The sequence below is a fragment of the Lepus europaeus genome, chromosome 17 (genome assembly GCF_033115175.1).
Source record: "Lepus europaeus isolate LE1 chromosome 17, mLepTim1.pri, whole genome shotgun sequence".
Lineage (NCBI taxonomy): Eukaryota > Metazoa > Chordata > Mammalia > Lagomorpha > Leporidae > Lepus > Lepus europaeus.
In genome coordinates, this window is record NC_084843.1 from 73,065,332 (window position 1) to 73,353,689 (window position 288,358).

The 288,358-nt window shown below is 45.6% G+C and overlaps 1 protein-coding gene and 1 non-coding gene across 2 annotated transcripts; one reads left to right on the forward strand and one right to left on the reverse strand.

Moving 5' to 3' along the window:
* Positions 1-20,694: 20,694 nt before the first annotated feature.
* Positions 20,695-214,918, reverse strand: LOC133775819 (glutamate receptor ionotropic, delta-1-like). The gene is given in 8 exon segments (XM_062214304.1): positions 20,695-20,714; positions 98,268-98,592; positions 101,728-101,925; positions 103,183-103,284; positions 198,688-198,807; positions 200,216-200,377; positions 214,417-214,587; positions 214,844-214,918. Coding segments are annotated over 8 exon segments (1,173 nt in total).
* Positions 214,919-244,958: 30,040 nt separating this feature from the next.
* Positions 244,959-245,091, forward strand: LOC133776432 (small nucleolar RNA SNORA41). Its single transcript, XR_009868380.1, has one exon. It is a non-coding gene; the product is annotated as a small nucleolar RNA SNORA41 (small nucleolar RNA).
* Positions 245,092-288,358: the final 43,267 nt, after the last annotated feature.

Below are 288,358 nucleotides of genomic sequence, written 5' to 3' on the forward strand. Positions count from 1 at the left end.
CAAGGCTGATAGAACTTGCTCTTGGATCTTGAAACTTACCCCTCTCAGCCTTATTAATTTTGCTAAGGTATAATTGCTGCAGGGAGGAATGAATGATAAGCTATAGAACTCTTTAGAATACTATTAAGCCTTGAAAAAGAAGGAAATCCCATCATTTATGACAACACAGGTGAACCTGGAGGACACTGCTACAAGAAATAACCTGGGCAGGAACAGAGAGACAAACACTGAATGATCTCACATCTGCCATCCTGAAATTTACCCCAAAGGGGTCTTATGCCCCTTGTGATTCCTCTTCATAGAAATATTTCAGACCCAGGAGGCCTTCAGCCTTGGTGCTATATGTCAGTGGCTTTTCAACAGCCATGGCCCTGAATACTCAGTGTTCAGCTCTTGCAGGTCACAACCTAACCTTGTCCTGGATAGTCCAAGCAGAGGTGCTATTTCGAGGCATAAATGTATAATCATACACACACGCACACACACACATACACACAGTCAATTTCAAAATTTTTAGGAAAACACACTAGCAGACCATGGATCATGCAGGCCTTAGATTCCCTAATGCCTGGGTCCTTATAATTTAGTATGATTTTTTTAATATTTATTTGAGAGACAAAGAGACACAGTGACTGATCAGCTGCTGTCCCACGCTCCAAAAGCCTACAACAGCCAGAGCTGACTGGGTGACAGTGACCAAAGACTGAAGCCATCACTGCTGTCTCCCAGGGTCTGCATTAGCAGGAAGCTGGGGTCAAGCCAGAGCCAGGAACTGAACCCTGATATGGGCCATGGGCATCCTGGCCAAAAGCCCACTCCTTGGTGTGATTAAAGATAAGACATTTGCTTCTTTGAGCCACTTCCTTTTGCTGTGAGAGGGAGTAAGGGTTAATGATTTATTTTCAGTAACAGCTTAGAACATTCAGTGTGTTCACATAGTAGGTGCTTACTGACTGCTGGCTTCCTTCATTCTCTGAAGCTAGGAGCCATGGCTTTTTATTCCAGGTCTTTTGGGCTGAGATTTCTTGGGCTTTAATAGGTTTCCAGGCCTAAAGTGGCCCTGGGGGTGTGGGTGTGGTTGGCGCTCACAGGGACAGCATGAGTGCCATCTTGCAGCAGCCAGAGTCCCTCTAACCTGTGTGGGACACATGCTGATCCAACGCCCCTGGGAAGTTCCTGGCATCATCCCCAAGCCACCTGAGTCCCCACCGACTTCACAGCACTGACTGCACACGTGGGACCTGATTGAATGAAGCTTCGCAGAATCAATATGGCTTGATTCCAAGTAAGCAAACTATTTAAATAAGCAAAGGGAAATGCCACTGACTGGCCTCTGCTGTTTGTCTCCTAATTGTAAGCGTATTTAGCTGACTCCAAACTAATTTATGTGCAGAAACCAAACAATTAAAAAGGTCTCATTACTAAAACCTGGGCATCCTTTCATGCAGATGAAGCAATGTAACATCCTGGGATTTACTCTGACAAAATAAAGCTGAACATGGGTGCACATGTACACCCAGCCAAAGGAAAGTCCCAACCTGGGCTGCCAAAGCCAGGTGCCAGTGTTGGGGACAGACGAGGCAACAGGACCATCTCTGGAGAACAATCATGGCACCTGACTCAGTAACAGACAAAACAAGATCGTTGCCTACCAAAAACAGCCATACAAATGGTGTTTCCTATACACTGGTCTCAGCTCCAAATCATCTTTATTCCAAAATCCTATACTTGTGCACATTTTCATCCACCCACAGTCACGGCCACACCCTGAGGTCTTGAAATGATGACCCCGAGGATGAGAGTACAAGTACCCATCTGCTCCGCCCAGAGCCATTCTACACCGTGCTGAGCACTTTCTGCACCACAAGCTTTTGACATGGGAGCTATCATTACCTTTGCTTTACCAATTAAGCCATTGAGCTCCAAGTTCACACAGCTAACAACTAAAAAGACAGGACTCATCCACAGGTGTGCCTGACATTGTCGAGTGCACTTTCATTGATCTCACATTCCCTTTCCTTCTCCAGCGTCTCTAAGTTAACCGTTCAGTGTCCGGCTCAGGTTCCTCCCGGCTGCCTTAGCGTGAGCCGCGTGGATCACTGCGGCCTCACAGACTTGCCCTTTTCTCTGCAGTCCTTCACATCCTGCCTGTCAGCCCGGCTGCTGTTGTCAATCATTTTAATGACATGTTTACCAGCTCTCACCACTGCCCCGGCCCCTGACTCTTTTTCCTGCACAGGCTCTCATATGTCCAGGCCTGGATTAACAAGGCAACCTGTTTTTCCCTTTGCTGCCCCAGGCAGGCAGAGGCTGCTGGACCAAATCCACACCACGCATTTGCATGCAGCCTTCTGTGAGCTCTCAGTCTCGCTCAGAAAGCGTTGAGGTTTCCCGGTGGTCTCCCTTTCCCACACTCCCCCCACAGGGATGAGTTCCAGTTTTGTCTTGGTCCTCAGGCTCCCCGACCAGGCCCCTGGCCTCATTCTCCTCCTCCCAGTTGATGGACATGTGGTTTGTGTCACTGGGAAAATTAAGCGTGAATGCTTCCACTTCCCGCTGGAAATCCCTGTGCCTTCCCTCCCTCTGTCTCCACCTGTTGGCCAGAGTTCACATTTCCTCATCATTAGCTGGACCACACTTTGCCCAAAGCTAAAGTGGGCATCATTGTTAAGTGTCCATAGGGTCATGTTTATCAGCAACTGTGCCATTATCTCTTAAGTTCCTAGCATTCCTTGTATGAGTCCTCTGGAAACATTCAGTCTTCAGTTCCCACCCCACTCCTCATCGCAGTGAAAATCTGAAATTTCTCCCTTAGAAAATTCATTAATTTATTATTTGAGAGACAGAGACAGAGAGATCTCCCATCTGCTGGTTCTCTCCCCAAACACCTGGGCCTCAAACATGGATAGCAGGGACTCAATACTTAGCCATCAGTGCTGCCTCCCAGGGTGCACATTAGTAGGAAGTAGAATCAGGAGCAGAGCAAAGATTCCAACTCAGGCACTCAGAACTGGGATTCAGGCATTGCAAGCAGTGTCTTGGCCACTACACCAAATGCCCACCCCTACTCCCTCCTCCTTTGACTTCTGGGAGGACACACTGCTAATATTCAAGAAGCTTCTTGGGGACTTCTCTTTGACTCTCTTCTCATCTCATCTACCCCTCTCCTCCCCTGAGTAGATTTTATCCATGTAGGAGTGTACGAAAGCAAAGGCCATCCATACCCTGATGATTCTGAACCCAATTTCCCAAGTCCAGATCATAACTGACGACTAGGTATTTTTGCACTTATGGAACAGAAAGTAGATGTCAAAACATAAGCCCAGTCTCTTCCTCTTCAAGCAGGTTGTTTGAAAAAATAATTGCTGCTTTAGTTAGTGAGGTTACTTTCAATCAAATATCCCAAGGTAGAAACATAAGAATCATTTTACCTCTTCTTACGCAATATTTTCCTACATGTGTGCAATCAATATGAAGTCCCGCTGACCTGATCTCATTCACTTGTTCATTCTAGAATACTGATTTAAATTTCCCTCCATGTGAAGTAAATAATCCCAGCTGCAGTGATACACAGCTCCAGGGGCACCATGCATTATACTACACATGGGAGATGTCCAAATAATCAATGCACGGCTTTGCCTGCCCTTATGGCTCTTAAAATTTAATAGAGGGGCATGGACCTGGGTAAGATAACCATCAAATAAGTGAAAAATTGCCAGAAGATATCAGGAAAAAAAGATGACTGAGTCAAGAATTACAGGATGAGAAAAAATGAAGAGTTGATTACAAGAAGATAATGGTCTCACACAGAGAACCCTGCCCTGGAGCAGGAGTATCACAGGGCATCATGGTCACTGAAAGGCCAGAGTGGCTGGAGCAGAAATTGCAGTGAAATTGTACAAAACGAGACTGGGAATTTAGAGCCAAGTAGTTCATGCAGAGCCTAGCCCACAGAAAGGAACTGCTTCTGTTCTAAGAATATTGGCAAGACAGAAAGAGAGGGAAAGATGTATTGATTTTATTTGAAAGGGAGAGAGAAAGAGAGAGAGAGAGAGAGAGAGAGAGAGAGAGAGAGAGAGAGAGATCTGAATTCTGAAAAAAAATATTTTGGCTGCAGAGGAGCAGCCAGCTTGGCGAGGAGCAAGGGCAGGTGCAGGGAAAGCTGAGGTGGCTATGCCAATGTTCATGGTAGGAGAGGGGGATGATCTCTTGAGTCAGTGTTCTGGGACAAGAGACAAGGCAACAGGCTGGTAAATTATTTAGAAGATAAAGTCAGCTGTGCACAATGATGTGTTGACCACGGGAGACAATGGAGAGGAGGACCTCGCATCAGATCCCTACAGATTCCTCCTCTTGTAATTCAGTGGGTGATGCTGCCATTCACTGACTCAGAGAGCAGGGCAAGGGTATGTGATGGAGAGGAGGGTGGAGAACTGCTCAGGAGATCTTGATCTTAGTTCTGGACAGATTGGTTTGCAGGGACTTGCTGGCTTCTAAGAGGAGATACGTATCGCGAGTCTGAAACTCAGAGGAGAGATGAGGCTGCATACAAATGTGTATGCTGTCTGCATATCGACGTTACCAAAAGTCATGTTGTGGAAGAGAATGTCCAGGAAGAAAAATCTTAGCAAGTTGAGAAATAAGAGCCTGTGACTAATTCTGAGAACACCAACATCCACTTGCTGCGTAGAAAGAAGGAGTTCAGAGAATAAATAGAGAAGATGTGTCCAGAGAAGTAGAGGAAACACCAGGAAAATGCTGTCATGTGGAAGCCAAGGGAAGAGTGTTTTGAGAACCAGGAGTGACCATTATAACAAAGATGTTGCTGAAAGTTTGAGAAGCAGAGTGGGTGGGCGTTTGATGGGCTGGTCAAGGCACTTCTTCAGGCACCTGTGTGCCACATCCGAGTGCCTGCTGCAAGTCTGATAATTCCACGTCCCACCCAGCTTCCTGCTAACACACAACCTGGGATGTGGTACATGATGGTTCATGTACTTGAGCCCCTGCTACCCACAAGGGAGACCCAGAGGGAGTCCCTGGATCCTGGACTTGGCCTGACCCAGCCCCAGCCCTGGCTGTTGTAGAAATTTAGGGGAGTGAATCAGCAGATGGAGTATCTACATTTTTTAAAATTTAATAGAAGAAAGAGGGCACCAAGAAATATCTATCTTCTGAACTCAAAAGGCTTCCATAGCCTTGGCATCTCATGACAAGAGCCTAGGGTGATTACTGATGCCATAAACAAGAGTGTCAATTTGTTAAGTCAACAACAGGAGTCACTGTGCACTTACTCCTCATGTAGGATCTCTGTCCTTAATGTGCTGTACATTGTCATTTAATGCTATAACTAGTACTCAAACAGTATTTTTCACTTTGTGTTTCTATGTGGGTGCAAACTGTTGAAATCTTTACTCAATATATACTAAACTGATCTTCTGTATATAAAGAGAATTAAAAATGAATCTTGATGTGAATGGAAGGGGAGAGGGAGTGGGAAAGGGGAGGGTTGCGGGTGGGAGGGAAGTTATGGGGGGGAAGCCATTGTAATCCATATGCTGTACTTTGGAAATGTATGTTCATTAAATAAATGTTAAAAAAATAAATATCTCTCTTCAGTAGAGTTAACTGGATATGAAATTATGGGAACCAAAACCACACTGGAGTGGTTGAAGAATGAATGGGGGATGAATAAATGAGAACATTTTGAGAAGTTCAATGAACGAAGCAGGGAGACACCACAATAGCTAGAAGGAATTTGTGGCTGGGATTTGACTTGTACTTAATGGGAGAGCTTGAGCACAATTTAAAAAACCAATAGGAAAATCTAGTTAGCAGGATGAAGCTATGGATAAGAGAGAGTACATATAATTAATGTGTTCCAATGCTCCCAGGGAAGCAGAACTGAATAGAATCTATTATTCAATATGAGCTGTGGCCTTAGCTCCTGCGAGAGAGGTCTCCTATATTACAAGGAAAGACACACACACACACACACACACACAGAGAGAGAGAGAGAGAGAGAGAGAGAGAGAGAGTAACTGGCAGATCTGGGAAAACAAGCAAATTATTATATGGAAGCTATTATTTCAATGTGTTTTTTTTTTTTTCTGTGAAATGGATCTGGAATAAAATGACTTGAGCCAGGACTTCTGTTTGTACATGGCAGAGTAGATGTGCCTTTCTCTCCCCACACCCTCCCCCCCACCCAAATGACAATTTGGAACCCTGTGTATCACATAGGAAAAATAGAAGACTCTGAAAGGTGGAGAGATGGCAGCAGACTGGCTGGACCTTGGGCTGTGAGGAACAACATGTCGGATGAATCCCCCAGGTTTTCTATTTCTCTCATATCCTGGACTCAGAGCTGAAGAAGCACACAACTGGGCAACACCAAGGGGCACAAAGCAGCCCCAGCAGCAGAGTACTATGCTCTGTCTCCAAAGTACTAGGAAACATGCAGTTTTGCAAGACAGAAAACTGGGTAATAACTGTTTCACTACAACAAAAATTACAGAGAAAGGACCGTGGCCCACCCTCACCTGCACCAACAAAAACCAAGAGGCAAGCTTAGACATCCACCTTTGTGGCGCTCGAGTGAGGCTTGTCTCCAACTAGGGCGCTCACAGAGAAGGGAAGGATGAAAATCAGCCCTCTCCATCCATAACCGCCAGGCAGTGTCAGAGGTGTCATGATGGGAAACCAGACTTTTATGACTACCTATCAGGGTAATGAGGAACCCCTCATCGTGGTGTCCGTGAGGACCCAGTGAGGAGCTGGAACTTCCATGTCCAAGCAGAAGTAACAAAGAATTCACCAATTTTGGATCTCAATGGAGGCTAAGCAGTGAATGTGGATCTCTACTCCTTATGTAGCAGTAACCAGGCAGCATCTACACCATTTCCTACCAGAGCAGAGAGGTCAACCACACAGAAGATTTCATAAAATCCAGGGCACGTTTGTCACACAGTGGGTTAAGGCACTGCTAGGGACGCAGCCACCCCATATAAGAGGGCAGGCTTGCGTTCTGCCACCTGCACCTCCAGTCCAGCTTCCTAATGCAGCCTGGCTCAAGGATCACAGCTCAGGTGCCTGTGCCCTTGTAAAGAGACGAGGGTGGAGTTCCAGTTCCATGACTATGACCTGGCCCAGCCCTAATCCTGATTAGTGCCACCATCTGGAGAGTGAGCCAGCAGATGGAAGATCTCTTTCAATCTGTTTCTCTCCCTCCCCTCTTCCCTCCTTCTCTTGCTCTGCCTCTTAATAAATGAAAAAAATACAAATGTTAAAAATATCCAGCATTGGCTGGCACCATGGCACACTTGGCTAATCCTCTGCCAGCGGCACCAGCACCCCAGGTTCTAGTCCCGGTTGGGGTGCTGGGTACTAGTCCAGTTGCTCCTCTTCCAGTCCAGCTCTCTGCTATGGCCCAGGAGGGCAGCGGAGGATGGCCCAAGTGCTTGGATCCCTGCACCCGCATGGAAGACCGGGAGGAAGTACCCAGCTCCTGGCTCCAGATCGGCGCAACACCAGCCGTAGCGGCCATTAGGAAAATGAGCCAATGGAAGGAAGACCTTTCTCTCTGTCTCTCTCTCTCTGTCTATAACTCTGCTTGTTAAATTAAAAAAAAAAATCCAGCATCTCCTAGCATAACACCCCAAATGTTCAGATTTCAATTAAAATCCTTCATCATAACAAGAACTAGGAAGATTTAAAAAGGTATAAAGTAAGATGATCAACAGATGTCAACATGGAGATGACATCAATGTCAGAATTAATCTGACAGGTCTTTAAAGTAGCTATCATAAAAGTAATCAACAAATGATTATACTTGAAACAAAAGACTGGGGGGAACTCAAAATAGAAAGTCTCAGTAAGGAAACAGAAAACATAAATAATAATCAAACATAAATTTTGGAAGTGAATAATACAACTGCGAGGAAAAAAGACTAAACACAGGATGAGCTCAAAAGCAAACTGAAGAACAAGGAGGAAAGAAGCAGTGGACTTAAAGACAGAGCAATTAGAATTAGATAATCTGAAAAATAAAGACGGAAAATAGATTTAAAAACGAACAGAGCCTGAGGTGTCAGTGGACATTACAAAAACATCTGACATGCGTGATATCAGAGTACCAGAAAGAAGAGAAAGACGACAGGAATAAAAAGAAGTGCTCATAAAGTAATAGTTTAAAGCTTTTAAAATTCCGCGAAAGACATAAAACTGATGCAAGATGCTGAGTGAAACCAAAACAGGATAAACCTAAACAAAGCCATGGAAGACATATTGTATTCACATATCTTGAAAGCAAAGCATCTTACCTATAAAGGAACAATAATTACAATAACAGCAAATTCCTTCACAGAAAACGTGGAGGCTGACATTGCACTCCCAAGTTTACAGCAGCCCAATTCACCATAGCAAAAATATGGAATCAACCTAGATGCCCATCAACTGATGACTGGATAAAGAAGATGTGGTATATATACAACAAAATATTACTCACCCATTAAAAAAATGAAATTCTGACATTTGCAACAAACTCAGTGAAACTGGAGGTCATTATGGCAAGTGACATAAGCCAGACACAGAATGGCAAATACTACATTTTATCTTACTGTGGAAGCTAACATATACAAAGAGTATAAAAATGAAAATGATATGGATGTCATATTATTTAGTGTATACATAGTTACGTGTTTCTCCTCTGAGTTATCCCATATACATGACAATATACCCTTCCTTCTTCATTTTATTACCATTGTCATGAATCCCACATTATGTGACATTAATATCCCTGTATTCAAAAAAATAATATATATGTGTATGTGTAGAATATCTACATATGAAGCAAAAGCAGCAAAAAAAAGTTAAAAATTGCTAAATTTGGGACTGCTGTTGTGGTGTAATGGGTTAAGCCACTGTCTGTGATGCTGGCATCCCATATGGGCACCAGTTTGAGTGCCAGCTACTCTACTTTGGTCCAGCTCCCTGCTAATACACCCAGGAAAGCAGCAGAAGATTGGCCCCTCAAGTGGGAGACCTGGATGAAGTTCCTGGCTCCTGGGTTAGCCTGGCCCAGCAGCCATTTGGGGAGTAAACCAGTGGATAGAAGACCTCAATCTCTCCCTCTCCCTCTCTCTCTCTCTGTAACTCTGCCTTTCAAATAAATAAATCTTTAAAACATTGTTACATCTTAAAATAAATTTTTAAAATGCTTTGAAAAGTAACAACATTTTTCAAGTGCTAAAGGAAATGTCATCCCAGAATTCTCTATCCAGTGAAAATATACTTCATCAAAAGAAGGGACATGAAAATGGTCTCTGACAAAAAAAAAAAAAAAAAAACAGAGGATCTGTCACCAGCAGATCGATCCTAAAAGGATGGATAAAGGAAATTCTCTAAACAGAAAGAACAAGGAAGGAATCTTGGAAGATCAGGAAACAAGGAAAAATACAGTGAGAAAAAAATATGAGTAAACAAATAAGCATTCCTCACTGAGTTTACTAAATTATGCTTCATGGTTGAAGGAAGAATTAAACACATTTCTATGTGATTGTAAAGACATTTAAAGAAAACTCTTAAGGTAATTATATTATAGAAAGGAAAGGTAAAAGTGTAGAAAGGGAAGCAGTTCAGTATTTCACTGTAAGTGTTAAGAGGAAAACTCTTGTGGAAAGTGAGAAGTTATGTATGTATAATGTAGTATCTGGAGCAAACACTAGGCAAGCTAAGCACAGAGATTTATCCAAAAACAGCATTGGTTTGGGTGTTTGGCACAGTGGTTAAGATGCAACTTGGAACACCCACATCCCTTATCAGAGTACCTGGCTTACATATTTTAAAAGGTTCAATATACCAAGAAGTTGCAACATTTCTGAATGTGTATTTGTGTACACCAAACAACAGAACTGCAAAATATGTGAAGCAGAAATGATAAAGTAAAAAGGAAAATGGAAAACCTACAATTACAGTTGGTGACTTCAACACCCCACTCCCAACAAACAACAGAACAACTAGGAAAAAAAAATCAGCAAGGATAGAAGAATCAACAACATTATCAGTCAATAGCATCTAATCAATGTTTCTAGAACACCTCATCCAACTGCAGATTCCATTTTTTATCAAATGCTCACAAAATATTCACAAAGATACATCAGATTCCAAGCTCTAAAACCATCCCCAACCAATTTAAAAGAGTTAAAGTCACGAAGAGTATATTCTTCTGCCACAGTGGAATCAAACTGGACATCAGTAACAGGAATAAAATGGGGAGAACACCCAAGCACTTGGAAAATAAGCAACACAGTTGTAAATAATCCATAGATGAAAGACAAAGTTTCTAGGGAAATTTTTTAAAAAAAATCTCCAAATTGCAAAATCAAAATTTGTGGTACGCTGCTATAGCAGCGCTAAAAGAAAATGTATAATACTAAATATATGCATATATAAGAAAAGTAATATATATATATAATTAATACAATAATATAAGCTCCCATCTCAAGACCCTGAGGGGAGCAGAGCAAAATAAACCCAAAGAAGCAACAGGAATGCAAAGACCTCCACTCTCAGCAATCCTATTCAATGCAGTCTTGGGTTTCAATCTAGCATAAGACAAGAAAATAAAGCATACAGCTTGCAAAGGAATAAGCAAAACTGTCCCTATGTTCAGATGCCATAATTTTCTACATAGAAATCTCAGGAAATCTACCCCTTGCCTCCAAAAATACTTTTTATACATTTTACCTGAATTTAGTAAGGTTCCAAGATACAAGGTCAATATACATAAAAACCAACTGATTCTGAATGTACTATCAGTGAGCACATGAATACAATAATTTAAAAATAGCATCATTAATTTTAAAAATGAGAAACTTTAGTATGTTAAAAATCCACAAAATAAATCGATAACATCTAATTAGAGAGATATCCTATGTTCATGATATAGTAACTATGTCAATTATTCCCAAATTGAGATACAAGCTTAATGCAATTGCTACTAAATTTATAAGAATCTTAGAGATAGGGGCAAGATTGTTCTATAATGTATATGAAAAGGCAAATAACTAGAACAACTAAACCAACTTTGAAGAAAAAGTACAATAAATAAGTCTGTCAGGTTAGGTGCTGTGGCATAGTACATTAAGTCTCCCTGCAATGCCTGCATCCCAGCTGCTCCACTTCTGCCCAGCTCCCTGCTGATGACCTAGGAAAGCAGTAGAGGATAGACCAGGTGCTTGGGTCCCTACACCCACATGGGAGACCCAGAGGAAACTCCTGGCTTCTGCCTTCTGATCAGCCCAGTTCTACACATTGCAGCCATTTGGGAAGTGAACCACAGATGGAGGACCTCTCTGTCTGTAACTCTGCCTCTCAAATAAATCTTTAAAAATAAATAAATAAGAAGAAATAGCTTAAGAGATCTCTGTGATATTTGTAGATGGGTACACAAATAGACGCTGCAAAGAGAATAGGGAACTAAGAAATAAAGCAAAGATGTTCAACTTCTTTTGACAAAAGTGAAGAGCAAGTCAATAGCAGAAAAGTAGACTTTTTACACTTGATCTCAGCGAAAAGGCCAAGAAGCAATAAAGGTAAGATTTTTAACAAATAGTCCTGGAGCAATAGGCTACCCAGAGGAAAACAATTAAACTCAACCTAAGTCTCACAGCTTGTTTAAAATGGAGCTCAAAATGAATCACAAACTTAAATATAAAATTACAAAATGTCCAGAAAACTATAAAGCAGTAAAGAATGAGGTAGGGGCTGGCGCCATGGCTCACTTGGTTAATCCTCTGCCTGCAGCACCGGCATCCTGTTCTAGTTCCAGTTGCTCCTCTTCCAGTCCAGCTCTCTACTGTGGCCTGGGAGGGCAGTGGAGGATGGCCCAAGTGCTTGGGCCCCTGCACCCGCATGGGAGACCAGGAAGAAGCACCTGGCTCCTGGTTTCAGATCGGCGCAGCGCGCCGGCTGTAGTGGTCATTTCAGGGGTGAACCAATGGAAGGAAGATCTTTCTCTATGTTTCTCTATCTATAACTCTACCTGTCAAATAAATTAAAAAAATTTTTAAAAAAAGAATGAGGTAAATACTTTAAGACATGTATTTACAAACAACACAGATGACAAAGGACTAGTATCTAGAAAATGTAAAAAACTCTCACAACTGAACAGTAAAATAACAATCCAGTTAGAAAACACACATTCCACCTAAGAAGTATGCAGTTGGCAAATAAGCCCATGAAAAGATGCTCAATATCATTACCCATGAGGGAAATGCAAGTAAAAACCACCCTGGGACATCAGTATATACCTATCAAATTGGCTCAAATAAAAATCACTTAAAATATGCAATGCTAGCAAGGATGTGGAGAAACTGGATCAACCCTACCTTGCTAATGAGACTGTGAAATGGTACAGCTACATGGGCAAGCAGCTTGGTAGTCTCTCAACACTAAATTAATAATAAATTAAATTAAAATGCCAGAGGTTTTTATCCCTGAAAAATTAATTCCTACATTCATATGAAATACTTCATGTCTACAGCAGCTTAATTTTTAATAGGCAAGAACTGGAATCAACCCTTGTCAGACCCTTGCCATCAAGGGTCCAACGTAGTCACGACACGGTCACTGTTTCTTGGTTCTCAAGGAACTTTCACTGTTTCTCGGTTCTCAAGGAACTTTATATTCACGGAGAGAGAAGGAAAGTGGGGAGAGGAGAAAAGAGGAGGAGGAGGGGGCGGCCGCAGTGGTGGCGGCCGCCCCCGCCCAAATCCCAATGTCCCTTTATATCCCAAGTCCTGCAGAGCATGTGCTCCACAGACAATAGTGGCTCTCTTCACGTGCAGTTCACGCTGATATCGTCCAATCAGATAAAAGGGCGCGTATAGGTCGAAAGTTCATCTGTTTCACCTGGTTCCTCCTAGTTGTTTATGCAGAGTCCATCCTGCCTCAACTTCATCTGTTTCACCTGGTTCCTCCTAGTTGTTTATGCAGAGTCCATTCTGTTTCATCTGTTTCACCTGGTTGTTTTTGTAGGACTTGTGGTCGACCGATTGCTGCAAGCCATGTAGATACAAAAATGAGGAGGTTCCCACAGGTGGCCAGCCTGCAGTTCCCCACAACCCTGATGGACCTTACTGGGTAATACGGGAACATCTAGCCCATAGAATGTTAATACAAAGGATGGAACTATGGGTATGCACAGTGACCTATAGGAATCTCCAGAGAACCATGCTGACTGATAAAACCCAGTCCCTGGGGCACCTACTCTGTGTGACTACACACAAATGACATTTAGCATGTGACTCAGTCATGGAGCTGTGGGACAGACTGGAGCCTGTCAGAGGAAATGGGTATGGCTCTATGAGGGTGATGTGAAGTCTTGTGAGGTCCAAATCATTCTCTCCCTTGGCTATGCCCATTGTGGTCTCCTGGCTTTGGAACTGTACTATAACTCTGCAAGATGCTGGTTTTGCAGGAGACTGGATACAGGGTCCAGGGACCCTCTCTGTATTGTTTCTCACCCCATTACATGAATTTATAGATACTGCAAAATAAATAGGAAAGTTTGACTTTAGAATTACAGAGTGAGGCAGAAGAGGCATGCTTCTGCACATTAAAAGTGTGAAAACTTTCTAGGGATAGTAAAGGAAAAGTCGGCCCACAAGTTCTGGTAGGACCCCTGCTGTCTTTGGAATTGGTGATCAGGAATTTAGAATGCGGCAATCTGCTCTGTTGTGCTGGCTTTCATTACCTGTGCTACGCTGTCTGGGTATAGAAACAGAGAAAACAGGTGGTGGGGTTTGTACAGGACAGGGGCATGACAACAAGGTGCAAGAACAATAAGCAACCAAGGACAATTTTTCTCAAATCCCCCTCTGTTCTCTCCATGCTGCTTGGGCTCAGAATCCTGTTTGCATTTCTTATATGAGCCGAGTGTGTGCTCAGGACCACACGGGTCCTTGGACTCTGCCACACTGCACTGTCTGCCCTCAGCAACCGGAAACTAGCCTGGGCTCAGTCCTCCCGCCCTGCACTGCTACAGGTTTTGTGGTTAAGGATGAAGATGAAGGGGGTCAGAGAGACCCAGGTTGCAATGTGGACTTAAGCAGGGAACAGAGAATCTCCTAGTCTCTACTATCTGATTTCATGCTGAAGTGAGAACTAAATGATAAAACACACACAAACACGCACAAATGAACACAGAACCAATCATTATTGAGTCATCCCCCAGTATCTATTGATCCAAAGGGCTTGAATCTGGCCCTACCCCTACTGCCACACATCCCTCCTGGGTGGCCGTTCCCTGATTCAAGTTTTACAACCAGCATCTGTGTAAAACAAAGTCCTGATTTATAGTGCCTGTGGATCTCCATGGTGTACGTGGCCCATACAGTGTACTAAAGTGACCACACAATGTACTAAAGTGACCGCATCATAGGCTCCTGTGAGTTGTTAGGAGCAGGTTCCAGTACTGACACTGGAGCTACCCTGGGCCACAGGCTATGCCCTGCCTTGGCCCTTTCCTAAGAATTCCTTACTAGCCCATGCCCAAGAGGCCACCTGACCAAGATCTGTTAGAAAGCTGCCCCCTTTTCTCTCCCAGGGATGACTGGGTAAAGGATGCAGTAGTGTTATCTCCAGACACAAGCGAATGCCAACAATTCTGATGGACAGAGAAACACAACCTCAATTATAGCCAGGGGTCATCTCATTACTTGGATGGCCAACACTGTCCTCTGGGCTCTTTATACCACTTCTGTTTATCTCACAGTTGCTAGGAGCACCTGTCTGCAACTTTACTTCTCATAAGTAAGTTGCCTCAGGTCTTCTATTTCTACTAAGACCAACATTTCCAAGAACACCAACCAGAAAAACTGCATAAGACAAAAGCACCTGGTTGCAAGTTATTTGGGAGCTACTGAAAGATTCAAGAGTTGAGGGCCACAGTCCTGTGGAGAATGGTGTGAGGTGCTTCCCACTGGCAGTAGCCACTTTGGTCTGCAGCAAGGAGCTGAGACGCCAGCCAGAGAATGGACCAGAAGCCAAGGGAAGATCATTAGCCAGGCAGAGCTTTCCACATATCACAGAACCAGGGGAACAAAAGGTGCCATTTGGGCCAATGAAAACATCCAGCTCTCTTTAATGGTGTATGTTTATTTATTTAAGGGAGCTGGGAGAACTCCCATCCATTGGTTTATTCGCCAAAATCCACAGCAGCCAAGGATGAAGCTGGGAACCAGTATCTCTATCCAAGTCTCCCTTGTGAGTGGAAAAAAAAAAAAACAATTATTTGAGCCATTTATTGCTGCCTCCCTGGGTCTGCCTTGAAAGGAAGCTGAAGCCAGGAGCCAGAGCCAGGAATCAAAACTAGATACCATGACGTGGGATGTGGGCATCTGAGCCACTAGGCTAACTGCCAATTTCCAGCATCTAGACCTTTGGGGACCAAAATCCTAGAGAACAGCAGGTCACAGTAAAAGACAAGCAGACCAGATGCCAGTTTTCCTACTACAACATTGGGCTAAAAAGACTAAGAAGTAGAGGGGAAGAAAGAATGGGAAGGAGGAGTGCAGGTTTTGGTCATTTTAGTAAGAGGCCAACTTACGGTTCTGCGAATCAGCCATCAGGAGGCGTTGGTAAACGTTGCTGATTTTCACTTGGGATCCGTGGAGGTCCACTGCCTAGGAGTGGAAACGAAGTCAGAATCTTCTAAGAAAGGAAATGCAGACTCAAGCCAGGTCCACCCTGAAAGATTGAGTTACGACCCTCATGCTATTTGCCTGGTCTATAGTAGAATGAATTATCTCTGGGCAATGAGATTATCATTCTGAGCCTTCATAATTTTTTAATACAATGTCCACCTTTCAATAAGATATTACCAGGCATGAAAATAAAATAACCTCGCTGGCATCTAGTCCAGCACACTAAGGATCTTGTAGATCATCAGTTCATATGCATAACAAGTAAAAACACTGGACAAACTAAAAAAACAGAAAAACTCTTCCTAACCTGGTCAAAGAAAGGGGCTCACATGGTGAAACACCCCGACCAAAATTATAGACAAAGCAGCAGGGGCAGAGAATCCCAACCTCCATTAGGGCTCTGGAGAGGAGCGGGACGGGAAAAGTCTCCTCACTCTTCATGAGCTTACTTCCCAGAGTTCTACTATGTGGGCCATGAACATATTAATAATTTTAAATATTTATTTATGTATTTATTTGAAAGTCGTGGTTAGAGAGGGAGAGACAGAAAAAGGTCTTCCACCTGCTTGTTCACTCCCCATATGGCCAGAATGTCCAGGCCAGGGGCAAGGGCGAAGCCAGGAGCCTGGAACTCCACCCCAGTCTCCCATATGGGTGCAGCGGCCCAGGTACCTGGGCCATCCTCTGCTGCTTTCCCAGGGCCATGAGCAAGGAGCTGGATAGGAAGTGGAGCAGCCGAGACTTCAACCAGAACCCAGAATATATTGATTTTGGTGCAGGCTCTTGTCTACTTCCGAGACAGAAATACAAAATGCAGACCGGTCCCACGCACGAATAGGAACAGAGGTTATGTAGCAACCGGGAAACAAACACACATTCAGGCCCGAGTGTGGGCTGCCCTCACAGAGAAATGCTCAACAAGAGCGGGCCAAAGACCTGCCCGTGGACAAGAGAAAGAGAAATAAAAGAAAATGGTACCTACGGTTGGGGTGTCCGTGCACGCCTCGGAGATAAAGAGAGCGGGGAAAGCGCCAGGGTGGACGGCTCTGCGCGGGGAAAAGCACGCACAAGCGGGTACCGGCTCCGGGTGTGGAGCGTTCCGCGGAGAAAGAAAACAGCAGCCTTCATCCGCACTGCAGATGCAGCTCCTTCCTGCTGGTGCGCCCTCCGATTGGCTCCACAAACGTGTTGGGGTGCGAGCACGCATCCAGGACCCGGATGTGACAGGTGCATTCTGGGAAGGCGGGTGTCATCACACTGACAGTTAAAGACATAGCCTTCCGCTGCAGGAGAGGAAAGAGTTCCAGGCCCCTAACCCTGACTAGAGACACCATCTCACCGCCGTGTTCTCCAAGTGAGTCTTGGAAGAAACTCCCCGAATGGGTTCTGGCAATGGGAGGAGGAAAGTAACCGTTTAAAACCCCACAGAGCATTTTGTTCTTCACAAAGCCTAAGCTATTGTGGGTTTTTTTTTTTTTTTTCCTCAGAGCCTAACTAACCTGGGGGAAGGGAAATATCCAGTTCTAGCTCCCCTCTCACCATATATATTTTAAAATTATTTACGTACTCGAGAGGCAGAGTTACAGAGAGACATAGAGAGAGGTCTTCCATCCACTGGTTCACTCCCCACATGGCTGCAATGGCCAGAGCTGGGCCAGGCTGAAGCCAGGAGCCAGGAGCTTCTTCCTGGTCTCCCATATGGGTGCAGGGACCCAAGGACTTGGGCCATCTTCTACTGCTTTCCCAGGCCATCAGCAGGGAGCTGGATTGGAAGTGGAGCACATGGAACTCGAACCATTGCCCATATGGGATGCTGGCAATGCAGGCAGAGGCTCTACCTACTGTGCCACGGTACCACCCTCACCCCCCATCTTGTTCCAACTGGGATGGCAGCATGGGAACTGAGAAGCATCTGTGAAGTCCAAAGTCAAGCAGCACAGGCTCAGGAAGAGATGGAACCTGACCATAGGACTGCAGAATGCCTCCCTGTCCCCACACCTACAGCCACACTGCTGGAGGCCTACTCACCTCATTCTCTTACTGAGTACATCCGGTCAGGTTTGCAACAGAAAAATCACAGGACACACTACCCGCTGAAAACACAGTTTGAAGAGACAGGGCAAGCTCTGGAACGAGACCGATGGATGTCAGGGATCTTGGAATTACCAGCCCAGGGACTTGAAACAACGAGGATGAATACATTGTAGGGGCTGGCATTGTGGCACATTGAGTAAAGCCACCACCTGCAACACTGGCGTTCCATATTAGCGCACTGGTTTGAGCCCTGGCTGCTCTGCTTCCTTTTTTTTGTGGTCATGGTTGTTTTAAAAATTATATATTTGAAAAGCAGAATTACACAGAGAGATAGGGAGACAGAGAAAGAGAGTGAATCTTTCATCTGCTGGTTCACTTCCCCAAATGGTGTGCCCAACCAAAACCAGTAGCCAGGAACTCCATGCATGCCTCCCACATAGGTGGCAGGGACCCAAGCACTTGGGCCACCATCTACTGCTTTCCTAGATGCATTAGCAGGGAGCTGGATTGGACACAAAGCAGCCGGTACTCAAACTTGTGCTCATATGGGATGTCAGAGTCTCAAGTGGCAGCTTAACATTGTGTCACAATGTGAATCCCTGCTGCTCCACTTTTGATCTAGCTTCCTGCCACCCACGCGGGAAACCAGATGGAGTCCCTGGCTCCTGGCCTTAGCCCTTATCTTGTTCCATCCCTGGATATTACAGCCATTTGCAGAGTGAACCAGTGGATGACGATACCTCTCTCTCTCTCTCTCTCTCTCTCTCTCTCTCCATCTTGCTTTGTCATTGTACCTTTCAAAAATATAAATAAATACATATTTTTTTAGAGAATTTTTTTTGACAGGCAGAGTGGATAGAGAGAGAGAGACAGAGAGAAAGGTCTTCCTTTTTGCCGTTGGTTCACCCTCCAATGGCCGCTGTGGCCAGCGCACCACTCTGATCCGAAGCCAGGAGCCAGGTGCTTCTCCTGGTCTCCCATGCAGGTGCAGGGCTCAAGCACTTGGGCCATCCTCCACTGCCTTCCCGGGCCATAGCAGAGAGCTGGCCTGGAAGAGGGGCAACAGGGATAGAATCCGGTGCTCCAATCGGGACTAGAACCTGGTGTGCCGGCGCCGCAAGGTGGAGGATTAGCCTGTTGAGCCACGGCGCCGGCCAATAAATACATATTTTTAAAAGTTGATAACATGTATAAATAGGAGAAAGTAAGCAGAGAGATGACAATGTTGACAGTCTAGACAGAAACTGATGAGGACAAAACATAGGGTAGCAGAAATGAAGACTGCTTTTGATGAGATCATGGGTAGCCTGGATATAGCTGAGAAAAAAAAGAGTCTCTGCAAATGAGGCTGTGGCAACAGCAACTTCCAAAAGTGAAAAGCAAAGAGAAAAAAAAAGACAGAAACAATAGAGCATAATATCCAGGAACTGTCAGACAACTACAAAAGGTGTAACAGATAGGTAATGGGGGGAAAATATACACAAAACAGAAGAGCTATTTCAAGCTGTCATGAAGAAGAACCTCCCCCAATTAATGTCAGGCACCAAACCACACACCCAGGAATTTCAAAGAATACAAAAAAGAACAACACCCCCCCCCCATCCAAAAGGAGGACAACTAGAAGCATCATATTCCGATGCAGAAAATCAGAGATAAAGAACAAGTCCTGAAGGAAGCCAGGGAGGGGAATGCAGAGGAGCAGAGCCAAACATCACATCTGACTGCGCCTCCTCAGAAGCCAAGCCAGCCAGACAAAGGGTGAATTATTTAAAGTGTTGAGAGTAAACAAACACCCAACTCGAATACCGTGGGCTACAGAATTACCCTTCAACAGTGAAGGAGAAATAAAACTTTCTCAGACAAAAAACAATTGGGGGAATTTGTTGCCAGTAAGCCTGCCTGCCTTGCATGAAATGTTAAAATAAGTTTTCAGAGAGAGGGAAGATGTTGTCAGACCTCAGACTACACAAACAAAAAGGATCATAGGAGAAGGAACAGGCAAAGGTAAAATAATGACTTTTCATTTTTCTTACTTGTAATTGATCTAATGAGTAACAATTCATTCAAAATAATAAGAGCTACAATGTTTTCAATGATTATAGCTTTTATAAATGGAAGGAATGACAACAGTGATACAAAGAATGAGAAGGAAGAAATAGGACTACTTTGTTATTATAAGGTATTTGCTCTATCTATGAAGTCTTTTATTAGGAAATGGACTGAATTAGTTGTAAATGTTTAAAACAATTATAGATTAAAAATGTATATGACAGATATAGATCAATGATGAAGAAATGGAGAAAGATAGAAAAGGCTTATATTAATAAAAGAAAAGGGAGAAACTACCTTAATCTCAGGTTGTGTAGATTTCAGAGCAAGGAAAATTATCAGGGATCAAGAGGGGCACTGTAAAGTGGAAAGACTTGAATTAAGAAATAGCGCTCCTTTCTGTGTGTGCACCTAAAACAAAACATCAAAATACTTGCGGCCGGCACCACAGATCACTAGGCTAATCCTTTGCCTGTGGTGCCGGTACCCTGGGTTCTAGTCCTGGTTGGGGCGCTGATTCTGTCCTGGTTGCTCCTCTTGCAGTCCAGCTCTCTGCTGTGGCCTGGGAAGGCAGTGGAGGATGGCCCAAGTGCTTGGGCCCTGCACCAGCATGGGAAACCAGGAAAAAGCACCTGGCTCCTGGCTCTGGATCGGCACAGCGCGCTGGCCGTAGCAGCCATTTGTGGGATGAACTAATGGAATGAAGACCTTTCTCTCTGTCTCTCTCTCACTGTCTAACTCTGCCTGTCCAAAACAAAACAAAACAAAACAAAAAAAAAAAAAAACAAAAAACAAAAAAACGAACAAAACAAAACAAAACAAAACAAAACAAAAAAAAACCGTGCAACGAAGACTGATAGAACTCCAAGGCATGAATCGCTATTATATTTGGAACTTCAAAATCCCATTATCCGTAAAAGCCAGGTCCTGCGGTGGAAAATCAGGAAAATCAGCTGAACTGAACACCCCCATTAATCAACTGGATGTAGTTCACATGTATAGATTATTGACTCCAACCAAATCAGAACACACACTCTTCTCAAGTCTGTGGGGACCATTCACCAACATAGGCCACTTTCTGGGGAAGGCATTTAAAAACGTGGAAATCATACAATATTTCATCGCAGACCAAAATGGAACTAAAGTGTTAATTGGTAACCAAAAGATATCTGGTACATCCCCCAATACTTGAATTTCTTCCTGTATTGCATTATGTTCATAGAACATACTTTTCATGATGATAACTTTTTTAGAATGTATTGATGCTTCCTTTGTATCCTAGTGCATGATCAATTTTGGGAATGTTAACATTTGTACTTGAAAAGTATATGTATTTTCTGATAACCAAGGGTAAAATTCTATAAATTAGTATGTTTTCCTCCTGAGTAAATTATTCACATCTATATATCAAACATACTTGGAGATTAAACAACACATTTCTAAATAACATATAGATCAATGAAGGGATCACAAGAAATATTTAGAAATATATTGAACTAAATGGACTGAAAATGCAACTTTTCAGAATTTGCAACATGAATCAAAAGCACTGCTCTGAGAGAAATTTATAGCATTGAATGACTACTTTAGAAAATATGTTCATAAATGAGTCATCAGTGATTCCACCTAAGGAAACAGGAAAAGAACAACAAATTAAATCCAAAGCAAACAGAACAAAAGAAATAACAAAAATGAAAGCAATAATCAATGCATTCAAAAACAGAAGGTCAGGGCTGGTATTGTGATGCAGCAGCTTTAGCCACTGCCTGTGACATTGGCATCCCATATGGGCACCAGTTCAAGTTTTGGATGCTCCACTTCCAATCCAACTCCCTGCTGACACACCTGGGAAAAGCAGTAGAAGAAAGCCCAAGTTCTTTGGCCTCTGCACCCACGTGGGAGACCTGGATGAAGTTCCAGGCTCCTTATTTCAGCCTGGCCCAGCCCTGGCCATTGTGCCCATTTGGGAAGTGAACCAACTGAAATAAGATCTCTCTCTCTCTCTCTCTCTCTCTCCCTCTCTCTCTCTCTCTCTCTCTGTGTGTGTGTGTGCATGTGTCTTCTGTCTGTCTGTTTCTTCTCTTTCTGTAACTCTACCTTTCAGATAAATATTTTTTTTAAATAGCCAGGATTTCATAGAGAATATCAGTGAAACAACAAATTTGTTCTTTGGAAAGATGAATAAAATCAATAAGCCTCTATTCAAGCTAACTAAGAAAAAAAGGAAGAAGGTAGAAATGACTAATATCAGAAATGAAAGAGGAGATACAACTAAAGATTTTATAGACATGAAAAGCAACATAGGCTGGCGCTGTGGCTCACTAGGCTAATCCTCCGCCTGTGGCGCAGGCACCCTGGGTTCTAGTCCCAGTTGGGGTGCTGGATTCTGTCCTGGTTGCTCCTCTTCCAGTCCATCTCTCTGCTGTGGCCTGAGAAGGCAGTGGAGGATGGCCCAAGTCCTTGGGCTCTGCACCCATATGGGAGACCAGGAGGAAGCGCCTGGCTCCTGGTTTCAGATCGGTGCAGCGCGCCAGCCGTAGCAGCCACTTGGGGGGTGAACCAATGGAAGGAAGACCTTTCTCTCTGTCTCTCTCACTGTCTAACTCTGCCTGTCCAAAAAAAAAAAAAAAGAAAGAAAGAAAGAAAAGCAATATAAAAAGATATTGTGAACAATTCTATGTAAACAAATTTGATACCCCTAGACAAAATAGATCAGATTCTTGGAAGACATAAATTTCAACACTCACACAAGAAAAGTAGATGATCTGACTAGACCTACATCTACTAAATAATTTAAATTGAGGCTGGCATTTTGGCATAGTGGATAAAGCCACCACCTATAATGCTGGCATCCCATATGGTTACTAGTTTGACTCCCAGCAGCTCCATTTCCAGTCCAGCTCCCTGCTAATGTGCCTGGGAAAGCAATGGAAAATGGCCCAAGTGCTTGGGCCCCTGTACCCACTTGGGACACCCAGAAGAAGCTCCAGGCTCCTGGCCTTGGATTGGCCCAGCTGTAGCTGTTGCAGCCATTTAGGGAGTGAACCAGCTGATGGAAGATCTCTCTCTCTCTCTCTCTCTCTCTCTCTCTCTCTGTCTCTCCCACTCTCTTTGTAAACTCTGCCTTTCAAAAAATAAATAAATATTTTTAAAATGGAATTTGAGTCAATAACCAATAAGCAGTCAATAGAAACAGATGGATCCAGATGGATCCCTTCCAAATGTGTATGGGAAAATTACACCAATGCCTACAGAAAACAGAGCAGGGAAAATGCTCCCTTATTTATTCTAGCATGCTATAATGACCAAAGTCATTATAAGAAAATAAAACTGCGGACCAGTATTTTTCATGAACATAGATCCAAAAATCTTCAATAAAATATTAAGAATTTTAAAAAAGATATTTATTTATTTATTTATTTGAAAGAGCTACACAGAGAGGAGAGGGAGGGAGAGAGGAGAAGAGAAAAGAAAGAGGAGAGGAGAAGAAGGGAGAGATGAGGAGGGGATGGGAGGAGAGAGAAGGAGGGAAGGGGAGAAGATCTGCCTATCTCCACCAGTCCACTCTCCAAATGACTGCAATGGCTTGAGCCAGGCTATTGCGGGCATTTGGGTGTGTGAATAAGAAGATTCTCTCTCTCTCTCTCTCTCTCTCTCTCTCTCTCTCTCTCTCTCTCTCTTTCTCTCTCTCTCTCTCTCTTTCTCTCCATCTCATTCTGTCACCCTGCCTTTTAGATAAGCAAAAATAAATAAAATTTTTAAAATTCAACAATAAGGGGCTGGTGTTGTATTGCAGTGGGTTAGGGCACTTCCAGTAATGCCAGCATCCCATATGAGGACCAGTTTGAGTCCTGGTTGCTCTGCTTCTAATCCAGCTCCCTGTTAATGCACCTGAGAAGCCAGCAGAAGGTAGTCCAAATCTTTGGGCCCCTGCCACCTGTGTGAGCAACCCAGATGAAGTTCCATGCCCTTGGCTTTCTACTGGCCCAGACCTGACTGTTGCAGATGTCTTGGGAGTGAACCAACAAATGGACGATACTTCTCTCCCCACCCCCCTCTGCCTTTCAAATAAATAAAATATGTCTTTACAAAATTTATAAACAAAAATTCAACAATAAGAAATGAACAACCCAATTAAATATGGGGCAGAATATCTTAAGATACCTCCCCAAAGAAGATATAGTAGTGGCAGGCAAATAAGCATATGAAATGTTATTTTCTCCATAATACCTCATTAAGGAATTACAAACTAAAAAGCAATGATGAAACTGATCTTGAGTTGCAACAGGTCAAGATACAGCTCGTGACACTGGCATCCCACGTCAGAATGTCAGTTCCAGTACTAGTTGCTCCACTTTTGATCAAACTTACCAATAAAGTGCCTGGAAAACAGAAAAAAAAATAGTCCAAGTGCTTGGGCCCCTGCCATCTATGTGGGCCATCAGGATGGAGTTCCTGGCTCCTGGCTTTGGCCTGCCCTAACCCTGGCTGTTAACAGACATTTGGAGGGTGAACCAGCAGATGGAAGATATCTCTCCACTCTCCCACCCCATCACTCTGCCTTCCAAGGAAATAAACCTTTGAAAAATAATGATGGAAGCACTGCATACCTCTTAGAATGACCAAAATACAAAGGCAGCAACAGCACCAATGGAACAGCCACTTTGGAAGACAGTCTGACATTCTGACAATTTCTGACAAAACAAACACAGTCATACAATCCAGTAATTGTGCTCCTTGGTATTTACCCAAATGAGGGAGAAATTCACACAAATAAGTCTGCACATGGATGTTCCAAGCAGCTTTATTCATAATTTCTAAAACTTGCAAGCATCAAGATGTTCATCAGTGGGTGAAAGGATAAACGAACTGTAGCACATCCAGACAATGAGACATTATTCAGTGCTACAAAGAAATGAGCTATCAAGCCATAGGTAGATAAGGGAGACTCTTACATGCATATCGCTAAGTGGAGGAGGCTAGTCCTAAAGTGTTGTGACCTATATGGCATTCTGAAAATGGCAAAACTATGGAGAACAAAAAGAGAAGTGGTTTCCATGGGTTGGGAGTACCAGGAGGATTTGGGGCTATGCAGCGACTCCTTATGATTCCCTAATTGGGGTGAAGGGACATGCACCTTGCTGAGCTTTGGATGTATCCCCTCCAGCATTTCAATGTTGAGACTCAATGGCCAACGTGATGTAACTAAGACAGCCTTCAAGAGGTGACCAGGTTGTGAGACTACCTACAGCTGGGAGTGGATTTAAGCCCATTTCAAAGAGGGTTTATGCAGCATTTGGCTCTCTTGCCAATCTGCCTTCTGCCATATGAAGATATATGGTCACTCTCCTCTGGAGGATGCGTCAGCAAGATGGCATCTTGGAAATAGAGCATGGCGGGGCCAACGCTATGGCATAGCAGGTAAACCCGCCACCTGCAATGACAGCATCCCATATAGGTGTTGGTTCATGTCCCTGCTGCTCCACTTCTGATCCACCTCCCTCCTAATGCCCCTGGGAAAGCAGTAGAAGATGGCCCACGTCCCTGGGCCCCTGCCACCCACATGAATGACCCATATGAAGCTCCTGGCTCCTGGCTTTGGTCTGGCTCAGTCCTGGCTGTTGCAGCCATCTGGGAAGTGAACCAGCAGATGGAAGATCGATCTCTCTCTCTCTCTCTCTCTCTCTCTCTGTCTCTCTCTCCTTTCTATCTCTCTGACTTTCAAATTAAAAAAAAATCATTTAAAAAAAGGAAAGAGTATGGCTCTCAGAAGACAACAGAGCATTCTAATGCAATAAATGTCTGTTCAGTTATTTTTGAATAGCAGCACAAACAGCACATGACATTATAAATTTGTGAAATCACAGCAGGTCCAACACCAACAGTGAAACCTTTCTTTCTTTTTTTTTTTAAGATTTATTTATTTATTTGAAAGTCAGAGTTACACAGAAAATGAGAGGCAGAGAGAGAGACAGAGAGAGAGAAGGAGAGGTATGTCTTCCATCTGTTGGTTTACTTCCCAATTGGCCGCAATGGCCCGAGCTGTGCTGATCTAAAGCCAAGTGCCAAGAGCTTCTTCTGGGTCTCCCACGTGGGTGCAGGGGCCCAAGGACTTGGGCCATCTTCTGCTGTTTTTCCAGACCATAGCAGAGTGCCAGCCCCACAAGAGTGAAACCTTATGTGAGGAGGCATCACTGTGTGCTTGTCAACTCTCACCATGTACTACCCTGTGCTGAATGCTGACACCTGCAGAGGCTACCCACACATGGGACGGTGGACAGATGGACGTTCTCTGTCATTTCGTTGTGAATCTCAAAGTGCTCTCAAATGTTGTTCATAGTTTGGCAAGGATGAATATTATGAAATGTGGACATTAAAAATAGCATAAAACAAAATAGAAACATAAACAATTTGAAAATGGTCCTATGGGTGATTCGAGCATTGGACAAAGAATAAAAAAGAAAGATATGATCAGTGTGTAAAAGGAAAATACATTGAATCAAGTAGATTTTTTAAAAATAAAAAAATATGATGGAGATCCTAAGGGATCTAAAGACCCACAGGTTTTTTTTTTTAAGATTTATTTATTTATTTGAAAGAGTTACACAGATAGAGAGGCAGAAAGAGAGAGAGAGAGAGAGAGAGAGAGAGAGAGAGAGAGATAGGTCTTCCATCTGCTGGTTCACTCCCCAGTTGGCCGCAACAGCCGGAGCTGTGCCGATCCAAAGCCAGGAGCCAGGAGCTTCTTCTGAGTCTCCCAAGAGGGTAGAGGGGCCCAAGGATTTGGGCCATCTTCCACTACTCTCCCAGGCCATAGCAGAGAGCTGGATCGGAAGTGGAACAGCCGGGTCTCGAACCTGCGCCCATATGGGATGCCAGCACTTCAGGCCAGGACATTAACATGCTGTACCACAGCACCAGCCCCAAGACCACAGTTTAAAAAAAATTCTAAATACACATAGATACATAAAAGGGAATGAAAGAGAGAGTGGCTAAATTTTTACCAAATCTGACAAAGGACAACTCATGGATTCAGCAATTCTAAAAACCCAAGCATGAGAAATTCAAACAAGCCTACAACTAAAGGTGCTGTAGTAGAACTTCTGAAAACCAAAGACCAAAGGAAACCAAAAATCAGCCAGAGGGCAGGAAATCATGTAGCATTCAAAAGCAAAACACTAGAGTTAAGAAGTAACTTCAGGCCAGCGCCGCGGCTCACTAGGCTAATCCTCCACCTTGTGGCGCCGGCACACTGGGTTCTAGTCCCGGTCAGGGCACCGATCCTGTCCCGGTTGCCCCTCTTCCAGGCCAGCTCTCTGCTGTGGCCAGGGAGTGCAGTGGAGGATGGCCCAAGTGCTTGGGCCCTGCACCCCATGGGAGACCAGGAGAAGCACCTGGCTCCTGCCATCGGATCGGCGCGGTGCGCCGGCCGCAGCACACTACCGCGGCGGCCATTGGAGGGTGAACCAACGGCAAAAGGAAGACCTTTCTCTCTGTCTCTCTCTCACTGTCCACTCTGCTTGTCAAAAAAAAAAAAAAAAAAAAGAAGTAACTTCAGCAGGAGGGCTGGAGGCCAGAAAAAAAAGGAGAAAATGCTGGCCTAGAATGCTTTGTCCCTTTGCAAGGGAAAAACAGTGTGCAGATAGGAGGGTCCTTGAAAAAGCTTCTGAGGAAATTGAATTAAAACAAGTTTAGAGGTCTGCCCCGTGGCTCACTTGGTTAATCCTCTGCCTGTAGCGCCAGCATCCCATATGGGCACCGGGTTCTAGTCCCGGTTGCTCCTCTTCCAGTCCAGCTCTCTGCTGTGGCCCAAGAAGTCAGTAAAGAATGGCCCAAGTGCTTGAGCCCTGCACCCGCATGGGAGACCAGGAGAAGCACCTGGCTCCTGGCTTCAGATTGGTGCAGTGCGCCGGCTGTAGCAGCCATTTGGGGAGTGAACCAACGGAAGGAAGACCTTTTTCTCTGTCTCTCTCTCTCACTGTCTAACTCTGCTTGTCAAGTTAAAAAAAAAAAAGAAGTCAGAAGTTTATAGGGGCTGGCACTGTGGCATAGTAGGTTAAGCTTCTGCCTGAGGTGCTGGCATCCCATATAGAACGTTGTTTGTGTTTCTGCTGGATCCAGCTCTCTGGATCCAGCTCCCTGCTGTTGGCCTGGGAAAGCCGTGGAAGTGTTTGGGTCCTTGCACTCACTTGAGAGACCCAGAAGAAGCTCCTGGCTCCTGGTTTTGGATCAGCCCAGCTCTGGCCATTGCAGCCATTTGGGGAGTAACCTAGCAGATGGAAGACCTTTATCTCTGTCTCTCCTTCTCTCTGTGACTCTATCTCTCAAATAAATAAATCTTTAAAGAAAAGAGAGATAAGTTATTTGGATGAAAAAGTTTTTATGTATGTTTTCTTTGCAATCCATGTTTCTTCATGGTACAGGTTTTCTATGACAGTTTTGAAGACCCTCATGTGTGTTCGGTCTTCCTCCAAAAAGTCATGGTGATGTTTATCACTGGGAGAACAAATGTGAAAGGAAGTCCTAACAGGATTCTTCTGGTAGGAAAAAGAATTCCCAGAAAGAAAGAGAGACAGAGAGGAAGAAATAAAGAGACACAGAAAAAATAGGCCAGCGCCGTGGCTCACTAGGCTAATCCCCCGCCTTGCGGCGCCAGCACACCGGGTTCTAGTTCCAGTCGGGGCACCGATTCTGTCCCGGTTGCCCCTCTTCCAGGCCAGCTCTCTGCTATGGCCAGGGAGTGCAGTGGAGGATGGCCCAAGTGCTTGGGCCCTGCACCCCGTGGGAGACCAGGATAAGCACCTCCTGACTCCTGCCATAGGATCAGCGTGGTGCGCCGGCTGCAGCGCACCAGCCGCGGTGGCCATTGGAGGGTGAACCAACGGCAAAGGAAGACCTTTCTCTCTGTCTCTCTCTCTCACTGTCCACTCTGCCTGTCCAAAAAAAAAAAGAAAGAAAAAAGAAATATAAAGATAAGCAAGCACAAATGATTACTGACTGCAGATAACTTCTGGTTAGGCAGGAAGTTGGAAATTAGCTGTGTGTGTTTGTGAGAAGGGCCTAAGGAAACTGACATCTACAGCAGCCCAGCATCTGTACCCAGCATCTGCATTTCAAAGTCACCCTGGGAACCTTCCAGGTGCAGGCCCGCACTTAGCACTTCAAAGTCCTACCCAGATCCTGATGACCTTCCAGGGGGTCTGGCCCCTGCCACCTGGCCTAATAAACATCTTTCCTCTAAGGTGGGCACCCTAGAGAGAAGCCCCTTGACCCATGCCAGCCAGGCTTCCTCTGTCTGACAACCTCAGCGGAAAACCTGGAAAGGAATTTATCTTATTTTCACCCTTTGTTCTGGAGGAGAAGAAGGGGGGTGGGGAGAAAAGGCAGGAAGGCAAGACCTATCCCCTTAAAGGTCCCAGGCTAAATGTAAGCTGGGCACTGTCTCTCAGGTTCTGTCTGCAGAGTCGCCTGTCCATTCTTGTGGTTGTCCTACCCTAATAAACCTTGCCACTTTGCTTTTCACTGCTCTCTGTCTCACACCTGAATTCTTTCTTGTGTGAAGACAAGGACCATGGCTTTTTCTCCAGTGATAACTCCTTGTTTTGTTGACAATGTATGTAGAATTAGAATAATAGGATTGGGCTGTTAGCATAGCAGGTTAAATGTCCAGGTTTTATGTGGGAGTACCTAGGCTTGTGTTCCAGATCACCCAGATAGAAAGCACCAGGAGACTCACCGAAATGCAAAGAACAAAGGGACTTTGTATATAGGTCCAGCATGCTGATGCCTGGCCTTCTGTGCAATGCAGTTCTAGGAGACCAAGAACCCCTTCTCTTTGTTCCCGGGGTTTTTATAGTCCACAGTTCATGAGCAAACACGTTTTATGTCCACATTTCTTCTTTCCCCTGGCCCTGCCGGACCAAGGACGGCCCACTTCATTCCTCATTGGTTGCTCCCACCTGGCCCTAGAGGACCAAGGACTGCCCAGTGTCAGGTTTTATCTTTAAGGAAGTGTCCTGGGCATAGCCAGATCCTTTGTCTTGAGAGAAGCCTGTCATGGCCTGGCTCTGGCCTCTCACAGGCTCAAAATACCTGGCTCCAGAAACAGCTGTGTGCTGATGCTTGAGTGACTGTGTTCTGGCCATCCACAAGGAGAACTGGACTAATATCCTGTTTCCTGTCTTTGGCCCCAGTCTTGTGGACAATTTGGAGAGTGAACCAGTGGATGACAGCTCTGTCTCTCTATTTATTCCTCCCACCTCCTTTTCTCCCTCTCTCTGCTTCTCAAAAAATAAATAAATAAATAACATTTTAAAAATTCAATGCAGATTTCAAACAAAATCTCAAAGGGACTTTTATGGCAAATAGGATGGCGATCAAATTTGTGTGTAAATGCAAAGAATCAACTAAGACTGCCAGATGTCAGGCTGATTATGAAACTACAGTACCTAAGGCAATGTGATATTAGCATAAAAATAGACAAACAGGTCAGCGGAGCATGACACAAAAACAGGTTAGCACTGAGATCTCTTGATTTATGGTAAATCTGACACTGAAACATAATGAGAAATTTTTTTTCCTGTGAATTGTCCTGAAAAAAAATCAAGTATCAATTTTAAGAATATTGTAACCTGTACCTCACCTCATGCTCAAAGGTCCATTCTAGGAAGCCTGCATATGTCATCCTAAAGGCAAAAGCTGAATAGCAATAAAGCATCCCGGGGAAAATCTCCTGGGGGAATTTCTGTCTGTCTAGGTGAGGCCAAGCTTTAAGCAACAAGACACACCCAGCATTGAAGATAACAGAAACTCTGGAGCTGAGAGTTAAACTCACAAACTCTGCTCATCAGACACCTGAGACCCAGTGTATAATCAGGCTATGGTGTGGAGGACAAGAGACATCTTACCAAAGTGAGGTCCACCAAGCATGTGTAAATGGCTCCATCTCGTTAATCATCAGTAAATGCAAATCCAGCCCACAATTAGGTATACCACATTAATGCAAGAATGGGGAACATTAAAATATATGACAACACCAGCGTTAGTGCACATGCAAAACAGCTGCAGCTCTCTCACGTGCATAAATCAGGACAACTGTGCCTGAAAGGCTTGTAGCAGCATCTACATGAGTCTGACCACCTGCATACCTGGGCCCCAGGAAGTCTGCAGGAAGGAATACTTAACTTAACCCCATGTCCACTGTTTGTAATAACCCCAAATGTAAACAGATCAAAAGTCTATTCACAGTAGAATGCATAACCCATGGTGTAGTCACACAGTGGAGTTCTCTCCAGCAATGAAAATTAACTATGCAGAAATGTAGATAAATTTCTAAAACCAATGTTTGAATGAAAATAGCCAGACCAAAAATATAATTCATTCCATTTATGTATGTATGTATACATATACATATATATATATATTCTAAAAGTTGATTAGTCACTGGTTTCATTAAAAATTGTTTTCAGTTAACTTATTTAAGACACAGAGAGAGAGATAGGGAGCAAGCTGTCCCTCAGGTTCTGTCTGCAGAGTCGCCTGTCCATTCTTGTGGTTGTCCTACCCTAATAAACCTTGCCACTTTGCTTTTCACTGCTCTCTGTCTCACACCTGAATTCTTTCTTGTGTGAAGACAAGGACCATGGCTTTTTCTCCAGTGATAACTCCTTGTTTTGTTGACAAGGTATGTAGAATTAGAATAATAGGATTGGGCTGTTAGCATAGCAGGTTAAATGTCCAGGTTTTATGTGGGAGTACCTAGGCTTTTTTTGGTTCACTCCCCAAATGCCTACAATGACCAGCACTGGGCCAGGCTAACGTTAGCAGCAACAACAGTATCCAGGTCTCCCACACAGGAGGAAGAATCTGGTTCAGATTCAGCCGTCAGAGCTGTCTGCCAGGTTCATTAGCAGGAAGCTGGAATCAGAAGCTGGAGTTAGGGATTGAAACCAGGTACTCTGAACTAGAATGGGAGAGTCCTGGCTGGCATCTTAATGGCTAGGCCAAATGCCCTCCCATCAGTCAATGATGTTGAAACTTAAAGTAGTGATTTCCTTGAGAGTTCTGGAGATGTCAACCTAGGAGGTGTACAAGAGGGGTCTCAGGGAGCTGTTAATATTTTTTAGAATTTGTTTATTTGAAACACAAAGCTACAGAGAGGGTGGGAGAGAGAGAAATCTTCCATCTGGTTCACTCCCCAGATGGCTGTAACAGCCAGGTCTGATCCAGGAACTCCATCTGGGTCTCCCCTCCCACTGGGTGGCAGGGGCCTAATATGTTGGGCCATCTTTCTTTGCCTTCCAAGGCACAGGAGCAGAAAGCTGAATCAGCAGCGGAGCAGCCGGCACTTGAACCAGCTCTCCAGTATGGGATGCTGGTGTCACAAGCAGTGACATGGTGCCCCATTTATGCTTTATTTGGCTGGGACTACACGGGAGCACTCTCACTGTTGCAATGTATTGAGCTGTATACTTATTTGCACATCTGCACATGTGGTGTGTACATGTTTGCATATGTATGTATATATACTTTTTAAAAAGATTTATTTTGCTTGAAAGAGTTACACACAGAGAGAAGGAGAGGCGGCGGAGGGGGGTGGTGTCTTTCATCTGCTGGTTCACTCCCCAGTTGGCTTCAGCGGCTGCAGCTGTGCTGATCAGAAACCAGGAGCCAGAAGCTTCTTCCTGGTCTCCCATGCAGTGCAGGGGCCGAAGGACTTGGATCATCTTCTACTGCTTTCCCAGGCCATAGCAGAGAGCTGGATCAGAAGTGGAGCAGCCAGGACTCGAACCCCTGCTGATATGAGATGCCGGTACTGCAGGCAGCAGTTTTACTTCCTAAGCCACAGCGCTGGCCCCAGTGTATATATATATATATATATATATATATATATATATATATATATATATATTTAAATCTGTGGCCTATGTGATGATATTTCCTGTCTTGATCATAGTTATCACTGATTGAGCACTTGCATGTGCCAATCACCGATAGTGGCACTTGGTGCCTTATTCTGAGTTTTCTTGGCTCATCCTCTGAGACAGAGTTGCTCCTCTCACTGTGTGGATTTCATGGAAGCGGACGCTGATGCTCAGAAGGGTAAGTGACTGACTCAGGATCCCAGAACTAGAAAACAGCAAAGCCTGGCTTCCTGTTACTGGTCTTGTGGGTTCTTTTCCTCAGCTTAGTATAGAAATAAAAAGCCGGGAAACAATTTGCAAAGGGGCAGAGACTTTTATTAGACAGAAAAGAAATTTTTATTTGGTTGGCAAGCGACAAAGAAAGTATCTGGTCAAGAGGGACACTGGCTTTGAGGAAGTGTCCCAGATTTTTAAGGCATTACTGTTTTTTCCATTGGGTCATTCTGTGGAGGTGCCCATTGGACAGGGGTTTCACATACTGTATGTGGATTGCCTTGGGGCTCATGGAGATAGCGGGGTCCCCTGGAGACAGCCCGTCTCCTTAGGGGACCAGCCACCTCCTCTGCTAGCTGTGGGTGGAAGACTGCGACTAACTTGAAGGCGTGATTTAAAACCACAAGGGTCACACAAGATAGCCAGGATCTCCTGCAGCCAGTCTGAGTCTCTCCAGGGGCTCAACCCCTGCCCCTGCCAGCTCTGGGTGAAAGATTGCACCCACCCTGAAGCTGTGATTTAAAGCTGCAAGGTCACACATCCAGCACAAGAAGCTGTTAAGTGGAGGAGATGCCGGTTGGTCTGGAGACAGGCTTTCCAGCCACAGCTGACAGCCTGCTTGTAAAAGACATCCTGCCTATGTCAGAAGGGGCTCACATGTTCCCAGCCCCACTGGCCAGCCTCACTTCCAAAGCACATCCTCCTCATCCCAACACCCTGCCTCCTGGGCAGCTGTGCCCTGGAATTTCTGGGGATCTGTTCAGAAGTGCATCCTTACTACCACGTTACAGTTTTGCAGGATGGAGTCCCATTAATGTAACCGGGAGAAGGCAGACAAATGTTTCCTGGTGAATGTCACATCCTTCACTCTGCTTACTGCCCTCCCCCACCTAGGCTTGCAGTCCTTGGTGGCTGAGCTCCTGATCTGGGGAAGTGACCTTGTGCCTGACCGTGTCTGTGTCTACACTATCTGAATACACAGGGCAGTCTCGGGTGGGAAACATGGGGCTTCACTTAGGTTATCACACTAGCTGGACCACCTTCAGCAGACCTCTTAAAGACTGTCTTATTTGCCTTGATTATCAAAAACAGATTTTAAAACTGTTTCTAGGGAGAAGAATGAGTGAGTTCTTATAGCTCATGATAGGCATAAACCTGTGGGGATCCCCTTTCTTTACCTCTGGTCCCTGTTCCAATAAATGCCTGTGTGTCTCCCCCATATGTCCCTATCCCCCTACCCTGTACCCCTTATCCATCCTCCACACCCTGCTCTGGGCCCTGGGCAGGGGGTGATAAGTGTGGATGACCTCTGTGACCTCCCTTGTCCTCTGCTCATGGACGGGCAGGAGACTGGCAGGTGGGGACAGTGAAATCAGAATGCATGCATTCCCCCAGGTCAGTTGCTGCTTGTGGGGTCACCAAGGGAAGGCTCATCCCCAGAGCTGAACTAATCTCCCACCAGGCAGCCCTTGAACTCTTAAAAGCCACACTCCTTCCCACCACTGCTCAGGCTGGAGATGGGACTGTTGGCAGCCTGAGGCTCCTCTGCTAACCTGGACTTTCCTTTACCTGCATACATCTTTCCGAAGGGTGTCTGCTCAAATCCTCAGCTTCAATGTGCCGTTGCTTAGAGAAGCCCACTCTATCATTTTCTCCTGAGTGCAACACGCGCCTTCTCCATGAAAAATTCGCTGTCCAGATGACAAGTTGCCCAATGAGCCAGATTCAGCCACTGTGGGCTTTGGGTCTGAGGTTGAGAAACTCAAAAACAGACTCAGAATACACGAGATGGTGGATAGTGAGGATGTGCGCCGATAGTCTGCGAAAATAAAGTTTCATAAAAGTGGAATTACTGTAGCCTCAGGAAAAGACTCAAGAAAAAAAATGCAGAGGAAACGCTTCCGGATCTAGTGGATGTGACACAGAGGACCTATAGGGAGCCCACCACGTGGAAGCCTGCCGCGGGAGCCGAGCCGCAGAATCTCGCCAGTGCGGGAACCAGAGGTAAGACAAAAGCCTCAGAAACCTGAGACATTGGTGGGGAAAGGCAGACCTCTCTCTCCACTTGAGCAAAACAAAGAGCAGGCACCATTTTACATATGTAAAGCTGCAACAAGTACACAAACTCAGTAACTTTGGGTCTATGGTGAAACTTGAGAACACATTGAGGGCTGCATAAACTCCTTGTGTGGTCCCAGGGGTAGATCAAATGAATACTCACAGAGGCCAGATTTCAACTACACTCAATTCTACTCAGCTGTGCAGAATTACTTCCCAACTGAGTCAAAAAAAAAAAAAAAAAAAAAGAGAGAGAGAGAGAGAGAGAGAGAGAGATCCAGCAAGGAGCAAGGGAGAGAACAATATGGGTGAGTCACTTTTTGCACAGCCTTAAACCTGAAGATTCAAGCAGAGCTCTCTGCCCACACCCATCACAGCCTCTAAGGATCCATCAAAGCAGACAGCCCACTTAGAGGCATAGTATAACGAGAAAAAAACACCACAGCAAAAAAAAAAAAAAAAAAAAAAAAAAAAAACCATAAATTATCTCCAACATGCCAAACAACAAACATAGAAGCCGAGGTAACAAGAGCAAGGAAGACACTATGACGCCCCCAAGTGAACAAGACACGCCAATGCATGATTATGAAGATGAAGAGATAGAGGAAATGCAAGAAGCAGATCTCAAAAAATTGATAAGAATATTAAGAAGTTCTCAAAAACAAATTCTTGAACTACAGAAATCCTTAATGGACAAGATAGAAAATCTCTCTCGTGAAAATGAAATATTAAGGAGGAATCAAAATGAAATGAAACAACTAGTAGAACAGGAAACTGAGATAGTGACCAAAAACCACAATGAAATGAAGAACTCAATAGATCGAATGGCAAACACATTAGAGAGCCTTAAAAACAGAATGGGTGAAGCAGAAGAGAGAATATCGGAATTAGAAGACAGAGAACAGGAAAGGAAACAGTCAAATCAAAGAAAAGAAGAAGAAATTAGAAATCTAAAAAATACTGTCAGGAATCTACAGGATACTATTAAAAAACCCAACATTCGGGTTCTAGGAGTTCCTGAAGGCATGGAAAGGGAGAAAGGATTAGAAGGCCTTTTTAGTGAGATACTAGCAGAAAATTTCCCAGGTTTGGAGAAGGACAGAGACATCCTAGTACAGGAAGCTCATAGAACCCCTAATAAACATGATCAAAAGAGATCCTCACCACGACACATCGTAATAAAACTCACCACAGTGAAACACAAAGAAAAGATCCTAAAATGTGCAAGAGAGAAACGCCAGATTACCCTCAGAGGATCTCCAATTAGACTTACAGCTGACTTCTCATCAGAAACCCTACAAGCCAGGAGAGAATGGCGAGATATAGCCCAGGTACTAAGAGAGAAAAACTGCCAGCCCAGAATATTATATCCTGCAAAGCTCTCATTTGTGAATGAAGGTGAAATAAAGACCTTTCACAGCAAACAGAAATTGAAAGAATTTGTCGCCACTCGTCTAGCCCTGCAAAAGATGCTTAAAGATGTGTTACACGCAGAAACACAGAAACACGGTAACCAATATGAAAGAAGGTAAAGGAAGGAAACCTCACAGCAAAAGACCACAAGAATCTCAAACCAGATATTAGAAAATATCTTTGGCAAATGGCAGGGCAAAGTTACTCCTTCTCAATAGTCACATTGAATGTTAATGGCTTGAACTGTCCAGTTAAAAGACACCGATTGGCTGATTGGGTTAAGGAACAAAACCCATCTTTTTGCTGCTTACAAGAAACTCATCTTTCCAACAATGATCCATACAGACTGAAAGTGAAAGGCTGGAAAAAGATATACCATGCCAACAGAAATGAAAAAAGAGCGGGCGTAGCCATCTTAATATTGGACAACATAAACTTTACCACAAAAACTGTCAGGAGAGACAAAGAGGGGCACTATTTAATGATTAAGGGATCCATTCAACAGGAAGATATAACAATTATCAATGTATATGCACCTAATCACAGGGCACCAGCTTATTTAAAAGACTTGTTAAGGGACTTAAAGGGAGACTTAGACCCCAATACAATAGTACTGGGGGACTTCAATACTCCACTCTCAGAGATAGACAGATCAACAGGACAGAAGATCAACAAGGAGACAGCAGATTTAAATGACACTATAGCCCAAATGGATCTAACAGATATCTACAGAACATTTCATCCTACATCTAAGGACTTTATATTATTCTCAGCAGTATATGGAACCTTCTCTAGGATTGACCACATGCTAGGCCATAAAGCAAGTCTCAGCAAATTCAAAAGAATTAGAATCATACCATGCAGCTTCTCAGACCACAAAGGAATGAAATTGGAAATTAGCAACTCGGGAATCCCCAGAGCACGTGCAAACACATGGAGATTGAACAACATGCTCCTAAATGAACAATGGGTCACAGAAGAAATTAAAAGAGAAATCAAAAATTTTCTGGAAGTAAATGAGGATGACAGCACAACATACCAAAACCTATGGGATACAACAAAAGCAGTGTTAAGAGGAAAGTTTATATCAATAGGTGCCTACAGCAAGAAATTGGAGAGGCACCAAATAGATGAGCTTTCAAGTCATCTCAAGGATCTAGAAAATCTGCAGCAAACCAAACCCAAACCCAGTAGAAGAAGGGAAATAATTAAAATCAAAGAAGAAATCAACAGGATTGAATCCAAAAAAAACATTACAAAAAATCAGCCAAACGAGGAGCTGGTTTTTTGAAAAAATAAACAAAATTGACACCCCATTGGCCCAACTAACTAAAAAAAGAAGAGAAAAAACCCAAATCAATAGGATCAGAGATGAAAAAGGAAACATAACAACAGACACCACAGAAATAAAAAGAATCATCAGAAATTACTACAAGGACTTGTATGCCAGCAAACAGGGAAATCTATCAGAAATGGACAGATTCTTGGACACATACAACCTACCTAAATTGAGCAAGGAAGACATAGAAAACCTAAACAGACCCATAACTGACACAGAAATTGAAACAGTAATAAAGACCCTCCCAACAAAGAAAAGCCCAGGACCAGATGGATTCACTGCTGAGTTCTACCAGACATTTAGAGAAGAACTAACTCCAATTCTTCTCAAACTATTCAGAACAATCGAAAAAGAGGGAATCCTCCCAAATTCTTTCTATGAAGCCAGCATCACCTTAATTCCTAAGCCGGAAAAAGATGCAGCATTGAAAGAGAATTACAGAACAATATCCCGGATGAACATAGACGCAAAAATCCTCAATAAAATTCTGGCCAATACAATGCAACAACACATCAGAAAGATCATCCACCCAGACCAAGTGGGATTTATCCCTGGTATGCAAGGATGGTTCAACGTCCGCAAAACAATCAACGTAATACACTACATTAACAGACTGCAGAAGAAAAACCATATGATTCTCTCAATAGATGCAGAGAAAGCATTTGATAAAATACAACACCCTTTCATGATGAAAATTCTAAGCAAACTGGGTATGGAAGGAACATTCCTCAATACAATCAAAGCAATATATGAAAAACCCACGGCCAACATCCTATTGAATGGGGAAAAGTTGGAAGCATTTCCGCTGAGATCTGGTACCAGACAGGGATGCCCACTCTCACCACGGCTATTCAATATAGTTCTGGAAGTTTTAGCCAGAGCTATTAGGCAAGAAAAAGAAATTAAAGGGATACAAATCGGGAAGGAAGAACTCAAACTATCCCTCTTTGCAGATGATATGATTCTTTATTTAGGGGACCCAAAGAACTCTACTAAGAGACTGCTGGAACTCATCGAAGAGTTTGGCAAGGTAGCAGGATATAAAATAAATGCAAAAAAATCAACAGCCTTTGTATACACAGGCAATGCCATGGCTGAGGAAGAACTTCTAAGATCAATCCCATTCACAATAGCTACAAAAACAATCAAATACCTTGGAATAAACTTTACCAAGGACGTTAAAGATCTCTACGATGAAAACTACAAAACCTTAAAGAAAGAAATAGAAGAGGATACCAAAAAATGGAGAAATCTTCCATGCTCATGGATTGGAAGAATCAATATCATCAAAATGTCTATTCTCCCAAAAGCAATTTATAGATTCAATGCAATACCAATCAAGATACCCAAGACATTCTTCTCAGATCTGGAAAAAATGATGCTGAAATTCATATGGAGACACAGAAGACCTCGAATAGCCAAAGCAATCTTGTACAACAAAAACAAAGCCGGAGGCATCACAATACCAGATTTCAGGGCATACTACAGGGCAGTTGTTATCAAAACAGCATGGTACTGGTACAGAAACAGATGGATAGACCAATGGAACAGAATAGAAACACAAGAAATCAATCCAAACATCTACAGCCAACTTATATTTGATCAAAGATCCAAAACTAATCCCTGGAATAAGGACAGCCTATTCAATAAATGGTGCTGGGAAAATTGGATTTCCATGTGCAGAAGCTTGAAGCAAGACCCATACCTTTCACCTTACACAAAAATTCACTCAACGTGGATTAAAGACTTAAATCTACGACCCGAAACCATCAAATTATTAGAGAGCATTGGAGAAACCCTGCAAGATATAGGTACAGGCAAAGACTTCTTGGAAAAGACCCCAGGAGCACAGGCAGTCAAAACCAAAATTAACATTTGGGATTGCATCAAATTGAGAAGTTTCTGTATGGCAAAAGAAACAGTCAGGAAAGTGAAGAGGCAACCAACAGAATGGGAAAAAATATTTGCAAACTATACTACAGATAAAGGGTTGATAACCAGAATCTACAAAGAAATCAAGAAACTCCACAACAACAAAACAAACAACCCACTTAAGAGATGGGCCAAGGACCTCAATAGACATTTTTCAAAAGAGGAAATCCAAATGGCCAACAGACACATGAAAAAATGTTCAAGATCACTAGCAATCAGAGAAATGCAAATCAAAACCACAATGAGGTTTCACCTTACCCCGGTGAGAATGGCTCACATTCAGAAATCTACCAACTACAGATGCTGGAGAGGATGTGGGGAAAAGGGGACACTAACCCACTGTTGGTGGGAATGCAAACTGGTTAAGCCACTGTGGAAGTCAGTCTGGAGATTCCTCAGAAACCTGAACATAACCCTACCATACAACCCAGCCATCCCACTCCTTGGAATTTACCCAAAGGAAATTAATTTGGCTAATAAAAAAGCCATCTGCACATTAATGTTTATTGCAGCTCAATTCACAATAGCTAAGACCTGGAACCAACCCAAATGCCCATCAACAGTATACTAGATAAAGAAATTATGGGGCATGTACTCCATAGAACACTATACAGCAGTAAGAAACAATGAAACCCAGTCATTTGCAACAAGATGGAGGAATCTGGAAAGCATCATGCTGAGTGAATTAAGCCAGTCCCAAAGAGACAAATATCATTTGTTTTCCCTGATCGGCGACAACTGAACACCAAAGGGGAAATCTGTTGAAGTGAAATGGACACTATAAGAAACAATGACCTGATCAGCTTTTGTCCTGACTCTAGATGTACAATGTAATACTTTATCCTTTTTAGTATTTGTTGTTGTTGTTGTTGTTCTAGTACTAGTGGTTGAATTCTGTAATTAACACACAATTATTCTTAGGTGTTTAAATTTTAACTGAAAAGTGATCCCTGTTAAATTTCAGAGTGGAAAAAGAGAGGGAGGAGATGCACAATTTGGGACATGCACAATCAGTCTTGCCCCAAATGATGGAGTTAGAAATGTGCCAGGGGATTCCAATACAATCCCATCAAGGTGACATGTACCAATGCCATCTCACTAGTCCAAGTGATCAATTTCAGTTCACATTCGATGGCTTGGATAGGTCTAAGAAACAAAGGGATCACAAAAACAAGACAAGTGTCTGCTAATACTAACTGATAGAATCAAAAAGGGAGAGAAAGATCCAGCATGGGAAGTGGGATACACAGCAGACTCATAGAATGGCAGATGTCCTAAACAATACTCTGGCCTCAGAATCAGCCCTTAAGGCATTCGGACCTGGCTGAAGAGCCCATGAGAGTATTGTAGGCATGGAAAGCCAAGATACCATGGAAAAGAAAAAACGAAGAAGACCTAAATGAAAGATCTCTGTTAGTGAGATCCCAGTGGAAAGAACGGGGCCATCAAAGAAGGAGGTACCTTTCTCTGAAGGGAGGAGAGAACTTCCACTTGGACTGTGACCCTATCGGAATAAGATCAAAGTCAGCGAACTCTAAAGGCTTCCATAGCCCTGGCAACTCATGACTAGAGCCTAGGGAGATTACTGACGCCATGAATAGGAGTGTCAAATTGTTAAGTCAGCAACAGAAGTCACTGTGTACTTACATCCCATTGGGATCTGCCCTTAATGTGTTGTCTAATGTGCAGTGATGCTATAACTAGTACTGAAACAGTATTTTTACACTTTGTGTTTCTGCGTGGGTACAAACTGATGAGATCTTTACTAATTATATACTGAATCGATCTTCTGTATATAAAGAGAATTGGAAATGAAAAAAAAACCTGGTGTTAAATTGGAAACGGCATAGAAAATTAATTAATTTTTAAAAAATATTATGTAGGATCTCTGCCTTTAATGTGCTGTACACTCTTATTTAATGCTATAACTAGTACTCCAACAGTATTTTTTTTTCACTTTGTGTTGCTATATGGGGGCAAACTGTTGAAATCGTTACCTAATATATACTAAACTGATCTTTTGTATATAAAGAGAATTGAAAATGAATCATGATGTGATTGGAAGGGGAGAGGGAGCGGGAAAGGGGAGGGTTGTGGGTGGGAGGGAAGTTTTGGGAGGGGGAAGCCATTGTAACCCATAAGCTGTACTTTGGAAATTTATATTCATTAAATAAAAGTTTAATAATAAAAAAAAGATGTGACGTGGTACTAAATTTTAAGTTTCTATAATGGAAAATGCTATTAATACAAATGTTTGAGAATTAAAAAGTCTAACGATCTTGTGTTACTAGACATGATAGTTATCTTAATGAGAAAGCCCCAGAGGCCTAAAGGGTTAAATACTTGTAAAATCCTACAGGTGCTTTCAAAAATACTGTGAAGTAAGCAAGTGCCTCTTGTTGGTTGATGAGTTTATAATTTTAAACATGGCAACTTAAAGTCTTTTGTCATCCACAGTTATATATGATTAGCTGCTCATAAAACTAAACATTGTTGGTTGTGTGTTTAGCTGTCCTCCTCTAGGTTCCTATGGACTTTTTCCAGCCACTTCTATTGTATTCAGTACTTTGGGATGGCTCTGTAAACAGATGAAGCCCATGTATTAACAGTACCAACTGAGAGAAAGTATGGTTAACTGAGGTTACTAAAAACAGAAAGCAATTCAAATCAATTGGCAATCTACAAAAAGAGTTAAAGATTTTAAAAGCTATTATTAAAATTGGTATATTGGTCTATTATGTTATGTTATATGTGTGTACATATTGTATGTCCACATGGGAAAATTTTATTAAGAATTTTATTTTAATTGGCTTATAGATAAGATTGTCCATAAATTTAAGCTGCTAAAATTAATCAAAGATACATTTTAATTTGTGTGACCTGAATCTCTGCATCATATGTTTTATACTTGTTGGTAGAAAGAAACTAAAAACTTTTTATATGGTTAAAAAAATAAAGTTAATTGAAAATGAATCTTAATGGAGAATGGGACTGGGAATGGAAGAAGGAGGAGGAGGTAGGGTGGGAGTGTGGGTGGGAGAGGGGGTATGGTGGGAGGATTCAATGTATTCCTAAACTTGTACTTATGAAATTTGTACTCCTTAAATAAGAAAGATAGAAGTTGAAACTGTCATTATATATGGATAGTAAAATCAAATATATAAACCAAGAGAATTATATACAGAATAAGTAATTTCTATATGTATATATAGGTAGTTTAGAAAACATATAGAATTTAGTCCATTTATAATAGCAATAAAGGGCTAAATAATTAATATTCTTAATGTAAGAACTCTAGATAAAACTTTTGAAAACCATGAACACAAAAATCATTCCCCCAGTTTATCTAAAACTCTGTACTCTGTGGTCAATGTTTTCCTTTTCCTCATCTCTCATCCCCCAACCTCACCAATCTCTGGTAATTACATTTCTACTATCTGATTTTATAAGTGCAAAGTTTTTAATTCCTCATATAAAAGAGATCATACAATATTTGTCTTATTTCAGTTATAATAATTTCCAGTTTCTCTATGTCATCACAAATGACAGAATTCCCTTCTTTGAAAAGGTATTAATTCATTATATGTGTGTATGTGTGTGTGCCTGTGTGTGTACAAAGTACCCTCATATGCACAGGGACAAAAACCATAGTATATGTAGGGAAGGTACCATCTCAGGGCTCAGGTATCCACTAGGGGTCTTGGAACTAATCCCTATTCTGTGCTTTTGAAATGAAAAGACGCCCAAAATAAACAGGGGTAAAAAAAAAACACCTCAAAGCACTTATGCATATTATAATTGCACCATTATAAAAAGTAACAACTAATAAATGTAAATAAATAAAAAAATAGGAGGACTACGTTGGAGATAGTTATAAGAAGTCATTCCTTACAAATGTCATTTCTGTAAAATTTGCATTTTTTATTGCATCATAAATAAAAATGGGACTTGAATGAATTTAAAGTCCGGCTGCCCACATACTGGTGTAGCTCCAGTCCTTGGGAACATAGCTCCATGCCCTCTCCTCTTCCCTGTCCAGAGTTTCCTCCTGGGTCACCTTCCCAGTCTGTGAAGACCCGCTACAGTCTATTTCCAGGAGGCAGAGTGATCATACCACTTCATCGTCTAAAATCCTCCAACGACTTCCAGTCTCAGAAGAGCATCCAAACCCTCCCTTGGCCTGAGAGCTCCCATGTGATGGAACACCAATACCAGCACACTCACCACTCTGGCCTCCCTCATTTCCCACCTGGGGTATTTTGTAGCTCTGTTTTTCCCTTAGCTTCAGATTCCTCATTGCTTTTCTTTTTCAGTGTCTTGGGTCTCTAATCAAATGTCACCTTCTCCACGAGAGGCCTATACTGACAGCCCCTTATAAATTATATGACAAAAATAAACACCACACAGCCTGACGTATGCTACTCTTCCATGCCATTTCTCCCCCTAGAATGGGATGGAGGGGTTTCTTGGGATGTAAGGCTTTCAGTTCTGAAACCAGGAAAGTTCCAGCTAAATCAGGATAATTTGCCCCCTACCCACAACCGTGCCCACACACAGCAGGTGCTCTTATGAGCATGGGTTGTGTGTGTGAATCACGCAGTAGATACAAATGAGCTTCCTGTGTGCCTAGAAAGCAACCTGCTGGAAATTCTCAAAGTCCTCAAAGTCTTCGTCCAGAGCCGATTAGTGTCCTTTCTGGCAATGGATGGGAGGTGCCTGAATGGCAGAGGCGTGGCCTTGGGCTAAGAGACTCAGCACCAAACCATGTGGATCAGAACCAGCTCAGGAACGAATCAACAGGGGTCTCAAGAATCAAGCCCACTTCTTTGTGGGGTCCAATCAGGGTGTTGAAGCTTCACAGTCACAGGTCTGGTGGACATCAATATCTATCAGCTGAGAGAATTCTCCCCAGATGCAGCCGCTGTCTGCTTCCCTGGATGCTGTTCTGCCTTTCCATGGGAGCCCTGCACCAGCATCCCCACAATGCCAAGACCATGGTCGGCTCCCAGCTCCTAACACCCAGAAATATTTGCTGCCACAAATCAATACAAAAGCAGGATGCACCATTAAACTTTAAGATATCAGTGCAGGAACTCCTAATCCATTATGAAGCTGTCATAACTGACTGAGATGCAAATCAGAGGTGCAGCCTTTGGGAGAGGTCAAGGAGCCTCCCCTGCCTCCTGGGACAGCCTGCATCCCCCTCAACTCCAGAGCAGTGGCCGAGACTTTCCTCTCCCAGCCAGAAAGTCACCGTTCCCACCATGCCCCTGCCCTCTCCTCCTTCTTGGCAGAGGTCTGACTGAGCCCCGCTCCTCAATCTGTCTCCTGGCAGCCACTTGATGTGCTGGAGAACGACATGACAGCACTAACTCCTAGACCCCGGGCTAACACTTCATGGGTATTGCTTCATTTAACCTTGGTAATAACCCTTTCATAAAGTTATTATCACTTCCCCTCCCCCAACTTAAAGAGGAACAAGCCAAGGCTCAGTGATTAGGGGATTTATGGAAGGTAAAAGAAACAGGGAATAGAAGGGCAGCTGTTTCCCACTCAGGATTGATGGAGACAAAATCTTGTACATGCCCAACTCCTCCACTTCTGATCTGGCTCTTTGCTAATGTGCATGAGAAAGCAAAAGATGGCCCTGCCACCCATGTGGGAGACCCAGATGGAGTTCCAAGTTCCTGGCTTCAGCCTGACCCAGCCCTCACCATTGTGGTCATTTGGGGAATGACCCAATACATGGAAAATCTCCCCCCCTCCATGTTACTCTATCGATTAAATAAGTAAAAATCTTAAGAAAAACTGTGCTATATCAATGTCATCCTATAGCAATGCTAAGTAACCCAAAGCAAAGGAGGGATGATTAACAAGTCCATGCACAATTAACACAGACTGCAAACACAGGGTAGAGTTAAGCAGTCATGGGCACGTGATATAGAATCCATGCCAGCCTGCAGATGAAGCAGCTGGGGTATGGGCAGGAGGAATGGATTTGTGGGCAAGGTGAAGCCAAGAGAAGACTTGAGGAGAAAAAGAGAAAATTGGCATGCAGTGGGCAGATATGAGATGCTCTGATCGAACGTAGGTGTGTATGAGAGGGCGGAACATTCTAGCAACTACCAGTGGCTTGGGAGGAGGAGTAGTCACATAAACAACTAAGAAGCACAAGAATGGGAGCGAGCAACAACTGCCCATCAAACACTTACAAGACAGTGATAATGGAACTTTCATAGAAGTGCAAAGATAATGGGGAAATGAGCTCTCAATGTTCCAGGGTAATTACAAAGCCAAAGGACACCTGAGCTGAGCAGGTGGGCACATCCTACACAGCGGACATACCATGTGCTTTGAGGAACTCAGGGGCAGAGGACTGCACAGTGCAAACACATGCAGGTCTGGCTGTGTGCATGTGTGAGTGTGTGCCCGAAGGCTGCAGGACAAGGAGAGGAGGAGAAAGACAGAGGGAGGTATCACTGCAAGGCTGGGATGCTCAGACCAGAGGATGTCATTTGCTATGATAAACTTCAAATTAATGGAGCAGCTGTGGGTTCTGCAGAGGTGGGATGGAGACCACATAGGAGGCAGATCTGCATGGCAAGAGAAACCATGCAAAGCAGCTGTTGCCGAGCTCACAGCACACGGGTCGTCTGTACACCAGAGCTTGTTTCTAGTTCTGGGCAGTCAGCACTCACCATGCGAGAGACTTGGGAACTTCCCTTGTGGGAAAGCTGCAGGGAAAATTCTAGCACACAGAAGCCTGTTACTGAACAGTGCAAAAGCAGATGTAATTAAGTTTGAAGCTCCAAGATGCTAGCCAGTTTTCCGAAAAATCACTGTAACAAGGATATAGTCGGGTGGAGACACCAGGGAAGAGAGTTAGAGGAGAAAGGGATATTGTATTATTAATGAGCTTTGAGTTCTGAGGATGGAAGGAGTCCCATTTTGTGCTGCTACTTGGCTTGGCTTGTTCCAGCTTCAGAACCACCCTTGGAGATAAGTTAAGAGACTGAGCTTTGCATAGCTGGTCCATGCCAGTTCCATGCTGGACTTGCTAAACATTTGCAGGTCTGCATCTTCAAGCTGCCAGAGAGACTGAGAGATCTCCCCAAACCAGCTGCCATTAGGGATGATGTCCACACTGTTGACCATTAAGCCACAGTTGGTTTTCCCTTGGACAAAAGGTTCTTGCGGCACCATTAGCAATGCCAGCTACAGCCTCACCCCACTGGGAACCCCACAAGCCAGTTGGTCTTGACTGGTGACAGACTGTCTACTGCTGGTTGCCGCACTCCCCGGGTGGGCATTGTCATAGGCATTACCCAGTGCCCACTTGTGCCCTGAACAGAACAGCACTGTCCACAGCAGACCTAGGGTGTTGGCAGGAAGGAACATGATCTTGGTTTCATGTTCTCTGAGCTCATTACTCATCCCATTAACTTCTCAGGGTTTGGGCAAGACACCCAGTATGTCTACCGGTGTCCAACAATGGACTGCCTGATGGAAAGACAACACCCGGCTAGGAAACACCAGATAAACCACTGGGGGAAAGCTGTTGGACAAGCAGACGAAAGGACCCTGCCACTGAGGAGGCACCAGACACAGCAGCCCTGGGAGGCGGTTTGCACAGCCTCAGAACTCTGAGAGTGGAACAGGCTTCCCCCAGAATTGGAGATTCACACCCACCAAACCAGGACTTTGCAACTGGTCAGCACCAGAGCCCAGGACAGAAGCAAGGCTGCTATGGCTGCAAGATTTGACTCTGCACCTTGAATGGTTCCTTCCTGAGAAGCAGCAACAAGGTCTAGGTCACGTGTTAAATCATAGTGGGGTCCAGGCTCTGGCTTCCAGGAAGTGTCCAAGGAGCAGGGTAGGCATGGGGGTGCAGGGCAGGGTTCATCACTTGGATGCTGGAGGCAGACTGTGCTCTGGAATATCACCCTAGCGTGTACTAGCTCTGTGACCTGCACACGCATCAGTGGTCTCATGGACACCACAGGGATCTTCATGGAATAGGTTAATTCAGGCGAAGTGCTGAGAACAGCACTAGGGCATGGGAAACATCCAGGGACCATGCTCCACCATGAGCAATCTCATGGGGCTGGCATTCTGCGGTGTAACAGGTTAAGCGGCTGCCTGCAACACTGGCACCCCATATCACAGTGCCTACTGGAGTCCCAGCTGCTCCACGTCCAATCCAGTTCAATACTAATGTGCCTGGGAAAGCAGTGGATGAGTGACCAAGTGCCTGGGTCCCTGCCACCCACGTGGGAGACCCCGATGGAGTTCCTGGCTCCTGTCTTTGGCCTGGCCCAGCACCAGCCATTGTGGTCATCTGGGGAGTGAACCAGTGGATGGAAGATAATTCTTTCTTTCTCTCTCCCACCTGTCTCTGTCACTCTGCATCTCAAATAATTAACTCCTAGCCTCAATAGCTAAAATTATTAAATGAGAGAATCATGCTATATCATGGTCATGATGGCTGGCCGGGTTCAGGGGCAGCTGGTCTGGCTGGCACAATGCATTTTTTTCGAATGTGTTTAGCCCAGGTGTATGATTTCCGGGTCTCCATAGGACCGGCACTTTCCCTGGTCTCAGAACAACACTGACACTCTTGGCCTGGCCCTGACCACATGGGACAAGAGGATCTGCCAGGTCTGCCCTCCTGTGAGATTTCATGAGTCTGTGGCTGGGCTGGAGCACAAAATCTTGTTTGAGATTCTTTCTTCCGACAAAGCAGCATTGTGGACTCTCCTCTGAAAGCCTGCATCTCATTTTCCCATGTCTGCTGGGACCCAGCGCATCACAAGGAACAGACTCTTAACAATTAAAATCCAGTTTGTCCACACAGCAGGAGCTCCATCCCTGCAGACTGTAGGCAGCTACCTCCCCAGAAGCAAGGGCCCAGGGGCCTTGTCACTGTCACACCATGGTCTCAGCCACACCAGGCTAAATGTGCCAAAGCAAATTAACCAACCCTCAAAGGCATCAGCTCAGAGGGCTGTCGGCTTCTCTGATTCAACAACATAGCACTGCCCCCATGGGCAGCTGTAGGCTGAAAACATAACACACAACAAACCAGCCACAAAGCCAAAGCAAAGCCAACCCCTGCCTCAGTGGGGCAAGTGAGTGTGCAGCAGGGAGGCTGGTGGTGAATTCTAGGTGGAAGCGGCTGCCGGGCTTCAAGAGAAATGAGAATTCCAAAGCAACCTTCAAAGCACTGCTCTTCACATGCGGTGCTCTGGGCCTGCTGTCCCTGCAGACCACTGTGTCCGCTAGAAGCAGGAGTCCTCCCGGACGGTTCCCTTCTTGCCATGTTCACAGAGCATCCGGGCTAGGCAGGATGGACGCTGCCTCCCCACTGAGCATCCTGGGGTTCAGTGCCTGGAGCACCAGGATCAGGCTGCACCTGCATCTTTATGTCTAGGTCCCAGGAGCCGCTTGGCCAACGCTGCATGCTGATTGGAGGAGATGAAAGATGTATAAGCCACACATCCCTACTGCTTCATCCCTGGCTTTCTCACCTTTTCTTCCACTCTGGAGGCTTCCCAGTCAGGCACACAAACAGGGGCGATTATACCTGTCTATAAAACCATTTCTGAAAATGCGACTTCATGGATCTGGCCAGACAGATGGGAAAATGAACAGCAATAGGACCAGGGGGCAGTTGTCTGGAGGAGACCATGAGGTTGGAGAGGGCTTGGATGTGAGGATGGGACACTTTTGGGCCACTTGACCACAATGAAAGCAGCCAGGGAGCCAGCAAGTGGGCAGTGGGAGGTGGAAGGCCATCTGAAGGGAGCCCATCTCTCGCCAGCCCCAGGCGCTGTTTTCCCATTGCCCTGGCCAGACTTCTGCCCTCCTCTGTGGCCCATGCTCATCAAGAACAGGTATCTCTCTTCTCCCAAACCCAGGAAGAGGCTATGTTCATGGGCAGCATTTTTTAAGCTTGGGGCCTAACAGGGAAATGGAGCCACCTAGGACAGAGCTGTGTCTTACCACAGGAGGCACAGCATCTTGCCATGTGGCTGTGGCAAGGTTCTCCATGGGGGGCGGTGATAGACTCTGACCATGACGCTGCCTGCATGAGCCCATCACGACCCTCCAAGCACGACTCTCCACTCTTCCTGGGCTTGCCTGCACGAAGCCCATCAGCCCCTCTGTTCTTTATGTCCTGTCTCGCTAAACCCCTCCGTTTCCCAAGACCATGATGCTTTCTCTTTCCTTCCCAAGTGTGACATGGAAAGCTTCTCCCTCCTAACCATGCCACCAACACCTCACATTGCAGATCGTGGGCTGCAAATCGCGGCCTCCAAGATTCCGTTGAAGACATTCCCCACTGTGGGCTGAATGGCAGCCTTCCAAAATAGAGGTGCTAGGATAGGCATCTGCTGCAGTGGCTTAAGTTGCCACTTGGTTTTTGTCCTGGCTGCTCCACTTCCGATCCAGCTTACTGCTAACACACGTCCTGAGAGGCAGTGGATGGTGACTCACGTAGTGTGCTGGCTACCACACAAGTGACTTGGGTGACATTCTGGGCTCCCGGCTTCAGTCTGGCCCAGCCCTGGCTATTGTGGTCACGTAGAGAATGAACCAGCAGATGGAAGGTTTCACTCTGTCTGTCCCTCTTTTCTCAAGCATAATGAAAAAAATAATTTTTTTAAAAAAGATTTATTCATTTATGTGAAAGGCAGAGTTACACAGAGAGAGAAAGAGAGGCAGAGAGAAAGAAAGTCTTCCAGCGCTGGTTCACTCCTCAGTTGGCCACAATGGCCAGAGTTGTGCCGATCCAAAGCCAGGAGACAGGAGCTTCTTCCGGGCCTCCCATGCGGATGCAGGGGCCCAAAGACTGAGGCCATCTTCTACTGCTTTCCCAGGCCATAGCAGAGCACTGGATCGGAAGTGGAGCAGCTGGGTCTGGAACTGGCGCCCATATGGGATGCCGGCACTGCAGGTGGTAGCTTTACTCACTATACCACTTGTTAATGCTAGACCCAGTAAACGCATTTTAAAAATAGACACACTGGACTGCCATCCCCCAGTGTTTATGAGTATGATGCAACAGAGGTAAGTGAGGTCATCATGAGGGCTGCACTCCATCATAACCGGCATCCTTGGATGGAAGAGAAATTCAGACGCAGATGTTGCAGAGGGAGAATGACACATGAAAATGAAGGCAGATATCAGGGTAATGCACGGGCAACCAAGGGAGGCCAAAGATCACCAACAACCACCTTAGAAGCTAGGGAGAGGCAAGAACAGACTCTCCCTCACAGTTCCCAGAGGGAACTGCTAACTTCTTGATCTCTGACATCCAGAATGGTTGAGACATGTTTCTGTTGTCCCAGCTGCCAAGTGCCAGAGCTGGTACAGCCTCCACCTGCTCTGACAATCAGAGACTTCCCTCCCCACAGCACAGGTCTTGTCACACCCCATCCACTCACTCGCCTGCCTGCTCCTCTCCTTGCCAACTGCCACTCCAGGGAGGTGCACACGTGCCTTCTCCTTCACCCTTTTATGTCCGGAGCCTGAAATAACGCTGTCGCCACAGGGACAAGTGATCTCTTTGCTGTAGGTGGGAGACAGGGAGGGAGGAAGGAATGGAGAGAGGGAAAAATGGAAAGGAGGGATGTGGGGCCAGCGCCGTGGCGCAGTAGGTTAATCCTCCGCCTGCAGCACTGGCATCCCATATGGGTGCTGGTTCTAGTCCCAGCTGCTCCTCTTCCAGTCCAGCTCTCTGCTGTGGCCTAGGAAAGCAGTGGAAGATGGCCCAAGTGCTTGGTCCCCTGCACCCGCACAGGAGAGCAGGAAGAAGCACTTGGCTTCTGGCTTCGGATCGTCACAGTTTGTGGCCATTTGGGGAGTGAACCAACGGAAGGAAGACCTTTCTCTGTCTCTCTCTCTCTCTCCCACTGTCTGTAACTCTACCTGTCAAATAAATAAATAAAAATATTTTTTTTTAAATAGGCAGAGTGGACAGTGAGAGACAGAGAGACACAGAGAAAGGTCTTCCTTTTCCGTTGGTTCACCCCCAAGTGGCCGCTGCAGCCAGCGCTGCAGCCGGCACACCACGCTGATCCGAAGCCAGGAGCCAGGTGCTTCTCCTGGTCTCCCATGGGGTGCAGGGCCCAAGCACTTGGGCCATCCTCCACTGCACTCCCAGGCCACAGCAGAGAGCTGGACTGGAAGAGGAGCAACCAGGACAGAATCCGGCGCCCCAACTGGAACTAGAACCTGGTGTGCTGGCGCCGCAGGCGGAGGATTAGCCTATTGAGCTGTGGTGCTGGCCAATAAAAATCTTTTAAAAAAAAGGAAGGGAGGGATGGAGGTGGGGAAGGAAGGAAGGAAACAGAGGAGAGGTGGAAGGTAGGAAGGAAGGGAGACTAACCCTAATTATGGGCAACTCTTGCAGTATGCTCACTGTGTTGGTCATGAGCTGATATTACTGCAGTACTCTCACCCAATGCATTCCCAGTCCCATCCAGGTACCGTACATGCCCAGTGACTGCCTGATGGCTGGGCAACTGACAGATGAGTCGTTAACCCTCAAGAGACATCTCCTGGAACGTAAGAGGCATGGCGAGATTTCTTTCCCAGCGCTATGCTCCTTGGAAGAAGCATGCCACGTGACAATTGAGGAGCAACAAAAATGGAATGAATGCAGAGATATTGAACAGCCTGGGAGGGAGCTCCTAACTGGAGTCACTACATCACAATCTCTTTGTGCCGCCAGTCTAAGAGTCAATATGGAAGAGCCTTTGGCGAGAGGAGTCTCCTGGTGAATGGCTGCTAAGTGTTAGGTACTGTGTAAAATCTTCAGGAGATCCGAGAGAAGCAAGTGCCCTAGGAGGAAGCCAAGGCATGTGGGCAGGTGGCTGGAGTGTTGTCCTGTCACAGGTAAGGGTATGAGTGACAGAGGCTCTTCTCGGAGAATCATGCATGGCTTTTAAGCTAACCTCACATCTCAGTCTTCACAATGGCTGTTTTCAGGCTTTCACCTTTTGTAAAGGGAATGTACACATGTCTTATTACTCTGCATGGCTTGATAAAGTGTTTTCAAAGTCCCAGCAACCCTAGCTGTGCGTGGGAACCCAAGCTCTGAGCTCAGCCCCTCTGCTGGGAGCCAAGCTTGAAGCCACTGCCATGGGTACCTTGCAAGTGGCAGCGGCAATATTAGAATTTCAGACCCCACTTCCCCTAAAAGATAGGAGATCCAGGAGGGCACAATAGGGGTCCTCTCAACTTGAGACTTCTTAACTTTTCAACGTGACTGTTTCATTAAGCGATATATGGTACTGTAAAGCAATTACTTTGATGCAAACAAGCGTACATTTGAATCCAAGCTCTGCTACAAACCAGTTTCCTCATCTGCAGTAAAAGGTCAGTAAGTTAAAACTCAGTAAAAATTAAATGGTGTAATTTAGGGAAAGCACTCAGGCAGTTGCTAACAAGTAATTGCATCATAAACACAGTATATACCTAGGTACTTCAAGAAGCCCACGGGAAAAATGGAATTCAAAGATAATTTTATTTTGCTGCAAGAAAGTTTTGAGATCCATGCATATCGGGAGCATGAGGGAGTCTTCAAAAAGTTCATGGAAAACACATTGTGGAAGTTTGCATGCACTTCAAAAATTCTGCATCAAAGTTTCTTTAATTCCATGTTCCCGGGAACATTTTGAAGTACCCTTGTATATGGGGTATATTGAAAATTATAAAATACAGTAAAATAATATTCATTCCTCAGCAAATGGTACTCACTGTTTATGCCATTTTTGTAATTATTACTAGTGCTGCTGTGGTGGCTTTCAGGCAATTTCCTGTACAGAGAAATGAGCATGACTGATCTTTCTCTATTGGGCCGGTGCTCTCCACTTTCCCTTTCTAGAGAAGCAAACCCCAGCAGCCCCAGGGTCATTCGTGGACAGTGGCCAGTGCTGGTGCTCGGTCAGTGACACTCAGATCTAGAGCTCCCTAAAGCACCACCCCGACCCAACATTCGTACTTCTTCCTGCCTTTGCTCGCGACACTAAAAGGTTAACACGGTAATTAAAGCATGGGGTCCTAATTCTTATGATATTAATTAAAGTGAAAGCTGCAGATGGTGTTTAATAACAACTTAGTCCCAGAAGGTTTCAGGCACTTTACCTAAATCAAACATATCATAAAGTTGGCATGAGAATCACAGAACCTGGCCCTGCCACATCTGGCCAGGGACACACGTTTTCATCGAGAGTGAAAGCAACAAGCCATCTCTATTCCTGATGCAGATGTGGCCTGAGACAGCTTGCCGGTGTGATCCCACCCCACCCGCTCCAGGAGCCAAAAATAAAGGCGTATTGATTGAGAAAGATTAATAACGGAGCTTGAGAAGGAAAATGGTGCAAAACACCTTTTTTTCTCCTTTCGTGATATAAATGCTTGCCGCCCCTACAACCTAATTTTGTCACCCAGCACATGGGAGTATATTAATTAAAGTGACACCAAGGACAGGAAAATCTGAGCTCTTGGGGTGATGACGGGAAATACATAAATATGCATCTCCAGGCTGCCTCAGGAAGGGAGGTGCGTTGCCAGGCAAGATCGGCGTAACTCCACCAAGGGCAGGGTGCAGAGGGGCCTGCGAAGCTCACCCTTGGAGGTCCAGGCTCTGGTTCTGGCCAATGCACACCAAATGCAAACAAGGAAGCTGGACAAAGAGCAATTTGCTGATGGCCCACCTCTTTCGTAAAGAACTGGACCATCCCTTGTGTAAGTGTCCCCCGATGGGGCCTGGGGAGTAGCTAATGTTTAATGAATATGTGTTATGCACTCTACTTTCAGAATAGAGATTGTTCCTAACTTAGGGTGCAACTTAATGCTCTGACGACTTCATGATGGTATGGAAATGACACGCGTTCTGTAGAAACTGTACTTTAGTTTTGGAATGTGGGATCTTTCCCTGGGCTCGCTGTGTGCAGTCCAATCTCTTGATGCCGGGGGGCAGCAGAGGGAGCAGCACCCAGCCAGGCCCACGGACATAGGGAAAATGACCTGGTCACTCTGCAGGGTGCTGTGTTGCTATCTTGTGGTTTCAGGAGGATAGGGCCATTCTGTGCATTTCTGAACTTGGGCAATTTCAGCTTCACTGGGTTTACTGGGATGTAAGGCCATCGTAAGTCGAGCAGCACCTCTGCATGGGGAGAAAATGGTGCCATTTCATTGCAGAGGACACTGAAGTCCAACGTGGTTAGTTCAGCAGGAACCCAAAACCAGTTCTGATTAAAAGTCCTCCTCTATATTGCTCTGATAAAACAGGAGGCTTGGGACACCCAGGTAAAACAAGCAGTGTTTCCCAGGGAGCCAGGCCTGGAGCAGATTGGGGATCTCCCTCCAGGGCCCATGTCCCCATCTGCAGGGCCATTCCTGGCTCTGACCCCCAGCCAGGGGTAGGGCCAGGTACTGGCAACATCCACTGAAGACGAGATTTCACTGAGGCTGACTTGTAAGGCTAAGGCACTAGTGGATGATTTTGGAGATGTTCATGTTTGCCTGGTTGTATGTAGGTCAATTTCACTGTGATCAATAAATCAATCCCAGCAGCCAACTGCGCGGCTATGTGCCCTGATTTCAGCTAACACACGGGATGTGACTTCAGCTCACCTTAGTTTCCTCACGGTCATTACCTATCGGCATCTCCACCTGGACATCCGTGGGCATCTAGCATTTGCCTGGACCCAAGTGGACTGTGCTGCGCTCCCCCCACTGGCTCCTCACTTACATGCCAGGTCTGGCACCACCACCCACTCAGTGCCCCAAATCAGGTCCCTGGCTGCTCTGCTTGTTCTCTCCTTCGTCTTTCTCCTGTGTGCCATCCTCTGACAGGTGCGACCAAGTACACACACCCCAGGCTTTCTCAGATCCGCTTTCTCCAGCACCAGTGCTACTGCCCTAGCTCAGGCAAACCCAGAGCACATTCATCAGGTAGTCATGAAAGACTGCTAAGCAGAGGCAGAGAGGAGCAGGCTCTTGGAGAAGAGCTGAGCTTCATGAAGAGCGGGCGAGTGGGGCTGATCCATCTTTCCTGCTCCTGGTGCTGCCACAGAGACAACGTGATCATGGGATCAGTGTGGCTAAGCCGGGTGTAAAACAACACCCACATTTAGCTCCTGGGAGGCCTGCCTGCCTCTACTTCCTCTGTGGCAGGCTGGGCTTCCTGGGAGAACTTTCCTTAGCAGTCTCTGTGATGGCCAGCTTGGGACAGAGCAAGCATGCTATTATGCAGCAACTTCTTCCTTACCCAGAGCTATATATATCAAACACTTGCACATACATTATGTCTCTGGTTTGTCTGCTTACTCCCCTAATAAACTGCATCTGACATAAAGGAGGAAAGATGAATAAGAGGAGATTATTAGGGAGGACTTGCTGCATGGGGAGCACTGCTCTGAGCATTCACAGAACAACCTAGCTAAAACCTATTATTAGTCTCAATCTACAGAAGAGGACTCTGGAGCCCAGAAGGTTAATTAATTTGCCCAGTGTGACATGTCCATTCGCTACTGGGTCCAGGCTCTGAGCTCAGGCAATCTGCCTTCTGAGCACGCATGCTCTCCTCACCTGTGCCAATGCTATAAGCTCAGGAAGATGCCAACCGTTCTGTCTTCTTCCCCTGCGTGGCCCAGAACTGAGTGTGGCACCTGACGCTTGGTAGGATGTCAGCAACGACACTGGGAGCAAAGGGTGGCTGACCGCATGTGTGTCACTGCTGGAAATTGGTCCTGGGCTCAGCAGCGCTCCGTTCCTGGCCGTGTTGTCACATGGGCTTCCCCCTCCCCCAGCAGGAAGTGGCACCTCCTCCTTCCCTGCTTCTCCCTCAATTCAGGCAGAGCCAGTGCTCTTACCAGGAATGTGGCTAGCTTCCCCACCACCTCTCCAGCACCATGCCAAAGGGCGAGGCAGGCAGAGACCACCCGCCATCTCGCCCTCTGAGTTCTCCTCATGTTCAGAGGAACCTTCCTTCCCAGCCTGGCCACTGTGTTGTGACCACATTATTCTAAGTTAATGCACATTAGCAGTGTGAGGGCATCAGGTAGGCACAGCCACACAGCTCTCACACACATGAGCTGGGGAAATCCTCCCTGGGAGAACACTCAGCCCAGCCCTTCTGGGTCAAAAAGAGAGAGAGAGAGAGAGAGAGAGAGAGAGAGAGAGACTCCTGTAAAAGACCACAATGAACAATGAAGGCCAGGCAGAGTGTCTGTGTGTGAACAAGAGTGAGGCTGTGACACCTTGTGTGTGTGTGTGTGCTGGTCCCCATCTCTGAGCTGGAGGGTCAGTGGGCTAATGCACATCTTCTTGGTGTAGAGCTCCGGAACAGAATGAGGAAAAATGTGATCATTCTTTACCCAACAAAAGAAGAACACTTGATCCTAGGAGGTATTGTTTGCAGATGAGTAGAGACACCCATTTGTCAGGCCCTGAGTCTGTGGCACATTCTAAGCAGCCCATGATGATGACTTTAGACTGTGGGTCAGGTGTCCTGTGATAGACTCAGACTCAGGAACACAGCCCAGCCTCTTCAGTGCTAAGCCTGAAATTTATTTCTGAATCCGAATATTAAATGCCAAAGTGTTCATCAGAAAAACAGGTCAAGTGGGACTAGGATGGGGCTAGTGGATTAAGCCACAGTTTGTAATGCCAACATTCCCATACCACAGTGCTGATTCGAGTCCTAGCTGCTCCACTTTTTCTCCAGGTCCCTGCCAATGTGCCTGGGAAATCAGTGAAAGATGGTCCAAGTGCATGGGTCCCTGCCACCCATGTGGAAGAGACTAGGAGGGAGTACCAGGCTGCCAGCTTCAGCCTGGCCCAACCCCATCCATTGTGGCTGCTTAGAGAGTGAAACATCAGATGGAAAATTCTCTCTCTGTGTGCCACTCAGCCTTTCAAATCAATTCTCAATCAACCAATCAACCAATCTTTGCACCAAAACCAGAGCATCATTTGAAAACAAAATGAGATAGGGATAAGTAAGTCTTAACTAAGACCAGAGTCTGAATGAGCTGGCTGTAGGCAGCCTGAGATTGCCCCAGTCAGCATGCTCAGCCCAGGGTGACCAGAGAGTGGTGGGAGGAGCCAAGACATGAGTCATCCTTGTGATTCCATTGAGGAAGAGAGTTGGGCTAGGAGCTCAGTAGCTTCTTGGCACTGGAAATTGAAGGATAGGTGTTTAACCTAGCTGCTAAGACACGGTTAAGACACCCACATTCACTGCTCGAGTAGCTAGCTTCCCTTCCTGGCTCCAGCTCCGGTTTAGATTCCTGTTAATGCAGACCCTGTGGGCAGCAGTGACAGATTGAGTAGTTGGATCTCCGCTGTACACATGGGAGATCTGAATTGAGCTGCCAGCTCCCAACTTGGGCCCAGCCCAGCCCAGGCCACTGAGAGCATTTATGGACTGAACCACAGAATGGGAGCTCTCTATTGCTGTTTGTCTCTTGGCCTCAAAAAGCAATTTGAGAAAAAAGCACAGAATTGGGAATTGAGAAGTGGGAAGGAAAAGAGACACAGTCATTTTAATAGAAGACCCATCATGTGCTGGATGCATGCACATAGTTGTCTATTCTCATAATTTTCAACGCCTGGTTGATATTTCTCTCTAGGAGCCAAAGGTAGCAATGACAAGAAGATACCCACCCACATCAGCCAATTATAAAAGTTCATGTGATTCTCACCCCTCCCCTCAACATTTTATTCTTAATACTTTTCTAGAATCTTAGTTGGATGGGACCTTACATGGAGATTTGACATCTTTGGTCTCTGCAAGATAGGAGTGGGTAGGAGCTGTGAATGAAAGTCGAAAGTAGGAGTTAAAGAAACTGCGGAGACCACTCCAGGGAAAGAAGGAGACCACAACAGGGAAAGAGGGACATGGTGCATTCGTTACTGAGGAGATCATAGAGCAATGAGCACACGGGGACAAAAACTCGAGCAGCTGGAGAGAGGGCTGGTGCTGGAGTCTGCCCCAGACTCCCAGAATGCACTCAAATCTACAGAAGAATGAACTCAACCACAATACACGCAGGCAGGATGCCAGTTCTTATCCCTCAATGACTTGGCACTCAATGGCCAAGAGCCCCATTTCCTTACTCTAAGCACTGTGCACCCCACCCTGACACCAAAACTCTAAGTTGGCCCAAGCTGAAGCAGGGCCTAGGGTTTGGCTTCCTGGGAAAACATCAGGTCATCATGAGCCTTTCATTGGAGGTCTCAGAGACCTGCTGGGTACCAAGAGGAACAATCACCCTTCTACTGGTCAGGGCACTCCAGGAGAAAACCTTGTCTGTGATGTGGGCAGAGGAGGTCTTCTTCTTGGTGATGTCCCTAAGGAAAAGGGCTTGGCCTCACACCCTCATTTATCCCATCCACACACACTCATAGTGAATTGTGGTGTCCTTGGGCCCTTTCTCATACCCAGAAACAGACATTAGAAGCTCAGAAGAGCAGACTTCAAGAAGACGCAATACCTGCTGATGGGCTGGAGGCTTGAGTCCTTCCCCAAACGAAGGCCTCGTGAGTGTTCTTACCACAAGCGGCCCCGTCCTCCCTGCTTCCCGTCTCCATCTGGATCTCAACTTTATTTTCATTTTCTTCAGTCTCCCTTAGAGACTTAGCCTCATTCAGTAGTCCCCTGTGGCTCCTCTCAATATTATTTTTATTTATGTTCCTTGGAAAGGCAGAAAGAGACAGAGAGAGACAGAGAAAGAGCAATATTCCACCTGCTGATTCACTCCCCAAATATGTACAACAGGCAGGGCTAGGCTGGGCCAAACCCAGGAACCTGGAATTCCATCTGGGTCTCCAGGTGAGTGACAGGGATCCAAGTACTTGAGCCATCACCTGCTGCCTCCAAAAATGTGCATTAGTGAGAAACTGGAACAGAAGCAGATACGGATACGGATATGGGATGCAGACATTTCAAGTAGCAACTGTAACTGCTGTACCAAATGCTTGCCCCATCCATGCAGTCTAAAAGCTTGACCCGATTTGCCTCATCCTAAAATGATAACTCCAACATGCAACTCCCCAACACTTCCCCCTGCCCAATGGTGCCACCACCGTGCTGCATGCTCCTGGCCATCTCTTCCCTTCCTCTCACCACTAACGTCTCAGTAACAATAGAGCCTATCCTCTTCAACTGTGTTTTCTATTCCTTTACATTCAAATGACACCCTTAGCAACAAACTTTCTCTTTCCTTGGATAAAGGAGAGGGAGCGACACTCAGCTGAGTCCCACGCTGCTGCCTAGCATGCGTCATTAGAGTTACTCTGCACCTGACATAAGAGGAAACAGGCCCTCAAAGAACTTGAATGGCTTAATGTGTTACTTAATCCAGTCTTCTTTCCAGCCCACAAGCCCATCACAGCAAGGCCTTAAAATTTCCCTGTGGAAACCATGGAGGCAGTGATGGTGGAGGCAAAGTTTTGATGTCCTCCTCCCCCGGGGCATTCTGGGACCTACTCTGGACTACGCCTGCTCCTCTGCTACTCCCCGGAGCACAGTGGCATCTTCCTGTGATTCCCCCAGGCCTCTCCCCACCTCTCTGCTCACAGGCTTGCCTCTTCCTCTGCTATACCCTGTATTGACCCCTAACCCAGGTCTGTCCAAGTGCCCTGGCTTTCCAGTTATGGTAGTGTCTCCATTGGGAATCTGTTTACAGCCACAGAGGTGCACATCTTCTCAGGAGACTCTGAAGTTGCTGGATTAGGCAGCCATGACTCCTCCCAGACTGGAAGGGGAATGGTTCCAGCTGTTCTTCAACCCAGCCTGGAGAGGTGTGGAGCGACCCTTTCAGAGGAAGGGATAACTGAATTGTGTCTGAAAGAGATCAGTGCCCTGGGGAGGCATGGGAGCAGGACTTTCCAGACAGCAGAAATTGGGGCGGCCATGGTCTGCTGGGCAAACATGACTAGCACGGTATAGAAGTGGGCAAGGCAAGAATGTGTCCAGAGGAAACATCACCCTGCTGGCTCAGGAGAAGGTACAAGAGGACTGAGTCCCATAACCAGGGGAGAATGACTGTGAATGAGCACAGAGACCCATTGACAAACCACTTGTAAGAGGCACTGTGGTGACAGGGACACAGTCCAGTGTCTGTGTGACATTGCATGATGGCCTTGATCTTGATGGGCCAAGAGAAGATAGTGGGTCAACATGGGTGGTCACAGGAGGGGTCCTGTGGCCCTGGAAGGGGCAGACCAGGCTTCACAGCCTGTGTCCTAATGTCAACCATGGCAAGATACATGGTGGCCTACACCACCAACCTGCTCCTCCCTTTGGCACCCCAGATGGTGCTGTCAGCCAATTCTGGGAGGCCCAGGACCTCTAATCATGCAGAAGAGCCAACACCAGGAGATATGAGTGTGGGGTGTGGAGGGTGAAGCAGGAGGTGAGAGGATGGAGCAGCAGACAGATCTAGAGCACAAGTTGAACCTCCTCCACTCTCCTCCTTCCAGGCTTCATCCCACAGGATGCTAAAAAAAAAAAGGAATATTCCAAAGGACATGGGAGCTGACTCAAAGAGCTCCTACTGGCCAGAAATGAAACCGTAAGAGCAATGAAGTGAATATGTTAGGATTGGGTTATAATTCGAAGAATAAAATATTCATGAATCTGTATTAATATAAATTAAGACTCAATAACTAAGTGACCGGGAGAGTTGATATAAAGCTCCCTTAGAGAAGAATTCCAAATCACTTGCTAGATGCTTCCAACTCCATGAAGTAAAAATTAATATCCCTTCAATCCTGAGTGTGGGCAGTGTCTAATGACTTGCTTCCAAAGAGTAGAATATTTGTTTCCACAAATACAAAAATGTAAATTCACTTTGGAGAAACCTGCCAGCCATAACCTTGGTCAGGAGAACAAGATTAACATCACCAGTGGTGGGTAACGTGCATGGCATAAAAACATGACTTCATGGGGGGGAGAACAGCACTCCTTTGCGGTCTTCTTCCCCTAAACCCACAAACCCAATCTAACCAGGAAACAAAACACCAGCAAAAGACAACTTAAAGAACCTTACAAAATATGATGCAAGATTGCCAAGGTCATGAAAAGCAAAGAAAGAGAAGCCACAGGAGAAATAATGACACACAAAGACCAAATACATAATGTGCTGTCCTGGATGGGATCCTAGGATGGGATAATTTTAACTGGGCAGAAGTAGAGAAATCCACATAAACTACGGCTTTCAGTTAATAATCCTACACCAATGTTGGATTTTAGCCAAAGGCAAAAGTACCACAGTAATGTAAAAACATTAACAACAGAGGAAAGTACAAACTTGGTACTATCTGTGTAATTTTCAACAAATATAAATTATTGTAGAATAAAATGCTTACTTAAACAAATCATGGCAGAAAGACAGACTCTTTGATAAATGTTTCTGTAAAAACTGTTTATCTGTATGGGTTAAATGGCAATCTCCAAAATAAATTCCAAATGGACCTACATGTGAAAATCAATACTGTATAATTTCTAAAATAAATTATACAACCTGGCATTAAAGATGATATTTTCAAAGAGCTTACAAATAGAACAACCCCTAAAAGGAATGACTTATCAAGTTAACTATATTAGTATTAGAATCTTCTCACAATAAAGATGCTATAAATAAAATCAAATGTAAGCCACGGGGTAGAAGAAAAGTTTAGCACACAGTTAACCTATAAATGTAAGATGAATATAATGCAATCTTTAAAAAGGACAAAAATATGTATAGGATATACAATGTATAGGATATAGGAAGCCCACATAGAAATAAGCTTATGAAAACATGCTTGACCTCATTTGTAATCAGAAAAATCCAAATTAATATAGTCATTAGATAGCATGTGATATCCATCAGTTTTCAAAAATGAAAAGTGTGAAATCAAATATTCATAACGTTGATAAACAATGTGTACTCTCAGACACAGCTACTGACAATGTAAATTTGCAAAACCACATTAGAGAGTAATTTGCAAATGTCTAATAAAATTAAGCGGGCCCATACCAATGAGCCAGCAATTCTAGTTCAAGGTATGTACCCAAAGGAACACATCCATCTGCTCACAAGATATATACAATAATGCCCGCTGCAGGGCTGTCAATGCTGGCATGCTGGCAAAATTCTGAAACAACCCCAATGTCTGTGGGCAGTCAGCAAGGCACAGGACGGGTGCAAAGTTAACATATACCTCGTTATATGGTATCTAAATAAGTAGAATAGACCTATATGTATTAAATATTGAGTGCAAAGGCAATGACATTGATTTTCCATTATATATTGATTATATAAAACCTAATACTGTATATTTTTTAAAACATATTAATAAAGTAAAGCTATGTTAAAATAGTTTAAATGATATTACATGTTATTTTCAGATCCATTTTATACATTAATATATATTTCCATATATGAACTTGCTAAACTCTGAATGCATGTCAGTAAGTGCCTATATGTGGAATAGAAAAACATGAAACTAGCTCTAAGTTCAATTTGTATTCAAAAGCATTTTATATAATTTTATTTCAAAAAACATGAAGTATGAAGTACAAATGGGCATTTAGCTCCCCTCCCCTTTTTTTTAGTGGTTAAGATTCCCGCCTACTACATCAGGGTGCCTGGGTCCCAGTGCTGGCTCTGGCTCTCAATTCTGTTTTCCTGCTAATGTAAACCCTGGAAGGCAGTGGTGATGGCGCAAATGATTGGGTTCCTGCCTCGGTGGTGGCAGACCTGGCTTGAGTTTACAGTTCCTGTCTGTGTAAATAATATAGATCTTGGCTACTAACATAAACATTAAGGGGACGAAATATGACACCATCACTCAAACAATTGCAACTCTAAAATGGCAAATGTGTCATTTATTAGCTGTCATTTTTGAATCTGGTACAGAAAGCCTAAGAAGAAAACATTTAGATGTGAAAAGTCAATTGCCTAGCCCAGGCAATTGTGGGGATCCTAACAGTGAACCAGCAGATGGGGCCTTTGTCTGTCTGTCAGTCTGTCTTTCTCTATTATCTACCTGAAGATCGATGTCTTCTGGTATCTACTATATCTATCTACTCTTTCATCTACTCTATCATCTCTCTCTCCCCTTTCAGATAGAATAAATAAATAAATAAAATTTAGAAAAGCGAACTGATGAAGTAACATTTATTACATGTGGGAGTAGGGTATAAGTATTTGTTATACCAGTACATGTAAATATATTTATTTTTCACCTGTTTAAATATTTTATACAAATACAAGATAGTTTAATGAGATGTGAGCTATGATAAAAATACAGATAGTGGGCTGGCGCCACAGCTCACTAGGCTAATCCTCCCCGTGTGGCACTGGCACCCCAGGTTCTAGTCCCAGTTGGGGCGCCGGATTCTGTCCCTGTTGCTCTTCTTCCAGTCCAGCTCTCTGCTGTGGCCTGGGAAGGCAGTGGAGGATGGCCCAAGTGCTTGGGCCCTGCACCCCATGGGAGACCAGGAGAAGCACCTGGCTTCTGGTTTCAGATCAGCGCAGCGATCACTACAGATAGTGATCAAGTCCTGATTAATTTTCATATAGAATTAATATTTAGCAACTATGGATAATTGCAGTGTAAATATAGATAAGAAAAATGCTTAAGGAAATGGGAGAATATTTGTGTAGGACAAGTCCCTTATTTTCCAGAGTAGAAATTCAAAGGAAGGAGCTCAATGTACACCAACTTATTTACGTTTTCCTGTCTGACCTTATCACTACAGAAGGATAATTTAGGAACTAATATTCTTTGATTTAAAAACTCTATCAAAGCTCAACAATATCGTTAGTTTTGCTTATAGTCATTTTTCCTCAAAGTAAAAATAAAAGTAATGATTTTTGAAAAGGAGGTTTATTGTATGATCCAATATTTTCCTATATTCCTCTGTCTCTGCGTATGCATAAGTATGCAGATCCAGATACCTAAAATAATTTTCTCCAAGTAGAAGTGTTGATGGTTTGGGGAAAGGGAAATTTTTTTTTGACAGGCAGAGTTAGACAGTGAGAGAGAGAGACAGAGAGAAAGGTCTTCCTTCCGTTGGTTCATCCCCCAAATGGTCGCCATGGCCGGTGCGCTATGCTGATCCAAAGCCAGGAGCCTGGTGCTTCCTCCTGGTCTCCTAAGTGGGTGCAGGTCCCAAGCACTTGGGCCATCCTCCACTGCCTTCCCAGGCCACAGCAGAGAGCTGGACTGGAAGAGGCTCAACAGGGACAGAATCCGGCACCCCAACCAGGACTAGAACCCGGTGTGCCGGCGCCACAAGGCAGAGGATTAGCCTAGTGAGCCAGGGCACCAGCCTAAAGGGAAAAATTTTTGATGACTGACTTATATTTTAGAGTTTGCAATTTTGGTAAGAATAAGAAATGTAAAATACAATGTGACTACTACTATTTTAAAACATATAAGTCCATAAGAATGACGCACAAAGTTCTAGAAACAGTGTGTGACAAGAGATGTTAATGAAGATAACACCAACTAAACCGGGAAGTTTAAGGGGAATTTTCAGAGGAGCAGAGCCCACTGGGTTTGGGGTGGGAGGAGGATGTGAAGTTTCTTTTTCTTTCTTCCTTTCTCTCTCTCTCTCTCTCTCTCTCTCTCTCTCTTTCTTTCTTTTTGACAGGCAGAGTGGACAGTGAGAGAGAGAGAGACAGAGAGAAAGGTCTTCCTTTGCCATTGGTCACCCTCCAATGGCCAGCACTGTGCTGATCTGAAGGCAGGAGCCAGGTGCTTCTCCTGGTCTCCCATGGGGTGCAGGGCCCAAGCACTTGGGCCATCCTCCACTGCCTTCCCGGGCCACAGCAGAGAGCTGGACTGGAAGAGGGGCAACCGGGACAGAATCTGGTGCCCCGACCAGGACTAGAACCAGGTGTGCTGGCGCCACAAGGTGGAGGATTAGGCTATTGAGCTGCAGCGCTGGCAGATGTGAAGATTCAAAAAGAACTGAAGGAGTGTGTGTGTGGGAGAGGAAGTTGGGGGAGGTGAATTAATGGGAAAACAACTGGTTTACTGACAGCAAAATGGCTGTACTTAGATATGTAGGGATACTGTGTATTAATGATGCAATTTCAAAGAGGGAATTGGCCATGCATGCAGGTCTGTGAGGAGTCCAGGGAAAACACTGAGAAGTGGATTGTTCAGAATTCATGGAGGATGCACCTAGGATGGAACGTGAGTGCATTCCCAAAAGGAAAATGAGCTTTCCAGGAAGGTGCAGGGAGCAAAGCATTCCAGGAAAGAGAGAAAACATTTCTGACTGCAAAAGCAGAGGAGCAAGACAACTGGCTGTGACCCAAATGTCACAAAAATGCAAGGGCCAGGAGTCCTACGCAGACTTTTTCTTGGGGGTTGGCGTGGAACAGTTGGGAAGGCATTGGGAAATGATGTGATCGAATGTGGTTTGTGTTTTCAAAAAATACTAAGATGGTATCAGATAAAAACAAAAGCATAAAGGATAGATTTAAACATGCAAAAATGGGGAAGAAACCATCCAGTCCCTGAGCTCCAAGATCTTGAGGAATATTTATGAGGCAGGCCGAATCTCTGGGAGGCAAATGATTTCCTGTGAGGGACAAAGACAGGCTGGGGTCAAGAGTGGCCGAGTGACCAGGTGGGTGCACTTCAGCCACTGGGCAGGGTTGGCAGAAAGGCTCAGAGTCAAGCTAATGAGCTCACTGTGGGACACGTTGCATTTAGGTGCCTGGCCTGGCCCAGGGCCCCAGGTGTTAACATCTTCAGCATCTGGCGGTAATTGAAGTCTTCAGGGTAGGTGACATTGCTCAGAAACAGGAAGGAGCAAACTCAGCAGTAAACAGGATGTGTAATCCTGGAAACACACAAGTCAGGACCCCCTCTCCTGCCATTAACTGACATTCTTCTCAGGCAGCCTGTCAGATTCCATTTATCCATCTTGTTGGTTCTAACCTTCCTGCTGGCATCATTTATAATCCTGATTGGATCAGTCAACATATTAGGCTTAGGCATCCCAGGCTTTCCAGTTGAAAATGGCTCCTGTAGAACACCCACTATTCTCCCCATGGGCTAATAAGATAAAAATAATAAGATAAAGAGGATAAAAAGTCACACCATCACTCGAAAATTACAGCTTTGTAAAATGGCAAATGTGCCCTGCCTTTGCAAGCATTTTTGAGTCTGGAACAGAGAGCCTGAGAGGAAAACATCCAGATGTGACAAGTCAATAGGATAAGATGTAAAGGGAAACAGTTAGCAAAATAAAAAATAACAGGGGGATTGAAATTGGTGAAATGAAACCCACACAACAGAAAAAGAACAGTATAACCTGTGAAGGATGTGCTCCAAAAGTTGGCTCCAAATCTAGAGTGTAAGGCAATAAAGAAATTGAAGGAAACTGAACACAAAAAGACAGAATTAATGGAGCCTAAGGACCAGACCAGCACCCTCGGAATACAGGAACTGCTGAGACTCCTGCAAACAACCATAGAAGAAGTAGCAACCACAGATATAATTGAAGAAAAAGATCCTCAAATACAACGAAATAAGTACAAACATGAGAGAGTTCACATTCCAAAGAAATCCAGTGAGGATGAACACATACTACTTATAGAAATGCTAACACCAATCTGTTTAAAATATCCTATGTATGGGCTGAGTGCTTGACTCAGTGGTTAAGACACCAGGTAGAGCACCCACAGCATACACTGGAGGACAGGGGCTTGAGTCCTGGGTCCAGCTTCCTGCTAATGAGGGCCCTGGGAGGCAGCATGACTCAAGTAATTGGATTCCTGCCACCCACCTGTGGGACTTGCAGTGACTTGCCAACTCCCTGCTTCAACCCCTGGCTGCTGTGGGTATTTGGGGAGCAAACAAGCAGATGGGAGCTGTCTGTATGTGTCTCTCAAATCCTCACAAGTAAATAAAACATACCCTATAGCAATTTTTTTGATAAAAGGTTTGGAGAACAAATTAAAAGGAAGGAAAACAAAGCTGCCCATTTTATCCTGTGGAGCCCTACATGCTACAGAATACGACCTTGGACCCATCCAAATATTATTTTTTATATATAAAGAATCAGAAACAAAACACGGCTGAAGAAAAGCAGGAGTTCAGGAAAAAAAGTCTATGTTCTATTGTTGAAGTGCCTACTGAAAACAGCTCAATGAATCAACAGTTAAATTGACAGGAAGAATCTAAGTACAGAGAAACTGTACATAAAATTAAATTTCCCAAATAACTTATCAGCAGAAACAACACTCAACTTATAAGAAGGTTTTAATAGAACATTTTAACTAAACCTACTTGAGCTCACAATGAATTAAATCTGCAATAAAATAATTACACATTGAAAGATGCAGTCTTGGCCATTGCCATGGCTCACTAGGCTAATCCTCTTCCTGAGGCGCTGGCACTCTGGGTTCTAGTCCTGGTTGGGGTGCAGGTTCTGCCCCAGTTGCTCCTCTTCCAGTCCAGCTCTCTGCTGTGGCCTGAAAGGGCAGTGGAGGATGGCCCAAGTGTTTGGGCCCTGCACCCGCATGAGAGACCAGGAGGGAGCACCTGGCTCTTGGCTTTAGATCAGTGCAGCGCGCTGGCCATGGCGGCCATTTGGGGGGTAAACCAACAGAAAGAAGACCTTTCTCTCTGTCTCTCTCTCTCTCTCACTGTCTAACTCTGCCTGTCAAAAAAGAAAGAAAGAAAGAAAGATGCAGTCTTGTATTTCTATATTTTGTGAATGTTTTCCTTTATTTTAGTTGTCTTTAACAAGTGTTATTTTTATAATATAACTTTATATAAAACACCTGTGTCCTTCAAATTATGTACTGTTCTTAAAATTTATTAATATGTCTTTACTATCCTAATACAAATGTTGAAGACAATGGTAGCAAGTCAGAATTCTATATCATTCAACCAAGCAACTATTTGGCAAGTCAACCCAAATATTCACTTATTAATTCTCCAGAACAATTTTTCACTAATTGCAAATTTAATTAAATACTATTTAGCTTCCTTTTCATGAAAATGCTATGTAAAATCACCAAACATTGCTGAAACCAAGACATACTTCCCAATTTGCCAATCTAATCAGCCTGTCAGAAACAAAGAAAATAAATTTCTTTCTTTTTTCTTTTTCTTTTTTTATTTGACAGGTAGAACTACAGACAGTGAGAGGGAGAGACAGAGAGAAAGGTCTTCCCTCCATTGGTTCACCCCCAAATGGCCGGCATGGCCGGTGCTGCACCGATCCGAAGCCAGGAGCCAGGTGCCTCCTCCTGGTCTCCCATGCACGTGCAGGAGCCCAAAAACCTGGGCAATCCTCCACTGGCCTCCCAGGCCACAGCAGAGAGCTGGACTAGAAGAGCAGCAATCGGGAATAGAACCGGCACCCACATGGGATGCTGGTGCCGCAGGTGGAGGATTAACCAAGTGAGCCACAGCACAGGCCCCAATTTCTTTCTTTTTTTAAAAAAAAATATATTTATGTATTTGAAAAGTAGAGTGACAGAGTGAGACAGGGAACGATGAGACAGATCCTCCACCTACTGGTTCATTCCCTAAATGATCCCAACCATCAGGGCTGGGCCAGGCTGACACCAGGAAATAGGAACTCCATCCTGGTCTCTCACTGATTGGCAAAGACCCAAGCACTTGGACCACCTTCCACTGTCTCCCAGGCTCAACAGCAGAAATTAGATCAGAAGTGGAGCAGCCAGAACTTGAACCCAAACTCTGATATGGGATGGTAGCATTGCATGTGGTAGCTTAACTCAACATGATGGAATTGACTCCTAAGGATCATATTTTACTTTCTAAATATCCAGTCTTTCAAATAAACCATTTATAAATTTTGCCTGACATCACAATACCAGATTTCAAGTCATGTTACAGGGCAGTTATAATCAAAACAGCTTGCTACTAGCACAAAAATAGACATGTGCACCGATGGAACAGATTAGAAACCTCAGAAATTAATTCATACAAATTGTTGAATTTTCATGCATCTACAACCAACTAATCTTTGACAAATGGACAAAAATCACTCCCTGGAGAAAGGACAATCTTTCTAACATATGGTGTTGGGAAAATTGGATCTTCATATGCAGAAATGAGACCCCTACCTTAAACACTATAACAAGCCAACTTATAATAGTCCAAAAACTTAAACCTAAGACCAGAAACTATCAAATTACTAGACAAAAATATAGGGTAAACAAGCAAGACATCGGCCTAAGCAAAGACTTCTTGGGTAAGACCCCCACAAAGCACAGACAATAAAAGGAAATTACATCAGGTCAGAAGTTTGTGCACAGCAAAGGAAACGCTCAACAAAATGAAGAGGCAACTGACAGAATGGGAGAAAATATTTGCAAATAATGCATCTGATAAAGAATTAATATCCAGAATATATAGGGAGCTCAAGAAACTCAACAACAAAACAAACAATCCAATTAAGAAACAGGCTAAGGATATGGCAACAGGCATTTTTCAAAGGATGAAATACAAATGACCAAAAGGCACATAAAAAGATGATCAGGATCACCAGCCATCAGAGAAATGCAAATAAAAAATACAAATAGAAACCATGAGGTTTTACCTCACTCCAGTTAGAATGGCTATTATCCAGAAAAAAAAAAAAATGCTAGTGAGGATATGGAGAAAAAGGTGGGAAAATAAGCTAATACAATCATCATGGAAGACAGTAAGAAGATTCCTTGGAAACCTGAAAACACATCTAACATATGACCCTGATATCCCACTCATCATAATTTACCCAAAAGAAATGAAATCAGCATATGAGTTATCTGCACCCCCTTGTTTACAGCTCAATTCAGCATAGTTAAGATATGGAATCAACCCAGATGTCCATCACCTGATGACTGCATACAGAAAATGTGGTGTGTGTGTATATATATATGATGGAATACTACTTAACAATAAAAAGAATGAAATCCTGTCTTTTGCAATAAAATGGATGCAACTGGAGACTAATATGCTTATTGCACTAAGCCAGCCCACAAAAGACAAATATCAGGCTTTCTCTTATTTGTAACTAATATATAGAATACACAAAATGTAATGTATGTGAGTGAAATTGACATTTTGAGATTTGATTATTATTTATATTGTCTATACTTCTGAGGAACAGTGGTCATAATGCTTGCTGAATTCTTTACTTAGTGGAGGACTAAGCTTGTGATTATGAAATAAATTGAATGTATATCATTGTAAAAATTAAAAGAAAGATAAGAGAGGCTGGAGGAGGGAGGGTGGGAAGTACAATATATTCTTAACACTATATATATGAAATGCATGAAATCTGTTCCCTTTATAAAATAAATAAAAATAGTTAAAAAATAAAAGTTTATATTACAATGCTACAGCATAGTATTGACATAAAAACGGATCCACAGACCAACAGAACAGAACAGAAACGCTACAAGGAAACCCACACAGCTACAGCCAACTGATTTTTGATAATGCTGCCAAGAACTTGCAATAGAAAAGGACAGACTTTTTCAATAAATGATGTAGGTAAAATTGGATATCCAGATGCAGAAAATGAAACTAGATCCCTATCTCTCACCCTGTACAACAACCTACTCAAAATGGATCAGACCTAAGTGTGAGGCCTGAAGCTTTGAAACCGTTAGAGGGAAAAATATGTGAAACACTTCAGGACACTGAACACTGGAGCAAGGATGCTCCAGACCAGGCCCCCAAAAGAAACAGGAAACAGAAGCACAGACAAACAAGCAGGATTTCATCAAACTAAAGAGCTTCTGCAGGGCAAAGAAATAATCAACTGAAGTTCAGAAAATTTTCTTTGAATTTTAGTGTTTGTCCTGTATCCTTGATTTGTTTTCATCTTAGGTATTCTCTATTACCTGTCAGTTGCAGCTTCTCTCTTTTCAATAATCATCCTGAATTAAACATGCCCTGAATTATATTTATTTCTTCCTTCCTTCCTTTTGACCTTTCACTAAAAATAAGGCATATCTATTATTTTTATTACTTTTGTATGCTCTCAATTTTAGTATTCATTTATAAATGACTGTTTAAATTCTTAAATAAATTGTGCCTATTAAATTTGCTATAGTGAAAAATCAAAAATTCAATTATTCAACTCTTTCTCAAAAAGTTAAACATTTAACCATCTCCAGCACGATGATGCCATGCTAAGTCTCAAATATTATCAGCAGCACACTGGTCTATACATATATACCTGCAAATTATGTCTTGATGGTTTCCCAATTGAATCTGGAAGTAAGCTTTCAAAAGGTATCAAGGGAAAGTTGGATTTATTTACCTATTGAGAACCACTGAATGTCAACTCATGCTGGGTCTTACACTGTGTATCTTTTTTTAAAATATTTTATTTACTTATTTGAGAGGCAGAGTTACAGAGAGAGGGAGGGAGAACCATCTGCTGGTTCATTCCCCAAATGACCACAACGGCCAGAGCTGAGCCAATCTGAAGCCAGGAGCCAAGAGCTTCTTCTGGGTCTCCCACACAAGTGCAGGACCCAAGGACTTGGGCCATTTTCCATTGCCTTCCCAGGCCAGAAGCTGAGAATTGGATCAGACGAGAGGCAGCCAGGACATGAACTGGCCTACTACGCCGCAGCTATCTTAACTAACAGACACAATGCACCAGTGCGTTGGTAGGACTGTGACCACTTGAGGTGAGAAAGTTAGAGCTCAGATCCATAAAGTGATCATCTAAAATCACAATCCAGCAAGCCTCTGTGCTGGCACAGAGAGAAAATCCAGTGATTTTTATATGGCCTCCGTGATTCCACTCTACTCCATTACCCATTAGTACAATCAAGGATTCCCCTAAGCACTAACCTCTTTCTTTGCATTTTTTTAAAGTCAAAAGCAAAGTTTGAAATCAATTCTACCGAAGTATTACCCCACCTGCATATTTCCAGAGTGGAAATTCATTCTGTAGCTTGGCCCTACTTGCAAATCTTTTCAAGTAAATATCCTTGTTTTGTTCAGTGACTCTATGCATTACCTCTGGACATCCAACCACATGATGCCCCATTCTCGTGGAGACCATTTGTGAATAGACAACTACCAATTCATTATTTAAAGACTTTCCCTTCTGGAATCATAGCCTTGGACCTCAGAATGATCCCTTTCCTGTGCACTGAGCTAACTGCCACGTTCTGCCCAGCCCACCTTCTATTTCTCATCTGGTAGAATAAATTTCAACAAGATGGTGATGCTATCTCCCAAACCTCCCATTGATTGCATTATCAACCAATTATTTTCTTTCCCTTATTGTAAAAATATGAACAGCTCCGTGTGGCTCCAAATTCTCCATAAATATTCTGGCTGTTTTCCAAGGCACTTGACCCGGACTTGTTGGAAGACAGTCACTAAATACCAAGAACATCTGGGCTTGTTAAAAGATAGATGGTTCCACAGTCACTGAACAGCATAAACAGCGAGCAGCTCACCCAAGCTACCTTGTTTCAACTTCAGAACATTCTGGAGCAGGGATCCCAGTGGGCACTAGGTGGCCTCAAGTTGTCACCGGCTCCCTCTTGGTACTTTCACACCCCGTTGAACAAGCAGAATGGGGCAGCTCATTCTTGGCAGCAGATCTGCCTCCTGCTTCCAGCAATAGCCATACTTACACAACTTCCTCCTTACAGCCACCCTTCTCTTCTCCTAGCTTTCAAAGCTGGTTTTCATTGTTATATCTTTGCCTGCTGACTCCTAATGAGTGACATGTCTCAGAATCCCTCAACGACTCACTCACGCCCTTAGTTGCCTCCTGTAAGCCCTAGCTAAGTGCCAGAGCCCTTGCTTAGCATGGAGACTATAGGAAGGTGGCACAGTCCTCACCCCCAAAGAAGCTGTGGTCTATAAAGGAGAGAGTTTACAGATGAACAGTAATCACTCAACTTAGTAAGTTCAGTGATAGAGGCACAAGGAGAACAAATAAATGAGTGCGAAAGTCCAATTTAAGAAGCTCTACACAGGGGCCGGCGCTGTGGTGCATTGGGTACAGCTGCTACCTGCAGTGCTGACATCCATATGGGTACTGGTTCGAGTCCTGGCTGCTATGGCCTTGGAAAGCAGTAGAAGATGGCCCAGGTGCTTGGGACCCTGTACCCACAAGGGAGACCTGGAAGAAGCTCCTGGCTCCTGGCTTTGGATCAGTGCAGCTCCAGCCCTTTGCAGCCAACTGGGGAGTGAACCAGTAGATGGAAAACACCTTTTTCACTCTCTCTCTCTCTCTCTCTCTCTGCCTCTCTGTAACTCTGCCTTTCAAATAAATAATATTTTTTTCTAAAAAGCAGCTCTACACAGAAGCTGCCATAAAAGTAATAATGGAAAGAAAATCCCCCAAGATTAAAAACAAAACAAAACTGCATCCTGACAATGTCGACATCTTGAACTCCTAAGTACAGGAAGTACATCCAGATACTCAGCAAGGCTTAGCAGTGTGAGACATCAAGGAGCAACCATGTTTCTCTAAAGGAAAGGCTGGGAAAACATCCAAGGTCAAGGGCAAAGTTACTGAGCCAAGGAAGAGCACCTTGAACCTGAACATTGGAAAGAACCACTAGAGATTTATAAGCAACGGACTGACTTTGATCAGAATTTATTTTACAAAGATTTCTCTACTGGCAATATAAAGGAGTAAAAAAGTGAGGAAAAAAGGTAAGTCAGAAAACTTCCATTGTAAACTAAATTGCCATTGGGGCTGGGATGTAGCCGAGGATACGACCTGATGAATACTTCAGAAATTTAGGGGGTAGAATGAGTGGAATCAATCAACAGAGTCATTGCATGGAATGTGGAGCAGATCAATATGTACAATGAACCCATTTTTGCTTAGTTAAAATATTTGGGGAGAGGGAGAGTGGGATGAAGTGGTAGAGTACAGAGGATTTTCCTGTACAGTGGAACAGCTATGTTTGATATTGCATGTGAACGCATGTCATGACTCAGTCATCCCTCAGTTCCTGAGGATTGGCTGCAAGACTTTCCACAGATAGCACAATCTGCCGAGGCTCAGTTCCTTTCTGAGAAATGACACAGTGCTTGCACACAACCTACACACATCCTGCTGTATACTTCAAATGATCTCTATTCACTCACGATGCCTACTACAATGGAAATGCCATATACACAGTAGTTGCACTGTACAGTTTTGGGAATAATGACCAGAACAAAATCTGCAAATATTTGATACAAATGCAATTCTTTTTTCTTCAGTGTATTCCATCCAAGGTTGGTTGAATACAGTTCTACAGGCAGAACTTGCAGATAAGGAGGGTCAAGGGTACACTTATCATCATTCATGGAATATACAGGACAAAGATGGAGTCTCAACTAAAGGATTGTATTCAGTTGGTAATACTGTGTAAACAGTGGCTCATCACCTGCAACAAATGTCAATAAAAGATGGGAGAAAGGGAGGAAGGGCTATATGGGCACTCTGTACTTTCTTCTCAATTTTCCCACAAACCTCAAACTATTCAGAAAACAGACTCTATTAACATCTTCTAAAAAACAGGAGGTGGGAGAAATACCAATTTGAGATTTCCCAGTAACCTGGGCATGTCCAATTTAGGTTCGTCATAGAGGGTCATCTTGTTGAATGCCATCTACTTAGGAAGAAAGCCCACAGAAGAGCTGTCTCCACACTTCCTTAAGAGCTCAGCATCAGCATTGGAGGGTTGGATTCAATGTCCTTGACATTCCTCTAACAGACAGATGTTGCACTTGTAAGAGAATTGGACATGCACCTCAACACGGGAGTTGCATAACATGCTTGCCCTTCAGGAACCTTGATTTTCTGAATTATATATTTCTTACCAATATATCGTGTGTTCATAAGCCTGAGCAGGAAGAAATTCTACAGCCAGGTCGTGTATATGGATGACTTATCGCAACTATAAAATCTGGATGTTTCCAATTCATGAACCTCGCTGCTCAAATGTGAATCAGAACACACAGTGCAGACCGCATTCCTCACAAGCCTAAGAAGTCTATGAATACAGGAGCAAAAGAGGAATGAAAAGGTTGAAAGCAAAAATTGAAAGATGTAGAAGCACTCCAATTTGACCTTTAGGAAAAAATGTGCTGTTGACACTTAGCTCGGCAGGATATAGATGTTTTGTTTTGTTTTGTTTTTTGACAGGCAGAGTGGATAGTGAGAGAGAGAGAGAGAGAGAAAGGTCTTCCTTTTTGCCGTTGGTTCACCCTCCAATGGCCGCTGTGGCTGGCGCATCACACTGATCCAAAGCCAGGAGCCAGATGCTTCTCCTGGTCTCCCATGCGGGTGCAGGGCCCAAGGACTTGGGCCATCCTCCACTGCCTTCCCGGGCCATAGCAGAGAGCTGGCCTGGAAGAGGGGCAACCGGGATAGAATCCGGCGCCCCAACCTGGACTAGAACCCGGTGTGCCGGCGCCGCAAGGCGGAGGATTAGCCTGTTAAGCCACGGTGCCGGCCTGGATATAGATGTGTAGACCTTATATAAACATTTGTCTTCCAGCTAAAAATAAACAAACAGGAAAACAAACAAACCCACCAAACAACAGTTGAGCCAGCTCCTTACATGCAGAGCTATAAATGGAGCATGACCCGAGCAAGAGGGAGCACAGAATAAGCGACTCTGGGGTTGAAAAGAGACGGTCATGACTTCCCAGCTGTCATGGACGCACCTCGGGGACACCTAATTCATCACCTTCAAGGATGTTTATCCAACTTCAGACAGGTCTGACACCAAGAAAGCATTCCTTTTTTTCCACAAGAGCTGCATTCTGTCTCAAACTCTCCTATCCAAAGTTCCTAGTTTTCTCCATATGGACTAAAAAACCAGGTCAGCCTTTAGGAATTAATTCTTCCAATTACCATATGCATTAGGTGTATACACTGTGTCAGGCGTTGCACTAAACACTGGTTATTCAATGGGGGAAACACAAACGCGGCCCTTGGATCCCCGGAATTTATTATCTAGAGGAATGGATGCATATTAAGCAAAAAGTTAGCTCATAAATTCACAGCTACACAGTGTGATCACTGCTAAGAACCACAAACTTTTGGGGTGATGAAACAGAAAAATCGAGAGAGGTGATTTGAACTGAAGGGCGTTGGGGATGGTCACAGAGCAGGCTTCAGGACTGAGAGAGAGTTGGTTGGGTCACAAACAGAAGAGTATCCCAAATGCAGGCAGCCCATGTGAAGGCCATGAGCAGGAAACTACCTGTGGTACTCAAGGAGCAGAGTGGAGAAGCAAGACAGTGGGAGAGGTGAGCAGAAACCAGAGAGGGGGCACGCAGAAACCCCCATGTCATGGAAAGTCTTGAAATCACAGTGCTTGTTTTCCTTTCTAAAAATTCTTTCCACTACTCTACATCTTTGTACTTACATATAAATGTTTAGGATAACCATGCCATTTTTATTTTTTTAAAGTCCAGCAGGGTTTTGACAAGCACTGAATCTGTCTCAGGGAGACTGACCACCTTAAAAATACTGCATCTTGGCCGGTGCCGTGGCTTAACAGGCTAATCCTCCGCCTTGCGGCGCCGGCACACCAGATTCTAGTCCCGGTTGGGGCACCGGATTCTATCCCAGTTGCCCCTCTTCCAGGCCAGCTCTCTGCTATGGCCCGGGAAGGCAGTGGAGGATGGCCCAAGTGCTTGGGCCCTGCACCCCATGGGAGATCAGGAGAAGCACCTGGCTCCTGCCTTCGGATCGGCGAGATGCGCCGGCCGCAGCGGCCACTGGAGGGTGAACCAATGGCAAAATGGAAGACCTTTCTCTCTGTCTCTCTCTCTCACTATCCACTCTGCCTGTCAAAAAAAAATATATATTGCATCTTCCAGCAATGAATGTCAGATTTTTAAAATTTATTTGACAGATAGAGTTAGTGAGAGAGAAACAGACATAGAGAAAGGTCTTCCTTCTGTTGGTTCACCCCCCAAATGGCCGCTATGGCTGGCACTGCGCCGATCTGAAGCCAGGAGCCAGGAGCTTCCTCTGGGTCTCCCATGAGGGTGCAGGGGCCCAAGCACTTGGGGCATCCTCCACTGCCCTCCTGGGCCACAGCAGAGAACTGGACTGGAAGAACCAGGACTATAACCCGGCGTCCATATGGGATGCCAGTGCCACAGGTGGAGGATTAACCAAGTAAGCCACGGCACCGGCCCCTGTCAGATCTTCTTTAATTTCTCTCAGCAACATTTTATACTTCTCAAGGCACAAATGTTAGCTATCTTTAAAAAAATGTATTTGTGGTAATGCTTGGATTTTATTTTTATTTTTTCCCTTACTGGTTGTTACTATCCATAAATGCAAATGTACAGGGGAGGGCATTGTGACTCACAGGGCTGAGTGGCTGCTTGAGATGCCTGCAACCCCTATGAGAGTGCCTGCTTGAGTCCCAGCTACTCTGCTTCTGCACCAGCTTCCTGCTGATGTGCCTGGGAGGCAGCAGGTGATGGCCTGAGTGCTTGGGTTCCTGCCACCCATATGAGAGCCCTGGATGGAGCTCCTGACACCTGGCTTCAGCCTGGCCCAGCCCTGGTTGTTGCAGGCATTTGGGGAATAAAGCAGCAGATAAGCAATCTCTCTCTCTCTTTCTCTCTCTCTCTCTCTCCCCACCCCCCATCTCCCATCTCTATCTCTGTCTCTCTTTCTCCCTGTGGCTGTGACTTTCAAATAAACTTTAAAAATATAATTGTATAATGAGTGTTTCCCGCAACATAAAAAATTACATACAAGATTTAACTGTTTTAGAGAGTTGCTATTATTTTCTACTAAGACCATCTTGTCACCACAAAATACAGGCACCCCACCTGTTCAAGTCTGGATGCTTTAATTCTTTCATTGTTGTCACTCAAGTCACAACACAGTTTCTGATCTTAAGGGAAAAGCAATGAAGATTCCATCTGGTATATGATCAAAGTCAGTTCTTGATTTCCTTCATCATGGTACGAAGGCATCCTTTAATTTCAAACTGACTTATTTTAAATCATGAATGCATGTTGAATGTTGTCAGAGGTTTTTCTACATTAAGATGACCGTGTGATTGTTTTTCAGTAACATAAAATTATTATGAATATATTTCAAAGGTATGCAAGAATTATGCCTTGAAAACTATAAAATGTTACTGAGAGAAATTAAAGAAGATCTAAATGAATATTCAATATTCATGATTGGAAGACTCAATGTTGTTAAAAGGGCAAATCTCCACAATTGAGATATTCAATGCAATCCCTATCAAAACCTCAGCTGAAACTTGTATCTCAGAGATAAAACTTCATTTGAATATGACATATTGTCCTTTTGATGTATCACTGTACTAAACCTATTAATATTTTGTTGAAGATGTTTGCATCCAACGTCAATGAAGATAATGATGTGCAATTTTCTTCTATGATCTTCTCCTACTTTTGTTATCAGGATTATGCTGGGTTCATTCAATGTATATAAAAACACATTTTCTCCTCTACTTTCTGACAGAATTTATGATTCATGCGATTTCTTTGGAGGTCAGACAGCGCCAGCAGTGAGGCCATCTGGGACTAGCATGTCATAGGCGGCAGTGTGTTTGCTCACAAGCCCAACATCTTGCTTTTTAAAGAAATCTGTTGGTCTCACCTGGGTTATTGAATTTATTGGCACAAAGTTGTTGCACTGAGGGCTCATTAGTGACACAGACATGTCTGGATACACACGTTGATCTGTTTAGGGCTCTCATTCAGGAGTTTGGCTCATGTGACAATGACAGCTGAGAAGTCCCACAGCAGGTCATCCGAAGCCTGGGGGCCCTGGGATGCCAGCAGTGTGGCCCTGTCCAAGCTTGGAGCCTCACGTACAGGGAGGCTGAGGCTGTGAGTGCCAGCAGGAGGGCTGCTGGGTGAGTCCTAGAGGCTGAAGGGCAGCCACTGACATCTGAGCCCACAGTGGAGCTCTCTCAGCGGGCGGCCACTTCACCTTCTGTAGCCTCTCTGGACTCACAGACAACCAGCACTGCCCACTTCATCCAGGTCAGGTCTCCTACCCGGTCCACACTGACTCACATATGAAAACACCCTCCCAAATACACACCTCAAATAACACCTAAATAATGCTTCTCCAGGTTTCTGGGTATTCCTTAATCCAGACAAGGTGACACTTTAACATTAACCATCACAATAATGTTGTCCTATTATCATCTCCAACTAAAGAACCTATGGGGGAATGTCTCTTTTCACCCCTGATGGTGGGAATTTCCATTCCTCTGATTCACTCGTCTTGGCTACTCTTGCTTGGAATTGGTATAAGGTTAAGTTTTTAAACTTATCCAACAGCCAACTTTTAGCTTTTCTAATTTTCCATGCTGTGACACATATTCTCATTTTTTCTTAAAATTATATTGAATTAAGCTTGTTCTTATTTTTATCTCCTCTTAAGGGCAAAACTAAGAATGCTGACTGTCTGCAAAAATAATTTTGCTTCTAATAGAGGCATTTAAAGCTGTAAACTTTCCTTTAAGCACTATTCTCACTACACCCACAAATTTTGATATGCTATATCTCTGTTATTATTTAATTAGAAATATGTTTATAATTTCTTTTGTGTTTTTTATCCTTGGTGAATGAGTTATTTTGAATTATGTTATTTAATTTCACTGTGAGTTTTCTAGATGATATTTTTAATTGATTTCTGGGTTAATTTGATTGTGGTGGTGAAGCCTACTGAAATTCAACTCTGTTGCTCAACTAGTGGTCTTTCTTGCACAGAATTTTCTGTGCATTCTAGAAGAAAACTTGTATTCTTCGGTTTTGGGGTGAAGTGCTCTATAAAGGCCAACCATCTGACTCCTGCTCAGGATCTTTACTCATATGTTAATCTATATGATGGAATTCTCACATTCAAAGTGACAAGGACCCATGTCCTAAGTAGTCTTGAAGTTCAGTCTCTAAAGTACTTGATCCTCAATAGCCCTGACTGGTTCACATGCTCCCCATTTTATCCGCAAATAGCTTTAAAACCCTTGACATAAGTATTATCAAAATACACATGTATTTTTCTTTTTAAAAGATATATTTAGGGCCCAGCATTGCTGGGATCCCAAGTGCGTTCGTGTGTCAGGAGCTCCACTTCCAATCCAGCTCCCTCTTAATGGCCTGGGAAATTCAGTGCAGAATAGAGCAAAGCGTAGCTAGTTTACCTAGGCCCCTGCCACCCAGTGGGTGATCCAGATGAAGCTACTGGCTCTTGGCTTCAGCATGGCCCAGTGCTGGCCGCTGTAGCCATCTAGGGAGTGAACCAGCAGATGGAAGATATCTCTCTGTTTGTATCTCTATCTATCTCTGTAATTCTGACTTTCAAAATAAACAAGCAAATCTTTAAATATATATATATATATATATATATATATATTTAAAAGGTGGAGTAACAGAGAAAAAGAGAGAGAAAAAAAAGGGAGAGAAAGAGAGAGGGAGAGATCTTTTATCTACTAGTTCACTCCCCAAAAGCCCACAACAGCCAGGGCTGAGCCAGGTCAAAGCCAGGAGCCAGAAACTCCATCCAGGCCTCCTACATGGGTGGCAGGGACCTAAGTACTTGAGCAGCATCCGGTGCTTCCCAGGCACATTAGCAGAAAGCTGGATCAGAAGTGGAAGTGGGACTTCATCCCAGGCACTCCAATATGGGATGTGGGTGTCCCAAGCAACAGCTAAACTCACTATACCACAAAGCCCACCCCAAAACGTAAGTATATTTATATTTATCATAATAATTTCACTTATCAGTATATATTTATATTTCCTTCATGTCTTTTCATGTCTTCAGCGATCATTTCTTTGCAGTACTGAATGATATTCTATTGTGTGGATGTACCACGGTTTATCCATTCACCTAGATATCTTGGTTTCTTCCAGGTTTTCAAAATTATTAATGAAGATGCTGTAAACATCCATGCGCAGGGTTTTATGTGGATACATTTTAAAGGTATTTTGGTAAATTCTAAATACTGCTGGATTGTATGGTTACAGAATGCTTAGTTTTAGGAGAAATTGGCAAAGGGTTTTCCAAATGTCAGGATCCTAGATTGTGGCCATTCTGATAAGGGTATCGTGATATCCCAATGTTGTTTTCATTTGCAATTCTCTAATGACCTAAGATGTTGAGCATGTTTTTCTTGTGTCTGTTTGCCATCTGTAAATCTTTTTTTTTTTTAGATTTATTTTATTTATTTGAAGGGCAGGGCTACAGAGAGAGGAAGAGAGAGAGAGAGAGATCTTCTATCTGCTGTTTCACTCCCCAAATGGTCACAATGGCCGGGGCTGGGCCAAGCCAATGCCAGGAACCAGGAATGTCATCCACGTCTCTCACATGGGTGCAGAGGCCCAAGGATATGGGCCATCTTCTGCTGCTTTCCCAGGTGCATTAGCAGGGAGCTGGAGCATAAGTGGAGCAACCAGGACTCAAACCAGCACCCATATGGTTGTTGGCATTGCAGGCAGCTGCTTAACCTGTTGTACCAGAAGCTGTCCCCTACATCAATAAATCTTTAGTGAGCTTTCTGTTTGGATCACTTGCCATTTTCAAATGGTTTGTCTTCTTACTGTTAAGTTTTAAGAGTCCTTTGTGTATTTTGGACACTCGTCATTTATCTTATACATGTTTTGCAAAGATTTCTCTCACTTATTTTCTCATTCCTTTAACAGTGTCTTTCACAGAACACTTAAAACTTAATAAATTCTAAATTTCGCTTTTCAGTTAATGGATCATACTTTTGGTGTTGCATCAAAGAAATCATCTTCAAGGTCAAGGTCATCTAGATTTTGTTTATCATATAATGTTTGCAAATAATGTTACATTTAAAATAAAATGTTACAGGAAATGTTGGGTGAGTAAACGTTATTTATTTGCATCAAGATGATTGGAAGGAAAATTACCTTGTGACAAATTTGGCATCTGATGAATTCTGCCTTTTGATTTTCTCCTCTGAAATTGTTTGGATTTGTGGGTAAAGGCAAAACTCTTATTATAGATTGCCCATTTTCCCTTAGCTTAGCACAAGGATTTATCTGTAGGAAGCATTTGCTCCTATTAATTTGCAAATTTGCTATTTCCAAATCCAAGGAACAGATAAGCAAACATCTGAAAGTTGCCAATTACGTCAACCTCCGTGTTTCACAATACAGAAGATGCTGTCATCTGAGAGTTGGTGACAAGTACAAAACAGAGCTGACCACTTCCTACAATATCATCTCTCCCACATCTCCCAGGCCTACTGACTTTCCTTGGACCAGAACACCAAGTCTCAAAGCTGTCCCTCTGACCACCAAGGCCCTTACCAAAGATCACAAACAGCAGTGACAGTATCCAGCTTCTCTGTTGCCCTTCCTACCTCCCTGGGAATGGGCCTAAGCTCTAACATGTATTCATTGATTCTCCCAGTAACACTATGAGGTGGATGGTATTCTTACCCTATGTCCAAATGAGAAAAGAGGAGTCCAGAGAAGTGAAGTGATTGCCCAAGATCAGATGGGTAGTGGGGGAGAGAGAGGACTTGCACCCAGGCAATCAAGCCCCAGTATTCAGGCTCATTACAGCCACACCCCATTGTCCCTCTCAGTCCTGCCACTGCTCTCCTGCTTTCCAACATGAGCCTCTGGGCTAAATGTGATCCCGCTGAGTGTATTCCCTAGAATTTTAACCAAAACATTTCCTAACTTCAGGCACTGATGAAATCAGCAGCCTGCAGTGTCCAACTGCCTGCCAATTCTACCCTTGCCAAATGGCTGGGCTGTCATAGTAACAGGTGAACGCTCGCTGGGAATTGTAATGCAGATGAAAGCAGGTACTGCATTTTGAGATGTGTTGGTGAGCCAAAAGTGAGATATGTGCTCCTTGATTAATTCACCTCAAATCCACCCCAACGATTAGGTAAAAATTGCTTAAGGTACTTGTTAAGGGTATCTCTATTCTCCGGAAGATTTTAATCTCTCTAGGTTCTTATGAACATTTTAAATGTGAGCATTTATATGGACAGGGTAGATTACAATAATAATTGAATGCTTTATATTAGCTTGAAAATTTATAGATTTAAGATTATTTGGCTTACTGAGGAATATATTAATAAAAAGAAGACAGCTATGCATAATTTATCTTTCTAGATACGTGCTAAAATTACCTGGCAATTTTTTAAGCCACAAGGATCACATTTCATGAGCAAGGGGAGGATGCTATCCACTTATCAAATACTTTGAGAAAGGCAAGGTGCTTGGCTTAGCGGTTAAGACTGCTTGGGACTCTGCAGTGCTGAGTTCTAGCTCTGCTCTTGGTCCCAGCTTCCTGCTAAAGCACATGCTGGGAGGTGGCAGATGATGGCTCAGGGGATTGGGTCCTTGCCACTCATGCAGAAGACCTGGATTGGATTTCAAGCTCCCAGCTATGGCCTTGCCCAGCCCTGGCCATGGTGGGCATTTGGGAAAGAACTGGCAGATGGGAGTTTGGTCTATCTGTCCATCTTTCTCTCTCTCTCTATGTCTCAGACTCTCTCTCTATATATATATATCTGTCTCTTAAATAAACACAAACATTTTAATTGTTTGAAAAACTTCTAGGGGAGAAGGGAGATAACTGATGGGAGACAACAATGAGAGAGTCAAATCCATCTTGCTTTGAAAATGCATCATCTAAAGATAATGAAGTTCAAAGGAGCAACAATGGAAAGCCCCTGAGGTCCTCACAGCTCTGCAGGGCTCTGCGTGCACAAATCCCAGCTCACTGGCATTTGTCTCTGACAAACAGCAATTTATCAGTAAATAGCAGAGCTTAGTAATGTGCATAAGAGTTTATGAAAAGCAAGAGCATAGTGTTTCTTCCCACTGTAGTATCAATCAGAATGCTAAAAACAGAAACTTCATCACGTGGGCAAAAACCTCAGAAGGGAAAATGCCCCACTATTTCATAGTACTAGCATGGAATTCACATCACAGCCTCCACCTGCACAAACCCAGAACAAGATTTGAGAGGATGACTCTAGCCAGGTGTACTACTAGGAGCTCCAAGGGGCCGGTGCCACGGCACAGTAGGTTACTCTTCTTCCTGTGGTGCCAGCATCCCATATGGGCACAGCCCATATGGGCACCGGTCCTAGTCCCGGCTGCTCCACTTCCAGTCCAGTTCTCTGCTATGGCCTGGGAAAGCAGTAGAAGATGGCCCAGATGGCGCCTGGCTCCTGGCTTCAGATCACCACAGCTCTGGCCATTGCGGCCATTTGGGGAGTGAACCAACGGAAGGAAGACCTTTTTCTCTGTCTCTCCCTCTCACTGTCTGTAACTCTAACTCTAATATAAAATGAATAAAATATTTTTAAAAAACCCCATGTATCTGTGTTTATGGAAAGAATTCTTCACACTGAAAACAAAACAATGAAGATAACATGGAGGTACAAAGGTAAGTTTCAACATAAAAGACACAACACAGAAATATGTCTATGTGACAACTCCACTAAAGACAGGAAGGAGGAGGGAGAGAAGTATTGTCCTGGTAGCAGAATTGCTTATTATTTTAAAGATTTATTTATTTGTTTGAGTGGTAGAATTCAGATAGAGAGAGAGAGAGACAGAGAGAGAGGTCTTCTACCTTCTGGTCCACCCCTCAAATGGTCACAATAGCCAGGTCTGGCCCAAGTTGAAGCCAGGAGCTTTAACCAGGTCTCCTACATGGGTGCAGGGGCCCAAGCACTTGGGCCATCTTCTATTACTTTCCCAGGCCATCAACAGGGAGCTGGATCGGAGGTGGAGCAGCAGGGACTCGAACCAGCAGATGGAAGACCTCGATGTCTTTCTCTGCCTCTCCTCTCTCTGTGTAACTCTTTCAAATAAATACATAAATCTTAAAAAAATAAAGATACTAAAGAAATTTTGTTGGAAACTATATATTTTTTAAAAACTGAAGTAGGAATTTTTTGTGGTTTGTGTATTATAGTACATATCATCATATCAGGACTCTTTATAACAAAAATTTTAAATAAAGTAGTGACTGAGAAACAAAGGATATACCTGCAAAATAGGATGAAGAAAGACTTGAAAAGGAAATAAAAATATTCAAGTAGAATTTATACAGTCATTATAATTGCCAAAAAGTATATGAAGATCAGACAAAATGCATTATTTCAGGGGACTTGCTTTTGTATCAAAAGATAAGAAAGCTCAAAGGAGCCACAACGGAAAGTTGAGGAAGACAAACCAAGGAGTCTCCCATAACAAACAGGAAAAAGGAGACAAATTGAAAATGATCAAAGAGTAGGATATAAATAAAAGACTCGCAGTACCAACACAGGAAGTTAAGGTTCCTGGAAACAAGATAAAGGTAAGCAAGACATAAATAATAAGGAAGGATTTAATATTTATAGGTGACAAAATTACTGAGCTGAAGGTGCAATTTTCTTTTTGCCTATATAGAAGACTCAATAACTCTAACCAAATGAATGGCACTCAGGCTGGCTCTAATAAATACAGATGGTAGTTTTTAAAACCAGTGACGTTGGTAAGGGCAGGGACAAAGGGAAAAACAAAAGTGAAGAAGCAGAGGAAGGAGGGGGAAGGAGAAGGACAATAGAGGCGGGAGAAGCAGAAAAAGGAGAGGAGGAGGAAGTAGAGGGGAGATAAAGAAAATGTAGGAATGGGGGCGGGACATAGGAGTGAGATGGAGGAGTGAAGACAAAGGGAGGAGAAAGTGAACAGGAAGGAGAAAAGAGGAAGAGGAAGAGGAGAAGGAATAGAATAGAGGAAGAAGGAGGAGAGAAGAGGGTAGGAGGAGGAGCAGAAAGAAGGAGGGAGAGGGGAGAAGAAGAGATGGGAGAGAAGAGACAATGTGGGAGGGACATAGAGGGAAGGCGAGCGGAGGTCAAGAGGAAGAGGCCAAGGCTTCCCCCAGCAATGCACACAGGAAGCCTGCAAGGAGCACGCTCCACAGAGTAATTGGAGCAGAGTCTTTGCTTTTAGTGAATTTGTTTGTTTATTTATTTGAAAGGCAGAGATACAGAGAGAGAAGGAGAGAGAGAGAGAGTCTATCTGCTGGTTCACTTCCTAAATGGCCGCAACAACCGAGCCCCAGGCACTTGGGCCATTGCCCACTGCTTTCCCAAGCCATAGCAGAGAGCTAGACAGGAAGTGGAGCAGCCGGGATTGGAACCAGAGCCCGTTGCCAGCACTGAATGCAGGGGCTTAACCTTCTACACCACAGCACCAGCTCAGAAGGAGAGTCTTGGCTCAAGAGCATTCCACCCAAACAAGTTTAATTCATGTATGAACATAATAGACAAAGAGTCTCAGATGTGCTATCTCAGAAATTAGCTCTCTCTTGTTAGGTGTGTTTCTTAAAAACCTACTCTGGCTGATCAAAAATGCCTAAGAGTAAAGAAATGAACCATGGCTAAACCATGGGTTTAAGAAATAATCAGGGGTCAGCGTTGTGGCACAGTGGACTAAGCCACTCCTTGGAGTACTAGCATCCCATCTGAGTGCCAGTTTGAGTCCTGGCTGCTTCACTTCCCATCCAGCTTCCCACTGATGTGCCTGGGAAGGCAGCAGAAGATGGCCCAAGGATTTCAACCCCTGCCACCCCTGTGGGAGGCTAACATGGAGCTCGCTTCTGGCTTTGGCCTGGCCATTGCAGCTATTTGGGGGAGTGAACCAGTTGATGGTTTATAGCTACAAAGACTTAAAAGTGAAAAGAAAGGCATCGAATCAGAAGTTAACTTTACATCTTGTGGCGCCAAAAAGAAAGGGACTCACCAAATTCAAAACTAGCAGAATGCATAACAAGCATAGGAGCAGAGGAATAAGATGGAGAATATAAAAACATCACAGAAATCCACAAAATCAAGAGTTGGTTCTTTAAAGAAATCAAATATACTGGCAAGCCTTTAGTTACCTTGACTAAGAAGAAAAACAGAAGACCCAATAATGAGAATTGGAAATGAAATGAGGTTTATTACTCCCTATATTATAGAAATGATAAACAGCTGCAAGCAAGTATTACGAACAATTACGTGCCAACAAATTGGATAATCTGGATGAAGTGGACAAATTTGCAGAAACACTCAACCTAGACTGAATCATGAAGAAATAGAAAATCTGAATAGACCTATTACTCATAAGGACATTGAATGAGTATTGAAAAACCTGGAAACATAGAAAGGCCCAGTACCATATAACTTAATTAGTGAATTCTACAAAATATGTAAAGAATATACAGTGATTCTCCTTGTATTCTTTTTTAAAAATTTCAATTCATTTATTTGTACCATATTTAAGAGGGAGAGACAGAGAGAGAACTAGATCTTCCATCTAGTGGTTCACTCCCTAAATACTTGCAAAATCCAGGGATGGGTCCAGCTGTAGCTAGAAGCCCTCACACCAGGCACTCTGACATGGGATGTGGGCCCCCTAAGCAGTGTCTTAACTGCTGTGCCAAAGGCACACCCCATACTCTTATCAAAAATTTAAAAATGAAGAGGAGGGAACACTTTCTGACCTACTCTATGAGGCCATCATTGTTACCCTGGTTCTGAAGCCAGGCGAAAACACTAGAGAAGGAGAAAACTAAGATGAATACTCCCAATGAATATTTATATAACATTCCCATTCAAAATTCTATAATCTGCATTCAGCAGCATATTAAAAGGCTTATACACCTTTACCAAGTGGGATTTATTCCTGGAAGGCAAAGATGTTCTATACAGAAATCAGTCAATGCAATATACTACATTAGCAGATTAAAGGAAAAATCCCACACAATCCAGCACTTTCATGATTAAAAAGTCCATACAGTAAGGGCTATAAATCCTTGGACTTCAAAAAAAGCATCAAAATAAACTGATCTTTTAATTCCAACTTGTCACAATGTTTTGAAGCCCCCTCGTATGGCTCACGTCATATTCATGATGAAAGACCAAAACTTTTCCTCTACGGTGAGGAAAAGGAAATGGACATCTGCTTTCACCATTTCTATTCAACAGTACTATAAGTCCCAGACAGGTAAGAACATTTAAACAATAAAGTCATTCATATTTGAAAGGAAGAAGTAAAAGTATTTCTAGTCTCAGAATGATTTAATATTCAAAAAAGACTAAAATTAAATACATAGAAATAAATATTCACACATCTATTAAAATCAGTAAACGAACTTAGTGAAGATGCAGGGCAAAAATCAGCACATGTATTAGTTGCGTTTCAAAGCAGTAACATGAAATGTCTGAAAAGCAAATTATAAAAACAATCCCACACACAACAAAATCAAAAAGGATAAAATAATTCAGAAAAATTTAACCAGAGAGGCAAAAACATACCCACTGAAACCTATAAATGGTCGCTGAGATACAAATAAATACAATGATATCCTCCATAAATGGATTGGAAGATTTAATAACGTGAAAATGTCAATATTTTCCAGAGTGATCATTTTTTAAGATTTATTTTATTTATTTGAAAGAGTTACAGAGAGGTAGAGCCAGAGAGAGAGAGAGAGGTCTTCCATCCATTGGTTCACTTCCCAAATGAACTGCAATGGCCAGAGCTGAGCTGATCTGAAGCCAGGAGCCAGGAGCTTCTTCCAGTTCTCCCATGTGGGTGCAGGGGCTCAGGGAGTTGAGCCATCTTCTGCTGCTTTCGCAGGCCATAGCAGAGAGCTGGATCAGAAGTGGGGCAGCCAGGACTCGAACCAGCGCCCACATGGGGATGCTGGTGCTTTAACCTGCTGCGCCCCAGCGCCAGCCCCCTAAAGTGATCTAAAAGTTTGATGCAATCTCTATTCAAGTTCCAAGTTTCTTTTCAGAAATAGGAAAATCCATAAAATTCATATGGAATCTCAAGATATTCCAAGTAGCCAAAACAATTTTGAAAAAGGAGACAGTTGGAGGGCTCACATTTCCAACATACTCCAGGGGCAGACATTTGGTCTAGAAGTTACGGCACTGATCTACCAGTACACTGACATTCCAAAGTGCCTGGGCTTGAGTCCTGTCTACACTCCCAATTCCAGCTTCCTGCTGAGGCAGACACTGGGAGGCAACAGGTGAAGGCTCAAGTACTTGCGTCTCTGCCGCCCAAATGGGAGACCCAATCCTGGCTTGGGTCTGTCACAGCCCTAGAGTTGTGGGCATTTGGGGAGTGAACCAGCAGATAGGAGTTCTCTCTTGTGTCTCTATCTCTATGTACCTTTCAAATAAAAGAATAAATGAATAAATGAGTAAATAAATAAATACTTTAAAAACATTCTCCAAAGTTACAGTAATGGATACAATGTGGTACTGGCACGAAAAGAGACATAAGGCAAATTGACTGGAACAGAGCACCCAAAACAAACCCTCTCACATATGGCTAAATGGTTTTAAACAAGGATGTAACCATTACCCTGATTTCAAAACTACCCAAAGATACTACAAGAAAATAAAATTATGGGAAATTAACCCTGATGAACATCCATGAACAAATCCTCAATAAAAGTACTAGGAATCCTAGTTCAACAACATGTGAAAAGGATCCTTACTCCACGCCCAGGGAGAATTTATCCTAAGGTTGCAAGGATGTTTCAACACATGCAAATCAATAAAGGTGACTCATCACATTAACAGAATGAAGGATTAGAAATGCACATTTATCTCAACAGATGCAGAAAAATCATTTGACAAAATTAATGATAAAAAATTTTAACAAATTAACAAGAGAAATCATGCACCTTAACATAACAGAGATCATAAGTGGCGAGCCTATACCTATCATCATATTAAATGGTGAAAATCTGGGGCTGGTTCTGTGGTGTAGCGGGTTAGGCTTCTGCCTGAGCACCTGCATCCCATATGGGCACCAGTTTGAGTCCCGGCTGCCCTATTTCTGATCCAGCTCTCTGCTCATGTGTCTGAGAAAGCAGAGGAGGAGGGCCAAAGTGCCTGGGCCCCTGCACCATGTGGGAGACCCAGAAGAAGCTCCTGGCTCCCAGCTTTGGATCTGCCCAGCCCAGGCAGTTGCTGCCATTTGGGGAGTAGATGGAAGATCTCTGTCTCTTCCTCTCTCTCCGTAACTTTGCCTTTCAAATAAAGAAATAAATCTTTAAAAACAATGGTGGAAAGCTGAAGGGAAGGATGCCCACTCTCATCAAGTCTATTCAATATAGTGCTGGCAGTACTAGCCAGAGAAATTTAGTCAACAGAAAGAAATAAAAAACATTCAAATTGGGAAGTAAGAAATAAAACTGTCTCTATTTGCAAATGGCATGACCTTCTATGTAGAAGACATTAAACATGTCACCAAATCAGTGTTAGAACTAATAAATGAATGCGGTAAATTTGCAGATAGAAAATTCACATGCAAAAATCAGGAGTGCTACTACAAACTAACAATGAACTATTAGAAAAGCAATTAAGAAAATAATCCCATTTGGAATAGTATAAAAAAGAAAATTCTTAGGTATAAATTTAACCAAGGAATTGAACAATCTGTATGTTGAAAAGTAGAAAATGCTGGTCAAAGAAATTGAAGACACAGATAAATGAAAAGAGATCCTGTGTTTATTGACTTAAAAAAAATGTTAACAATATGCATACTACCCAAAGCAATGTGGAGATTCAGTACAACATCTATCGAAATTCCAATGATAAATCTCTCAGAAATAGAAAAAAATATCCTAAAGTTCCGAGGGAATCACATAAGATTCTTGAATAGCCAATCCTGAGCAAGGAGAACAAAGCTAGAAGCATAATACTACCTGATCTTAAAATGTAAACAAACAAATATTACAAAACTGGAGTAACTGAGCAGAAAGAGACTGGCATAAACACACATACAGTAGAAAATAAAGAGTGCAGAAATAAGCCCGTACAATTAGGGTCAATTGGCCTTCATTTGGTTTTGGTCCAAAACTGCCAGTGGGGAGGAAAGTCTCTTCAATGAATGGTGTTGGGGAAACTGGATAATCACACATGCAAGAATTAAAATAGAGCCTTACGGCAACCATATTAAAAAGTAAAATCACAGTGGATTAAAGATTCAAAAATAAGATCTGAAACTGTGAATGTTCCAGAAGAAAACACAGGAGCCAAGTTTTAAGATGTTGGTCTGGGTAATGATTTTTTAGATGTCATCCTGAAGGCACAGGCAGCAATAGATTAAAGAGAGTGCATCAAACTGAACATTTCCACACAACAGCTACAGAGTGAAGAGAGAACTTAGAGAATTACAGAAAATATTTACAAACTACACATGTGATAATGCATTAATGAGCTCAAACAGCTCTATAGCAAGACAAAGTAATATCTCACAAATGGGCAAAGGACCTGAATATACACTTCTCAAAAGACATATTAATGGCCAACGGGTATATGAAAAATGTTCAATATCTACCTGTACTCCCATGTTAACTGCAGCTCAATTCACAATAGCTGAGATATGGAACGATCACAGATGACTGAATAAAGAAATGTAGTATATATACACATGATAGAATACTACTCAGCCTTAAAAAAGAATGAAACACTGACTTTTGCAACAAAATGGAAGCAACTGGAGATCATTAGGCACAGTAAATAAGCCAGATCCCTCCAAAAATATGTTTTCTCTCATTTGTTATAGTTAAAATGTAGAGAGAGTATAAGAAAAGTTAATGCAGTTGCTAGGGCTGTCACATAGTAGGCTAAGCCTTGGCCTGCAGTGCTGGCCTCCCATATGGGTACCAGTTTGTGTCCCACTGCTGTGCTTCTGATCCAGCTCTCTGCTATGGCCTGAGAAATCAGGCAGAAGATGGCCCAAGTGCTTAGGCCTCTGCACCTACATGGGAGATCCAGAAGAAGTTTCTGGCTCCTGGCTTTGGATCGGCCCAGCTCCAGCCGTTGTGGTCATTTGGGGAGTGAACCAACAGACGGAAGACTGTTCTATGTGTGTCTCTCTGTGTCTGTAACTCTGCCTATCAAGTATATAATATAAAAAATTTTTGGCCAGCGCCGTGGCTCACTAGGCTAATCCTCCGCCTTGTGGCGCCGGCACACTGGGTTCTAGTCCCGGTCAGGGCACCGATCCTGTCCCGGTTGCCCCTCTTCCAGGCCAGCTCTCTGCTGTGGCCAGGGAGTGCAGTGGAGGATGGCCCAAGTGCTTGGGCCCTGCACCCCATGGGAGACCAGGAGAAGCACCTGGCTCCTGCCATCGGATCAGCGCAGTGCGCCGGCCGCAGTGCGCCTACTGCGACGGCCATTGGAGGGTGAACCAACGGCGAAAGGAAGACCTTTCTCTCTGTCTCTCTCTCTCACTATCCACTCTGCCTGTCAAAAAAAAAAAGAAAAAGAAAAGAAAAAAAAATTTTAAAAGCTTTTAAAAAGTTAATATATATGAGTGAGTGAAATTGACATCTTTGGACTTGATTAGTTTATGGTCTTTGTCTATATTCCTGCTGAACAATGCTCTCTCCGCTTTTTCCTTGTTGAACATTTTATTTAGTGGAGAATTAAGGCTTTGACTAATGTTCTCTTTATATTAATAAAAATCAAATAAAATCAAATAAAAAGATGTAATGACATGAAAAAAAAAAAAAACAAACCAGTAAAGTGTTAGATTATAGCAGGAACTTCTACAACCCAAAGAGACGAGGGTATGAAGCTCAATTGACAAACAGTTCAAGACTGTGAAGAGGCAATTTGCAGGATAGAAATGCTGCCTAGTGCTGAGATGCCAGGTACCCAGAGGTAGGGACCTCAAGCAAGCTGTGCTCCTCTTCCCCAGGGACCGCTGGCTCTCCCCAGAGCCCCTGCATGTCGGGAGAGAACAGGATAGGCGCAGAAGGGACTGGGGACTTATGGGTCAGACTCCTCCCCACCTCCCTCTTCTCCCTCTTCTGTCCCTCCCTGGGACTGGAGATGAACACAAACTACTCAAGGGAGGCCCAGGGTCAAAGAAACCGGAATAATCACAGCTAGCAGCAGATAAAAATCAAATGCTTCCACGTCCCTGGGCTCCCTTATGGCTCAGCACACATACACACACACACACACACAAAATACTTTCCACCAGCTCCAAGGCCATTTAAATGCTGAATGAAACATTATGAATGGGAGAATGACTCATCATTCTAAAACATGGGAGGCCAGGTTGTGCAAACACCCACACTGCCCACCCATCCTCCTCACCTTGGCCCCGGGCCTGGAAGACAACCAACAAAACCCTCTGGACTTCCGTATAAGTCTTCATGTGCTGAGATGGGCAGCTGCCCACAGGCCATGGTGTGAAATACTTCTGGCTGCACACACCTCATTTCTAGAGCAAAGCTGCACTGTTCAGCCATCAAAAACTGTAAACTCTATCATGTATGGCAACAGGGATGAAGCTGGAGTAGAATATGCTAAATGAAATAAGCCAACCACATACAGGCAGATACAAGGGTTGCGCAATCTTACTCATATGTGCAACCTAAAAAATCTGAACTCGTCAAAGCAGAGAAAAGAATGGTGGCTGAGGGAAATGTGAGGTTTTGGTGCAAGGTGGAAAAGTTTCAGTTACGTAGGATGAGTAAGTTCTGAAGGTCTAAGCACTGGTGGCAATCATTAGCAATGCTATAGGTATAGCTGGAATTTTTACTAAGAACCTAAGATCTTAAATGTTCTCAGCACACACGCACATGATGGCCATGTGAAGTGATGGCTATGTTTTCCTTGACTATGGTCATCATTTCACAATGTATTGGGTTGTATGCCACACACACATACACACACACATATGCAGTATATCCATTGGAGGATTGCATTTTCAACAAGTGGTGCTCGAGGAACTGGACAACCAGAGAGAGAGAGAGAGAGAGAGAGAGGTTTCAACCTAAACCTAAGCCTCAAACTTTATACAAAACTAATTGTTTGCTGAATTGTAAAACTACAAAAATTTAAAAGATTTAGGCAGGAGCAGAAAACACAAGACAATCTTCAGAGTCTCCGGCTAAGCAAAGATTTTACACCAAAAGCAGGATCCATAAAAAAAAAAAAGTTTCTAAATTGAACCTCATCAAAATTAAAACCTCTTCTCTGTGTAAAGATTCTGTTAAAGGGTCGAAAAGACCCCTTAGAATGGTAGGACTTATTTGCAAATCACTGACAACACGTATCCAAACTACATAAAAAACTTCCCAAATTCAAACAGTAAACATCAATCACTCTCATTGGAAAATGAACAAAAGACAAAAGCAGCTATTTCCCTGAACAGGATGCACAGATAGGGAATGAGCACAGGAAATGGTCTCCGCATCATTAATCCTTAGGGAGATGCAAAATGAGACCCGCACGAGACAGCTCTGCACACCTACCAGCATGGTCCAAGGAAAGACAGTCACAACACCAGGTGCTGGCAGAGATGCCGAGAAGCTGGACCACTCCCTCATTGCTGGCAGAAATGTAAAATGGTATGGCCACTGTGGAAGGCAGTTGGATAGTTTTTTAAAAAACCAAAATCAACATGTAATTACCATATGACCCGGCAATTGCACTCTTGCATATTTATCACATGTAAATGAAAACTTATGTTCACACAAAAATGTGTACCCAAATGTTCATAGCAGCTTTATTCATAATTACCAAGAACTGGAAACAACCCATATGTCCTTCAATGGGTGACTAAACAAACTGTGGTACACAGGATACCACTCATCAATACAAAGCAATGAACTGTTAATACACACAATAAGCTGGACAAATGTATGTATGCTGAAGGGGCCAAAGCCAAAAGATATGACCCATTTATATAACACAATTGGAAGCATAAACTTTTACAATTAGAGGGCAATTACAGATTGTCATGGTTAGGGATGGAAAGAGAGGGCAAGAACTGGGAACGAGGCAAGTATGGTTATCACGGGATGACACAAGGGATTCCTGTGGTGATAGCACTGCTCGGTGTCTGTGCTGTGGAGGTGGCTACTCACCAAATGCACACAGAAACCAAATGCATACAGAGGCACAGAGGGACACGCAGAACCAAATGCGTACATACATACACAGAGACACAGAATCAAGTGCACACATACACACAGACATATAGCACCAAATGAACACAGATACACATACAGACCAAAATGCACACACATGTACACAGATGCATACAGGAGGGAAAGTCTGAATAAAATCCATTAATTCTATCAATGTCAGTACCCTGGCAGTGGTACAATACTAACTTTTCAAAATATTTCCGCTGGGTGAAACTGGGTAAAGGATCCTGGAAGACCGTCTGTATTGTCTCTTACAATTGCACGTGAATCTACAATTCTCTCAGTCAAAAGGTCAGTTTAATACAGACACTAGATAATATCATAGTTAACCTTGAACCCTGATCAAGGAATCTGAATTCTTTGAGAAGCTCACTGAGTATGGCTGGCTTGAGGAGAGCCACGATGCAGAGTGGGTGTGATGATGGAGCAGGATGGATTACAGAAGATACCGAAGGCAGGGACTCAGAAAATCCCAGCTGGGACTCAAATGAGGGGTCATATGGAAGCCCATAGAGAATGCAGTGAGTGTGGAATAGATCTGTGCTGTGGCCACTTCAGCAATCACATTCTCAATGTGCATTTCCGAGTCTGATCATAAAATAAAAGCATTTCCAAGAGGCATCCATCCATCCTGAACTCATTCTTCTAGGCCATCATTTTCACATTTTGTAAAAATGAAGACAGCATCTGAGTCCTTGGTTTCAATAATTTTTAAAGTTTTCATTTATGTATTTTCATTTTATTTAAAAGGCAGAGAGAGGTGGGCGATGAAGGGCAGGAATCCTCCATCTGCTGGTTCACTCCTACAACGCCCACAGTAACTGAGTCTGGGACAGGCCAAAGCCTGGAGCCTGGAACTCAATGCAGATCTCCCATGTGGGTAGCAGAGACCCAAGTGCGTGAGCCATCACCTGCTGCCTCCCAGGGTATATGTACATTAGCAGAAAGCTGAAACCAGAAGTGCAGCCAGGACTCAAACTCGGGCTCCTCAATATGGGATGTGGGCATCACAAACAGCATCTTAACCTCTTTGCCAAATGCCTGCCCTGGTTTCAAAAATTTTTGAAATGTAAGTGAAATAAGTTTTCTATTCTTTGTGATAATTGGCATGTTTCAAATCACTTTAAGGTATTTGAAGATTTGAAAAATATTAGACTTGTGACTTAAATTAATTTTAACTAAACATTGATAAAATTTGCTTAAATGTCTGTGAACAAGTTTAAATGTCAGAGGAAATTTAATTTGTTAATTTTAATGTTTGATTTGTTGACTTTCTTAAGCAGCACTGAAAGTTCAAAGATATGAATTTATACATTTATGCAATTGTACAGGAAACAAAATACAACAGGAATGAAACTCTTCTCTGGGCATGACAGATTCTAGTCATCCGACTGCAGATCCAGGATCTGAGTCTCTCTGTGCCCTCAGGTTCTATCCACAAAATCTGAGAGCCCTGGACAGGTTTGTACCATGTCTGACGTCACTCTAGATCTAGAAGAAGGAACAGGCTTACCTTATGGAAGGGAGCTTCACTCCCTTCCCCAGAGACCTGCTCTGCCCTGTGGCCAGGCCAGGGGACCAGGGAAGGGACTGCCCACTGCATGGGGGAACTGTGCTGGTAGTGGTCAAGGCATCTACAGCTACTGATCTTGGAATGGGATGAAGGACCACAGAACATGTAGGAGTCCAGATGGGCTGTGCAGGGATAAGAAGCTTGCCACAACACCGGGGACAGAATTCTGAATGTCAAAACCTTCTCACCGAGCTGAAAACTCCTAGGGCAGCAAACCAAGCTGGCTCCCCCCCCCCACCCCCGATTCCAAATCCACACAGAGTAGACTCAGGGATTTTGTAAATACAGGCTGAGCGTCTACCCAGATGATTCCAGAGCTTTCTTTTCAACCAAGGAATGAGATGGACCCTACGACTTCTATTAATATTCAGCCCTCACTAGAAGACTTTTTCCCCAGGATTCTCAGAAATCATTGCAAGTAACTTTCGGGGAGAAGCTGCCTCTTTCAGGCCAATTATTTCTCCTTGGTCCCTTAGGTGGTAGCAGAGGAAAGCATCTCACTGCCCACTTATTCTCCTTATATAACCTTGAAAAGCTTTCGCCAGGGTAAAAACAGGACCACGACTCACATTAGGAACTTTGCAACTTGTCCTTTTCCACCCCAGATTGCACAGTGCAGAACCCTCAAGCAGAGGAGAATGCCTAGCAGACTGCAGTACAATCGGGATTATTTTTCCCCCATTATGAGTGCAAATTTAAACAAGATGCAGGGTTTCTCCTGACAACCTCATGTGCCTAGCAATCAAAGGTGGGAGGGGAGACACGCTCAAGGCAGAACTCCAAAGTTAATTTTACATAACGGGGAGAATCAGGATCTGAAGTTGAGTTCTTTGTCATCATTTTATTCCGTTTCAATCTGATATCACATAGAGAAATTGGGGCAGTGTGATATTAGGAGTGTGCTAGAGATGAAATCGAATTGCATTTAAAATGACTGGGTGAAGTTATTTCTAAGAACAGTGCCCACAGGGAAAAGTCCTTCCAGGTCCTCAGGGTTAACCAAGGCCAGGAGACAGGCAGGTACCTTGCTGCACGAAGGCTCCGTACACGATCCAGATGGCGCTGTGCAGGGTGGCGGAGGCGGACGGTCGCGGCTGGGCGGCACTCTGCGTCCTCACGGCCTGGATCCGGTTCAGCACAAAGATGAGCACCCCCACCACAGGGATGGCAGCCGCGATGCAGGCCCACACCGCGAAGTCAAAGGGCGCGAACAGGGAGAAGATGCTGAACTTCTCCTCCGGCTTCTTCATGAGGATCCCCACTGAGTAGTCCATGTACCGCTTGCTGAGGTCCACGACGCTCTCCCTCTCGGGGGTGATGGTGATGGCGGAGATGGCCGCGTCTGCTCTCTGAAAGGCAAACCAGCTCCTCAGTCCACGCACCCCTGCCCCTCCAGGGTTTCTGTGCAGAGGAAGCGGATTTGAGGGTTGACACCCTGCGGCTCTGCACCCTATAAGGTCAAGTCCAACACTGCGCTGTCTGCTGTTGCCTCTCCTCTCTTCTTCCAGGGTTATCCAAATTTCCCCTAGACAGCAGGGCCAGTCTCCACCCAGCTTCCCCAAACACCATCACCACACCGATCCCTCTCTTTTCTAAAAGACTTCAGCAATTAGATGGTGAGCTGTTCAACCATGGAGATTTCTGCTAACATTTGGGGCCTGGATTGGTTTTTTAAATATTTATTTATTTATTTTATGACAGGCAGAGTTAGAGAGAGAGACAGAGAGAAAGGTCTTCCTTCCGTTGGTTCACCCCCAAAATGGCTGCTACAGCCAGCGTGCTACACTGATCCGAAGCCAGGAGCCAGGTGCTTCCTCCTGGTCTCCCATGTGGATGCAGAGCCCAAGCACTTGGACCAACCTCCACTGTCTTCCCAGGCCATAGCAGAGAGCTGGACTGGAAGAGGAGCAACCGGGACAAAATCCAGCGCCCCAACCAGGACTAGAACCCGGGGTGCCGGCGCCGAAGGCAGGGGATCAGCCTAGTGAGCCATGGCACTGGCCGGGGACCAGATTGTTTTATATGCAAAGTAAAACTCCCTAGGAATAAAGGGTCATCTACTGGTTTCTGTTTCCCACCATTCCCTATCTCACAGCCTGCAGACACATGAGCTGGTTTTTCCTGTACCCAAACCATACTGTGAAGGGTTTCTCTGCACTTGCCCTACTGTGACCTCAAAATGTCCCCTAAGAGTTCTGCTTCCAAAAGTGGCTTCATTGTAAAAACAGAAAAATGCTCCATTAGGATGGACCTGGACTGGAGATGAGGCTGCCATGTCTGGGAGAGGTTAGGAGCTTCACTGCCTAGAGGAGAGGGAGGCAGGCAATGTGGTCTAGTTTGCCATGGCTGTTAGAGTGCTGAGAGCCATGGTCATCACTTTTATCTTGGCTCTGGGACCTCGAGGTAGGAGGCATCAACAGTGATTATGGTGAGTTTTTGAACAGCCTATCCTGACCACTGGTTTGACCCATGTGTCAAAGTGGGGGAAAGGATTTTACAAGATTGAATGTGTGGCTTAGAAGTGCAGATAAACCAACATCCAACACCATCTAGAGTACAGAGGACACAAGATGTGGGAGGGGACTTCGTTCAAGCACTCCTCTTACACTTGTCACATTTTTCATCTCTGGTTCTTGCCTCTCTACCCAGAAACCCAATATCCAGGTGTTGCCTCTTAGGGTTGGGAGAGTTTGGAGTGTATTTAAGGGTAGGTTTACACTCTAGGGTAAGTAAGGTCTACAGGACACACTAGCGAATCAACTCATGACAGAGGTGGAGGGGTTGACCGGTGATAGGAGAGAGACACTCCCCCCATGGCAGGACAGGGCGGGCAATACTCCCCTATGGAGGGGAGGGCAGGTGCCAGCAGATATGTAGGCATTTTATAAGGAGTAAAAATTAATTTCATGACCAGAAGTCTCAATTTCCTTCTCCCAATATAAGTGGAGGATGGAGGATCATTAGGGAGCTCTAGGAGAGCTTTGGAAGAGGTCTTTGAGGGATGTGGCCAAGGGGACCCACAAAGGGTAAGTTTGGGAATTGAGTTGCACGGAGGCGCAGCTGAGGTAGGAGAACAAAGCTCAGACCCTCATCTAACAGATTCATGATTTTCTTCTCTACTTGAATGCAGCAGCCTGGCTATTGGAGTTAAGAAGGCAAAGAACAGAACCTATTCAGGGCTTGGATGCAACAGGACATTGGGAGCGTGGATGCACAAGGGATGAAGGGAAGAGAGGGTCTCTGTGTGGTCAGCCACAGAGGACGTACCAGGCAGGGGAGGCTGCAGTGCCAGGTGGGCACCAAAACATCTGAGCAGGATAGACTCAAATGCATGAGCTAAGTGGAAGAGCCAGAGGCAAGAGACCATATATTGCATGAGTGTATTTGTATGAAATGTCACAACTGCAACTCAACAGAGATGGAAAGTAGATTAGTGGTTGCCTTGGGCTGGGGGCGGGAATGGCAGTAACTTTAAATTGGTATGGGAGCCTGCAGTGGGATTATAGCAGAGCTCTCAAAGTAGATTACAGAGATGGTTACACACTCAGTACAGTTACTCAAATCATTGCGTTGACATCTAAAATGGCTAACTTATGTAGTATTTGAATTTCCCCACAATAAATTTGTTTCTCAGAAAAGATAAAGGGAAATTGGAGTGATCCCATGCCTAGTGCCTACCTTGATACATTTAAAAAGCAAAGAGCCAGTGTTTGGGGAGTAAAGATCCCAAAGAGTCCAAAGCAAAACAATCTGTGGTCCGGGTTGGGGAGGGAAGGCATGACAGTTATAATGACTAATGTGAGATACTAGCAAGGTGCATGGGAGCAGGGAGTCTACACACTGCGAGTCCAGCGCTGTCCACAGCACAGTACACAATTGTCAACGTGTGTGTGTCAAAAGAATGAGTCCAATGCCACTGTCAGAAGTGACTGTGGGGAAAAGATTGTCAGGTCCCTAGAATCCAGACGCAAGGCTGGGGATGAGAGGGACTGGCCTCAAGCCCCGAGTTCCCATGAGGACACAGGTGCTACAGGAGGGATGAAAGGTAAAGATCTGAAACAAGTATGCAGGGCTGGGGATGTCACACCACAGACACACGGCCATGCAGAACAGTCACACACACTCATGCTTACGCAAGTGGCAGCATGCATGTAACCTGCTGTGGTCTCCGGGCAAGAGGAGAAAGGGCACTCCCAGTGCCCCTGGTGGGCACTAGGTTCCTGTTTCAGCCCCAGAAAGGGGGGTGGGTCTCCTGACAGGAGTGCTACAGGGTAGGCATGGTGGATGAGCTTGCAAGGGCTGAGAGCAATGGTTAGGGAGGGAGACATAGAGCGCTGGGGGAGGAGAAGGTAACAGAGCAGTCACAGGTGCAGAGGAGGGTAACCGGACTGTTTAGCTGGACCAACAGCATAATGGCCAAGTTGCAAGGCCACCCAGGGGCACACCAGGGGACCCCTTGTCATGAACCAGCTTGTGGGACCTACATTGCTGATAAGCTCCCCGATCATCCCGTTCCAGGAGGTGTTGTGGAGCTGGTGACCATACCTGCCATCAGGGGCCTGGTAAATCTCATACTTGAAGCCCAAAGCCTTGGCCAGCATGTCCAGGACATCGATGGAGAACCCTTTGTAATGCTTAGGCTGCCCAAGGATGTTCTCAGCCACCATGACGAAAGGTTCTTCCTGGGAACAGCAGAACGAACAATCTTCATTAACACCCACATCTTGGGTATGGTCTGACAGACCCATCTAGGAATCCTAACTTGAATTGTTAGTATTTACCCAATTTCGACCTGGAGGCTGAACTCCTCTGCCCTTTTCTAAAAGCAGTTTATGGGCAATCACGGAACAGTGTGCAGCACAATCACCCCAATCAGCAGGTCAACACACAGCCATGCAAATTTACCTGTCCTGTGTGACGTCATCACGGGCTGTGCCCAAACCCCAGCTCATAGAATAACAGCCCTCGTTTTCCTACTTTCATTTGTAACACACTCTGATCTTAGGAAATATCATAATTTTAGGAGACCTACATAAGACATGTGACACTTCTCATCCAGGATAATAAATGGCAATAAAGATCTGAGATATTAAATTGAGAGAAGACCGTATTTTATCTATCAGCTTGTACTAGAAAATAGATGCTGATGAACCAGCCAAGGTCATGCTGTAAGTGAAAGGGTAGGCTCGAGTTAAAATCCACAGGTTCTGAGCCCAAAGCTGTGCTGTGTGCACACCCACACATTTTGTGCTGTGTCATGTGTGGAGCAGGTGGCCCCCTGGAAGGCAGCCCAGCCTCCCCCCACCCCCACTCCCCTTCCTTCTTGCAGGAAACAGAACAAGAAGGAGCTTTGGGCAAAGGGTGGCAGGGCCTATATCTCATTAATTTAGCGCTGTTGGGAAAATAAGATACGAGGCACATTCAGAGTCTGCAGAAACACCAGGGGTTTCTGGGCCTGCTGGGACAGAGGGGAACATCTGGCCCGTGTCCAACCCAGCTAGTAAGGGGTAAATCTGAAGTCTCTTAGAAATGCAAAAGTCTATGATTCCAGGACAAAGATGTTGGAACAAGGAACTAGCAAGTGGGCTTCATCAGGAAGTTTGTGTCATGTGGGCCACCCAGAGTGCTGGGGGCTGAAAGAACCTTTCTGGGGACCATGGCTGCCAGCACCACTCACTGAAGACCAGCAGCCAGTCGGTCAAGACCCTGTTGACGCCCAAGGAGCAAAGGAGTGGCAGAGCGCCCTCTCGAGGTCAGTGGTGGATCTGGATGCAGGGCCCCTGCTCTAATGCAGTTTAGGGACCTCCCTTGGAGTCTTACCCTTTCACACAGTTATTTGAATGAAAGGCTCAGTTTGCTCCTCAAGATCCCCTTTCTCTCCAAACACAGCCCTAAACAGACAGCAGCCTTAAGCTCCCAGAATATCCCTGTGATTCTACCAAGACAGTCACCACTTTGAGAGTCAGTCCTTGGAGGTGGCTGCCCATGGGCCTCTCCTGTAGGCTACCATTCAGGCCTTTCTCCGAGTCCTATGTTGCCAACTGTGGAGAAGAGGGAGTGTGAGACACAGACACATGGGACAGGCATCTGCGCATACCTTAGGAACACGTTTCCTAAACTGGGAACCTGAGTCAGGCAGGGAGGTGGGCAGCAGCTCTGTGGGCTTCCCAGAGACCCAGATCCATCCTGCAGTTGTAAAGGAGAACAGAGAGGTCCATTGCCTCCATCAGCTCACCCAGGCCACTGGGACTGCTGGTATCCCCAAAATGCAAGCAGTTGGGAAGAGCTTGTCACTAGGACAATTGTTTATGTCCTAATTGTGTTCTGTCTGCACACAGAGGCTGTGTCACTTTGTCTCCCACAAAGTCTCCTCTTCCTTTAATCACTCCTTTGACTTTCTTGGGCCACAGGGACTTAAATTAAACCATTGCCGCTGCCACAGGCAGGCTGGGGCTCAGCAGTAAAGCAAGTAACAACAAAAGCCCAAGTGTGCAGCTTCTCTTGCACCCAGGTGCCTACTGCAAACAGAGCCAGGAGCTCTCTGCATGTTTTCTCTGTAGTGTAAACGCCATCAGATAGGCAGCAGAGGGGGAGAGCACAACAAATATTCTGTGTGTGTGCCACATCCTTCTGCACTTCCTGGGTATGTGCAGTGGCTCAATGCAACTGTGCCAGGCACCCTAAGGTGGTGAAGACTCTGCCGTCGCTCGGAAACAACAGAGGAGACACAGTTGTTTCCCGGACTGCTCTCCTCAGCCCTGCATCCCTGCAGGGCCTGAGCAAAAATGGCCACCTCTTTGTCTGGTCAATGATTCTCAACTATAAACTGGAGACAGGTGAGAGAAAATACAGAACATACTGGCCTCACTTCCAAGCAACTAAATCAGAGCCTTAGGGTAATATCCATGCCTTTGGAACGGTCCTGTCATGCCCTTCTGGAATCCTTGGCTTGGCTGCATAGTAGGATCTCTCAGGGAGCTCTTTAATACCCTGAAGGCTGGACCCCACCTCCAGAGATTCTGATCTAAGTGATTTAGATATTGTGGTCTAGATATGGTGGCTACACACAGCCAGGATTGTGAGCCACTACTGTAGGTTGAACCAGTAATTCTCAAACTGTGATGCACAGATAAATCACTCAGGGGGTTCAGGTGCACTTTCTGATTCTAGCCTTGGAGATTATTTCTGTCTAACAAGCTCCTGGGTGCTGCTGCTTGCTGCTGCTCCATGGATCACCATTTATGTAAGGATCAGACAGCCATGCACAGTGCCTACTCTTTGCCAGGGAAGACCCCAAACACCTCTAGTTGACCTGAGCAGCAGAAATACTCCTCTGACACTGCAGGACCTAGTGGATCCATCAGCATCTCCACAGGAGGACACGAGTACTCTTGCAGCACCACCCATAGTTCTGGCACTGGCTGCAGGGTCTGCACACTGAGCCCTGGCTATGAGGTCCAGAACCTCAATGACCATTCCTACTGTCACTTTGGACATGACACCTACCAAGACAGCTCTCTCCTTGCAGGATGTCTAGCAGTGACGAATGCGATTTTAGTTAAGAGTGTGGCCATGCACACTGAAGAGCTCTGCCTGCCAACCACCAGATTATTTCGGAAGGCATTCCAGTGAAAGCAAGTTAAGATCTACCCAGAACTCTGGTCGAGGACATCAAGATGGTGATGACACCAGACACCAGACTCTGGGAACTGGTACGGTGGGAAGGAAACATGGATGCTTCTCCACTGGTTCTGAAGAAAGAGTCCTAAGACCTCAAGTTGATCCCTGCAGCTGGATTACAGTGACAGTCAGAGGGAAGACGACACATTCCGAGGAGGAGAGCGAAGGGATTGATTCTCTGCCTTCTTTGGATACCTCAGTGGGGACTCAGGGGGCAGGGATGGTGTGTGTTCACCATGACATAATGGTATGCACCCCCTAACTGCTCAGTCCAGGTACTGGAGCTGCTTAACCCTCATGTGTGTTCTGCTACTCTTCCAAGTCTGGGTGGAGTTCTGAAGGTCTCCTTGAGCATCTCAATGGCTCACAAGTTGATAGTGGAGGTGGTTGTTTCTTAATCCTGGCTTCCGAGTTCAGAGTCTGGACGCACTGTCCCACGCCAGGATCCGAGTTCCTAACACCTGGTGCCAAATATGTCCCAACCCTGACTCCTGCACAAGGAAGGAGCATGCTGGCCCCTTGCTGATCTGGTTTAGACAAGTAAAAGAAGCAGGGCTGTACTTGATCAGCCAGGCTTTACCTGCCCGTCTACCAGGATTGCATCAGGCATGATGGAAAATGGAAGCAGGAAGAAGGCGTTGGCATGGAGACCTATGCTGCCAGGGTGCTAGCTCAGCTCTAAGAAGTTTCCAGCCACTGCCTGGCTCCAGGCAGCAGCTCCGCTGCCTCAAACCTTCCAACAGCCTCCTCACTGGTCTCATTAACCCACCCTCCCTCTCTCTCTCTTCCAGCTTTCAGCTATGCTGGTGGGTGCCTTTGCAGGAAGCACGAAACTATGCCAGTTAAAGAGAGGTCTTCCCAATCCTGGCCCAGCCATGGTCCTCAGCCTCACTTCACTTTGTACAGCTACAGCACACCATCTTCCCCCCTGACCTGGGCTTCAGCTCCTTCTGTCTGGAGTGCCAGTTCTCTTCCTCGGGATCTGGTAAACACGTAATGATTTGAATTAAGTATTTACTTGAGAGAGAAAATTCATTCACTGGTTCACACCCCAGATGCTCACAAAAGCTCCGACCTGGGGTCAGTCTGGTCGCCCACTGGGGTGGCAGGGACCCAGTCATCTGATCCATCACCACCACCTCCCGGGGTCTGCATTAGCAGGAAGCTGGAGTCAGGAGCCAGGGTCAGGTCTCGAACCCACTCACTCCAATATGGGATGCAGGCAACTTCACCAATATCTTAGTGACTAGGCCAAACGCCCACCCCTTAATCATCTGTGTGGGTTTTTTGCAAACAAGCTTTCACTTTGGAGTAGTTTGGATTTACAGAAAAGTTGTAGAAGTCGTGCAGAGATGTCCATATGCCCCACTCTCTGTCGTTGAGGTGTTAACATTACTGTATCACACTGACCACACTGATTATGACTAATGAATGTGTCACTCAACCTGCAGTAGAAATCATCTCTGGGGCTGAGTCTGTGAGGCAGCTGTGGGACCCAGCTTCCTTGCTCTGTTCTCTGGGTCAAAACCCCATCTTCTTAAGCCATCTGGTCTCTCAGGCTCTGCAGCTCAGACGTGCCTTGTTCATTCCTGTCCACCATGCACCAAACACCACATCCTTCTCTCCAAGATTTGCTTCTAACACTTGTGTAGCTTTGGGGAAGGAAACAGGAAGCTGGGAATAAGTAGGTGTGTGTGAGCCTGCAGATCTCTGCTCCTTGCTCTCGACCCTTCCCTGGGAAGCACAGCATTAGAAACAGCGAAGGCAAGTCCACAAATATTTGTTCAATTAATTAAACTGCTCCGAAATTCCATTTTCTTATCTATAAAATGGAAGAAAACCATCTCCCATGCTTACCAAGTTGAGGGGCTGTTCACAGGAGAAAAGAATTTTGAAATAATCTATTATAAAATAGCTTAATTAAGAAACACAAAGTAAAGAAGCAGATTGTAAAACCGCATGTCCTGTAGCCTTAATGGTGCTTAAAAAAATAAAACAAAAGCAATAGTAAAAGGAGGAAAGGATATGTTAAAATAAGATACAAGAAGCATGTGTTACATGTGGTCGGTGGAATTAGGAATAACCATCATTCCCTTCTTTATGCTCCTCTGGGTTTTAACAGGGTTCTCATTCCTTTCACAAGAAGGAAAATAAGCCTTGGATAAAAAATAACTGGCATAGGTGATTAAACAAAACCTTTATCACATGCACTTCTACGAGAGGCAAATGTCAAGGGTACAAAAGGAGTCAAGCGATCTGCCAGTACCCCAAGGCCAATGTGAGAGTCAGAACTCACAAAATCAGTGCTCTGGCCCCAAGGAGCTGTGGCCTGGGGGTGCACTCCTACTGCAGATTCAACCAGCATCTCTTATTTAAGACCCCTCCACACTGGAGAAAGGCTCCATAAACCTGTTGCAGCAGGGAATAGGGAGGCAGTCAGAGCTGAAACCTAGATGTGTGAGGACAGGCAACGTTTTTCCACTAAGAATGACAGCACCAAAGCATCTCAGTTAATATTCAGACGACCCTGATGCAAGAGCGGCTTTTAAAATAAAGTGGGGCTGGCACCGCAGCTCAATAGGCTAATCCTCCACCTGTGGCGCCGGCACCCCGGGGTTCTAGTCCCGGTCGGGGTGCTGGATTCTGTCCTGGTCGCTCCTCTTCCTGTCCAGCTCTCTGCTGTGGCCTGGGAAGGCAGTAGAGGATGGCCCAAGTGCTTGGGCCCTGCACTGGCATGGGAGACAAGAAGAAACACCTGGTTCCTGGCTTCAGATCAGCGTGGTGTGCCAGCCGCAGTGGCCATTGGTGGGTGAACCAATGGAATAAAAGAAGACCTTTCTCTCTGTCTCTCTCTCTCACTGTCCACTCTGCCTGTCAAAAAAAAAAAAAAAAGTGGAATTTGATGAGAGGTGGAAAAAAAAAAAAAGGTTCCTCTAAAGCTGTCATCATCCTTATCTTTTTGTCTGAAAGTGCTCGGGACTTAGTTATTTTTTGTTCTGTTTCAATGCAAGCATCTCTCTACCTGGCCGTTGGGCATCCTGCACCCTGACAAAGAAAGAAAAACTACTTCAAAGCAAAACCCAAATTCTGCCTTTCCAACACATCAAAGTGCAGCTGTGTTCCCGGATTCGGGATACTGCATGTTGGGCAGGAGACTTTGTTATTCCCTCACATCTGGACGAAGCTGAGTGCCCCAGGCTGCGCTAGTCTTCCTGCTTCCAGGAAGTTCTGTGCTCTCACCCAGTTCTAAAGACGAATCAACCTGCATCATTTCTGAATGAAGCCATCCCTCTGAGCACCCATTATATTGGAACAGGACAGAGAAAAGCATAATTCAGAGGAGGGAATCCAGTGGAAATTTTTGTTTGTAATGCAGCCTTTAAATGTATTCCCAACCACACAGCAGGCAACATTAGGAGAGATTGTGCCCTCACCTGTGTCCCAAGAACACTGGTGCTCCCTGCTTGCAATGCCACAGAAAATATTTCAGTCAATAAAAGCTGAATGGGGCAGAGAGGCATGATAAACGGGAAGCCAGGAAAACCTTTTACCCACGGAAGTCCTGACACTTCGTCATACGGCTCCAGAGCGTTCCATTTGTACACATGTGCATCTACTCTGACTTCTTGTACTTTGCAGACAGAACGATGTTTATGGGATCGATGAATTTATAGCCACAAACACCCACTTTTGACAGCTGACCTGTCAAGATCAGTGCCTGAAAAACTAATTTCCAGCACTGTTAAACTAAACGAGCACTGCTTGTATTTGATAAGACAGCTATGGTTTTCATTCATGGCTGCGATCTGCCCTGACCGGGCCAGAAATGTGGGTAGAGCCAGAGGTGACGGCACAATCATCACTTGGAAGGAGATGTATGCTTTCCAAATCTGATTATGACAAACAACTCTTCAGGAGATCAGCCAATCAGAGAATAGATTTCATAAATCACTGGCCTCAGGAAAATGTATTTCCTGAGTTAAGCGGGGTGTTCTTCATGTTGGAAGTTACAGGGATTTGGGACTCTGTGGCCTGCCCTTAAGAAAGGCAGGGCTATTAACCCTAAGTGGGTCAGGCCTCTTTTGGAAGATAGAGCTTTGTGATCTGTGACCTAGGGGTGGTGCCATTGTCTCTTCTTGGGGATGGAAGATGATGAGAGGAGAGAATCCAACTGCCTTACAGCTCAGAGATGGAATAAGACCTGTGTCATACATCAGGGAACCTGGAAAAATTCATGGAAAATGGGATTAAAAGAGAAGTTTATTTTGGTGCAAAAAATGGAATCCATGCATAGTTTTTTTTTTTTCCATGAACTTTTTTTGAAGACCCCTCATATGCAGCCTTGCCAATTCCTGGAGAGAGGATGGAAGGAAGGAAGAAAGAGAGGGAGGGAGGGAGGGAGGGAAGAGGTTACTTTACTCAAATTGTCTGTTATACTTTCAGAGCTGAGTGGAGTTCACAACTTGTCTCAGGTAAGAGAGCACGTGAGGTGACGTTGTTATGACCCTGAGTGTCTGACCCCAGGGCCGTCACTGAAGTCCCATGTGAACCGCACCCTCAGCAGCCAGCGACTGTGTCAGCTGAGTGTAGGTGGCCTCTGTCGGGACACAGGCTTCAGGAATGATGGCCATGGGGGGTTATTATCAAGTGCATAATAAGTCCTGTATTGTATTTTGCTCCCTTGTCCATTTGCACTGGAAAACAAAATGGGCACAGTGTGCATTTCAAGGGATCACTGTGCTAGATGGGGATGGGGTGAAGGGGAGGCTCCTGTCATGAGTCAGTTTGATTGACCATTCAGCCAGCCCTGATGGCAGACAGTTGACTGCAAGTATTAGCTTTGGCTAAAAGCAAGGATAACATGTTTTAGACACAAATGCAGCATCTCAGAAAGAGAATCTAAACCTCTGAGGGTACAGCGCTGACACTGGTAGCCAGGGTTCCTGAAAGTAAGGTTTAATTTGCAAGTTCCTTTGGGGAATTCCAGCATATCGCTGCCACTAAGGCAAGGCTTTGGAGGTTAAGAATCACAGAAGTTGGCAGTCAGCACCAAGTCTATATACACCTGCATCAAGTCTATATACACTGCACCAAGGCTATATACACTGCACCAAGTCTATATACACTGCACCAAGTCTATATATACCTGCTAAGAAATGGCTGGAACCACTCCGTACAGGATGGGGGGACTCACTGTGCTAGGGGGAGGACTGGACGTCTCTCTCTCAGCCAAGTCCATCTGCAAAGGGAATCGAGCATTTGATGAAAGCTATACTATCTTAAAACAAGCCCATCAAGGGCCGGCACTGTGGCTCAATAGGCTAATCCTCCACCTGTGGTGCCAGCATACCGGGTTCTAGTCCCAGTCAGGGTGCCAGATTCTGTCCTGGTTGCTCTCCTCTTCCAGTCCAGCTCTCTGCTGTGGCCCGGGAGTGCAGTGGAGGATGGCCCAAGTCCTTGGGCCCTGAACCTGCATGGGAGACCAGGAGAAACACTTGGCTCCTGGCTTTGCATCAGCATGGTGCACCAGCCACAGCAGCCATTGGGGGGTGAACCAATGGAAAAGGAAGACCTTTCTCTCTGTCTCTCTCTCACTGTCCACTCTGCCTGTCAAAAAAAACACAAAAAACAAAAAACAAAAAGCCCAACAGAACAAGGGCTGCATTTCCAGAGGGCAGAGCTGTAAAGAACTGAAGAGTGAAATAGGCCAGGGGAGCTGTCAGGCTTGGGGGTTTCATGAAAAACCCTTAGTAAGAATGGGAGAAAGAGACTGTCCCTGCAGTGTTGGCAAGGAGCAGGTGACAACTGAGCAGAAATGCTTTGAGCCCTGGCATCTGGATCATGCACGAGGAAGCCGACAGATATACCTAACTCCACGGCTCCAGTCTCCAGAAGACCAGGGCACAACGGGCTCCCTGGGCTAGAAGTGCTGACGAACTCACGAGCACCAGCAAAGGAGACTTTCTGTCATGTTGAGTGAAGATGGGGGCATCCCCTCTTCTGCTTAAGATACAGAAAGCAGCAGGAAGATGTTGTACTGATTTCCACCACAAGAAAATAGCTAGTTAATCGCCAACAACCTATTTAACAATAACAATGAAAAGTCAGCTTCTAAGAGACTTGCAGTCACCAGATCATTTCTGCCCTCCAGGGAGAGAGGACATCAGAAGGGTTTCCTCTTTGCTGAGCGTGGGACCCTAGAAGTGGCTGTTACAAAAGTAGACAAGAAGGAAAATAACGTGGAATTTTAGCAAAGTATGGAAGGCCACGTGTGGTCCAGCAGGACAGTGAGAGTCCCCAGGAGCTCCAGCACCTAGGAAGGAACCTCCATTCAGCCACACTTTTCCACCAGGTCTCCAGCAAGTGGAGTGGGAGAAAGCAAAACAGAGCACAGCAGCCCACAGTCAGGGGACAGGATCCCACTCGCACATTCCCAGTCTCAGACGTGTGTCAGGTATCTAAGAAGAAAACTTACAACTCAATGATAAGATGCATCCAATTTTTAGAAATAATAAACTTATTTCTCCAAAGGAAATATGCACATGGAAATATATATGCTCTGCATCGTGAGTCATCAGGAACATGGCAAAATAAGGTTACCAGGAGATAATACTGAATGTGAACAGAATGGCTAAGATCAGAGACTGACTTTATCAAGTGTTGCTGAGGATCTAGAAGGCAAAACATGCAGTCACTCTGCAGCATGGCTGGGCAACTTCTTCCACAGGTAGACATATACCTGCCATGAGACCCAACCAGTCCATCTCTGGCCATTTATATAATGGAGACACAAAAGGTCATCGAAACATTCATGAAGTGAAACCAAAAGCATATATTGGAGAAAAAAATTGAACTTCATACACATGAAAGGTTTTCAGATAGTTCAAGAAAGAAGCATATTATGAAAAAATTATGCATAAATTTCAACATTTTCTGCACCAAAATAATAATTATATATTTTCATGAACTTTTTAAAAAAAGTTTTATTTATTTATTTGAAAGATAGAGTTACAGAGAGACAGAGGCAGAGAGAGGGGGAGAATCCACTGGTTCACTCCCCAGATGGCCGCAATGGCTGGAGCTGCACTGATCTGAAGCCAGGAGCCAGGAGTTTCTTTCAGGTCTCCCACATAGGTGCAGGAGTTCAAGGACTTGGGCCATCTTCTACTGCTTTCCCAGACCATAGCAGAGAGCTGAATCAGAAGTGGAACAGCTTGGACTAGAACCGGTGCCCATATGGCATGCTGGCACTACAGGTGGCGGCCTTAACCACTATGCCACAGTGCTGGTCCCAACCATGAGCTTTTTGAAGTTCCCTCATATAAAATACATCCATACAATGTCTACATCAAAACTTTATTTATAATAGCCAAAGGAGACAATGTGTCCAAGTACTGATCAGCTGGTAAATGGGTAAACAAACTAGTTTATTGATACAACAAAACCCTACTCAGCAGAAAAACACCCAAGCTGCTGTCATATGCAAAAACATGCATAAGGTACAAAAGCAACAGGCCAAGTGAATACAGACAGATGCAAAAGATGGTGTAATTTATGATCTCTTCTTATGACATTTTTGCAAAGGCCATATTCTAGGGACTGGAAGCAGATTACAGGTTGCTTGGAACTACAATTGGGCACAGGGTATCTAATGCAAAGAGGAAACAGGTATTCTTGGGGACATTGGAAGTGTCCTATACCTTGACTGTCCTGGTGATGCTGTATCCATTTGTCAGAAGTGATCAAACCTCAACTGAGGGAGTTTATCACAGATAATTCACCTAAATAAACCTGAGGTAGCTATAATTATTTTGAAGATGATGAAGCAATGTGCTAGGAAGTGGCACTAATGATTAAAGGCAGGGAATTCAAAAATAAGACCTTGGCTGACGTTACTGCCTCTGGGTGATTGTGTTTTGGCCATGGAGCTAGAGGCCACAAAGTAGACAAGAAATTGTCTACAGACCTCAAAGAACTAGAGACATTCTTGCCAGAGATTTAGAAGAATGCAAGTGCAGTTTCACCTGCAAATAGCCCCATGGTATGTGCAGGGGACTAACAGCTTACATAACATTACACACACACACACACACACAGTAGGTTCAACTTTTTAAATGCTGCTTTCTTTTTGTGAGATGGTGCATGTACATGCCTAAACCACAAAAGTAGTGATAGGTGACTGTTCCTGGCATTGGGTAGAGTGGTAAGATCATAAGGAATGTTCACCTCTTACACAATATAATCCTGAATGTCTGAATTGTTTCACAGACAGGAAACCATTGGTTTTTATAATCAGATGAAAAATGAAGAAGCAATTTTCACTTTGAAACTGCACTGTGATCTAGCTTGTGATGGCAACATAGAGGTTTGTATCCCTCTCTGATTGTTTTAGGGACATTGATTTTGTCTCTACATAATCCACAAGTTCTAGCAGAGGTGTTTCTGCAGTGGTGAGCTAGACTGGCATTTTGTTTGTTTTACTCATGAGTAGAGGAACTTCAGGTAAGGTATTGGAACTGCTTAGATTCCCTTCTTTGGGCTCACAGAGTCTCACCCATAGCTCCTATGAGATATTAGTTATTGTTCTTGGCAATCTTTTCTTTACTCTTCATTTCTACTATTCTCAAGCCATACTAACAGTTTATGCAATTCTTGTTAGTTTGAATTCACTAGAATCAATGGTGCTATACACACTGTACATCAGTTGAAAGTCTGACAAGATCTGTTCTGACAGCCAGGGCTGCGAGTGTTATATTGGAAAAAGTGGCAGGTATTTCCCATTGGATTCTCCCTAAATCCTGGCCATCCCCTCTCCCTGGAACATCCTCTCCTTTCTTTGTTCTCTAGCTCTTTGAAGATCATTTCAGAGGTTCTTCCTTGCACTCCAACAGTGTCTCCCTTCCACAAGCCCATAAATTGACTATAACTGGGAATCCTTACCACCACATACTAAGACACCATGTCTATCCACTCACAGGCAGACTAAATCTCTTTGAAGGCAAGGCTATTTCTGCTTCACTTTGCTTCACTCAATAAAATCTTATTAGAAACATTAATAAAATCGATCATTGCTTTGGTGCTTCTTCATTAACTGGCTGGAATTTCATGATTTTCTCAAACTCTAGCTACCGGGTCTTGTCCCATATCTGAAGCTCCCCAAAGCTATTCTCACTCAATATTGAATTTTTCACGTCGGTTTAAAAAGTTCCCGGATCGGATTTTCTCTTTGGCATGACTTTGTGTTGAAAACTTACTCTCAGACTTCTGATCTTGAAAAAGGGTTGGTAAAATGAATGATTCCAGTGGTGTTCTTACAAACTTGCTTTAGAAGTCTCTACCTCTGGACCCTTGCTGGTGCGTGGTTTGATGGACAGGAGCAGCTCCTCTTGGCCCCTCCCACATCTACTGAACCAGTGTCTTCTCTTGAACAAGAGCCCAAGGTGATGCACAGGTGCAGTAAGCGATCAGAAACACAAGCTCTGGATCATGGCACTAGTGTTTCTTGCCTAAAACCTCTGTGAGCTCTTTTACCAGTCTCTTAGGCCCTGTCTTATCCAACCCCACCCAGAAGCCAGTTTTCTTTTCTTTTTTTTTTAATGAAAACAACTTTTTTCCACTCTCCTTAATATTCCCAATGGGTTTCATGTTAAACTTGACTATCTTTTCTGTGGCCTCAAAGAGTCTTCAGTCCTCTCTGCTCTTCATATTCACCTTGTGCCACAGGTTGCACTTTGCACACTGTGCCTGTGACTCCGACACAGGCCACCCTTCAATTTTTCTCTCAGATCAAGTTCCTCACTGGTTAGGAACATTGTGCACACCCTCCTCTCCCCTGATAACTCTTATCTCTCCTATTCACAACCCATGGTGGCCTTGTTCTCATTTGGCAAGTCTTGCCTGATGGGTTTTCATCTTGATAAAGGCTTCCCAGGTCACTCTTAAGTACTTGTAATATTCTCAAATACAGGATCTTGTTATTTTCTTCCTAACTCCCAAAGAAGCAAACTATGAAAACCACCACCCATGAAGAAAGTGACACCTGCTTATCCCATTATCGTAAACAAAACACAGGATATGATATTTGGCACATAGCATGCACATAGCAAATATTTATTGACTAACCAAAAAATTAAGAGCTAGTCCAGGGTCAGCGTAATTTTCATAAAATGGCAGACAGTAAATATTTTAGATCCTTGGGACATAGGCTCTTTATGATCAACTACTCAATGGGTATAGATGGGTTCCAATAAGCTTTATGGTCAACTACTCAATGGGTATAGATGGGTTCCAATAAGCTTTATGTACAAAACAAATGTCGGGTTGGATAGAGCCCAAGGGTGACAGTTTGCCGACCTGCGATTGTCAGTCAATGCCTCTATTGCTTCCTCTGGAAAGAATATTCTCTTCTCCATTGCCGTTCTCAAATCATGACCCTTCTTTCAAGGTTTGCCATTATAAAATGGTTTAATGTCATGCTTTCAGGAAACTACATCTTATCCCTCCAACCACAGTGACAGATCCTCCTGCATCCTTAAATCACCATGCTTAGCCTTTTCTGTGGTGAGAGAGAATGCAGGTTTTGCTGACAGCTCCTGCAGCAGATTGCATTCTCTAAAGATGGCTATGATGATATCCCCACCCCTCATGCTCTTCTGCAATGTGACTTCGCCACCCACTATCGAGAAGTGGAGTCTAATTCTTCTCCCTCTAAATCTGGTCTGAATCTGATGCTACATGTTTTGAGGCTAGGTTGGAAAAGGCCATGCAGCATCTGCCTGGTTCTCTCGGGGATGCTCGCTTAAGCTCAAGGCTTTTCACCATGATGCCATGGACACTGGGGGCCAGATAATTTTTTACTTGAGGAGGGAGGCTGTTTTGTGTATTCTATGATGTTTAGCAGTAACCACTGCCCCTCCCAGTTGGGTGCCAACAGAATCCCTGCAGAGACATCGATACATTTCCATTGGAGGAGAAGATTACACTCTGCCACAACCCACTAAGAATCGCTCACCTAATGGAATCCAGCTGCCAAGCCAAAAGATCACACATGTGTATTCCAGTGGACAGTAGCAAACTGGCCCAGCCATCTCTGCCAAAGCACCAGACAGCATACGAAGTCATTTTGGGCCTTTGAGACCAGCTCAGCCAAAGTCAGGTACCACCTAGTGGCCTTCATTGACATCGAAAAACTGTCAAGCCAAGTCCTGACCACATTTCTGACATTCAGGGGCAGGCATTTGGCCCAGCAGGTAAGCCACCTGTTACGGCGTCCACCGTACATACCCGTGCTCACAATTCCAGCACCCTGCTCATGTGCACCCTGGCAAGCGGCAGGTGATGGCTCTAGCACCCTGGTCACTCCCACCTCTGTAAAAGAACTGGATTGAATTCTTAGCTCCCAGCTTCTGCCCTGGTCAGTTCCAACTATTGTGGGCATTTGGGGAGTGAAGTGATGCGTTCTCTCTCTCTCTCTTTCTCTCTCAAATTGAAAAGAATCACAAAAATTTCTGATATACACAATCCCTGATATATAAAATGACTAAATTTGAGTCATTTGTCATGACAGAAATCACAGTAACTCAAAGAGAATTTTGTACCTGGAAAGGTAGTATTACTGTTAAGAAAAAAAACAGAATGTGGAGAACTGACTTTGGAGCTGAGCAGAGGCAGAAGCTACAAAGTCCTTAAGAAGATTTTTGGTAGACATAATAACAGAAAATATTGGAAGCCGGAAGAAGAATTATTTTTATTAAATAGTGGCCAAAAGCTGTCACTTGAAGCAGTATCGAACATAGAAAATCTGCTTAATAAACTGAAGAATCTGCCAAACAGCATATCTGGACAGAACTGTGAACAGATCTACATATCACAAAGTGTGCACATACTCAGATACACACAGGTAGCTCTTCCACGGACTAAAGAAGGAACTCCATTCTCAAGGAGACTACAGATAAAATTTATAGAGGCCACAGCCTTCTGGACTCAAAAATGAACCTATTTGTTAGCCTAAAGGAGAAAATTCCGAAATAAGAGATGCTCTCAATGCAAAGATGAAATCTTGCAGATCACCTGGGGGAAATGTAGACCCACGGAAAAATCAAAGGTCTGACTGCAAAACCATTTCTTCAGGTCTCACAGTATTTCAGGTGGTGTCTGGCAGACCTTTCATAGCAAAGGCTCCTCACAATCTTTTTTAAAATTAATTAATTTATTTGAAAGGAAGAGTTACAGAGTGGCAAAGGCAGAGAGAGGGAGAGAGGGAGAGAGAGAGAGAGAGAGGTCTTCCATCAGCTGGCTCACCCCCCAGATGTCTGGAACGGCTGGAGGTGTACCTATCCGAAGCCAGGATCCAGGAGCTTCTTCCAGGTCTCCAATGCAGGTGCAGGGGCCCAAAGACTTGGGCCATCTTCCACTGCTTCCCCAGGCCATAGCAGAGAGCTGGATCAGAAGTGGAGCAGCTGGGACTCAAACCAGTGCCCATATTGTATGCCAGCACTGAAGGCGGCGGCTGTACCTGCCTTACAATCTTAAAAGTACATATCATAGACTCTCAGTGCCAGATAACAGAGCTTCTAAAAATCTATAGCAGCTTATTTGGAAACACAAAGTAAAGAAGAGCCTGTCTCAGAGAAATTCATGGCTGTGCCATCCTCTGATGTGGTGAGCAGCAATAAATGGGATAGAAAACGCACACACATTTTAAAGGAATTGTAGGGGTGGCAGCACAGTCAGTGAGACTAAATGAGATGATGCCAAATGGAAACCATGTTTAGATCCCTGAACTTCTATGCTAAGAATGTGGCTCAAAAACGGTTCACCTGCAAATGGAATTGATCTGTTCTGTGGAAACGGAAGGATGACTTAGAAAGCAGAATCAAAGATGTCAAGGAGACAGAGACTCATTCCCAGGAAGCAGCCACATGCCCTAGGCAAGGAGACAATGACAAGGAGCCCAGCCGCATATCAAAATTGCTAGGAACCAGTGCTTCTGTGTGTCTTCTCTCTCCCCCCTGCCCCACAGAGGCGGATGTTGCAGTTATCACATCACCATCTTGCCTTTTTCCATGGCATGTGGCTGAGTCCTATGACTTACGTCCTTAGATGAAGGTCTTCAGATTGAGAACTATGAGAAGTCTTCAAAAAGTTCCTGGGAATGCATATAATGAAAAAAACTGTACATGGGTTTCAAGAAGCATCCTGCAACAAAATAAAACTGTCTTCTAATTCTATTTTTCCAGAAACTTTTTTAAGTCCTCCTCATAAACTTAGGATGCCATATCCAAGGAGCTTCATCTCTAATTCAGTCTGGTTTAGGTGACAAAATGTTGGATTCTGAGTCAAAATCATAAAGAATGGGACTTTGGGGTTCTCAAGAAAGAGACTCAGAGTAATTTTTAGTTGAGAGAGAAATGGATCATCATGTCCAGAACAAGCACTCTTCAGGGCATCAGCGTGAGGAGGTGGGGCTCAGTGGGAGGTGCCTGGACCTTTGGGGTAGAGTACTCACATAAGCATTCATGCCTTTCTCCAGTGAGTTCCTGCTCTCATGGGACTGAATTAGTTACTCCAAGAGGGGGCTGTTGCAAAGCAAAGCCATTCATTCTGTTCTTGTGTTCTTCTATGTACACCTGCTTGCCTTTCTGCTTTCTGCCATGAGTTGAAGCAGCACAAGGCCCTCACTGATGCCATGCTCTTGTACTTTCCAGTCTCCAGAGTCATGAAGCAAAATGAATCTTTATTATTTATAAATCATTCAGTCTTCGTATTCTGTTATAGCAACACACAACAGACTGAGAGAGGTGTAAAAAAAATGGTTCTTCCCTAATTTTCCCTAATTTTTAGAAGACGAATATCACTTATGAACATAGATGCAAAATCCTCAACAAAATACTAGCTAACTGAATTAAAAAACATATCAGAAAGATCATTCACCTTGACCAAGTGGGATTTATCCCTGAAGGGCAGGATGGTTCAACACTCACAAATCAATCAATGTAATACATCATGTTAACAAAGTGAAGAACAAAAACCATATGATAATCTCAATTGATGCAGAGAAAGCATTTGATAAAATACAATATCCTTTCATGATAAAAACCTTAAGCAAATTAGGTATAGAAGGAACATTCCTCAACACAATCAAGGTAATATATAACAAACTCACAGCCAGCATCCTATTAAATGGGGGAAAGTTTGAAAAGTTGGAAGCATTTCTACTAAAAACAGGAACCAGACAAGGATGTCCACTATTGCTATTCAATATAGTTCTGGAAGTTTTAGTCAGAGCCATTAGGCAAGGAATCAGGGATATAAATTAGAAAGGAGGAAATCAAATTATCTTGTTCGCAGATGACATAATCCTACCTATAAAGGAACCAAAAGACTCTATTAAAAGACTATTGGAACTCATAAGAGATTTATGTAAAGTTGCAGCATATGATACCTACACAAAGAAATCAAAAGCCTTTGTATACACAGACAATGTCATGGCTGACAAAGAACTTTTAAGATCAGTCCAACTTATAATAGTTTTAAAAAACATTAAATATCTTGGTACAATTTTAACCAAGGAGGAGAAAGATCTCTACAAGGAAAATTACAAAAAAAATTAATGAAAGAAATAGAAGACACAAAAACTGGAAAAATCTCCCTTGTTTGTGGATTGGAAGAATTAATATCATCAAAATGTCCATACTACTGAAAGCAATTCATAGAGTCAATGGGATCCCAATCAAAATACCAAAGACATTCTTCCTTCTCAGATCTGGAACAAATGATTAAATTAAAATTCATATGGAATCATGAGACCCTGAATAGCTAAAGTAACCTTAAGCAACAAAATCAAAGCTGGAGGCAGCACAGTATCAGACTTCAAGATATACTCATGGCAGTTACAATCAAAAAAGCCTTGTACTGGCACAAAAATAGACACGTAGACCAATGGAACAGAATAGAAACCCCAGAAATTAATCCGCATATCTATGGTCAACTAATCTTCGACAAACAAGCTAAAATGAATCCCTGGAGAAAAGACAGTCTCTTCAACAAAAGGCACTGGTGAAATTGGATCTATTTGTGCAGAAGTATAAAACAAGACCAAAATCTTATACTTTATCCAAAAATCGACTCACAATGGATCAAGGATCTAAATTTATAACTCCATACCATCAAATTACCAAGGGAAAACATTGGGGAAACTCTCAAAACTTTGGTGTAGGCAAAGACTTCTATGAAAAGTCTCCAGAAGCACAGATAATTAAAGCAAAAATAGAAGAGATTACATCAAGCTAAGATGCTTTTGCACTGCAAAAAAAAACAACAAAGAACTGACAGAATGGGAGAAAAATATTTGCAAACTATGCAACTAATAAAAGATTAATATCCAGAATCTACTAAGAGCTCAAGAAATTCAAAAATAACAAAATAATCCAGTCAAGATATGGCAAATTACATGAGCAGGCAATTTTCAAAGGATGAAATTCAAATGGCCAACAGACACATGAATAAATGCTCAGAATCACCAGCTATCAGGGAAATGCAAATAAAAACCACAATGAGGTTTCATCTCACTGGAGTCAGAATGGCTATCATCTAAAAATAAAAAACAATAAATGTTGGCAAGGATGTGGGGGAAAGGGTACCCTAATCTGCTGTTGGTGGGAATATAAACTAACATAATCATTATGGAAGTTAGTATGGAGATTCATCAGAGATATGAAAATAAATCTACCATATGACTCAGCCATCCCACTCTTGGGAATTTACCCAAAGAAAATGAAATCAGAATACAAAAGAGTTGTCTGTACCCCCATGTTTATTGCAGCTCAATTAACAATAGCTGAGATATGGAATCAACCCAGATGTCTACCAACTGATGACTAAATAAAGAAAATGTGGTATATATACACTATGGAATTCTACTTAGCCATACAAAAGAATGAAATCCTTTCTTTTGCAACAAAATGGATGCAACTGGAAACCATTATGCTTAGTAAAATAAGCCAGTCTAACAAAAATAAATATCATGTTTTCTCTGATATGCAGCAGTTAATATAGAATACAAAAATATACGGAAATGAAATGGTCACTATGGGATATGATTGCCATTTTAGTTCATGTTTATATTCTTCTATACTTTCACTAGTTGGATATTATGATTAGTGGTGAATTAAGCCTGTCAATATTATGTCCTTGCAAAAACTGATGAAGAGAGGTGATGGGGGCAGGTGAGTGAGGCAAGTGTGGTCGTCTTCTTGGAACTGTACCTATGGAATGCATAAAATCTGTTCTGTGTATAATAATAAAATTTTTTAACAGGCAAATGGTAATACTTTAGCTACCAGTGAGTCTTCTTTAGATTACTCAGTACATAATTCAGGTCTGAAGGTAATCAAATAAAGAATCTTTCTTCCTACAACAGTAAAAGTGAAAATAGTCAGTACATTACTTTGGAAGATTTCGAGAAGTTTCAATGAGCTTTAAAACCACGTACAGGGAAATTAAGTCATAGCAGTGAGGTGCACCTGCCCATCATGACTGTGTTTCTCCCAACAGAGTCGTAATGAGCAGCTGAGAGTGTGTGCTTCTGTGTTGCCACCCAAGATGCTGGGCATGGAGGAACAATACAGACATTTGCAAGTGACTGAAAGAAATTAAATGGATCAGAATATTCATATACCTTTTTCTGGATCGAGTACAGTATTGAAGTAAAAACATTGCAGGTCCAGAGTGAGGTTGTCTGAGAAACATCACATGACCTTAGTAAACTCCTCTGACTCTCCACCCTCTCTTCATCATCACCTGAAACTTGTAGGGGAGTGGTCTTCACACCCATCATTTTGCCAGTTAAACCATGTACGAAAAGAAAGAGGGCTGAGAGCCACAAAACAGAGCAAACCATTGACATTGCATTAATAAGACGAATGTAATTGTTATCTTGGGCACAATGAGGTTGGACAGACTTCAAATTGACTCCTACCTCAATTACATACTAATTAGGACCTTGAACCATTCACTTTTTAGCCTCAAGTTTTATTTCCCTAAAATAGAAAATACAATATTATTGATATCAGATCTGTTTACGCTTTTAGTGAAATAAAATTTATGCCCTGGGCTCCAGGTTACATATGTAGGTTCCAGCCTGGCATCTCCACCTGAAAACCCACACAACAGCTCAAGGTGAAAAATCTCCAAAATAGAATTGTTGATCCTCAGCATCCTCAAACACACCTCACACTCTGATCTCATTTCCACATCTCCTTCCTCTCTGCCACAAGCACCACCGCCTGTTTAGTGGCTGAAACCAAAGACTTCACAGCCATCCTTGACTTCACTCCCTCCATAAAAGCCAATGTGCTAATCATGCTGCACCCACTTCTGAGCTCAGTCCTGAACCCGGATGTCCCTGTTGCTACCTCCCAGGTCCCAGCACCATTATCATCTGGATCACTGAAACCACTGTGCAGCTCATATCCTTTTTCTACTCTGGCCTCGTGTGGTCACAGGCAGTTGCTGTTCATCAAATACCAATTTGCTCCCCTCATTTCAGGGAGGTCAGCGCCACATTCCTGAGTCCTGACAAGTGGGGATGTCAGCAAAGGGGCTTTGGGTTTTTGTCCCAGAGCACACGCAAGGCTGTGTGCTGCTTCCTCCATCCCTACTTCTTTAGTGATAATCTTGGCAGTGGCTTGTGGATAAAGCAGAATCACAAGACACATGTTGCCCAGTCCCTGAGTCACTGCACGAAGATATTCCAATAGAAATACCCAATCACACTGGGCTATGTATGAACAAAAAGTAAATCATTATTGCTTTAAGACTCTAAAATTAACATGGTCTAGCCTATCCTGACCATAACCCAGGCTCCACACAGGCAGAGTGACCGTTCAGAAACACAAATCATTGCATGATACTCTTTCATTTCAGTGTCTTCCTGGCACTCATTTACAGCAAGATCCAAATTCCTAACCATGACCATCAACATTTATATGATTGGAGCTCAGCCTAGCTAAGGACGTTCTGCCACCTTCTCCAAGTTACCTAAAACAGCCACACTGACCCTCTTTCTATTCCCCAGACATTCCAAGAATATTCACAATGCAGAGCCTCTGTACACGCTCTCCCGCTAAAAATATTTCTCCCCAGAACTAGTCTTAGCTGACTTCTTGCATTAGTCAGTCCTCTCTAAGTGGAATCCCCTAATCAACCCCTCTCTATTTTACCGTTTCTGTTTCTGGCAGTATGCCTGACTGCATGAAATGATCCAACTTACATAATTACTTAATTGCAAAATTTTTCTACATTTGTTGTCTGTCTCCCTCCACCAGAATATAAACTGCACCAGGACAGATGATTCTTTAATTCATTTTCAGCCGCACCCTCAACACTTCACTAAAATGCCTGGCACGGAGGAGGCTTTCAGTAAAAGCCAGTGCCTACTGCTATTGTTATCCCAAAAAGTGAAGACATGCATACCTATATTTACAGCTAAATAAATTCCATTAGGAATATCTATTCCTAGAAAGGTAGGTGTCTGGGTTAAAGATCTGGAAGAACTCTAATGTGAGAACAGGTAAAAATTTCCATCAACCAAAACTCAGAGAAGATTTTAAATACATGGGAACTTCAGGAAGTTTGTGGAAAAGTGAGATAAAATGATAAGTTTATTTTGGCACAAAATGTTTGAAGTCAATGCATACAATGGGTCCTCAAAAAACTCATGAAAAATGTGTATTAGTGAAAAAGCTATGCATGGATTTTAAACTTTTTTGCATTAGGGGCCAACACTGGGGCAGCGTGTTAAACCATTGCTTGCAATGCCGGCATTCCATATCAGAGCACCAGTTTGAGTCCTGGCTGCTGTGCTTCTGATCCAGCTCCCTGCTAATGCTCCTGTAACAGTAGCAGAAGATGGTCCAAGTACTTGGTCCCCTGCCACCCACATGGAGACCTGGGTGGAGTTCCAGGTTCCTGACTTCAGCCTGGTCCATCCCTGGCTATTTCAGTCATTTGAAGATTGAGCCAACAGATAAAAGGTCATTCTGTCCATCTCTCCTTCTCCTCTGTCAAATTTTCAAATAAATAAAATAAATATTTTTAAAAAGTAATCAAAACAAACTTACCTTTTAACTCCATTTTCCATGAACTTAATAAAAAGATTTATTTATTTATTTATTTTGAAAGAGTTACAGAGATAGAGGGAGAGACAGAAGGAGGGAGAGAGAGAAAGAGAAAGAGAAAGAGAGATCTTCCATCTGCTTGTTCATTCCCCAGATGTCTGTAATGGCCAAGGTTGGGCCAGGCTGAACCTAGGAGCCAGAAGCTTCATCTGGGTCTCCCATGTGGGTGGCAGGGACCCAAACACTTGGGCCATCTTTTACAGGCACATTAGGAGGGAGCTGGGTCTAAAGTGGAGCAGTTGGGACATGAACTGGTGCCCATATGGGGTGCCAGCATCTCAGGCAGCAGCTTTACCCACTACACCACAACGCTGGCCCCCCATGAATTTTTTGAAGTAGTACATAAGTTAATGACTACATTTTAGTCAAAGAATATATAAAACCTTTGTGGAATGTTAAAATATTGAAATTGTTTTTAAAAATAACACAAACAAAAATGCTAAGCAAAACGAGAATCTCATAAAAAGAGACTTGTTTTTGTTTGTCTTGGTAAGAACTTGGGCATCAGCTCTGATTGGTTGAAAGGTGTGATACTCCAGTTTCAGGACAGGATCACTCTCTTAGCCACCTTGGCAGAACACCTTACAACATAAAACATGTGTTAAAATTGCAAAGAAAGGAGACCAGAGTAAATGCTTCCATAAAAGATAATATCTAGTTACCTTACCTAACAAGCCTGGGGCTAAGTCTAATCTAATAATATAACATGGCAAGCAGTGGTGATACATTATTTCTTTCTCATAAAAATAATTTTTCAGTGAAATAACTAGTGACAGCACAGTGAAATGAGCACATATTATAGAGTGAGCTGACGCTCTGTGGTGGGAAACTTGGCATTGGAAGCACAGCAGATACTTTTGTTGACCATGACTTCAACTCCAGGGAACTTCCCTAATGAAGGGTTTCCACATACTCGAGACAAAAAGTTCTGTAGCAAGATGATCATCAGAGAGCCAAACATAATGACAAAAACAAAAATGGAAACTCCCTAAAATCCAATCCTATGAGAACTATTAAGTACTTGTGATCCACCCCCTGCATATAACACTAAGTGGGATGAAAAGAAACGACTTGAGAGATAATAATGCTTTATCAGTAATGATTATCCTTGATATTCTCATTATCACTGTTAATCAGCGCCCACATTAGCAAAGGTCAAGGCTCTACACCTTGAGCAGTGATCATCAGGAGGGGAATTTGTAACTGCTGTAAAATGGTTCTGTTGGTAGAAGCGGCATGTGCTATATGTTGCTGGGTGGAGAAGAGGCTTTAGGGAAGGAAGGCCATGAGCTGAGGGGGGATTCTTGGTGCTTACCTTCTTATAATCTCAAGAGAGAAGAGAGCCAAGAATGTACAAGGATCCAACAAAATGCAACAGAAATCCCAGGCCAATTCTGAATTCAAAGACACCTCTGAATTGCAAAGACACCTCTTCTGGTTGCCCGGGTTACGGGCCCCCTTCTCTCAGCAGTGATATTATAAAGGAGACAAGCAACATGCAAATGAAAGAAGCAGATACTCCACAGAGTGAAGTTGGCCCTAAGAAGCTCTGCCTTGGGGCAGGTCTGCGGGAGAGTCTGGAAAGACTGTGCAGAAGACAGAGGGGACACTAGAAGGGAAGCATTGTATTCAAAATAAAGAAGGCCACTTGAATCAGACCCGTTGTCACTCCCACTAAGATGGCCCCATGACACCAGTAAGTCCACACGGCACCAGGTGCTCAGTCAGGTGCCTTTTGTCATCTGGAAGAGTAAAACACGGGACCAAAAAAATTATAGAGGTCCATATCTGTAGTGTCTTTGGGGCCATATAGGGAAAAGGAGAGAATTATGATTACATGATTTTTAAAAGATACAAAATATAAATATACTCTTACCACAGCCATATCATATTTAATCCTATATATGTACATGTACATAGTATATATAGCAATATGGGGATATATAACAGAGAGAAAGAGAGAGAGAAAGGGGGGAGAGAGGGAGAGAGAGAGATCCTTAAATAATGAAATTATTACAGAACTGTCATTATCACTTCTCAATACCTTTTTAAAGCTTTGTTATGAGCTTGTCTTGCTTCTAAAATGTTAACACTGAAGTATAATTTTAAAGAAAGTCATGCTGCTATGCAAACCCAGGGGCTAGCTGACAGTGATCGTCCCCATGCTTACTCTGGGCAGCCTATTCTGAGAAGCCAGGACAGAGACACACTAGCCTCCCCCAAATGGACTTTCCTTGATCCACATTCTTTTTTTTTTTAATTAAACTTTTATTTAATGAATATAAATTTCCAAAGTACAGCTTATGGGTTACAATGGCTTCCCCCTCCCAAAACTTCCCTCCCACCCACAACCCTCCCCTTTCCCACTCCCTCTCCCCTTCCAATCACATCATGATTCATTTTCAATTCTCTTTATATACAGAAGATCAGTTTAGTATATCTTAGGTAACGATTTCAACCAGCACTGTGGCTCAGCAGGTTAAGCAGCCAACTACAAAGCCAGCCTCCCATATGGGTGATGGTTTGAGTCCTGGCTTCTCCATTTCTGATCCAGTTCCCTGCTAACACATCTAGGAAAGAAGTGGAGGATGGCTCAAGTGCATGGGTTCTTGTGATCCACTTGGGAGACCTGGATGGAATTCTAGGATCCTTTCTGCGATCTGGCCAAGCCCCAGCTGCTGTGGCCATCTGTGTCTTGAGGAGTGAATCAGCAGATGGAAGAGCTCTTTCTCTCTAACTTTGCCTTTCAAATAAATAAATAAATCTTTTTGAGAGAGAGAGAGAGAGCCCCTAACAAAACAACAGAAATTCTGATAAATGCCTAGTAAGAATAAACAGCAAGTCTGTGGCAAAGCTTGGTGGAAGAATGTTGAAAGCACCAAAAAGTGCAGGAGGACAATGCCCCCAAAGAAATCAGCAGTTCACACATGGATGCATTGTCTGTTGCAACAGCCCATCCACATCAATTTGTGAGGCAGAAATTAACCCTGTCCATGCCCTAATTGAAGAGGGCCAATGCTAACCAGGTGAGACGGTTCAAAACACCACCTACATCTCAATTCAATTAGCTTACACAATTCTGGCTGAAAAATTAAAGCTGGCCAAAATTTCTGCTCCATAGGTCAGCAGCAGACAAGAACAGAGCTTCCAATGGAAATGCTAAATAACGAGGATCAACATGCTGAAGCATTTTTTCCAAGAAGGGCAACAGGAGATGAAACCTGGCTTTACTGGTATGATCCCAAAGACAAAGCACAATCCAAACAGTGGCTACCAAGAGGCGGAAGTGGTCCAGTCAAAGCAAAAGGGGCTCAACTGGTCAAGGGCAAAGGCTGCAGCAACAGTTTGGGGGATGTTCTAGGCATTTTGCTAGTTGGCTTTTTGGAGAGTCTAAAAATGATAACCTGTGCTTATTTTGAGTCTGCTTTGGAGATGTCAGCCAAGGCTTTAGCAGCAAGATGCCTGGCAAAGCTTTATCAGCAAATCCTTCTCTACCACCACAATGCTCCTGCTCAGACTCCTTCCAAAAAGGGCAATTCTGCAAGCGTTTTAAAGAAAAATCATTGGGCCTTTTATTTGGCTCCTTCTGACTTTGTCTTCTAATCTTAAGAACTCTTTAAAGGAATCCATTTTTCTTCAGTGCATTGTGTAGAAAAGATTGCATGAGCACGGGTTAAAAGCCCAGGACTCTCACTTATTTAGAGATAAACTAAATGGCTACACGCATCACTTAACAAAAGTGTCTTGAACTTGACAGAGCTTATGTTGGGGAAACATGGTCCACATTTTAATCTTATTTTAAAAGTTTTCAAAGACTTATTTTATTTATGTGAAAGATAGATTGAGAGAGAGAGAGTGACCAAAAGAGAAAGAGAGACCAATCTTCAGTCCACTGGTGCACTCCCCAAGTGCCTGCAGCAGCTAGATCTGGGCCAGGCTGAAGCTAGGAGCCTGAAACTCCATCTGAGTCTCCCCCGTGGGTGCAGAAGCCCAAGCACTTGGGACATCTTCTACTGCCTTCCCAGGCACATTAGCACGGAGCTGAACTGGTGCTCCAATGTGGGATACCAGCGGCACCGCACTTGTTTCACCCACTGTTCCACAATGCTGGCCCCTCTACTGCAATCTCACCTACACTATTACAGCATTTCTGAAGTTCTCCCATATACTTAAGGCAAAGTCCATTGTTAAATAGTGTCAGTTTAATTTGATATTTTAAATCATTCTTTTGAAAATTAGAATTTTAAAATCAGCTTCTTGCCATGTCAGAGTATATTATTTTTTAAAACATTATTCATTTATTTTATTTGAGAGGCAGCGAAATGGAGAGAAAGAGCTAGAGCTAGAGGCAGAGAACGCCCATCTGCTGATTCACTGCCCAGATGCTTCTAATAGCAGAAGCTGCACCAGGCTGAAGCCAGGAGCTGGGAACTTAATCCAGGTCTCCCACTTGGGTTGTAGGAACCCATGAACTTGAGCCATCACTGCTACGACCCCTGTCCCCCAGTAGGGTGCACATTAGTAGGGAGGCAGAATTGGGAACAGGGCCAGGACTTAAACCCAGGCCCTCTTATGTGGGATGTGGGTATCCCAAGTGGTGTCAACCGCTAGGCCAAATGCCCACCTTGTTTTTTAACTCAAAGCATTGCTGACAGGGAGCTCAGACATCGATCTGCAGAAATGCCCAGTCTGCTGTTTTCCTGCTGTTATCCACACTTGTCTTGCCAGTGTTACCTAGCAAGTTATTACAAAATTATTGCAAATTTTTACAAAATTATTACAAATAATTTTAAGCTACTTTTCCATTCCTCTAAGGGTTTTTGTACTTAAAACAATATTATGCATCAACCCTTTACCCGATAAATATGAATTACAATACATTACAAATAATTGAAATCAAATAAAAACACGGAGCTCTAGCAAACCATACACCTTCTGAAATCTCCACTTATCCCCTGGGGTATCCCACATTCCACACTTCAGTGCTACTGAGAGTGTAATCTGTGGGCCAGCATCAGCCCTCAAACTATCTCCAGGCCTCAGTGAGATAAAGTAGAGAAATGAAAACTTCTGGCAGTTTCAAAGATAACACTATGTCATCTCATTTCACTCTACAGAGAGAGGTTTGTATTTTTTTTTTCTATTTTGTATTCATTTTATTTTATTTTTTTGATTTCCCTGTTACTAAGCTTTATGAAAGGAAGAGTTGTAGACAGATTTAAAATAAAAACACTCAGCCCTTTATTACAGATTTGAGAAACACAAGCATGTGTGACGCCTGGACAGATGCACGTGGACAGAGGTAGGGTACTGCCCAGCCAGAGCAGACAAGGCCAGGACAGAGGCCCGCAATGCAGAGGCAAAGACATAAACCACTTTGAGATTCAGGCAATGTATCCCCGACATAGAAAATGCATAAGGAGCCCCATGTGCCAGTTCCTTGGGTCCTTCTCCCCAAAACAACGAAAGAGATTACCTGGAAACAAGAGGGTGTTGCTGGCTGGAAGTTCTGTGCAGAAGAGCCAATTCCAGACTTCAGCTAAGAGTTGTCACATGCTGTGGCTGCATCCCAAGGTGTGTAGGGTAGGGCACCTCATCAGACCCTGAGAAGCAACCGGAAGCCGTGCACAGGGTCTCTGGGCAAGCAGGGAGGGAGAAGAATACAACCCCACAGCCACTCCTCCCAGGCCTGCCTTCCTCTCATACCCACGAGGGTGTCAGGTATTCTGCCAATATGCCTATCAGTCATGGCTCCAGCCTGCACCAGAGTGGTCTGCGTGGATGCAGGCAAGCTCCTCGGGGCACTTCCCCACCAGCACTAGCGTCCACGCATGCAATTTCCTTCTCAAGCTTGCAGGGCCAAAGATCTATAAAGAGATGCTCTAATTCCACCCCGCTTCACTCAGTGCTGGCACCTTCTAACCCATATCAGCCATCTAGTGAAACCTCAGTCTGTAGCCAAGATCCACATCCCACCGGCCTACGTGACCACCCAGACACTTCAACAGAGTGGAGGTAGGGGCTCCTTCCAACAGAAGTGTCATTTTTCCAAATCCAGGCAAGGGATCACAGAGTGCTCCTTCCACTGAATCAGCCATAGAGCCACTGGTTAAAGGAGCACGGGTCAAAGCCTAGCACCTCCCAGAATGGGAGAGGCACAGGTGCCAGGGATGAAGGAAACCCCATTGTGTCCTGGAGAAATGTGCGGTCCATAAGGGAGAGAATTACAGGAAGTACTTAAAATAACAGGTTACACCTGAGCAGAGGGTGTGGGGCATGCCCTGTGGAGGAACAGATAGCAGGGTGGGCCTCTGAGTCTAGGAGATGAGTAAAGGTAGGGCAGAGGGTGAGATGTGATACTGACGTTACAGAGAAGGGCATGAAGACCACTGCTGGTTAAAGGAAGGGCATCCTCAAGGCAATGGTGGGGAAAGACACAGTGCTGTGGGCAAAGATCCCTCCAAGAGACAGGGACAACAGGCACAGTGGATAGAGGATGGGCTTGAGTCAAACTTGGGCTCAAATTCTACTTCCTCATGTTACAGACTTGGTGACCTTGAGCCCATAACATAGCCTCCTTGATGCTATGAGGATTTCTCCACCTGCAGAATAATGAAACTACAGTCTTCCTTACCTGAAAGGGTTATTTGCAGGCTGCGTAGGAAATGAGCGGCATATCAGAGGTGCTGAATTTAGTTTCCTAATCATTCTGATTTTCTCCTAGAGAGCTTTTGAATTGGCTGAGTCTTTCTGGCACCTGACAGCCATTCCCAGTAATTGGAGCTGCCTAATCATGTGCCTGTGAGTTTTCAGTATTTGCCATTCGCCAGCTCCTCCTGTACTCCTCAGGAAACACGTTCTTGAGAGTCCCTTGTTCCGCAGCTGGTGGAGAAAGGCACCCGGGACTCTGGTGTGACCTTCTCAGGCTCTGCCATGGTGCCTCTGTGCAGGTCACCTGGGCACCTCTGCGGGGGAACACAGAAGACGAAGCAAGCCCAAATGCACATGCAGTGGGGGCCGTAGGAGCTCCATCACCTAGGCCCATCCAGAGGCCCCACTCCTGCTGGGCTAGATGGGAAAGAACTGGGGGAAATCCTCTCTGTGATTGCACAGGCCGCTCCCCTGGCCCGGGGTCTCAGTCATCTCATTCCTCAAATGAGGGCCATGGTATCTCAACCTTGCAAAAGCCTCTGTGCAGGTGCAAGGGCGTGCAGGGTGGGGCACTGCTTGGAAAAAACCCTCACCTGTGCTCATCACCTGCTCTGTCTCCAGCTCACGCCATACCTGTTCTTTCTCATCTCCAGCCACAAGCATTCAGCCATGTATCCATTTGTCCTATACACAGAGCTGTGTGTCCCATCCTTCTTAGTCCCCAAACACACACATATCAGGTGCTGATCTGACAACCACACAGGTATGAACTCCTGCAGCAGATGTGTAGTGTAGCAGTTGAGACTGCTAAGACTAGGATGCCTGCATCACATATCACAATATTTAGTTTGATTCCCAGTTCTGGCTCTTGGCAACAGCTTCCTGCCACTGCAGACAGACCCTGGTAGGCAATGGCAATGGTTGTAGCAGCTGGGTCCCTGTCACCCATGTGGGAGGCTGGGGTTGTGATTCTAGCTTCCTGCTCTCTGCTCTGACCTGGCCCATCCACAGGTGTTGCAGGTTTTGGGAGAGTGAAGCAGCAGATTCTCTCTCTCTCTCTCTCTCTCTCTCTCTCTCTCTCTCTCTCTCTCTCTCTCCCCCTCCCTCCCCCTCCCCCTCCCTCCCCCTCCCCCTCCCCCTCTTTCCCTCCCTCCCTCTCTCTCTCTCTTTCTGCCAAATGAAGGCAGGAAGGAAAAAAAGTAATTTTTTGTTTCCAAATATATGAACTCTCTAGTTGTGGTGACACTCTTCTAAGGTATGCACGGTTACCAACTCCATGTACTATGAGCAGACTGAAGCAAAAGTGGACTTCCAGTTAAGGGACCGATGACCACCTTTTCTGGTCACAACGTGTCCATGGTCTCATAGCTACTCTCACATTACCCTTACAGGGCCCTGGCTTCTGGGATATGCCCTGAGCCAAGAGCAGGATTTAAGGTATGAGAAGCACACCAAGCCAACAAGGGGAAGCCCCAGAGCTCAAATGCATCTACTTAGCAGATGTTTCTCCACCAAACATGGGCACCGCCTCAGTGCCTCTAACTCAAAATTCTGTCACCTGCTTTCACTAGGAAAACACCCAGCCCCTCACTGAGGAACACGTCCCTGCTTTTTTATCTGTGGGTGAGATAAAGAAGACTTGTCTGCACAGCCCACTGGAGTCAACTCCTTAACACAGTTGGTGCAAGCAAGCCGCTGATCCCCAAGATGCTGAGGGGCTCATGCCCAATCTGCATATGTGTGGGGTGAAGGCAGAAAATCCTCCCACCTGCCCACCATGAGGATTGGCATGGCTGGGAAAAATGACTTAGTGGTGTCTGATGAGGAAACAATAAGAGGATACTACGTTTTGGGTGGTCTGACATTCAAAGCATCCCCAGGATGGTGGCTGAGCTTGTTAGAGAAAGGGTGGGAGGGTTCACACAGTATGACAGAGCCAGTGCAGGTGGGATACAGGAGGTGAGGTTGGACTGTATGTTATGGATGGTGGTTGAGCTGCAACCAGTTCAAGTCTAGTTCCACCTCAAACTATTCTGTGCAAACCTGAACGCATTACTTGAATGCTCAAGTCTCGGTTTTCCTATCTGCAAGGTAGGGACAGTCATCTCCATCTGCTTTATTTAAGATCACATGATAAGCCAGCTAAAATGTGTCTGGGACATTCTTGGAGTTCAGTGAACCCTGAAGCACATTCCTACACTGGGAAGCATTCTAAGGGGGAGTGAGGGTTCCAACCAGAACAGGAGGGCCAGGCTTCCCCAGGCTTTCCCAGGTTCTCCTCAAAGGAAGAAGAGAACCATGTGCAGCTCTGCACTCACACTCTGCTTCAGTTTCTGCACCTGCCACTTCTTGGTCATATCATTTTGGGCAAGTTCCAAGGCTTCTTTGTACCCTAGATTTTTCATCTGTAAAGTGAAGTTAATAACCATTTCAATGATCTCTGCTTGCATCATAAAATCATTGCAAAAACAGTAGCTAAAGACAGCAATCACTCATCATTGTTTTATTTATTAGAACACGCTCTTGCAATTTGGATAGAGTTTAGCAATGGCTCATCTCTGTTCCATGTGCCATCAGCCATGGCGGACCATGGTGGCTACAGAGACTCTTGCTCACTCACATGGCTGCACTCACACGACTTCACTCACATGGCTGGAGAGTTGGTGGAGCTACCAACCAGGAGCTCAGTAGGGGTTGCAGGCTAGGGACTCAGTTTCCCTGCACACAGCCTCTCTTCATTGCCGAACATTGTGGCTTCAGGGTACTCAGACTTTGCATGTGACAGCTCACTTTGGGGCCAAATGAAGGGCTGTCCAGGATCTGGCCCAGCCCTGTCATATGTCAGTTCTGTTGATCAAGTGGACCACAGGGCGGCCCAGGCTGAAGGGGACTTGGAGAATGTGTGATGCACTGGGGACCATTGGAATAGCAGTTCTTACCACAGTCCTGTCTTCCCCATAGGGCTACGGGTGGGATCAAGTGTATCCACATAGCTATAGCACTTACCCAGGCATGAGTGCTCTGCTGGTGCTGACAGACAGTGCAGTGGAGTGGCCAAAGCTGGGGAAGCCGACTCCCCTAAGATTATTCCACTCTCACCATTTGCTAGGGGGAAGGCTACCTAACCACTGTGTGCTTCTAAGCCTTCATCTATGTAATGCAGATAATAACAGTGCTTACCTCTTGGAGCTGTTGGGAGGAGGACACACATTGATGTGTGTGAAGTGCTTAAAATCACGCCTGGCATGTGCTGAATGTGACACAAATGCCTGCCATTGTCATGCTCCTAACCGGAACCCACTCTGATCTCCGGGTCTCGGCCTCCATCAGGTTGCTAGCGCCAATGCTTCCCATGAAGCAAAGTGATTCTGCAGAGGCACTGTCTTCCACCTTGCCCCTGGATGTGGCTCAAGGCTGAGTGCCTTCTCCTTCCTCTGCCTCCCTGCTGCTCCCTGATGGGTCCAAAAACATTCCTGTCAACTCTTGGAACAGCCTTGGGTCTACGGCACCCTGACAACCCCAGAGTCTGGACAGGCAGCCAAATGCACCTGTTTTTTTGGGGAAGCCCTGAAACCCCATCCTAGACATTCCCCATCTCTGCACCTCTGCTCCCTCCCTCCTGGAAAGGGTCACACTTGTTGGGCTTCTCTGTCTTCACAAACCATCCACTCTCTTTGGAACACATCTCCCTGACTTTCCCTTGAGTAATCACAGCGTGGAAACAACCCTCTTTAACCAAAGAGAACTGTCCTCCTGGGTGGTAAAAGGTGATTTGCACAGGGATAGAAAAATAGCATTTTTTAATCCAATCCATAATTAGGTCTTGGAGAAACAAATTAAATGAAGGCAAAATTATGTTTCTTTAAAGTATGAATACTGATCAGCATAATGATATACATTTAATGGTTTTAATTTCCAAGGGAAACTATTTTTAAAATGAGTTTGGAAAATGTATTTTTCCCTTCAATTCCACGTCTATAAAGTTAAGTCCCCAGGCCTCCACTACATCACCCCAGCCTGTAATCCCAGCTAATTAGTGATGACATTTCAACCTAATAGAGTGAAAGTGTCTTCCACCACTGAGGGCACCCTGCCATGCCAGGTAGAGAATTAGTGCAAGGGGGCTGGTGCTGTGGCGCAGTGGGTTAACTCTCTGGCCTGAGATGCCAGCATCCCATATGGGTGCCTTTTCTGATCCAGCTCTCTGCTGTGGCCTGGGAAAGCAGTAGAAGATGGCGCAAGTCCTTGGGTCCCTGCACCCATGTGGGAGACCCAGAAGGAGCTCCTGGCTCCTAGCTTTGGATTGGTGCAGCTCCAGCCATTGCAGCCAATTGGGGAGTGAACCATTGGATGGAAGACCTCGCTCTATCTCTGCCTCTCCTCTCTGTGTAACTCTGACTTTCAAATAAATATATATCTTTAAAAAAAAAGAATTGGTGCAGGAAAGAAGCAGCCCCCAGCATGTGGTGTGGAGACTTGCTCTCTCTTGCCCCTGCCACCACCTCGTTCTCAAGCTCTGCGGCATGGGCAGTATCACCGGAACCATGGTAGTAATGATGGTTGTCAACATGAATGTATACAACAGCATTCTAACACCCACTTTTGTTAGTAGCACTTCACTGGGGCTGATGCTAAATAGCTCCATCCAATGTAAGTGGGCAAGGGGTTCCCACAATTAATTCTGACATATGCATTTGGCCAGAAGGAGGGATATGGTTTGGCCTTATCAAATATCTGACATTAGGCAAGCACTCAATTGATTTTAGATATTATTATTATTTTTAGCATGATTTGAGCAACTCAGCTACAGAGACAGTGCCTCATACTTCCCATATTGTTGGGGAAATTAGAGGAAATTGCATGAGAAATACACTTGGCCCTCTGCCTGGCTCACAGGCCACTTTCAACTTAGTTCTCTCCTTTTGTCCATCATGGGCTTGCTCCATTCATCTGCTCAACCAGAGCTAGTCAACAGCAGTCTATGAGAGCCAAACACCCTTCTACTTGCAAGCCAGTTTGTGTCTTGGGAAAGCGTACAAGGCTGGTCACTCACTGGGAGAGCTGTGAGACACTGGTCAAGACTCAGTGTGTATTTGCAGCACATTCCATGCCTTCTCAAGCACAGACCCCCAATTTCCCTCTTTTCTCTCCCCTAAGAGGCCCAAGAAGTAGCAGGTAAGCCTGGATGTCCTGTGCAAAAGCCATTCTACTTTTCTGAGAGTCCAGGCTTTGGTGGAACACCCCTGCCATTTGGAGCTGCTTCTCATGGGTACCGAACCCAAGCAGGGCCATTGAGTCCCACCTGAAGCAGCAATGTGCTCAGCTGAATGCAGGAAGCAGAAGTGGGCATATTTTCCTACTAAGTACTCACACTCATGTGACGTAGCTTCAGCACCTGGGGCACGAATGATCTAATACTAACCTGAAGCTTTTAAAGGCTTCAGCATTTGGAGCCTTGACGAATTCTTGACAACTCCTGGGAAGATAAAGACTCTGAACTCAGCTGTGCAAATAAAATGTAAGATTTCATGAGTATCCGAGGAAGAGTGGAGCATCTGCTGTGCACCAAGAACCTGTCATCCACTATTTCAGTTTAGACTCTCTGTGATGCTTACAGCCAGTGTTAACAACCCTCACTGAGCCAGAGGAGCTAACCAGTTAGCACCTGGTCACACATCTAGTGGAAGATTCACATGTCAAACACCAAGGGTTTTATCTCCAGATGAAACCCAGATAGCAGCTTTGAAGACAGCTGGTTTGGGAATCAGCACAGTTAGCTCTCTGTAGAGGGGAGAAATTGACTGCTGTCCCTTCCAGTTTTAGATCATCCATTCAGACAAATATTTACTGAGCCCTTTCTGTGCAGGTGATGTGCTGGGGGCTAGGGATCCAATGCTGAGTCATGGACGAGGTCACTGCTCTCCCAGGGTCCCCTGTGTGCAGAGGTAACAGCCACACAGATGACTAATTACACTATTGTGCTGTGCCAGTGAGTGCAGAGCAGCCAACCCAATGCAAGGTCATCAGCAGAGGCCTCCTAAAGAAGCAGCAATGACAATGGGTTCTAAAGGGTGTCTGCCATTGAAAGGGAGGAAGGCACACAGGGGGTCAGGAGACAGGTGCACCTGACCCAGGCCTCCATGAGGTCACCATCCAGCAGAACAAGCTCTGAAAACGCTGGAGTCCACATGAGCCACCTCAGTTCCCCCAGATAGAGTCACATCTCCCACGTCCTGCTTGGCAGCTCACTTGCGTATTCCAAGCTGAATTCTGCAATGCAGAAGAGGTGAGGATACCACTAGAACAGAGAACAAAAGAAATGCTTAAGACGGGAAAGCATTTTTATCAGCCTACTTGAAATGTGGTTTGCTCCTCTTCAATATGTGGAAAACACTGACAAGTCTTTCCAACATATCTCAAACATCTGCTGAGTGGGCCCAACGCCCCCTCCTTTTTGCTCCATCCACAATCTCTGTATGCACCAAGCCTCATATTAAGTGGCGTTCAATTACAAGATGTATAATTCTGAGCCATAATCAAGTGCCTGGACAGGAGTGCTCCTTTCCCGCACTGTCCCCTGGGTGCACACGGTGATGCCCATGTAAAGCATGTGCGTGATAATTAAATTTGGCATAATTGCTTTTCCAAATGATCACTGGCACTCCGTTGTTCTGAAAGGATTAATCCTCAGAGCCTTCCAAATGCAGTCTGGTTCTTGGATCTAAATGAGATTTCAAAGAATGTAATTTATAATAACCACAATCCCTAATGCACACTTTAATATATACCCTTTCTTTGTTACAGTCGCTTGCTGGTCAAATCCAACCGAATTAGAATTCTCCCAGGGAGATGAGCTACCTGTCCACAGATGCCAGCTGGGCTTTCACAGATGGCTCACTGTGGAGCTTGAACATGAGTCACTCCCAGACCAACCCTAGTGCATGGGTCGGCTTCTTTCTTTTGAGCGAACTGGACTGCTCCATGAGCCAGGGACAGAAGAGATGGACTCTGCTTCCTCCTTTCCTGCTGACCACAAAAGTGGCCAGGGTTTTGAGTCACAAGAATCCAGGACCCAGGGAATGCAATGGAGAGGCAAGAGAACTCCCAGGCTTCACTTAAAAATGCACGACTGTCAGCTTTAAGGGCAGAGGAAGTGGCGAGTGCCTGCTAGGAGCTAGGTGAGCAGCCAGGTGCCTGGGAGACATTAGCTCACTGATGAAGCAGAATCATCCTAGAGAAGATACTTCCAAGCCCTTCTTAATGCAGGACACCCCTGAGCAGCCTCAGGGTTAAAACCAAGCCCAAAGTCACACAATGCTTGCAACTAAGCTATGAGACGACAAACCCTGCATCTTTCTAGAAACTCAACAAGCACAGCAGAACACTTGGGAAGAGGCACAGGTGGATGGCAGCCAGACAAGGGCTTCCTATCACCTGAGCAAGGGATGCTGCCCTTTTTGGAAATCAAGACTTGACTTTGGGGAGGACGGGCATAGTGAGCTGGAGTCTTGGTGTCTGTTGTCAATGGCCCAGAGCCAGCTGCCCACCCTGGAGCTCTCATCTCCTTTCCTCTGAGTTCCTACCTGTGTGTTCTCTGCATTCTACTCCTTGGAAGAAAAGAAGCTACAAGCTGTCTGCCCGGGGATGCCCAGAGACTATAGTTCCTAGCTGTGCTTTCTCTTATAAAGAAGAGCAGGTGCAATGATAATCTTTGCCAGGGTGTGGGAGGGGAGGACGTGGGAAACCAATTTGCCCCCTGTCTCACCAAAGGCCCTGGAATATTGATGCCTGGCACTCCTACCTCACTACCTTCTAATTTGCATGATGCAGCTTATCTTAGACAATGCTTTTTTCCCGGATGCTGGGTGATTTTGCTTCACTGTACCTATTGATCTGATTATGAAAACTCCAGGTGACCAAATATTGTCTGCAGTCATCGCCAACCTGTGCCTCCCGTATAATACACATTTTTATCTTATTCTCTAGAAATGCAGAGCACAGATGGCTTCATGGGGTGATGTGGGTATTCCTGCTATTTTAACCGACATCCTCGGCATCCTTTAGAATCTTCAGCATGGAGACAGATCTGAATATGTATAACATTTATTAACTGTAACATTAGCTCTGACATTTCAATTTAATCAGTGTTACTACAGACGAGCAAAGCGATTCTCTCATACTCATACATAAACAGTATTATCTTTTCATTTCCAAAAGGTACTCTTTCATGATCTAAGACACTCAGGGAGTAATTTCATCTCTGTGTGGGGAGGCAGGAGAGGAGAATCTGGCAAAGCCTTTGTGAGGCCGCATCTGAAGATTAAATAATACATAAATTATAGAGGAGGCCATGGAGAAGCAGACCCCTGGAGACTGCTGGATGCTGCAACATTAGATCTTAATAAAAGTGAAATAAATGTTTTCTGCTCAGACAAATCCAGTTTGTTCAGGAACAGGGCAATGGTTTCTGAAACTGTGAGTCTGTCCATGGGAGGTGACAGGAGGTGACCAAGATGCTCAACAAACCCTTTCCAGGCCGAGGGGTGGCCATGCTGAACACTCAGAGAGCCAGCATCTCTCTGCACTGCTGAGCCCTGTCCAGTAAGGTAGCTGGAAGAGCATCCTTCTTGGTAAGGGCACCTGTGGCAAATCCACCCACTGCACAGTCTCAGAAATAACTACATGGCCCTCCTCCCACCCTGTGCAGCACTTTCTAGAGGCATTCACAAGCCCTCAGTGGGAAGCTCAGGGAACAGAGAGAGCAAAATTGAGCCAAATGAGGCTTCTCTGGTCCCCTAAGTCCCCCAGGATCCAGGACAATGTGAGACAGAGGCACAGGGTCCAAGCTGTGCTCAGGGGATGCTCCAACCTTGGGAAACACCTGTGTGTCTCATTCCTGAGTCCTCTCTGACTCCACAGTAAACCTGAGGCCTCCAGTCCACCCTCCACATTAGCACCATTGCTGCACTCTCAAAAGGCAACCATTTGGAAGCCACAGCTTGCTCTCACTTCAGCTTGTACCTCTGGTTAGTGTAACACGAATGCCATAGGACAGACTCAGGCACAATCCAAGGAAAAGAAAAGGGGAAAACTGCAAGCAAAAATCCAGGTCATTTCATTTAAAAACTATTTGTCTGAAAATAAGGGTGGTAAGATCACAAAGCCCAAGTGGCCGCAGGGACTTTTCTGGGTCCCAAAGAGGACCAAGCAAGTGGTTAAATGGCCTCTTCAGGATGGCCGGCGTATCTTCATATCCAAAATTGATTTGGAATTTAGGATGTTCTGGGTGCTGAACAAAGCAACTGACATTTATCTCATTGAATCTTCAAGACAACCCCATGACTTGGTATTATTAATATGATCTCAATTTTTGAACAGATGAAACCGAGACTCAGAGAACTTCAATAACCAGTCCACAGTCACACATTAAGAAAATGGTTCAACTTGGACCTGGTGTGCAGACAGGTCCCAGATAACTCTCCCAGGGTCATAGGAAGTGATCAGGAGTTCCCCTAGGGGCTGGCCCTGTGGTACAGTGTAGTGGAATGAGAAGGCCATGCCAAGGTGGCCACTGGCAAGCGAGCGTCAGTTAGTCAGGAATGGCTTTGAAACTGCCTGGCGACAGGCTGTGATTGGATGGCTCTGGAAACTGCCTGGCGACAGGCTGTGATTGGATGGATTTGAAACTGCCTGGCGACAGGCTGTGATTGGATGGCTCTGGAAACTGCCTGGCAACAGGCTGTGATTGGTTGGGGTATAGACCACCCCTTGACCAGATTGGCTGGTCTTGGCTATATAAGCTGTTGTATCAACTGTAATAAACGAGTCTGCAGGCTGCTTGCCTCAAGCCTGCTCTCACCGGACTCCCGGGGTCTGTGTGTTGACTCCGCGCCTCTTGCCCCCACCACGCTGCTCTTCTCAGAAACGAACCCACTGCAACAGTACAGTGGGTAAAGCCGTGACCTGTAGTGCTGGCATCCCATATGGGAGCCAGTTCGAGTCCAAGGCTGCTCCACTTCCAATCCAGCTCTCTGCTATGGCCTGGGAAAGCTGTAGAAGATGCCCCAAGCCTTTGCGCCCCTGCACTCACATGGAAGACCTGGAAGAAGCTCCTGGCTCCTGGCTTCAAATTGGTGCAGCTCTGATCATTGCAGCCAACTGGGGGGGGGGAGGTAAATCAGCAGATGAAAGACCTCTCTCACTCTTTGCCTCTCCTTCTCTCTCTGTGTAACTCTGACTTTCAAATAAATAAATAAATAAATATTTAAAAAAGAGTTCTCCTAAGAGCGGCATGTGCAGAAGAGGATTTAACTCAAAGGGATGGTGGCTCAGTGCCTTTCTTTTGCTCTGGCCCTCCAACAGCTAGGGCAGGGCCCTAGCAATGTGGTTCCATGTGTCTATGGTTTTGTAAATCTTGCAAAAGTAGGATACTTAATTGGAATCAATAAAGACCACTCTCTCAGCCAATTTCTCCTTAGTCACACTTTATCTCGAGTCTACCGCTGTTGGTGCAGCTGTTGAGACATTTGGGTAAGCTGAATTTTGGATACGTTTGATGTGAGTTCAGTGGCATACGTTTTCATGGTCTAATGTATCTTCTGTGCATTGTTAACTTCTTGCTGGCTGCCTCACAGTGGAAATCCAGGAATTTGGTTAATCACCCTGTGTGCTGACTCACCTGACCCACAGAGGCACACAGGTGAGGGGGTGTGGTGGCAACACATGTCCCATATCAGAAATACATGGTGGGGACTGCCACTGTGGTGTTGCTTGTTAGGCTGACATTGGCAATGCAGTCAACCCATCCCAGAGGGCTAGTGACAATCCTGGCTACCCCGCTGCTGCTGCTGCTGCTGCTGCTGCTGCTGCTTCTTCTTCTTCTTCTTCTTCTTTTTTTTTGACAGGCAGAGTGGACAGTGAGAGAGAGACAGAGAGAAAGATCTTCCTTTTCCGTTGGTTCACCCCCCAATGGCCACTGCAGCTGGTGCGCTGTGGCCAGCACACCATGCTGATCCGAAGCCAGGAGCCAGGTGCTTCTCCTGGTCTCCCCTGCAGGTGCAGAGCCCAAGGACCTGGGCCATCCTCCACTGCACTCCCAGGCCACAGCAGAGAGCTGGACTGGAAGAGGAGCAACCGGGACAGAATCCAGCACTCTGACCCGGACTAGAACCTGGTGTGCCGGCGCCGCAGGAGGAGGATTAGCCTATTGAGCCATGGCGCCGGCCCCTACCCTGCTTCTGACCCAGCTCCCTGCTAATGTGCCTGGGACAGCAGGGGAAGATGGCCAAGTGCTTGGGCCCCTATACCCATGTGGGAGACCTGGAAGAAGCTCTTGGCTCCTGGCTTTGCTCTGAATCAGCCCTGGTTGTCTCAGCCATTTAGGGAGAAAGCCAGCAGGTAGAAGAGATCTTCTCTCTCCTCTCTCTCTTTATAACTCTTTCAAATAAATAAATAACTGTTAAAAAAGAAAAAAAAAAAGGCTAACACCATGGCTCACTTGGCTAATCCTCCACCTGCGGTGCCAGCATGCCAGGTTCTAGTCCTGGTTGGGGCACCGTATTCTGTCCCAGTTGCTCCTCTTCCAGTCCAGCTCTCTGCTGTGGCTCAGGAAGGCAGCGGAGGATGGCCCAAGTGCTTGGGCTCTGCACCCGCATAGGAGACCAGGAGGAAGTACCCGGCTCCTGGCTTCGGTTAGGCGCAGTGCCGGCATAGGCGCAGTGCCATTTGGGGGTTGAACCAACGGAAGGAAGACCTTTCTCTCTCTCTCTCTCTCTCTCTCTCTCTCTCACTGTCTAAACTCTGCCTAATAGTACAGAAAAAAACAAGGTTTTACATAAGCAAGTTAGACATAGGAAAATCTACCAAATCTTGCAACTTGCATATGACGGAAACTTGGGTGAGGTTTCCCCAAATCTGACAACACAATTACATTAACAACCCATTCCCAGTGATGAGAAACAAAATAAAATCTTTCTGAATAATTATTAGTAAAACACTTCCAATCAAGGGCAATGAAATCAGCCCAGGGAAGAGACATCTGCCTTCCCATGTTCACAGCATCACTGTTCACAATAGTCAGGAAATGGAAACAGGCCAAGTGTCCATCTGCTGATGAACGGATGAAGAAGCTGTTGTCCATATACATACGCGGGGAATAATAGTTGGCCTTAAAAGTCGGTAAAATCTGGCATTTGCAAGAACATGGATAGAACTGCAGGTCACCCATGGTAAGTGAAATAAACCAGGCACAGGAGAGACAAGTATCACACGACTTCACTCCTAAGATGAGTTGATCTCATGGAAACTGAGGATAGAATGGTGGTTACCCATGGCCGGGGAGGGCAGGATGTGGGTGAGGGGATGGGGAGAGATTACCCAACAGGTGCTAACTGATACTTAGATTGGAGTAAGAAGTTCCAATGCCTTATGTCCCAGTAGGGTGACTACAGATAATGATAATGTAGTGCACATTTTTCTTAAAAAAAAATGGAAGAAATTATTTTTAAATATTTTTACCCTAAAGAAGTGATGAATGTTTGAGGAGAAACACGTTAGGTCACCTAAACACATATGTGTAAACATCACATGGTATCATAATATGTACAATTTTACGTCAGTTAAAATCAAAAACATTATTTTTAAAAGGAAATTCAATTAACCAAACTGGGAGAAAGATTTAATTATCTTTCTGTTCTCTATGTAAAACATTAAGTTCATATGAAGAAGAGATCAAAGAGTAGATGGAAAAAAAGAGAAAAAAGCTTTCCTATGTTTTCATTGTTTTTTTAAAATTTTTTATGTACTAGTTTTCATTTTATTTGAAAGGCAGAGAGACATGGTGAGAGGGAGAGGGACAGGAAGACAGACAGTTTTTTATCAGCTGGCTCACTCCTCGAACACCTGCAACAGCCAAAGGTGGGCCAGGCCCAAACCTGGAGCCCAGAACTCAATCTGGATATCCCACATGGGTGACAGGGACCAAGTACTTGAGCCATCACCCATGTTCTGCCTCCCAGGGTGTACATGAACAGGCAGCTAAAATTGGAAGCAGAGGAGCTGGGACCAGGCACTCCAATATGGGATGCAGGCATCCTAAGCAGTCCCTTAGTTGCTATGCCAAAAGCCCACAGCTATCTTCTATGATTTTTTTTAATATGATTTGTTTTCTCATTAAATAAATACATTAAAAAATAAATTTCCCTTTAATGCTGATTTTGCAGTTGGCATTTCACGATCTCTGAAATTGCATAGACTTTGTTCTCACCAAAGCTAATTCCAATCTGCCTGGGAGGCCTTGGAAGAAAAAGACCTTCTAAACTATAGATAAGGAAATATCCATGCATCCAGTCCACGTATGTGATTGTCAGGCCTCAGTGGGGTCTATAAGTTCTCGGTCATGCATGTTTGAGCCTTTTGTAGAACTGTGCCCAGAACTCAGCACCAGAAGGGAGACTTCTCAGGTACAGCCATGGTAAAGGTCATAACTAACAGCTGACATCTGGCTTTGCCCGCTAGGAAATGTATGGCCAAGTTTGTGCACAATATAGACCACACAGGAACTCCTCTAATTTACACGGGCATGAGCCCAGCCTCCTCCACACCACCATCCCCACACCTAACTTAATTCACTTCTTGGCCTTCATTAGCTACCCGTCATCTTTGTGCATCCTTTTTTTTGGCATCATATGTTCACTAACTCGAGTTCTTCAGTGGATTAGATTCATTAAAAATGCAAATAAATTTAAAAGCATATCTAATATTCAAAGAGCATGCGTATTTTTATAATGAGAAAATCAATTTTATTACAGAAGAGCATAAATAGACAAACAGGACCCCAAAGTCCCGAGTCACTTCATTTTGCTGGAGTCTGTGGCTTGTTATTAACTCCCCAACAGCTGCTGGGGTTTGGTGGGGGAGGAGGGAGGTGGAAAAGTGGAATTTGGGGGAGGGAGTGGATATTCTACCATGAGCTTTTCACATGCCTGACAGCTGAGAAGGCAGCCCTGGCTTTATGCACCCCCTCTGTAATGTGGTCTCTATCCCATTGCTGTTATTTCTTCAACACCCGTTCTGTCCTGAGGCTGATTCCCTTGGTAGAGATTACCAAGCACTGTATCTGCTGAGAGCTCTCTGCTTGCACAGGGCTGTAGCTGGAGCCCTCATTGCAGCCAGGAGGGCACAGCAGAGGCACAGAGCCTCCTGTTGCATTTGTAGAAAAGAATCCCGCTGTGAAGTGAAGCAGACCACACTGGAGGCTTGAGGGGAAGGAGACAGCCTTGAAAGATGCATGGTCCTCAAAGCAAAACAAGAAATGCCAAGCCCAGGGAGCTTGGCAAGAAGTTTCATCACCTTCCTAAGAAATCCCAGGCCCCAATCCATTAAGTCAGAATGAAAGCTGAGACTGCTTTTGTTCTTTAACCAGATGTTAACAAAGTGTGGATAAAAAGAAGCCCGTGATAACTGGTGCTGGGACAACTGGATCACTCTGTGGAAAAATACTGAGTGGGATCCATGCTTCACACAAGGCAAACAATGTGCCAGGATGAACTCCAAAAGGATCAAAGGTCTACATGCATCAAACTGAAGCCATAGAAAACACTAGAAGAAAACTGGGATAAACTGTTGAAAATCTAGAGTCTATAAAAGAAAAGAACGGTGGCAAAAACCTTTCACGTGGTTAAAAAATAGTGCTGTTCTCATAACAAGAAAGAAAACACTAACACTATTTTGGAGAAAATACTGGTGATGTATACTCCAAAGGGTAATATCCTTAATGCACAGAACTCCTACAAATCAACAAGAGCTACATCAACAGCCCCACTTGGAACACGGGGAAACTCAAAGACCAGCAGTTAACAGGAAAACCCAGGGCTCTGAAACATTTGAAAAGATCCACAGCCTCACACAGGATAAGAAAAACACAAAGCTCTGTGTTACGTTTCTTGGAGTTGCTGTTAGCTTTCTTCACCTAGCAGAAGGGCAACAATCCCAGTTAGGTACAGCACTGAGCTGACAAGGTTATAGGAAGGTTGGTATTCAAATACCTACTGAGAGGAACTTAGCAACCTTTAGCAAAGTCACAACACAGACACACGGACACACACTTTTAACCAGCAATTCTATTCTATTTTTTTGTGCTTAAATGAAAGATATTCTAACTGTCTTGTGAATTAATGCACAGTCACAACAATTTATTCAATAATGTAGTCAACAGCAAAAGATTGGAAACAGCCCAGTGTTCATCTATGAAACAAATCAGGTTCTATTCACTCAAAGGGAAGTACACTGAAAACAAACAAAAAAGCCCACAGTAATGAACCTGGAAAAAGAATACAGAAGTTCTTTTTGAACTAATTTGAAAAAGTCTGCAAGGGTATTGGTGAAAATTGAAAAGGGTTAAAGAATACGCATTCTTTTTTGTTTATGCATAGTTTAAAGGATTTTACACAGGAAACTAAAACTAGCAAGTATCTCTTCAGGTAGGGAGGAAATGAATTAAACACACAGAAGTTATTCTTTTTTTTAAAGATTTTATTTATTTATTTATTTGAGAGGTAGAGTTACAGACAGTGAGAGGGAGAGACAGAGAGAAAGGTCTTCCTTCAGTTGGATCACCCCCCAAATGGCCACTATGGCTGGCCTGTGATAGTCTGAAGCCAGGAGCCAGGAGCTTCTTCCTGGTCTCCCATGTGAGTGCATGGGCCCAAGCACTTGGGCCATCCTCCACTGCTTTCCCAGGCCATAGCAAAAAGCTGGTTCGGAAGAGGAGCAGCCAGGACTAGAACCGGCGCCCATATGGGATGCCGGTGCCACAGGCGGAGGATTAACCTGCTGTGCCACAGCGCGAGTCCCACAGAAGTTATTCTATTTATAGATGAGGCAGAGAATTTTCACTATAGAATTTTTCAAAAATTATTTTTGAACCATGCAAAGGTATTACATGTCAATACTTTGACAAGTTTTTAACCTGATGATAGATGGTATTTCTAAAATCATACTTGTCTGAGATCAGAAAAAAAACATAATCAGGAAAGCAGTCAAATATTTTCAATTGTGGCATAGCAAGTAAAGCCGCTGCCTGCAAGGCCAGCATCCCATATGGGCCCTGGTTTGCGTCCCAGCTGCTCCACTTCTGATCCAGCTCCCTGCTAACGGCCTGGAGATGGCACATATTGTTTGGGGACCTGCCACCCATATGGGAGACCCAAATGAAGCTCCAGGCTCCCAGCTTCAGCCTGGCCTAGCCCCGGCTGGTGCAGCCACGTGGGGAGTGAAGCAGTAAATGGAAGATCTCTTTGTCTCCTCCTCTCTTTTTGTAACTCTGATTTTCAAATAAAACCTAAATCTTTACATATATATATATATATAACATACACACACACACACAATTTCCTGTGGGAGGAGCTAGTATTGTAGTGCAGTGGGCTAAGGTTCTGCTTGGAATGTCCGCATCCCCCACTGGAGCACTGTTTTTAGTCCCAGCTTGTGATCAGTTCCTTGCTAATTTACCTGGGAAGGTCATGGATGATGGCCCAGGTACTTGGGCCCCTGCCACCCACATAGAGCTCTTGGTTCCTGTTTTTGGTCTGGCCCAGCCCCAGGTGTTGTGGACATTTGAGGAGTGAGAATAGGCAGAGTTAAAGAGAAGAAGAGGGCCAGCACCGTGGCTCAATAGGCTAATCCTCTGCCTTGTGGCGCCGGCACACTGGGTTCTAGTCCCAGTCAGGGCACCGGATTCTCTCCTGGTTGCCCCTCTTCCAGGCCAGCTCTCTGCTGTGGCCCGGGAAGGCAGTGGAGGATGGCCCAAGTGCTTGGACCCTGCACCCCATGGGAGACCAGGATAAGTACCTGTCTCCTGCCTTTGGATCAGTGTGGTGCACCGGCCACAGCGCGCCTACCGTGGTGGCCATTGGAGGGTGAACCAAAGGCAAAAGGAAGACCTTTCTCTGTCTCTCTCTCTCACTGTCCACTCTGCCTGTCAAAAAAAAAAAAAAAGAGAGAGAGAGAGAGAGAGAGAAGAAGAGACACACACAGAGAGAGAGATCCTCCATCTGCTGGTTCACACCTCAAATGCAGGTTCCCACCAAATCATCAACACTCTTAGCCTTGTGTGTTGTAGGAGATGGTGCATAAGGCCTTTGCTATCTTGAGAGAAAGCTACAAAGATTCAGCAAGCAGCTGTTGGTGCTACCATCCCAAAAGAATGAGTACTTAAAATATACAATATGAAGTAAAAAGTAATTTTCAAAGCAACTCTCTTTCATAAGTGGCAAAAATAAGACTCAGATCAATTTCATGATTTCCATAACAAAAAGCGTGGAGTAGACCATAATAAAGAACAGGATATAAAATCTTACCAAATACAGAAGAAATGCTCTCCCTCCCTCCACACACTGACAAGGCAGTGCCAGGATCCTGTCTGGGGCGGAGATAGAGGCCACCCTTGCAGTGAAGAGGTGTGGCATCAGGGGTGGGTGCACCAGAGGGTGGGGGCAGGGGGCAGAAGGTGAGGCAAGTACCTGGAAGCAGCCCTGAGGAGGGGTCTTTCTGCCGAGCCTGATAACCACAGCCCCAACTCAGGCTGCAGTGTCTTAGTCCCTGTGCAAACAAGCAAATGCAGTCATCCCTCTAAATCGATGGGGACTTGGCTCTAGGCCCACTGTGGGCATCAAAATCCCGGGACACTCAGGTTCCTCCTATAAAATGGCAGAGTGCTTGCCCAGAACCAATGCACACCCTCCCGTACACTTTAAATCCTCTCCAGCTGACTTCCAACACCTATCCAATGTGAACGTTGTGTAAATAGTTGGGATACTGTATTGTTTTGGGGGAACAATGACCCCCCCAAAAAAGCTATATGTGTTCATTATAATTTTTTGGAAATCAGAAAATTTTTATCTAGCTTTTACTTTTCTATATTTTAAAATTTTTATTAAAAATTAAAAATTTTTAATATCTAATATTATATCTAATATCTGTATTATGTCTAATATCCATACTTTTTGGTGGGGTACCCTGCAGTATCTCAACACATGTATACAGCATAAACATAACCAAATCGGGCAAATAGTATTTCCATTTTCTTACCTTTTCTTTGTGTTTGGAGGCCACCAGCTCCTCTCCTTCAGTTCTTCAGACAGTAAATAACCCTTTATTGTGAACTATCACTGCCCCAGCATGCTGTGTGCACACTGGAGCATTTCAATTCCACCCACCTGTGCCTTGGTGCCCATTATCCAACCTCCCTCCCCCACTCTTCCAATCCCTAGTAATCGTTATTTTATGTTTAGATTGACTATTTTTTTTCTTTAAATTTCTGCTTCCCTGAAAAGCAGAGAGACAGAGAAAGCCTTCATCATTGGATACTCCCTGAGATCACGGCCAACATACAGAGGAAAGAATCAGTCCACGCCCCAAGGTGTTTCTGCATGTCAAAACGAGGGAGCCCGGGACCTGAAGCAGGCCAGACTAACGTTACCCACAGCTACTTGCCAGCACATACACACTAAACAAAACACAGTGGAAGCCCCTTGTGATAAACATTTACCAACGGACAATAAGATTTAGGTTTTGATACAAACAAATTAAAAAAGGCTCCATTAAGAGTGACCCTGCCTTCGCCGTAGCTAACACAGAACCACTGCCTTTGCTCTTTGGAGATGATGTGTTAAAGACATACAAATAGTGTGAGACCTCAGTGGCTTGTCTCTCTTTCTACCAGCCCCTCTGTCTCTTCAGAGTCGTCTTCTTCTTACTTAAATAAAACTTCACTTCTTCTACACTCCCTGTTGTGTCTGCTCTCATAAACTGTCATCGACACCAGGACACAAACAGGGACTCATGTCCCCAGTTTTGCTGCAACTCATTTAACCGATTCTTGGGCGTCCTGTTGAGAGGTTTTGTTGCACATGAGGTCTGCAGGAAGAGCTCAGACTCTCTGCGGAACTTGAGAGACTGATAAACTGAAGCTGCGAGCAGCAAACGGAGCAGTTAAAGCTGTCCTGGCAGAGGAAAGCGATTCCAGGGAGCCTGCCCAGGGAGCAGCAGCTATGGTGGAAGGTGCTCTGGCAGGAGCCAGAGAAGCCAGGAAAGCTCAGACACACAGGAGGCAGGGAGCAAATTCCAGCGGGAGCCACTGGCAGTGAGCAGGACCATGGAGTGAGGAGGTGATGAGCAGGTGGCTCACTGAGGTCCCAGGAAGGCCTGGAGAGTGAGTGCGTCAGTGAGTGACATCTGGCAATGTCACTCCAAGGCCAGGTTGCCAGGAGCCATGTGGCATTTACCAAAACTACATAGATTTGATGTGCTTCTCGTCTTTGCTTTAAAGCCCTTGAGATAATGCACCGAGCAAAATGATGCACTTCCAGAACTCAAAAAGTTCACTTTCTAGAGTGCAAGGGAGGGATCACCTGTAAGAGTGATTTCAGGGCAGAGGGACAAGAATGCCACCAGTGCTGTGCAGACAGTTTGGATTTTATCTTATGTCAACAGGAAACCAAGAATTCCCAGCAGGAGAAAGATCTCAGGAAGGTATGAGGGGTCTTTCTCCAAAAGGGTCCTGGAAAATGCATCTCATGAGAAAAGAAATGCATGGATTTAAAAAAATTAACCTCAAAATAACTTTAGCTTTGAATTCCATTCTTCCCATGAATTTCTGAAGTCCCTTTGTACTTTTGAGAACCTTCCAGAGCTGGGGATGAAGTCAACAGGAGGTCTTCACAGCTGGGGTCTCACTGACATTACCTAGGAAGAGTGTGAAGCAGAGCATCCCAGCATCCCAATGGTCATCAATAAGAGGTGGATGATGGAGGAGAGGCATCAGGGAACCAAAGACGGAGCCAACCAGCTACCTGGAGAAGAGTTCTGGGAGTGCCCTGCATTGCTGTGTTTTGAGGTATTTTCAGTGCTCCCAGAGAAGCTGGGTAAAGAGGCTCCTACCCTCCCAGGAAGGGAAGTATGTGCACAGGGGGCCTGGCCCAAGAAGCCTGTTCTCAGTGTCTGGAGTTGCTCACTCTATGCAGGCCTCCAAGCAAGCACAGAAAACACATCAAGCAGAAGCAAGGGTTCCGTTCCTGTTCTCCTGCTTGACTCTGCTGGAGCATTCCAAGACCTGCCTCGGCACAGTGAAAATCTCTCCTTTCCGGGTCTCCCACCTGGGATGCACTGTGGCTCTCAGTCGCAGATGCAAACCGAGCACCTACTATGTGCCCCCAATAGACACCACTCCTAGATGCTTCAGAAGGGCAGAGACGGAGAGAGCGCCAAGCTCCCCTGCAAATGAGAAAGGACAGGCTCACTGCTCCTCTGCTCGCCCAGTCCCAGCCTTTCTGTTTTAATTACCTCATGTGAAATCCCAGAAAGATTGGACAGCCTTCGACAGCACTGCCTGCCCTACACACGGGCATGTGACGAGGTTAATTACATCGTCTAAAGAGGGCCTAACTGCCCCTCGCAGGCATGTTCTGCTAGCCGTGTGCCCCTGAGTGAGCAGTCAGTCATCAGTGCTCCTAATCTCCCACAACAGTTGCTGCAGAGCAGCTGCCGGGTCGAGCGTGCAAAGGAAGAGGGGAGCCAGGTGCAGAAATGATGGGCAGCCCCTATCCCGGCACCACATCAGGGAGGGGTTCCTCTGTCCATAGAAGGATTCTATGGAAAATGCCTGGGAGGGCACGGGGCAGGGGGGTGTGATAGGAGGACCTAGCCATGTACACCTTCCCCAACCAGGTCCTTTCCACCTGCACAAGCCCACGTCAGGCTCCCTCAGTGCTCAGGTAGTGTCCAGTTGGAATCCAATGAAACAAAAGGAGCAAGGCAGATCCACCTTGTGCCGTGCTGGGAGGGCGGCCTTGCCTGCAGCCAGCCCCAGAGCTGCAGAGCAGACCTACCAGGTGGGATGGAAATGGTCTCTCTGGGGAAGAGAGGGGGGATCTGGGCTTTCACTGAATGCCGCCTCTCCTAGGAGGTAGAGATCTGTCACTGTTGCACACTCCTTTTGTCCCAAACCAAGCCAGATGCCTTCGGGGGGCTCTGGAGGGAGTGGGAGGGCCCCTGGGGCTGCTTCCCAAAGGCAGAGGAGGACTCTGCATGGGGAGCTGAGAGCACTTATTTGTGAACACTTGATGGCACACCTGGTTGCCTCAGGTCAGCTCCAGGTGCAGCTTGTCCCCCTCGATCCACTGCCTCCAGCTGGGACACTCCTCTCCTCCTCCTCCTGTATATGCACACAAAACATCGCCTCCCCAGCTGACCAGCATCTTACCACACTAACTGTCCAGGCCCTCAGCACACTCTGTGCCCAGGACATGGACCACTGGGCTCTTGGCAGCTATGGGTGTGGCAGTCCAGATGGACTACAGCCAAGACCACCAGCAGTTGGGATTCTGGGACGTGCCTGGTCTCAGCTGCCAGCAGACCCCCACAGAGCCACAAACCAAAATCAGCTTGGTGAAAGTCATGGAGGAAGGGAGTGAGGGCAGCCAGTGAGGGCTGGTGTCACAGAAAATGTAGGAGCCCAGTATCCCATCCCACACCCCTAGGTGCAAGTCTTACATTTTCTGCTGACTCTTCATATGAGCAGAGAACATGGTTTAGTCTAAATCATTCTCAGTTCCCCCTTCAGCAAAGTGTGGGTGGTAAGCCCTCCTAGGGAGGTAGCTGCCAGGACTCAGGGTGGCTGCGCACCAAGTGCCTGGCATGCAGCAGGTCTGATGGGTGGTGTTCCTGCAGACCCAGTGTGAAGGCACACAGTCTGGGTCCATTGCTACCTCCAGTCCTGCTGAGCTGGGAGAGCTGCAGGGAACCATACCTCCCTGTGTTCCTGTTTGTGAAACAGAGGCCAGTGTCACTACCTAACCATGAAGGCCCAATCACCGTGCTGTTATGGGGAGGAAATCTGTTGCTTGGCATAAAGTGGTTTGAAGGATTCCTGGCACACAGTAAGTGCTTAATAAAGATTTGCTACTGTGATAATTTCTGGCAGGTGTAGTCCTGTCAAGAGGGACAACCAGGAGGCCCTACTCGTGGCCCAGCAGGTGTCTGCATGGCAGCCACAGGTGTCCTGCAAAGGAGGCCCAGGCAGCAGCGTGGCTCAGGGGCTCACAAGTGTTGAATGATTCTCCATATCTCAGATTCTTCCTCCAAGCCCTGCAGAGCTCTGGGGACCTCATTCTGGGATTCCCAGCAAGAAAGGGAGATGAGAAGGTAACTGCTCACAGGTTTAAGAATTGGCATTTGAATCTCTGCTCTCAGAGAGTGTAGGCAGCAGAGCTCAATTTTAAAAAATCAATATTAAATCAAGGATAATTTTCTCTCTGTTAGAGAGAAACAGACACTAGTTCTCCTGGACTCTTGAGTCATAATATCCTCTGGGGAAGCACGTTTCCCTTCAAATATTGAGACACCTCTATCAGCTCCACATGAGCACTGTTAGCACTGCCAGAAGTTATCTGCTTTCCTCTGGAATAAACCCTTACTGTTACTATGGTATAGCGTGTCTCTGATGAATGAATATTCTTTGCTTTTGTGAGATATCACATGACTGAGTCCATGAGCCACGACAGAGTGGTGGACGGCCAGATGCACACATGTAATGCGGATGAGAAGACAGCTGTATGGCACTGGGTAAGCAGCTCTGATCCAGGTTACTGAGTAACAAGCTCTCAACCAGAGGGCTTGGCTCAGGAAATGCCAATTCATTACTCTAAGCCTCTGGAGTAAAATCTGTTTTTAATGAACACCTACTATATTGCTTGGCCTTGTGTCAAGCATTTTACACAAAGGATCACAATAAGCCTGTGAAGTAAAAATCATCTGTTTCCCTGTGAAAAATGAGATCTATTGTGTATTTAGAAAATCTAGTTCAACGACATGCTCTTAGTACCTTGCTAGTCCTAGATTTGAACCCTGGAGTGTCTGGACTCAGAAGCCATGATCTTAATCACTAGCTCTGACAAACTCTTACAGATTGCTGATTTAGAAGGCTGTGAATTCTCAATAGCTTAACATTGGTTTGACCTATTTTTGTTAGTCTTTTGTCTCAAAGTTAATCTTCCTAAAGGCATAAATTAAAAGTTTAATTATAATAAATCCAAATTAATGTTCTCATAAGAATTTCATAACATTCCTAAGTTGAAGAGCCAGTGAGGTCTGGGAGCCACGATCGTTAGCACAAAATGATAATGACAGCAATAATATTAATTGCAACATTGAGCAATTAACCCTCAGACCAGAGATGCATGTGCACATGCGCACACACACACCAACACAGTTGCACACAACAGTCTGAATCTACATCCTAGCAACATGCCAAGGAAATGGTTGAAGCTTTCATGGTCTCTATCTTTCATAAGGTCTCCATGGTTGGATAATAATATTGCCTACTGATGATCTGCACACGGGATGTCTTCATCCCTTTGACAAATGTTTATCATGTATACTGAGCCATGTTCTAAACCCTGAAGACCCAGCAACAAAGCAAGCAAGCAAAAATCACTGTTCCCCTATATGCTACCATATAGTGGAGAGACAGTGACACAAAATCATGGTAAAGACTCTGGTAGAGAGTGTGGTGGTTTATTTTCTGCATCAACTGGACGGGTCCACAAAGTAGCCAGCCATCTGACATCATTCTGAGTGTTTCTGTTAGTGTGCTTGGGGTGAGATTAACTTTAAATCCAGAGACTAAGTAAGGTGGATGGCCTCTGAGAACACAAGTGAACCTTGTCAATCAGTGGAGGCCTAAACTGAACAAAAAGGCCCCCTCCCCAAAAAAGAAAGAATTCTTCCTGCCTTCAAACAGGACCATGGGCTGTTTCCTGTTGTCTTCCTCAGATGGAAAATCAGGTCTTCCTGGGTCTGGAACCCACTGGCACTGGGACTGGAAGGCATGCTGTGAGCCTTGTGGGTCCTCAGGCTTCCAGGCTCTCCTGGGGCTACACCATCACCTGCAGCTCTTGGGGGTCTACAGCTTGCAGACTCACGCTGCAGATTCTGGGACTTCTAATTAAATGGTCCACCTCCTATCACCTCTGTCTTTACTAGCACCCTATACATAAGTATAAAAATCTCCCATGGGGCGTGGCTGGTGGTGTGGCACAGCGGGTTAAGCTGCAGCTTGCAATGTCAAGTATCCCATATCAGAGTTCAGTTGAGGTGCAGGCTGCTCAACTTCTGATCCACCTTCCTGCTAATGTGTCTGGGAAGGCGGGAGAGAATGGCCCAAGTCAAGTATTTGGGTTCTTGCCATTCACATGGGAGACTTGGGTGGTGTTACAGGCTCCTGGCTTTTGTCTGGCCTAGCCCTAGCCACTGCAGCCATTTGGGGAATGAACCAATAGATGGATGATCTCTCTCTCTCTCTCTCTCTCTCTCTCTCTCTCTCTGCTTTCTAAATAAATAAATAAATAAATAAATAAATAAATAAATCCTTTTTAAAAATCTCCTATCTTCTATTTCTCTGGAGAGCCCTGGTAGACCTGCACAGAGAGCTGTATGCTAAAAGTAAAGGAGATGTTAGAGGCAGAAATCTTAGGTAAACAAAAAAGCCTCACTGAGGAGTACTTGAGGAAGCAAGGGCAAGGCAAGTGAATAGCAGTGAGAATGCCAGGCCAATGGAACAGCAAGTGTAAAGGCCAGGAGGAAGACAAGTGCCCAGCAGGCAGACAGAGCCTCATGGAGGCCAGTCCACTGACTTCAGGAACTATTCTAGAACAGTATACAGAACAATACATTCTATGCCTGTAAACAAGCCAGAGTATGTGTGTGCCCAAGTCTTCTTCCAGGAAGGATTTTAGGCAGCAAAAGAGACCATGCACTGACATGGGATCAAAAGAAGAAAAGAAACAAGTCGGGGTGGCAATGAACTGGACCGGAACCTAACTGGAAATGCCTAGCTGCCAAGGTGACCTCCCCACCTCCAACGAGTGAGGCTCACTTGGGTGCTCAGACTCCCATGAGTCAGCACCAGCAGGAAAATGCCATGAGTCCCCAGATTCACTCCATGCGCAGACAGATGCAGACAAGTCACTCGGGATCACAGCAGCTTTCAGCACTGCAATCAGAAAAAGACTCTCTCCTGGGAGACGGTCAACCCAGACTCAGAAACACAGTGGACAACAGCACCATCAGCACTATCCTTGCAAAAGAAGGCAACAAGAAACTTCCCAGATGCTTTGTCCTCTGTGGCAAAGGGCTGGGCACTCGAGCTGGGTCCACAGAGGGTGCAGGCAGAGCTGGGTGTCAGAGGTTTCACCCTCAGACCAGCCCGACTGTAGGGCGTATTTTATATTACCTGGAAGAGAGGCCAGACCTCTTGCCCTCACGTACGCCTCACTGCTGATTTATAGACAGTGAACACAGTGTTGAGCCCAGGTCCAGGCTGGCACTGCCCCACATGCTGCTGGAAGTCACTCTTGCTGTTGCCTGGTGAGCAGGGCCCTCAAGCAATGGAGCCCGCAGAAGAGATGACTCGCTGCTGCAGGAGAGCAGGTCCCACCAGGAACACACCCCACCGGGGCTGAGGCATGAACAGAGGATTGCTACTGGCAGGAACTAGGTCACTGTAGAAAGTTGTCGGGGATCTGTGCAGGGGCATGGGGCCTGCGTGAATGCCTCCTTCCATCAGCATGGCTGCACCCTTTCACTCTGAACCAATGTAAGGCTGTTTTCCCCATAACCACTCCTCCTAGAGAAGAGCAGTGACCGCCCTCGCTCCTCTGAAAGTCTGGCCACACCCAGGACGCCACCTGCTACATGATGTGAGAGGTCAGGGGGCCCCAAGGACACCTTGAGAACAAGTGCATGCCACGTCCCATCTCCATGTGGCTTCCTGGGCGCCGGCTGGAACAGTGGGATGCCAGCCAAGGCATTCAACTCCAGTATCATTTGCTGCAGATAAAAAGGAGTTGTGAAGGCCGGCGCCATGGCTCAATAGGCTAATCCTCCGCCTTGCGGCGCCAGCACACCAGGTTCTAGTCCTGATCGGGGCACCGATCCTGTCCCGGTTGCCCCTCTTCCAGGCCAGCTCTCTGCTGTGGCCAGGGAGTGCAGTGGAGGATGGCCCAAGTGCTTGGGCCCTGCACCCCATGGGAGACCAGGAGAAGCACCTGGCTCCTGCCATCGGATCAGCACGGTGCGCCGGCCGCAGCTCGCCTACCGCGGCGGCCATTGGAGGGTGAACCAACGGCAAAAAGGAAGACCTTTCTCTCTCTTTCTCTCTGTCTCTCTCTCTCACTGTCCACTCTGCCTGTCCAAAAAAAAAAAAAAAAAAAAAGGAGTTGTGAGACACCTTGCAAAGAAAGTGACATACATGTTAAGAAGGGTGATGTGTGGACCTTCTCTTGGAAGAATTGTTTTGAAGCACTTATTGTCTGACCAGGAATCTTCCAGCTCTTGATGTCGGATATCTACTAAGGGACGTTTCCTCTTATCTTAGCAGCAGGCACCTGCTCATCCACTAGCGTGTGTGTGTATGTGTGTGTGTGCAGACTCACGGGCAAGCTCACCCAGAGGCACACAGGCACACCTCCTCCACACACTTCCAGGGAGCCTGCCCTGGGGGATGTTGACCACAGCCAGGGCTAAGGACTCTCTGGGGCTTGTGGGAACTCAGCATTGCTCTGAGTGACTGCTGGGGACCTTCTGCGCTTCTTCCTCCTGGAGCGAGGGTATTCACTGCATTTATCTTCCATGGTGCTAGGGCTGGGGGAAGGCTGCAGACTCCCAGAGGCCCTGATTTGTGTGTTTTAGCAAACACAGGTCACAGAATGATGAGGAGCCCCATGTGAAGCTCATGGAGTCCATTTGGTGGCTCTCAGATGGACCCAGAGGTGCGATAGGACTTGTCTGTAGGAAGGAAGAGGGTGTGTGGTCCAGGTGAGGCAAGGAAGATGAGGCACTGCTGTGCCCAGGACTAGCCATGCCACGTTTCATTGCTGATGGAATTCTTTCCCCTCTGAGTGCACACTTGACCTTCATCCCCAGCCTCTCTTCCACTTCCCCATGACTGGGGCTCAGTTCTGCTCAGTGAGGTATGAAAGACGACGCTTCCAAGCCTTGCCAGAGATGCACCAGAGACAGGCGGCGCTGTCACTTGTCTACAGACAGCATGCATTCACCCTGCATTGCTTCACAAACAGTCATTCGGCCTGGGGCCTGGCTTGACTGGGGGGCAAACATACACAGAGGCATACACACACATATACACACACATACCCACACAATGCATTGGACATGGATGGTAACACATCCACACACACATGCATACTGACACACCTATACACATGTGCACATAATGCCCACACACATGCATGCCCGCCTACATACCTACATGCATGTGCACATATACACACATGTGTACATCCCATACACAAGTACCCCTGAGTACTTACACACACACATACACACATGCAACCAGTCACTGTCATCTTGGATTTTATATGAATGAGAAATAAACTGAAAAGAGGTGGACTTTTTTTTTTTTTTTACTTAGAGGCTCAATATTCAAGGAGTTCTCCCCTGAACTTGTACTGAAACTCTGTGACAGCAACAGCCCTCTGTCAGGAGCACTTGTGTAAACTCAGGAAAACAACTCTGGTTCTACAATAGCTCAGAGTGAGCAAAGGAAAGAGACCCACATAGAGAGAGACAGAGTGTCACGGGTGACTGTTGTAGAGGCAGAAAGAGATGAGAAGACAGGCCCTGGGAGGAAGCTGTGCTAAGCCCCCAGTGCCCTGGTATGGAGCAGGGGAGGGGGACTTCCAGGCCTTAAGATGGGTGAGAACTCAAGCCATTTAAAAGTATTCAAAGGACTTGCAATGCCAGAATCCCATGTGAGCATTGGTTCCAGTTCTGGCTGCTCTGTGTCTGATCCAGCTCCCTGCTAAGGCACCTGGCAAAGCAGCAGAATGGCCTGAGTGTTTGGGCTCCTGCATCTACATGGGAAACCCAGATGGACTTCCTGGCTCCTGGCTTTGGCCTGGCCCAGCCCCAGCCACTGTAGTAAATCAGTGAATGGAAGATTCTCTTTCTCCCTCTCTCTCCCTTTCCCTCTCCTCCCTCTATCCCTCCTTCTCTCGCTCCCCTCTCTCTTTAACTCTGCCTTCCAAATACATAAGCAAATCTTCAAAACAAAGAAGCAGGACCTGCAGAATCCAAGGCTTGCAGGTTCCAATGAAAGAATCTGTCCCTACCAATTCTAGAGACATGGGAGCCGGCTTCCCTTCCCTGTGGTCCTGGTACCCAGTGCATTCAATAAAGGAGACCACAGAACCTTATGATGGAGCTCTGGTGAAACATGGTTTGGACACAGCTGTGTTACCATAACCACCACCACCTCCTATACTTTTAAATCTGGAGTCCAGGAATCTGCCTGGCTCAGAGAAAGAAATAAAAAAAGGAAAACTGGCTACAAAAATGCATCAAGGGGCTGGCACTATGGCATAGCTGGTAAAGCTGCTGCCTACAGCATAGACATCCCACATGGGTGCTGGTTCAAGTCCCAGCTGCTCCACTTCTTATTCAGCTCCCTGCTAATGCATCTGGGAAATCATCAGAGGATGGCCCAAGTACTTGGGCCCCTGCACTCACTCACGTGGGAGACCTGAAAGAGGATCCTGGCTTCAGCTTGGCCCAGCCCTGGCCACTGTAGCCAGCTGTGGAGTGAACCAGCAGACAGAAAATCTCTCTCTGTGTGTCTCTCCTTCTGTCTCTGTAACTCTGACTTTCAAACAAATAAATGACTCAGATTTTTTTAAAAAGTGCTTCGAACAAACACGCACACACATACACATCACATGCTCACATCTCTGGCCACACTATGCTGAGTAAAACAAAAATGCTGTTTTCCATGCGATTTCCTCCACATAATTATCTTTCCCAAATTACAGAGGCAGTGAATCCTGACTGATGGACGGGAAGCTGCCTGAATCACGGGCCGGCTCCAATGACACAGTGTATTTGTGTGTCTGTGTCATCCACCACACATCCATCAGGCACCTGCCATGTACAGGGCACGGCCCCTGCTCTGAAGAGTGCTGCAGCCACACTGTGCAGCTGGTACCAGCCCCACGAGGCCCACAAGGGGCACCTCCCTTGCTCTGCTCTAGGGTTCAAGCTGAACCTCTCCCTAGGAGCGGATGGACTCTGGGGATGGAACAGTCCCTCCTGGGCTCAAGGGCCCACCCCCAGCAGGCACGTGGGACACCAAGGGGCAGTGGGGCCTCTCAAAAGGTGGCTGAGGGCTCATTCATGGAATGCAGGAACCACGGGTGCGTGCAGGGCGGCACGGTCCGCAAGGCCCTCCCCACCCCGCCTCCTTGCTCAGGGCTTGCCTCTATTGGCAGTCTCTGTGGTGTACATGCACATTTAGATAAGTGGCACTAAAATAAAATGGCCTGTAATTATTGTTATAGATTACAGTAATTACAGAGGGGGGGAAAGGCCAATTAGATTAGCACGCCCCCACCCCTACCCCCACCCGGCCCCAGGTAGGTTCAAGGGGATTTGTGCAGAAGGCGAGGGACCCGCTGCCAGCGTCGGATGTCACTATGGCCACATTGGGCGGCGAAGGGAAGGGGCAGTGGGAGGCACAGGCTCCCAAGCTGAAAACAAACCTGTCATTAGGGACTGGGGTCTTTCTCCAGCCTGCCTGGGGTTCCTCCCACATGACAGGCAGGGCACTGTGCATGGGACCTGAGTCTCCTTAGGGACAGCCCTCCTCGCCTCTCCCCCAGCTCCAGTCCAGTGTCCCACCAGTGCCTCTTGGGCCTGCCTGGGAGCACAGCATCCTCCAAGGATGCTGGTGACTTTAAGCAGGTGGTGCTGGTGGATGCAGGGACCATACCCATGCAGGCAACATGGTACTGACATCACAGGTGCAGCATCCAGGTCCCATGGTGCCTGGCGAGGAGGAGTCCCTGCCTGATGTGTGAGCTGCTTCCCCAGCTCTGACTGTGCCAGGGGCCCCAGATGAGCCTGCTGGACTTCTCGTCATCACTGTCCTGGATCCGAATGAACACTGAGATCGCCAGCAGCCACACAACCCAAGGCAGGGGTGGCCTGTGGGTTGGAGCCTCTAGCATGAGCAAATCTGACCTCACCCGCTGGCTGCATCCTCACCTCCATGCGGACTTCCTCAGGCGCCCCCCCTCACGCATCCCTCCTCCACGAATGGGAGCCTTGCTTTGAAACTGCTGCTCTGGGCTGCTGTGACACCATCAGCCACAGGCCCCCAAATGCACTCCTGTATCTCTGCCCAGGATTTGGTGCTGGTTCCCGTCTTCTCTGATCTCTTATCGCCCCTGCTAAAACACTGATCACATCACATCTATCTGCTTACTCATCAGTCACCCTCCAGAGACTATAAACTTCATGAAAAAAAAAAAAAGAAGAAGAACTGATTTTGCCTTTTAATTACCTTTTAGCGGAGTGTCTGACACACAGTAGACACCCATTAGAAGTTGATGAATGAATGAAAAAAAATCAGAAATGACGGACGGCCTAGCAGCTTGCCAGCCTTTCACTGTCTTGATTCACTCCTCTGCAGGGGAAGAGCTCCTTATGCAACGTGGGCAGGGGTAGGAGGTGCAGTGAACCTGGCCAGGGAGGCAGATGTCCATTATAATGAGAGAGGAAGGCAGGGACAGGTCCGTGGATCAGGAAGCCATGGCAGGTCGCAAAGGGGGCTGTGGCTCTCTCTGGGGTGACACTTGAGTTCGGGAGGAAATTTTTCCAATTTTAGGAACTCTTGGCTGTGGCAGGATGACTCTGCTCCCTGGAGATACGGCCTCACAGACACTAGTTATTTACTGTTGATGCAAGTAAATGAGAATTGTAATTCCATGTGGCCTCCCTTCCTACCAATAGCCACTCCTGCCAGAGCTGACACCCAAAAACATGCCCTGGCTCTTGTGCAGCCTGACTGCTGCTAGATCTGCGTCTCTGCTCTTTATGAGAAAGACGGAGTTCTGCATCAGTGCTTTCCTGAGACTCTCCAAGTTGTAACTAGGCCTGTTTATTTCCAGGCCCAAAGGTTTGCCCTTGGACCCTGCTGTCTGCATAAAGAAGTGAAGTCCAGGCGTGTGCACAGAGCAGGGGCCCTGGCAATGCCATCACAGTGCCCAATCACCAGACCCCCATTCTATTCTCCAAGTCCAAACGCTGGAATGCCTGACACACCCCGACCAATGTTGATGGAGGGGGCACCTGTAGCCTTCCCAGTGGAGCCTCAGGAAGATAACCACTGGGTGCCCCCACCTCTCACTGGCTGAATCCTGCAGAATGCAGCCTCTGTGTGCTCCACATCCTTCCAACGTCTCCGTGACTGTCCCCCAAAGCCAACTTGTGATGTGTGGGAGGCAGAGGAAGTCTGCCCTGGATCCCTTCTGTGCCATGCACTGCCTGTGGTCAGGTCTCATGGAGGGGTGGGGGTGGGGAGTCAGGCCAAGTCTTGTCCTGCCTATGCAAGATCCCATCTCCCTGTCCTCTGTGTCGGTTTGCCCACTAATGGGTTAGCCAAGACAATGGCCGGCAGCTCCCTGCACGCAGCTACTTATGGTGCAAGACTCAGAGACTGTGAGTTAAAAGCAATTGAACATGCACACTTCTTGAAGGAGCCGTCGGCCCCTGGGGTCTCTTAGAGGAGGGCTGGTTTTTTGCCCTCATTCTCTGTTCCAATCCTTAATTCCGATCCCCCTAATCCTCAAGGGCTCCCTCGCACCTGCTGGCTCCTAGTCCAGAGTCACCCTTCTCATCACGTGAAGTCAATCCTGATTGCAGATGATGGAGTCTCTAACACGGGGCCGCCCTGACACAGCACCCACCCAGGACTGAAGAGCACAGTCTGCTTTAAGAGGCAGATGTGGTGAGCTCTCCAGGCCCCCACTGCATCCTAAGAGCACCCAGCCTCTCCTCTGGGCCGGGCTCTGAGTCAGCCTCGTAGGCAGAGGCTTGGGGCCAACAGCAGAGAGGAATTGTGAAGCCAGAGACACAAGGGCAGCTATAGGGGCTTCTGGTGGTCAACAGGACTTTCCAAGGTGGCCACGACTGGGTGCCTTGGTCCTGCCCTTTCCCTCTGCCTGGCTCCCCTGCTCTGTGACTCCCAACACTGAGGATTTGTCACACATCCTATCACCCACCATGTCCCACGATCATCATCAGAGCCCTTGGTTCCTTGTCAGCCTTTACCACCCTTTATGGATGATGTCCAGGCGTGTCCTTGCTCGTGGTCCACCCTCTGGGCAGCAGGGATCCCATTAAGATGGGGATGAGCCTCTCTGCTCACTGTCCCACCTGCAGCACTCAGCACACGGCTGGCCCAGGAGAGGATCAGTGAAAATGTACCAGTTGATGGTCATTCAATTCTAATTCTCTCTAAACCTAGGAGGAAGCGTGCTTCAGGCCTGAGTGTCTGAGAAGGGTCATCTTTTCCTGGGTGCCTCGTTACATCTTCCCTTAGGCCAGCCTGGCACATTGAATGGAACCTGTTGCCTTCTTCACTGTGGCCAGTAGGAGATGCACAGGCACAGGAGGTGCATCTGGACTTGACCTCCAGGAACTGACCGAGTCTTTGGCAGACAACACCGGCTGGGAGAGCTTCAGGTAGAATCAGGATTTGCTGCCAAAGGAAACTGGGCCAGAGAAGTTGGGGGGCTAGAGGGGAGGGAGAGGGGGAGGCAGAGTGGGCACGTGGACTTTACACACGTAGGTTTCCACCAGCTGCATCCTCATCCTTGCCCTCATTTTTCTCTGTGCCCTGATTTCCCTCATTTCTTGATTAGGGTAGAAAGAAAAGGGGAAAAAAAAAAACCTTTCAGTTGGATATGAAGTATTTCTGTGAGTTCCACTAATCCTTCCTGGGAATGAGGCAGGGTATGCATAAATAAATATAAATAAGTAAGTGAGCTCTGTCTTCCCCCAGGGTGCCCCAGTCCTTCGGATTTAGGTCATCCGCATGTCTATTTATGATCTATTTTCGAACTTCAAGATTATGACTGTGTAAGCAAGAACCACGGCACTGGCTGGGGCTGAGCCACCTGCCAACACTGACCAGCTCCCATGCAGGCTGACACTGACCAGTTATTAGGATTCCAGAGGGGACCTGCCAGCATGCCAAGCTGTGGCATTGCAAACCCAGAAGAACCATGAGCAACCCAGGGTTGTATCTCTCCTTGGACCTCAAATATAGAAAATGGAGAACCAGGGATAAAAAGTGGGTTTCCTCAAGCTCTGGTGCCAGGCATGTCAACACAGGCTTCTTACTGTCAAATCCCCTCTGTGATCACACAATCAGGCTTCAGGTGCCACACTCAGAGCCATGGCCTGATGAACCCCTTAGCCACAAAGAAAAGCAGCCAACACTCCCAGGTTTCAGAGCAGACAGGAAAGACCTAGGCTGCCTTGAGACTCAGCCTAGAGTGGGACATTTCCCCAGGGACCCACGTGATTTGGGGTCATTGAGGTCAGAGGGGCAGAGGCAGGGAGCCCCACCACCACCACGCCAGCCTCAGGCAGCCCTCAGTGTCCAGAGATGAGGAATTATGCAAAAGGACCATGGCGGAGTGACCTCATAAAATGCATACCTGCTGTCCTAACTCAGGTTCAATTTACAAGAGTCTGGGGGCCAACGCTACAGTGTAGTGGGTAAAGCCACCTCCTGTAACGCTGGCATCCCATATAGATGCTGGTTCGAGTCCTTGCTACTCCACCTTGGATCTAACCCAGCTCACTGCTAATGTGTCTGGGAAAGCAGCAGAAGACAATCCATGTACTGGGCCCCCGCAGCTCTGTTGGAGACCTGGAAAAAACTCCTGGCTCCTGGCTTTAGATCAGCCCAGCCCTGGCCATTGCAGCCATTTGGGGAGTGAATCAGTGGATGGAGAACTCACTCTCTGTTACTCTGCCTTTCAAGTAAATAAATAAACCTTTAAAGAAGGGAAAAATACAGAGTCTGAGTGGCTGGCCCTGCCATTTCCTTCTTTCCCTGACATGGAAATGCCCTGAGCTCTGCTTCTCCTGCCTCTTGGCGTGGACACCTGCTCCTCCTCTGTGGACAGCCAGGTCGCTTCCTTTCCCACTCTTCTCTCCACTTCAGGCCTTGACTTGCACGTCTCTGCCTTTTCTTGTGACCCCCGCCTCCCCCCACAGCCAGGCTGGGGCCACTTCCCCCATCCTAGCCCGCAGTGTGGACCAGAGGGGGCCAGGATAGCAACCAGACTCTAACACAATAGAGCAAGGCTGTGCCACCCTGTTTCCTCTGTCATTTCTTAGCACCTAACTGTGTGATTGGCAGGTACCAGGAACTCAGTAAATGCAGATGGCACACTCTGCCAAGCACCAGCAGTGTCTCACTCAGCGATCGTCTTTAGGGGACCCGGCTCTCCACTCAGGGGCCGTTTCAGGCCTTGGCAAAGAGGACACTGGCAAGAAACAAACAAGGTCTGAGTTGTGAGGGGACACAGAGACTGAGAGGTAGGTGGGAACGCATTCAGAATCAGGAGGACAGGACAGTCAATCCCGGGATGGCCTGGTTGGGCAGACATGGGGATAGCCACCAGGATGGGGCAAGGGGAATAGGATTCAAGCCCCATCAACATGGGGGACCAGGATGCACTGGGGTCCCTGGGGTTGGTCCAGGAGCCATGTGGCAGGGATGACTGGGCCCTGGGCCCACTGACCTTCTGGGCTGGCTAAGAGTACTGGGAACCCATCATGCTACCCAAGTAAGAGCATCCAAAGATGGAGAGCCAAGGTGGCTGCCCACAATTGCATGTTTCCTGAGGCTCTGGTCACTGTGCAGAGCCCCCTGGCTCCTCCTCCTCCTCTTCTTCATCCTGCACCTCCCCCTCCACCCTGCACCCCATGGCCCCAACCCAGCCCTCCTCATGGCTGCACAGAGCAGTCTGCAGCCCAGGCTGTGCTGGCCCCTGAGAAGCCTTCCCAGTGCCAGCCACCTCTAATCTCTGTCTATGGGGCAGAGAAAGCACACCGGCTGGGCTCTGGTCCTAGGCTTCCTAGGCAATGCTATCCAGAGCACCCCATCGTAGCTTGCTTCTCTCCCAACCCTTCCTTTCCCAAAGACAATGAAGGAACGTCATCCCCAGACTCCCAACCACTGTGCCAGGCAATGATGACTGAGCAATCAGACAGATGCTGGTGGGAACTATAGGGAGACATAGGCCCAGGCCAAAGTGAACCAAACTCGGTGAGACGGCATCTCTGAGGCCCAGCCAGTCTGGACCCCAAGCCCTCCAGCCCTCCCCACGCCTTCCTTAACAGGGAGCCAGCTCTGCCTGAAGCAGGCGATCAGCAGAAAGAAAGCAACAACAAACACATCAGAACTCCCCCCACGGCTGGGGGAAGGAAGGGGAACATCAAAAAAAGCAGATCAAGGAGAGGTGAACTCCATCGCAAGGAACTGTCTCTGAGTGGGGAGAAAAAGATGACACATTCAGACAAATGTTCTTCCCCGTCTCTGAGGAGTCACCGATAGCACGGGAGACACAGGAGTTCAAAGAAGAGAGGATGAAACAACAGACGGAGATGCAGAGCAAGTGGCTGAGCTGCGGAAAGAGACAAATCCAGGGGACCCTGGGCTTTTGTGCAGGGGTCAGAGAGGGAGGGCTGCAGTGGGGGCACCCTGGGTGGGTGGCAGCTGAGTCCCTGAGGCCTGAGCAGGAGGCCGGGGAGCTGGACCAGGCAGACGGGTGGCCCAGAAGGGAAGTCAGCCCTTAGGCCCAGGAGGTCCGGGTGCATAGTCCACGCCTGCTTAATATGGGGCACATCTTTCCCCAAATCCTCCTTCCGCAAGCCTGGGACTTCTGATCACCTGGAACTGCCGCCCACCCCACTGGGAGATCGTGTCCCCACCTGGAGTGTCATCAGAGCGCCCTCTGTCTTGACAGGCGGGGCTGACGGCAGTGGTGGCTGCAGCAGCCACAGGAAGAAACAGCTGTAGCTGTCACTTCTGAAATGCTGACAGCGTTGTCCCCTTCTCTGATGATGCCTCTGCACTCGGGGCCTCCCACAAATCTTGGGCTGATAGTTCCACCAGTGGAGGGAGCCCTGGTGAGGTGCATTCAATATTTCTCAAATGATTTTTTTCCCCTTGGCTGTGCTTCCTAAGAAGTCATCAGACACCGGGAGCCAGACTCCTCTTTCTTGCTGGAATGATTTGTTCTCTGGCAGGGTGCAGAGTTTATTGCTCCGGATTCCAGCTCATGATCCAGAGGCCCCAGGACCCTGGTCTCTCTCCCCATTCTCTGCTGGGCTGGCCACGGGAGCCCCCAGTGCACAGGGCAAGTTCAAAGACGGGACCACCCCAGACCTTCCCAAGGGAAACTGGTTTCTTTCCCTTGTAATTGGAGCTTCCTGATGCTGGTGCTCGCACTGCAGGCGGGAGTTGGGGAGGGTGAGAGATGGGGGTGTGCTACCCACTAAGCCACAGCACCAGCCCCTCAAAAGCACTGTTACAGTGACAGTCAATCCAGAGAGGGAAGACAAACTCATTGGACTGTGAATGATTTAACTGCACATTTTCCAAAGTGAACTGCACAGGGCACTCCCCCATCAGTCCTAGGTCCTATGGGGGATGATGACAACAAAACCTACGGTAAGTGGACTTTGTGGGGGGTGGAGTGGATGACACAAAAATTAAACACATTTCACGACTACCGACTTCTAACATGCTGGTGTGCATTGTGCATCATGAGAAGAGAAGAGAGACGTAACACACAGCATCGCCCATTTAGCTCTCCCTTTGGGAAGTACCTCCTCGAAGCACTTCTGCTCAGAACACACTTTTGGAAAAGCCAAATTAATCTTGCTGTCAGAACAGGTGTTCCAATGGATTATTTCTGCCGAAACGAAGGTTGTAGGTTTTCCCCTGCTGAGGTCATTTGGTTAGCCTCTACCCAGCCTGCCATAATGATTTAAATCACAACTCTGTCACCCATCATTTTAGCTACTTAATGTGATCAGTAACCTAATCATTTGTATGATTTATAACATCACAGGATGAAAACAAGCATAGCTATTCCCATCCCCGAGACGGAGTCTCGGAGCGTCAGTGCTTACAGAGAAAACACACTCATACTCACAAAAACAGTCAATAATGAGTTTCACAAGCATGACTCTAACCGTGTCCCAGAATGACAGCTACTTACTGACAGCACACTGAAAATGCTTGATGAAATGGGTCTCCGAGGAGGAATGCCAATGCATACCAGAGGAAGCTTGCTCCATGCCCAGCTTCTCTTGATTATAAACGCCAATGTCCGAAAGATCGGCAGCCTGAATAGTGCTACAGTTTGTATGTGGTTTATCTCCATCAATGTTCACGACAAAAGCTGCTTACCCAAGGGTGGGCAATCGGCTCCGCCATTAAGATGCTTCTCAGGATGCCCACACCTCCTTCAGAGTGCTGGCTCTGCTGTCCCTCCCAGCTTCCTGCTAACGTGCACCCTGGGAGGCAGCAGGTGATGGCCCAAGTACTTGGATCCCTGCTGCCCACGTGGGAAATCCAGATTGAGTTCAAGGCTCTTGGTTTCAACCTGGCCCAGCTCCAGCTACTCGGGGCATTTGGGGAGTGAAGCAGTGGATGGAAGATCTAGATCTTGTGCTGGCTCGTGGGCCTGGAACGGTTACAGCGAGAGTTGTTATTAAGTGAGCCTGGCGTGTCCTTGGTCTCTTTCACACAGGTGCCTTTCTACACTTTCCCACCTGCCACTCATCCGTGTGTTCCTGCCATGTGACATCGCCCAGCATGAGGCCCTCAGCCCAGGTCACGCAGATGCCAGCACCATGCTCTCCAACTTCTCAGCCTGCAGCTCAGAGAGACAAAATGAACCTCTTTTCCCAGTAGCAGATATTTTGTTGTGACAATACAAAACAGAATAAGAGAAAGAGCTATTGGGCAAACTGCTAAAATTATTTCTCTCAACTGACCTTGGATGGGGGATTAAGCAGCTGCAAATTCAAAAGTTTTCACTTCTAAACCAGTGCCTGGGTACAGCCAGTGCTTGCTGCTGGATGAAGACAGAGCCAAGTGCTGGGAGAGGCACTGATGCAGGGAGGTAGCCCTGCACCTGCCTGCTGTGATCACGAATCAGCATAGCCACACCCCCATGCCCTGCAGGCTAAACCTCCTGGAGATTAGACACACTGGCGTTCTTCCAAGTGATCTCTTTGCCTTCCCCCAAATAAAGAGTACGCTCAATGCGGGCTATTTACTATCCCCTTCCACTATTTACAAAAATAAAAAATAAAATAAAATGGCAGAGGCACCGCTCTCGACCAACTTCCGACTAAAATATTTATGAAGGCACAGAAATGACACCACAATAAAAGAACATACGATAAAGGACCTGACAGGCAGGCACCAGGTGTAACTATTGGGAGAATTCCCCTTGAATTCAAGGTGGATGGATATGGATCATGAGATGTGATTGCTGGACAACCGGAGGGCCTCTTGAGGACACCTTGGCACCCTCAAGAGTGGCAGGAGGGCTTCCCAGCACCATTCATGCCTTCTCTGCTTGCCCTAGAGGTTGGAGGCCCAGGGCGCAGATCAAATGAACAATTCCCCTACTGTGTGCTGCCCACTTACTCCTGGGATGACCCGATGATGTACTGCATCTCCCTAAGGATGTGACAGCAACGGACACAAAACGATGTCCTGGGTGGACATTTGGTCTAGCAGTTAAGACAACAGCACGGAGGCCCACATCCCACAAAGGAAGGCCCCACACTGTTCTTGATCCCAGCTTCCTGCTAACGTGCACCCTGGAAGGCAGCAGGTGACAGTTCAAGAAGTTGGGTCCCTGCCACCCATGTGGGAGGCCTGAATTGAGTTCCCAGCTCGTAGATTTGACCCCAGCCCAGCCACAGCCATTGCAGGTATTTGGAAAGTGATCCAGCAGATGGAAGCATCTCTCTCTTTCTGCTTCTCAAATAAATTAATTTCTTTTTTTAATTTTTAAGATATTCTGTAGAATATCAGTCTTACAATTCACATCTCAAAGAGTTTCATCTGTCCCCACCTCAAGGAGCTACAGAGCCATGGAAGGCCTATATATATATATATATATATATATATATATATATAAACTAGTGTTCCTGAAATGTATTTTCAGTAAGTGCTCTAATCCATTTAGAGAAACCGATTTCTAGAGAATAGGACATAAGGTGAGGGGAGAAAGGAATCAGGCAATGTGCATTCAATTCTGGGAAGTATGGACTCCAGGAGCAAAGCACTGTCAGCTGAGAAGGATTTACAAAGAATCTCAACAACTTACAGCAGGGCTTGCAATTGCTTACTGCGTAATATCAAGGAAGTGGCCCTGGTAGGACAATGCACAATGTGACAAATGAAATTTGCAAAAAATACTCAAAGGACTTTTTTTTTCAGGATTTATTTATTTATTTCAAAGGTAGAGTTACAGAGAGGGTGGGGCGTTGGGGAGAGAGAGAGAGAGAGAGAGAGAGAGAGAGAATCTTCCATGTGCTGCTTAACTCCCTAAGCAGCCATATCACTTGGGGCTGCGTAAGGCTGAAGCCAGGAACCTGGAATCTCCATCCAGACCTCCCATGTTGGTGGCAGGAGCCCAAGTACTTGGGCCATCTTTCTGTTGCTTTCCCAGGCCCATTAACAGAGAACTGGATCAGAAATGGAGCTGCTGGGACTCAAACCAGCATTCATATGGGATGCTGGCTTTGCAGGTGGCAGCTTTAGCCACTACACCACAATGCCAGTCCCCCAGACAGGTTTTTGGTTTTGTGTGTGTGTGTGTGTGTTTTAATGCAACTGTTAGAAAGAACTAGAAGTAGGAAGGAGGCAGAGATGAGAAGTCACAATAAAAGAACAGAAAGCTATGTTAAGGGGGACTTGGTGAGTTAGGCAAGGCAGGATTTCAATAACACCGACCTTCAACTCCAAGTGTGTGAGTCTACATTGGGTTCAAGGATAAGAAGATTGAGCCAGTGAGGAGGAACCTTCCCTCCTAGAAAATGAGAAGGGCATGATCAGGGCAACAACTGGCTCAGGTAACAGATGAGGAAAGCACAGAGAATGGGGATCCAAGCCAGAGCTACGGAGGATTCCTGAGAGACGAATGCACAAACCAGGAAACCTACAAAAACGTCAGCAGATCCATGGGAGATAAAATAAAGGGTTCTTTAGAGTCAATTCTACTAAAGGCTCCCATCAAACATTCAGAATAAATTTAGACATATTTTCATTTTAAAATATTGAAGAACATGTAGTGTAACAAATTCTTACAATGAAAAAAATCATATTGACTAAAAGCTTGTTTTCAGACATACCTTTTTTACACTAAAAGGAAGAAAGTCTCATGTAATGACACAAGAAGTTCATGCAAGATTAACAAAGACACTGCAAGATCCAAGAGACTCAGAAATGAATGAGGGGACCTATGCAGAACAAGCTTATGAAAAGATAATCCTCCCACCTAGAAATGATTAGTGGAATTAAGAAATCCAGATGGGCAAATCGTGGTAGAAAAGCAAAAAGACGGAGCATTAAAGTAATGTAGGCACACAGTTAATACATTTTAACTTGCTGATAATTACATGCCAATCTTCCACTTCCTTCTTACAAGAAACTAGATGATCACGAAACCGTGCTAATTACATACTACTGTTTGGAACACAAGAATGAAATGCACAGGACAGTAACAGAGCACCCTTGGACCATATTGGGCACAACAGGAAAGCAGATATAGAGGGAGAAGAAAGAAACAAACAAGACATTGCCCTCAGGTGAGGGGCTGAGGCAAGGTGGAGGAGGAAAAAATGAGGATATTGCAGGGATCCATTTTCAAAGACACAATGATGCATGGAACGGTCTTCAACAGCAATGGCCAAGGATGAAATACAAGGAAATAAACTGTAAGATTTGGTATTATGGTGAAATTTAAGAATATCCAAGACAAGGGATAAATGCTTACAGTTTCCAGAGGAAACACAAATAACGTTTCAGAACAACTTGACAGCCAACTTCTCAACAGCAACATTAGGTTCAGCACGACAATGGAGCAATGATATTACGGCTTTTCAAACACAAGAACATTGACCTGTAAGTTTATATCCAGCCAAACAGCCTTTCAAATGTCATAAAGATTTATTCACATACACAAGGCCTCATTTGGTTTGTCTCATAAAGATCTGTTTAAGAAAGATGTGAGGGTGGGTGTTTAGCTAATGGTTAGGGTGCCACTTGGGATGTCAGCATCCTGTATCAGAACCTGGGTTTGAGTTCTTGCTCCACTCCCAATTCCAGCTTCCTGCTAATTCACATTCTTGGAGGCCGCAAGTGATGGTTCAAGGGACTTGGGCCCCTGCCACACACGTCAGAGACCAAGATAGAGTTCCTGGCTCCTGGGCTTCAGCCTGGCCTAGCCCTGGCTATGGTGGGCATGTGGGGAGTCATCTAGTGGATGAAGGATCGCTCTCTCTTTCTCCCTGTCTTTGAAGTAGATGAAAATAAGTATTGTTTTAAAAGCAAAAGGAGAAGAAAGCATATGCCAAGCAATACTATTAAAAACTATGTCAATGTCAGATAAAATAGACACTGGGGCACAAAAACATAAAGAAAATAGTCACTATGAACAATCACTACACAGAGAAAATGGCCACCACAGTTAAAAGGTTTAATGAATCAAAAAGTATAATAGGTACGTATCTAATACATCATCCCTCAAAGGTATAAAGCAAACATATACAGAATTACAAAGAGAAATTTTAAAAATCTAGTAACCCAGTGATCCATCATTAACAAATAAATCAAATATCAAAGATGTGAATAGTGCAATTTAATGAATGTATAATTATGTACTGGATGATTTTAAAATACACATTCTTTTCAGACCACATAGTACATTCCCAAAAAAGCCAATTATATCCTAAACAAGAGCGAACTAAGATCTAGATAAAATTAAAAGTTAATAACAAAGGTCTGGCATAGTGGCTTAGAGATAAAGCCACTGGAGATGTCAGCATTGGTGCAGGTTCTAGTCTTGGCTACTCCACTTCCAATCCAGCTCCTTGCTAATGTGCCTGGGAAAGTAGCAGAAGGTGGTCCAAGTGCTTAGGCCCCTGCATCCATGTGGAAGACCCAGAAGAAGTGGCTCATGGCTTTCGATTGGCCATTTGGGGAGTGAACCAATAGATGGAAAATTGACTCTCTCTCTCTCTCTGTCTTCCACATTTCCTCTCTCCAACTCTGATTTTCAAAATAAACAAATAAATATTTTAAAATATTCTAAAAACATGGGGCCAGTGCTGTGACATAGCAGATAAAGCCACAGCCTGCAGTGCCAGCATCCAATATTAGCGTCATTTTGAGTCTCAGCTGCTCCACTTCCAATACAGCTCTCTGCTATGGCATAGGAAAGCAGTAGAAGGTAGCCCAAGTGCTTGGGCCCCTGAATGCTGCAGAAAAAACTCCTGGATCCTGGCTTTGGATTGGCCCAGCTCTGGCTATTGTGGTTATTTGGGCACTGAACCAGTGGATGGAAGACCTCTCTCCTGCCTCTGCTTCTGTCTCTCCATAACTCTGCCTTTCAAGTAATAAATAAATAAATCTTTTTAAAAAATCTGAACACAAATCTCTAAAACTAAATCTTAAGCAAGTAAACACAAAATTATATAAACTAGATTCAACAAATTAATGGGGAAACCATGTTATCATAGAGGCAGAGAAGATGTTTGAGAATATTCTGTCTATGAAGAAAATAATGTTAGGAATTGAAAGAATTCTTGATTCTAATAGAAGCTAACTACAAAATATATTTAATAAGAATAGCCTTAAATAGAGAAATAATAAAAATGATTAAAATCATAAGTGTGAAAAGATATTCACTATTATCAAATTAACTCATTATCATACTAATGTTCTAGAATATATAAATTTGACAGTTTAAAAAGGAGTAAGGATTTTAAAGGGGGAAATAAGGGTCATTACTTTCAAAGTCCATGGTTATCTATGTATAAAACAAACACAAATCATCTTGAGAAAATTAGCTATAAGAGATGAATTTACCAAAATGTATGGATAGGAAATCTATGTATTTCTATATGCTAAATAACTCAAAGGAAAATGACCAATTCCTTGAAAGATACAAACTATCATAGTCTATCCAAGAAGAAATAGATAATCAGCATATACTTTATTTCCATCAAGAATATTGAATTGGTTATGAAAAAATTTTCCAAAAGGAAACTGAGGCAAAGATGGGTTCATTTATATAACCAGGAAGAAATATCATGTAGACATAATCTCTTTAAGAAAACAGAAGGGAAGGGAACATTTACCAACTCATGTTTTGAAGGTAGCATTATTCTAATACCAAAAGCATACAGACTTACAAGAAAACTAGAGACTAGCAAATCTTACAACCTCAGATGCAAAATGTTCAACAAAATATTACCAAATTGAATTTAGGCATGTGCCAAAGAGATCCTTTATCCACTGATTCACTCCACAAATGGCTGCACTGCCAGGCTGTGTCAAGCTGAAGTCGGGAGCCCTGAACTCCATCCAGGTCTCCCATGTGGGTAGCAGGGACCCAAGTACCTGAGCGATCATCTGCTGCTTCCCAAGATGCACATTAGCAGGCAACTGGATTTGAAGTGGAGTTGGGACTTGATCCCAGGCACTCTGATATGGAATTTAGCTGGTCCAATCAACAGCTGCTACACCACAGTGCCTGCCTGGTAATATCACAAATAACAATATGAGATTGAATTCCTTATCCTCAACATGCAGTACCAAGAACCGAGGCCTTATTTTACAATTTCTAATCACCATCACACTAGAATTTGTCAAAATACAAATAAGTTTTACTCTGAAAAAAATACTTAAGGAAAGGAAAAACAGTCACAGGTGGGGAAAATATTTTGAAAACACATACTCAACAAACATGTGGTGTCAAAAGTACACATATAGAGAACACTTAAACCTCAAGAATAATCAAGCAAGACAAATCCATTTTTTTTAAATGGGCAAAAGAGCAGACACATTAACAAAAAAGATACACAGATGGCATAAAAGTATCTAAAAAGATATTCAACATTCTGAGTCATTAGTTATGCTCAAATTAACATTAAAATGAGGCAATACTATCTTCTACATGAAAGTTAAAACTTTTAAAATAATAATAATTTTAAAAACAGATTTCCAAATGCTGACAAGGATGTGGAGCAACACGAACATTAATTCATTGCTGATAGAAATGCAAAATTTTTGTCACTTTGAATAAGAATTGGGCAGTTTCCCATGAAGATAATTATACACTATCACCTGGCCCATTATTCCCATCTCAAGGCGTTCATTCAAATGAACTGAAACTTACCTTCACACAAAAGTCTAAAGGTTTTTGCACAAATGTTGATCATATCTTTTTCCAGAAATGTTCAAAACTAGTCATGTGATGGCAACTCAAAAAGTTCATAGAGAATGGACTTTAAGGATAATTTTTGTGCAAGTTTTTTTTTGAAATTCACCTAAATTTTTTTTTCATAACACGTATTTTTCATGAACTGTTTGAAGATTCTTTGTGTGCAAGGATTTTTAAATGTCATTTGCACTAAAATAAACTTATCTTTTAATCATATTTTCTGTGAACTTTAAAAAATACCCTGTCATCAAGATGTCCTTCTGTTAACATCCGTACAAAGGAATTATATTCAGCAGTGGAAGGAATAAACATTGAATTACAGAGTGGCATGGGTGAGTCGTAAATGATTTTGCTAAGTGAAAGAGGACAGATCCCTAAGGCTATTTGTCACATTTACACAAAATTCTTGCAACATCAAAACAATAGGAACAAAAAATGGATCAGCAGTTACTTTCCAGACACTGGGGAGGGCAGGGAGTCTGTACATGAAAACTTTTAGGATGACAGAAATATATGTTACCATGTTGGTGGACACACAATGTTATGCAATTGTCAAAACCCACAGAACTATACATCACAAAAATTAAACTCGATTGCATAATTTTTCTAAAAACTCAAGCCAAAATGTCAGCAGGTCCCAGGATGACAATGGACTATGAAAAAATGAATCTGTGTACAAATGTAAATCATAACCTCACTGAAGATGGTGAGGGAAAAGGGAGTTGACCTAAGTAGCTTTGGGAAACAGTGTTTTGCTTGGATACTGAGAAGCTAAATACCAAAAGAAGTGTAGTCAAACACTGTTCTTTAATTGGTAAATTTGTTTCTCACAGTCATGTTGATTAGTAATTCTAATGCTACATGTATCCAAGGGATGGACAAATAAGTAAATAATTTGTAAATAATGAGAGCCAAGTTTCTCACCATCAGAGAGTAAAATGACAAGCAAGGAGAGGTTAATGAACCTTTCATAATGGATTAGTTGGAAAGCATGAGTATTTATACATAAAAATGTGTGTGTGTACCTGTTCCTATTTAACCCTATCTGTGTGCAGACATAAAGCTACAGAGAGAGAAAGAGAGAGAGAGAGAGAGAGAGAGAGAGAGAGAGAGAGAGAGAGAGATACAAGTACATAATAGGCAGCAGATATTTGATAGATAGATGACAGATGGAAGATGATAGGTGGATATAGATGATAGATGATAGATAGCCAGGTGACAGTTGGATGAAAGATGATAGATGATAGATAAAACTGATGGAAGATGATAGGTGGAATGGATGACAGGTAGATAGATACAGACAGTAGATAGATAAATGAAACATGGTTGATAGAGACATGAGTGTACATGAGCTAATATACATGCATATGTTTCTCTACTTGTGTCTTAGGAGCATTATATCTCAGTAGCAACACACACATTTATCAGTCAGATTTGCTTTCTAAATACTGTTCCCTAATGAGATAAACCAGAGCCCCTTGGCAACCTAGCTATTTCTGGGTCAGAGGCAAGGAAAACACAAGATGAGCCCAGAGTATCTTATCCACCTGGAAGTTAAGACATCTTCAGAAAGGGGTTGGAAGGGCAGGTACATGCCCAAAGGAGACAGCAGCAAATTGAGGCAGAACGATTGAATGGTGAAATAAATAACAGTGACATTTGATTATAAGCCAAAGAATATCATCAATACACATGAGCATGAGCCCACACCAATCTAACATATGTGTAAACAAATAAATAAATGGATTTGGGGTTACAGCTCTTCCTTAAAATTCTGAATGATGCGAGAAGGGAAGCAGAAATCAGAAAGCACACAGCACAAAGTGTTGCATGCAGGATCTACAGACAAGCACTAAATGCAGTAGGCAGCACTTCAAGGAGAAACAGGATACTGCTGCAGTTCAAAGCCATCTTTCTCCTACACGTGTATTAATTACTGTGATGGTTTTACACATCCACATACTTTTTATACTCTGCACACAAATGATGGAGCCTGGATCCTCTCCCCTCGAGCATGCTCTGGATTAAGTGACTTGGCTTCTCATGAATAATGGATATAAAGGAAAAGAGTGACTTTACCATCACCAGCAACACAGGGATTCTGTGTGCCTTTTGACATGACGGGACCAGAAGAACCCTTCAATTCAGTGATGCTTCCCCCATAGCTGCAGCCCTTGTCCAATTGTGAAGACTCCAACTGCGAGAAGATCACAAAACTCCTGATGAACACTCTACAAAGGTATTGATAAAGACAAGGAAATCCTGAGATGCTGTGTTAGGTTGGAGCAGACTAGGAGCCACCATCACTAAATGCTACTTGGGTTCCTGGCAAAGCTCCTACAGGAACAAAAAGATGCCAGTGGGACAACAGATGTAATCAATATAGTCTGTAGTTTACTTGACAGAATTGTTCAAGGTTGACCTCTCAAGTCTGAAACCCATGCAATTATTAGATCAGACCTTAGCATTAGAGGAAGCTGGGGAAGTGTAAGAAAGATGCGTCTTGGTGATCTGTGCAACTCTTCTAAAAATGTAAAACTATTTCATTATTTTAAAAATTTAAAAACACAGGCCAACTATGATGGCCCAAAACCTTTAATCCACACCAACTGTTAGCAGGGATGTGGAGCAACCAAAATTCTAATGCATCATGGGGAGAATTAAAAATAGAATAATCAGTTTGGAAAACAGTTCTGAAGTTTCTTTAAAAATTAAAGATCAGCTTGTCATATGATCCAGCCATTCTCTCTCACTGATGTTTATTCAAGAGAAATAAAAATGTGTGTCCACACAGAGACCTTTTTATACAACGTTCCTATCTGCTTTATTAAAACAAGTCACAATCTGGAAACAATCCAAATGTCCATCAACAGATGAGCAAATCAACGAACTGTGTTTTCCCTATGTAATAAAACTACTCAGCAGTAGAGAAAGGAGCTCTTAGCAAACACAACATTACACATGAGCCTCAAAGTCTTTATTCCAGAAGGGTGAAAAAGAGACTTCAGAGTGTAGGAGTCTATATATATGAAATCCCAGAGAACATCAAGTAAAGCATTGTGATAGAAAGCAGGTCAGTGGTTGACTGGGAGAGGGGTTAGAGAGAGCGATGGCCTGCAAAGCACAGGCAGAGTTCCATGGGATGCCAATGTCTGCTGTCTTCTGGGTATATAGACACCAGGGTACTTCAAAAGACTGGTGAACAAATGGAAGTAAAAGACAAGTTTGTGTGGATGCTAAAATTTTTGAAATCCACAGTTTTTCATAACACAAGTTTTCATGAATTTTAAAACATCCTTCATATGCATGATTATATATAATGCATGTGTATTTGTATGACCGTGTATATATATGCCTGAACACCTAAAACACATTAAAATGTACATTGTAAATATTCAAAAATTATTGTACTGCAGTTATCCCTCAATGCAGTTGCAAGAAGCTAGTAACATATACACCTGAAATGAGCCCATTATACAAGAGGATTCCAAAAAGTTCATGGCAATTTGCATTATCTTTTAATTACATTTTTCCATGAATTTTTGAAGCCCTCCTCATACAATGCCTCAAATACATCCCAAGAAAGCTACAAAAACATGAAATTAAAACAAAAATTACAGAAAAAGTATGTGTTTTAACAGAGAATTTGAGTGTAATTGGAATACATGTCAACAAACTTAAAAAATTAAATTAAAAAATCAGTGCTCAGTGACTGAAAACAAAGAGAATGCAAGGAAGCATTAGCATGTGGGTGATGCTCAAAAGTTCTGCTGTATGTGCTCAGGGTTCCAGAGAGGAGAGGATGTGCCAGAAGCAATAAAAGATGGGAAGAAGGCTAATTGTCCAAAATCGATTACACACATGAGCCTGGAGACCCAAAGAATCCTGTCAATCCCAAGCCTGAGAGATGAAAACTCATTGTACCCACAGTATGTACAGAATACTTAACAACAGCCAGAGAACAATGATAGTTTGTCTTCAAATGAGAAGCAGTAACACAAAGAGTATCAGAAATGGTAGATTCAACGAGAAAGTAGAGGAGACCTTTAGGTTCTGAAAGAAAAGTAACTACTGACTCAGAATTCCATACCCAGGGAAAATGCCCTTCACTGATGATAGTATTCAGGAGCATAGGGACTGCGAGAATCCATTGAACATCAGCCAGCCTGCACTGAGAGAATCACTGGAGGATGTGCTTCAGAGCGAGAATGATGGAGAGGAAGACAGAAAGGAGTCAGAACACGGGAAAAGTAACATCTGGGTAAACACAAATAGTGACTGAACAATGACTGTTCAAAAACAACAATATCGTGTGGAGTTTAAAGCACACATACAAATTGTGCAACAATAAGCTGAAAGAGGGAAGGATTTAAGAGAGGTTAATGTTGGAGGGGTCTAAAATCCATTGGGAGAGCATAAAAGTTATAATTTGCATTAGACTGCAATGAGACAAAATTTATGTTTTAATCTCTGAGGTATTCATTAAGAGTACAGTGAATGGCTATGTGAATAACAAGTTAATGGGGTGAGGGCAGAGAACTAATTTTTGAAAATATTAAAAAATGGAAATAAAACTTTTAAAAATTAAAAGAATCAAAAACAGAAAATATAATTTTAAAGGTAGGAAACAAAGAACTGCAAAACAAAACCCCAAAAAAGGAAACAGCAATCAGAATGGAAAATATTTGTTTAATACAAATTAAATTGAATACTGGCTATACAGATAGTAATAACTAATAGGATTTTAAATATATATATGAACACAGAGAAAAAATAATCACATCTATTTTAAATAAGGTAAGAAAGGAGAGAAAAAAAAGAATGAAAAACATCATATAGAAAACACATGAGAAAATAACCATAAGCTCAGTCAGTCACTACATTAAATGTAGCTAGATAAAATGATATGATTCTCCTAAACCAAAGCCTAGAATACTCAGAGTAGGTCAGTAAAATCAACAGCAACTCTATGCTGCTTAAATATAGCTTACTTTCAATATAAGGAAAATACTTTAAAATAAAACATGGCAAATGACAGACTATACAAATGTTACCCATAATAAATCAAATATGTAAGCTATATTTTTAGAAAAAACATATTTTAGATAAGAAATATTACTATACATAAGAAAAAAACATGCTGTAATGATAAAAGTGCATTACAAAGAAAAACACCAGTGTTGCTGTGGATTCATTCCTGAGAGGAAGAACGTGGTGGGGGCAAGAGGCATGGAGTCACCACACAGACCCAGGGAGTTGGGTGAAACGGATCTGTGGCAAGCAGCCTGCACACTCCTTATTTCAGTTGCTACAGCTGCTTATATAGCCAAGGTAGCCAATCCAGTCAAGGGGTGGTCTATGCCCTAACCAATCACAGCCTATTGACAGACAACTTCCAAAGCCATCCAATCACAGCCTGTTGTCAGTCAGGCTCTGTTGCCAGGCAGTTTCTGAAACCATCCAATCATGGCCTGTTGCCAGGCAGTTTCTGTTGTTAGTGGCCATCTTGGCATGACCTTCTCACCTTCTCATTCCACCACATTTCCCCCTTTTCATTTATTTTTGAGCAACGGGAGGTATGATTCTTGGCCATACCATTGTTGACCCCATTTCCATGTGGTCTCCATACACGGCTGTGCCTGTCTTAGGTTGTCCCCCAGGGGATCTTACTCGTCATTGATTAACCAGCACTCAAAACAGGAGACCACAAGAGTTGCTTGCTCAGATGGGAGTAAGAATGAGGAACAGTGGTAATCAGGAATGGCATGACCACACACAGGCTGTGGGCCATTTGAGTGGCTGACCAGAGCTAGTGGAGTATAAAATAGTAGCGGATATAGCTATGGGCAGTTTTTTGGGGTAGGATGATAGGGCAGGTGTGTCCGCTAACAAGGCAGACTCTCAGTCTTGTTCAGCTGGTTCTGGTTGGCTATCAGTTGCAGGCTTGATATTTCTGGCTGGTACACAAATGGGCTGTTCTGCATTCTCTGGAAAGACACAAGCATATCTTTGACCTTTGGTTAGAAGAGTGTGGTCCCTTCCATTCTCCTGTCAGGGGGTCTTTCCACCTAATGATAGGGGCTGGGGTCTAGGATGGAAAGGATCCCCAGTATTTATAAGATGGGCTGATCACTTGGGAATCAAAACTAAGAAAATTGATAGTGAAAAGGACCTCAGTCACAGCAAGCTGTGGGTCTGGGGGCATATGATTGTTTTTCTGTCTTTGTAAGAGATCTTTAATCATCCTATGAGTTCTTTCAATGATTGCCTGTCCCTATGGGTTGTATGGGATACCTGCGGCAGACTGTATGTTCCAGGATTTCAGGAAGGAATTAAATTCCTGTGATGTATACGCTGGCCCATTATCAGTCTTTATGGTCCAGGGGACACTAAGGACCAGCATGGCTGATTTAACCACCTTCATCGCATTACTAGCCTTTTCTCCAGATGGGGCTGTTGCAAATACAGCCTTTGAATAAGTATCTACCACCACATGGGCAAACTTAAGTTTACCAAAGGAGTTAATGTGGGTGACGTGCACTTGCCAGAGTTCATTAGGAGCAAGGCTTTGCGGGTTCACTCCTGCTTGTTGCAGTATGCCTAACAGGGTGAGGGGTGCACAATTCTTGCAAGAGTGCACTAGGTGTTTGCATTGGCTCATTGTTATCTCCAGCAAAAACAATTTTATGTTGCTTGCTGACATATGAAATTTTTGGTGTAGAATACGGGCTTGTTCTAGGTGTCCAATGAAAGCTGTGTTGCAGGAGATAAGACGATCAACCTTTTTGTTGCCGTGGAAAATAAAGCCAGGTAACCCAGTATGTGATCTTATGTGTGAGATATACCATGGGTGTTTTCTGTTCTCAGTTAGCTCTTTAAGTGCTGTGAATTCTAAATTCTAAATCCCTAATAACATAGCTTCAAAATATATCATTCAAAACTAAACTAAAATGAAAGAAGAAACTGACAAGTCCCCAAGCATAACAGGAGACAGTAGGACAAAATACACAGTTGGTTTTCAAGAATACATGGACTATTTACCAAGAATACTATAATGCAGTTGTAAGTAAGCCACTTGTAAAGAACCTAAATTGTCCCAGAAGTTCTCCCATCATGGCAGAAATAGGTCACAAACCAGTAAGAGAAAGATGGCCAGATGGGGCCGGTACAGTGGCGTGGTGGGTAAAGCCTCCACCTGCAGTGCTGGCATCCCATATGGGTGCCAGTTTGATCCCGGCTGCTCCACCTCTGTTCCAGCTCTCTGCTATGTCCTGGTAAAGCAGTGGAGGATGATCCAATTCCTTGGGTCACTGCACCCATGTGGGAGACCCGGAGGAAGCTCCTGGATCCTGGCTTTGGATCAGCACAGCTCTGGCTTTTGTGGCCAATTGGGGAGTAAACCAGCGAATGGAAGACCTCTCTCTCTCTCTCTCTCTCTCTGCCTCTCCTTCTCTGACTTTCAAATAACTAAATAAATCTTTAAAAAATATATAGATGACCAGAAAACCTCTGCTTCAAATATAAGCAATGTGTTTTTCAAAAATCCATGGAATAAGTAAGAAATTAAATAATGTTTGAGTACGATAACAAAGTAAAACATATCAAAATATTTGTACTGTAGCTAAAACTACATTGAAAAACCATAGGGTTATATGAAAAGAAGAAAACAAAAAATAAATACCCCCCATAGATGTCAAGAAGCCAGAAAAAAGAATGACAAATCATAGTGTAGGAATTCGGAAAATAAATAAGAAAACCAATGCGTATTTTAAAACATCATATAAAGTAACAGAGTCAAAAGTCTGAAAAATAGACAAAATACAAATAACAAAAATGAATTATAAAAAGACAGTATCTTTTTTGCTATGACAGTTGACAATTTAGATAAAATTGATAGATTCCTTGCAAAATTACAACAAAACTGACTCAAGAAACAATTTAAAACCTAAATTTACACACTAGCATTGTCTGTGTTCCTGGGTAGATATGTACACTTCACTAGTAAAGCAAACCCATACTGACGTGTGTGTGTATGGTGATGTTCAACCTGGGTCTGCTCCACCAGTGAGTTCTCCCGAACTTTTTAAGAAAGAAATTGTACTCATGCACACAAACTCTTCCAGAAACAGACAAGAAAACACTTTCTATCTCATTCTCCAAGCCTCAGGCCTCAATAATTGTGACACTGAAATCAGACAAGGCCATCACCACAGAGGAAAACTACAAAACTCTCCATGAATGTAAAGAAATTGTCAACAAGGCATTAGTAAATCACACCCAGTGACAGATAACAAGGATAAGAAGTTATGGCCAAGCATAATGTGAGTAATGACAAATGGCTTAGCTATCAAAAACCCATCAACGTGAGAGCTTCTGAGTGAGATGGGATAGGCTCATTTCTCCCTGTTCCTCCTGCTAAGCACAGCTATAAACCCCAGAAATAATGCAACAGGCAACCCAAAGAGAACTCTGAAGGGTGGAAAGAGCAAGACAAACCAGCAGAGCGATCCAGCACCGAAGAAAAAATTTAGGGGCAGGTTATGTTAAGATCCTCAGTTATCAGAAAAGTGCAACTCAGGCTAGAATTTTCCAAATCCCAATACAGCAACAGAAGGTAGCCCCAGCAGGCTCATGTTCTCTCCCAACCAGGCCATTTCCAGGAGGGTGATAACTTAGGAGCTTTGCCAAAAGCAAATGGGCCAGCCCTGGAAGCACCCTCCTTCCACACCTGCCCAGGACTCCCCTGACCCAGCAGAGGCCAGGCAGCTGGGCAGCACTGGAGAGGGGATCTCACAGCCACAGCCTCATAGCCCAGACATCCCCTTTGTCACTGGGACCCAAGACCGTACTCCTACTTCCCATAAACACTGGGCAGGAACAAGAGCTCATGTCCATGAAACCTCTTCATCACCACAGGCCTGAGTGGTTCCTTCTGCACTGAGAGGTGGCAGAGGTGTGGGGGATGCTGACACATCCAGGGTCCAGTCAAGGGAATGATCTTCTTTCCTTATAGGGGCAGGGTGGTCTGGTCACAGCTGCCCTGCCTGCACAGCACTCTTCATCCTCATGGACAACACACTTCTTTCCATAAACAAAGAGTTCCTGGTGGTCCAGCCTGTTCCTTGGGAAGCATCAGCAGGGAGCAGTAGGGGCCTCCAACAGAACAGGCCAACTACGCAGATCCAAATACCATCACTAAGTCATCTTAGTGTTTACAATTCAGCAGGAACTGAAAGCACAGCAGAATGAAAGTCGGCCACACAGACCAGGACTCACTACGAAAACAAAAGGCGTAACTGGAACCCAGTCCTCTAATACCATTACCACAATGTTCAGGATGCAATTAAAAATCACCCATCATCCCAAGAACAAGGAGAATCACAACTTGGGTGAGAGATAACAGTCAAATGATGCTAAAAACAAGATGGGTCAGGTTGTTTGAAAGATCTGATGTGCATTTAAAATAAGTCATCATTAAAATGACAAATTCTCCTGAGACCAATGAAAAACGTAGAAAATCTCAGCAAAGAGTGAAAAAGTATAAAATAGAAACAAATGGAAACCATGGGCCTGAACAAATACTGTAAAAAAAAAATGGAGAATTCCCTGGATGGAATCAGTCAGAGTTTAGATGATTGAGGACAGAATCAGTAAACTGGATAATGGGTCAATGACCTTCACCCATTGTGAGCAACAAAGAGAAGACAGAGTGACAAGAAATAGAGTCTCAGACCACCAGGACAACAGGAAATGATCTAACAGCCACCATTCTTTCCACTGGAAGACTGGTAAGAGAAGATACAGTCAGCTGAAAGACTACTTGAATACATAGTGGTTGACAACTTAGCACATTCAGTGAGATATAAAAATCTACAGATTCAAGAAGACAGGAACCCTAAGTAGGATAAGCTCCAGGAAATCCACACGGAGACAAATCACAATGAAACTTCTGATAGCTAAAGACAGAAAGAGATACTGAAAGCATCCAAGCAGGAACTACCTAAAGGGACATCAATTTAAATGGCAGTAGATTCCCAAGCTGAAACTATGAAGGCCCCTTAGAAAACAGCGGAGTAGAGTGTTCAAAGAAAAGAATGCACAACCACAATTCTATGTCTGGCAAAGCTATCCTTCTGAGATGAAAGGGACATAACGACATTCTCAGATGAAGGAAGACTAAACACACTGGTGGCTAGCAAACGATCCTTCAAGACTGGCTAAGAAGAAAGTTCATTCAGCAGAAAGGAAATGATAGCAGAAGGATTACTGGGACATCAGGAACTCAGAAAGAGTAGAAACACAAGCGTGTGTCATCTTCCTCCTTGAGTGTTTTACAAGTTCTGTTTGATGAACAGAGATCATGATCTGATACTGAAGATGTTGATACTTCCAAACTTAATTCAAAATGGTAAAAAATGTTGATATCAAGATTGTGATAAGTCACATGTGAGGAGTATTCACAAGGTTCATGGAAAATGTTTATGGAAAAATTATGCATGGATTTCAAAATTGTTTAAACCAAAATAAATTTGTATTTTATTTCCATTTTCCACAAACATTCTGAAATACCCTTGTATGCATACTGTAATACCCAGAGCAACCACTAAGAAAATTATACAAGATGTACATGAAGAAACACTGTAAAAAAAAAAAAAAGTCAAGTCCTTAAAATATGCAGGTAACCCAAGGACGGTAAGAAGAGAAACAGAGGAATTAAATATAGGCGAAACAATACAATCGTTGTTTAGAACTTACTTGAATGCTAAGGCAATGATTGTCTTACATTTTAATAATGCAAATACAACCAATAAATGCAGAGATTGGCAGGGTGGATTCTTTTAAAGACAGAACTAAATATTGTTTGCAAGAAACTCACTTCATAAACAGTTTAAAGTCAAAGAGTGAAAACATACACCATATAAACATTATTTTTTAAACTACCAGTGGCCATATGTTATCAGATGAATAAAATTACCAGAGATAGAGGGACATTACATAATGTTAAAAAGAACAACCTGGCTAGTGCCATGGCTCACTTGGGTAATCCTCCGCCTGTGGCGCCGGCACCCCAGGTTCTAGTCCCGGTTGCTCCTCTTCCAGTCCAGCTCTCCGCTGTGGCCCAGGAGGGCAGTGGAGGATGGCCCAAGTACTTGGGTCGCTGCACCTGCATGGGGAACTGGAAGAAAGCACATGGCTCCTGGCTTTGGATCAGTGCAGCGCCGGCCATCGCGGCCATTGAGGGAGTGAACAAATGAAAGGAAGACCTTTCTCTCTGTCTCTTTCTCACTGTCTATAACTCTCTCTCTCTCTCTCTCTCTCTGTCTCTCTCTCTCACTGTCTAACTCTGCCTGTCAAAAAAAAAAAAAGCAAAATAAAAAATAAAAAGAACAAACCATCAGGAAGACATAATGATTTGAAATGTAATGCACCAAATAATAGATCCTCAAAAGACCTGAAACAAAAATCGCTACAGGTGAGAAGAGAAATACACAATGCTTCAACTCCAGTCCAGCTTGAACAGCCCCAAGTAATCTGACAGAATTAACAGATGATCAACACGGATACTGAAAACACTCACACAGGAATACCTAATTGACAAATACTGACCACTCCCCCAACATCAGTAGAAAGTGTTCACTGGATAGTCACCATGATAGGCCATGTTCCAGACCACAAAAAAACCTCAAAAAATGTAAAGGAGTGGATACATATAGTCTCTGATCATAGTGGAATTGGACTAAAAGTAAATAATGAGAGACAAGAGGAAAATCTCAAAAAGTGGAAATTAATAACACACTTTAAATGGTCCATGAATAAAGCAGGAAGTCTCAAAGGAAAAGCTTTAGAAAATACACAGAACTGAATAAAAATGATCTGTAACCTATCAAAGTATGTGCAATGCAGTTAAAACATTTCTGATAAGAAACTTTAGAGCAGTAAAAGCTCACATGGAAAGAGTAAATGTTTCAAACAATCTAAGGCCCTAGGAAGAATAAAACAAGTCCAAATCAAGCAGAAATTTCAAAATAATAAATACAACAGAAGTTATTAGAATTTAAAATTTAAAGTAGAAATAAGAGTGAAACACAAGGCTGGTTTAGCAAAATATTTAATAAAATTGGTAAACCCTAGGCATAACTAACTAAATCAATAATAAAGAAGAGGCAAATTGCCAATGTCAGAAATGACACAGGAGAAATTATTATGATAATGTAACTATTGAAAAAATAAAAGAGAATAATACAAACAACTTCATGCTCATAGATGTGACAAGTTAGTAAAAATGGATTAATTCCTTAAGACTCACAAACAACAAAAAGTCAACCATGATCAAATGGATAATCTGAATAGACCATTAACCATGAAAGAAGTGGATCTGTAATTTAGAAGCCCCAGGGGGGAAAAAATCTCCAAACCTTACTGATTTCACTGGAAAATTCTATCAAACATTTAAGGAATTAAAACCAATTTACACAATCTCTTCCAAAGATGGAAGACAAAGGAAAATTTCAATATATTTTATGAGGCCAGCACTGCCCTAATGCCAAAACCAGAGAAATATATACAGTAGGCCAGCGCCGTGGCTCACTAGGCTAATCCTCCACCTTGCAGCGCCGGCACACCGGGTTCTAGTCCCGGTCGGGGCGCCAGATTCTGTCCCGGTTGCCCCTCTTCCAGGCCAGCTCTCTGTTGTGGCCAGGGATTGCAGTGGAGGATGGCCCAAGTGCTTGGGCCCTGCACCCCATGGGAGACCAGGAGAAGCACCTGGCTCCTGCCATCGGATCAGCGCGGTGTGCCGGCTGCAGCGCGCCAGCAGCGGCTGCCATTGCAGGGTGAACCAAAGGCAAAAGGAAGACTTTTCTCTCTGTCTCTCTCTCTCACTGTCCACTCTGCCTGTCAAAAAAAAAAAAAAAAAAAGAAAGAAAGAAAGAAATATATACAGTAAAGTAATACTACATTCCTGTACTCCTCTGAACTTAGAAGGCAAACTTCTGGAATCATGTATCGGCAAATACAATACAACAATGCATTAAAAAGTGTTGAAGATGGTGTGGTATTGACAGAGCACAGGCACACTGATTAATGGACAGACTAGAGAACCTAGAAATAAATAGTCACAAATACATCCAAATGATTGATGATGAAGGCCCAAAGTTAATTCCCTGGAGGATGAGTACTTTTCTTTCTTTCTTTCTTTTTTTAAGATTTACTTATTTATTTGAAAGTTGGAGTTACACAGAGAGAGGAGAGGCAGAGAGAGAGAGAGGTTTCCACCCGTTGGTTCACTCCCCAGATGGCCGCAATGGCCAGAGCTACGCTGATCCGAAGCCAGGAGCCAGGAGCTTCTTATGAGTTTCCCATGTGGGTTCAAGGGCCCAAGGACTTGGACCATCTTCTACTGCTATCCCAGGCCATAGCAGAGAGCTGGACAGGAAGCGGAGCAGCCGAGACTCAAACCAGCACCCATATGGGATGCCGGCACTTCAGGCCAGGGCACTAACCCTCTGTGCCACAGCGCCAGCCCTTATGAGTATTTTTCAAACAAATAACCATGAAGCAATTATATATCCACAGGCAAAAAAAAATTCAAACTTTATAGTTTATGAACTAATTAATTCAAAATGCATTGTAGTGTTAAATGTAAAATGTGAATACATAAAACTTTCAGAAAAAGACAAGGCAAAATATTTGGGATGTGTGAATAGGCAGAATTCTGAGACTTCACACAAAAAGCATAATCTATAAAAGGAAGAACTGATAAGCTGAACTTCACCAAAATTTAAAACCTGACCTTCTCAAGAATCCTTACCAGAGGGTGAAGACAATGATAGCATGCAATGGAATATTTGCAAACCACAGATCCAATGAAAGACTGCTATCAAGAATAAGAACTTTCAAAACTCATCTGTAAAAAGTAAGCAATCCAATTAGAAATATAGGCAAAAAAATCTGACAGAAATTTCCCTGAAGAAGAAATCCAGATGGCAAATAAGCACATGAAAAATGCTGAACATTATTGGTCATTAGGGAAGTTCAAATTTAACCATTATAGGATATCCATGCATAATAATTAAAATAAAAATAGTGCTAACACCATATGCTGTTGAGGATGTGAAGAAATGATCTCTTATGAAACTGGAGTATAAGATGATGCAGCTATTCTGGGAAACTGTCAGGTTTTTTTTTTTTTTTGAAAGATTTATCTATTTATTTGAAAGGCAGAGTTACAGAGACAGAGGGAGACACACAGACACACACACAACACACATGTACACACACACAGAAAGGGAGAGAGGGAGACAGAGACAGAGAGAGAGATGTCTCATCTGCTGATTCACTCCCCAAATGGCTGCAAAAACCAGAGTTGGGCCAGGCCAACACCAGGAGTCAGGAGCTTCATTCAGATCGCCCACATGGGTGCAGGGGCCCAAATACTTGGGCCATCTTCCACTGCCCTCCCAGGCCCATTAGCATGGAGATGGGTAGGAAGTGGAGCAGCTGGGACAGGAACTGGCACCCATATGGGTTGCCAGTGCTGCAGGCAAGGGCTTAACTGGCTATACCACAATTCCAGCCCAATATTTTTTTTTAAACTAAATATGCATATGACTCAGCAATTTCACTCTTAGGCATTTTTCCCAGAAACCTTGTACACAAATATTCTAGGAAATTTTATTTATAATAATCTGAAACTTCAAAGCATCCTGGTATCCTCCAGTGAGTGAATGGTTGAGGAAACAGTAAAGCATCCATTGTATAAAACACTACTCATCGATAAATGGGAGAAACTATTGATGCCTGCAACAATTTCAATTAATCTCTAGGAAATTATGCAGAGTAGAAAAAAAATCACAGAAGTACACTACTATATGATTCAATTTATGTAACTTTTTTTAAATGACAAAATTATAGATGTGGAGAATAAAATAGACCACTGTCTGTCAGCAGGGCAGGGGGACATGGAAGAAGTAGGTGTGGGTATAAGAGAGCAGTATGAGGGCCAGGCATTGTGGTGTAGAGGGTTAAACCACTGCCTGCAATGCCAAGATCCCTATGGCTACCTGTTCTAGTACTGGCTGCCCCACCTTCAACTCAGCTCCCTGCTAATGCACCTGGGAAAGCAGCAGAAGGTGGTCCAAAAGCTTGGGGCCCTGCACCCATGTGGGAGATCCAGATAAAGCTCCTGGTGTGTAGCTTCTGCCTGGTCCAGCCATGGCCATTTCAGCCATTTAGGAAGTGAACTAGTGGATAGAAGCGCGCGCGCTCTCTCTCTCTCTCTCTCTCTCTGTATAAATCTGCCTTTCAAATATTTTTTTTTAAGTGAGAGCAATTTGAGGACCTTTTCAATAACTACTTTGTGTCTTGATTGTGTTGGTGGCTACCTCCACTTACACATGATGAAACTGAGTGGAACGAAATACACACACAGTGACACACATGAATGACACTGGGGAAATGTGGCTCTGCCGCAGATTCCTGCACTGTTATTAATGTTAGTATTCCTGTTGTGTTATTGTTCAATATTACCATAAGATGTTGTCCGAGGGGGAGACTGAGTAGAGGGTATACTATATCCCTCTGCATTATTTATTACAAATACATATGAACTGTGTTAACCTCAAAATAGAAGCTAAATTTAAAAAATAGTATTCTGAAAAGGAAGAAAAATTAGAAGGTCTCAACCTTAGCAAATACTAGAACTTATTATAGGATATTAATCAAAAGAATATGGTGTGGAATTTATAGAAATGAGCAGAATCAAAAAGGAAAAATCTTAATCAACATTATTTATCACACTAAGGGGAATAAAAATATAAATAACAGTATCTTGATAGATACAAAATAGCCTTTGACTAAATATAATACCAATTCTTACAAAATCATTAGCAAAGCAGGAATTCAAGACAATTTTCTTGTTTCTCTCTCTCTCTCTTTTAAGATTTAGGGAAAGACAACATTATGTTTTTGTTATTCATTTTTAGCTGTTGATGTGTCTTATATGATTTTAATTCTCAAGTTACATGGTTATTAAATCTTTATCACTTAAAAAATATTAGATAAGTCATTAATAAAAATATCTTTAAAAAACAAAATAAAGCAGAAATTTTGAAAAAAGATGCCCTAAAAATGCAAACGTGGAAAAACATTACAAATGAAACAGTATTTTTATACTATGTGTTTCTGTGTGGGCACAAACTGATGAGGTCTTTACTAATTATATACTGAATTGATCTTCTGTACATAAAGAGAATTGGAAATGAAAAAAAAAACAACCTGGTGTTAAAATGGAAATGGCATAGAAAATTAATTAATTTGAAAAAAAAAATTATGTAGGATCTCTGTCTTTAATGTGCTGTACATTGCTATTTAATGCTATAATTAGTAATCCAATGGTAGTTTATTCACTTTACGTTGCTATGTGGGCAAAATGTTGAAATCTTTACCTAATATATACTAAACTGATCTTCTGTATATAAAGAGAATTGAAAATGAATCTTTACATGAATGGAAGGGGAGAGGGAGCAGGAAAGGGGAGGGTTGCGGGCGGGAGGGAAGTTATGGGACGGGGGAAGCCATTGTAACCCATAAGCTATACTTTGGAAATTTATATTCATTAAAAATAAAAATAAAAAAAACAAATGCTTCAGTTAAGTATTGGACTCTATAAAAATTTAAATGCCTCTATGAGAAAATACTGTTCCTAATTCAAGGGCAAATAATGTACAGCAACAGACTGTTTGACACAACTATCAGTTCTATTCTGAAATGGAAGCTATATGCACTGACAAGAAAAATTTCATCCCCAATATCAACATGCAAAGGGTGTAGATTACACTATAATTCATAAATGGCCAATGACTATATTTTTAGGTACAATGTCACAAGCAATGCAACTTCATTAGCTTTTCCTACATACTGATACAAATTAGCAAACATTTTTAATCTGTCAATCAGTTTTCTGAGCACCAGCTGTAATAGTTATCTCTGTATACTATTAGTGGATATGAAAATTAATGAGCCTGGTGCATTGTGGCTCAGAGGGTTAAGGTGCTGCTTACAACATCTGCATCCCATATCCAAGTGCTGGTTCTAGTCCCAGCGGCTCCACTTCTGATCTCGCTACTTGCTAATGCACCTGGGAAAACAGCAGAGTACGGCCCAAGTATGGGGTTCCCTGCCACTCATATGAGAAACCCAGATGGATTTCCAGGCCCCTAGCTTCAGCCTGGCTATTGTGGCCATTTGAGGAGTGAGCCAGTGGATGGAAAATGCCTCTCTCCCTCTCTCTCTGTTGCTCTGCCTTTCAAATAAATAAATGTTTAAAAAATTATAGAGCCTTTCTATAATCAATTTGAAAATATGTATCAAGTGCATCAACAGAATTATTATCCTTGATTTGGCAATTCTACTTCTTATAAAATAAAATAAATATAGATATAATTAAAATTTTATATATTTGGGGTTCCATTATGGCACTATTCTGGAGTGATATGCCAAAATATTCATCACATAGGAAGCTAAAATAAAGGATGTTTCCCTGTAAGTTGAGTAATGCACTTCCATTAAAAACTCATCGCTGTAGAGAATAGTTAAAGAAATGAGGAAATACTCCCAATATAGCCTTAAGTGGGAAAGTCAGCATACAAAATGTGTGTACAATAAATAGCAACTGGATAAATATACAGATCTCTCTGCAGGTATGGTGGGGAGAAGACATAAAATGCACCAGGAATGCATGCAGAATTTATTTCTTGGTTGAGAGATCAGAACTGACTTTTATATTCTTCTTTTCATTTATCTGTATTTTCCAAACATTCTACTGGAAATGCGCATGCCCAGATGAAATGATCCTCAGAATGAAATACTCTATTGCATCTTTGCTTCCTGATTTCCCTCCGAAGCTGTAGCCCTGTTTGTTTTGTTGCTCAGCTCTGTCAAAAGCAGTTCTTGCACAAGGGTTCCAAATGGCTGACATTTTACTCAGGGAATACGCTGCGAGAATGTTAATCCACGAGGAGACTGAAGTTTATGAGTCCTGCGCAACTCACTGTGCACAGCCAGGGGTCTCTCTGGGAGCAGCTTAATAGAGACACGGCACCCCTCAGGCACTGCTGGTCGCCTGCAGCCGCCAGGCGAAGTGTCGCTACCAAAGACAGCCTGCCCTGTGCAAGGCACCTCTGCAACCTGGCCTCACGGCATGGAACTTCTGAACCCGCCAGGGTAGGGATGATTTGTAATGCACGGTGGCAGGTCTGGGAGAGCATGTTAATGACGCACTTCCAAAGGCCAGGGAGGACCGGGGTCCTATGGCGTGGCAATCACTGCATGATAAGCAATTAGGACTTGAGAACGATCCGCAGCCACAAGGCCCTCCCAGGGACATGACATCAAGTTGGGCATTTGATTCCTGTCCAAAGCCAACTTTCATGAAGAATCAAAATCGACAGAGAAGACCGGAGAGGCATCTTCAACTAGCAAAGGAGAATGCAGCTTTCTCGTTGCCCTAGGTAATTTGCTGGAATGGAGAGGCTGAGCCAAGGGCAGCGGTAGAATTCAAGAATTCAGCAGGCTGTGGGGCCAATGGGAGGGGATCGTGGAGCCCCAAGACTGGCTGGCTGCCAGGAAACTGAAAGAGACTGTGGAAAGTGGGCTAGGGGAGTGAGACACCATCTCGAGTTCAGAAAGGATGCTTGGGCTGCTGTGCTACACACACACACACACACACTCACAGAAAGTCTGCCTTCCAGCCCCAGCATGGCCAAATGCTCCTAGCACTGCATAATTGCATAATTGGGTCTTTTCAGTCTCTGTGCCTCAGGTTCCCAAAGGCAACTGTGCAGAAAACCATGGAGATGCTGGGGACGGAGACAATTGTGACAGGAGCCTCGGGGTCCCCTGCAACCACTACACATGTGCTTCCAGGACTGTTTAGTATATGCAGGTTCTCATGAGTCCCTGCTTGGCCAAATTTTGTAGAGCAAGAGAAAAGCAGGCACGTCCCGGACTAAATACTTCCTTGGCCTCTCTCGGTCCCATCTCGATTCTCCATAAAAAGGAGCAAAAAGCAGCCGTGGTCTCTCCTGCCACACCAGGCTGGCATTCATTCTGGACATGAGACAGAAAGCAAATGCACAGGTGATCTGGGTACTCCTGCTGCCTGTTTCCCCCTCTCTGGCCCCAGGAGACCCACTGTCTTCTGCTGCGCCCACAGTCAGGTGGCTGCCTCACGGGAAATCAAACTCAAGAGGCCTGAAGGCAGCTGGCAATTTTCCCAGGGTTTTACTGAACCAGGGACCTTGAGTTAGGGGAATGGAATGGGTCTCCCAAGCTGGTGTCATTAGGGCAGAAAAGGGTCATACAAACATGTTTCCTCAGCGCTGTTAATGGGGTCTCAATCCAGGCAAGTCTGCTTGGGCATTAAAGGACAACTGTTCTTCCACGGATCATCCCAACAGCAAAACAGTCATGAAAATAAAATCCCGCCAGGCTGAGGCTCCCCGGATCCCTCAGCCCTCAGTTTTCATGAGCCGTAGGCACCTGTTTCCAGGTGCGGAAGGGGCCAGGACTCTGGTCTAGCACAGGGCTTGGTGATCCCAGCTGTGCCTGTCAGGGCTGCATGAAGCAGGCTTTTGCACTTGGGGTGGGGAGGAGTTCAAGCCCAAGGCCCTGTAAAGCAGAAGGCTTGGTCCTAGGGCCTACCTGAGTGTCTCTGCTCTGGCAGTCTGGGGTTGAGAGGTTTAGTGAGGGCCCTGTGGGTTCCAAGTGCTGCCCAGGGTCATCACGCTGACCCACAGACCCCCTCCATTCCACAAGCAGCTCACGGCACCTGCATCTTCCATCTGAGGAAGGTTCAGAGAGGAGGTATGGCTGCAGAATCTCAGGAGAGGCAGGCCCAGCAGCAACACAAAGGCCCCTGAGTCGATGAGACAACACACATCTAACGGGACCTTTATACACAGTGGGCGCACAGTAGCTCCTGCTCCACTCTCCTGTCCCACACCAAACAGATGCTAAGACTCCTCCCTCTGTGAGGACTCCACTACCACAGATCTGTCCCAGCTCATGTCGCGTGTGAAGGACATTTGCATGGACAACCTCACAGGACCCTCCTCTGGGGATTGCTGTCTGCTCAAAGGGAGTAGAAAGTTCTGGAGCTCTCATCACACTTCTGAGAACATGAGTGTCCCAGAGGAAGGTGCACACCATTGGCAGGATGGATGCCAGAGAACGCCATCGAGAGCCAGAAGTGACTCCACTGCAAATCCTGCCCCTGGTGGCAGGCTTGTGCCGGGCAGCTCCAAGTACAACCCTGAGACCACTACCACTGTTCCTGGAGCTCCCCAGCAAGCCGGCGACATTGACCCTTGGTTTTGCCATCTGGCACTCCCTCCACAAGAACGCATTTCCTGGATGCAATCATTTAATTAGTATTTGCCCAGCACCCTGCAGCGAAAGACAATCACCCACGCCTTCCCGCCCGTGAGAAGGCTGAGTAACCCACAACTTCCCGGTGCCACTTCATCTAAAATGTCTGGGTGACTCACCCTCCCCAAGGGCCCCCCAGGGCACTTAGTTTAAGAAAATATCCATTTGTTCCCCAAGTGAGATGATTCCTCTTGACATGAATTTTAAAGAAACTCCTTGGTGTTTGTTTGGTTGAATTTCCCATGGTTCTGTTCAGTTTCTGCACGGGATCTGCATCATCTCTGTGCAGCACTCTTGACCCTGCCCCGCGGGGCAGCACTCAGCAGTCAGAACATGGGGCCTTCGAGCAGCTCTGCATCAGGGGCCACTTCAGGGGGGCTCCTCCATAGCTGATCTCGGCACTGCCTTTTTGTACTCAGCACCCTAACCCTACCCCCAGATCTGCCACTCATCCTCAGCTGCTATCTCTTACGGGAGCATCCTTTAAGTCACACCAATTTCCCAGCATCCACCACCAGGAACCCCAGCTCAGCCCCACCTTGAAAGCCTGTCCTATGCCTGTGATGCTCCCCCAGCCCCATCCGAATGCCCTCCCTTGCTTGATCCTGAACCACACCCCCCACCCAGTTCTCGATGCACCCTGGGCCTGAATCACAGACATTGGCTACGGCAAATCCCATGCCCTGCTTCCCAGATAACTTCTCCTTCACAGCCATAAGCTGACAGGCACACAGATAACAAGCAGGATATGCAGTTATTAGGGGCAGATTTTAAAATGACAAAAGGAGACATTTAAAAATAAAACCCACTTGAAAATCAGCTTCCATTGCAACTCAATCACACACAGACCTCCTGCTCAGAAGCTCCTCAAACTGGAGATTCTGGCTCCTATTGGCTTCGGGGGTTTTGAGGACTGTTGCCTTGGCAACAAGGAAGGCCCAGACACCTGAGACAGGACGTGGAGGCCACTGCACCTGCCCTTCTCAGACACCTGGAGTGGGCAGTCTGGGGCCAGGCAAGGGGCTTGGGTGTTAGAAATGAGGCAAAGGAAACTCCCCCACCCCACCCCAGCCAACATCCATGGGAACCTTGCAGTTAAAGCCGAGCTTCATGAAGCAGGTGGGCGGCAGGGAAGGAGCCAGTGGGCAAGGCCTGATTGTCCCTAACCCTGGAGGAACACTCAGGGATGCAGGCAGTGCCCACATACTGTGGCTGATGGGAATGGTCACTTCAGCAGGGCGCTGCACTCTGCAAGCTCCTTACTCTCCTCAGTGGTGGACAGAATTCCTCTCTGCACTGGCTTCCCTTGACCAGGTGGGAGTCCCAGTGCAAGCTGATTTCTCTTGAGGTCATGACTCTGCCCAATGCTGGCCACCCATCTGCAGCCCACAGCCCGAGCTGCAAGCTTTGGGCATCCCTAGAAGGCATCACAGGCCAACCCGGACTCCCACTGACAGAGCAGGACCCCTGGCTCTCCAGGATGTCACCAGGTAGTCATCAACCCCCACGATGACGCCACTAATGCAGTGCTGAGTTCTGAAATGTCATTGACCCTTGTGTGTCAGCATTTGTACCGTGGCCAATTACTGAACCTCCTAGCACTCACATGATCAACCTACAACTCTATCTTCCAGTGCATGATGAGCTGGGTGTTCCCCACCTGCCCCATCACACAGGGGCCTGGCGATTCCAGCCCCTCCCTTGGGAGCCAGTCCCCTGCCTCTGACATCACCGATGAGCCTTGCACACTCTTTTTGCTCTACAGCTCTCACCAGCTCCATACACGCCTCCTTTGGCCCTGGTCCTACAGGAGCAAACCAAGGAAGTCTCCCAACTGGACTCTCAATACCAAACATCACTTAACCCTTGCTTGCCCCTCCACTGCCCCTGGCCAAGCCAGGAGGCCATGCTATGGGGCTCTTGATGAGCATCTCCAGTCCCTGCTGGGAGCTCATTGCTTGCAAGCTTACATCTCCCAGGCATTGCCATTAGTGAAGACATCATCCTCCCCAGGGTGTAGAAATGTGTGTGTGTGTGTGTGTGTGAGAGAGAGAGAGAGAGAGAGACGGACAAAGAGACAGAGAGACAAAGAGAGAATGAGTGTGAGACTACATGACCCTGTGCCTGCACGTGTGTCAACCAGTGAATGTTTTCATTCTTTCCTGAGAAGCTGGAATCCCCATGGGCCATTTAGACCATGAACACTCTGTCTCTAGCCCTGACACACATATGGTCCTCCTGCATCCAAGCCAGCTGGGTTGGCCAGGCCCTGGGGTGGCAGCCACAGCTCCCACCTGTACAGAACTATGGGTCCACAATGGCTTGCCGTGAGAGTGACCAGCCCATCTGATGTCAATGTTTGGATGATTATCCCAGCCCCCTGCTTGCCATGTGGACCTGCTGGTCCCCGATCTTACTGACTTTGGCATCACAGTCCTCCCCTCTGGGGTGTGAGGGAGGGTCCCCACTCTGAATTAAAAGGCCACTTAATGATATTTTTGATCCTGAACAAACTGTCTTGCACCTCCAAGAGGAAAAACAAGAGGCAACATTTCACACTGCCCAGTGTGCCACCTGCATCAGCATCCAGTTAGAACCGGGCCTCACCTGAGTTACTCAGCGAGCCCATTCCTCACTTCCTCATGGCTCCAGCACTCCCACCTCCCACCCTCCTTGCTGTCCAGTGTTCCGTCTGTGGCCCTGTCTCATCCTTGGATCTGGAGGAAGCTCTGGCTGTAACCTCTGTCTCCTGCTTCAGCCACGATTCATACTCGCTCTCCACTCTGTGCTGATTCCACCACACTGGGAATCATTCTGCCCCTTCCAGCTTCCAGGCGGCCCTTCCAGCTTCAGGGAGCAGGGCCTAGTTGCTACCAGGGGCCCTTGCTGTACTCACAGAGTGCACGAGCAATGCTGTTTGTTTAGAAACATCTCTGCTTCCTCTCCAGGATGCCCCCATAATGCCAGCCTCAACACCATGAGTGGCAGAGGGATTTCTGTTCCAGCTCCCACTTGCTGGGGACGCATGGCCCACACAGCTGTCACTGTCTTCGATGGCACTGCAGTAAGAAGATTGGGAGGCAGGGAGCCTCTAGCTTACCTTACGCATGTCTTTGCCAAATGTCTCGCTATAGGTCGTGCCCAGGATTTCAAACTGGACGTAGGGATTTGAGCTGTCCTCGCGAAACTCCATCACCCCTGTGAGTCCAGTGATGTGGCCCTGCAGGAGACAAGGACAGATCACTGAAGGGTGGGCAGTCTCAAAGGTTAGGAAGCACAAAGAATGCAGCCACCAAGACAGGGCCTGGAGGAGGGCAGCCTGTAACAAGAACAGAGTCTTTTGCAGACCTGGGCCATGGAACAGAATCAGTACTTCCCAGGCCACCTGCTTGCAGGGGACATCCCTGAAGACTTGTCTTCATGTTGTTCATGTCGTCAATATGTGAGGAGACCCTTCTATGAGCCAAGCACTGTGCAGGACTGACAGCTTGAGTCCCGACTTTCCAGAGTGTTAATGCTTTCTTGCAACCTGACCCATGGTCTCCATTTTGCAAGAGGAAGTCACAAGGCAACGAGAACCCACAGGTCAGGACCGTGGGGGTGAGGACCAAGAGCCTACAGGTCAGAAGCATGAGTGTGGGAAGGGAAAGCCCAGCTCTAGTCCACCAGGCATTGCCACCTGGGCCACGTTGGCCAAGTCATCGTCTATCTGCCTGCTCCAGGCTAAAGTCAGTCAGGCTCACATGATAGAGCCTGTGGGAACTGAAGGAGAAACCACATCCAAAACCCAGTGTCTGACACAGCCTGGCTGTCATGAGCTTTCCCCCCTTGCCTTTGCTCCCAAAGGGGTAGCAGGCAGTGGTGGCTTAGTGAGCTGGGGCAGGCCTCTTCTCTCCTCAAGCCTGGGGAGGGGGCTTCAGCAGCCTCCCTTCTGTGAGCCTGGAGAGTTCCAGAGATTGCACTGGCCCAGGAAGAGGCCTGGGCTCTGCTGTGGGCTGCAGTAAATTCAAACCAACATCACAACCTGCTCTCTGCTTCTGAAACCACACACAGTGTATGGTGAACAAAAACTCCAAACACTATGGATTTCCCTAAACGCTCCTCTGAAGCCTCGGAAAGCCAATTCGCTCAAACACGTCTTGCATGGATTTCTGAGTTCACTTTTTATATCCAGGCTCCAGCACATGGGGCATTTCACTAGCGTAGAGGACACACACACACACACACATACACCAAGGACCTATGGCAGGGCCCAGTGAAACTACCTCTCCTATGCAGAGAGGCAGCCTGTGTGGAGGGGTATCTGACAGGCACGGCACAGAGAGCTGCCTTCAGAGTCTGTTTACCCATAACCTTGGCAAGCTCCTACATCTCCCTGAAGCCCAAGCTCCTCATGTTAGCATGGAGATAATAATAAGAACAACACTATCCATGGGCCCCAGCTCACCCAGCCTTCAAATGCTACAATAGGAGGACTGATCAGAAGAGAGGCCTGGGAAGGCCCCTCCTGGGATAGCCACCCAGAGGGCCCAGCTGCAGGCCGGCTGCAGGATTGGCAAAGACTTGGGGGTGTGAGGAGTGGTCCCTTGCTCCCACCTTGGTCTGGAAAGGTGTCCCCATGCACACACCTTTTTGATTGTGTCCAACATGGACCTCCCTCCGTTCCATGGCTTGGTGGACTTCCGTATGCAGTTGAGACTTGCCATGCTGTGCCACTTCCGGTCCTCCAACTTCCTGTGAAAGGCGTTGGCCAGCATCAGAACACTGTCATACAGGTAGAGGTTGGAGATCTGCAAAGACAGAGGAAATGAAATGCCTTCAGCTCATGCGTTTCCAGACACAGAAAGCTGGGGTGGTGCAGGACTCCGACCCTAAGATATGGTCCCCAGCGCTGAGGTGTGGCTTCCAGGTGTTCATTCGACAGCCCAGGCAGGTGCTGAGATGCTGAGTAGGATAAGGCTTATCCCTGCAACAGGTATGAGAGTGGGAGGTGGATTTGTACAACCTGAGGGAGACCAGCAAGACGAGCACCATGACTGAGACATGCACCTGGGCAGGTGACCTGCTCAGGTGATGAGGGATGAGCAGTATAAAGAGGGCACAGCATTTGCATCAAGGTGCAAAGGGGCAGGGCCACTTAGGGCAGCACCTACCAAAGTTTCCATTGAAGAACCAGGTAGTAAAGACTTGGGTGCTGCTGTCTCTGTTGTAATCACTCAACTCTATTGTTAGTAACCTGACAGCAGCCTGGATAAGACATGAAGGTGTAAGCACAGCCACGCGTAATAAGATGCCATTTATCAAAATGGCCTGTGTGCTGGGTGCACCCCCATGGCCTCAGTTGGCCAAACTCTGGGTCAGAGGAACTGAAGGCAGTTCAAGATCAAGACTGTCAACAGGTAAAGCAGAGAGGATGGGCAGGATCCACAGGCAGGCAGGGCCAGGGCCAGGCAGAGCCATGGGGGTGGGGGCTATGTGCTGAGGACTAATAAGGTGACTTCAGAAAGAAGGTCACCACTGGTGGGTCTGTGCCCAAACAGCTGGTGATCAACTTGGCCTCAGAAAAGACCATTTTGGAACCCCAGAAGAAGCTATGGGCTCCTGGCTTTGGCTGGGCCCAACCCTGGCCATTGCAGCCATTTGGGGAGTGAACCAGTGGATGGACAATCTCTCTCTCTCTGTCTTTTCTGTCTCTCCCTCCCTCTGTGTAACTCTGCTTTTCAAATAAATAAATAAATCTTAAAAAAAGACCACTCTGGTCTCAGGATGGGCCCAGGATGAGAAGCTGGAACAATGCTTGCAGAGCAATCCTCCTGTGCATCCAGGGGTGACTGTAATGGAAGACTCCTGACTGGAGGGGTAGGAAGGCCTACACCTGCCTGCTCAGTAGCTCAGCAAGAGCCTTCACAAGGAGGAGGGTGCACTCATTCCCAGATGTCACCTTCACACCATCCCAGCCCTCAAGGAGGCATCGGAGGAGGAGGGAGTGGTCGCGGGAGAGGTAACGTCCACCCGCGGTCAGGTTAGGGCCCCTTGTTACTAACTGTTGCATAGACAATGGCCAGCAAAGTGGGTCACAGGGACCAGTCTCTGAACACCTGAGCAGCAAGGAGCCTGCTAAAAATATTTCAGGAAAACAAAACCCACCGGATAGAAACAGGAGACTATGTCAGCCTCACAGGAGGCCTGGGAAGATCAAATATGCTCCTCGGAATACAAGAAGTCTCCCCTTCTGCCCCCACCTCTCCTTCCTCAACGTGTTCCCTCACCCCTACACCTCCATGCCTCCGTCTCTGTCTACACTTCCCTCCCCACACATCTTACTCTGGATGCCGCAGACAAGAACATAGTGGTGGAACTCATCCCCCACCACTGAAGCTGCAGTCAGGGTGGGAGCACAGGAGGGGACACAGGACATCAGACACATGGGCTCTGCACTGTCCATCCAGTTGCTCATGCCACCCCTCCAGGGCCATTTCCACAGGGGCACATCCAAGCAAAGCCGACCACTTTCCCTGGAAGTCTCCCCATGGGCTGGACATGGCTAAACAGCTGTGTCCCATCTGTCACTGTCCTGTGCTCTTGCTGTGCCTGCTGCAAGTGTGAGAAGTGGGTGGAGGTGGGTCGATGCTCAGGAGGTGGCCAGAACATGCCTGGGTGACTGACCACAGCTCACCAAAACATGGGAAGCAGCAAAAGCAGTGACTGGGCTTATCCTTGTCAGGTGTCAACTAGCAACAGAGAGGAAAAGTGTTCCAACAAACATGCACCCACTCCCTGTCTGAATCATGACAGAATCGTGTCCTGGTCCCCTCAGGGTGGGAGACTCATTCGCCTCAGGGAGCAGGGATGGCCCATGCCCTGCCCCTCCCTGCTCCCCCCAGTGCTTGGGAGCCCCCACTGATGCACAGCTGCCTTCCCTCTCTGGAACACAAGCAGAATGGAGCTTTCAGTAGAAGAGAATACAAACCACTAAGAGGTGGCTTCGGTTTTCTTTTCTCCCAAAGAATAACTCAATGCTGAGAGTCCTTGACAAAGTGAAGATTTCTGTTCTCAAGATACACACAGATCTTGCAGGCACCCACTCACCACGAGGACTATTTATCCAGCCCAGACCTTTTTTTTATTTTATTTTATTTTTGACAGGCAGAGTGGATAGTGAGAGAGAGAGACAGAGAGAAAGAGAGAAAAAGGTCTTCCTTTTTGCCGTTGGTTCACCCTCCAATGGCCGCCGCTGCTGGCGCGCTGCAGCCGGCACACCGCGCTGTTCCGATGGCAGGAGCCAGGTGCTTATCCTGGTCTCCCATGGGGTGCAGGGCCCAAACACTTGGGCCATCCTCCACTGCACTCCCTGGCCACAGCAGAGAGCTGGCCTGGAAGAGGGGCAACCGGGACAGGATCGGTGCCCCGACCGGGACTAGAACCCGGTGTGCCGGCACTGCAAGGCGGGGGATTAGCCTGTTAAGCCATGGCGCCGGCCAGCCCAGACCTTTTGACCCACTCCCACCCCCATTCATGCACTGAGGGCAGAACTCATAGCACCTCTGCTGTGGCCCAGACAAACACCCAACATAAGGTACCTTTTCCCCTCCAGCACTTCTAGCCTCAGTGAATTAAGGTAATCAGCAAATGTCTGGATGCAGAGAGGAAGCAGCAGAATATGACTAAGAAAGGCCAGAGGAAGCCTTCAGTCCTCCCACAAGCGTGTCTGCTGTAAAGAATGAATGCATTCCAGCTCAGAGGAGCAGGCTGGAGCAATGCTCTTTTCCAAGCACAGATAGGCCCTGCTCACCACCACCCCCAGATCTCCCTGAGAACACCCTCTTCTGTGCATGCATTCTGCACTGTCAGTTCATGAATGTGCTTACCTCATCAATTGTTGAGTTTCCTAAGGGCTGTCTCTAGAATCCAGCACCAACCAAGGAACATGGCTGGTGCTTAACATGCATTTTATGAATGAATTCATGGAAGATACACATAAAGCAGGAACAGTGGATGGATGGGTGTGTGGGTGGACAGCTGGGTGAGTGGATGGACGAATGAATGGATAGGTAACTAGATATAGACAAATAGACAGATACATGGATAACTGGATGTATGGATGGAAGGACAAATATGTGAGTGGATTTTTGGGTGAGTGGATGTATGAATGAATGGATAGGTAACTAGATATAGACAAATAGACAAATACATGGATAACTGGATGATGGATGGAAGGACAAATATGTGAGTGGATGGGTGGGTGAGTGGATGGATGAATAACCAGATAGGTAGGTAAATAGATGAGAGAATGATAGAGGGGTGGATGAATAGATAGATATAGGTAGATATATAGATATGTGAATAGGTGGGTGGATGGATGGATGGATGGATGGACAGATGGGTTGTTGATGGGTATATGGGGGATGGATGGATGGACAGACAGATGGATGGTCTGACCTCCTGCTAAGAAGACACACACTAACTGTATTTCACAACAACAAAAATATACAAAACAGACAGGAAGAAGAAAAGATTGACTGCCTCCAACTTTGACTTGGGTGGAAGACTCCTTTTCCGAAACAGCAATTAGCTTCTCATCAGAGCCTACTTGAAAAGCCTTCTAGCTCATCATTGGAACTTTTTCTATCTACTCTACTCACCCCTTCTCCTTCTCCTGGTAATACGCTGTCTCCATATTTGTCCCTGCCTTAGTGTTGATCTGTGGATGCCTTTGGCCCCCAACCTCAGCATCATCACTTAGGTAACCTACTTTGTGATTTCTGACTTTGGCTTATGGTTCACTGGGGGAAATGCAGCAGGTGGGGATGGCATTGCCTTCACAATCCAGTTGTCTGGGGAAGAGCTGCTGTGGGGATGAGATCAAGAGAAGATGGGAGAATGGCTCTCTAGACCAGGGGCCCTCTCCACAGCCTGGTAAACTTAAGGCTTTCCTTAGGGCAGGTGGATGAATACAGCATCAGAGCTTGGTCATACCAAGCCCCCAAGACAGTAGGGGTGGTCTTGAAGGAGAGAGGCCCCCAGCTGCAAGAATACTCACTCATCACCTGTCACAAAGAGTCAACAGCTCAGGCTAAGGTCATGGACCACAGGGAGAGAAAGGAGCCTGGCCTGAAGGAGTCTTGCCTCCCTCCTTCCCATCTCAGATAAGACACAGCATATAGCTCATGAGCAAAGATCAGCCAGACAGGGTAGATACTGTCTAGTTAAACCTCAGTCCATGAAAATGAGAGCCAGGGATAGGACCACCTGGGAACAGTGCTCCACAAAGTGAGAGGAGGGAAAAGTGCCTCTTCCCAGGTCAGAGTCAAGTTGAAAACCAAAAGAGAAGTCAAAGTGTCAAGGCCAAGGGCTTTGACTGCAAAGCAAGACTTAGAACCAAGTCAGAGACACCAGGAATGAAGTCAGGGGAAGAAGAAAGGGGCAGGGGTCTTCCTGGGAGCCTGTGGGCTCTGTGCTAAGTGAGGAGAGAGCTGGCTGGTTCACTTGGCAACCCCAGAGACATACGCCAGCTTATAAGTCCAGTTTCCCTCTCACTCTTTATGATACAGTATGACTCACACTGCCATACATGCAGCATAGGAGGGTGGCCCAAGAGCTTTGCCAGCCTTGCTCCCTGTTGGACCCCCAGTGCACGGATACAGCCACACACTGAGTCAGTGTTCACAGAATGAGTGAGTTACATCTCCTCCTGCGCCTACTTGTTTAGTGACCCTGAGCAAGCCATTGAAGACTCTCAGACTTATCACAGCAAAACACAGTGTGATCAGGGCCCTGGGAAGGTGCAGACAGCAGCCCTGGTTTACTGCCCCTGTGAATTGCAAATGACACATTGTCATTTTTTGGAGAGAGCAGAGCTAGAAAGGAATGCAAAGGGCAAACAACAGACCTAAGCGGCCCCTGACTTCAGAGTGGGTGAGCCGAGGGCTTATTGGGGAAGTCTGCATGGGTGAGGCACACAGAATGTGGAGTTACTGGGAAGATGAACTCAGATCTGGCAACAAGATCTTCTCCTTCTTTCAAAGTGTGCAGGAGTCATGTCTGGATTCTGCAGCTTGTGGATCAGAAGGCTGACAAAGAAGCCATGCTAAGCACTAATCCCCAACTCTATGTGCAGTCTGCTAACCTGGACACCTGGGCATGCGTCCCTGGCCCCCTCCCAGCCCCAGCACAAAGCCACAGCTGTCACTGGTCCCGGGTTTGTCAGGGCTGCACACCCTCAGGTGCCATGGGGCTGCCCTTTGATGGGAAGGTGATAGCACTCCCTGGGGCGTTCCACGGAATGGAAAAATGGAGGCAGGCGCAGTGTGTATGTACCCAGGCTCCTAAGAGTGAGCTGCACAACCCACTGCACTTGAAGGGCTATTTGGCATAGTTGATTTTGCAATGAGACCACCCAGGTGTGCAGGGTAGGTGAGGAAGGTAGGCAGCACATGGTGAGAACAAGGGCCAGCCGTCACCCTGCACCTGTAACTCTGTACATAGTCACCTGGACCTGTCCCCTGTGCAGGCTCAGGGGTTACAGACCTGAGGAAGTCCTTGGTGAACTCTTTAAATTATCACCTCCCACTGCATCCTTCTCTCTCCCTAGGGAATTGGTAATGGCCACTCACCTTTCTCAGATGCATCTCCTGCCAGATCACAGCTCCTTTGATTTGCTTCCCAGCACTTCTTGCCTCTCGTCTCTTGGCTCAGGTACAATGAACTCTGCCCCTGCTCCACCAGGCCTCTGGACTTTTGTATGTGCCATTCTCCTTAATCAGAACACACTACAAAATGGAGCTTAAAAGTCCCAATTTCAGAGCCCATGCTGTGGCACAGTGGGCTAAGCCTCCACCTTTGGCACCAGTATCTCTTATGGGCACTGTCTGTGTCTCAGCTCCACTTCCGACCCAGCTCTCTGCTATGGTCTGGGAAGGCAGTACAAGATGGCCCAAGTCCTTGGGCCCCTGCATACACGTGGCAGACCCAGAAGAAGCGCCTGGCTCCTGGCTTCAGATCAGCTCAGTTCTGGCTTTTGTGGCCATCTGGGGAGTGAACTAGCAGATGGAAGACTTTTCTCCCTGTTTCTCTCTCTCTGTAACTCTACCTCTCAAATAAATAAAGTCTTTAAAAAAAAGTCCCAGTTTCAGGGGTAGGCATTTTGTGAAGCAGTTAATTTTCATTGGAGACCTGCATCACACACTGTCCTGGGTTCAAGTCCCAGCTCCACTTCTGCTCTAACCTTCTACTAACATGTACCCTAGGAGGTAGCAGGTGCTGGCTGAGTCCCTGCCACCCACTTGACACGCCTGGATTGAGCTCAGCCTGGCTCAAACTGGGCTGTAATGCAAATTTGAAGAGTGAACCAACAAATGGAAAATGTCTGTATGTATGTTTCTGTGTATCTGTCTGCCTTTCAAATAAATAAAAACAAATAACTTTTTTTTAAAAGTCCTAATGTTGAGGGGCTGGTGAGAATTAAGAGAACATTTGTGAATGATTTCACGTAATTATTGGCATGAAGAAGTGATTAAAAGAGTGGCTGTGGATTCATCAAGGTTGAATGACTAGTTCTACAGCTGTTCGTAGGGGGCCACACCCAGGTAAACAGATTGAGGAGGTATTTGCAAAGTGACATCCCTTCTAGAAGATGAGCGATGGCAGTCAGAAGCCGACTTGGGAGCAACAGAGGAGCTGGATGCACACCCACACTCCGCGGGAGCTGCCCAGCCCCTCTCAGAAGCCCGCACTGGTTTTGCATGGGATGGGAGCGTCCAGCCGCACTGTTACTCACTCACTCAGAAGGCAGAGACTCAGCCAGGAAACAGGAAGCAGAGGATACATTTCCGAGAGGCAGAGGAGAGAACTAAGCCATGAGCACTTGTTGGGGGCTTGCAGCTCTTTGGAAACCCAGGAGACACAGATGGCTGTTGGACAGAGACCAATCACAGACATAAGCACCAGTGACAGGAAACCAGGTTGGATTTGTTGAGTTTGCACCAAAAATCCCATATCAATAGCTATATTTTATTTAGGAGAACACCTTGTGTCAGCAGGAGCAAAGGCTACCAGAAAGACGGTTAAATTGATCTTTATGAGAAAATAAGAATTTAGAGTCAAGACGCAGAGGGAGCAGACGAGGATGGAGAAAGAAGCCAGCCAGGTGGAGAGGCAGGGAGCCCTGGGGCACAGGAGCAGGGCTCAGCAGCAGGGTTTGGTCCACAGAGACAGTCTGTGCAGCTAGGACCCACACCACGCCCTACCCCTGCCACCAGGGCTCCTGGCGGCTCTGAGACACAGAGGCTGACTCAGCTTGGGCCACTATAACAAAACACCACTGACCTAGTGACTTATAAGTCACAGGAGTTTACTCCTCATAGTTCTGGAGGCTGAAGGTGAACACCCAGACAGGGGCAGGATCATTGTCTGATGAGAGCCCCTTTCCTTCCTGGCTCGTGGCTGGCTCCCTCTGGCTGGGTCTCCAAGCAGTGGAAGAGAAGGACTGTGGCCTCATCAGCCCCTCTGTGGGCCTTTGGCCCCTCCAGGAGGGCTCCCTCTCATGTCCGAATCACCCCTCCAAAGCCCCACCTCCCAGTACCATCACCTTGAGAGTTAGGTTGCAGCTTATGACCCTGGGGAGGACACCAGCCTTCAGAGCACAGCAGGTGATCTGTGCATGTGGGGATGGGGGTTTTGTTGATAGAATTTCCCATCTGGGCAGGTACAGGGCAGATGCTCTGGTCAATCACTGAGTCCCCAGAAACAGAATCAGGACCAGAAATAATAAAAAAAATGAGCCCCCATAAAATGGGCAGAGCTCCTGGGGACAGCGATTAGTTTCCAAGCCTATCCGCACATCAGCAGGCTGAGACCTCTGTGTGTCCCCACCAGACGGCAAAGGAGAGGTCTCCACAGTACAGCAGGGTACATGGATGCGCAGCCAGGCTGTCAGCCTCCCAACACTCCCAGCATGCTTGTGGGCTCCAGGGTAAGTCTGAGACCTCAGCAAGCCTCACTAGATGCCATGCTCTGGGGCCCAGGTATTCTTGTGTACCTGCTGTATCAAGGTAAGGACCATTCTTGGGAAGATGAAGTAAGTGCAGGCCAGCATCAAAACCGCAGGTCCAGCTGCACACTGCATCAATCCATTGTCTTCTCCTGCACCGAAGCTGGTGATGCGGAAAACATTCTCACTGAGAAAGGCCGCCTTTCCTTCGGGTTTCTGGACAGCCTGATTTCCCCCTCCCTCCATCATTAATCAAGCAAAGTGGCCTCTTCAGGGAGACATCACAGAGACAAACGGCAGGGACTGACCTCTGAGCAGACCCTCAGTCCAGCTCTGGTCAGCCCCCAAAGTCAAACAAGCCACTGACAGAAGGTCCAGCTGGGAGCACAAGCTGATGTCCAGATGCCACAGTTCGAGGAATCTGTCCCCAGGCAAGAGTTCTCTGCCAAACTGCTGCTGGTCCACCTGTCCTGAGAGAGCGCACCACGGCCAGGCCTTGGGGAGGGAGCAGATGGTGGCAGAGGGCAAAGGGGTTGCAGAGGCCAGATCTGAGCAGCGAGTTTGCCAAGGGGAGAGGGGCATCTGCCCAGACCAGAGGCTCTCTGGGCTCAGGCAGCCCCCTTGCAGCCAGCGTGGTGAGCAGGTGCACCCGAGGAGACCACCTGTGCAATTGTGTCTCTGACAAAAGCTTCCCTTTCTCCTAGCACTTGTATGGGTCTTAGGGGTTAAGGAAACTATTGAGAGTGACATGAAATCCAAGGTAGCTCTGTGTGAGCGAGGAAGCTGCAGCAGGAAGGCATCTACTGACAGGTTGACAAAAAACCTTGCAGTCTGGGAAGAATACAGAAAGCCCAGAAGAAATCGTGATGTGCAGGGCAGGGAAGACGGGGCCTGCTCTAATGGAGTGAGCCTGGGGGAGGCGTGATTCAGCCAAGCCATTCAACAACTGTAAAATGCTCAGGGAGCATTCCACAATAACACCACCATGTTAACCTGCACAGCTTAACCCAGGCATCATCGGGCTCCACAGTGACCAGACAACAGGGCTTACATCATTGGCCTGTCACCCCCGGGGAGAGAACATCTGAAAGCTGGTGGGGTGGTGGTGCAAGCAGGAGCCCTGAGGAACTCACTGGGCAATGCCATGTTCCAGAGACACAGCAGTAACGGATTCTCCAAGCGCAGCTGCCCCTGCCTGTGAAATCATAGCAAAGTCACAGGGTTCTCAGGGATCGGTTATCGCTTTTATGACTCACTGAGTCAGACAAGCCCTAAACGGACTTGTCAAAAAAATTCAAGAATAAGAAATGCCCAAATCAGACAGTGCTGGGTAGGGAAAAGTAAACAGCAGCACTGCGTGTTGGCAAATGCCAGACTTTTGGAGCTACTAGAAGCTACTTATTTAGGTATCTTTCTCTCTGCTAAACAGGGACCAAATTGATTTGCTGTAATAGTGCTTGGTTGGCTACAGAACACAGCGAGCCCTGACCATGGGCCTAATAGGGGAAGATGTAGTTTCCAAGGTCAGCTCAGCAGCAAGGCAAGAGACGAATGCGCTCCCAAAAGCACCCTGTTCTTGATGGTCCTCACAAAGACGTATCATCCCAGGAGCAGCCATCTGGGAGAGGAGCTAAAGTTGGACCAGAGAGCTCCATTTCCAACAGAATTTTCATTAATTTCATCAAGACAAAGTTAATAATCCATGACACAAATGTTTTTTTTTTTCCTTGAGTTGGTTGTTCTAAACATGTTAGAATCTTCTCGATAAATCTCACAGCTAGAGGCTAGTAGAAATTAGTTTGCGTTCTACACTGCCATTAAGAAAGAAAGAAGTTGTAATAGTTTCCAGAGGAGACTTGAAGGGAATGGCTTGTAAATGAGATGAATCTACAAGCTTCCCAAGTCACTTCTGGGCAGGATGAGTAAATAAATCCACATTTCTCTCCCAGCGCACTCCCTACACTGAAGATGATGCAACAAATGGAGAGAGATTTCTTTAAAAAAGTGTTTGGCTTACATATAAAGAGGCTTCTAGGGACTGTTAATTTGTGCCAAGAATTACAATCTTTTTTTTCCCTTAAGTTTGATTCATTGATTTGAAAGGCTGGGTGAGAGAGAGAGAGAGAGAGAGAGAGAGAGAGAGAAATAGACAGAGATTGTCCATCTGCTGGTTCACTCCCTAAATGGCCATAATGGCCAGGGCTGGGTCAAGCTGAAGGCAGGAGCCTGGAATTCCATCTCTGGGTCTCCCAGGTGGAGGGCAGGGCCCATGTACTTGGACCATCATCAACTGCCTTCCCAAGCACGTTAGCAAGGAGCTAAGTTGGAAGTGGAGTAGCTGAGACTCAAACCAGTGCTCACAGAGGATGCCAGCGTTGTAGGTGGTCACTTAACCTGGTGTACCTCAGTGCTGGCCCCAAGACCTGCATTCTTTTTTGTTTGTTTGTTTAAAGGTTTATTTACTTATTTGAAAGACAGAGTTACAGGGGATGGGGGGGAGACATAGTGAGAGAGAGAACTTCCATCCACTGGTTCACTCCCCCAAATGGCCACAAGGAAGCCAGGATTAGGAGCTTCATTTATGTGTTACACATGGGTGCAGGGGACAAATTAAATAAATAATTTTAAAAAAACTATATTTAGGAAGAGAGATTGACCACATCATACCAGAAAAAGAAACAGAGGCCATGAATAGGTTGAGCCTTTCCGTGGAAGCCCTGAACACCACCTCGAACCCTCTCAGTAACAGTGATGTGAGGTTGTTAATAGCCCAGCCCTGTTCTGAGTGCTTTTCTTATAGTCTCCCAGTTAATTATCATTAGGACTCTAGAGGGTTGGAAATATTCTAATCCCCAACTCACAGCGGAAGAAACTGGGGCACCAAATGACAAATAAATACCAGTAATAATTCAAGAACTGGTTAGTAACTAGAGTTCCTGGGATCTGAACTCAGGTGAGCTAGCACCGGCTCTGCTTCTGTTGTCTTTACTATCTCTGCAAGATCTCTACAGTGTTGCTCTTAAACCTTGCCCCTCAGGTAGGGCCTGGGTCCAGCAGGAGCAGAAAGAGGTAGGGTGTGTCCCAGGGTTACTAGGTCCAATGTTGTGTTTGCCTTATTTGGCAGTATCTAGCTGTACCACTCAGCCGTGCCTTTGTTTATCCTCTTAAGTAACGGGTGGGTGGATGTCCTCAGCCAGACTCCCTCACTCTGCCATCCTGTCTCAGCCTCCAACAGGCAGCCTCTTTGCATCCTGCAGGTCAGATGTGCCATCAAAAATCCCACCCGGGTCCTTTAGTCCACAGCACAGCCTCAGCCACAAACCTGGACGAGAAGCACCTGCTCTTTCCCCAACCCGAGCAGGTGCAGCCCCACTTTGGGCAGTGGAAAGCAGCCCATTCTTTGTTCTTTAAGTGGACGGAGTGCAGTGTGACAAAGCAGGGATGGGAGAAATGTACTGGAGATGTGAGTCTGGGCAGAGGCAAGGAGGACACGTTTGTGCACAGGACTGGAGCCCTTCAAGGTGGGAGAGCCGGGGAGCCCTCCTAGGGCATGCAAGCCCCACAGGGGGACACCTCCTTCTGTCTGAACCTGCGAAGGGATTGCCCCTGTCCTGTGCTGGATGGGATCAGGCACAGGCCGCTGGACCTTGGTATCTAACTCTACTTCAGTCCATGTGGAGAGTGGGAGTGACACCTTCAGAGGGGTTTATGTAGTCCTTGCTGCTGCTTCCAGACTCCAGAAAGGAGAATGACAGAACAGGCCAGCAGCATCCAAAAATGTAAAACCACGTCAAGAGCTTTTCACTCTGATGGGGCTGTATTGTGGTGCTGTGGGTTAAGATGCCATTTGCAACACTGGCATCCCATATTGGAGTTCCAGTTTGAGTTCCAACTGCTAATGCACCTGGGAGAGCAGCAGATGAACAAAGTACGTGAACCTCTACCACCCAATGTGGGAGACCCAGAGGGAGTGCCAACCTCCTGGCTTTGGCCTAGCCTAGCCCTGGCCATTGAGGCCCTGTGGGAAATGAACCAGTGGATGGAAGATTCTGTCTCTCTCTCTCTCTCTCATTGCCTTTCAAATAAATAAATAAATCGTTGAGAGAGATCTCTACTCTAACCCATTTACCCAGGGCTCTCAACTCCATGGTCTGCAGAGACTTTCACACCACTCTCTTAGTCAACCTCCACCACATTAGAAAAAAACCCAGGGGTCAGCACAGTGGTATAGAAGGTAAAGCTGCTGCCTATAGTGTAGGCATCCCATATGGGTACTGATTTGAGTCCACACCACTTCACTTCTGATCCAGCTTCCTGCTAATGCACCTGGAAAAGCAGTGGAAGATGGCCCAAGTGCTTGGGCCTCTGGCACCATGTGTGAGACATGGAAGAAGCTCCTGGCTCCTGGCTTTGGTCTGGCCCAGCCCTTCGCCATTACAGCCATTTGGGGAGTGAACCAGCAGATGGAAGCTATATCTCTGTTTCTCTCTCTGTAACTCAAATAAATAAATAAAATACACTTTAAAAATAAATAAACTATACCATTTAAATAAATAAAACACACCTTTCCAATAAATAAAATACACCTTTCAAATAAATAAAATACACCTTTAAAAAATCCCCAGACATCTAATAAGCTCCATGGGTGCTTGGAGAATGGGATCACTCCAGCTAAATTCATGTCTGCTGTTTCCCAACCACGGACATGACACATCTCATGTTCACTTTGTGGATTATTTCCTCTCCCCCTCCCCCCAAATACAAGAGCCTAGAACAGATTCAGTGCTTTGGGCTTTGGCACACAACACAGGTCCACGGCCCACTCGAGATTCCAGCAGAGCCCCTCCCCAACACACACAGCCCTTGACAGAGCCATGTCTAGCTGTCCCTGGGTGAGGCTGGCCCTCAGGCAGTGGACACAGTCACCTCCATCCTGAAACTCTGCTTCCCATTGCCTGTGCCTGTCTGGGTAAAGAAGGCAAGATGGCTTCCAGTGCTGAGTGGTGAGCTGATGGCACACAGACTCCCAGGCAATTTCCACAAACCCCAGTGGGAGAAGAGACCTCCTGTCATGTGGCTTCCACTGGGTACCAACCACAGTTTTCTTGTGCACAACAGCAAATGGCAAAGTGCATTCATGGCAGCCTGGGGGCCAGGGGAGGGCACTCTCTGCCCTGTCTCCTTGTCACCCGCAAGCATCCAGAGAGAAAACCACATCGTAGGAAAGGCACAGAGCTCCTCATTCTATTCTAAGGTCTCACGACCACCGAATGCCAAGTACAATACACCACAGTGTGGATGAAGGGATGATTTTGTGCCTCTTACCTTGGAAGGAAAGGGAAAAGTGAGCAGGTCACGGCCCTGCACCATTGCCCCTCCTTACCCAGCTGGGGATGCAGCATGCAAGCAAAGTGTTAGAGAAGTTCTGAGACTTTTTGCAAGAGCCATGTCTGTGCCAGTGGCTTCTTACCCAAAAGGGCCTTCAACAGGCTTAAAATGATGTCTTCCCAAAGGAAGACTCCAGCCCCAGCCCAGCCAGATGAAGCCATCCGCACAAACCCACAGCCTAAGACTGACATCTGCTTCTGCAGTAAGCACATCACTGTTAACTACCACAGGCACCCGGGGACTTAACACGGCCTGCCTACTGGCAACAGGCAAAACTGCCTGCCAGTGCCACTCAGAGGCACTGCCTGGGCAACTGGTTTCCTCTTCAGCAAGGGACACAGTTATAGGAATCAAAGTAGGTGGGCAACAGCGCTCTGCAGGTGCCCAAGGGTGCAGCTCAGAGTTTGTCCCCCTCGGTGGCTGAGTCCATGGTCCTGGAGGCTGAACACTGACCTGAAGCATCTGCAGGTAGCCTTCCTGGGGGTTGCAGAGCAGGGAGGAGATGCGGTGATTGTTCCTCATACACTTCTGGTTGTCCTTCGTGGACGGGAAGATCTGCCGGACCACGGTCATCCTGCCGAGGGCACTGTGGACCAGATCCAGGATCTTGGGATCGCTGATTTCCTGGGAAGAAAACCAGATCGTGCTTACCAGCAACCCACAAATGGTTCCTGCAGAAGGTCTACCAGGAAGCATCGAGGCTAACACATCCTCAAGAGCTCAGGCCAGGGAGGTGAAAGGACTGGGCCCATGTCACACAGCTCAGTAGTTGCTTGTTCACAGATAATACTGAGATGCAAATGAGATGGTTCACCATTTTCCCTAAAGGCCAGCAAGAGATGAGCAAGGTTTCCACGGGGTCAAGATTTTAGAAACCCACACTGCCAAACGGCACGGCATGCATCAGCCCACACCGAGGAGAAATTTCTCGCTGGGAGTCATCGATCTTCTGCATACAGGGAAAGCTGGGGTTTGCCAACACAGCTGCTCAAATGCGGTGAGTTTCCTGAAATTCTTTATTAATGACATTCACGTTATACAAGTATTTGCGTTCAAATTCTGAAAACATATCTGAGTTCATGCACTCAGGCCTCTATTCCACAGGCTCTGGCCCACATCACCTGTGACGCTTGTTCTGTTCTGAGCACCAGGGATAAAGCTGGGCGGCAGTTGGTGCTAATCCCATCCTGCGGATTTCCTGGTCTTTGTGGGATGACATAGGAGGTGTGTTTCAAACATTTGTAGAAAAGGGAGATTAATGGATATGTTTGTTTAGGGAGAAAAATTCTGAAATCCATGCATAGTTTTGTTTTGTTTTTTTTTTCATAAAATTCATTTGTAGGAACTGGAAGAACCCCCACCACCACACACACACACACACACACAGAGTCCACAATTTCTGCACCAAAATAAATGTATCCTGTAAGTCTATTTTCTGTGCACATGGTGAAGTCCCCTAGTATGCCAAGTGTCCCAGGGTAAGGAAACCCATTGTGTTTTCCCTGTTAGCTCCTGCACCAGGTTCTTCTCCTACAATATCTCATTAGTGCTCACAACCACCTTGGGGATTCTATTAGGCAGAGCCCATTATTTCTCACTATTATCCCATTTCAAATGAGCAGCCTCAAGCACAGGACTAGCACGGGAGCTCCTTCCAGGAATCAGCACCCACACTGCACCAGAGGCTGGGGATGAACTTGGCAGCAAACTGCATGGACACGTGTATATAGGGGAGGGTGCTGCAGTGGAGGAGTGGGTGCAGCCTCAGGAGACAGGGGTGCAGAAGCCACCCAGGGCAAGGGCAGGTCGCTGGCCCTCTGGAGAGAATGTGGAAGGAGGAGCTGTCAGAGAGGAGGCTGGAGCTGTGTGTAGGGCACATGAGGCTTCAGGGGGTTAGTTAAAGACCCACTCCGAGGGTGATAAGAAGCTCTTGAAAGGTTTCAGACACAAATGAGCTGCAATCAGATCTACATTTAACTTCTGGCTGTTGGATAGAGGATTAGAAAGGAACAAAAGTGGAGGAGGCGAGAGCAGGGAGGAGAGCCCCAGGCTCCACAGCTGGTGCAACACAGGCACTATGGAAAATGGAGACGAATCATAAGCCAAGAGTTCCAGCAGTGGGAGAGAGGGCTAATCAGGCTAAGGAAAGCTCAGGCTCACTGTCTCTTACAAGTGATTGAGTCAGTGGTTGGTTGCAAGTCAAGATTTTAACTCTAAATCACTGTCTTAAAATAGGTCTTAGGCCAGCGCCACGGCTCAATAGGCTAATCCTCCACCTAGCGGCGCCGGCACAACAGGTTCTAGTCCTGGTAGGGGCGCCAGATTCTGTCCCGGTTGCCCCTCTTCCAGGCCAGCTCTCTGCTGTGGCCAGGGAGTGCAGTGGAGGATGGCCCAAGTCCTTGGGCCCTGCATCCCATGGGAGACCAGGATAAGCACCTGGCTCCTGCCATCGGATCAGCGCGGTGCGCCGGCCACAGCGCGCTACCGCGGCGGCCATTGGAGGGTGACCCACGGCAAAAGGAAGACCTTTCTCTCTGTCTCTCTCACTGTCCACTCTGCCTGTCAAAAAAAAAAAAAAAAAAAAAAAAAAAAAAGGTCTTAAATCCTTCTCCTTGTAGATGACCCGTTCTAGCTTTGAGACATTGTGATGGTGTAATGGAGCTAATGAGGTTAGAAATTAAGGTTTTGAAACCATGTAAAGAACACAACGCTTTCAGAGGTAGGAAGGGACAATGTATTTCAGAAGCGGATACGTGTGTGTGAAGCCTAGTCAGTCCAAACCACAGATGCAATTGGGAGACTGTAAAAAACCAAGAACCGTGTCCTTTTAGCATGAGCAATAGTTCCCAGGTGCACTGAATTGCAGGGATCACTAAAGAATTAAAGTGCAATTACACCCTGGATGTAGGCATCATGGAAGTTTGCACTTCAAGTGTTCTGTTTAATGCAGATGATCTTGCAGGATTGCAACCCATGGGCAGTCAAAGAAACTGGAAAATGTTCACGTCTCAGGACCATAGGCTGGGATGAGTCCAGACCGCAGAGTGCACCCGCTGGTGACCAAGGCCCTGCTTGGAGTATAGGACCCAGGATGAGAGCAATCACACCTTAACCTAAGAGGGAGCAGGAGTACAGGAAAGCCCAATGAGCCACCTGATTAGCTTTACCTTGCAGAAGGAAGACAAAGGATTGGAGGAAGAAACCTTATCTAGAAAAAGCGTGAGGCTGTGATTCTTTGGGATTATGCAAAAGTGGATGACTGAGAGCCATAAAGGAAAGGAAAGGGTGTGCTCCGGCATCCTGCCGTCCTCAATTTCTCTTGCTGTCAGAGGTACTGTTCAAGGGTCATTGTCCTAGAAGTCCCTCTATTAGGTCTCCCCCACTTCAATTTCCTGGAAGGAGTGTCAGCAGCACTGAGCCCTGCCCAGTGTACTTCCAAATACCTGAGAATCGGATTCCCAGGAAATCTGTTAGAGAGCTGATCTACAAGTGTCCCATAGTCCCTTTCTCTAAGCATGACCATCCCCTTCCCTGGCAGCCTGCAGCAACACCTGCAGGGAGCGGCTGAGTGAGCCAAGGGGAGCCACAGCACTGAAGGCACTTGGGGCCTGCCCCCAGCTGTCCCTGTCTGCAGACTGCTCCTTTTCCATTCTGTCTGCCCAGGACTCCGTGAGGACTTGGCACAGCCCTCTGCCAGCCCATTAGCTGCCATATGCCCTCCTCACAGGGAGGCTCTGCTGCAACCTTGTAGACCTTCCTGTCTTCCTGGCCTGGGACTCATCCAGCTGCTCTGGGTCAGAGCACGTACACTGCCTGCTGATGCACTCCCACCCACCTACCCACACTCCTGGCATGACCCTTATGTCCAATGCAGCGGCATCTGCCATCGGTGTCTAAGAGTTCACAGAAGCAACTTTCCTGATTCCTTGGGGGTAACAAAAAAGGAACCCCTCTTCTCCTTGCCCTAATTCTGAACCTGTATAATCAGTTTTAGCAGTGGCATGCCAGGCCCTGCTCCTGTCCTGTTGGCCCTCCTGGGTCTCTTCAATAGCGCAAGGATGTGTGTACAGGCAGGTGCTCACTCCCTGCACTCTGCTGTCAGAAACCACTTGGCAGATTTACTCCAGGTCAGCCTGCGGACCACCCATGAGAGACCCCAGTCTCTGGACCTTCCTATGGGAACAGACAACTGTAATAATAAGCAGCCAATTTAAACATCTGTTTGAAAGAATGAACTTTCCCTTTGTCTCAAATGAACATTTCTCCCAGGTAGTGCTCTTGATGGGCAGAAGGAAAAAACAGAAATACCTCAGACAACATGTCACTGGAGTGTGCAAGCTCCAACTGAGGAACCTTTCTTACTTTGTTACTTTTTAAGTTCATATTGTGAAATATATCTCATGCACAAATGTTACAAACATTAGATATGAAGAATAAAGTGATTTTGATGCGCCTTTTGTCAAACTAAGAAATAAATGCTACCCACATCTAGGTTGGAAGTCTCCCTGTCCAATGTATACTCCCTACTCACAAGAAGTGATCTATGTCATGCTATGATTTATGCATGTAACATGAATAGCATATTGCTTAGTTTTGCATGCTTTGTGTATGCTAAGCTCCATGCATTCCTACCACAATTGTGTCTTAACATAGTGGTCCTCAAACTGTGTGTATCAGAATCTCTTGGGGAACTTGAGAAAATTAGAGATCAAGTCCTGTTCCATTTCACCAAGCAGAGACTATGTTCTTAAACTCCCCAGATAATCCCAATACTCAACAATGCTGAAAACACTGATTTAACACCAAGTTTTTATGATTTATGCATAGTGTTGGGTGCAGCTCTGGCTTATTGATTTGCAAAGTTGCACCCCACAAGATTGTATTAAATGACCAGTGCCACAATTGATTTGATCACCATTTGGATGCTTTGTTTGATTGCTACTGAAAACAAAGTTTCTTTCTTCTGTATGTGTCATGATGTTCTTTCATAAGAACTTTTCTAGAACATATATCTAGAATTAGGATTATTTGAAAAGAGAATGTACAGATGCCCAATTATAAATAATGCCAAATTTGCAAAGAAATTAGGCCAACTTGCATGGTAGACATTTCTGATCTTCTGTCTCTCTGCCTACACCTGATGACTTCCTAAAATCTGCCAGTCTGATGAGTATGAACTGGAGCATTGTTAGGTTTTACTTCTTTGCTTCTCTAATTTTTCACAGAGGTGAATATCTTTCATATATTTATGCATCATTTATATTTCCTTTACTGAACTTATGTTTGTAGTTAATTTCCATTGGGTTGGGTCTCTTGCATACTGATTTGTGGGATTTTTCTTTTTATTCCAAATACTAAGTCTGTCATCATCTCCAGGCACTGGAATGGGCAGCAGAAGTGGCCTGGAGACCATCTCACTTGGCTCACTCTTCGTAGAGAGGCTTGCTTTGCAGTTCCTTTGCAGGACCACGTCAGGTACATTCATTTCATGGGAGGGTATCTGTGCTCTATTTTTAGGTCAATTACAGAAGGGCTATGTCTATTTCTCCTTGTATTTTGCCTATATTTTCTTTATATATCTTGAGGGTTTTTAAAATTAATTGCACACAATCTTAGAATTAGCTCCTTGCCAAAATGAACCTTTTATCATTCTGTAGGTAATCTTCCAATTTCTAGTAATCCATCTAGTAATCCGTTTCTAGTCTATTATGTCTGATATTATACCAACTTTATTTAGATTAATTTCTTTCCCTTTTCCCCATCTCTTTGCTGTCAGTGTTTCTCCAAATTGGGACTGCTAAAAATGAAATATACTAAATAATTTTTACATCTATATTTGATGTTAGAAGAAACAGCAATCTATTTCTATTGATTATAATAATTTACATAATTAACTGGATCTTTACCATATTAATTACATTACATATTTTGCTGTTTTTTCTTTCTTCCTTTTTCATTTTCCCCTTGGAGTGAATTTTTCCCATTTTAACTTTTACCCTCCTTCAGAAGTTACATTCTCTATGTTTTCCTTTCACTGATTATCCTAGATATCTTAATATCTGGTGTGACGGCTGAATAATGCCTCCAAAGATATTCCAGGCCTTATTCTAGAGGCAATGAGTAGTATATTATACAACAAAGGCAACAAAGTTTCAAGTTAATCAATGTTTTCACTCTTCTTCAATGTTTTCTCCCAATCACCATCATCCCAACTATTGATACACCAACAGCACATAGCACTTTATTTCCTGTGGCCTCCTATTATGCATTATTTCCATTGTTTAGTTAATTTTATCATTCAACCAATATTTGTCAATGTATTCGTCAGATTTTTTTTTTTCTGGAACTCAAACCTTGCATCTGAGTCCACTGTCCTTCTCCCAGAGGTCTGTTGATGACAAACATGGTTTTTGTTTCCAGAAAATGTCTTGATTTAGTGTCATTCTCAAAAGCCACAACTGTAAGTTGAGTACTATGCTCTCTTCAGCACATGGAAAGTAGCAGGACACAGTCTTCAGGCCCCTACTGTTGTCCAGAGTTAGAGGCTTAGGATAACAGTTTTATTCTGTTACATTTCTACAGGTCAGAAGTCCAAAGTTAGTCTTGCTGGACTGCAGTTAAGGTGTTGGGAAAGACACAGTTCCTGAACCATTCCCTACCTCTTCCAGCATCTGGTGGCTGCTGTAGTCCATGGCAGTGGGCATCACTCCAACCTCTGCCTTCAAGGTTGCATCACCATCTGCTCCTCTGTGTAGTCACACCTTCCTCTGCTCTTCCTTATGAAGATGCATGAGGCTGCATTTTGTACTCATCCAGATCATCTAATGTAGTCTCTCATCTCAAGATTATTAACTTTATGGCACCTGCAAAATCCCGTCGGCAGTGTAATGGAGCGCTCATCAGTTCCAGGATTAGGCCTGAGATATCTTTAGAGGCCATTATTCAACCAGCACATCCAGATATTAGAAATCCTTCAACTGGGGCCAGCACTGTGCTGTAGTAGGTTAAGCTTCCACCTGCAGTGCCAGCATCCCCTATTGATGCCAATTTGAGTCCCGGCTACTCCACTTCTGATCCAGCTCTCTGCTAATGGCCTGGAAAGCAATGGGAGATGGCCCAAGTGCTTGGGGTCCTGCACCCACATGAGAGACCCAGAAGAAGCTCCTGGCTTCTGGTTTTGGATCAGCCCCACTCTGGCTATTGAGGCCATTTGGGGAGTGAACCAGAAGATGGAAGATCTCTCTCTCTCTCCCCCCACCACTGTGTGTGTGTGAGTGTGTGTAACTCTGCCTCTCAAATAAATAAATCTTTAAAAAAAAAGAAAAACCTTTATGTGTTATTCCTCTGTAGATGGTCTAGCCTTTCTTTCTGATGCACTGTAGGTTTTTCTTTGTCTCTGGTCTTTCTTCCTTCCTTCCTCCCTCCCTTCCTTCCTCCCTTCCCTCCTCCCTTCCTTCTCTCATTATCCTTAGAACTTCCATAAGCATTCTCTGAAATCTCAGTTGCATCCCCTCTACTTCATTGACTCTTCAAGCTTAATTCCACCATCTCCTTTAGTTGCTGTAAATTAAGTTCTCCATTTAGGCTTTTAGACACCACAGGTGGTATAAAGTAGGGGCACAAACCTACATCAAGTTTATCAGTTCTGGAGAAAATCCTCCCCACCATGCAACTCCAAAGTCAACATAGGAAACTTTCCTTGCTTCACCTTTTTGCATCGTATATTCACTTCTCATTAATCCATACATGGAGGATGCAAGTTTCCAGATTGAGGAAATTTCTCTTTGGTTCCATGTGTATTTAGTTTTTAGACTTAATCTCTTATTTCCTATTCCTCACTTAGATGTAGAGTGAATATTCAAGGTTTCCACAGTTTGGCCAACACATTCAAGGTAGAAATTAGATTTGAAGCTTTCATACACTGAGAATATCTAAATTCATCATATATCTGGCCTCTCTGGATGTTACATTTGACAGCTTCTATTTTAAATTTTTTTAAAATATGCCCACTTCTTTGGGTCCTTTCCCTTTGGGAGTGCCATTCAGGCTTATTATTCTTTCACGAAGACGTACTGCTAATCCTATTGTATGAAATTTGAGTTCTTTAGCCTATGACCCTGTTCTTTGTCTGGGACACACAGCCTATCTCTGAAACCATTCCCAATTGTCCTGGCTGTGGGACTGATGAACCTTAGGTGTCACATTACCACTTAGATTGACCTCCAATAAATGTCTTCTCCTATGTTCACTGGTGTTAACAATAGAAAGAGGGCTTTGTATGAAAGGCCCAAGAGAAGCATGAGTCACCTCCTCCACTGGCCAGATGCAAACTGTACTCTTGGATCATCTCACTGCTGTGGATGCCAGAAGGCAAATATTCTGCAGATTCCACCCCATTTTGCTTGTTGCTTTAGAAATCTGCCCCCATGATTTTCTGTTATCTTCCCCCTCCTACTATCTAGTAGGTTCCACCCAACAGTCCTGCTCACTTAAGACAGAATTCCACTGAGAGACAAAATTGTGGACCATTGCAAAGGAGTCACCTTTAGAAACAGTCAACACTGAGTGACTAGAGCACTTATTGACAATGGAATCAGAGTAGGCCAATGGCAAAATACCCACAGATCTCACTCCCTTTTCAATGCTGTAAGTATTTATTTGCAGTCAGGTAATAAGAATATTGTAACCACTAAAACAAGCAGGGAAGAAATGAGGGATGGGGTTTCCAGGTAACATTAAATTCTTCTCACCATCATCAGAAAAAGTAAAAAAAGAAAAAAAGATTTGTTTGTGCCCTGTAGCACACTTAAAGGAAGATGTCTGTGAATACAATATAATGTGAGAAATCGCTTCATGCACGGAATAATAAAAATGCTCCCTGCCTCTAATTCTCCACTAATACTGCATGCCGAAGCTTAGAATATCTGCATTTTGAGTCAAATACGTTATTAGGAAATCTCTACAAGTCTCTACTTCACTGACAAAGGGTTAAGATCAAAGAAAACCAAGAATTACTCTAAAGAAAAGCCAACCCCCACCTTCTCCCAGAAGGCACATACTTAATTCACCGATGGCAAGCAAAATTGTGCTTCTATAGAGCTCAGAAAGGGAAGGGAATGAGATCTGACTGCTGCTATTCAGAGGGAAGGGAACGTGGGACTGCATTCAGAGTCTCTGGTTGACTTTAGCAGGGCTGGTGGCTGTCATTAATGCAATGGCCATGAGCATGTGTGTACTCTTCCCTGGAGACAGCCCACAGGCTGTATCCAATTTTCAAAGAAGCCTTTAGAACAAAAAAGAAAAAAAATAGGCCATGAACAACTGATATGGAGGCTAGTAACGGTGTTTCAAGTGCTCCTTGTTGCTAACTAGAAGAATAAACACGATGACAGTGTCAGCAGGGTAACTGGGAGACACAGGAGTTTCAGCATCTGTCAGACTCCCATTCCTTTACTTCTACTCAGGTCTCCGATGTCATAACAAAAAACCAAAGAGACTCTGAGAGGCGACAGCATTTATACAATGGACTATTATGCAACTCTAAAACGTGACTGCATAAAACTGAAGCACTACATTATTACCAGTACAAATGTACATCAGAATGAGCAGAAACAGAAAAAATGGGTGAGTGTTTGGCACAGTGGTTAAGACACCACTTTGGACACCAGCATCCTGTACTGCATCACCAGGTTTCAGCCCCAGCTCTGCTTCTTATTCCAGTTTCCTGACAATGTGCACACTACGAGGCTCATGGAGTTGGGACCCTGACACCCACGGGGGATATCCAGATTGAGTTCTGAGCTCCTGGCTTTGTTGCGGCCCAGCTCTGGCTGTTGACAGCATTTGGGGAGTGAACCAGCAGCAGATGGAAGATCTCTCTCTCTCTCTCTCTCTCTGTCTCTTTCTGTCTCTCTGCCTTTCAAATATAAATAAATAAACAATCAAATACATAATTTTTAAAGCACATGAGATGAAATACCTTATAAAATACAGTACATTTGCAGAGATGGGTTACCTTAACAAAGGTTGAGATGTGATGGACACCTGCTGACTTCAGGAGAGCAGTGGCCACCAGGGGAATGGAGGGAGACAACCTGCCTGCCAACCTCGCCCCTCTTCTCCCATGCTGGCGTAGCCTCTGTGTGCCCTTTCCTCCACTATGGGCTTCCACGGGAGGTGACCCTAGACTCTGAACACGAGGTGCATCCTGCTTGGGACAGAGCCATCCTCTCTGGTCCTACTGCTTTAGGCAGTTTGGGGCGAGGCTGAGAATCCCTTTAATGGTTGAGATCTGAGAAGGCTCTCCTTGACAGACTCTGAGAAGGTTTGCATATTCTTTTTCATTTATATATAAGATGTATTTGTTTGGAAGGCAGAGTTACAGAGAGAGAGGGAGAGTTGGAGAGACAGAGGTCTTCTAAGTGCCAGTTCGGTTCACTCCCCAAACAGTCTCAACAGCTGGAGATTTATGGGCCAGGCTGAAGCCAGCAGCCCCACCCAAGTCTCCCATGTGGGTGGCAGGGGCCCAAGCACTTGGGCCTCTTCTGCTGCTTTCCCACGTGCAGGGAGCTGGATCGGAAGCAGAGCAGCTGGGACTCCAATTGGTGCTTTGATATTGGATGTGGGTGTTGCAGGCGGTGGCTTAACCAGCGTGCAACAGCACCAGTCTGGTTTGCTCATTCTTAACAACACCTAGAAGAGGCAGCACCCTTCTGCTCCTGGAGGTCTGAGTCATGGGCAGATTCCACTTGGGCAGGTCCCTGACACTGCAGAGGGCAGGAGTGGTGAGCAAGCCACTTAGCGCCTGAGTCATACTTCCCTGAAGCCCCATAACCTATCTCTGTGCCTTCTCAAAGGCGAGATCATAAATTCTCAGACTGTTCAGGGGATCTGATTCAGCGAATTCTCTTACTCTAGTCCAAAGTATCCTGACGGACACGGAATTAATGGGAGCTGTAAGGGAACACCTAGGAGATCCCCATTGTACTTGCAGTGGTCAATTTCTTAAAATTTGAGGTCTTAAACACAGCACAGCTTGCAAGGTGGGTGCTGGTTTTATCACTCTCTGGGTCTTTAATGCTTCTTAGAAATATTTTATTTAAAAAAACCACTGCGGAGGTCTCACTGCAAGCTGCATTGAGTAGCAAAGAGAAGAAATTTTTAGGAGAAGAAAATTTTAAAATAGCAATTATAATTATAAAGATCTCTTTTTTCTAAATATAGATTTGGACAAAACAGATGCACAACTCATGCATAAATATGTTGTTTTCTGATCTTTAAGACTCCAGTAAAATTTCTCAGCCTTCTGATATCAGAGAGGATTTTATTAAACATTTATATAGATCTCTAATTTTATATAAGGCTGTGTAATCACATTATTAGTCATTTGCTTTTATTCCTTGGAAGGACCTAGATCTATCAAACATCTGTGGATATCAGCATGACTCCATCTCTAGAGAAATAATAAAGTTTATTTCCTTCCTAAAAAACCTGGTATCAGTAATCTAAAGTTAATGATAGTAGCGAAACTTCAGACAAGGCTGGCTCGGGGAAGCTGAGAAAATAGAAGGATCCAATAAAATCGAGCTGGAAGCAGGACTCCCAGGAAGTCCACAGGGATTTCACAATATCAGCCGCATTCTGGCCCCCATGGAGTGCTCAGGCCACAGTGGGCAAAGACTTGCAAGAGATAACGCTTGTCCCAGTGAGGGACAGGGGTGGAAAGACACAGTCGAAGCCTGGACAGGCGATGGCGAGAGGCTGTCCTGATCAGAGATGTCGTACCCTGCCCCATGAGCTGTCCCTTAAGACTCCAGGGATATGCATGGGTCTCTTCAATTTACTTGGGATGCAGCAAACTGCCAGGGAGGACCCTCTTCTCTCCCAATGTGGAGGCCACGATGCGGCAGTACCAGCATCATCTGGGAGCTAGCTGGGGATAAACAATCTCCCCAGACACACTGAGAGTCTGCCGTGTAACAAGATCCCCAGGGGAATGCAAGCCTTGGTCTAGGCAGTGACAAGAGTGCAAGATAGAGAGCCAGAAGGATTTGGGTCCCACCCCTATCTTCCCCCCTCCTGACTGTGTAACAGGGTGTGGAATTTCTCTGAGTGTTGTCTGCCAATGGAATCCCAGTCCTTTCTAGAGGGGGTTCTGATATAACACAGTGGCTTTAAAACAGTGGATACAATGGGTGGAGCAGAGTTTTGCAGCAAGTGCTCCTTATCCTTGTCACTCAAAAGCTTAAGCTCTTTCTACAGCCTTTGAAGTTCATCACATTTTATTTTATTCTATTTGATCACAAGCCCAAGGTGGACACTTGCCCTTCAAGGAGCCAAGTGACCCATACAAGTCCCCAGCATTTCCTAAGGGCAGTCACTGAAGCTCCTGTGGCTGCCAGATTATTTGTAGATGGTAGACAATCTTGGGGGCTGTCAGAGATTGATCCACCTTCTCTGCAGCCCTGTATTCCTTCTTTCCCACCTCCTGTGAGTACTTTCTCTTTGCCCATGGTTCTTATTATCTCCTTTGCCTCTCCCTCTTTCCCCTCCACCTTCTGTATTCCTCGTTTCCACCAGCTCAGCAGGGTCTCAGTCCTAACCTCCCCATCTCACTGTGGTTCCGCTTTGTTCCAATGGACTCAGACTATGCAGATCAAAGCAATTCCCCAAGTTGCAACTTTGGAATTAAAAGAAAAATTCCAAAAATGTATTTTGCAACAGATTAAACTGAGAAATGGAGCTGAACGATAAGTTTTTGGGTGAAAAAAAAAAAGCTGAAATCTATGCATAGTTTTTTCATAATATGCAATTTTCCATGAACTTGTTAAGCTGTCCACAGACAAGTGTAATTCAATGGGATCTCAAGCGTAGTGATGCTAATCTTGCATTCACTTTTTCAGGTGCAATATTCTGGACATATGTTCCAAGTTGGATTTGAAATGTACACTTTTGTAGGTCTTTGTCTGGGTTTTAAAGCACTTAAAAAAAAAAGACCTGGCTAAAGATAGCTTTGGGGCTAGCCCTGTAGCCTAGCAGGTAAAGTCACTGCCTGTAATGCCGGCATCCATATGAATGCCGGTTCAAGACCTGGCTGCTCCACTGCCAATCCTGGTCTCTGCTGTGGGCTGGGGAAGCAGCAGAAGATGGCCCAAGTCCTTGGACCCCTGCACATGCGTGGGAGACCGGGAAGAAGCTCCTGGCTCCTGGCTTTGGTTTGGTACAGTTCTGGCCATTGAGGCCATTTGGGGAGTGAACCAGTGGATAGAAAATCTCTCTCTACCTCTCCTTCTATCTCTTTGTAACTCTGCCTTTCAAATAAATAAATAAATCTTTAAAAACAAAAAAGATAACTTTGCCTGGTGTGGGGGGGGGGCACAGGGCAAAGCCAGCTGGGGGGTGGGGGAGCAGGATGTTCTCCAGGTGCCAGGACTCTGCTGACGCAGGCAGAGAAGGAGCCCCTCCCCAAAGTCCTTGGCACCCTCCCCAGGACTCGGGGCTCAAGAGAGCCACACATGGAAATTGCATTCATTCACATCCCAAATCCGGAAGGCTCTTCTGGTCGTTTATGGTACAGCTCACCGTCTGGTTCAATTCATGCAGTTCGGTGAATTCTCAGTGCCCCCTCCACCTTGAACCAGAAGGAAACTGCAAGTGCAGATCCCTCTCCCCAGCTATGCTGGAGTGGAACCCAAACCCCCAAACCAGCCTCTGGGCAGGTCAGAGGGCATCTCTCCCTCTGCTGGCTCCCCAGGGCTGCACACTCTGCCTGGGAAGAGCTCATGAGAAAGAAAGCAAGGAAGAGAGGAAAGAGCAGTGGAGGGAGAGCAGCAGGTCAGAGTCTCTCACATGGGGAGCCTCAAAAATTTTAATATTTAAAACTAGGACCTATTTAAGGATCTCCATAAAACAAGCCAATGCCTTTCATTCTGTTATTAAATTTTTAAAAGCTGGTTGGCTCCTTTAATTTGCAGCTTACTCCCCAGGCAGATATTCAAACAGAAAAATAAATATAATAGTAGCTGATCCTTCACAGCACTCATTTGCTTGCTTGTTACAAACCATTTTAATTATTTTGTTTGCAATACCTATTTGTTTGTCTCAGGGGGATATTTAAATCCGCTTCTATTTGTGCACAACTGTCCCTACCACCAGGAAAATGAGACCTTATGTCTCACATGAACACTTCATGGTTTTTTACCCCCAAGGAGCTGAAGGAAAATCATAAATTTTAATTGCATTTGTATTTTAAAACCCTGAACATTATCCCCATCCTCCCAAATTACCAAAGGTGAACAAAAAGTAAAACTGTGTGGCCTGGCACACTGGAGTGGTGCAGTTCTGAGATTGAAAGCCCAGGGTTGAATATATCAAAGTGCTGACATCTGAACAAGACCCAGCTGTGTAGACTCAAGTGTAAAGATCAGAAAGCACAAATCCAAAGCATAAATGAGTATAGCATGGTAATTAAGACTGTCAATAATAGCCATGAAGAATTAATAGAGCTGAATTTACACGCCACCTTTAATTTGAAAAACAAACAAATTATATGATACTATAGTTTTCAGACATTGAGCCACACACAGAGCTGGACACCGATGTCTCAAAGAAAAACAAGTGAGGTAATCCCAAGCCTCTGCTTAGACAGAATCTCCAGGTGGAAGCACCAGAAAAGGAAAACTCAGAGAGTCTAATGACTGTCAGGAGTTGAGGAGAGACTTTACAGATTTAGGAGGCCTGCAGTTCATAACTCTGAACACCAGCGAAGAGAGAGCTACATGGAAAAATCCCTCTGGAAATCTTTAGAAAGTTCTCTTTCAGTCTTTACTTGAGCACTGATTGGTACATATGTGTGAGGAAACACTATGAGTCCAGGGGAAGAGCTATCTGGAAGAAGCAGGTGCAGCAAGCCTCAGTGGTGGGTCAAATCAGCAACAGACCAAAGAGATCTGCCTACAAAGCCCTCAGAGCAAGTCTTCAAAAAAAAAAAAAAAACTCCAGAGCAACTTAACTGTGTCATAGGTGGATAAACATTTAAAGGACTAAAAATTAATCAAGTACCCAATACATTAATCACAATGTCTACCATCTAATCAAAAATTACCAGGCATGCAGAGAAGCAGCAAATACAACCCACAGTGAGGAGACAAATCAATCTATAGAAGCAGATCCAGAAATGACACAGATGGAAGAATTAGTAGGATAGGACACTGAGGTAGATATTATAAATACAATACATACCATATGGTCAGGAAGATAAAGGAAAATGCGCATGACAGGGAAAGAAATAGAAAACAAACATTTAACTTCTATAAATACACAATATTTTAGATGTAAAATACACTGAATGAAAGTAATAGCAGATGAGATATTGTGGAAGTAAAGCCAGTGAGCTGGAAAGTACTGCAACAGAGAATGACAGCAAGGAAAACACAGGGAAAAATCACAAGGGCATTAGTGAGAATGGGACAACTGCAAGAATCCTAACTTACATGTTACTGAAGTTCATTAAGGAAAAGAGACAGAGAACAGTATTTGGATAAGTAATGAGCAAAATTTTTCTGAGTTTATGAGAACCACAGGGCATAAACAAAGAACATAAACACAGAACATAAACAAAGAAAGACAAAGAAAAATCTTCCAAGCAACCAGAGGAAAAAGGCTCAGTATTCTGGGAGAAACAAAAATAAGAAGTTGATCACTCATGAAAAACAATCTCTTAAGTGTGAGGGAAAAATATATCTCACTAGAGTTCTATACACAATTAAAACAAGGCAAAAGGGAGACTTTTTCAGCAAATCAGAAGAAAGAGAATTCCTCACTCACACATGAGATCTGTAAGGCACTCAGACAAAACAGAACACCTTCTTGAAAAACACAAGCTACCAAACTGCCACGTCCCTCTTAGAAAGAGACAGGCAGCCTAAAGAGTCCTGCATCTTCTGCCAGAAGTGACCCAGTGTTGTATTTTCAGAACTTACTTGGCCTTAGTAGAGACATGATGCCAGGGCCTAGTCTCCATCTGCAAAGGGCACTAAGTGAAAAACCCAAGGTAGGTCAACTGATGAACTTGCTTAGCAGTTCTTGCACCCTTGACTCAACTATGCAAATGCAGCATGCTCCTTATAAGTTCTCTCTTGATGTCAGTTGTTGGAATTGCTAGAACAAACGGATTTTGCTGCCTCCACAGCATAACCCCCTCCTCCCCATCCTACCTGCTCAGCAACCCCCAATGTCCCCCTGGCCCTGCCACCTTAGGCATTGTATCAAAATTAGATTGTGCCTCTTGAGTTGCTCACCCAATAAGAAACTAGGGGAAGGGGTCTCTGTGTAATAGGGATAAAATGAATAGAACTATTGAGAGCAATGACTGCTTCCACCTGCTGGTCACCGCGCTTGAGACTGGTTATCAATGAACTCACCTTCTGCTTCCTTCATATTTCTGAGTCCACCCTTTGGTGGGTAGGTGGTCTCAGGTGGGCTTACTTCTCACACTACCAAAGAATTTGAATTCATTCTTTACATATTTCCAGGGAGGAGTCTGCTTGTGGGGAGGAAGGTCTGAATGTCTGGGCCCAGATAACTTCACTGGTGAATTCTAAATGCATTCATAGAAGAAATAATACCAATTCTACACAACCTTTTTTCAGAAAATTGAAGAGGAGGAAATCTGAGAGCACTCCAAAAAGCCTATAGAATGGAATTAAAACGTTCTGAATTGCCCTCATATCCAGCTATTCCAGAGGTCAGCACCACCAGAGCAAACAAACCAGGCAAAGGGTTTATAAGACAAGAGAACCACAGATTAATATTCCCCATGAACAGATACAAAACTTCTCTAAATAGCTTAACTAGGGGTGAGTGTTGCCGTGCAGTGGGTTAAACTGCCACACGGGGCATCTGTATCCCTTATCAGAATGACAGCTTGAATTCTGCCTTCTCTTCCAATTCAGCTTCCTGCTAATGCACCTGAGGAGGCAGCCGAAAATGGTCAAGTGCTTGGTTCCCTGCCACCCAGGCTGCAGACCAGGATGGAGTTCCTGGATTCAACCTGGCTCAGACCTGGCTATTGTAGCCATTTGGGGAGTGAACTAGCAGAAGGAAGTGCTCTCTTGTTCTCTCTCTCTCTCTCTACCCCCCCACCTCTCTCATAAATAAACAAAAACATCCTAGAGAAATAATAAAACCAAAATATAATACCTTATGTAGTATTTTACCTAAAATACTTCTTCTAATTCAATAAAAGGACAAAAGCACCATGATCAGGTGTGTTTGGGGCCAGTCTATAAGCTTGACTTTACATCTGAAAATAATTCAATATATTTCTATGGCTTGACAGAATCAAAATGATGTGATCGTTTCAATAGATGAATAAAGAGAATTCGACAAATCCAATTACATTGAAAACACTCAGCCAAATGAAAATGAAAGAAAACTTCTTCAACCTAATAAGAGCATCTGTAATTAAACAGCATCTCACTTCATAATTAATGGTAAAGGCCAAATGCTTTCCTATAAAATCAGGAAAACAGTAATGATGACCACTCCCATTACTTGTGCTCAGTACTGTACTGAATGTTCTAACCGGTGAAACAGGACAAGAAAATAGGAATAAGAGAGATCCAGGTTGGGAAGAAGATGTATAGTTTTCTTTATTCATAGATGGGAGCATGGTCTATATGGGAAATCCCAGGAAACCTACAAAAACATTATTCAAACTAGTAAGTGAGTTTAGCAAAGTTGAGGCAAACTAAGATCAACATTCAGAAGTCAATTGTATTTCTACATGTTGGCAGCAAACAATTGCAAACTGAAATTGAAAATGTAACACCATTGACATGTATGTCAAAAATGTTAGATACACAGGGATGAATATAAACAAGATTAATTTACATATTGCAAAACATCACTGAAAACAATTAAGCAGGATCTAAATAAATGGAAAGATACACTTAGTTTATGGAACAGTGGTGAACATCCTTATTCTATCCCCCTTTGTCTCCAGCTTCAACACAATTAAAATTAAAATCAAAGCCAAGTTTTCTAGAAAAAACTGCCAAGTTAATTCCAAAATGCATATGCAAAGGCAGGGCCACACCTGGATGAGGCACTGTCACAAACCTGAGAGTGAATTCCTCTTAAATCCTCTGTGCCAGGTGCCTCACTCTCCTCACACTAATCCTAGCACCGTGAAAATGGGAAAGGCATAGAAGGGTAGAAACAAGGTTTTTAAAAATAAAATGCTGGAGAAGCTTCCCAGACTGGCTAACTATAATGCTATATAATGAAGACAGCATGGAAAATAGTAGGGAGACTTCTTTAAAACCTGAAAACAGACTTTATATTACCCAGCAATACCACTACTGGATACAAACTCAAGACATGAACACATTCTCTCAAAGAGATACTTGTTCGACCATGCTTATAGAAGCACTGTTCACAACAGACAAACCAAGGTGTGTCCACCATCAGATGGATAGATAAAGGAAATGTATATAACACAATGGGTTAATACTCAGCTACAAAAAAGAATGGAATTCTATCATTTGCATCAAAATGGTTAAAACTGGATGACATCCTGTAGAGTTGAATGAGCTAAACACAGACACACAAACACTGCCAGTTCTCCCTTATACAAGGGAAATAAAATAAAAACTAACAAAGGATATGCCTGTGTCTGTAAGTTTTGCTGCAGATACTGTTTTGGCAAACTGTGTTTTAAATCTGTGTGAAACAAGTTGTTAAGAATTATATACTACTATAGTTTCAATGATCTTGACGATTTTAAGATTTATGTGATTAAAGCTGAACATCTTTTCACTTGATTATTGTTTATAGCCCTTGCCTATTTTCCTGCTCAACTATGGTCTTTTCACTTTTCATTTTGTGAACTCTTTATTTGGTTGAGCTTTAAGCCTTTGACTTAATGTAAATTAAAAATGTTATCTCAAAATTGATGACATATTAAGTTGAAGAAAACCAGACAGTGTGATTGGAGGGAAACACATACAGGTCAATGGAATAGACAGAAAGTCCAAAGTACATCCACATACTGGAAGGTCAGTTGATTTTTGGCAAAAGATCCAAAGAGGGAAATTTACCCAAACCTCACACCATAGACAAAGATTAACCATCAACATACAAAACAACATGAATTAGCATTGAAATCATTCACTGAGAGATAGGTTAGACAAAAAAAAAAAAAAGAGGAGGAGGAAAGGACCTTGCTTTACAATGCCCTGTTACAGTAGTAACTAATACAGTTGTGTGAGGGCAAGACATCACTCCTACAACACAGACATCAATCCCTCTTAACAACCCATCAACCTCCTAAAAGGCCCACCACTATGACACTGGGAATCAAGCTGCAACATGAGTTTTGGAGGGGACAAACCACTTCTAAACTGTTGAAGGACTTGTGGAAAATTGTAAAAATTTACCAGAGTTTAACCTGCTGAAAGTTTCAAGGAAGGTCAGTTTCTGGGAAACTGCAACTTAGCAGATAACAGGGAATAGCAGTTTGGAAACCCCCCTTGTGCAATGGTTAAGATAAGTAAACCTGATGTGTACTGAGATAAGCAGAACTGCTGTATACTAAGATAAGTGAAATTATTGTAAACAAAAATCCTCTTCCCCTTTGTATTCACTTGCTTAAGATAATTTTGTGGTTTTTGCCTTTAAATACTGCCTGTAACCCTCGTCCAGTACCTCACTCTCTCAGGAGGGAGGGGTCCGTTTTGCGCAAAATGTAAATAAAGCCGCCTCTTGCATTTGCATCATCTGGTCTGAGGATTTTTGAGTCTGGGGTCGCGATCTAAAGGACCCAGCGGGGATTAGGGTCCTTCACTGTAGGGGCAATGTCTCCTAAGGCTGTGCCATGGGAGCTGCGGTACAAAGTCCTGGTGGGTAATACAGTGTTTCTGGAAGCCAGAAAAGCAGAAACTATGCTTCTGTAAAACTTAACCATTATGTCAGATGCAAAGTTTCCATTGAGGCTCCCTGTTTAATGATATGAAATCCTATAGTGGACATGCATGGCCCAGAAGCAGACAGTCCCAGGGAAGTAACTGAGAAAATCTTGGCTCCAAAATTCTCATCCACAAAGAGGATGTAGAACTACAGAAGAGCCACAGTTGTGGGCAAAAGGATGTGGTGAACAATGTATATCTCTGGGATGAAAAAGAGAACTTGGATGAGACTCTACCCCTATGAAGATGGGAAGGGTCCTGTTCTGTCACAGAAGGCCATCTTGGGAGGCTTCAGTGACTCCCTTGACAAGTGCCACACAGCACAGCCAGGACCCTAAACAAGCAGGATTCTCAGGTTTTTTCATAAAAACTGCTTTATGTTATGTTTCTTTAGCCCTTTGACCCTGCTCACTCATTCTTTTCAACTGGGGAACTTTCATGACTTTTCAGTTTATTCTATGTAGAAACGTCCATGTCATTTCAAGTTGGGAAGCCAAGTTTTGATTCAGAAATTAAAATGACCTACTCCAATATAATAAGATTTACTTTGCTTGGTGCAGAAATTTGAGTCTTAAAAGACATAAATCAATGCATATCTCCCATTGACAGAGACTTCTCTAAAGATGGTTTTATATGGGCCTAACACCAGTCTTGGAGTAAGAAAAAAACTGAGTTGAAAATTCCAGCTTATTTTAACACGACTGGGACACCTTAGATCTTTTCTGAGTCTCCACCTTATCCTCTGTGCTATCTTATTAATAATCCCTCTCTCAGGAAGTCAAAAGGCTTGATTCAAAGAACACTAAGGCATCTGAACAAAGGACTTGGGTGTATTTGACTTGGCTAATGAACAAAGAAATACACATTTAACAATGCAGTGCGCCTTTTTGTCATCTATAAAACTGGTAAAGATCATTGACTGAATTCACATTCACAGACTGGGACAAACAGGGACGCTGATAGAGTGATTAGGACCCTAAGAGAGTCTCAGATGCCACCATCACATTTTTATTTTTTATTTTATTTTATTTTTTTTTTTTATTTTTGACAGGCAGAGTGGACAGAGAGAGAGACAGAGAGAAAGGTCTTCCTTTTTGCCATTGGTTCATCCTCTAATGGCTGCTGCAGCCGGCGCATTGTGCTGATCCGAAGCCAGGAGCCAGGTGCTTCTCCTGGTCTCCCATGCGGGTGCATGGCCCAAGGACTTGGGCCATCCTCCACTGCCTTCCCGGGCCATAGCAGAGAGCTGGCCTGGAAGAGGGGCAACCGGGATAGAATCCGGTGCCCCAACCGGGACTAGAACCCGGTGTGCCAGCGCTGCAAGGTGGAGCATTAGCCTGTTAAGCCACGGTGCTGGCCCACCATCACATTTTTACCAATGCAAAGGGACAGCCACAGATGTAGATATAAGAATGACTGCAACATTATTTACAATAGCATTAACTGATCTAAGTTTCCAACAATAGAGATTTGCATAAATTACAACCCCTTCAAACAACAGAATACAACCAAGCCATGAAATATTACCTCAAATGCAATTTACTGTCATGATAAAATGCTAATAGTATTCACTGAAAACTGTAGGACACAAAGATGAACATTCCAGTGAAATCTCAATGTGCCAAAATAAGCTACATAGATAAGGATGTCTGAAAAGAAAATTCACTGGTATACTAATTTATATTACATTTTACTACTGCAGAACAATCGGCAAGAATCAGAGTAAGCTTTCTCTGCGTTCCTCCATCTGCGTCCCTCTGCCTCCACTATCCTTTGTCTGCACACCCACACAGAGGTGAGTGAGCAACGTTTTATGCTATACAGGATAAGTTCTTTCTCTCAAGATAGTCTCTTTCAAAAAACATGTGAACTCTCCCCCACCCTGCCCCTGTAACTCTGCCTTCCAAATAAAATAAATCTTTTTTAAAAAATAGAAATAATGGGCTGGCATTGTGGCACAGTGGGTTAACCCACCATATATGATGCAGGCATCACATATCAGAGTGCCAGTTTATGACCCACCTGCTAATGCACCTGGGAAGGCAGCATGTGTACCCCCTGCTGCCCACATGGGAGACCCAGGTAGAGTTCTTGGGCTTCTGGCTTCATTCTGGCTCAGCCCTGACTGCTGCAGCCATTTGAGTAGTGAACCACCGGATGGAAGATTTCTCTCTCTCTCTCTTTCACTCTTTCTCTCTCTCTCTCTCTCTCTCCCTTTCAAATAAAATCAATACATCTTTTACAGAAAACAGGTGAACTCACAGTGATGATTGTCTCCAGAGTGTTCTGTGACTTGGAGTATGGAGTTGGCCAGAGTGGCTGAGCCTGGACATTTCTAGTAGTGATGGGGAGAGAGACAGGTCTGCCTAGCCTCTGACCACTCTTGCTCCCAGGGTGGGCCTGCAGAGAGCAGAGGCTGCCAATCACTTAGGCAGGCTGAGCCCTGGGCATGGGGTCTCCCAGCCTCGGGGGGGATGGGGATCAACATGTTCAAGCTTGAGGCTCAAAGTGGGTTGGGATTCATTGAGTGTCTACTGAGGTCTTTCTTCTACTGCTGTTATTATTATTTTTTTATCGCTCAAGTGGAAAGTTTATTAAACATGTATCAGTTCTACTATAGAACATAACGTTCTAATGGAGTTTGACTTTGCTTTGGGGAAAAAAAAAAGCTAAGCTCTTCAGTGGAACAGGGAGTAAAAGCACAGAGTATATCCAATATTGGAAAATAGTTTGGGTCACAAACAGTTCAAGGAGTTGAGGATTGGGGGGAAGCCCCCCTGGAAGGAAAAGCAACAAGGAGGGACCCCATTTGGAGGCAGAAAACTGGACTGGGGCACAGGCGCCGTCAGAGGGGGAAACACAGTGTGCAGTAGACACGTGCTTGTGGGGGGAAATGTGGCCTGAGACGTGGGCACCGCCGAGGGGGAAACAGGGCTTGCAGTGGGGAGAGCAGTCAGCGGGGGAAACACGGACAGCACGGGGAACATGCGGATTGGTTCCTCCTCTGTAGACGCGAGGGTCTCCGGCTGCTCCTTGGGCTCAGAGGACGAGGCTTCTTCCCCAGCCTGAGAGTCCCACGGCTCCCCCACGTTGTGTGGCGGGATCGGTGCCTCTTCCTCTGCCCCGGTGGCCTCCCGCCGCTGGGGCTGGGACATGGTCGCATCCTGTCCCTTCAGGCCAGCGGTCTGCTCCATGCACTGGGTCCTGGGTGTGGATGGGAGATGAGCACCTCCGCCGCAGCGCTGAGCCAGGACCCATTATTATTTATTTTCTACTTATTTCTTGTTCATTGATAAAACTGACTATATTTGTGATATATGACAATGTGTTTGAACATACACACATTGGGAAATGGCTAAATCAAATGAATTAACATGATCAGGGCAGGACTGTGGCATGGCGGGTTAAGCTGCCGCATGGGCCATCCACATCCCATGTAAGAGAAATGGTTCAGGTCCCACTTCCTCTGCTTCCCACCCAGCTTCCTGCTAATGCTCATTCTGGAAGGCAGCACATGATGCCTGAGTCCCCTCCACCATTGTGGGAGATGCAGACATAGGGCCTGGCCCCTGGTTTTGGCCTGGCCCAGCCCTGGCTGTTATGGCCATTTGGGGGAGGGAACCAGCAGGTGGAAGATCTCTCTCCCTCTCTCTCTCCCCTCAATAAAAATAAATATCTTTTGACGATACACATCCCTTCATCTATGCCTGGTCACTGAGTTTGACCACGTCTTGACTACCGAGGATCACGCTGTAAAGAACATGAGGATATGAGGGTGCAGTTATCTCTTAGACACAGTGATTTCTGTGAGCAGGTGCCCAAGTCCCACACTAGAGCGCCTGGGGTCCATTCCTGCCTCCAGCTCCTGCATCCAGCTCCTTGCTTATGCAGATCCTGCAAGGCAGTGGTGATGGCTCAGGCAGCTGGGTTTCTGCCACCCACGTGGAAGACCTGGATTGATTTCCTGGCTCCTGGCCCCTGGTTCCAGACCCTGTACAGCTCTGGCTGTTGTGAAATTTGAGAAGTGAACCAGTCAATGGGAGCTCTGTCTCTCTCCTACCTTCTTTCCTCCTCTTCCATTTAAATAAAAAATAACAATAATTTCAATTTCAAAAGCACACTGATTTCCTTTCCTTTGGTTTTCTATGATTGATCTTTGCATAAAACCCAGGGTCCTTTGTGCATCCTGGAGAGCAGAGAGAACACAATTCTGTCCTAACTGGGATCAACTATCTTGACTTCTGTTTAATTGACAAATGTAATTTGTTTAGAAATAATGTCTATAAAGCAGCCGTGGGAGGGCTGGGTATACAGGTAGGGCTCACCAATATGAGTTCCTTTGTTTCTGAGGGCAGCAAATCCGCTCCCTGTGGCAATGCCCCACAGCAAAGCAGCAGACATGAAAGGGTAAGCAGAGGGTGTCTCAGGTTGCACCGCCCTCAGCCCATTGGCTCTGCAGCAGCAATTCCTGACCAGAAGCCCTGCCAGGCTTCAGGGCTGCTGGAAACTGCATCCTGCTTCTGATCACTGACAGTTCAAGAGCTGTCTCATGCTCCTGTCTCAAACTGCACGATATTCACTTGGGTTCTTCATCCAGGTCTAAGAGACAGGCTGTCCCAGTGCATGTAACATTTTTGGAAGCAGACACTACCATCTCTGTGAGCCCCCAAGCATCCTCGCAGGCACTTTGTGCAGAGAAGTTCTGGGGGCTTCTCCTGCCTGTTACAGCTTCCAGCTTTGGAGGGGCCCTCTGTGAGCTCTGCCAGAGCTGGCTGTGATGGCAGCAATCTCTCATGTGAGGTGTGTGTGTGTATGTGTGTATGTACGTGTGCCTCAAGCGTACTTGCTCCATGTCTCCATGGGGTGCATAATGACTACCCAGCCTGGCAAAGGAGGTGTAATAGCAGGGTAGAAGGCACAGATAATAGAGCCTTGTGGCACAAGTTGCAAGCTCATCTGAATCCACCAGAATCTGTTTACGGGGAAGAGCGATGGATGGAAACACAGAAAGGTAAAGACACTAACCTTTAGTTTTCAGAGACATCTGCTGCACGTGGTAATTAAAGCTATTTTTAAAACTGTCTAAGTGTCAGCCCTCCCTTTCGCAAGCATTCTTCTGTCAAAACGCTGCAAAACGGCAATACACTTGTTAGGAACAATTGACTCACGTCTAAAAACACAGAGTCTGATTCCACAGCAACAGCAGGTTGTCTCTGGGGGGGGGGGGGGGGGTTAGACGTGAGCAGAAAAGCACTGGGAAAAGCTCCCACAGCCCTTAGCTGGCTGTGGTGTAGGGATCCATGGGCATAGGTTCCTTGCCCAGGACACCACAGGCTCTCTGAGGATAAGGTACACGTCTTCTGAAGCCTTATGAGCAGCCTCAGTGCTTCCTAGGTATCAAGCACATATATGATGAATGCATAAGAGCTCCTCCAGAATGATATATCATGGTAGGGAGCCAGGACACAAAACAAAAAGTAGAGCTGGCATTGTGGCGCAGCCACTGCTTGCAACACCTACATCCCACATTGGAGCTCCCTGCTAACGTGTCTGGGAAGGCAGTGGAAGTCCTCAGGCCCCAATATCCTTGTGGGAGAACTAGATGGAGTTCCAGGCTCCTGGCTTCAGCCCAGCCCAGTCCTGGCTGTTGTAGGTGTTTGGGGAGTGAACCAGCAAATGGAAGATCTCTCTCTCTCTCTCTCTCTCTCTCTCTCTCTCTCTCCAGGCCTTTTAAATAAACAAAATACCTCCTTTAAAAAAAAGAAACAAAAAGTGAAGACAGAGAGTCACAGGTGCCGCACAGGTGCAGCAGGCAGCTGGAGCTGAAATCCTAAGGATGCACAGCAGTTAGAAAGGCAGAGACAAGGTGGACAGGGGTTCCAGCAAGCCCAGGACACAGCCGTAAGTGCTGCCATTCAGGTTCATCCAGAGCATAAACCAAGCTATGTTGCCAGCATGCACACCTCAAGAAAGGTTAATGAATCCAGAAGTATCCCTTAAATTGGTGATTAAGATTCGAAGGCTATAACGTTCCTGCCAAACATTAGCGACTTGTTGAAAAGGAGCCTTGTCATTTTTAGTTTTTTTAAGATTTATTTATTTATTTGAAAGGCAGATTTACAGAGAGGCAGAGGCAAAGACAGAGGCAGAGGCAAAAAGAGATAGAGATTTTCCATCTGCTGGTTCACTCCCCAGGTGGCTTGCAATGGTTGGAGCTGGGCCAACCCAAAGCCAGGAACCAGGAGCTTTTTCCATCTCTCTTGTGGGTACAGGGGCCCAGGGATCTGGGCCATCTTCTACTACCTTCCCAGACATAGCAGAGAGCTGGATCGGAGGTGGAGTAGCCAGGTCTCTAACTGGTGCCCATATAGGATGCCAGCACTGCAAACAGTTGCTTTACCTGCTATGCTACAGTGCTGGCCCAAGGATCCCTTTCTTTTAAGGTGATTACTATCTGCCTGACCCTGTGCTGGGCTATTCCCTGTAGGTCTACCCATTTGATCTTCACCAGTCTCCTAGAAGGTGGAACTCTGCTGAGCAGAGGAGCAAAATAAGACCCAAGGAAGGAAAAAGTCCAGAAAAGGTAAGTACTGGAGCCAAAATCATATTCACGCATGTCCCCCAAGAATGCATTCCCCACTCCCCACTTCCTCCATCTGGTTGGCTACCAATATGCTTCCATGGGCCTTGTGAAAAGACTTAAGGAGGATACTAAAAACAGCAATGCCCTCATATGTCTGCACCCATAAACGCTAAGCCCCATGGATTCTTCCTGAACTGAGAAAGGGAGAGATCTATTCTGATTCATGATGGAAGTGCATTTCCAGCAGATTCAGGCAGTACTTGTGTGGTATGTATTGGTTCATTTGTGTGCACCTGCAAGATTCTGTCAGCATTTCCACAGGAGAGTTTGCAAACAAGGAGCAAACAGGTGGGCATCTGGCTTTAGCACCTGTTAGGACACCATAACCCATCTCTGAGTGCCTGGGTTCAACTCCCAGCTGCACTCCTGACTCCAGCTTCCTGCTAATGTGCATTCTTGGAGGCAGCAGTGATGGCACAAGTAGTTGGGTCCCTGCCACCCTTATGAGAGAACTGGATGGAGTTCCCAACTCCCAGATTTGACCCTGGTCCAGTCCTGGTAAATCATTAAACCCATGTTGGGAGCGAGCCAATGGATGAGATCTTTCTGCCTACCTCCTCCACCTTCCCCTCATGCTAGAATAAATAAATAAAATAAAATTTTAAAAAGCAAGCTGCTAATATGCAGAATAACATAAATGGAAGAAATCTAACAGTAAGTTTTAGAGTAAGACTTTCCAAATAAGAACTATATCAATTTCCAATTTACGAAAAATACGGTGATACTGCTGGGCTTCACCACTTAGTCAGCATTCAGATAGGAGAGGAAAGGGAGAGGAGGGACAGTGTGGCCCAGGGTACACTCTTCTTAAATTTGGAGTTGCTCAGATCTGAGTTCAAATCCTGGTTCTGACACTGAGAAGTCAAACTGTCCCTCTGAACCTCAGTTTTCCTATCTGCAGAATGAATACTTGAGGTTGAAGTCCCTGGGGGCTCAACCCTCCAGCAATCTCCCTCTGGGTCACCACACAGTCCTCCCTCTGGGCCATCTTCTACTGCTTTCCCAGACCATAGCAGAGAGCTGGATCGGAGGTGGAGTAGCCAGGTCTCTAACTGGTGCCCATATGGGATGCTGACACTGCAAACAGTGGCTTTACCTGCTATGCTACAGTGCTGGCTCAAGGAGCCCTTTCTTTTAAGGGTGATTACTATCTGCCTGACCCTGTGCTGGGCTATTCCCTGTAGGTCTACCCATTTGATCCTCTCACAGTAGCATCTGGCAGCCGTGGGCTCGCAGGCTGCCCCGACGTGGTTCCTTCACTTGGCTCCCGGGACTCCAGCCTCTAGCTGGTTTCCCTCCACCTTGGCCACCTCTTAATCAGTCTCCTTTGGAGGCTTCTCTTCCTTCCTCAGCCATGGCTGTTCCTGGGGGGTCAGGGTTTGGGGTCTCTTTTGGTTTTAGCGATACTTTGGTGACCTCATAAAATTGAGTATCATTCAATACTCACTGTATGGACAAAGCTCCCAAATTCACGCCACCAGCTTCGCCCCCTGCTGGGGCTCCAGACTCACACTGTCACGTGTCTAGTTAATCTCTCCACTTGCTGCTCCAGTAGGCATCTCAGAATGAACACATTCCTAATCCTACCCCTCAAATCTATATCCCTGCAATTTTCTCAGCTCAGAAAATATCTTCCCTTTCCAGAACCTCAAGCCAAAAACAAAAAATACAGCCCTAGAATCATCCTTGACTTCTCTTTCTCTCATAACCTACATCTAATCCAACAGCAAATCTTATCGGCTCCATCTTCCAATAACATCCAGAATCCAACTACTTCTCACCACTTTAATTCTACCCTCATGGCCCAAACCACCCTCCTCCTTCCCTAGATAATCACGACAGTCTGCTAGATGGTTTCTATATGCCCTCCGTGCTCTCCTTACCTCTTAGACATTGTGAAGGAAACTTCCAGAGCACATGATTAAAAAAATAAATCACAGCTTGTCAATCTCTTGCTCCATGCACAACAGAAGCTGCCTGTCTTACAAGGGTCCACAAAAGCTCATGTGCCTGGCCTCCTGCTCCTCCTCCCATCGCTCACCCTACATCAGGCACACTGGCCTCTGTGCTGCTCCCAGAGCCTGCCCACCAGGCTCCAACCCAGAGCCGTTCTCTAGATATGCGCTCAGCTCCCTGTGTCCCCAAGGTACTGTTCAAAGGTTACGCCATCATAGAAGTCTTCTGCAGCCTCCTGTGCACACTAGAACCCAATGCCTTTGTCTTTCTTATATAGTTGAAGCATTCTACACAGAATCCATCAAATCCATTAGATTATATATTTAATTATTACCTGTTTGTCTGTCTTTCCCCATTCAAAATATGCTCCACAAAACCAGAGCATTTTGTAAGCTAAACAAGAAGATATAGCTGACCAGGATGGAGAAACGGGGATCAGATTTACTCTCCTGCCTGAAATTATCAAAAAGACTAGGTTAATATACAGGAAAAAATGTTTTCTCAAGACACTGCACAACAGACAACAAAAGAGTGATTATTGAGACAGGAAAGAAGATGAGCCTATGACGAACCCAGATGCCTTCCTTGGGGTACGTCCACGTCACAGTGCAATGGGGAGAGAAGACCCACAGAAGCTGTGTGTGAAGGATGTGGTTCTGAGATGCTGGAAGACCAAAGCAGGCAGAGTTCACAGCACAGAGCACAGAGCTGCACAGGAAGAACATGTTCCTTCCCAGAGGACTCCCCAGCAGAATGCATGGCAGGGCATGCATCCAAGGAAGTAACTGAGGCTGGAGAGGAACAACCCAAATAATCAGAGGTTTCAGTCTATGGAGCTCACACGGGTTCGGGAAAATACCTCTTCCCACCAACCATTCAGACTGCAAAACTGCACACATCACATGCATTATGTAAAATACTTAGAGAGTTCAGCTCCAAAGTGTGAAATAATTAGCTCTAGGCTGAGTCCTACTCCAGAAACACTCAATAAATCAGAAAGGCAAGAAAATCAATTATTTCCAAAGAACTGTGTCTTAGAAAACGTTCAATATATACATACATATATGTATGAATGCAAAGCATCCAACAAAATTCAATTCACAAAATCAGGCTTATGAGCAAAGATTACCAGGAATTAAAAAAAGAAGAAGAAAACATAAGTAAGAAGGAGAAAAAATAGAATAATAATCAATTAATTAAAACTGACCCGGGACTGAAACAGAGATGAGACGTAGCAGACAATGATTCAAATAGCTATTATAATGGTATAATACATGTTCCAAGATATAGGCAGAGGGGTGAATGTTCAGCCCAGTGGGGAAGATGCTGGTTAACATGTCCGTATCCCACATTACAGTCTCCAGGTTTCATTTCTAGATTGAGCTCCTTACTCCAGCTTTCTCCTAATGTGGAGCCTGGGAGTCATGAGGATGACTCTGCCCACAAAGGAGAGCTGGATACAGCTCCTGACTCCTTGGCTTCCCTACTGGCACTTGGATACGAACCAGCAAATGGGAACACATCTCTCTCCCTCTCTCTTTCCTTATCCCTACCCCATCCCTCTCCCTCTAAAACAAATACAATGTGTTGAATGGAAATAGAGACACTGAAGATTTACAGAAAAGACTCAAATTTCTAGAGATCAAAACTACAATGTATGAGATAAAAAACACACTGCATGAGATTATTGAAAGATGAGACATTAAAAGAAGATCAATGACTCTGAACACATAGCAATAAAATTATGCAAAATGAAACGTAGAAAGAACAAAAAGAAAATTAAAAGAACACCAGCAATATATGGGACATCTTTAAAGAATCTAATATGGGTGCAATTAAGAGCCCAGGTAAGAGGCTGGGGAAGCAGAAAAAAAAAATATTTGAGGTAGCAGATAAAATTTTCCATATTTTGAAGAAATAATAGATGAAAATTATAAACCCAAAAGTCCAAGAAATTCAACAAAGTGTAAGTACAAAAAATAGAAAATAACCACATGACACATTATAATTAAATTAATCAAAATGAAAGCAAATGAGAGAGAAACTTCAAAGAAATCAGAGATAAAAGACATGAACATAAAACAAAAATAAGTAATAATAAAAGTAAGAAGATAAGGAGCAACATTTTTAAAATACTCAAAGAAAAACTGTCAACCTAGAATTCTGTACCCAGCAAAAGTACATTTCAAAAATGCAGGTGAAATAAAGCCGTTGTCAGAGATGCAAAGACTAAAAGATATCAAAAGCTGCAAGCATGCATCACCAGCAGACTCACACTGTGAGAAATGCAGAAGGGAATCCTGCAGGCACACCAGTGACACCAGACCAAACCTGGATCTTCACAAAGAAACAAAGAGCACCTAAAATGGGAACACGCAGGAAACCATGCAAGATCTTTTTGGTAACCTTCACCTCCCTTTAAAGGACTGTTCCACGACTACTGGTCTGCACCTGTTCTCAGGGTAGCAGCTGTGGCACTCCACTGTGGGAGTGAAATGGTCACACAATCAAACACTTCTTTCTTAGCAAAACAGAAAGTGGGCATATATGTGACAGACATGAGATAAAATAAAGATAGAAAAGATAATTGACTGCTTAAATAAATACAATAGCAATGTAGTGTAGTGCATATTACGTATTATAAATAAACATGTGTATATAAGCACATATATGCATATATAGAGAGATGTAATATATATGACAATGATTATGTAAGGGCCAGGAGAGGAGAAACTGAAGTGTATATTATTGGAAAATACTTACACTATATGTGAAATGGTATAAAGTCACTTAAAAGTAGATCATGATGAATTAAAGAGTCATATTAAAAATCCTAAAGCAGCTATAAAAATTTTCAAAGACTTTCGATCAATACGCCAACAAGATAGCTACAACTGAATCATTCAAAGTTTTCAATCTCTCCAAAAGAGGTTAAAAAGAGAGGAAAACAGATCAAAAAGGAAACAAGTACGAAGTGGAAGAAGTAGGCTTTACACCTACATCTCGATGGTCACATTAAACATGAATTATTTAAACACCCTCATTAAAATACCGAGGCTGTTGCTATGGATAAAATAGCAAAACCAAAGTAAGCACTGCTTTCAGGGAATAAACTTGAGAAACAAGTAAATTTAAAGTAAAAGAAATGAAATCTGGAATGGCTGTACTAATAACAGATAATGTATATTTAAGAGAGGAGAAAGCTACCAGGGAGAAAGAATGTCATTTCTTACTGACAAATTACCTGGTCTTCAAGAGGACATAAACATTTACGTTTTCCATAACAGAACTTCAAAATACATTAAGCAATAACCAATATAACCTCAGGGGAATAAACAAAGTCACAATTAAAACTGAATATTTTAATACACCTCTATCAATAACTGATAGAACAAATAGACACAAAATCATCCAGGACCCAGAAGATACAAACAACGTTATCAACTAAAAAGACATAATTCTCATTTCTAGAATGTTCCACACAGTAATAGATTGCACATCCTTTTCAAGTACACATGAAACATCTACCAAGAAAGTCAGGATATTAGACACATCAGTCTCAACAAAGGCAAAGGATTCCAGTAATAGAAAAACCATCCTCTGACCACAAAGGAATTACACTAGAAATCTGAAACAAAAACATCCCTGCAAAACTCTTAGGGTTTCTTGAGACTTCCTCACGTTTGAAGAAGCTCACAGGTCAGTGAGCACCGCCTGGCTGGCCATGGGGGGATGGGGGCGGGGGTGCACCACCATGCTCTTGGGTGAGGCTGTTTCCTTGTGGCTCTGACAGGTGGACTCCTGACTCTCTCTGGCCATCAGTGATTGCCATAGTGCCGATGGATGTGCACAGAACACTCTAAAGATGCCTCACACTGGGAGTCGAGTCAGGAGAAGCAAACAGAGGGCTCCAGGGGGGCTGGGCAGGAAAAGGAAAACGTAAAACCACTAGAGTGCACATCTGAAGACCGGAAAGGGAGAGACAACGGCTGCTCAACCTGGAGAGTGATCAGAGGAGCGGAGCCGGCACCAGACACCTGACTTCAGGGCACACGGAAGGCTCCCTTTCTCTGGAACAAAGGAAAGCTGGCTTTGAAGAACCCGTGGAGAGGCCTGCACAGCACACAGAATCAAAACTTCCCCAGGATCAAGGAGGGCTCGTGCAGGCTCTGCAAAGAGGGAGGCGGCAGTCATGCCCCTTCACCTAATTACCAGCCCAACCCCTCCACTGCCACGGCCAGAGACAGCCACTGCGCATGTCTGCTGCTGGCCAGCTCCAGAGGTGGGAAATCGCGCAGGAAAATCACGAGAGAGGTGGACCTTGCGAGGAGCTACTCTGCCACACCACCTACGCAATTATTAACAATAGCCACCCCCCCCCCAAAAAAAAAAAAAAAAAACAGCTTCAACCATATTAGCGCCGGGCTAATGAGGAAACACACACCATAAAGGAAGAAATTACTACCTAATAAACTGAATCTTCCAGGATGAAACCATTGGAAATTTATCTGCTAATTCAGGAGCAGCTGAAGGCACACACCAAATCAGCTCTCCGTTAAAGGCTCACAGAGGACAGAGGCACAGGAGGCCCGAGGTGGTGCCTCCTCCATGGACACATGGGCAGAGTGGGTTCCTCGGGAAAGTGAAGACATGTGGTGCAGAACCCCGCAACACCAGGGCAATGCCTGCAGCATGGAGCAAGCCAGGGCTTGCGCAGGTGCAGTTAACAAAGAACAGACCAGGCCCAGTGACTCCCTGTATCCCCATTCCTCCCAGGGGTCAAGCCAGTGGGATGGCCAGTCATGGGAGAGATCTCTTCATTCTCCTCTAAATGGGAGCTCTGATCTCCACTCTTACTGGCTGCACACACATGCTCACACACATCACTCACATGCACCTCCACTCATACATACACACACTCATATATGCACCTGTACATACAAGTCATACACACACATAAAACTCACACACATACACAGCCACACTCACACCCTGCGCCCTCATATACACACAGTTCACACACACACACTCTCACATACATACTTACCACATATTCACATTTTTTCACGCCTGGACACACACACACACAGTCTGCACTCCTGCTTACACTCCCACACACTCTCAGCACCTTCCATTCCCTCCTCATTCCCTGGCCCTGTGCCCCAGCCCCCTGCTCTAGCTGAGCCTCACCTCTGCAGCCAGCCCCTGCTGCACATCCAATACCTGACTCTACTTCTCTTTGCTTCTCGACTTCCTGGTGAACTCAGGTCTGGATTCTTTCCCTGGCTCCCACCTCCTCCACGTCAGCATCTGGGCAGGTCAAGTGCAATCCTCTGACCTTGTGCCTTGGCAGGGTGGAGCCCCCCAGTTCACTCCAGCCCCCCAAGTCAGGACTGGAAATGAAAAGACTGCTTGGAGGGCTCCCGAGAGACGGGGTGTCAGCCCAGGCCACGTCCCTCACTGTTCCGGGGCTCTTACCTCATTCACAAAGACCGAGTGGCTGTCCTTGGAAGCCAGGTTGGTCTCCAGAGCCTGCAGAGAGAGAGAGAACGGACATGAACAGAAGCCAGCCGGAAGCCAGCATACACGCAGGGTGACTGCCAAGACGGCGTTTGTAAACACTATTCCTGAAGAATTTTCTCTTCACAAAACATGCCATCCCCCTGGAGCCCGCTCTGGCTGCCTTAGCCACGTGAGCTCTCATCTGAACACAGATAACTGATTACCCATTGTGCGCCCTCGCTCTGTGCACCAGCCTGGAGCAAGGTCAGAAGCCCTGGCCCTGCTGGCATCGCAGGCCGGAGGTGTGGGCATGCCTCCCTTCCCTAAAGATATCAGCAAACACTTTTGCACAGGGATGCCTTGTGATGGATCCCATCACTGCCCAAGGCTGTGGAACTGGGATGCTGGAAGGAGACGTTGATGGCAGCTCATCTGCTGGTGCCAAGCGACACTGAGATGGCAGCTCGGAGCTGCCCTCTGCTCTTCCGGTCCCCAAGAACTGGGCTCTTCTTAGCCCCTGGGCAGTGACCCTGTTCTATCACTCTCTCCTAGAGTGCTTTGTTCTCTTTCTTAGAGCAGCTGAGCCACAAAGAGCAGTTCTTGCTTTCCATCTATCTCCTGTCCAGGCTGGGGACTCCATCCAGTTGGAGGCCAGAGGTCTGTGTCCTCCGCTGTATCCCAGGACCTCACGCCACCACCATCCCGTAGCAGGTGTTTGGCAAATGGGGCTGAGTAGTTGAAGGGAGCAGGAGGCCAAGGCAGAGAAGACCCAGCAGCTTGCTGTGTTTCATAAAAGTGTCTAGGAGAGCTTTTTCCCTCCCTTGGCTGCAAAGCTGGCAGAGCGGAGGAGCTGGGAAGGACAGAGGGTTTTCCAGCACATTCTGTAAGGATGCTCACAGCGAGCACGTGCCTAGTGCCTGCTGACCACCTGGGACTGCACCAGGCATCTACGGACCTCAGAGAGGCTCTAGGATTGTAGTCTTCTTCACTCCATTTCTTTGTTTTGGTATTTTTGTAATGTAATTCTTATTACTCTTTTTATTGGGAAAAATACAGAACAATAAGAATGCTCAAAATCATTCCATAATCCTTCCTCATTTAAGAAAATACCAAAGTAGTGAAATTGACCCCACCTATCCCTCCAAATTCATGTCCTGAAGGTTGTCTGTCAGGTTCTGGAATGTTTCACAGTCAAATCTGCAAGTGCTCATCAGACAGCTGTGGGGTTCTTTGTTTGAGAGACAGAAACACAGACAGACTGACCGACAGAGCTCCCAAATGCTAGTTTACTCCTCAAGTGTCCACAATGGCTGGGGTTGGGCTGAGGTCAGAGCCAGGAGCTAGGAACCCAATCCAAGTTTGCCATGTGGGTGACAGGAATCTGATCATTTGAGCCATCACTACTGGGTCCCAGGGTCTACATTAGCAGGAAACGAGTCAGGAGCCAGAGCCAGGAACTCAACCCAGATACTCTGATGTGGGATGGGATGCCTTAACTGCTAAGATAAATGCTCAGTCAGGTTGGGGGCCAGCATTGTGGTGTAGCAGGTAAAGCTGCCTGTGCGGGCATCCCATACGGGTACCAGTTCGAATCCTGGCTGCTGCACTTCCAATCCAGCTCCCTGATGATGAACCTGGGAAAGCAGCAGATGGTCCAAAGGCGTGGGCCCCTGCACTCACATGGGACACCTGGAGGAAGCTCCTGGCTCCTGACTTCAGTCTGGCCCAGCCCTGGACACTGCAGCCATTTGAAGAGTGAACCAGCAGATGGGAGATCTCTCCCAGCCCCCCCCACCCTCTCTCTTTCCTTTCTGTGACTCTGCCTTTCAAATGAGCAAAATAAATCTTTAAAATAATAAAGAAAAATAAAATGTAAAAAAAATCAGGTTATAAAATATACATTGGGTTAGGTCAGAACATTTATTTATTTATTTATTTATTTATACAGATCAGCATATCCAGAATGTCCTTCCTCATCAATACACAGGGATCTGGCTTTTTCTCAAAGAAGGAGGGGCAGAGGTGACAGAGCTGGCACCAGCCATGCTGAGAGAAGCCCCCAGATGCGCACCCTGCACTGCACGGGGTTCTGTGGCAGAACAACCTCCACATCAGACGGACAGCTTTGCTAGCAAAGATGAGAGTGCATGGGAACAGAGCACATGGACACACCTGGTGAGCCTGAGAACCCTGGTGCTTTACAGACTGCCCCCACAGAGCACCAGGGGCAGGCACGGGGGCCCCTGCTGAGCCCAGCAGGTCTGCTCTTTAGCCTGTGAACAAGAGGGTGCTAGCACCTGGTTAGGCAAACAGAGTCAGGAGCCAGGACTGGAGGGGGCTGCCTTGACTGCACCTGCATTGAACCACTGTGGTCTCCATTTGCTCCTTTGTAAGATGCAGACAACACCTGTCCCCTGCTGTTGGCCAATGCCTGTCAATTCCTTTTATGTCCTGGGTCTCAGGAAGAGGCAAATATGGAGAACAGAGCCATGCTCTGGTCCCCAGCCTTCCCAGGAAGCAGACAGGAAGTTGCTATCCCATATTCCTTTGTGGATTCCAGCCCTGCCATTCTACTTGCTCATATGCAACCTTGCATCCTGGGAGTCCTACCAACACCAGCACCCTCACTACCTTCTTTTCCCAGGCCTTGCCCTGGGGATCCTATCTTGCTGCGATAAATGAGACATGTTGGCATGTTGGCCTCTCCTTCTCCTATCTTAGAGAGAGGCTCCAGGTGCCTTCTCCTGCACCTGGAAGAAAATTGGCCCTGAGAGATGCCAAGCTGTGCACCTGGACATGCCCTGGAGTCACGTCCCAAAGACACTCTGTGTCCCCATTGTACAAAGCCAGTAAACCAAAGCCCTGTTGGAATCTGCAGCTACTCAAGAGCCCGTGGATCTGGAGAAACCCTCAGTCAGGTGGAGCAGAGGCAGCTAGGACAGGACCCTGGCCTCCCAGCCCACAGCCCTCTGCTCCCAACACACAGCCTTTCATGGATGTGTTCAGACCCCCGAGTCCCTGGAGAGGAGGCGAAGAAAGAGAAGTGGAGATGGCTGGTCTGATAACCCTCCGCTGAGCTCTGGCTCACCCCAGTCCCCGGCAGATGGGTATTCCCTGAATGCCTATGTGGAGGACAATGGTGGCATCCTAATCAAGTTGACACCTGCTCCAGAGCCCAGAGGACATCCTAACATCCCAGAAGACTAGAACGCTGAGTCTCAAGAGATGCTGCTTCATGAGGCTGGACACAGAGCCCTGCACTTGATTCCAAGTAGCAGAGGGGCAGATGGGGAAATGCAGTGGGAGAGCAACACCCTGGCGTATGACCAAAGATGGAGGACGTCGCACAGTGGGGCTGGGTCATACAGTGGGGCAGTGTAAACTCATGACCAGAAGGCCAGGACAGCGTGGGCATCTTTCAACACGTGAAGAACTGTCATGTGCAAGAGATCCTGGAGCTGCTCCTGCAGCCTCTGCAATTGGATTTATAACCAGGTAGAATTCAGGGAGGGAGGTAGCAACTCAGTGCTTCCAAGTAGCTCAAGATAGAAGGGGCTGCCTCCCATGACTCCAGGTCCCATCACAGGATGTGCCTGGGTGTTTGCACCAAATGAAGTGCCAAGGAAAGTGCTGGAACAGCACAGCAGGGGGTGACCCTCGGTCATGCACGGGCACCCCACAGCCCTGACTCTCACTCTCAAGCCCACGGAATGTGGGAAAATGCAGAGCTCCAGGCTCCACTGCCTGCAAACAGCCATGTAGGTGATGTCCCTGAAATGCTGCATTGTCTCAAAGCTCCAACCCTGACAGCAGAACGCCAATGTGCAGGGGCACGTACACCTGTGCAGGTGACAGGGCCTCTGCTTGTTCCTGTGCAGAGCAGCACTGCAGAGGATCTGCCTCAGTAGCTGGGAGACCCCAGGGAGTGGGTGGGAGCACCAGCTGCCCCAGGAGCCTTGCCACCTGCTATCGGACTCAAGCGCAGGAAGCTGTCGGCAGGGAGAATTGATCAGAAAACCCCGCAGGTCCAGTGGCCAACTTTCCTGTCCTACATTCTCTCACCAATTAAACATCAGCTAATTTGTTAAGCTTCTTTTCCCCACGTGGAGATAAATACTGTTTGGCTGAAGCCTTTTCCAGAGGGTGCAACTCATTCACACGGAGGCTGGGATGGATGGCCAGACAGCGAAGCTACTGCACAATTAGCAAAAACACTGCCTGCTCCCTCCTGCCATCACTGGAGAGCTGCCCGCTCCGTGGGAAGAGCCCTAAAGGCGCACAGCCCAGAGGGCAGGGTCCTGCCAGAGCCACTGTTTCCCCTTCTAAGTGCTGCCCTTTCCCCTCTCCCTCCCAGCTATGGCTGCAGCAGGTGGAGGTGGAGGAGGGTCCTCTTCTATGCAGAGCAAGTGCGTTAAGGAGGAGTCCTGGCAGGCAGGGTACCCGATCTGGGGGAGCTGCTTTGTTGTTGGAGCTGCAGCCTCCATGCCCAGGAAGGGTTTATTTGAGAACCAGCAGTGCTGAGGACGCTCTGCCCACGTTCCCCTCGGAGCCGGGAGGGAATCTAAAGCCCAGGGGCTCCCTGTGTGTGTTCACTCCTCGCCACCAACGCCCTCCACTCTACCTGCAGAATCTGGACTGGTACTCACGGTGCCCAGGGAATGTACAGCCCTACCCAAGGGCCTTGAGCACCCCAGTGACAGACCCCTGCTGCCTTGTTCCCTGCAGGGGTTGTCCCCTGGTGTGATTTCATCTGTCTTCCTCTGCAGAATGGAGCCAACATTACCTCACTTGGCTTCTTTCTGTTCTCTGCTCCACGTCCTCTCCTGTACCCACCCCCGCTGTCTTTTTTTTAAAAAGAATTCCGCTAGGATTACTCCTTAATAAACCATTGTCACACACATCCTCGTCTCAAAGTCTGCCCGACCTGAGACGAACACCTCCCACCCGGGGTGATGGGGAGGATTCCATGAAATCACACACAAGGCTCCGAGCCCAGGAAGGAGCTGGCTGTGGATCGTCACTCGGCATGGGGTCCTCCTCCCTTCCCATCATGTCCCCTGTCTGGTCTTCATCCAATGGCTCCTTCTGAATGTGTCCAAGGACATTCTCTCCTCCCTTCCTCCTTTCCATAGACACCACAGCAGCTGTCCTAGCTTTCCTGGTTACAGGAACAAAACAGGAGCCTTGTCCCTGCCATCAGACGGAGCCAGACTGTGGCAAAAAGACAACGAATACAGCCCTGCCCATTATGAGCTCAGAGATCCTTCAAGGCTCACAGCATGATGCCTCCCTCACCTGGACTACAGCATCATCCTACAGCCGTACATCATGGTGGGGGACCGCAGAGAAGTGTTGGCCAAGCTGGTCAACGAAAGGGCAGCTCCTGGACCCTCTGGGTAGGGAGGAGTGGAGTCCCTCAAGGTGGGTTCCCCCTGTCAATCGCCTTCAGCAGGTGGGGAGCTAGGTCCCCTGTAGCTAGGCTTTTACCCTAGGTCTGAATGAAGCAGCAGCAGGTGGCGGAGGAGCCTGAACAACTGCAGAAGCTCCATATGGTCCGTGTAGGAGTCAGAGACTTGGTCTCAATGAGCCCAAAGGGACAGCCTGGGTGGCCCAATGCCTCAGGAAGCCTGGGCTGCCCGGCTAAGTTGTTGCTATGAGTCATCCCTCAAGGCTTGCCAAACCATCTGATCTTGTATGCCCAGCTCCTGCATCCTGTGACATGCTGGCAAACACACATTCTAGAAGAGAGCAAAGAGGTAGGAATTTCCAAGGCTGACTTCCCTTCCAGCCCCTTTGGCATGGAGGAGACAGCAGACGCTGAGGGCAGTAGCTGGCCCACGGGAGGGTGGCCACGGGCAGCCAGTGGAGGTAGGCGAGGCTGGCAGAGGCAGAGCTGGATGTGTGTGGACACACACATACTGACAGCCACATGCCACCTCCTGGAGAGGAAAGCCTGCTGACGTAGGCAGAGCCCTGCTAAAGGAAGCTGGGGGTGGCTGCCCTTCCCACACCTAGGAAGAACAAGCGGGGAAGGAAGAATGTCCCCTTGTCCCCAAGCAGCTGCCCCAGTCTGAATCCCATGTGCCTTCTCCAAGTCCAACGGCATCACCAGAGCTGAGATATAAGTGACACAGGACAGCAATAAGCCATCCTACCCGTTCACCGGAAGCAGGCAATACTTGGGTTCCAACTCTGGCTCCCCTGATCCCACGGTTTCCATCAAGAAGTGGATGCAGGCCAGGCTCCAGCTCCTGGCTCCCAAGCAGGCTCTGGATGGAAACCATTCCCAGCGCACTGTGGGAATGGCAGGTGCCGGGCAGCTGGCCTGGACTGCAGCTGGGCGGGCTGACAGCTGCTCTTGGACCACACGGTGGTGAGGATCAACTCTGATATCCAAGAACCTACAAGGAAGCAGAGAAGACAGCGGTGCTGAGCGCTCTGGGGGAAGCGTCCTCAGCTTTGTCCTCAGCCTGATGCACAGGACCAAGGTGGAGCCATTGCCAAAGGCATCAAGAGCCTGCTTTTATGCAACACCATCCCGATACCTGAACACCACAGCCCCACATCATTACAGCACACACACGCCTCTGACTCCCCATGACCTAAATGAGCCAGGCAGCACGTGTGTCCCTTGTTCATGGCTAGGAGGTGGAGAACTCCATCCGACAGATCTGGCAGAACGTCCAAGCTAGCACTCTGCAGACTGCAGCTGCGTCCTATGCCCTGGTCACGCTGCTCCTGAAAGGGCCCAAACCCTCACCCGGGAAAGCGTGTGAGCCCCTGCACCTGGGCCTGGCCCTGTGGCCAGGGGAACAGGAGGATCTTTCTCCTCCTGTCTGAGCAACCGTTCCTCCCTTCTCCAGGTTAACCTGTTCTCGTGCGCCTGAGACCATCACTCCACTTGCACTGTTACGTGTAAGCCTGTTTCCCTTTATCTTGGCTCATGGAAGAGTATGTGAAGTGGAAAAAACCTCCCCATGGAAGCCTTTCAGCCTCATCGCCGAGGGCTTATTCTACAGAGTGCAAATGGTGCCACTTATTTATGTATGCGCTCATTGTCTGCCACTTACCCAGGCACCCGCCTCCCAACGCTGGCAGCCCAAGATAATGGAAGCTTGGTGACAATTAGCATCTTCTGAAAACCCCAATTCCGAGATCTGAGAACATTCCTCCCACGGAGCCCAGGGCCCGGCATTTTCCCAAGGACAGATATGAGCTAACTCCAAAGACCTGCTGTTGCCTTCCCCACAACATGCTACTTCGAAACAATTCTCTCTGCCACGTCGCTCCTCATGTCACCCCTCCAAGCAGGAGCAAGCACAACACCTCCGAAACCCCAAGAGGGGAGTCACTGATTTGAGGAGCTTGTTTACAAGGAAATCAGCAAAGCAGCTACCATGAGGCCCCAAGTTCAGATGCTGTCCCCAGAGCCACAAAGAAACTTTGAACTACCTTGGGCCATTCTGTGCTCCCTACCCCCATGGGCAAAGGGCCAAGATCAGGGCCCGGCTGCTTCCCCATTTATCCCAGCCTTGTGTCCTCAACCTTGATGGACCTTACTTTCTGCAGAAAGCCACCCCCCAAGTCTCCTGTGGCTTCTACGTCTGGATCCATCCTTACTCACTGATGCTCTGGGGAACTTCAAACCCAAGCAGGCTGCTTGTCTTGTCCCAGAACCTTCTGGGACAGGGGTGAGTCTTCTGTACCCACCTCGTGAGTCCCTCTGCCATAGCATCCTTAAATCTCATGGCTCCTGTCCTTGGTGGGGAGAGGAAACCCAAGGAGAAAGGTGGTTTGGCACAGTGGATGTGGCAGACAGGGGGCAGGTGGGTACCTGAGGAATGGTGCAGCTGGGACGATCTCTCCCAGCTCTAGCCAGGCCATCTGCAGAAGGTATGACCCACCTGCCCCTGGGCAGCTTCAGAACACAGCTCAGGGGGCTGCTAAGAGGACCCCCTTGCTAAGGCAGATCTGAGCCTGCTGCCTAGGTGTTCAGAGGAGAGAGGGATGGCTGCAGGCTGGGGTAATTGCTGCCACTTTCAGGACACCTCCTGCATCCCAGACCCCTCACCAAGCCCGGTATGCATGGTCCCCTCTGGGGTCCTCACAACAGCCTGGCTTCTGAGCTGCAGCCTACAGGGAGAGGCTCGGGGGACTAAGTGCTTTTCACTCAGTTTCTCCCAGCAAGTCAGTGTAACCAGGCCATCCAGATACAAAGCCCACTGCCCTTTCTGCCGGACCTCAGCAGGACACAGCTCTTTCTCAGTGCTTCTCAAACACATTCAGTGCTCAAGCAGCCACTGAGCTGTGAGGTGATGCAGGTGACAATGATGCCTAGAGAGCCAGGGGGGCTTGAAGAGCCGCAGCAACTTTGACAAAGTGTGGTCCTGGCTTCCAAAGTTTCCTGCCATGCCCCCTCCAGCACACCTGGCTCAGGTGCACTGCCAGTCACCAAAGCCTGGTGTGGGCATCACGAAGCCCCTGGTGGGAGGCAGCACCTGCAGACAGGGAACCTCAGAAGGTGTCACTGAGATGAACAATCAGCCATCCACACTCAGTATGCCTCTACTGTTGAGTAGGAGGAAGGCCAGGGACATAGTGGGAAGCCCAGTGCAATGAGAGGGAACATGGATGTCCAGACAGCCTTAGCCATGCACAGCACAGCGTGAAGCAAACCTTGCATATGTGCTGCACATGTCCTCACCTGCAGGTTCTGAGTGCACCTGACCTCAGCTAACATTGTGCTTTGCAAAGTGAGCCCTGCCTGTATTTGAAAACAACACCCTCCCTCTACACATCCGAACCAAGACTGAAACAAAGCGAACATGAAAGTGAGTCAATGCAACATGCCACGACCTCGAGGAACCTAAGAGAACATGATGGGATCCTGGAATTTTTCTACCAGGGCTCAGCTTTCTCTTCCTCTGTGCTGAGTGCCAATCCATTCTGCTTAACAACATCGTAAGCTCTGGACTTGTCTGGCTGATCAGTGGCATCTGCAAAGATATCACTGTAGCACTGGTGAGAATGTTCAGCATTAGATTTTTTTTTTGGGGGGGGGGACCTCAGAATAACCATCATATTGCTGTTGGGGAAAAAAAAACAGAAGAAGGAAAGCTGATTGATTAAGTACACGTAAAAATGTGATAGAACTGAACAATTTCGAGGCACTGTCTATTCAATCAAGACCTCTCTGGTCTCTCTCCTCCCTGCCGGCCACGCTTGAGATAAACAGCCAGGCCAGTCCACACTGCCCGCCCCCTTTGTGTGTAGGGCAGAAGCAGCAAGCCACAGCCTCGGGGGGATGAAGATTCATTACAGATCATTTGCGGATCCTTCAGATGAAATAGAGACAGGTTCCAGCGCTGTGCAGGACGTGCAATTTGCTGTAATAAAAAGTGAGAATATGCTACATGCGGACAATTTATGAGGAAACGTTAATATTAACAGGAAAATGAAATGGGGTCTGCTCGCAGGCACGGTCTGCTTAATAAGTTCAATGCGGACAGTGGGAGTCAGGTGAGGCCGGTGAGTATCGGCCGATGGATACTTGGCTTTTAATCAATGGTCCATCATCACCCCTCCACCTGCAGGGCACAAAAGCCAAGGAAAGCCACATGTGTTCTCACTCTTGCTAGGACTCAGGCTGTGTCCCAAGGGGAGTTACCAGGGCCCTGGCTCTGCTACCCAATCTTGCCTCACAGAGAAGCAAGGCATTCAGGCCCCTGGCCACACAGACACTGTCACAAAATCCCTTTTGAGGATGGAGATCTACAGCAGAACAAATCTCCTCTGAGCTTTCTTATGCTCTGATCTGGTTTGGGGATAGCAGCCTCCAGCCTCTGCAGTGTAGGATGGGAACAATCTCATGACTCAGTCTGCCAGAGGGCAGGTGCTTGGCTCCTAGGGGGCAGGTGGGTGTGCAAAGCCATTCCTCACACATGTGCTGGTCAGCTCCAGCTTCAAGTGATTGCTCAGATACAAGCAAAGCAAGGTCCACAATGGATTGGAAATGTTCTCCTCTCCCTCCCATCGGTATCTCCCCATTCATGCTACTGCTTGCACCCAAGGACCAGCTCCAGGGACCCATGGCATCAGGGAGGGTGTGGAGACTGCTTGGAGCAGGTGAGTCCCTCCTGGCCTTGCCCAGAGACACAGACCCAAGGGGGAGACGTCTTCCCTGGGAGAATGACAACACCGCTTTGAGTTGCTCAATTAAAGCATCTGCCTTCAAGGTCAATACCTCGACCCCTCCCAGGGGTGCCCAAGCCAAATGCTTCTGCACCCAGACCTAATTCTTTTCCTCAACCCAAATTGTTTTTAAAAGATGGAAGCAGCTGAATTCTTTTTAAGGCAATAAAGTTGAAAGTAGCAATTCTTTACCAGGCTGATAAGAGCTGCTGGGTGTAATTTGTATCCTTTTTTATGAGCCTGACTTTTGTGGAGAATGGAATAGAAAGAAAAATACCTTCTTTTCATTTCTGGAGACAAGAGCTTCTTCTTCAGGGTGTTGGGGAGGAGCTCGGAGCCCAGGCATTGCCAGGAAACAAGCCAGGCCTGATCTGGGGCATGGGAAGTTAGGGAGGTGCCTGAAGGGCTGGGGCAAGAGGAGGAGCAGCTAGACCATGATCCGCTGCTCACATCAACAACCTGGAGCCCAGCCTGGTCTCTGGCTTGGTGGAAATGGACCGGGAGGCCATGGTGGGACCCTAAGGTCTGGGAATAGCAGGAGAGGATTCAGCAGTCTATGAACACAGAGCATGGCGGAACAATCTGTTTTCTTCAATGTCCTCAGCATAGATTGTTTTGCAACCTCTTAGACAGCCTCTGTCTGAGTACAAAGACCCCAGGCGGATGAGTGCCAGACTTGGGGGTGCCAGGAACCCCGCCCATGTAACTCCCTGCACCTCAGCCTCCAGAAGGGAACCAAATAGTCAGAAAGCAAATATGATCATGCTTTGCTCTTAGGGGTCTCTCACACCTGCACCCCCCACCCCACCCACCCTATACACACACCCATCACCAGTGCAAAGCATCTAGAAAGGTATTGGCTGCTTGGGGAGAACACTGTGGCTATGGAGCATCTAAGAAGATAACACAGGGATGCCTAGAGATGAGACAGGGTATTGGGTTTGCAGGGATAAAGGTTCTGTCAGCCAGCTCCTCATCACTAAGAACAAGATTCCCGAGAGGAGCTTCTTTGGAAGGAAGAAGGCTTGTGTTGGCTTACTGTTGGGAGAATCACAGTCCAAGATCAGCAGAGCCCCATGCTGAGGCCGCAAGATGCCCAGGGCAGAACAGGTGCAGAGGGAGGTTCCCATGGTGAGCCAGGCAGCAGGGCAATGTAGGGAGGACACACTTCCTCCATCCCATGTATCTCTCTGCATAAAGCCATCAGGATGGGTGCCACCGCAGCAATCTAAGTCAATACAACACCTCCCCAGGCCTTGCCTTCTGTCACCATAGCCAGAACGCGTCTCCACTCTCAATCCCATTAACCCATTAACTGTTAACGTAAGACTTCGGGATTTAAATGTTTGCATAAGTTCAGAGAAACAAATCCTGTTCAAACCATAAAATGACTGAGTCATATCTCGTGAATGAAGATTTGGCTCTAAAGTTGTTAGATGAAGTAACCATCAATGATCAGCAAAATGAGCCATAAAAGTTGATCAACTCATGTATGCAGTATGGTATAGAAAGTATAATCCATGCAAAGAACCCTGGATCCATTCCTCTACCCGTTATCAAACAGTGTTTCCCTGTGGCCCTTACCTAGAGGTTCGTTTTCCTCCTGAGTGCATTGAGTAAGTCCTCACCCACTTGCATGAAGCCAGGCTCTGTCCAAACACTCAGACCACCCTGGAACTCCGTAGGGTCCTGCCAGTTAGCACAAGGAGCACGAGAGCAGATCTGCACTCATCTACATCAGGCAGACTCACCCTGTGGAGATGGCCTGAGCCCGCACACACCCTTCCTAGCAGGTTCTCGCTCACCGTGTTTGGCTCTCCCGTGCTCACTGCCTGTTCAGGCAGATGTGGCACTGTCTGGCCTGAGAACCAATCAAAGGTGAGTTAAAGGTGCAAAGTGATCTCCATCTCCACTGCTGCTCTGGCTGCACAGAAGGTCAGGAGAGGGAGGCTCGGTAGCCAAAGGCAGGAGTTACCACCTGGAACTCTGCCAGGCCCAGTCAGCAGGGCCTTATTCCACACAGTGGGGCTGACTCTTACACAATAAACCAGAGTTTCCATATTCTGTTTTAGGGAGTGGAAGGTCTTAGTATTCCATGCAGTGGGGCTAACTTTTACCCTATAAACTGGAGTTCCCAGGATGTGTTTTATGGAATGGAAGGTCTTAGGAGATGCTAAAAAAAATCTATGATCACAAAGTCTGAGATAGAGATGATACTCCTGGAATTACAATGGGACTACATCCCAATAAATTCAGTGTAAGTTAGAAATGCATAAATCCACTATAACGTCTGAAAATCCTAAGTGGAACCATGCTAAGTCAGGGACCATCTGTGGTGCTTTAATGCCCCCACTTTGGAAGCACAAAGCATATCAGCAGAGAAATTCTTGGATCACAGACACCTGTGAACTTGGCTGAACTCAGTGTACACCTGACTTTCCTCCCAAGAATATGAGGCTCCTTTGTTCAAGGAAGACCTTGATAGCTCACAGGACACTAAGGTTAGGGCAGTGACACAGTGGTGTAAATGAAACTCCAGGCATCGGGGGTCCGATAGAGGAAGTTGGGATGGGAAGGTCATGATCAGGTCTGGCCATGTGGAGTTGAAAGGGATGTTGACAGAATCAGTTGGAGGGCAGCTATGATGATCCAGAAAAGTGGTAGCAAGGGCCAGGCCAGGGCAGCGACCATGGGACCGGAACCGAGGGTGTGGAGTTTGAAGTGTTTAGCAAGAAGACAGTGAGGAGCTATGATCCTTAGCTGGAAACTGAGTGAAGAATGAACAAGAAGGAACCTTATGTGACTTCTAGATGCAGGTGCAAAGCAAACGCTGTGGCAGGCTCCCCGAGGAAGACGATGAATTCAGGCGTAACTTCCCGGGATAGCCACAAGTTGGAGAGGCCAGTTGTAAAAGTTTGAGAGATGGGCCATCTCGGGTGTGCGCAGGGACAAGGTGAAGGCTTGCCTCGGGCAGCAGGTGAAGGGCCACAGGGACAGGGCAGGATCACGGTGACCAATTAGCTTGGAGAGTCCCACATCCTTTAGGATAAGAAGCATCAGTGATGAACACAGCCACATTCTAGCTGCTCCAGCTGTGGGACCAGCAACCCATGAAGGCTGGGAGCAGGGCAGGGAAGGACTGGTGGACAGAAACCTCCCCTCTCTTTTTTTCTCTTGAAAAGATTTATTTATTTATTTGAAAGGTGGAATTGTGGAAAGAGAGGGGGGGGGGGACACACACACACAAAAAGAGACACACACACACACAGAGAGAGAGAGAGAGAGAGAGAGACTCTTCTGTGTGCTGGCTCACTACCCAAATGGCTGCAATGGCCAGGGCTTGGTCAAGTCAAAACCAGGAGCTAGGAGTTTCTTCTGAATCTCCCACATGAGTGGCAGGAGCCCAAGCACTTCAGTCATCCTCTGCTGCTTTCTCAGGTGCATTAGCAGGAAGCAGGACATGAACTAGGGCCCATATGGATGCTGGTATAACCAGTCATGGCTTAACCCACTACAGAACAACGCTGGTGCCTGCCCTCCCCTCATAACCCCTACTGCTTCACCACTGATCCACGGATCCACCACTGCCCAGCAGCCATGCTCCTGGGGACAATGTGGCTCATGCCTCCTCTTTGACCCCATACTGTTTTTTTTTTTTTTTAACAGGCAGAGTGGACAGTGAGAGAGAGAGAGAGAAAGGTCTCCCTTTTGCCGTTGGTTCACCCTCCAATGGCCACTGCGGCCGGCGCGCTGTGGCCAGCGCACGGCACTGATCCAAAGCCAGGAGCCAGGTGCTTCTCCTGGTCTCCCATGGGGTGCAGGGCCCAAGCACTTGGGCCATCCTCCACTGCACTCCCGGGCCATAGCAGAGAGCTGGCCTGGAAGAAGGGCAACCGGGACAGAATCCGGCACCCCGACTGGGACTAGAACCCGGTGTGCCAGTGCTGCAGGCAGAGGATTAGCCTATTGAGCCACGGTGCCAGCATCCCATACTGTTTTAAGTGATGGGTTACACACAGACACACACATACAGGTTCACCCTTGTCAATGGCATGTTGGTGGAATCAGTCCACTGCTGCATCCAGAGTGTTCAGACCACTAGGGAGCCTCTGCACCCTGGATTTGTTAGCACAGGTAAGTTGTGTGAGGTTAGCACCATGCTCCATCAGCCAGAAGAAATGTTGTATATCAAGAAGACCTGGAACCTACTCTGAGGCTTTCCTTTTTTTTTCTTTTTTGCTTTTAATTTCTCCAGATTGCATTTTCTTCATCAGAAAAATCTGAGATGTAGGCCAGCCTGGTGTCTGGTTCTCAATATGTGGTAAGATTGCATGGACAGGTTCCCAGTGGTTTAGGAGAGTGGAGAAGGGTCTACCAGATGGGATGTGTTAAGAGGCAGCTGTAGCATCTGGGCTACCCAATGTCAGATAATCCTGGACTTGTGGCACTTCCTGTTGTGTGCATCTTGGCCAGAAGCAGGGGCTACACAGGAAATGGGGAGGACATCCCTCCCCATCCCATCTCAGCTCTCAGAGGCCAGCATGGGACCTGGTCTTAGCCCACTGTACTGCTCCCAGACTTGAGAGAGTGTCCCAAGGATCTAAGTGAATTCACTCGCAGTGATAAAGGCAGCACTGGGAGTGCAGTGATGGGGTCTGCTGTGGTTTGAATGCTTTCTCCAAAGTTCATGAATGGGGCATATAATTCCCAATGCAACAGTGCTGAGAAGTGGGGCCTGGGAGAGGTGATGAAGGCTATTTAGGACATGGATTGAGACTGTTGTCCTAGGAGTGAGCACCTGCTAAGAGCAAGTCCCACCCTCTTCTGCTATCTCCTGCACCCTTGTCCTTCTCCCTTCCACCACAGAACGAGGCACTCAGAGGTTGGCACTTGACATTGGGCTTCCCAGCCTCCAGAGCTAGAAGAAACACATTTCTTTTCTTTATAAATTGCATGGTCCGTAGCATGCTGTTATAGCCACACAAAACAAAGATGGCATCTTCCCCAGGCTCTCCTCAGGAGTAATGTGCCCATGCCCCTCCCGCCCCCAGCCCAGCCAGCCTCCCATGGCTTCCTCCAGCATTCTGCCCACCTCTGCACGTGGCCCAATAGCATCTGAATAAGCTCCTTTTATTTCTCACTAGCTCTGTTTTTAAACCTTTTACAAGTACTGGGGAAAATAATACTTATTTTAAAAACCTGATATTTAATATTGGTCAGACCAATGTGCTGAATGAGACACAATCACATGTTCTACAAAGGAGGACAAACAGAGTAATTTCAAAGCACAATGTGACAAAAACAGACAATAGCTTATAAACCTATTTTTCTGTACTAAGTCATAATTTTAAAGGCACTATTTTAAAACAGCAGTGTATTTTTAAAAAAGGATTTCTGTTGACCGATAGCAGTCCCTGGTCTCTTGGCCTCCCCTAGTCCTGCTCCCTGGAGGCAAACACTTGTAATGCTTTTAGCTATTTCTTTGGGTCTTGCTTCCTCATTTCTTAGCCATACTCAGGCCTGCTCACGCTGCTATCCTTGATTGATGAATGGCAGACATGAGCATTACCCAGCACCATCCTGATACGGTAAAGCAGAAGTAAATCTCTCCTATAACTTCCCCCCAATTCTTTCTTTCTCCTTCCCAGTATTTCCAATCTAGTTATATCACAATTTTTAAGCTCAATACACACCCCTATGTTTGCCATTGCACTACTCACAATAGCCGTGATGTGGAATCAATTCAAGTGTCTATCAGAAGATAAATCAACAAAGAATGTGTGCTCTATATGCACAATGGAATTCTATTCAGCCATGATAAAGAACAGAATCCTGTTACTTGCAAAAACATTGAATGAACCTGGAGACCACTGTGTTAAGTGAAATAATCCAGGCACTGAAAGACAAATGCTGGCTGCTATCACTTATATGTGGAATCTAAACAATCTGACCTCATGGAAGTAGAGAGTTAGAACAGTGATGACCACAGGCTCGGGTGGTTAGGGAGAAAGGATTGGTAGGAACAGGTTGGTTAAAGTATGTATCATTGGCCGGTGCCGCGGCTCAACAGGCTAATCCTCCACCTTGTGGCGCCGGCACACCGGGTTCTAGTCCCGGTCGGGGCACTGATCCTATCCCGGTTGCCCCTCTTCCAGGCCAGCTCTCTGCTGTGGCCAGGGAGTGCAGTGGAGGATGACCCAAGTGCTTGGGCCCTGCACCCCATGGGAGACCAGGAGAAGCACCTGGCTTCTGCCATCGGATCAGCATGGTGCGCTGGCCGCAGCGCGCCTACCGCGGCGGCCATTGGAGGGTGAACCAACGGCAAAAAGGAAGATCTTTCTGTATGTCTGTCTCTCTCACTGTCCACTCTGCCTGTCAAAAATAAAAAAAAAAAATTAAAAAAAAATAAATTAAAAAAATTAAAGTATGTATCATTACAGTGAAATAAGAGGAAGGGTCTTTGAAGTGTGTCTGGAATGGGCAAATAGAGAGACAGAAAACAGTCAAGTAATTGCTCAGGATCAAGAGGCAGAAGAGGGAAAGGATGGGGGCAGCAGTACATAGGAAATGATCATTGATGATTATTGATATTTTAATATAATGGAATGTTCTAGAATTGATTGCGATGCATAATTCTGATTCTGCTAAGACCTATGGGATTATACACTTTATATTAGTGAATTGTTTTTTTTTTTTTTTGACAGGCAGAGTGGACAGTGAGAGAGAGAGAGAGAGACAGAGAGAAAGGTCTTCCTTTGCTGTTGGTTCACCCTCCAATGGCCGCCGCGGCTGGCGCGCTGCAGCCGGTGCACCGCGATGATCCAAAGGCAGAAGCCAGGTGCTTCTCCTGGTCTCCCATGGGGTGCAGGGCCCAAGCACTTGGGCCATCCTCCACTGCACTCCCGGGCCACAGCAGAGAGCTGGCCTGGAAGAGGGGCAACTGGGACAGAATCCGGCACCCCGACCGGTGTGCCGGCGCCACTAGGTGGAGGATTAGCCTGTTGAGCCACGGCGCCAGCCTATATTAGTGAATTCTGATATGTGAATTATACCTCAACAAAGCTTTTTTTTAATTAAGTGTTGACTCTATTATGATATGATCCTCTTCTAAGCCAAACAGGCTATGATTATATTATTTCCTTGCTTATAAAATTTCAACTTCTCTTGCTAACAATGGCCTTGATTTGTGTTTATTTGCCCAAGTGCTGCAACATATTTTTCCAATGTCTAACCGTGTAAAATAGCCTTTCACTTCCCTATGCCCTGAGATGCTATCACAGCCCTCTCTGCCCAGTGCCTGTTGAGGCCATTGTCCTCTGGAGGACCAGGGGTCACCCTCACACTTTCCTTTCTACTCCTCTGCCTAAATTCTCCATACCCATTATTACTTGTATTTATCTTTTTGGTGGTTTGTAGTGGAATGAGAAGGCCATGCCAAGGTGGCCACTGGCAAGCGAGCATCAGTTACTCAGGAATGGTTTTGAAACCCACCTGGCAATGGAGCCTGCCTGACAACAGGCTGTGATTGGATGGATTTGAAACTGCCTGGTGACAGGCTGTGATTGGATGTCTTTGGAAACTGCCTGGCAACAGGCTGTGATTGGATGGCTTTGGAAACTGCCTGGCAACAGGCTGTGATTGGTTGGGGGACCGCCCCTTGACAGGATTGGCTGGTCTTGGCTATATAAGCTGTTGTACCACCTGAAATAAACGAGTCTGCAGGCTGCTCGCCTCAAGCCTGCTTTCACCCGACTCCCTCCCGGAGTCTGTGTGTTGACTCTGCACCTCTTGCCCCCACCACGCTGCTCCTCTCAGAAACGAATCCACTGCAACATTGTTGAGAAATCAAGGGCAACAGTGGTTTGCTTTATTTTTATGAAGCCCATCCTACACGTGCTTCCTAAGAAGAGGTGCGTGGGGTATACATTTTTGAGTCTTTGTATGCATGGCCTTTGTTTTATTTTGTTATCATATTGACTCAGTCTTTGGATCATCATAATTCTTCCACAGAAATAGTGTTTCTCCAATGTCTTCTAGCACTGATGTTACCCTTAAGCTCTGAATGCCATTCTAATTCTTGTTCCTTGCATGTCATCTGCCTTTCTTCCTCCTCCCCCTCCTCCTCTTCCTGTCTTCTTTTGCACACCTACCCACTCCACATCCTGGCACATCAACCATCCTTCCTCCATCCACTTTATTCTTCTAAAAACTGGCCCCAAGCTCTCATCCACTGCTGCCTCCTCTCTCTTGATCTCATGGTCCTCTCTTGTCACTTTAGAGCAGTCTGATGGACAGAGGGGATAAGCATGAGCCACCAATCAGAACTGTCTCATCAACTAGTCATCCACGCATCAGAAAGTCTATCAGAAGTCAGTCAATGCCCTTTGTGCCCAAACTAACTAGAGCAGGTTTCTACTGATGGCAACTAGAAACACCGACTGATGATACAAAGCAGCCACAGGGGGCGGATCAAGACCAGCATGGCTTGTGCCAGAGCTGATGGAAGAGGGCAAGCCAGTGACCCAACTGGAACTGCACCAAGAATTGCGAATCCAGTTGAGGATGCAAAATGTATCATACAGAATTTCTTTGCTAAATTTGGAGAAGGTGAAATTTCTGACCCAAACATTGCGATGAGAAAAGGAAAAGCTCCCTCTGCTGCTCATAGAGCCCTGGAGGCTGTTGGGGGGGCGATGGGGTCTTTGGAATTCAACAGAACAGATGTGATTTTCTAGAGGATTCTGGATCAAGCCTTTTCTGGCATTGTTCATCACTCCTAGAGGACAGGATGTCATATCTTGTCCTACAGCTCATTCCACAGCCCATTTCAATGAACACAGCTGAACACCAAAGCAAGGCAAGAGGAGGACCAATGTGGTATCAGTCAGATGTGGATGAGGGCCTGGGATTTATAATAGCGTGTTGAAAGGAGTGACTCCCTTTGATCAACACATCCCTCTAGAGGATAAATGATTTAAAAATCTACAGAACAGGGGATGCAGGCTCCTGCAACATAAATATAGGTTCAGGGTTTCCTGGGTACCCTGTGTCCTCAGGAAAGGAGGGTTGAGGAGCAACAGAGAAGCTGTAGATGAACCAGACTAGGCTGTGCTGGGGCAGGTGGGCTGAGGGGCCAGTCGTGCTGTGGCCTGCGAACAGGCAGGCTGTGATGGGAGACGTGACAGCAGGGGGTGAGGAAGAGGGGCTAAGGCTTGGTGGAGGGGATGGGCTGGAGGGATAAGGGGACTTGAAGGGATGACAGAGGTCATTCAAGTCTGGTGCATGCAGGAAAGAGTGAAATGTCCCCTTGCCCTCAGAACTGATCATAAGTACAGAGACAGATTACTCTGAGGCCAGGGAGCCCACAACACACCCCAAAGTTGGACCTGGAAGAAGCCCAAGCTGCCGAGTCTGGAGACAGAAACCACAGCAAAGACAGGCAGCTCACCAGGGTAACAGGACGCAGGCAGCTGGGGGCAGAGCTGGGTCTGGACTGGCCCCTCCAGGTCAAAACCTGGCACAAAAGCAAATGTGTCCCCTCCACCAATCCACTGTACACACCACATTCTGCACATGATGTTGGAAAGTACGTAATTTTTTTCCTAAACCTTTTCTTTGCCAAACACTTGTGCATCTTTTCAAGCAGAATAAAAATAAAACAGGATGAGAAGGGTGATAAGAAGCCAACCATGGCCAGGATGTACACAGGCAGCCAACGATTGACACAGTCCTACAGAAGGATCAATGACTAAAAATCTACAGGTGAGAAAGCTCTCACACTCTCCATCACAGCTCAGCCACGCACAGGTTAGAGTCCCTGGGCAGGCCAGGACCTGAATGCCAGGCAGCCCACCTGCTGCAAAAGGACCAGGAGGGGAGGGGTTATGAGCAAGCCCTCATCTCTCCATGGATCCCTGCTCACAAAGAAGTTCTAGGGGCCTTGGCTGGGATAAGGCCACATTGGGACTTGATGCTTTCTTCACCGAGAAGCATTCCATGCCAAGCTCATGGCCTGGAGAGTCTGACCTTGTGGGTCTCACAAAGTCACCAGCAACAGCGTCCTAATATCGAGTGTGTGCTGACCACGTGCAGGTTCCAGCAATGCCTGCACGCTCATAGAGGGACCTCACTGAAACCTTCCAACAGCCAGCCCTTTAAGGGCTACCATGATCCCCACTATTGCAGATGGAGACAGCTGAGGTTGCAGATATCACAACAGCTGAGCCACGAGAGGAGCCCAGGACTACTGGTGGCAAGAGACCCCTCAATGGATTGTCTCCCAGGGGACTCTGAGACATTTTGAGAGGCAACAAGAGAAGGCGAGAAAGCCTCAGAGACTGGGAATCGTGGACATCCTTCAACAAACACACCCCAGTGGGCTGGAGAGGGAGCTCAGAGAAGGGTGCATGGGGTTGTCCTCGCCCTAGACAGAGGCAGCCTGGCCAATCCGTGTGTACACAAACATCAGCCCAGCCGCACACACCTGTGGGAGCCTAGGCACAGGACCTACGGGTGGCTGTATGGCAGGCCCAGCACGGGCCACGGCTCAGCACATCTGCCCACCAACACTGAGAAGCCGAACATGATCACCAATTATACAGCAACTTCTATGCAGCCAGAATTCTTCTATGTGTATTCCACAGGTCGATGCCATGAATGCCTTCAGCAATGCCACAAGGTAGGTACTACAGCCAGTACCATCTTACAGGTGAGCAAACAGGGACACTGAGTGATCCTTTTCCCGACCCAAGGTACCAGAGATGGAGGGCAGGTCAGCCCTAGATTTGAAGCCAGCATTAGTGCCAAAGCCCAGACTCTGATCTCTCAGTGTACTACCCGGACCAGTACCGTGAACTACTCTGCTGTGTGCGTACCTAATACATACCTGTGAAGGCCAGTGTGTGAGCTATAAACACAAACACAACCAAGATCATGCCCACTGCGCAGGGTCTCACCTTCAGCACAGACACACAATGGGAATAATGGAGGGGAGGAGGGTCTCTGTATGTGTTGGGGGGGTGCACAAGGCATTATGAGAGCAAATAGTAGGGCACCCAACTCAACCTCTTGGCATCAGGGAAGGTGCTTATAAATTAAATGGAAGCTGGCCAGCAAGGCAGCCTAAGAAACACTGAACCTTAATTCTCCCAGAGCATTTAAGCTCTGCCTCATGCCAAGTCAAATCCCGGGGAAGCTCCAAGTCTGGATGATATCACTTCAGCTTTCCACAGAAAAACTCACACTTGAACCAGAATATCGCATTGTTTAAGCCTTTGGTTCTCTGCCAGGGCTGATAGAAGAAGCAGCCATATGAATCACATTTGCATTGTTTGTAAAACTGCAAGTACAGACACTATCCATATTGTGCTGTGTCCCTTATCTGGAAACTCACATGATAAACAATACCCGAAGCCCATTGTCTGAAAAATAAAGTTAGGAACCACTGTCCTAATTATTGAGAACTATGCATTCTGCCACTTTCTGCGTGTTGCTTGGCCTACCAGGAAACTCAAAGCTGAGGTCAATGTTAAGAGCTTCCCTTGGGGCTGGTGCTGTGGTGTAGCCGGTAAAGCCACTGCCTGTGCTGCTGACATTCCATATGGGCACCAGTTCAAGTCCCGGCTGCTCCTCTTCCGATCCAGCTCTCTGCTGTGGCCTGGGAAAGCAGTAGAAGATGGCCCAAGTCCATAGGAGACCCAGAGGAAGCTCCTGACTTTGGATCAGGGCAGCTCCAGCCATTGCAGCCATCTGGGGAGTGAACCAGCAGATGGAAGACCTCTCTCTCTGCCTCTGCCTCTCTGTAACTCTGCCTTTCAAATAAATATATAAATCTTTAAAGAGAGAGAGAGAGCTTCCCTTATACTATTTTCTGGCATAAGCATCCCTTTGCCTTTTGGTTTTTTGGATCTAAGCATTGTAACCGTATTTTCATGGATTTCCATAGACTTCTGATTATAACTACACAGTAGATTGTGTGTGTGTGTGTGTGTGTGTGTACACTTTCAGCTATCAACAAAGGGAAGCACAAGGAAAAGGAGTAGCCTTGTTGAACACTCAATGCCTACCCTGCTCCCCAGCTCATTGACAGCTACAACCTTCCATGACAAACCCTGACGTCCCTCTACTCCCACAAGCAATGAGTCAGGATCTGCAGTGAAACAGGAAAGGTCCATGGGACAAACCACCCCTGATAGCCTGCCCTGGGATCTATGCCTAAGAGTCTCCTCCTAGCACAGAAGACAGTGCCCCTAAACTCTGCCCACAGGACTCGGGACAGCTCTGAACACATGTTCCCCAGAACACGGGGCTGGTAGCTTCAATAACTCTGGTGAAAGGGGTTTATGGCTGCTTTTCATTGTGTGTGTGTGTTCCCCCAATCCACCGAACTCTCATACTTCATCCTGCTGTAACTAATGCTTTTTCATCTTTGTTTAAAAAGGTTATTTATTTGAGAGGCAGAGTTACAGACAGAAAGATCTTCCATCTGCTGGTCACTCTCCAAAAGCCTGCAACAACCAGGGCTGGGCCATGCCAAAACCAGGAGCTTCATCCGGGTCTCCCACATGGGTCTCGGGTGTTCTGTTTTCCTAGGCCATTAGCAGGGAGCTTGATTGGAAGTGGAGCAGCTGGAACTTGAACCAGAATCCATATGCTATGCCGGCATTTGCAAACCACAGCTTTAACCTGCTGAGCCACAGGGCCGGCCCTGCTTTTTCCTCTTCATCCACGAAACAAAGTTGGTGGAGCAGGCATTTAACCTAACGGTTAGCATGCCTGAATCCATATCAGCATGCCTGGGTTCAAGTCCAGCTTCCACTTCTGGTTCTGGCTTCCTGCTAATGGGGATCCTGGGAGGCAGGAGGTGATGATTAAGTGCTTAGGTCCCTGCCGCCCACGTGGGAGACCCAGATTGACTTCCCAGCTCCTGGCTTCAGCCTGGCTCAGGCCCAGCTGTTGCAGGAATTTGGGGAATGAACTAATGGATGGCAGCTCTTTCTCTCTCTCTCTCTCTCTCTCTGCTCTCAAATTAATTAATTAATTAATTTCAAAGTGGTAACAAAAATAAGCAACAGAAGCTGTGCATGAAGTGTGACGAAAGCATGCCTGTGAAGTGCTTTGGGCTATTCGCTGCTGGACGCTGGGCCCACAGGTGAAGACTGTGTCTGTCTTACTGAGTGTGGTGATTTCCTGTGCAGAACTCATATTTATGACACACAATTCAAAAAATATCTCCTGAGTGAAGCGGTGAACGACACATCTGAACAGACGGCATGAGATATGAGGGCACTTCGAGAAGTTTGTCAAAAAGTGGAATTAGAAGATATGTATTTTGTTGCAAAAAATCTGAAATCCACGCAGTTTTTTTCATAATAGGCATTTTTCATGAACTTTCTGAAGACCGCTCATATGCATACATTGCAAAATCCTCTGCATCAAAATAAATTTCTTTTAGTGCCATTTTCCACAAAATTTTAGATGCTCTCATACAATTGAATCACAAAATGACCTAGCCTTTTATTTAGATGTGCAAAGAGAACGTAGCCTTTTTATTTTCCAGAATTTTCTTCTCAAGCCTCCACTCCCATCCCTGAAGCCAGGGAAATGAGTGTGGCATCAGGACCCTGTACCTTGGTCACTGCAGGCTTGGGGGATGCTCAGTCTCCCAGGTACCTGCCACTAGTTCTTCTCCCACTGCTGTCCCAGGAAACATGGTTTCCATGGCATAGTGGTCCAGAAGAGGAGCTCTCAGCTGAGCACTGTCCTCAGGTGAGGCTGGTCTGCTCTGGTCTCCTTCTCCACATGTGCTGGTCTCACTGGGAGGTTGGACCCATGTGTCCCGGCCTGGTTCTCTTGACTCCCATGACACTCAAACCCCTCTTGAATTTCTGCCACAGTCTCCCTTGACCACAGCTTTCCCCAAGGTTCCTGAGGAAGGTGTGGTGTGAACTCAGCTGTCATCTGCCTTCTCTAGGGAACATGCATTGCCTGCCTTCTGGCCTAGGACTACCTAGGTGGATGGATGGACAGACCAAAGGCATAAGTGCATGTCCCTTATGCCATATACACGTCCTAAAGAAACTGGGCTTCACCTGTCTGCCTTCTAACTTTTGTAGAATTGTGTTGGGCATAGAGCAGTCACCACAGGTGTCTATTAATTGAAGCTAGTACTATGGTATAACAGATAAAAGCTCCTGCATGCAGTGCCAACATCTAATACAGACACCAGTTTAAGTCCCAGCTGCTCTACTTCTGATCCAGCTCCCTGCTAATGTACCTGGTAAAGCAGTGGAAGAAGGTCCAAGTCCTTGGGCCCCTGCAGCTACATGGGAGACCAGGAAGAAGCTCCAGGCTCCTGGCTTCCGACTGGCTCAGCTCTAGCCATTGCAGCCATCTGGGGAGTGAACCAGCAGATGGAAGACCTCTCCCTTTCTGCCTCTCTGTAACTCTGCCTCTCAAATAAAGAAATCTTCAAAAAAAATTTAAGTGAGCTTCACTGAATTCAAGTCCATTGAAAGTATTTGAATTGGGGCCGGCGCCATGGCTCACTAGGCTAATCCTCCGCCTGTGGCGCCGGTACTCAGGGTTCTAGTCCTGGTTGGGGTGCCAGTTCTGTCCCAGTTGCTCCTCTTCCAGTCTAGCTCTCTGCTGTGGCCTGGGACGGCAGTGGAGGATGGCCCAAGTGCTTGGGCCCTGCACCCGCATGGGAGACCAGAAGGAAGCACCTGGCTCCTGGCTTCAGATCTGCACAGCCCGTCGGCCGTAGCAGCCATTTTGGGGGTGAACCAATGGAAGGAAAACCTTTTTCTCTCTCTCTCTCTCTCTCTCACTGTCTAACTCTGCCTGTCAAAAAAAAAAAAGTATTTGAATTGGATATGATCACTCCTTATTTCCAAGTTTATGTTAAGGAAAACTGGAGGCAGCAAGGTTGCAGGAGTGTATCTTTGGAAAACTAGCTAACAGAAGCTCTTGAGAAGAACTTGACTGTAGCTTGGAAGAAAAGCTACTTACAACATTTTTATTGAGGTATTTTGACATTCAATTGAAAAAAACACTTGGTTAGTGGACATTGAGTTTTAAACTGGCATTAATAAAATATTTTCTGGCATTAAGTTTAAAAAGTTCATTTTAATCTGCATTTGTTTTTCAAATCAATGGAGTTCTATTTGTAAATTAAAATGGAGCTTTGATTTCCTAGAAGTGGCCATAGCCAGACTTTATGGATGTGACCCAGCCTGGTCCTGGACAGCAGCTTTTGGGAGATTCTAGTCCATTGTACTCAAACCCCATGTCAGGCCAGCCTCTTACCTGCATCCGGGTGTTCTCAACCTGCGTATCTAAATCACCTGGGAAGCCTTAAGCACTCCCTGTGGCCCGGCCCCATCCCTGGCAAAACCTAGCATCCTTAGTCTGGCATGAGGCCTGGGCAGGCACTAGGTTTAGTTTTAGAAACTTTTAGAGGCTTGGATGCTAGAGAGACAGACAACCTGCAAGCAGCGAGACATGGACGCTGCCCAAGCTAATGTAGAAAGAACAGGAAGGCAAAATACAGAGCAGCACAAAGTAGCATCTTCTGATTGCACCAAAACCGGCACTCAAAATACTGCTCTGTATCCAACAAGAAAAGACCACACCTCTTTGTACCCAGCAAAGCAGTTGGATGACAGCATCATCCTTCCCCCCCTCCCAGGTGCTTCTAGCTCCTCTCAGCAGCATCTGCTGCACAGGGTCAGTCCTGTGGCTGACTCGACTCCCATTGCTCTTGGGGTCTCCCCTTCTAAGCTGTAGGATTTTTGGTAACAGAAGCTGATTCCTATTAACTTTTGTAACCCCATGCCTAGCCTAGGGGTCATTAACCAGGAGCAATTTTGCTCCTGCACCCTGGGAACATCTGGCAATGTCGGGAGATGTTTTGGGTTGCAATAATTTGGGGAGAGGGACACTTAAGAGTATGCTGTGGCTAGGGATCAGAGAGGCTTAAGAACATCCCACAATGCACAGGAAAGCCCCTACCACAAATAATTATCCAACCCCAAATATCAATAGCACCATGCTTGAGAAACCTAGGGCTAGCCTAATGCTCAAGACAGGGTGACACTAAGTATTAAGACCTTTCCTCTTCTAGTATTTCACCATCCCGATTAGACCGATGGGATCTGTCAATGTCTAGGCTTTCCGTGCCAGATTTGTTAGCTACCTGGTCTCAACTTGACAAATTTTGGACTCAGTATCTTTGTTGGAACTGTAAGAAATCCAGGTAAGCATGTTGATTAATAGTGTCAAGAGTGCATGCTGCTGTGTCCTCTTATCTGTATCTCCATGGCAACTGGGTAGGTCCCAGTGATAGACAGATTTTCTGCTGGTCAGCAGGCCCAGTAAGGCTGACACATTTTCTGCTGGGTAATTCGCTAGCTAACGGCCACTATTGTGTAACCCTGTATAAAAGGGGGCATCTCTGGTGGGCGGCTGCTGCTGTGTTCTGGTCACCTGTGCTGCTGGTGCTGCTGCTGCCCCAAAGAAGGATCTGCCTACAGCCCCACAGATGCTCTTTCTTTTTTTTTAAAGATGTATTTATTTATATGAAAGTCAGAGTTACACACAGAGAGAAGGAGAGGCAGAGAGAGCGAGGTCTTCCATCCACTGGTTCCCTCCCCAGTTGGGCACAACAGCGGAGCTGCACCAATCTGGAGCCAGGAGCTTCTTCCTGCTCTCCCAAGTGGGTACAGGGGTCCAAGCACTTGAGTTGTCTTCAGTTGCTCTCCCATGTGCACTAGCACGGAGCTGGATTGGAAATGGAGCAGCCAGGACTCCAACTGGTACCCATATGGGATGCTGGCACTACAGGTGGCAACTACACCACAGCACTGGCCCCTAAAGTCCATTCTTAATTCCTGCACTGATCATCAATACAGCTTTCTCCAATTTTTCACATTACCTATTCCAAAACTAGAGTAACGATGGGATACATCATTATTTACATTTCAGCACTTAACTCTATAAGGGTACTTCAGAGAGTTTGCAGAGAAATGATACTGGAAGACAGGTTTATCTGGGTGCAAGAAGACTTTGAGCCCATGCACTATTTATGGCATACATTTCCTAGGAACTTTCTAAAGACCTCTTCTCAGTAGGGATTTCAAAACTTTTGGCACCCAAATAAATTTATCCTCTAATTCCATTTTCCACAAAATTTTTAGAAAGATTCATTTATTGATTTAGTTGAAAGGCAGAGTGGAGAGAGAGAGAGAGAGAGAGAGAGAGAGAGAGAGAGAGATCTTCCATCCACTGGATCACTTCTCAAATACATGCAACAGTGAGGGCTGTGTTGGCTGAAGCCAGGAGCCCTGTACTCCAGCCAGGCCCTCCACATGGGTGGCAGGGGCCCAAGTCTTAGGTCATCATCTGTGGCCTTCTTAGGTTATCATCATCAGGAAGCTGGACTGTGAGCACAGCAGCCAGCATTTGAACCCGCACTGCTAGATGGGATCCAGGCACGCCACTAGGCCACAATGCCAGCCCCTCCACAAAGTTTGTGTGATGCCTCCTCCTGTGCCAGGTAATGTGCTCAGAGCAGTAGGTGGTGTAGCACCTTGAATTCTCAGCTGCTCTAAGAAGCAGCTTGTCATGATGCATATTATACAGATGAGGAAAACGAGGTTCAGAGACACTCTAATATGCCATGATACAACACAGCCAGGATTTTTATAAAGTTGATTTTCTTCATTTGAAAGGCAGAGAGACAGAGACAGATAGAGATCTTCCATCTACTGGTCACTCCCCCAAATACTTGCAATGGCCAAGGGTAGGCCAGGAACTAGCGATTCAACCCAGGTTTCTCACATGGGTGGCAGAGACCCAAGCACCTGACACAACACTCACTTCCCTCTACAGTGTGGATTAGAAGGAAGTTGGAATGGGTGGTGTTACCAGGATTCGAACTCACGCATTCTGACAGAGGATGCTGGGCTCCCAGGAAGAGTCCTAACTGCTGGGCCAAACATGTGGCCCTCAGAGGTAGGCTCTGAACTCAGGGATCTGGAGTGTATGTGCTGGAAATGGACAAAACGCTCTCTAGTTCTACCCAGCTATAGGCTGATGGCCAAACAATTACCAGCCTAATCCTCTGGGGGACATCGCCCATAACCACAGATTGGAAGCAGGCTGGAGACAAGTTTTGCCAGATGGTGGCTGGACCATCGCAGGTGGTCACAAAGTTCTTGACTCAGAAAGCTTTAAAAAATTAGAACTTGCCAATGCCTGCAATAAAAATCTCTCATATTCAACTCAAAGGAGTCACACAGAAATGTATGAAGTAAAATCCCTTTTTAAAGTTAATTTGTCCCCCCAAAATTAGTCAATTTGAGCACAGTTGTTCCAATCGGCCAACAGCTGATTATTGCTCAAGTGAACTGGGCCAGTTTAGCCCCTAGAAAATGAGACGCTGCCCACCGAGAGTCCTCTGAGGCCAAGCTGCCTGAGTCCACTCTGCCGGTCCCAGCTCCACCTAGCACCTGGTATATAGGACCTGCCTCTCAGCCAGCCCACCTGAGCTGCCTCCAGGCCCCATGATTCCTCACACCTGAGCCAACAACTAGCTCAAGCTCACATGGATGCCTTTCCACCTCCCTCTACCCAGGTAGGTCTTATTGGGGCCCCTGGTGCAGAGAGAGACTTTCTCCTTATCAGTGCATAGAAAAGATATCACCTGCATGATTTCTCTATTGAAGCTAAACTGATGCTGAACTAATTACCCCAAATTGAGTGGCTTCAACAACACAAATTTATTATCTTGGAGTTCTGTAAGTGACAAGTCTGATATGGGCCACCCCAAGCTAAAATCAAGATAATGGCAGGGGCCAGCACTGTGGCTTAGCTGGTATAGCTACCGCCTGCAGTGGCGGCATCCCATATGGGTGCCAGTTTGAGGCCCAGCAGCTCCACTTCCAATCCAGCTCTCTGCTATGGCCTGGGAAAGCAGTAGAAGATGGCCCAAGTCCTTGGGCCCCTGCACCTGCGTGGGAGACCTGGGAGAAGCTCCTGGCTCGTGGCTTCAGATTGGTGCAGCTCCAGCCATTGCAGCCATTTGGGGAGTGAGCCAGCAGATGAAAGACCTCTCTCTCTCTCTCTCTCCCCCTCCCTCCCTCTCTCTCTCTCTCAGCCTCTCTCTGTGTAACTCTGACTTTCAAATAAATACATAAATCTTAAGAAAAAAAATATAATGGCAAGGATGTGCTTCTTCCTGTAGACTCTATAATCGAGCTCTTTCTTTGCCTCTCCCAACTTTTAAAGCCGCTCGCATTCCTTGGCTTGCAGCTCCTTCATCTTCAAGACCAACAATGTTGCATCTCTACGTGCCTTCTTCCAGTTGTCATGTCTTCTGCTGCCTCATCTCTCTTGCCTCCCTCTTGCAGTTTCTTTTAAAATGATTCATTTATTTATTTTAAAGTCAGAGTTACAGAGAGAGAGGGAGGGAGAGAGAGAAAATCAATCTTCCATCTACTGGTTCACTCCCCAAATGGCAATAACTGCCAAGGCTGGGCCAGAACGAAGCCAGGAGCTTCATCAGGGTCTCCAGCAACAGTAGCAGGGGCCCAATCACTCAGACCATCTTCCGCTGCCTTTCCTAGGCACATTAGCAGGGAGCTGGGTTGGAAGTGGAGCAGCTGGGACTCGAACTGGCATCCATATGGGATGCTGGTGCTGCAGGCAGTGACTTTACTCACTACACCACAGTGCCAGCCCCATCCCTCATTCACTTCTAAAGTCTCTTATGATTATACTGGGCCCACTTGGATAATCCAGTATACTCTCCCTATCTTCAAGTTAGTGTATTGTTAGCAACTGTAATTCTACCTGCAATTCTAATTCTCCTTTGCCATGCAGCTGAGCACAGCCAGAGATTCTGGGGGTTAGGACATGAGCAGCTGTGGGGCAGGGGGTATAGTTCTGCCTGTCATACCTCTTGGGCTGGCAGCAAAGGACCAGGGGGATTATCATAATCATTGTTGCACTGAATCCAAATATCTGTGGGACAAGCCCTCTGCAGCCTGCCCGGTCCCTGCAACTCTCTTCACAGGGCTCTCTGTCCTGCTTCACATCATCTCTCTTCAAGGAGGCCTTGGAGTTTTCTGACCTAGGGTGCCTTTCTTGGCCTCAGCTCTTAGAAGTCCAGCTGAGGGGCTGGCACTGTGCTGCAATGCGTAAACACCCTGGCCTGAAGTGCTAGCATCCATTTGGGCATTGGTTTGAGACCCGGCTGCTCCACTTCTGATCCAGCTCTCTGCTGTGGCCTGGGGAAGCAGTGGAAGAAGTACCAAGTCTTTGGGCCCCTGCACCCGTGTGGGAAACCTGGAAGAAGCTCCTGGCTCCTGGCTTCAGATCGGCGCAGCTCCAGCCATTGCAGCCAATTGGGGAGTGAACCATCAGATGGAAGACTTCTCTCTCTGCCTCTCCTCTCTCTGTGTAACTCTGACTTTCAAATAAACAAATAAATCTTTAAGAAAAAGAAGTCCATTGGGGGAGCGGCAAGATGGCGGAATAGGAAGGGAGCACATTGATAGTTCAGCAAGACACACAGGTTAATAAAAGTGGAGATACTGCAGGGTCAAGGAAGAGTAGGGGAAGAAACAGCAGCAGAAACTCTTCCGGAACTAGTGATTCACAGTGGACCTGCGTGGAGAGCGTGGGAGCCCAAGTTCAGGACACCAGCGGCAGACTCAATGCACCAGCGCTGGAACGCGAGGTGAGCCGAACCTCAATAGCCCGAGACACCAGCGGGAAGGAGAAAGAGGAGACTAGAGGGAACAAGGCTTGAAACTCCGTGGGGAAAAGTTCACCAGGCTAACTAGAAGAGAGAGAGGAAAAAAAAAGAAAAAAAGTGACCGATACGGACACGAGTTTCTCTCTCTCCACTCACCCCTCAAAGGCGAGCAAGACAAAGAGCAGGCGCCATTTTGGACATACGTCATAAGCAGGGCGACCTCAGGTCTGCACCGGCCCTGAGCCTAGCAGAAAAACCTGACTCTGGGGGGAGGGGTGAAATAACAGGAGATTAGCATCTAACTTGACAACCCAGTGGGAGACTGCAGGAGAATTGGAGCCCACACTGAGGGCAGCACAGATTCCCTGTGTGGTCCTTGGGAAAGAGCTTCCGATCTCTGGCACCTGTGGGTATATCATTTGCCTGCTAACTACCTCCAAGTACGTTCAGCTGTGTGGAATTACTTCCCTTTTGAATCAAAAAAAAAAAAAGAAAGAGAGATTTACCACACCTAACCTGGGAGTGTCACCTTTGACACACCCTCAACCCTGAGGAACCAAACCCAGCTCTCAGGCCACACTTATCTCAAGCCTCTAAGGCTCCACCAAAAGCAGACAGTTCACTTAATATAGAGCCATAGTGTAACAAGAAAAAACACCACAGTGAAGAAACCAAATATCTCCAACATGCCATACAACAAACGCAAAAACCAAGGTAACAAGAACAAGGAAGACACTATGACGCCCCCAAATGAAAAAGACACCCCAATTCAAGATTATGAAGATGATGAGATAGAAGAAATGCAAGAAGCGGATCTCAAAAAATTGATAAGAACATTAAGAAGTTCTCAAAAACAAATTCTTGAACTACAGAAATCCTTCATGGACAAGATAGAAAATCTCTCTCATGAAAATGAAATATTAAGGAGGAATCAAAATGAAATGAAACAACTAGTAGAACATGAAACTGTGATAGTGACAAAAAACCACAATGAAATGAAGAACTCAATAGATCAAATGACAAACACATTAGAGAGCCTTAAAAACAGAATGGGCAAAGCAGAAGAGAGAATATCGGAATTAGAAGACAGAGAACAGGAAAGGAAACAGGCAAACCAAAGAAAAGAAGAAGAAATTAGAAATCTAAAAAATATTGTCGGGAATCTACAGGATACTATTAAAAAACCCAACATTCGGGTTCTAGGAGTTCCTGAAGGCATGGAGAGGAAGAAAGGATTAGAAGGCATTTTCAGTGAGATACTAGCAGAAAATTTCCCAGGTTTGGAGAAGGACAGAGGCATCTTAGTACAGGAAGCTTATAGAACCCCTAATAAACATGACCAAAAGAGATCCTCACCATGACACATCGTAATCAAATTCACAACAGTGAAACATAAAGAAAAGATTCTAAAAGGTGCAAGAGAGAAACGTCAGATTACTCTCAGAGGATCTCCAATTAGACTCACAGCAGACTTCTCATCAGAAACCTTACAAGCTAGAAGGGAATGGCGAGATATAGCCCAGGTACTAAGAGAGAAAAACTGCCAGCCCAGAATATTATATCCTGCAAAGCTCTCATTTGTGAATGAAGGTGAAATTAAGACTTTTCATAGCAAACAGAAACTGAAAGAATTTGTTGCCACTCATCCTGCCCTGCAAAAGATGCTTAAAGATGTGTTACACACAGAAACACAGAAACATGGTCACCAATATGAAAGAAGGTAAAGGAAGGAAACCTCACAGCAAAAGATCACAGGAAGCTCAATTTCTCTTTGACATAGAATTAAACTCTGATGCTCTGTTAAAGCAATGTGTTAAAGTAATCTAAAAACAAAAAGCAATTCAAATCAATTGGCAATCTACAAAAAGAGTTAAAGATTTTAAAAGCTATTATTAAAATTGCTATATTGGTCTATTATGCTATGTTGTATCTGTGTACATATTGTATGTCCACATAGGAAATTTTATTAAGAGTTTTATTTTAAATGGCTTATAGATAAGATTGTCCATAAATTTAAGCTGCTAAAATCAATCAAAGATACATTTTAATTTGTGTGACCTGAATCTGTGTATCATATGTTTTAAACTTGTTGGTAGAAAGAAACTAAAAACATTTTAGATGGTCATGCTAAGTTTACTGGTTAAACAAACTACACCATGTTAGATATTTAAGAGGTGTTTTCAAATACATGATTCTTAAAATTTATAGAAGGCATTGGACCTTCTGGTAAATGTTTTCTTAAGTTGTTATCTAATGGTTGAAACGGTTTGCTAAGTATTCATGTGATATTGCTATTGTCAGCAAGCGATCTAGGACTTGCTCCCTCATTTCTCTATTTTAAGCCCAACTTGTTCTTTCATTTCTCTATTCTCTTCAAGGTAGGAAACTAATTCTATTATGAAGGAATCTGTAGGACACAATTTAATCTTTAGACCTTATAAAAGAGATGGCTAACATTTTTCTGTAATAGCATACCTGATCAGCTTTTGTCCTGACTCTAGATGTACAATGTAATACTTTATCCTTTTTAGTATTTGTTGTTGTTGTAGTTGTTCTAGTACTAGTGGTTAAGCTCTGTAAATAACACACAATTATTCTTAGGTGTTTAAATTTTAACTGAAAAGTGATCCCTGTTAAATTTAAGAGTGGAAAAAGAGAGGGAGGAGATGCACAGTTTGGGACATGCACAATCAGTCTTGCCCCAAATGAAGGAGTTAGAAATGTGCCAGGGGATTCCAATACAATCCCATCAAGGTGGCATGTACCAATGCCACCTCGCTAGTCCAAGTGATCAATTTCAGTTCACATTCGATGGCTTAGACAGGTCTAAAAATCAAAGGGATCACACAAACAAGACAAGTGTCTGCTAATACTAACTGATAGAATCAAAAAAGGAGAGAAAGATCCAACATGGAAAGTGGGATACACAGCAGACTCATAGAATGGCATATGTCCTAAACAGCACTCCGGCCTCAGAATCAGCCCTTAAGGCATTCGGATCTGGCTGAAGAGTCCATGAGAGTATTGTAGGCATGGAAAGCCAAGATACCATGGAAAAGAAAAAAAGAAGAAGACCTAAATGAAAGATCTCTGTTAGTGAGATCCCAGTGGAAAGAACGGGGCCATCAAAGAAGGAGGTACCTTTCTCTGAAGGGAGGAGAGAACTTCCACTTTGACTGTGACCCTATCGGAACAAGATCAAAGTCAGCGAACTCTAAAGGCTTCCATAGCCCTGGCAACTCATGACTAGAGCCTAGGGAGATTACTGACGCCATGAACAGGAGTGTCAAATTGTTAAGTCAACAACAGGAGTCACTGTGTACTTACATCCCATGTGGGATCTGTCCTTAATGTGTTGTCTAATGTGCAGTGATGCTATAACTAGTACTGAAACAGTATTTTTACACTTTGTGTTTCTGCGTGGGTACAAACTGATGAGATCTTTACTAATTACATACTGAATCGATCTTCTGTATATAAAGATAATTGGAAATAAAAAAAAAAAACCTGGTGTTAAATTGGAAATGGCATAGAAAATTAATTAATTTAAAAAAATATATTATGTAGGATCTCTGTCTTTAATGTGCTGTACACCCTTATTTAATGCTATAACTAGTACTCCAACAGTATTTTTTTTTTATTTTCTTTTCACTTTGTGTTGCTATATGGGGGCAAACTGTTGAAATCTTTACCTAATATATACTAAACTGATCTTTTGTATATAAAGAGAATTGAAAATGAATCATGATGTGATAGGAAGGGGAGAGGGAGCGGGAGGGAGGAGCGTTTTGGGTGGAAGGAAAGTTTTGGGAGGGGGAAGCCATTGTAACCCATAAGCTGTACTTTGGAAATTTATATTCATTAAATAAAAGTTTAATAAAAAAAAAAAGAAAAAGAAGTCCAGCTGCATGCAGACCCTGGGAGAGCTTGGCACCATGCCATCTACCGTCCCCCCAAAGCTGTTGGGGTGATCATGAATGCAGATTCTGGGGGCATACACACAGAGATGTGGCTTCTGAAGAGGAAATTGGAAAAGCATTCATCTCAATTGATGTCTGAGTGACTTAGAGCTCTAGATATATATCTCTGGAATGATCTATCTGAATTTTATAGAGCCAAGACTTCCCCCAGCTGAAACCCAGTTACTGCTCCCACAATAACTCACTGGATTGATCGCTTTAAATTTAAAGGGGCTCTGGGAGAACCCTGGCAGCCTGCAGTGTTTAAATCTCATCCCGCGTGGAGGCTCTGTTGTGCTTCTGAGGTCTTGGTGGGTACAGGGTGACTGCATGGCACCGTCAGAGCAGGGCATGCAAAGGGGATACAGCCCGGGCCTGGCTGCAGAAGGGCATCAGCTGGAACCTCGGGGAGGAGAGGGCACCAAAGCAGAGGCTCTAGCAGGCAACACAGAGAGCTGCAGAAGCAGCAGTTCAAGCAGCCAGGGCTTCCCAGGAAGGCTTGGGATAAACCAAGACTGACAACCAAGAGGTAGCAAGGTGTAAGTGGGGAGGGGTTATGTCATGGCCCCTGATGCTCACTTATCATGATCCTTGCTAGTTTGAGCCAAGAATGTGCAAGCAGACTTCAACAAGTTTGTGGAAAGTACAAGAGAAAGGTCAGCTTATTTTGGTTCAAAGGGTTTTGAAATCCATGCACAGGGGCCAGTGTTGTGGCAAAGCAGGTTAAGCTGCTTCCTGTGATGCTGGCATCCCACATAGGAACACCTGTTCAAATCCTGGCTGCTCTGCTTCCAATCCAACTTCTTGCTAATGTGCCTGGGAAGACAGCAGAAGATGGCCCAATATCTGGGCCCCTGATACCCATGTGAGAGATCTAGATGGAATGCTAGGCTCCTGGCTTTGGCCTGGCCCAACACCAGCTAGCTGTTGTAGACATTTGGGCAGTGAACCAAGGGATGGACTTTTTTTTCTCTCTCTCTCTCCCTTTCCCTCTCCCTCTCCCCCTCTGCTTTTCAAATAAGTAAAACAATAAATGTTTTTCATGAACTTCTAAATCTTTATTTATTTAGCTAGTTTATCTGAAAAGCAGAGAGACAAAGAGACAAACAGAGATTTCCCATCCACTGATTCACTTCTCAATTGCCCACAACAGCTGGATCTGGGCCCTGCCAAAGCCAGGAGAGCCCAGAATTCAGTTTGGTCTCCCATCTAGGTGGCAGGAACTCAAGCACTTGAGCCATCCCCTACTGCCTCCCAGGGTGCCCATTAGCAGGCAGCTGGAATCAGGAGCCAAGCCAGGACTTGAACTCAGGCACTCTGATAAAGGACACAGGCATCCCAAGTGGTGTGCTAACCACTCCACCAAACACCCACCCATTCAGTGGGCATTTCAAGGTACTCTCCTACTTATCTCAGCACCCCTTCCTCCACTGTGAGGCCTCAGCACCACTTCCTCCATTGTGAGGCCTCTGTGACCCAACAGCCTTGGAGTCTTGGTTTCTCAAAGCCTCCTCTTAGAGAAGGCACATGGAAAACTTGTGGATGCCGCAGATTTCTCTGGGAGGGCTTTCCCTGTCTCTCTCTGCCTAGACATACATTACCTCCACCTGCCAGTCTCCACTCTGTCTCTCCACCTGGCTCAGAATGCTGGTAAGGCAGCTATCTCTAGAGAGCTCAGATGGGGCCCCTGACTCACGTCTTCAACTCCCTGGGGCTGGTGACCCAGACTCCCATTGCCCAGCCTGGGAGGGTCTCAGCATCACAGAGTGCTTCTCAGAGGTTGATCCCACAGGTTACAGGGCTGCTCCCAGGTCAGCTGCTTGCTTCTCCTTCCTGCACCTGCATGGTCTCTGTCTCCTCTGCATGGATCCAGCGGACCATGAGGCTCAGGGACCTAGGATTAGGACATAAGCTGCAGTGGTGGGGAGACTGGGAGGCTCTGCAAGCCTTCCCCTCAAACCAGCATCCCTGTCCTGCGTGGTAAAAGTCAACTCTGAAACTGCAAAGCTGAGCATTAACTTTGGTCCCCAGGGCTCACATGTTGCCTGAAGGTTGGGGGTGGGGGAAGAGTCAAGCACAGATAAACAGAGAAAAAGGCACCTGCTAATTCATTTAAATACTAAATAGTGTGTATTGTTGTGTGAAGTAAAGACACACAGATAATTTAATAATAGTGTAACTAGCATCATATTATATGGACTTTCTGCAGTGTTTTTCCCCCCACCAAACCATATGTCTTTGAATTAGTGGGAATACATTCTTTGCAATTGCAGAACATTATTCTACTATTCTATTTGGTTATTTAATCATTTGTTTCAAAAAGAGAGTTGTTTCAAATGTTTCACTATTGAATGTAGCAATGAACATCCTTGAGCATATCTCTTGCTCATTTTGTCAGCTATTCCAAGATGACAAATTCTTAGGAGTTGCAATTATTCTATCAAAAAGAATATCACCAAACAACCCCCCATTAACAAATTATATATGAGAACTTTATAGGTAACTAAGACAATATTCTGTGATAGAAAACGATGCTTCTTTTAATAAGCAAATTTAATACAGAATGATGGAATAAATCAAAGATAATTAATATCTATTCCATTAAAAAACTGTATGCCAGAGATATTAAAGATGTAGGTAGAAATAATAAAATAGCTATACAACAGAGGGAAAAAAACACCAGCAACGTGAGCATTACTTCATCTTGGAATAAGAAAGAATTTCTTAAGTGAGATCATTTTTAGTACATGATACCATAAAACCAAAAGACAAATGAAAGACTGCAGAAAATATTTGCAATGTGCACGACAGGAGACTGGTTAACATCAGTCAGTAAAACCTCCTTTAGAATGAATAAGGGGAAAAAGTGGCCAAGGATCACAACAGCAATGCAGAGAAAAAGGAATGGAAGAGACTCCTGTAGAAGATTTAAACCACGGCCTACACACTGCTCTGAAAGTTCAGTGACTCTCAGAGGCCCGTGTGTGAAAGGCTTGGCCCTCAGCGTGGTTCCATCGGGAGCTGCTGGCATCTTTGAGAGGTGGGACTAGTGAGGAATCCACAGGTCCCACAGACTGAGTTCCAAGCTCCTAGCTTTGGCCTGGCCCAGCCTGGCTGTTGTAGGCATTTGTTGAGTATATCAGCAGGGGGAAGATCTCTCTCTCTCTCTCTCTCTCTCAAAAAAATAAATTTTACAAAAACTGAAAATACACCGAGGAGTCCTCCCTTATCCACATTTTCACTTTCCACAGTCTCAGTTATCCCAACTCAACCAAAGTCTGGAAATATTACATGGAAAATTCCAGAAGTAAACAATTCTCTGTTCAGTCATGGCATATCGTATTGTAGTATATTGTGAGATATATGTTTGTGAAAAAACTGCTTTAAAATCAAAGTTTATTTTCATGTGTAAAAAATTGAGATCCATGCATTTAGTTTGTTCCATAGTACACAATTTTATGAACTTTGGAAAATTTCACGTTATTTTTATTAAAATTAATTTACTTAATGCCATTTTCCATGAACTTTTTAAAGGACTGAGATGACTGTTCCATTACATTATTAATTATTGTTGCTAATTTCTTGCTGTACCCCATTTATGTTCAACTTTATCACAGAAAGTTATGCAAGGACTAGGAAAATCAATAAGTAGACATAGGATTTGTTACTATCAGGCCATCCAGAAATTGGGCTTCAGAACAGATTCTCTGTGGATACAGGGCCTACTGTATAAGCTTTGCCCTAAAAGACCACTGTGGGGATTTATCTTACAGAAATTAAAAAATACGAGGAAGTCGTTGTTGTGGTGCAGTGGGTTACATATCAGAGTGCTAGATCAAGTCCTAGCTGCTCTGCTTCTAATCCAGCTCCCTACTAATGCGCCTGGGAGGGCAGCAGATGATGACCCAAGTGCTTAGGCCCCTGCTACCCATGAGGGAGATTCAGATGGGATTCCTAGCTCCTGGCTTCAGTGTGGCCCAGGCCTGGATGTTGTGGCCATTTGAGAAGTAAACCAGCAAATGGAAGATCTCTCTCATTGTCTCTTTCTTTCTCTCCTCCTCTCTCTCCTCAGTGTTTCAAAGAAATAAATATTTTTTAAAAATGGATGGGGATATTTATTGCTGCATTTCCTGTATTAGGTGCAGGAATCCTCAAAGGAAAAAAATGAAAGATGGAGAGAACTAACCTGGGGACAAATGCACACCTCTCTCCACATGTTTAACAACGTGTGGGGCACACACATAATGGATCCCAATATAAAGATTAGATGAGTGAATTAGAGCCATTTTGACTAATTTGGAAGGATGACTATAGCATTAGGCTGGACGCCTGGAAGAACAGTTAAGGACCTGGTTGGGACAAACCACCCTGGAAGGCACGGTGGGAGTCCTGGCTGCACTCCCCATCCCAGCTCCCTGTGAATTCGTACCCTGAGAGGCAGCAGGTGATGGCTCAAATAGTCAAATCCCTACCATACCCATGGGAGATCTGGATCGAGTTCCTAGCATTTGGGAAGAGAGTTGGCAGATGGGAGTTCTGTTTGTCTCTCAAAGAAATAAGTATAAATGCCTTATTTTAAAATTATTTAAAGCAAGTTACAAATGTAATGGATAGAGTATGATTCCATTTTTTTAAAAAAGGTAACACGTGTTTAAGCAGAACAATATCAACATTTTTATTTTACTATTCCTTTAATCCAAAGACCTCTCACAGACATGGAAAGCAAGGGATCCCACAGCAGCTTACAGAAACAGAGGTTAGTTCTTGGCTGTTGCGTTCATTACTTTCACACACTGTACCCCTTTCTAGCCTCCAGTGAAACCCTGAAGCAACTTCCCCATGATCTGAGTCCTTAGGGACTTAAATTATGACAGATTATAAAATATGTATGGAAGTATGGATTGCAAAGATATTCAGAAAAGGAAATAAAATATTTTCAATAAGTAACAACATTACATATGATTAATAGCACAAATTGTTTTTGCTATTATCAAAAACATATATCCTCCATCAGAAAAAAAAAGTTAAAATCCAACAATGTAATTGAAATGCTCTATTTAAAAACGATTTTAGTTTCATCATCTGTGAAACAGTAATTCATAGGTCTGGTTTCAGTGTCTTTTTATCTCATTATTTAATTTCAATGGTTATTTTAGCTATCAAGAGTCTTGCACATCCAAACAGAAAGTCTTCAATGGCATTGCTTTGTCAATATTAGTCACTAAAGATTTTGTCAAATAGTTAGCTAATATATTTCTTTTAAAAAATTTTATTTATTTATTTATCTGAGATGCAGAGTGATAGAGAGATTGTCCTTTCTGCTGGCTCACTTCCTAAATGGCCACAATGGCCAGTGCTGTGCCAGGGTAAAGCCAAGAGCCAGGAACTCCATCCAGTCTCTTACATAGGTAGCAGGGGC